The 205,387-nt window shown below is 47.0% G+C and overlaps 4 protein-coding genes across 13 annotated transcripts; all 4 read right to left on the bottom strand.

Annotated features, from left to right (window-relative positions):
* Nucleotides 1-6,689: 6,689 nt before the first annotated feature.
* FNIP1 (folliculin interacting protein 1) lies at nucleotides 6,690-185,187 on the bottom strand. 5 transcript variants are annotated; one of them, XM_088536917.1, is made up of 18 exons: nucleotides 60,683-60,852; nucleotides 35,884-36,010; nucleotides 27,469-27,612; nucleotides 23,745-23,845; nucleotides 23,420-23,494; nucleotides 22,787-22,878; nucleotides 20,878-20,961; nucleotides 19,815-19,886; nucleotides 18,951-19,086; nucleotides 18,221-18,422; nucleotides 17,439-17,524; nucleotides 13,331-13,477; nucleotides 12,371-12,540; nucleotides 9,558-10,983; nucleotides 9,034-9,202; nucleotides 7,348-7,545; nucleotides 6,862-6,977; nucleotides 6,690-6,777 (listed from the first exon to the last, which is right to left on the bottom strand). In XM_088536917.1, exons 1-18 carry the CDS (start codon nucleotides 60,769-60,771, stop codon nucleotides 6,699-6,701), a joined length of 3,513 nt encoding a protein of 1,170 aa, XP_088393043.1. In that variant the 5' UTR covers nucleotides 60,772-60,852; the 3' UTR covers nucleotides 6,690-6,698. The 5 variants fall into 5 exon arrangements, with proteins under 5 accessions (XP_088393043.1, XP_088393042.1, XP_088393045.1 ...); XM_088536916.1 differs by lacking the exon at nucleotides 60,683-60,852 and adding an exon at nucleotides 42,669-42,908; XM_088536919.1 differs by lacking the exons at nucleotides 35,884-36,010; nucleotides 60,683-60,852 and adding an exon at nucleotides 185,174-185,187.
* On the bottom strand, nucleotides 64,739-75,314 carry MEIKIN (meiotic kinetochore factor). Its single transcript, XM_088536942.1, has 14 exons — nucleotides 75,173-75,314; nucleotides 74,006-74,093; nucleotides 73,702-73,780; nucleotides 72,884-72,944; nucleotides 71,755-71,901; nucleotides 71,238-71,372; nucleotides 70,965-71,004; nucleotides 70,065-70,126; nucleotides 69,241-69,314; nucleotides 68,720-68,899; nucleotides 68,299-68,382; nucleotides 67,574-67,723; nucleotides 67,154-67,277; nucleotides 64,739-64,888 (listed from the first exon to the last, which is right to left on the bottom strand). The coding sequence occupies exons 1-14, from the start codon at nucleotides 75,312-75,314 to the stop codon at nucleotides 64,842-64,844; spliced, it is 1,413 nt and encodes a 470-aa protein (XP_088393068.1). The 3' UTR covers nucleotides 64,739-64,841.
* ACSL6 (acyl-CoA synthetase long chain family member 6) lies at nucleotides 80,213-111,902 on the bottom strand. 3 transcript variants are annotated; one of them, XM_088536880.1, is made up of 20 exons: nucleotides 99,059-99,279; nucleotides 97,530-97,644; nucleotides 95,757-95,821; nucleotides 95,474-95,575; nucleotides 95,238-95,337; nucleotides 94,465-94,643; nucleotides 94,120-94,152; nucleotides 93,149-93,200; nucleotides 90,947-91,020; nucleotides 89,443-89,520; nucleotides 87,384-87,518; nucleotides 86,394-86,528; nucleotides 85,805-85,900; nucleotides 85,222-85,294; nucleotides 84,643-84,731; nucleotides 83,973-84,089; nucleotides 83,403-83,546; nucleotides 82,403-82,504; nucleotides 81,384-81,455; nucleotides 80,213-80,992 (listed from the first exon to the last, which is right to left on the bottom strand). In XM_088536880.1, the coding sequence occupies exons 1-20, from the start codon at nucleotides 99,251-99,253 to the stop codon at nucleotides 80,852-80,854; spliced, it is 2,097 nt and encodes a 698-aa protein (XP_088393006.1). In that variant the 5' UTR covers nucleotides 99,254-99,279; the 3' UTR covers nucleotides 80,213-80,851. The 3 variants fall into 3 exon arrangements, with proteins under 3 accessions (XP_088393006.1, XP_088393007.1, XP_088393008.1); XM_088536881.1 differs by lacking the exon at nucleotides 89,443-89,520 and adding an exon at nucleotides 89,312-89,389; XM_088536882.1 differs by lacking the exon at nucleotides 80,213-80,992 and adding an exon at nucleotides 111,888-111,902 and having other exon boundaries at nucleotides 81,329-81,455.
* Nucleotides 163,905-180,430, bottom strand: P4HA2 (prolyl 4-hydroxylase subunit alpha 2). 4 transcript variants are annotated; one of them, XM_088536758.1, is made up of 15 exons: nucleotides 180,334-180,430; nucleotides 178,244-178,340; nucleotides 177,171-177,322; nucleotides 175,609-175,746; nucleotides 174,827-175,066; nucleotides 173,995-174,194; nucleotides 173,028-173,204; nucleotides 170,196-170,266; nucleotides 169,843-169,942; nucleotides 169,668-169,721; nucleotides 167,370-167,429; nucleotides 167,238-167,303; nucleotides 165,142-165,210; nucleotides 164,597-164,693; nucleotides 163,905-164,134 (listed from the first exon to the last, which is right to left on the bottom strand). In XM_088536758.1, the coding sequence occupies exons 1-15, from the start codon at nucleotides 180,422-180,424 to the stop codon at nucleotides 164,064-164,066; spliced, it is 1,683 nt and encodes a 560-aa protein (XP_088392884.1). In that variant the 5' UTR covers nucleotides 180,425-180,430; the 3' UTR covers nucleotides 163,905-164,063. The 4 variants fall into 4 exon arrangements, with proteins under 4 accessions (XP_088392884.1, XP_010210738.2, XP_010210730.2 ...); XM_010212436.2 differs by lacking the exon at nucleotides 167,238-167,303; XM_010212428.2 differs by lacking the exon at nucleotides 167,370-167,429.
* Nucleotides 185,188-205,387: the final 20,200 nt, after the last annotated feature.

The following is a 205,387-nucleotide window of genomic DNA, read 5'->3' as shown; positions in this document are numbered from 1 at the left end:
GGAGCGCCGGGAGGCTCTGCGGGGCGGCCTGGGGTTGCTCCTCATGCTCCTGCTCCCCGGCCTCCCGGGCTGCGGCTCTCGCGGGAAGCAGCAGGATGTCAAATATCCCTGAGAAAATTCCCTTCCTGTTGCTCACGTCTCGTTTTGTACATTTACGAGATCAAACCCACTCCCGTTTTGTACATTTACGAGATCAAACCCGCACCGGTGTACTCATGTTTGCCCTTTGCCATCTTTTTTATTTCTCTTTCCTTCCTAATCAAGGGTGTCCTTGTTTGTCCCACTATTCCGTTTCTCTTCATCACTTGCCCTTTACGGCACAACTGGCCTCATTACACTGAGGGACTTCACTGGTCACCCCCAGTTATTTTACAATATTTCTAACATTTCCTCGAAGAAAAAATCTGAGGAAATTGCACATTTCCTTGACTGACTTCTTTGGTATTGTGCCTAGTATCACTGCGAGCACAGCAACAGCTGAATTGATAGCCCTGCTTTTTAAAACAATTATTTATAACATCACAAAATAATTGTACTGTTCCTACTAGAGAAAGGCAATACAAGACACTCAAAATGACAGTCAGGTTAAGGACACAGTTTCGCTGCTGTAAAGTTTAATTTTCACTTGTTTTCGTACTGCAGTGGTGAAATTTAAGATTCCCAACTACCATGTCTATCGCTGTTCCAAAGGTCAGAAGTTTGTACAAGTTATTTGGCAGAACATCCTATCCCTTTTCAACTTTAATACACAAAACATTATTTCCAGTCCTGTTGGATTCTGCTAGGATTCCGTGCCAAAAGCCCAAATTTAAAAGCTGTAGATTTTAAAAAAAAAACAAACAAAAAAAAAAAACTCCCAAATGACTGAGGAGAAGTAAGTAGAGAAGAACTAAAGCTGGACTCCTCTATGAAGTGGTCTGTGCTTTCCACATTCTCCTCCTCTTAGTTCTCTCCATTTAAACCAGAGATGTTATAGTGAATCAAGTCACTCTGTCAATTTATAGCTAAAGTATCATGTAAAAAATAGTTAACATTTCCCAAATGCAAGGGATTGGAGAAATCTTAATGGAAGAGTAGAACAAGGCGTAGCTGGAATCTATGCTCTGCATGTTCCTGTGAATCTATAATACTTTAAATCCTAATCCTGATTTTTAGAACTTAATTCTTTCTGCCGCCTCTTCTAGCTATTTGGCATTCCTGAAAGCAAAATATCATGGAAATGGGCCCTGCCTGTAGCAATAGAACTAATAGCCTAAGAATTCATTTTTTTTTCTCCTTTTGCACACAAATTACGTTACTTTGTGTGGTGGGTGCACACAGGGACTCAATAGGAGGAAAAGTTTCTGGTTCAGTTTAGTCACCTGCCCCAACTGCCCTGCGAAACGAGACTTTCCTCTGCGAAAGTACCAGAATTTGGCCAAGTGAAGGCTGTAATAGCTGCAATGACTCCAGGGGCCATTCCAGCCATCCAGGTTATTTTTCCAAGTGTCTGGAGCACAATGAGGATGAGTGTCACGGCCTTCCTCTGCTTCTGGCGTGCAGCGTGCGTCCCCGCAGCGAAGCCCGGGTAGTTAAACACAATTACGCCGCTTTCACGAGTGAGTAATTTCAGGGCTGGGGTTACAGGATGTGGCCGAGCAGGATCCCTGGTGTTTGTGTACGAGGGAAAATTACTTCCGTTTCTTCTGGATTGTATCAGTCGACCCTAATAACGCATCATTACTTATCATTTTAATCTTTATTTGTTGAAAAATAAAGAACAACATCTGTAGTCGTCTTACACGCAAGGGTTGGAGGTGCCTTGCTATGTATGCATGGATGGGTTGCATTCACAAGAGAGTATTCTTTTTTTTCTGCTTCCAATATCTGTGAGTTTGAAACAACCAGCTAAATTATGCAGAACTTGTCCCCATCCTGGTAGATGTCTCGCGACAGAAAGGGCCTCGTGTTCCCGCAATCCAGCAATGTCTTTTCCATCTCTTGCCTTTCAGGAAGATTTCCCAGGTTCTTCAGAGAGAGACACAACTTCCTCCCGTCTCCCAGTGGGAAAAACACACATTCATCATAAACCAAAATATTTTTACATGTATTTTTATGCATTCTATGTATTTCTTGTTCCCATGAGATTTATTATAGCTGGGCAGTTTCCTTCCTCGGGGGTTTGGGCACGGAAGCGCTGCCCATTCCAGCAGGCCCCGAGCGGAGCCGGCAGCGGGAACGCGCCGGGAGCTCCTGGCAGAGCCGTGCGGGCCAATGTGCGTCGCGCTGCCCTGGAGGGACGCGCGGAGGAGCACGAGCGGCGCCGTCACCAACGTCCTCCTTCCCCTCGCGACGCCCTAGTGGCCCCGTCGGGCTCCCCGGCTGCTCAGCTCCCCGGCCCGGGCACAACCACTCGGATCAGATGGACAGGAAACAGCCAAAGCCCCAGTTAATTCCAAGCACTTAGGGAGCTCCCATGCGCCACCCTGGTGTCCTGGGGAAGCACCGATGTGCCAGGGCCAGCAGCTCCCCCGGCGAGCGGAGAAAGGCAGCCCGGGACGTGACAACCAAACACGCTGCAAAGGCCACGTTTCGGTTAAGGGCCGTTTCCCCCTTACGCCTCGGGGAAAGAGATGGAGCTTCCCAAGGCTCCGCGGGCTCGCGGGCGCCGGGTGCTCGATTTTAGTTACTAAATTAGTTCAAGCCGGCGGTTCTTTAAAACGTGTATCTGTTACCATAGGGAGAGCCAGCTTTTCCCTAACCTATAATTTAAGAAATGGTTAACAGATTTAAGTTGCATTTTGAAAAATAAATTTGCCTCCAGGCTGATGGCTTTTGCAGCCTCACCCACGTCACAGCGATGTCATCTGAAATGACAGAGCCCGAGTCCTCATGTTGAATCCACCGGAGCTGCTAAAGAAAAACAACCTCCAGAATGAACTGCCCGATCATTAATTACTGCTGCACAGGCAACACAGCTGTAATTATCTTGTTCTCCGGGAACGTCTCCCTCCCGTTCTACCCCCCGGCTTGCTCACGCAGGCAAACACAGCCCTCCTACTTTCTCCGCTCCTCGTTAGCCATCAAAATCATCCAACATTTCCCGTCCCAGCTGCTATGAATAAACCCGCTCCCTGCCGCCGCGGTAGCGCATGGCGCACTCAGCCCCAGCTATTGCAGAGTCCAACTGCTCCTGCCTGTGTTTTGCAGCAGTCACTGGAGTGGCTGCACGTGCTTTCCGTGCGCCCGCGCTCTCCGCAGAGGAAGCCGAGAGCCTTGGAGCTCCCTGGGGTGCACGAGGACACCCGTGGGACAGGACAGCAGCACGGGGAGCCGGCCGCGCTCCATGGGACGATGCACGCGTTAAATAAAGGCCCGGCTCCCCCGGCGCAGAGCAGGGAGCGGGAAGCGCCTCCGGGAGGAGCTGCCTCCTGCTCGGGTCCCCACAGGGCTGCGCTAAATCCCGGCTGGGGCCCGCGAGGCTCCTCCAGCAGCACCAGCTTCTTCCCGCAGCCCGAGGCCCCTCCGGCAGCCCAAGGTCCGGCCCTGGGAGAGTACCCAGAGTTGAGCAATGGACCCAAGACTCCATTATCCCAAGACTCCATGATATATATATTTATATAGAGGCTACATCCCCAGACTCCATTATGTATATGCCAAGATATAATACCCCAAGATATCTACCTATCTGGTATACATATACACACACACACTTATGTGTGTATATATATACATATACACGTATATGTATATAGGTATATATATATCTTGTCTTTAGGACAAGAGGAAATGGCCTCAAGTTGCGCCAGGGGAGGCTCAGATTGGATATTAGGAAAAATTTCCACATGGAAAGAGCGGTCAAGCCTTGGAACAGGCTGCGCAGGGCAGCAATGGAGTCCCCGTCCCTGGCAGTGCCCAAGAAACGCGCAGAAGAGGCGCGTAGGCGCCTCGTAACAATTCTGTGATTCTATATATAAAAAACATAAAACCATATATATATAAACCATACCATAAACACACACATATATATATTCCCCAAGGCTCCCTCGCTGCAAGCATGACGAAGGGACACGAGCCAAACGCGGCAGTAGTAAATTGACATACTGTATTTATTGCACAAATTTCCCCTAAAATTGGGAATGGTTATTATAATACAAGTGCACAACTTGGGAAATATATACAAAAACAGAAGAGATAACAAGTATGTACAGTTTACCCAGCATTTTACAAGTACCACCATCTAAATAATTTAGAGAAAGCAAAAAATTGTCATAAAATATCTATCATAACTAAGAGGGGAAACAGATGCAAGGTGTAAAATCCTTTCTTTTAAATATTTTTGTTCTTAGCAGCCCAGTGTTTGCCAATTGCAACAAAAAAAAAATCTGATCGGTGCGACTAGTACGCTTAATTTTCAGGAGACTGGGATATCAGGAGATTGGAGATCGGGAATAGCGGAGCACAGAAGTGAAGCAGTAATTCCCTGTTCCCATGAAAGGGCCGTGCTTGGCGTTTCAAGAGCCCGTGCGCTCGTCCCCTCGAGGCTCCCTTGTGTGGCGCTGGCAGGCAGCGCTCCCGCGTCCCCTCGTCCCGGCGGAGCCCTCCCAACGGCAGCGCCTCCCGCTCCCTCCCAGGCCGCGCATGGGCCGCCCTGTCCCGTGCCGAATCCCTGCGGGATCCCTGTCCCACGCCCGATCCCTGCAAACACCCCTGGGGCGGGCGGAATGGAGGCAACGTGACATCAGCTATAGAAAGCAGCGGAGCAGAGAGTCAGAGCCTCGTTATTTGGGGGCTCGATGCCCCATGCCACCAATGTTCGGAGCCCTGGGCTGCTACGCGCTGCGCTCGTCCCAGGGGCCGGATGCAGCCGCGGGGCAAAGAGGGGACTTCTAATCTAGAGGGGATGAGCGAATCCTCAGAGCACGTTGCTCAACACGGGGGCCTCCCCGCAGGGCCAGCGAGGTTCCGTGCCCAGAAGGGCCTGTCCCCAAGTCCGCGGGCTGGCACAGGCTGAGGGTTGCCCATGTACATCCTTCCTGGGAGGGTCTTCAAGTTAGAGCTTTTGAAGGGGATCGAAAAAGACACTGGGCAAAATCCTGGCCCCAAGAGGGACATCGTGGGCAGCAGCGGGGCAGGGATCTCCTGCCGCTTTCAGGTTCCTCGAATGGTTAAAGGAGGATTGAGCCTAAAACCGCCCTCGAACGCCACGAGAAGGGGACTCGAGGGCTGGGAAGGTGGTGAGCCCAGAGCAGGTATTTACAGGGCTGTTTACACAGCTCAGTGACCAAGGACCTCCCTACTTCTGCGGTGGCTCATCCACAAACTTTGATATATCGACTGCAAACAATGAAAACAGAAGCTAAAATTAGCGACGTTAATTGGCTGCTAGGACAAATAAGCCAAGAAAAGCCTAGAATGAAGTGTCCAGTTAAACTGAGGTAGTAGAGCCTTTGAAAACATAATCCACCTACCAGGGCCTACGTACGTGACTCACACCAGGCTGGATCCATCCGCTACTCCTACAACCACTGTATATACAACGACACGACAGCCGCGGCCGAGGGAAGGAGAAACGGTGAGAATCAAATAAACAACATTTCCTGCTGGTAGTCACACGAGTGAGTAGAAAAGGGGTTAGAGTCTTCTGCATCAAGGGTCTGTTTTGTCAAAAAATAATTTTGCTATTACCATACTATGGTGTAATCAGTGTTCATTTTTTTGTAGAACTGTTTTTAAAAATATATCAATTAGTTACCTGAGCAATTAAGGGTCATATTCGATACCTTGTTTTTGTTTGTTTTTTTCCCCAATGCTTTGGTACAATCACTTCTGGCTCGTTATTTCAATAGCCGACTGACTGCTGTGAAAAGACCAGGACGTGGCAAGGAAACTACAGGCCATACAAAAGTGCGAGGTAACAGTCACGCCGTGCGGGGGCCTCGGGGAAATCTCAGCTTCAGCCACCGGTCTCGCTTGAGCTGCTGCTTTTTGCTGATTTTTTTTTTAAACGTTTTGATTAAGTTCTGAAAGAAAAGCCTCACTTAGTATAAAGCAACATTTAAACATTAGGAACATTTAATACTGGTTACAGGCAGGCCAAGGAAGGGGGCTCCCCTGCGGCTCGTCTGCTCCCCCTCTCTCCAGGAGGACGAGTATAAATAAACGTTGGAGCTGAGGGGCATTAAGAAGCTTTTTACAAAACAAAACAAAAAAATCCCCACGCCCCTGATCTTCCGCTGGGAAGGAGCCAGAATTTAACTGTGACGTGAAAAAGCAGAAGTTGTTGACGAATCCTCGTGCCTGGGAGCCTGGGGAGCGCGAGCAGCCCGGGCAGCTGCTGCTGCTCCCGCGGAGTCTGCAGCCGGCGGGAGCAGGATCTGTTTCCCAAAGCAGTTTCTCCTTGCGTTCCCAAATATAAATTACAGTTTGCCACCGTGGCAGACGCTGATGGAAAAAAAAAATGCAGGTCTTCAGCTTTTGCTAAAATCTTGGATTTTGTGTGCTCGCGATGTCAGGCTTATCCATTTCTCCGTTTTCCTGGCTTTATCCTTTCTCCTGAACGGCCGCGAGGGAGAGGAGAGGCCTCCAGACGCGCAGTGACACGTGGAGAGGCCGCGAGCGCCCGGCCCCGCTGCTTCCCAGAGGAGGGAGCCAGGCCGAGCCGCCTTCCGCTGTGTTTCCAGGGCAGGACCGAGCGCCCCCGGCTCTGCCCCTGCCCTTCACAGCAGGATCTGGGCCACGTAGGGCGAGTGGGTGCTCGCCACGGCCGCCAGCAAGGGCAGGTCGCTCGACTCGATCCTAGGAGGAAGCCAAGGGGCGGTTAGTGCCGGCTGCGCCGCCCCTTCCCAACGGAGCCAGCAGCCCTCCCGGCGGCCAACGTACCCCAGCACGACGCCCAGCTCCTTCACGTGCACCCGCATCTGGCCCTTGAGGTACTCGGACAGCATCTTGCTCTTGAAGTACAGCTCCTGCAGCCGGTCCTCCAGGTGCATCACGCACTAGGGCAGAAAGGGGGAGCGCGTCAGGGGAGCAGCGGCGCCCGAGCCGGCGTCACCGCCGCGCGGACGGGCCCTGCGGCCGCCGCCGCCTCCTGGCTGCGGCCAGCGGAATCGCTGCTTGGTTACCAGCGACTTGGGCCTCGCTGCCAAGATTCCCGCTTCGGAGCAGGAGGTTTTGGCTGCTAGTTAATGAGAATTAACGCGTCGGTTGTCTCGACTGCGCGGCTGCACTGGAAGGAGCCGCGCGGACGGCGGCGGATGCGCCCACTGCCAGCCGTAAACAAACGGGGCCGGAGCTTACAGAGCACCGACCTACAAGGCAAAAGGATGCTGGGAGAACACGGCGCTCTCGATTTGCCTTCATACTTACAAAGTTCGGAGATAGATTATGCTTGTAAAGCTGAAGAGTGGAATGGAGCAGGTTGGAGACGAGGCTGGAGACCAACACCTCCTTCCCCAGCTTGTTCTCAATCATCCGCCGCTGGCTACTGGCCACTTGCACAGTCCATTTGTCCGTGTCTGCAATAATGCAGACGGCTTCGGCGATGGGTTCATCCAGAACAGGATGCTAAAAACCAACAATTTCATGGCACAAGTGTGAGAATGGGAAATGACACCAGTCCGGTTCCCAAACGCCGCCACCCTCAGGAGCGGAGGCTGCAGGGACCCAAACGGCAGGGACATTCTGGGAGCTGCCATCGCGTCCCGAGAGCCGAGCTCAGCTCCACAGGAGGTGGCACGGTCACTCTTCACACGTCCTCCCAAGCATCTTCTTGTTACCAAGTATTTTTGATATTTCATATGAAGAGTTCTAACTGAATATGGGTAAAATAAAAATGAGCACCTATTGAAAGTGTATCTTAACCCTCTAAAGCTGAAAGCCCCAAGAACCTGCCTTGCTCGTCAGCAGGGCTCCCCGTGCAGGACCAGCAGAGGGAGCAAAGAACCGCCCGAACCAGCTGGGCCCTCCTGCTCCCTTCACAGGGTTCGAGGCCCCTTCAAGGCCTTTCTCCTTCTCTTTTTCTGCTTTTTTTTGTTGTTGTTGTCTTTTAAAAGGAGGGGAGGAGGCTCTTCCAACCCACTGTCCTCTCTCTGCCACCTTTAGGGCTGAGCTCTCAGAAGGCAGCATCTTCCAGAGAGTCTCCTTTTCCACAGCACCAGGACGCTACTAATTACTTGAAAGTCAGCATCTAAAATCTTTTTTTTTTTAAATCCTTTTTTGTATCCTCTCAGTCTTTGGCTTTGCCAGAGAGGCACAACAGCCACGGGGGGGACGTGGCACCATGGGGACGGGGGACGCGACGCCCTCGGCGACGCTCCAACCTCTGTCTCGGGGTAGCAGCTCCCCAGCGCCGCTGCCGCTCCTGCCTGGGCTTCAGTTACGCCTTTGCCTTAAGGAAAAGCCCCCCAGAAGAGACCCCGGGGCTGCTCCGCAGGCAAAACGCCACTGGGGCGCAAGGACAGGGGATGGTAACTTGGGGAACGGCTGCAGAGACGGTGCCAACTGCATGGCCAGTGACTCACGTTGCTGCCTCGGGGTGCGGGACCAGGGGACCCTGCAGGGGCTCCGGGGGGACTCTCTTCCCTGCCCCGCGCTCTGGGCAACGCTGCTGCTGCCCAGGCTGGAGGGGACCCTCTCCAGTTTTCCCTCCTGGTGTTTTCCTCTGGTGTCCTGAGCGTGAGGAAGGGGTCGATGCCACCAGAGCCACCCAGCCCCAGGGGCGGATCCGAACGCCCTGCGTGCGCCCGGCCACCGCGAGCGGCTGCAGCAGAACGGGATTCCTGCCGGGATCAGCACCGGGATCCACCTGCCCGAGGGCACAAACCTCCACAGGTGGCTCCGGTGTCAGTCCACACTGCTCGTGTGAATGTGGAGCCAGCCCGAGTCAGCCTGACTTCCCTGACACATTAACTGGGAGAAGCACTGGTGGCCTGGACTGCAGGAACCTGAGAGAGCTGTGACAGCAAATATTTTCATTTCCTGCGTGTTTGTTGATTCAAAAACATTTGATTTTCCCTACTGTGAGAAATACATTTCCAAATATAGCTTAATTACCTGCACAGCGTGTGACAGATCTGACACCAAACAGTGTCTCAGCTTCTCATCACTTCCTATTCCTTGCAAAACAAAGTCAGGAACATAAGATGAGCAGTAGCCGCCTAGTAAGGATCTTCCAAAATTGGCAATACTGGGCTGGACAGAGTTCATTTCAACCAATTTTGACCTGCAAGAAAGGCATATCATGGAGATACACAAGAGGAAACACCAAATTCAGCTAACAAAGAGGTTGCATTTTCACATTTATTGTATCTCCTCTATCTTCAATTCAAGCACCTTTTAAAAAAAATCAATCAGCTTTCACAGTCAGTCCACTGGGGAAGAAAAGGATTTGAGCCAAGGTGCCAATGCACAGATAGTACCTTTTATACCTTTTTTTTCCAGACAACTGACCTCTTCTACAACCAACAAACCCGAGACACAGTTTCCAGCCACGGGTGCCAGGTTAGGCGACACTCCTGCAAACACGCGACATGAGGAGAGGCTGCAGCTTTGGTGCCCAGCTGCTGAATAGCACTTACCCGGGGAAAGGGATCTCATACTCTTCCGCCCAGTCCTCCTGCTCCCCTCCATAGTAGTTCCCGCTTGCTCTAGTTAGATCGTGACCCGTGTCCTCACTCTCGCTGTCGCCCAGGGCGCTATCGGAGCTCTCGTTTCTCGGAATGTCCCAATCAATTCCTGGGACGACTTTTTTCTCTACGTTTTCTCTATCCCCATGGGGGACACGAATAGAGATTTTGTCTCTTTGGTCCTGCTCATCAAAGCAGTTTTTGTAGGTCTCCTGTCGAACGGAGTCCATAAACTTACAGAATTCACTGGGTGGTTTGCTAGCCTTTGTGCACAGCTTTTTAGAAAAGTCTGAGCTATTGCTGTGAGTGAGCAGGTCTGCAGCTGCTTGCCCTGGGATATCATCAATAGTCCGGGTTTCAATGGAACTGTCATCAGTAAAATATTCATCAAACAGACTCATGCTCTCAGCACCGTATGGATTCGGATTCCAGCTCTGATGCTCACTAGCAACTTGAGGAAAGGCTTGGGCCGTCCCACGGGCCCCGTTTTGGTCCTCCACAGCGTGCTCAGCCTCGCAGCTCGGCTCCGCAGGCGCTGCGTCCTCCGGGGCCGGCTGCCCGTGGTGCCGCGCGATCTGCTCCGCCACCGCCTGGCTCCGGAGCTCGATGTCCGAGTCGGGCGACATGGAGTCTCCGATGAGGAAGGTCACCTTCGTCTGCGCCGCGGCGGCGGCGCCGGGACAGGCACCGCAGCAGAGCTTGTCCGGAGGCTTCTTCTCCACAGCGATGCCCGGCGCCCTGGCCGCGCCGGCGGCCGGGCTGCCGCCCTCCCGCGCCTCCTGGCCCCTCCACGTGGCCGCCGGCGGCTCCAAAGCAGACTCGGGCCCCACGCACTGCTCCGGCGACGCTGACCCCGTGCACACTACGGTCTCCAGTTTAGGTTCCAGGCAGCTTCTCGCTTGCTGAACATCAAGAGCAACTTCCTGGCAGTCACTGGAACCAGCCGTCCTGCTCTCATCCGAGGACATTTCCAGCTCCACCTTAGCAGTGCTTGGGGCATCTTCTCTGTCCTGCTGGGCGGCACCTTCCGCGCTCGGGGCGAGGGCGATGGGGCATTTGCAGTATTTGCAGCTGCAGTTGGGAGCTCTCGTCTCCTCAGCCTCGCTCGGCAGCAAGTTGCCCCTGTTCTTGTGCATTGTGACAAGCACGTACTCGGATTCCTCCACCTCTCCCTTCTCCAGCGTGGTGGTGATCACAGTCCCAGGCATGACAATGGCTTCATCCTCCCCGTTTTCCAGGAGGTGTGTCTCCTGGAGCTCCGAGCACCGGATGAAGTAAGTGAGGAAGTAGAGCAGCCTCTGTACCAGGTCGTGCCTTTTGCCAACCACAACTGTTTTTGCTAGTCTCACAGGTGATCCAATAGCCCCGTACAAGTCACCTAAAATAGGAAACAGAACAGACAAGTATTTTTCTCGTCTTTAGAATAAATCTATCTGCAAGACACACAATGCTGTGAACAAACCTTGACCAAGCTATGAAAGGCCAGGCCTACAACAGGGAAAAGCTGAGGCAGAGGCGCGAGGACGGCTGTGCTGGTGTTTTGTTTCTACTACAGAGAATCCTAATGATGCTGTTGGTATCCTCTGTAAGATGACCCCGTGGCTAGTGGGACATCTGATCTCACATATTAGGGAGTATTCACGTATTCACACCACCTAAGTTCAGTCCCTTGCTCTAGAGGCCGGACTTCTGGGGTCCTTATATAGTCCTGGGAGAGAGAAGGCACCTGCTCTGAATTACCTTGGATAGTCTGGAAACTGGGCTGAACTTTGAACTACCACGGAAAGCTTGGAAAGAAGCAAACCTGTGCCAAGGGCATGGAGACAGTGGGGAGGCAGAGACGAAGCCAACCCTTCCCTTAAGCCCTAGTATGGGTTGGATAGGTAGGTTTTCACAGCTTGGAGGACCGTATTCCTGGTCTACGTATGGAAGAGCCAGTACTTGTGTTTATTTTGGAGGTCTTAGGGCACGCTGTGAACGTGCGGATGGGGGACAAGGGATGCCGGAGGCACAGAAATCCTCCTTGGAAGGAGTGGATCCCTTGAGTGGCATGAGTTTTGGAAAAGTGCCTCCTTGCCAAGTCCTTGGCCATCCTTGCCTGTGTTGGGACAGGGCGACCTTGTAGAACTTTCTGCTGTCCTTCCCAACCAAATTCCTCGAGAGTTTGTGTGCAGAGCAGGACAACATGACCAAAAGTAGGAAGCTCAACTCCTCTCCTCTCCTCAGCAGCCCTTAGAAGGCAGTAGGACCAACGACTCAAGCCACTAGTTTCAGAGGTCCTGGTAACCTTGCCCAGGGGCTCTATTCCCTATTCTGTTTTCCTGCACTGTGTCACTGTCTGCTGCACTGACAGGATGCCCGTTTCCCAGCTTTTAAAAGATGATTTCCATCCTTTGCTCTTCCTAGAATCAGCTTGTTCACAGCAGCATCTCAAAAAGCAGAAGATGGAGTTCCCTTATGGAAAGAGGGCCAGAGAAGAACTCGAGTCCTGCATCACCACCAGGGCCGCCCTGCTGCAGATGACTAAAAAGATGGCTTAATTTTTTGGCTGCCATTTCATAACTGGCACTGCCTTAAGAAATTAGAGCATGAATAATAAGTACTACCTGCTTCAGTTCCTGCCTTGAAATGCTGAATTTGGCCTTGCTCGAGTAAAAAAGGAGTTTTAACTTGGGAAAAGGAAACAACACATATCAGGAAAAACCACCACGTCCATGGTCACTCGTGCAAAGCTGCAGCCTCTCCAGGGGCCGTGCGGCACGTACCTAGCTGCGCCCACAGCGGGTTGTAGGGGTGCGTCTTGGCCAGCATGTCCACGCTCTGGGAAGAATGCTTCTCCAGGAAGATTCGGATGGGCGGCTGCCCGTTGGGCATGACGGTAGGGACCCAGGCCAGGTGGTTAGTGAGGACCGCAGTCAGCAAAGCTGGTAGAAACCTGACAGCAAAACGTTCAGTATCAGACTTTCCACGTACACACTCAACAAGTTGAAGTGACAGCGATTCTACAATGGGCATGGAGCAGAAATACCAGAAACAACCTAACAAGCACAGCCAGGATCATCTCTGCTGCCTATCTGCTGCTTTCCTGTATTGCCCACCACTAACCCCTGCACAGAAGACATGCTTAAAGTAGAATCAAGTATTTTAAACCTGTGACCATTAGTTCCTCAGTTTGGCAACCATCATGAGACTTCCTATTTTGCAAGCTTCGTATTGTAAAACATCTTTAAAAAAAAAAAAAAACACACACTCTGTTTTTTCGGAAGAAGAAGGTGCCACTCCTGGCCCTGATTACGTGCCAGGTCCGAGCAGCAGATCCCCTGCCCTTACAAGCTGTGAGTATTGCTCCCATGCCAAGGGAGGCTCAGCTTTGCTAGCAAAGCCACGTGGTGCCGTGCTCTTTTCTGCAGCTCTTCTGCTATGTCGGCCCGCACGGCTGCTGCTTTTCAAGGCAACCCCCTGCTTGGTCCCCGGGCTTTGCGTCTCCATTCCCGCTCCGCTTCCGTGCCGGCTGTGCTCCTTCGGGGATGTCGGGTGGCCGGGAAGCCCATCCAGAGCCGCTTCCTTCCCCATCTCTGCCTTGCTACTTTCTGCTCTCAAAACTAGCACTTTTATGGGCTTTGGTTCCATAGTATTATCAGAATTATAAAATAAATAAATAAAAAACTCATTTTAAATTAAAATACATGAATAGATACACGTTTAAAAACTAAAATCCACCATACTGGTTTTTTGACGCATTTTCCATCAAGAAGGTGAACTCCTTCATGAAACGATGGCAAAGCTGGTTCTTTTCTGGTGTTCCAGACATCATGGTGAGCCAGACGGGTTCCCCAATCCGCGGCATCGTGTACAGGTTGCAAATAGTTGTTCTGAAAAGCAAACGAACAAAATCCAGAAAATTAAACCAAATAGTGGAGGGCGGAAATTCCCATTCAGAGACTTTATTGCAACATTTGGTTCCAACTGCCATTTCTGTCAGTGGGAAGCTCTCTCTCCTCAACTGTTGTCCCGGTCACGTTGTTTGTTGAAGGGGATGAATTCACCTTTCCACGTTAAACCTCCTGTGCCCAGCAGGTGCTGAGTGAGCTGGGCCCAGCTCAGCGTGCCCTGGCAAAACGCAGCAGCCGAGCGGGGAAGAACGGCACGTTTTCTTCCTGTGACTGCCCTCCATTCTCCCCACTACATTCAAAACATGTAAATCCTCCCTAATTCTGGCTCAGCTTGTGCTCAGGGCAATTTTTATGTGCACCTGATCTACCAAAGTGCCTTAACTTTCTGCTTGCTTTAAGACCTGGTGCATCTCGGTGCCAAATGCGCTGCAGGCCGAGGGGCCAGGGCTCCTCCTCCAACGCTGAACACGGAACTCTGCAGTAACCCCCCAGTTAATTCCCCCCGATCACTGCTCCGCTCCGGTTAGTTCTTGTTTCAAACACGACGCCAGCGCTGCGACCCTGGCGGAGCCGACATTTAGAGCGCGCTGAAAACTCAGAGAAGCAGAAGGGAAGCGAGCGCCGGCCTGCGCTGCCCCTGCTGAACCGCGTTGGCTCCGCGCGGCCGGGAACAGCAGCGGGCGCCGCGCGGGGACGCGGGCAGGAGAAACCCTCCCGCAGGAGAACATCCACCTCGGCACGCGGGGCACCACAGCCCCCGGAGCCGGGGCCAAAAGCAAGAAGCTCTCGCGAGGGGCAGGCGGGTTCCTGCTGCGGAGCCTCCCGCAGGGCCGCGCAAGTGTTTTGAAAGAGAAACCGCTCCTCTGCTGCGAGCAGCACATTAAAATATTTGTTTTCGTTGAAAAGATAGCCCGAGTCTTGTGATTCGTTATTTACTATTCTGGTAACCCTGGCTGCATCTGCGGCTGATAGTGTTTCCTCCGCGAGCGATCGGGTTCGGCTGGCGGGCGGCCAGCAGGCATGTGACTGCAGCAAAGGGAACCTCGGCCAGGGATTAACCGCTTCCCGCCCCGCCAGCGCACACTCCCCTCGCCCCGAGTGAAGGGGGAAAAACGAGGGGGAAAAATGCAGGGAGGTTACCCAGATTTATGAAAGTAATGGTAATTCTAATCCGCCCCTCGCGTGCACGAGCAGCGGGCACTGCTCCTGCTCGGGGTCTGGCACATCCAGGGGGTTTGAGCTCCCTACCTTCATTCCCTCCTCCTCCTCCTCCAGGCTTTTTTTCCTATAAAGGATGAAGAAATAAGGGCAGGGGGAGCTCCCTGTGCATGAGGCCACCCCGCTGCCCTGAGCAAGAGCAAAGCTCGCCGCTCTGCTCCCCGCAGAGCAAGAACCTTAAGAACCACAGGCAGAAAAGAGGCGACTGGGCTGCGAGGCCGCGGGGAGAGGCGCTTCCCAGGGCCGTGCCGGAGCGCCGCCGGCAGCAGCGGGATTATCGGTGCGGCCATGGCAGGCGAACCCTTCATGCAAGGGCAGCAGCTTATTGCCCAAGTCATGTGTCTGCCCATCTGACAGCCAAGCCAGGCTCTAAGCCTCTCAGCCAAGTGTTACCAGCTAAAGTCAGCAGCGCTTTAGAAAATTAAAAACCGCTTCCAAGTGGCTAACGATGCAAGGGGCAGCCTGGAGCCACGCAGGCAAATTTACCGGGAGCATCAACATGCCAAAGGGCACAGAGCCCTTCCCAGGATGAGGCAGCCGGGGGAGAGCAGAGTCCAGCCGGCCCGCAGGGCCTCCGCCAGCCTCCTCTGCTCTGCGGAGATGTGATAAAGTCAGCTTTGCTGCTGAGGAGGCAGCTTGCATTTTCTCCTGCCAGAAAAGCCTGCAAGGAGTTAAAGCAGCACGAGGTTGTGTTTCAGAAACACCAGCCACTGCAGTCAGCAGCCTCCTTCCCTGCAGCGCGGTTTGCTAAGCGGGGAGAAATGCAGGCGAGTCTCCGGTTCACCGAGGGACTCAGCCTCCTGACTTCCCCGTGACTCCAGCGGGGAGGCAGACGCCTAAAGAGATAATAGTAGCCTAAATGGGTTTGCTGAACCGGTGCCAAAGCCTCTTTGCATCCAGCCTCAGTATTTAAATGTGCTTTTTTCCTTTTTGCAGCATTTGCTTTCTGAAACAAGGGGCTCGCATGCTGCAGGTAGCACCCCCGAGATGCCACCAATATCAGCAGCAGAGGTGGCCCTGGCAACTGCCTTATCTACTTAATATACTCAGTGCATCAAGTATATTAGACTGGCTTATATGCTCTTAACGTACTTGGCCATAAAACAGCATCAGCAAAGCGTGCCGCCCCAGGAAATTTAATTTATGCTAAATCACGCCGGATTGGATTCACCTAATATGAAAGAGCCGTATCTCTGTCACGGCCATGGAGGCCCCGCACGGAGCCGGCAGCGGCACCGCGGCGGTTACGGCATCCCCGCCACGCAAGATGCTCCCAGCCCGGGTGCCAGACACGCCACCACGTGGACCCACGTTCCTGGCAACGCCCGAGGAGCAGGAGGACGAGGAGGAGGAGGAAGGCAGCGAGGGAAGGCAGCCCACGCCGGCAGCTCCCAGGCTTGTTTCTCCAATGCCGTCTCGGAGCACGCTCCCCTCCCACCGCTCCGGGACTGTTTAACTTGGAAGGACGAGGGAGAAGGGGCAAAGTCTGCCGCGTGCCTCCTGATGGGAAAGGGTCCAGGGGAGGGCAGCGGGGAGGACGGAGCTACCCAGGGCCGGGAACGCGCTTGCTTGGGCAGGAAAGGGCAGCAGGAGCAGTGCCCACGGCGGCGCTGAGCGGCCCAACTCGGCACAGGCCCCTGGGCTCCGGCAGCCACGAGCTCCCTCTGCTCCCGGCCCCGGCAGCACCTCTCCCGGCCACCCCGCACGGCCGTTCCCTGCGGAGCTGCTCCTCTGCCCTCCTTCCTTGCAGGCGCCCCGGCCTCGGCACCTGCTCTGCGCTTGGAGGAGAGATGGCTACAGAAAGTGGTGGCCTTCGCCCCAAGATGTCACCGCGTGCCCCGGGCTCAGCTAGGCAGCCGTGCCCAGGGAGTCCTCAGCACCATCACGGTCAGGGCAAGGCCAACGAGAGCCCACAGGCAGGTGGAGAACACCCCAGCGCGGCCACCCCGGGTGCCTCTCAAGGCAGCTCTCCCTGGGTTCTGCAGGAATCACCCCGGCCCTCCCATCCAGGGGAGACAATCCCTTGCAGCAGATGCATCTCCCTTTCTTCCCCTCCCCATTACTTAAACTATGGAAAGAAAACAGAGTTAAAGGCCAGGGATGTGCTTATCTGCACTGCTCTGTGTATTAACTGTTGAATAGCAGAGGCTCTGCAGGTGCTGATAGCAGCAGGTTACAGAGCTGCACTTCTCTGTGTGAATAAGATAGTCCTGCCTTTTCGTAGCTGCTTATCTGAAATTCCTTTAGAGCAGCACTTAGTGCAGAGTAAAGGTCTTGCTTCACCAGGAAAATACACACTGGAGCAGGGTTTCTCAAGCATGGGTTTGCAGTTCCTCTTTTCCCATCTTAGTGGGACATAAAAAACAATTTAGGAGGTTGCTGGAAACTTCATTACTATCCACAGGAGAAAAACCCTTGATCATCCATGCCCTATGTGCCCCAAGCTTCCACAAATCCACATGCATGTCAGAATTTCAAGGTATGATACACACAGGTTATAGTAACTTGCAAGAAGCCAATAACTTGATAATACTTACTTTTTCAGAAGACAGTAGATATCATAAGTTACTATATAAAAAGGGTTAAAACCATTTTCCATTTCAGATGAGACCTCTGAAGGCCAAGGAAAGCTACACTAAGGAGAAGGTCCCTCTAGAGCAGACTCAAGTGCTTTTGTAAAAACAGCCATGAAAAAAAAACGAGAGATAAACAAACTGCTCACCTGAATTCGTTAAGGGCATCAACAATCCTGTTATACGCCAGACTCCGCTGACTGGCATCAGCTGATCTACGACTCATTTTCATAGCCTTGAAAACAACCATTAAACAGATAAGTAACACCAGGCATAGCTACAGAAACACCAAAAATGGAAAACAAAGTCATCTGTTTGACTTTATCTTTCATGCAACGAGTCATGCAAATGGTTTTTTTGTAAGTGATGAACGATGGCACAAGTGCCAGCTTTCGTATCGGAGGAAAGATAGGTGAGGCACATGTGTTTGCAGACTGTCTCTTCTGTGCTTTTCAATCACTCGAGGCATAAAAGGGGTCAAAGTTTTCACTGTAATGGCAAATTAACTGCTAAGTATTTCCTAGAAGAGGGATTTGAAGCAAAACTAGTTGCACATTTGATACCATTTGTTCCATCTTTGAAAATATCCTACACATCTGAGTTGGGGGGTGGGGAGAAAAGCACAGGATTTATTTACAGTTTGGAACTGATCCTGCAATCCACCCTGATACAGCTGAAACAAGGAGGTAAAGGGTAAAAGCACCCTGGCCCTGCGGCTGCTGCAGGGCTGCCGGAGCACTGGGCAGTGCTGGAGCCTGATGCAGCCCCTCGGCTCCGCAGCTGCAACACCAGAGCCCAGCTCTGTCTCATGTTCATTTTTATAGGCGAGCAGCAAGAGTTAGAAATGAAATCTGAAAGGGACGAAGAGGAGCATAGAGCAATATAAGGTGCAAATTACAAGTGCAAAAATCCCCCCCAAAAAAGCGTTTACCTGTTCTATTGCACTCTTCAGTTTGTTCATGTGACTCTCAAAAAGAGGAAAGTGCGAGAAGAAGAATTCATTAAATTTGTTATTTTCATCTTCATCTCTTGAGAGTGAAAAAATGACTCCAATTGCTATCTTTTTTTTCCTAACAATTCCTGGGCTAGGACCAGAGCTGTCATCTGACAAATTAAAGCTTTCATCCATGGACCTTGAAGCATGGAAAAAATAGAAAGTTAACATAATCCACTGCTTAAAATGATACCTTGGGTTCTTGTGTAATTAAACTCTAGAACATTTACCATCAATGTTAACAAACATTGCAAACCTTTGCAAAATCTTTTGTTTGCAGCTGTTGTCAAATTAGCACCTTTGCTAAAATCCATCTTAGAAATTAATTGATGGATCATTAATTGATCCTGCAACCACAAAATCGAAGTACTGATGGGATTAGAATATGATATACTAGTTCGTTCCTATTTCTGCCAAATATTTGTGTTTTGAGTAGGATTTTAGGGATTCTTAGACTCAAAAAATTTTGCTGAAGGTTTTTTAATTAGTGAAAAACAACAAATGCCGTGAAGAAACAGGTACTAAAAAAGATCAATCATTGAACTGCAATCTATAAATACTCCACAGAAAACAACGGCAAAAACAGATGTGTGTATGCAAGAGCAGGATCAAGTTAACGAAGGTGGAAAACCATGGGAAGCACCCGGCATTCTCATTCCCAGCTCACCATCGAGGGAAGACGCCGTTCTCCAGGCTGGTGGTCTGGCTGCGCCGCCAGCGCCGCTGGTAGCTGCTCGCACAGCTCTTGTTGAACGAGGAGCCCGGGGACGGGAACGGCGTGATGAGCAGACTGCTAAGAGATGCTGCAACAGCAGGAGGAATAAATAAGACTCTCTCCAGAAGAAAGAGTATTTGGACAATAACGCCAGCAATTAAATGAAGCCCCTTGAGATATCTGGCTGTTGCCAATTAGGTGCCTTCTCTTTTGCTTATCTACATGTCTTATTTTAAGAATAACCAGTTTACAGTAACATTAACAAGACCCACAAGCACTACAAGGGTGGGACAGTCCTTCAGCTTTATGCAACAGGCAACACAGGCACGGTGCAGGCTACACCTTGCTCTGTTCCATCAATCACATGTATTGGGAAATAAATTCTTTGTGGAAAGCAGTAATGTTAATCACATCCTTTCGAAGCCTTTACCACTGTGAGTGACCAATATCCCCAATTCTTTGGTGGTGGAGAGCTCACCATTTAACATTATTTACTGCCTCAGCTTGAAATGATGACAGAGTATTGTTTGGAATACTGCAAATGGATTTCAGTATTTGATTTGCCTTGCTGCTTTGCAGCATGCTTTAATTAAAGGCACTGCCGTTCCGATGGCTCCTGCAGGACCGCGGTACCCGGGATGCTCGTGCATACGTACACACGTGTGTGTTACTGCACACGTGTGGAAAACACACTGCTGCACGGAACAGTGATCTGATCTGGTTTGAGAGGGCTCGCTGACGAGATGGATGAAGGTGCAGGGAACATTGCTGAAGATTTTCTGAGTGTTCGGGGTTAGCATGTGAAGCTGGCATTACCAGATCTCGCTATACCGCTGTCTCTGTCCTCGCTCTGCTCCCTCCCGGGCATATCCATAGGGTTGCTGTGAACTGTAAAACAAGGAATACCAATTAGCAGGGAAGATATAGTTCCTTTCTTGTTTGCAGATCTCCATGTAATTAATGAAACAAAACCATGCTCATTAATTCAGATCAACAGCACCGCACAAGGCCATCACCAAGAAAGGCTGCTAAGCTGAACAAGCCAAAACACTTCTTTGAAAAGCTTTATGGGTTCCTCTGAAGTCTGAACACCCATTTGAGCACAGACTGAATCCATCTCACGCTATTTCTTCAAAATTTTATTGAAAAATATGTGTAATGTATGGACAGAGCTTATGCCACATAGGTAGCAATCTGTGTACAGACCCACAAGAGTCAGTAAAACCACATAAACAGGACTGCATTTATACATCAACCCTAGCAGTTATTATATATGCAATTTAAAGAAGGATTTTACAGACTTAATGGAAAAATATTTTTAAACTGTAAGCAGTGCATTGGTTGTTCAGCGAAGCTGTAAACTCTCTGGATTCACAGGCTGCATACAGAGTAGATCAAAAGTGTCTCAGGCTTAAATGTGATAGATTTTACAAATGTGTCTGTGAAATAAAAGCTACTCAGCCATGGAAATAAGAGAGAGCCATTAAAAATCAGCGATGTCCACTTCATATATGAGCCCAGGCTATGTTTAGTTTTCAGTTTGGTTGAGGCAAGTCCGGATTAAAACAGCTTGATGCTGCTGTGAATTATTAAATGTGAAATTTGGATTAAATATGAAATGTGAATAGAAATGTGAAATCCACCAGGGAGTTTCCCAAACTAAATACAAGGAAAGACTCCCAGATGGGACCACTGAGGCTTTTGTGTCTTCTGGGGACTTCACACCAGTTTGCAGACATAGAAAGCACGAAGGTGGCCATCGCTGCCACTGGTACCCAGTAACGGCTCTGCTCTTAGTGCCGGGGCTGCGCGCGAGCCCGCGGCGCGGTGCCACCCCGCTAGCCTAGGCACACAGCACGGCACACAGCACACTGCAAACCTGCAAAGAAAGAGGCGCTCCGGATGAGGCGGAGCGGACCTTGCTCAGAGAACGCCCGCCTGGGGCTGCAAAGCTGCGAAAGACCTACACGGCAAACGGGAATACAGAGGAGAGGAGGTTAGTAAAGCAGCGCGGGGCCTCGGCGGGGAGAAGAGCCGCCGCGGCCACGCGCACCCCGGCGAGGACGGCCACTTGCGCTTGAGACACAGGGGATTTATAGAATTACAGTCAGAAGGCTTTGCCTTGTCTCCCGTACAAGGCTGGGGTTTCTGTCCAACGGCTTTATCTTCTTTATTTTTTTTAGAGAGAGATGAAAATGATTAATTTATGCAGGCTCAAAGCCCAGCTCGGTCACAAACGGGGGATTCATCGGGGGACACAATGTCCGCTTGAATTTCCTCGCTGGACGGGAGCGCCGGCCCTGGGGCACAGGGGCAGCAAGGGAGACCGGGCCACACACTCCTCTTAGCAGCACCAAGAGGAAACGAGAGGCTCCAGTAGCTGCTCGGGGTGGGTTCACGTCTGACAAAAGCAGCTTGTGGAATCCCCGGGCCAGGCACCTTTGCTGCACGTGGGGAAAAATCCCCATCCCCACGGAGCCGGTCACCAGGAGCGTTTGCCGGCACCTGGACGGCCTGCAGTCCTGCCCACTCGCTGCAACATCCCTGCTCTTCCTTAGTTCATACAGTTGATCAAACCCTTCTCTGTCAGCACAAACCACAGCCACACAGCAAAGTCCTTGGAAATAAATGAATAATTTCCTCTCCTGCACAAATTTGGGCATCTAACTCAGTGCAGCATGGGGAAAAATCACAACTGAAGGCTGGGAAAAGGGGGCATACGAAAGAGAAAAAGGCGTCTTTGTAAATTCCTTGACTTAGTAAAGGCAGCAAGTGTTAATGGATAATAGCAGCTTCCAGCATGACTTAGCTTCCCTTAGGACTGAACCGTTGGGGATGGTTTTAGGAAGTTAAACAGCTTTGGAGCCTGGGAAGCCCACACTCAGCTCAGAAACACAGTGTTGTCAATGGGAAGGAAGGAAAGGCTTAGACCCAAGGAGAATTCGGACCATATCAAAGCCAGAAACCCACTTAGAATAACAAAGTAATCAAATTCACTTCTTCAAACTGTAGTAAAAAGAAACATACTCCACATAGAGTAATATTCCGGACAGCAAATATAAACACCATATAAGACATCCCTTATTCCAGCTATTATTACAGACATTTGATTGGAAAGTATTCAGCCTAAACCAAGGGGAAGGCAGGACGTGCTGAAGACTTCATCAGGCCTCTGCCCTGGACAACTGAGGCCCACCTAAGATTCAGGATGGATTTTCAAGTTCTCTTAATTTCCAAGACCAGACCAAAAAAAAAAAAGAAAAAAGCTCTTCAAACCAATTAAAAGCTACATCACAACTGTGCAAGGTTAACCAGCATGGAACATGTGGCCACATGCACTCAAGTGGCCGACAGAGAATACCGGACACAAGAAAATTATTAACAAGAATAAAATTCTATTTCATTTTCTAAAAAAAAAAAAAAAAACAGAGTAAAAACTGAGAAACAACCAGGCAGAATCAGTCCTGCTTGATTTGAGATGTGCTGCTTAAAGAGAGTTTGACAGACTGCTGTCTTCCAACATTTTCTGCATTTGAACTTAAATATATCCACCTGTATTTTTAGATATGTGTGTGTGTACAGTTATATATATGTGTGTGTACATGCTGAGCCCCTGCTAATTCCCTGAACTGTCTGATTTACAGTCCCCCAAGCCCGGCCAACATTAATTTTCTGTAGAGAGCTCTCCTATCTTTCCATCTGATTCTTTTAAGAAGGCAACTTTCATATTCTAGAATCTGCGATTACTCAGTTAGAGATACCAGGAAATAAAATCTGTTTGTCATTACCTATATTTCCAAGAAGTCCATTCATAATTGTACTGTGGTCAGGCTTTAACGTATTGCTGTCTTGATTAATGAACTCAAGACTGTCTTGCAGCCTAAAAGAAAAACCCAGAAAATAAAGCACATAACAAACCAAACAATTTGCATTTCTGTATAAAAGAGGAGAGGTTTTTTTGCCTCAGTGGAACATGCAAGAAAAGAAGTTGGACTTCCACTGGAAGAAGCTTTCATAGCCTAGGCCCTGTGCAGAGCTGAGTTGATTAACAGAAGACTGAACATTAGAGTCTAAAAATGGAAATTTTTGTAATGTCTTTTTCATCACCACGGGTTGAAGCCACCAGCTGCAACAGTCTGTCCCCAACCCAGCCCGTGGCCAGGTGCAGGTACTTTGTGCCTTGCAACCCCAGGCTCTGCCCCATCGGCTCTGAGGCAACGGGTTCATTCTTCCACCTAAAGCAAGCCGATAGGAAGACAACTAAGAGGAAAAAGTGAGGACACTAGTGACAGGGTATAACAGAGAAGGAAACAAAAGCTTATTTTTCCAGAAAAGGTATCTGGAAGCTCTCAAAATAATGTTCTGCATTCTTGCATTCAGATTTGCCCGTATTTGCCAGGTGTCCCTTGCAATGCACTCACGTGTTTAGACTGCCATAGATGCTACTTCCAGTGCGAGCGGTGAAAACCTTGCTGAGCATGAGCTGAGGAGGTGAGCTAGGGGCCAGAAAGGAAGATCGGTCAGAAACACGGCGCCAAGAGCTGCTTTCATTGCCATTTCACATACCTCCTTATTTTACAGATCTAAACATGACTCAAACACATTTTGTGTCAAAAGTGACGTCAGAATAACTATAAAGCAGGCCTAGAAATTCCTCAAACTCCACACTTGTCGCCTTCAATTCAATGCATATTAGCACTAAGGAGTCAATCTTCTTAAAAGATTAGCAGTAAAAATGAATCTTACCGAATCTGGTGAATTTTCAACGTGGAGCCCTTGTAACTCATGGCCACAGAGCCAAACATCATCTCTCCAAGCATATTAGCATCAGAGGAGCATCGAGAACCCTGGGAAAAATAGAGAACGCCCATGTGTGTCAAGCATTTTAGAAGCACGTTTTTATTTAAGGCAATATATGATTAAGGAAAATATATATTTTTATAAAGATTAAAAAAAAAGCTTGCTCGCTTTGTTTGTACTGCTGTTTGTACTGCTAAATTAAACGGTTCCATAAAAGTAGTAGTGCACAATTGTCTGTGAACTAAATACTGAAGTCATCCAACAAACCCAAGCCATCTCCTGGGGAGCTGCAGATGTAAACGGCACTGAGTCAGCAGGACAAAAAAGTTTAACGTTCGGGGCGGCTGACACGCTTTCTGATCGAGGAGCACTGAGCCGAAGCCTTGTATCTGCTTGAGCAGAGACACGAAAACAAGCAGGGCAAAACCCCCGGTGATCTGCTCGCAGGGACCCTGCACTGCTGGGACGGTCGGGCCCGGCTCGTGGTACCGCTGGCCCTGCAGCTCTGGTGCCGGCCCGGCAGCGCCGCGATTTGCCTGCAGGAATATCCCTGCGTGTGGAAAGCGCCGGATCCCCACGGCCCGTGTCCAGGCTCCGGCAGCCAGGCTGCACACCCAGATTCCTGGGTAGGCTTGGAGGATATCTGAGTGCTCTGCTCGGGGTCACACTGCGAGCTCCGAGCCTGGCCAAGGACGGGGTGTCCACACCGCAGATCCGCACCGGGAACGGGTACGGAACGGCCGCTCGCAGGCCCTGCCTGCGCTAGCCCCGTGGCAAGAAGCAGCCAGCGCCGGGTTTCTAGGAGGCCGCATGCTCGAAACGCAGCTCGATTTTTAGCTCTTCCCCAGCACTCCTGGTTCAGACAGGGGCACTTCAACACACAGAGCGTCAACGCCAGAGCCTGCTGCCAGCGTCGCAAACACAGGGCATGAAGAGAAGGAGCAGCCACAGCTCCAAAAATGAGGATATAAACCCAAGTTCTGTTAGTGTTCCAATGACAGGGCAAAGCCAGCTCTCTGGCTGGGTCCCAGAAAAATTCCCATCTTCACTCCCAGAAACTCCAAGGAAACCGGAGTAGGGATGTTAATGGCTCTAGGAAATGACAGGTCTGTGAGAGTCTTGATTTAAGAACGCTGCAAATTGCTGCAACCAAATATTATGATGATTATTTTTAAATTCATTGCAGACCTCAAATTGAAAAGTCATTCTGAATAAATGTCAAACCCTTGATGGCTGGTTTTGGTTTCAACTTTCTGCTAGTGTGAACATCTAATTCTAAAGCAGGGAAAAAGTACTTAAAAAAAAATATCCATTCTCCTTGTCAAGAAACTGAATTAAAAATAAAAAAAGAGAGAAACGCAAGTGAAAATCAGCTGCTTTCAAACTTAATTATAGGGGTTTTCCTTCCCTCTGAAAGGCTGAAAGAGAGGAGCAAGGCTAAAGACAAAGCGGGTGATGAGATGCAGCCGTGGGCTGTCTCTGTTGGACATTTCATCGACGTCTAATGGCAATGATTTTACCATGCCTAACAGCAGATGCCCATATGTAATACAGAAACAGTGCTCCAGCTCAGCTCTTTGAGCCTTTAATTCTACAAAATAAAGGTCACTCAAGACCAAAGTAGAGTGCAATCAGCTGAGGAAGGGGGTTAAAAATTAAAAGCTCAAATGAAAAATAGCCAAAGAGCATCTGGCAAAAAGGGCACAACCCCAGGCACTGACAGCCTGGACGCAAACCAACTCCCTAGGTCATATTTACGAGCTCACATAAAAACTGATCATAAAATACCCACGAGTGTTTGTTATTGTACATTAGCATATTAGAGGTAGTAAAATTTACATGATTTGGAAGTTACATTTCTGAATATAAAATTCATAGCATTTAATCTCCCACTTACTTTACATGTTGTCCCATCGATAAGCAAGTAAGTATCTAAATTAAAAATGCAATACAGAAATAAATCTCAAATGTCATGATCAAACAGTCAGCCTGGAAAAGCAGATTTACAGTCCTGGAAGCGCTGGCAGCGGCTCCAGCGGGAACGCTGCTGTCACGGCACGCAAATAACTGCGGGCAACTCCAGAACCAGACTCAGCTTCATTTTAATAGATTCTAATCACATTTGTGAGGGATCTGGGAGAACACGATCACAAATCCTGCACGGATGCCTGGAAGAAAACCCTGTAGCTCATCTTCCATAGAACAACTAGAATAACCCGTAATAGTCATGTCTATTGAAACATTTAAGCATACAAAGAACTATTTTAAAAGGTTTACTAGCAGCGTATGTTGAAAACACACGCATGCATATATACACACACAGGAGCACCTCGTATGTGCTGTGACTGCATTAAACACGAGGAGGATTCTGAGGTCTCAAAACCGAGCAGCTGGGCAAGGTAGGAGACGCTGGGCTGGCCACTGCCTGGACAGGCTCACTGGGGCCCTGTTGCCCGTGTGACGTTCTGTGTTTCCTCACGCAGGGAAAGCTCCCGTATTTCGGGGTCCTTGCTGGCCGGGAGGAGCGCGGGAGGCAGCAGGAGCGCGTGAGGAAACCGGGCCTGGCCGGGCAACGTGAAGGGACGTCGCCATGCCAACCGCGAGCACGAGCGGCCTGCAGGGCCCGCGGGGACGGCGATTCCTGCTCATGGAGGGGCATCGCTCTGCGCGGTCGCGCGGCGCGCGAAGGAGGTTGTTTTGTGCTGGAAGGAAGACGCTGACAGACATGACACGTCTCTTCCTCTCATAACCACAGCTGAGCACCCTTCCAGGAAGGGAGGAATAGAAAAACGAGCTTCTGCCGCCTTACTAGCACCGTGGAAAGGCGTGTGACAAGAAAGAGAAAACAAGAAGAGTATGCAGCTCGCCCAACGTAGCGACAGCTAACGTGATGGGGGAAAGGCAGCCCAAAGGTCCCGCATTTCTGTCTGCGATAGATGAAGACATCAGCAGTACTGTACTCCAGACTATGCGGTGCACATAGCAGCTTCCCTCAAACACACAATTACTTCATTACAAAGAGTGCAAGGACTTACTTCTATTTTAGGCTGGCTTAATATAAAACACTTGTGATCCATGGAAGGAGAGATGACAGAAATATATCTGTGTCAGATGACTCCAGCTACTCTCATGGCCAAAATCTCTTATGTAAAACATAGCCCAGGTTCACTGAATCCTTCGCTGTCCCTCTAGGTAGTGCCTTTCTGCATCACTTCCCTGGCACTTTGCAATAAATTACTTCATCTAGACCACATATGGATATTGTCATTTGCGACTACACCTCAGACCTCAAGGTTAGTTCCTAAGAAAGGGAATAACTGAAGATTTAGGGCTTCTCTGAAAGAAGAACATCCTTCAGAGTGCCCGGCGTTGTGCCAAGGCTGGCCATGCTGAAGGAACGCCATCCTCGTGGTCAAGACATGACGAGGGCCCTAGAGAAACTCCCACCGTCCAGTACACATCTGAGAGAACCAGTCAGTTGGTTTTAGTGTTGTTCAAACCCCAAGCCATAGGATGAAAATATTATTCAGTTGGAACCAAAGTCTAATTCTGACTCAAAATTCTCCACATCCCACCTCTAATTTCAAGCATTTTACAACGTTCACTACCTCACCTACCACAACAATTTGACAGGGTTAAAGCAAAAAAAGGAAAAAGAGAGGTGACTCACCTGGTATTTCGGACATTGCTCTTTTGCATCAGAGAAGGAGGAGGATGAATTGATTGAACTATCCAGGGAAGAAGAGCTGTCTCCTCCAGGCTTCAGCTGGCAACATTTCCCGAAAACCCTCACCTGAGCATCACTGCAGAGTTTCTGAAATACAGACATATGTGTTGACATGAAGACCCGCAGCCACAAAATCACCACTTAGCAGTGCTGCACTTGCTACTTAAGACATTTAACAGCAGAAAAGCACGTGCCTCCGGAGCAGGGTTAAACAGTATGTACCAGTCTCCTGCGGCTGGGCTTTAGCGAGGAGCTACCAGGTCGCTCCATCTTGCTAAGGAGCTGCCCGCCTCTGGGACTCGACGAGGCTCAGCTTTAGGCCCGGGATTACGGGAAAGGGTGGCAGGGCAGGGAGCGTGCGGGAGGGTGGGACGCGGGTGCCACCTGTGCACGGCGCCGGGTGCCCAGTGGGGCAGAGTTTGCAGAGCGGTGCCAGCCGCACCGCGGCCGGAGCGCTCTGCTGCGCCCAGATGAGGAATCACCCAGCAGGAGAATTCAGAACAGGCCCTTGTCATGGGTAGAAGCAGCGAGAAGTGCCGTTATGCTTACAGATCTCCTCCTAGCTGTGTCTAAATCCCCAGGTCTTTTGGAAGAGTGGTGCAGGGGTGATGTTTTCCTTTTCCAATAAAAATGCATCCTAAGACCGCACAAGGACAAAGCTGAGAACCCAGCTAGTGGCAGGGAGAAGTGAGGAAAGTTTCCCAAAGGGGCAGAGGAAAGAAGTTCCAAGCAGGATAGGTCCCTTCCTGATATGAGATTCAAGCAAAGAGTTGCAAAAAAAGGAGTTAGGAGAAAACAAGGCTGAAATTGAGAATTGGAATTGAAGTACAGAAGCATTCAGACCTTTGCAGGGCTGCACACACAACAACCCCTGTAAACTGGCGCTAGAGATGCTTTGCCATGGCTGTGTTCAGTATTTAAGAGCATCTGTGATTTCCCCTGCACACCCCAGATTCACCAGAGAACAAGCACACAGTTGCTAATGCCATTACCCTCGGGTACTCGCAGCACTTCAGAGCACAGGTATCAGGCTGGCAGTATGCACGTTTACTGGTGGGCAGCATTCAGAGACAGAAAGATGTCTACACTGCTCCAAGTCACTCACTAACTAAGCCCTAAGACTTTTGTGATTAACATTTCCTTTGCAATCACCTAACCAGGAGAGCAGCCTGGAAGCAAAGCGTGCGGGAAGCGGGTTCAGGGGACGCAGGGAAATGCAAAGGTGCCGCGTGTCCTGGCTTTGCCCCTGAACTCGCGGCTCTGCATCATTTAAAAACATAAGGATGGCTCAATTCTTACTAGCGCTACAGAAAAGGAAAAGGTAGAACAGGAAAGGTGTGCAATCCCACCTGCATCTCACCAGGCTATTAACTTCATGACTGCTCAACAGAGCCAGCAGCAACTGTCTATTTTGCAGGATGAGAAAAAATGCCAAGCCATGCAGCAAAGACCTCAGCGGACACGCTCCTGCTTCCTGCACCACCAAGCCCACTTTGGGGAGGGAAGACGACAGCCCACGCTGCCCTCCTTTGCTGGGGAGGAAGTTGGGAATCTCACATCTCTGGCCTCAGCTGTGCCAGTTGCTTTTTTGGGGGGAACACCTTGGATACCAGGTGGCTTTCATCTGGCCCTAGCAGTGGGCGAGAGCTAGGCAAAACAGCAGAAAATGTCAGGGATTATCTAGCTCCACGCGGCAGCTCGCACTGCTGCTCCAATTAGAGCGCGGCCGCCGCCGAAAGCCTCCGGGAAAAATGTGCAGACAAGTCAGTAATTCTGTGGCAGAGGGGAAAGGCAACGTGCAGCAGCCTCCGCGTGCCGTGCTCTACCTCCGTGCGCACCCTTGCACCGCGGCAGCCTCCCAGCGTGACATCCCGGCGAGGACGCTGAACTCCCGCAACGCGCAGCTTCGTTAATGGCTAATATCCGTGGCGCGAGCACAGTACACAATGGCTGGAGCATGTGAATGATAATCATATGACTTTAGTAGGAACTCGTGAACCAGAATTGCATTTTATCTCTGACACAAACAACAATGTCCTAGGCTAAGCAAGCATCATGTGATAAAACCACATAAAATCCACAGGGTTACAGAAGCTTTTGCAGGCAAACCGCATTTCAGCTTGCATTTTCCATCGGATGTTGAAAGTTCCCTTAAAAAGATACTACTTTAATTAAGCTTGCCTGAGGTTGCGAGGCCATTAAATGCATTTCCACGAGTGGAAAAAAAAAAAAAATCTGTGCATTTAAAAAGAAGCTAAATTTGCAAATTATTGACTTTTTGGTAATTTCTTGTCATCGGTGCTGCATTTTTCTCCATAAAAGCTTACCCTAAATCCACTGAAGAGCAAGATAGCTTGAAGTTATAGTAGCCTAATGTAAAAACCAGAGGCACATTCTTGTTAGGTCTTTGCAGGGGAATTTACTGAACCAAGAGGTCAGATGTTCAGGACCTTTCCAATACCACCTGTCAGAACCTTGCAAACAGTAAATCATCCCTAAAATGCAGGACACTGACAAATCTGAGTGTTTGCTCTTTCTGAAGCTTCATATGTTCTTAGGAATAACCTGTTGGACTATTTGATGGAGTATCTGCAACACTCCTTTCCTCTGTAACTGCTGCCTCCAAACGTCAAGGTAATTTTAGATGCCCCAGGTCTTGAGACACAAGACAACAAAGGAGTGGGATGACTTGTATTCCAGTATAATATTGCAAACATACTCAAGTTAGGTTTCCAAACATAAAAAGGTAACCAAATTATTTTAAAACTGTGCAGGGGAGATACAGAACTTGTGGGAGTTCCTTCCAAATGCACCTCACTGCAATACAGCAGCTCTCTGAGCACAGTGCTGCTGGTGAACCCCAAAAGGCACATGGCTGTGGCTGTAAAACCCTCACCAGGAAGGCACATCCACTGCACTGAGCACAGGAGCTTGGAAAAGGAGGAATTTCTACTGGGCACGTTGTACTTTGGGGACAGTGAGAGTCTCCTAGACAGCTCAGAGGAGCCTGGTGTGTTGAACTAAATCCAGACCACGTGCATGCGTGTTAGGGGCTGTGGTGACAGCACAGGAGACAACTGTCATCATGTGCTTTACTCTTTGTTACCTCCCTGCAGCAGCAGGTGCTCAAAGACCACTGCGGTGGCGGTGACTGAGAAGCCTCCGTATCAAAATACAGTTGCTGTCCCCCAGGAGTCTGGAACTCGTTGCTGGAACGGGCTAGTCAGCAAGGGGGGCTTCACATAGCTGAAAAACTCTGCCAGAATAGATGAACTTACTGCTGTGCTTTATAAATACAACGATGGTCTGAACGTGTAATTAAATACGCATCTGCCTAGGACATGGGGATCACTTGCCCTGGCATTCCTCCCTCTCCCTTGAGTGGCACAGCAAAATCCAGGTATCTTTTTTAAGAGAGAGCTGTCACTAGTGCTACATTTTCACTTCATTTGCAGAGTTAAGTTCCTCTACTATTCAGAGTTCAATGAAAGAAGTAAAGACATCTCTCTGGTACCCCGCTGTTACCCTGCCACTGCTCTCCAGAGAGCACAAGCAGAGCTCAGAAGGTGGGACTCCATCCCACCTTATCTACTTATCACTGGCTGCCTTATCCATCCCCTTGGCTCCCTGGAAACCTTGTCCACAGAGATAGCACAGCCTGCCACACACACAAGTCACCCAAAGGCAAAAGGCTCCCTATCCCACTACTAATCTCCCCAGCAATTTGCTGTTCAACATTTATTCAGCGCTGCAGTACACGGGACACGGGACTAGTCCTGGCCCCTTTAAAACAGCATGCTAATTTAATGTTTTTGGATAAGTGAGACATGGGGAGTCAAAGAAATTGCCACAATAGCAGATCAAATATCATAGGACCTTTCAGGTGAATCATCCCAAATTAAAAGCAACCAAGTGACTTTGCAGAATTGAACTTCTTGCTTCCTGAATCCAACCCCATTCTCTTTCTTTAAAGTTGCACCCCTCAGGCTCAACCCCTGCTCCTTGGCATCTCCACTCCCTCAGTTGGGCTATAGAAGCTTTTTCTTCTCCAACCCCTTTCAAAAATCCCCCTCTCTTTCATTTCTTCCAAAAAAACTGCTTCTGGCAATCCTTCTGTGCCTCATGGAAAGGAGCCACTTCCCTCTTTCGCGCCCTTGGCTTTTCCCGCTCGCCGCAGGCACTGCGCAGGCGCCCGATCCCGGCTCGGCACCAACCCCATTGGGCTCTTGTCTTCCTCCCTGCTCTTTGGCTTTTCTCTGGCCCCTTCATACTCCTCCTCCTCCGCCGGCTCCACAGCTCCCTCGACGCTGACCTTCACACCCTGAAACCTTTCGGCCTCTTGCAGGCCGCCAGCACCTCCCTCTGCTCAGGTCTCTAAGGGTGAATTCTCCTGGCGCAAACCACCAGCAGACAACACCAGAAGAAAACAAATAGCTAAACCAGCAGCTAAAAATACCCCCAAACAACAACAACAAGCTCATTCATCTGCTCGGAGTGAAGTGCTGGCGCGCGTTCCCCTCCAGCTTCTTCCTCGCTTGACTCCTCGCTTCTCCCTTGCGGCATCCTCATCCCATTCCTGCAACTTCCTCACCCCATTGGTTTCCAGCCCCTTGAGGCAGAAACCTCCATTTTCAAGCGGTCTCTGCATGGCGACACTCACGTCCTCACGTCCTCTCGGCCGGCGCGACGCGGCGTCAGGGTTGACAAGCCAAGCGCTCGCGCGCAGCGCTGCGCACGGCAGGGCCTGGGCCGCCTCGGAGAGGAGCGGCGCCGCCTGCCACGCTTGACAGGGAGCCCAGAGCGGGCCCAGCGGGGGGACCCCAAGGAGCAGCTGGGGCCACGCACGCCTCGTGCCCTGGGCGCTTGGCACAGCCCAAGGAGCGGACGTGCTGCCCAGGCGGGCCTGCCCCGGGCCTGGCGCGCTCACCACGTCGCAGCCGAGCTGGTGGCTACAGCGAGCAGAAGCAGGTGGGGAGGTGCTGTAGGAAGAGCGAATAGAGGCAGAAACGAGCCTGAGCTGCCCAAACCAGTCATGGGCCTCAGCGCCATCCCCTGCAGAGCTAGTGACGTGGTCAGAAACGAGGCGCTCGTCCGCGTGGGGTCCCAAAAGAAACGGTTCTGCAGAGGAGACTGCGAAGCCGAGCCACCAGCTTGCCAGCTTCAAATCCTCAGGTTGCACCAGGGGAGGCTCAGGTTGGATATTAGGAAAAATTGCTACACGAAAAGAGTGGTGAAGCCTTGGAACAGGCTGCCCAGGGCAGCGGTGGAGTCCCCGTCCCTGGCAGTGCCCAAGAAACTCACAGATGAGGTGCTTAGAGACACGGTTTAGCAGGATGGTGGTGATGGGCTCACGGTTAGACTCGATGATCTCAAAGCCTTTTCCAACCACAATGATTCTATGATTCAAGATGCCAGAAAGCGAGAAAACCCCAGGGAGGGGGGCAGGGAGGTGGATTTGCGTGCGGAGCTGGGCTGTTTGGTGAAGGCGTGAGCGCCGCTGGCTGCTCCTGTCACACGCTCTCTCCCGATGCGTGTGCCCATGACGCCCGGTCACAGGGCTGAGGAGAGGCCCAGGAAGGGCTTGGGCACTCCCGAGGCAGGAGGAGCAGCTGCAGACCCCGGCCACACACCTGCTCAGCGTTCTTCATCCATTGAAAAGTGAAAACCTGACATTTTACATCTGAAACTCAGGAAGAGTTTCCTCTGATGCGCCTTAAATATTGCAAGTTACGGAATTTGAATGGCTGAGTCATATTTGGCCTTGGTCTGCTGCACACAACTCTTGACATATACTGAGAATACAGATATATAGAGCAGAGCAAAGTGTATCTCGCCTTACTTCAGGCATATGACTCGCAAATTATGATGGCTTTCAGTGAAACCATTTCATTGCACTTCTCAGAAACCAAGAGCTGTTGCATAGCTGGCAAGATCCAAAAAGTGGCACCTTGCGTGCAGCTTCCCCGCATTAGACAGACTGTGATCAGAGCAGCCGGGGCCACTGCTTGGCATTTTTGCAGATATCACCCATAGGCTATTTATAAACGCAGAGGTATAAATCACGTTAGGAAACTGGGGGGTGAGATGCAGAAAGCATTGGCTTTTGTGAGGCTGTTAACAGATACCCTTTCACGAGGGAGAGCACCCAGCCCACACACGTCTTGCTGCAAAGGGCAAGAGTGCCTTGGAATGTGCTTAGAGCCAAGATCTGGCTTTGTATAGGCAGGGTGTGTCTTTGTTAATGAAAATCGTGATAAAGAGCAAGAAAAATAAACAATGCGATTCCTTGAAAATGGCCAGTATGTTCTGCTAACTGTACAGGCCTGTACTGAGCTTGCAGCAAGCTCAGCCCAAGACTCTCGTGCACGTTTTTACCTGCATAAAGTTTCTGCTGATGCAAAGGGGGGGGTGGGGGTTATTTATTTATTTATTTATTATTTTGTGAGGAAAGTTTTGCCTGAGATGACACTATCTGAGTGCTGCAGAAGGTGGATATCATGGCAGGGAAATAGTTCAAAGTGTACTTTTTCAAAGTCTGTTAATATGACCAAAAAAAGAGAAATATATCAAGTTACCATAGACTCATACTGAGCATTTCAACTAGTTTGGGACCAGTCTTCCTCCAGCAGCCTCACACACTCATCTCATAGGAACAGTGAATGCAGCTGATTATTCCCCTCCACTCACCTTCCCCTTTAATTAAGAAAAATAAAGAAGCGTTTAATATGGAACCAGACTAGATTCATTATTAGCCATTTATTCGGCTGCTAATAAGCTGTCACAGTCAGCTACCTTTCTGAAATAAACCCAAGAAGATCAGCCTGCAAATTTTGGGTACAAATTGAAACCCAGGCAGTTCCGTCTCCATGTGAGGAAGAACTTCTCTCCTGTGAGGGTGCCAGAGCCCTGGCACAGGCTGCTCAGAGAGGCTGTGGAGTCTCCTTCCCTGGAGATCTTCAAACCTGCCTGGATGCCACCCTGTGCCCTGTGCTCTGGGTGTCCCTGCTGGAGTAGGGGGTTGGACTGGATGATCTCGAGAGCTCCCTGCCAACCTCAACCATTCTGTGATCCTGTGATTCACTCTACAAATACAGATCTATCTTAAAGGGATTTTAAGCCTTCAAGAAATCAATAAAAATATACATAGTGTACAAAGCTTTATCTGCTAATAAAGCAATAGTAATAAGCAGTGCAAATTACTCATATCAACAACCTCTTCAAAGACCTCTTGCCTATAAAAACCTCTGTTTTCCTGGCAAGAACACCTGAACGCCGACAAGAATAGAAACTTACAAATTAATAAAGCCATGCTAACAAGTTAAATTTAAAAAAGATGCACCTCCCAAATTCTCAAAAAGAACAAGGAAAATGGGATTTGTGTCTGCAAATATGCTATGGAAACTAAAGAAGATCAGTGCCCATGACCCACGGATTGGCTCCCAGCAGATCAAGTATGTGGAGGGAGCTGAGGATCAGGGTGAGGAGCACCAGGCTGGCAGCATTCAGCAACAGGCTGGAGAGCGTTCAGCACTGCATGAAGAATATTCTGGCTATCCTCCAACATTCAAAATGAAAATCAGGACTCAGGGTAAAATGTTATTTTGTGTACTCCCACTTACAGGACTTCATGCAGTCCTACGGGATAAAGCAACTGTGATCACGAGTTTCAGTTTACACAGTGCTTTGTGCTTCGAGAGCTAAAACACTTTGCAAGTGTTTCTGGAGAAGGGGAGAAGGAAGTTCAAAGCAGTTAAAGTGTCCAAGCTCACAGAATCACTTAGAGTAACACTGTGGCTAGAAATGAGATCTTGTGGCCAGAGTCCCTGCTTAGAAATATCCTCATCCGGCTGTATCCATTGCGAGTTCAATTAGTAGTTTACCGAACAGACCATGCCAAACGGAAAGCCCAAAAGAAAAGTTTTCAAGTAACTATGGGCCAGCAGTTGGAAACAACAGTTGGTAAAAGCTGAGCAAGCAGGACAAGGTAGGAGACAGGACCAGGAGGACTTTCCAAATGGGAAGGCAGACCCCGCGACAGAGAGCAGCCACGCCACAAAACCCTTTCAATAAATACCAAATTCACCAAATTCATTGCCCCCTGCAGCCATGGGGGAAGCCCTCTCTTTGCAAGGACAGAAAGTAGAAGAGCCCAGGAACAAACATCACTACAGTATTTAAAGTGGTAGGGTGAAATCACTGAAGCTTGAATCATTTGCAATTTAATACACACTTATATTTGCCCCTGAATATAACCAAAGTTTAAACATTAATATGAATGAAGCAGAGAATTTATGAGTTACCAATCGCTATCTTAAAAAACATATGGAACGTAAGCACGTGAATTATTAAAATACTCACCGATACTGAAACATCCTCTATTTTCCTTTTAGCACTGGAGTCGAATAAGACATTGCGCCCTCTTCTTTCACAGTCCTGATACACAATCAGTCGGATCTGACTTGGGTCGAACTCCGGCAGAGGCCAGCTTCAATGAAAAATAAGAAATCAGAAGTATTAATCACAGCAATTCTTTATTGCACTGCCCTTCCTACATTATCTGCATATCCAACTTTATTAACACACAATATCCAGCAAATGCAATGTCATTTTCTCAGACCCTTTGATCCCGTAGCTGGAATGGGGCAGACAAATTACCCTGGCACGAAGGGAACCACTGCAGGGCGGCCCTTCAGCCGTGGTGTGTTCAGCACTGCCAGGCAGTAACGCGGCCAGGAGCCCTCGACCCTCTGCTACCCCCGTGCCCAACAACTTCCCTGCAAAGAGCTCTGTCTCGAACATCGCTGCACACAATCTGGATTTTAAGACTGCAGCATAGATCTTCATTTTTAATGACCAGAACAAAATTCTTTGCAGAATGCAAATCCTAAGCAGAGTGAGGACGGATGTGTACTGTGACACCACAGGATGCTTTAAAACGAGCAGCCAGACCAATCTCATACCAGGTAACCCTAAATAGCACCAGCCAGACCGGCAAAGACTGTTACCCAGGGGCTTGGGCATCCAGGTTTGCTCACACCTTCGCTCCTCCTGGAAGCTAAGAAATGAGGTGGCTGCTCTTTCCATGAAATCAACAGGAAGCAGAGGAATCAGCAAGCTACGAGCCATTTCCTGTATCACGTGAAACTCTATCCACTTATCCTTGGCCATCAGGGACGCAGTGTTAGCATGGAATGATCACCAAGAAGCATGGATTGAGGACCTGGAAATTTCCAGCCTTTGATGAAGGACACAGGCTCCCAGCTCCAGGGAAGGGGCTGTAGGCGTATTTCTTTCAGCAAGAAAACTCCCAGATATCATAATATGGATAAAACTAAACTTGGGATGGTTGGATCCAAGATGACAGTAAGTTTTACTCTCCTTTTAATTCACCACCAAAAGGATGGACTTCTCCATGCCTGCACTTCTATGTGATCTCTACACAGGTGATGGTCCGCATCCCAAGTTGTATCCTTGGTTGTAGCAGAGATTTGATAGCCAAAGCCAGCAATCTCTACCAAAATTTTTAAGAATGCCCAGCCCCAATTCATGGGCTTTACACCATGGGCAGCACCAGCTGGGTAAAACCACGCGTCAGCGCATATAGTTACGTGCTCTCTTGGAAGAGGAAATCCATTTCCTAATCTGCTCAGCCCCACCATTTAGCAACACCAGAGAAAAACAGAAGCTGCAGAGAAGATACCGTGCAACAAATGTCAAAAGCAACTTTTACAAGAAAAAACCTTGAGCAATTTGAAACTGAAATAACTCAATGTCTGCTGGATCGGGGAGCAGAGAGTCTTGCAACTTGGCTGCAACAGCGCTTGAAGCCAAGCATCGTCCCCCAGGGGCTGGGTCACATGAGGAGCAGGCTGGGAACCAAACCAGTTCTATACCAAAAAGAAGCATTTGACAAGATGAAAACCTCAGAGAGGAGTTTACATAGAGCAGGGGCCTCTGCTAACCAGCCCAATCCCGCATTTCCGAAGAGATAAGGAAACAAACCCCATCTTGCTCGATGCATGTTTGGAGAGAGGCACTGGTGCATCTGGAGAGGCTCACGGGGCCTGCAGAAGGGCCTGACTCCAGCTAGAGATAAGAGGCAAGCGAGACCGCAGGATAAACTGGCTCCAGGAGGAGCCTCCTCCTTATGTTTAAGTGAAATGGGTGGAAGTCCGGAAACTTGTTCCGTGAGCTGGGCCGCTCGTATAAGCAAACAGCATGTGATAATAACAAGGGCCTGCTTGCCAAGGAGGTACTATCACTTGCTCCACCCTTGCAGTACATTCGAATTTCCTCCCGGCTCAGACAAAAGCACGTCTTCCATTACCTAGCACTTGGGATATTTGACTTTGAAACTGCTGGCAAAGAAGGGCAGTCACTGTTCCAGATCTGAGGAAAGTCTACGCATAAAGAGCTCCGAGAGCAGATTACACTAACGGGGGATAAAGCTAAATATAAAACTCCTGCTCTATTCAGCAACATATTTGATCAAAGTAACAAGACCTGTTTACTTCTCCATTTCTTCGCATGACATTTTAACTTTCTCTAGACAAGCACTCAGCAGGTACCATAAATCATAATTTGTGCCCGTTCCAAGTAAGTGCTATCTATGTTACATAATACAGTCCTTAAGCACCTTTTAGCCTTGCAAAAAATATTCCCTGGCAAGAGTGGGCCACTTCCCAAAGCAGGAGACACGCCGGGAGAGCGGGGGGAAGGTTCCGCTGGGCAGAGAGGGAAGAGGAGCCCGGCAGCCCTGGCACCTCCCGCACGGCAGCCCCACGCGGGAGCTCTGCTTCTGCTCTTAACAGCCTTAAAGCACCCTCAGGTCTGATATCCAGGCAGATTACCCCAGAAATATATAAACTGCAGCGTGCAATATGCAGGGCACGTTCTCAAAACAAATAAAACAGGGCAATACTCCAGCAGGGCTCTTCAGCCGGATGAAAAGTGACCTAGATCTTCTGAATATAATTAGTTCTGTTTATAAATGGAAACCAACTTTGACATTTAACTGATGTTTTCTTGAGATCTTTACAGGAAAACTAGGAGATGGAGACTCACGTGTCCTGGTAACATTAATGGAAGGTGAAGCTCTGTCTCCCCTGCTGCTCTGGCAATGACAGGGCTCTTGAGGAGGAGTTTCTCCTGCATGACCCATCTACTCTGATCTTTCCTTGGAACTGGTTGTATACATACAAAAATAAACACTGCAAGCTTTTCAGCCCTGGATATGACTGCAACTTTGTCTCTCAGTACTGTGAGCTCATGCATGGCACAAGAGAAGTGGTGAAAAGTAAGTTATTTCTGAGCAGGACACCCATCCTGCGGAGATGTCTGCTGCGCAGAGAGCAATGCACAGAGGAAGGGATGATAAGAAATGGGATGCTCCCAAAGCACTGCTGTGTAAATGCTGGGTGGGATTTTTCAGAAGCAAACCAATCTCTTTAAATCTGAAAAATGCAGCAGAAAATAAAGTCTCCTTAGCTTCTGCCCAGGACAGGTTGGACCCTGCAGCCTAGCAAGGGAGAAAGGTGAGGTTCTTCCTGAGGCCTTCAGCTAACGGGGGGAGTATCGCTGGAAATTGCTGTAATCAAATCATTCATGTAGCCAAAACACTGTAACAAATATTCAGAAAAGAATACCCCAAAATCAGTCCTGTTGCCCGTTGACTAAATACTGGAGCAGCCGGGAACAAGCAGTTTGCAGAAACCAGTCTGGATGGATCACTGGCCAAGTGCATTTTCAGTCAGTTTCAAATATTTGCAAATCTAATTAGTCTGTGGCTTTATGGTCACCTTAATCTGCCAGAAATCCACCCTGAGTGCCTGGGACAGCAGGACAACCTGCGCGGGGCCTACAAGGACTTGCTAGAAATTAATACGATGAAATCATGGCCTGAGGAAGCATATCTGGAAGGCTGCTCATGGTCAGGCCTCCCCGTTATCCTACTCCTCCCTCTCTTGCACCCCTTTGGTTTTCCGGCCTTCTCACACAGAGTCACCAGGAGAATTATCCGGGGTTCCCAAAGCCAGGAGATGCCTCCCGGTGCACGACAATCCAGATCTCCAGGCTTTCTCCAAGGACAGATTTTGTCATTCTCCTAATTCCCAGGATTTATTGCTACCACAGACATTTCCCAGCAAGAGGCAATTGATCGCTCTCAAATTGATAGGACTAAATTGCTCCTAAACTGCAAGCTCCAGGAGATGAAGCAACACCCCCAAATCCTCCTTACCACTCCACCAATTACTTTCCTCCATAACTGAAACAAGTACATTTCTTCCTTCTTTTTTTCCACTACAAAATGAACTTTTTTTGTTATAGTAAGTGCTTACTTTAATACTTCTTTTTTCCTCTTGGCTCAGGTTTTACTTTTAAAATGATTTCTTAATAACACAACCTAGCTAATAGCCAGCTATTTTTTAATTATTAATACAGATATTTCGGAAGTCTAAAAGAACAGTAACAGAAGCACACTTATCAAAATATTGAGCAGACAGGATTTGTAAGAGATCTTGCTAAAAGGTGAAAATGCTCAAAACAAGAACATGACTAGCTATTGAGAAAGTAACTTAAAACTATCAGTCAAACTATTGTTTTCCTACATCATGTTTCACAGTTATAAAAACTGCCTGGCGATGAATCACTGGCAACTATTTTTAAAAGCATCTACGCAAATGATATTTATAGTTTATGCCAGCTTATCTGTTCTGCATGTTTTTCATGTTAGCACCTTTTTAGAAAGCTGACAGGAACAGCCATCCCCACGCGGATGGCAGGTCTACCCACCCCGCAGCCGCTTCCAGGGGAGCATCCAAGCCCGTTCGGCACGGGAGGAACCGTCTCCCTGGCGGCCGGTGGGCGCTGGACACAGAGGAGCAGGGACCCACGGGTGCTGCTGGAAAGCCCACGGCTGCTCTTCCTGCTCTGTTACTGCTGTCGGCGCTATGGGAGGGCTTAGAACCTCTCCACTTGTGCCAAACACGAACGTTTGGCAGAAATACCATCTTGAAGAGTTAAGATCATAAATACAGGACCATTCAGATGCACTTAGTGCAATCTTTTACTCGCAGATTATTTCCAAGTCCCTCGGAGATGCCTGTAGACACAGGCGCACACGCACACATTTGTGGCCGAGCAGTGTTTAGGATCCTGCGGTTGTTTTATTAGAGGGAGAAGTAAACAGAAGCAAAAGGGCCATGGTCCTTCTACAGCCCAACTGCCCTATTGCACAGTCTCACCTCCGGCCGAGCCCTTTTCCAAATTCCTCCGCACATTTCCATTACCTGTTACTGGATCTTTTCCATCTCCTTTTGGCTTTGAGGAGATACAACAAGAGCTGAGGTTTAAGAGCTCAGAGAGGGCATTCCATAGACTTGAACATCTTCTTACTGCAGTTCAGTCATTATTCTCTTACTATTTAGCCATTCCTGTGTAAACACAGCTGTGCAGATATTTTGGAAAGAGCACAACTGATTGGCACCAATGGAAACCTGCCTGGATGGCATTGCTCACGGTGCAGCTCCGACAAGTTTGGAAGATGACCTATCATACAGAGGTTTGGAGGTTTTTTATATTTCTACTAGTAACACCTGAAATGCAGAACAACATTATCAGGATTCAAGTGAAAAAGATGAGCCAAACCGCACTGCTGATGTGCAGAGTTGGCATTTTCGGTGCGCGGCTTCATTCAAATGGTAGTGACATAACCCGACTGTGAGGCTGCAAGGAGGAAGGAGATCCCAAAGCTACAGAAACCACGGGGCCTATACTTAGAAAAAACATTTTGCAAGACAATCGTCCTTATAAGAGCCGAGGTCACTTGAGGGCTGTGTGACACTTGTGGCGAACGCGTGCTGATTCTGCAGGGAAAACTGGTGTTTGTGCCTTGACCGAGGGCACCGCGGGAGCCTGCGACAACGGAGGGACGCTGCCCTCTGTCCCTGCAACCCCAGTGGGCTTTTCCAGACGCCAAAGGATCCGCGCTCAGGGTCGCCTGGAAGAGCTGCTAGATAACCAGTCGCCTTCGGGACTCAGGACTAGCCACTGCCTTCAGGGATGCCTTTTTAAGGTTTATCACAGCGAAACAACATTTCTTAAAAAACCAAAAACAATCCAAGCCTTCTCCTTGTTCCTTGACCCTCCGCGGGAAGGGCAGCCGTCAGCTCAGTGTTGCACCTATAAATCTGTCTCATTCATTTACCAGCTTAGCCATCCTCACCTTGAATAGCTGCACGGCTTGAGCTCCAGGAACCTTGTGCTGCTTAGTGCTTAGCCTAAGCACACCGCGTCTGCGGCGGGAGGCACGCGGGGAGCTCGCACTCGGGACAGCAAACTTGGACCTAATTTCAACTGGCTTCCACCGCCCTTGGCTCTGCCCGAGCCTTTAACTGCATTTGAAGCTGACTTCAGTTTGTTTTCATTTTTTCCCTCCCCTCTAAGTCACTTGGCTCTCGTTGAGATCTGTAATTTATACACTGAAGCCCAATGCGTGAGCCAGATGCCCTTCCACGAGCAAGGAGACGCAGGGCGCACGGCTTAGGTGCACCCAGTCACCGCGTTAATCATGATCCGCGTTGGGATACTGAGAACACGTAGGTTGAACGACTTTGTTAAAGACATATCGCAACGTTGGGCAAGTTTGCAATCTACACAGCTCCAAAGTTTACAGTCAACACTAGCAATTTCATAAAATATTTTCCAGACTATCCCATGCATGTCATTTCAAAGGAAAAAAAAAAAAAGGAAAAAAAAGCCCCATCTGCCTGGTTCCTAGATGATTTAAGCACACATACACATGCAAACATATACACATACACCAAACGTTATGTGTGCTTCTGAAATACCCACTTTAATAAAAAACCACACACACAAATGCAGATCAGTTCCCTCGGCTACACTAAGAGCAGTGCTTTGCATTATTCCAGTAGACTGCAACTCCCCTTTGCAAAATTACAACAGACAGAATTCATTTAGGGGGAAAAAAATACATCAGTGCCCTTTAGTATATAATTGTAAGAATCATTTAAAAAAAATCTCTCTAAAAGCATCACATTTCTGGAAAAGAAATATTTTCACCACAGTGAAACTATTAAGCTCTCAAACTCTAGCGTACCCTCGAGATGGGGTATTTATCGTACCTGGGAAGCATCTTCGTCCCGCGAGCGGTTCCGCCTTCCACGATCCCCACAAACTCCTGTTGTGCCCGGCTGCCAGCGCAGGTTAATAATAGCAATGAGCCATGTTCATCCAAAACCACAAGACTGTCAGGTGACATAGCAAGTCTGAGTTTAATTCAAACAAAAGACTCTCCATGCTGCAACGCAAAGGGTTTAATCCCAGCACCCGGTGTACAAAAACCACCTTAAAGCCGCGCGCTCGCTGCGGCGCGCTGCGGGCGCTCGCACGCGGATCCATTTACACCGCCCGGGAGTTCTGCAACCCCGATCCTGCCCTCACGCTCAGCCGCATAGTCCTGGATTTCGGGGATTTGTGCTCAGGGAAGCGGTGCCCGTTTTCCCGGCCGCTCCGCGCCTCGCAGCGCTGCGCGGCGGAGCCAAGCCCGGCGCGATCCCCGGGCGAGCCCGGCGCGGCTGCCGCCTGCCCTCCCTCTGCGCCGCCGGATCCCGGTCTCATGACCCAAGTCCCTGGCAACTGCTGCTCCTGCTCCGCCACCGTCAGGAATTCCGGCGGCAGCGGGGACGGGGGGAGCGGGAGCGCGCGATGCCCGCGGGCCGCCCCGCCGCCGGCCATCATGTGATGTGGCGCAGGCCTCGTCCGCGCGGCCTCGCCGCCACAGCAGGGCCCGGCGGGCACGGGGCCTGCTCCGCGCGCCCGCCGCGGCGCCCTGCGCTCCGCTCGGGATGGGACACGCAGGATACGGCCCCGGAGGGCGAGCGGAGGACATGGCAGCCCCACTGCTGTTCTTCAGCCTCCGGGAAGCTTGTGTGTTGACTCAAGTCACGGTGACATTTTCACCTGGGGTAGCCAACCGGGGCGGTTGGTTCCGGTGCCAAACGACAGCGTTTTGCTGCAAAGCCAAAAAACTAAGACACAGCTACCTGCTTCTCACAAATCCGGAAAAAAACTCTCTTGTGACCATAGGTGTTTTTAAAGGAAATCTCTCATTTAGCGAAGGAGTCGAGGCCCGGATGCCATGATACAGACTTGCCTTTTCCTACGTTACGAGTACCAGAAGGTTTCACAGAATTATTCACATGTGTAAAGAAGGTGCAGGACGAGCAGCCCCAGCCTTCAAGGCAAATCCACCCTCAAAGTGCCCAGCGCTGCACGGGGGCAGGAACCATTGAGCTCCGTTACCTCCCGACCTGCTTGCAGGAATGTGCCGGGCACGGTGACTTTCCCACCTGTGTGGCAAACGCCCTGCTCTGTAAAGGTTACTGATGTCAAAAGTGACCTTTTTTTCTTTGAGATGCAATGGTGAGAAGTTCAGCGCAATGTATTATGTAAACATTTATTTACAGGAGTAACATCTAAAGTTTCCATTTTACCTCAGGGTAACCCGATGCGCAGTGAAGACAAGTGCTTTGAAAGAGGACCCAGCCTCCGTCTAACAACTGACTAGGAAAAATATTGGAAAGAATTTCCCTTCAAATAAAGAGAGACTCAAGTTATACAGAGGGGAACCAGTGCTGTAGCCAGGAAAGTGAACGCTTCATGTTTGAGAAGGGACTTCAGACAGTCAGTGATAGTTTGCAAGCACTATTGCTTCTCCCATATCCATGAAATGAGTCTTTAAAAAAATAAATAAATAAAGTAAATGTGCACCATCCTCCTCCTTAGGTGCAGATCCAGAAAAATAGTTCTCCCTTTCACTCATGGGGACCAGCACAGATATGTTTTTAGAAATGATGCCTGGTTCCAAACCCAGGACGTGGCCCTTGCTCGGGCAGGAGGACGAAGTTTAACTCGCAAAGCGCAACCCGCCGTCCGTGCCGCTTACTGCTCCATCTACACTGATCGGGGGAGGAAAACAGTGCCATAGAAATCCTCAAAGGGCACCAAAGGGGGAAAAAAATGCCATTTTCTTCATTTTATCTAAAGGCTTTTCTGAAAACATCCAAAATCACAGCCAAGGTGTGCAATTTGGGGGTAGAAACCCCCAAACCAGCAGGCAACAGTTGGTTCCAAGCACAAGTTAAGAAAGTAAATGAAACAGATTTTCATTCTCCACTGCCTTAACAAGCTTCCTTTATCTGTCTCTCAAGAAAAGGCTCCTTCTCACACGCTGTAAATGTGCACGACAAAAGCCAGTCACTGGCGTCTCAGCTTCACACTGCACAAAGGCCGGGCAAAACGAGAGCAAAACTGCTCAGGTTTCACTTGGAATCTGACTAGGAATCCTTGGATACTGTTTCCCTACAAAATATTGGCCTTAGTGGAATTACCACTGAGCTAGACTTTAAAAAATGTGCTTTCTGTGCATTTTTGTATTCCTGCGAAAAAATCCAGTGAATTCCTGCCGGCTCATGGAGCAGAGCGGGCAGGACAAGGCCCCGAGCGCCCACAGGTACTCGCGCATCCCATGGACACACATGGAAACGTGGAGCCCAGGGACGGCAAGAGCCACAAGGAGGAGAACTGCAAATCTTTGCAAACTCCAAGCCCCAATTTAGTTTCCTAAGCAGCAGATTCTTAAGCACTGAAGTGCTTTTCAGGTGCAAAAAATAAAACAAAAAGTCCCACACTGAACCACATCTTATAAAAGATGTGCAATTCTCACTAACATCAGCAGGTCCCACAGCCGGAATAAAGGATCTATATGGGCAGTGCTAAGCAGCATTAGCAAAATTAATCCATCTTGGAGCATTCCTGGAGGAAGTTATGTGGAATATATTAACAGGGTGGATGTTCAAACCTCAGGAGATTGACTGTCCCTTTGCTGTGTCAATTTTTAAGTGTTGTTAAAAGATGCCTAAAATAAAAATAACTATCAAAGTAAAAATCTGATGCACGGTTAAGCTACTGGAACACTGTTGTTTGTTTTGTATCGCATTTCCAATTGCAATCTTCTATAAATAAGACACCAAACAAACCTCCGTAATACCAACTGGTACTGTGAAACAACAGGGCATTTTCCCCCGGCCAGACAGTTATTTTATTGTGAGGGCGTTCGGAGCAGAATAATCTTTCCCTGTAGCTATTAAAAATCAAGTATACGTAGTTCAGTATTGTGTGTGTTTAATGCAGTGCGGGAGAAGGAAGTTCCAATACACACTGCTTTTGATATACGCAGATAGAGACTGTAAAAAAAAAAAAAAAAAAAAAAAACACACACACAGCAACAATCCTTCATTTAATCGCACAGAATTATCTAGCCCAGCACAGGAGGGCAGTTGTGGGGCAGACCTGCTTCTCAGGGCGCTGTTTGACGTGGGTCACCTGCCGGGATGACCCGCAGTATTTGCTGCTATATCGCAGTTTACCCGCAAAAAAAAAAAACGGGATTTGCTGCTATATTGCAATTTATCTACAAACACCCGGTATTTGCTGCTATATTGCAGTTTACCTGCAAATACCAGGCTCCAGAAACGCCCCGAACCGCTGCCAGGTGCCAGGGCTCGATGGCAGCAGCACCAACATGGCCCGGGGTGTCCCCGCATCCCCTGCCAGGCCGCCTGCTCACGCCAAATAACGCAGGGGGTTATTTGTTTCCTGCACGTTCTCCAAGGTTGCTGCTGCCGCGGCTGGAAGGGGCAGCGGGGCCGAGCACCCTCCTCCGTGGCACTGATTAAGGGGGCTGCACGCAGGATGGGGAGGCAATTCAGAGCTCGGCACATCTCCAGAGGAGTATTTGCCACAACACAGTCGTTACGCGCCCTCCACAACAACTGCAACTCATGTTAAAGGCAGCAAGGAGCCATGCGGAGCCCTCGGAACAGCCCGGGGAACGTCCTGGTCCAGCATCCCCACGTTCAGTGCTGGCACCAGGAGCATCCCCTGTGCAAGGGGGACAGGGCCAGGCTCAACACCTGCCATCGCCAGCACAAACCCAAACCATTTGGATTGTATTTCCAATCCTTCTCCTTCTGCTATTGCAGGTCTCACTTATCTGCCTGGATAGCACAGATTTATCCCAGTTTCTGTGATCTTTGCCTTTTTTTTTTTTTTTTTTCTTTCCCCTGAAAATGAAAGCTGCAGCTCCCCAGGGCTCCTCGGAGAAGCAGGAAGACAGAAGCAAGTAGTTATTCTCCAAAGATTTGCAAGGATCAGTGCATGAGCAGCATTTTACTCTGTCCCTCATGTGACTGCTTAATTAGGTGTTGATTCACTCAGTCATGAGACACAAGCAAACAGGGCTGCAAGCCCTAACGTCAAAGAAAAAGTAATGCCTGTTCTGCCAGTTTCTATATTAGCAGAGCACAAAGAGGACATCCAGTTCCGAAAAGCAAAACTCCTGCTTCCTTGCTTGGAAGCCAACTACCAAATCGCTTCAACCTTTCCGTAAGGGAAAAAAAAAAATAGGAGGACTCTGAAGTATCAGTGAGAAAGACATGTGTGAACTTCCCATCTCCTCAGGGTGCAGAGAGCGGAGACCTCGGAGCCCGGAGCCGGACCCCGCTGTGACGCCGTGCCGCTTCCCCCGCTCTGCTCCTCCCAACACTGCTGGTTTATCTTGCTCCAGTTTATTCCTGGTTGTAGCAGAATTTCGTAGCCTCGTTCTTACTACCAAAGCGCTCCTGTGTTATGGGGTCTGGTTGCTGTAGCAACAGGCTTTTAAAAATATCAAAGAAATTTCAGCGCACGGTGAAGTGGTTTTACAAACCGTGTGTGTTTGCGAGGGGAAAGGCTGCTGCCCAGCTAGCTGTATGGATGCAGCCCAGCATTCCCAAAACTGGGAGCACCGGCAATCCCCCGCCACTGCTTCCAGTCTAAACCTTCTATCTCGTGTACAAGGCTGCACATGGAGCTTTAACTTGTTATCAGTTATCACCTCCTTCCCGGGGGATGCTACCATAAGGCTTTATTTGTAACACCTGAAATATTTGTGTGCTTCCAGTCTTACCCTCATTTGTATAGATTTTACTCAAAAAAAAAAAAAGGGAAAGAAGAAGACAGGACCCTGGATCATGGATCAGCAACTTATTTAAAACACATGCTTAATGCTAAGCACATGAGCAGTTTCACTGGGGGCAATGAAACTACTTATATACTTATAGCAAAGCACGTGGCTCTGGAGTGCTGACTTAGTCTTCCTCGCCCCTGGGATTTCACCAAAATGGGTCTCCGTTGCACAAGAACAACCGCACCGCGAACACAGCGGCGCTGGGACAGGAGCGACTGCAACCAACTGATGCCCAGCACGAAACCCAGCCCGGGGCAAACCTATTGTCACCGACACGGAGGTCCTGGTACCAGGGATGCCCGCATGCCACCCAGCGCGAGCCGGGGACAGTCGCTTTTGTCACATGCAAGTCCTGGCCCTGCTCGGCCCGGGGCGGCAGCCTCCGGTGCACAGCGAGCTCCTGGCTGTGCACGGGGCTTCTACCCGACCTCCACCATCCCCAACCAAAACCACTGGCCGGGAAGTTACAGTCACCAAGATCACTGCCAGAAACGAGCAATTACAAACACTCCCGGAGCTCTGCGCAGAACAACGTTAATGCTCCTCTGAGGCAGCGAGTGCTGCGGACGACCCTTCCCAAGAGGGAAGGCTTCCCTAGCTCGGCTCGACCTCGTGGGCTAAACATCCCTCCCGTACTGGCTCTACAAGTCGAACGTGCCCCTGCTTAATTTGCAGCAGGGATGAGAGCTGCATTTGCATAGATATTGCGAGAGGCCTGCGAGGCGCGGGGAGCCCGGCCACTCCGATCTGCGCCCAGTTAGGAACCAGGGGTGACCTGGGACTATTTCAGGTGGCTCTACAGAGAGCAGACACTAAAAAGCATCGCTCGGCTTCACTTTTATGTAACTTGGAAGGACACGAGGACAAATAAAAAGCAGATGTTGAACAAGCCACAAGGCTGTACAACTTCATTTAATGTTTGTAAAATACACAAAGACCACGAGAAAAACGGGGCAGCCGCACTGAAGTCACCAGGTGCTGAACATCTCAGCTCCCCGAAGCTGGGGGGACCTCAAACAGGCTCCTAGCTAGCAGCCACCTTGCAGCCTGCTCATTTCCAAGGAGTTATTCCATCTTCAAACCTGCCCTAACTCCAATTATTCTACTGGGCTAGGAGACATGTTCACCACCGTATTAATCCCATATTTCCTGGTGTCCCTTTAGGTTTTCTAGTTCTCCCTGAGCGCTAGCAGCCTTGGGCTTCTGTGAATGCTAGGAATGGAAAACAGGCTACAGGACAGGCCACTGCCTTGTAATGATTGGAAAAGGGGAGAACCGTGGTCTCCAGCAGAGGCGTTGCTGGGTAGCTCCAGGCTCCTTAGACAGACCTTCCTGCTTGGGAATTGCGTGTGGTTCAGCAGGAGCCACATATCAACAGCCACCCATGCAGAGTCACCTGCTCTGCTGGAAATCAGCCACGAGAGAGTCAAAGGCAAAGTACTGCAGCATAACCAAGTGCTTAGGAGAGGCAGCTTGCACCCCCTTTTCTAGATAATGTTTATCCAAAATAGAGAGGGGCCTAGTTTTCAAGACTAAAAAGAGATGGAGTTAAAGCCCATGTTTTAACTCAGGAGGTTCTTTTAGGAAAAAGTGTTAAAAGAAAAACTCACATGGAACTTCAGCACCGTCTATCCCAGAACTCTAATCCAGACCCAGCCTCTCCAGACCTGTACTGCACAAAAAGCCTGGAAAATGCAGTTGCATTAGATGGGGGGTCTCAGCCTAGAACTTCTGAATTATGCCATGCACAACAGTACACTTTAAAACATATACACTTTAAAAAACCATTTAAGACTGAAACCAATAGAAAATGGACTTGAAAAATGACACAGTGCAAAAACAAGACCTTTAAAAGCTAAGTAAACTTGAGACACCTGAACAAAGATTGCTAAGGAGAGAATGCAGGGTATCCAACCCCTGAAAATCAACTTCTTTTACAGGTGGCTTGAAGTGGATACGCAGTGTAATTTTAAAAGCTTGGCTCTGTGTAGTTAGATATTATTTAGCAATTAGCCTTGTGTTAAATGTACTTTCATTAATTAGAGGCTCATTCCATGGGTTTTCCATGAGAATAAGCCTCCAAAATGATTTCTGAAACTCAGCACAAGATTCCCACAGACAAGAATTCCTAAAACATGTAAAAAAAGCCTTTCAATATACAACTGTCTACCTAGAGGGATTCTTCACTGGAATATAACTGGCCAAATATGACTGATTTTTTTTTTTCCACACATGAATATGGATGTTTTGAGCATCCTTTGACAGCAGCCCCTATGTGCCACATAGCACGTCTTGCTGCCGAAGCCCTGGTTTGTGATAAAGAGGCCTGAGGTGGGGCCCGGCATGGGCAGTGCCACCGCGGAGCTCCTCCTGCAAGGCACACAGCGGCCACCGCACGGAGTCAACGGAAAAACCCGATAAAAGCCTCGCTGTTCCGCTGGGAGCGGTTGTATTTGGGCAAGATACACTGAAAAGGCATGCTGGAGAAATCCCCGTCCTTCTGGCCAGAGCCTTTCTTTGCCTCACCTGGTTTCTTCCTACTCCTCTTGTCCACGTGAGCATCTGTGAAACACGGGAGCTCGGAGAAACCGAGCGCCGCTCCCGGTACCCTGCAGTGACCTGCAACAGCCCCACGTGAAGCTCTTTATTCCACGGGGAAGGGAGAAGGGCTCACGCGCAGCAGAGGAAGAGCTGCCACAGCCACCAGGACCCCCCAGGCCCTGCTCGGAAGGGAGCTGCTGGCAGCACGGCTGCACAGGCCCCACGGCATCGCTCCAGGCGCAGGAAGAGGGGCTGGAGCTGGCGCTGGCCGAGGCAGGACAGCGCTTGGGGCAGGGAGAGGGGCGGCAGGCGGGAACCTTCCTGTGCGCAATGCGGCTTTGCCAAACAGCGCGGGCAGGGGTAGATCCAGAGCCGTGCAGAGAGGATCCCCTCGGGAACCAAGCAGAAGGATCCCCTCAAACCAACGCGTCAGATCCTGGCAGCTCCCCTCATGGCTTCCGATCCTGCAGCCACTGTTGTCCCCCCACATCCTGACCCCAGCGCGTCGCACAGCGAGAGCCAGGCTGCCCTGCGGTGCTGCGGCACAGCAGCGCGGCACCGCGCGGCACGCCGGAGGGCTCACGTTGAGCCCCGCAGCCGAGCCCTCTGCTCACGTGTATTACATGTACATATATACATAGATTTTCCCTCCACGCTCTTCTCATTAAGGATAGATTGATGCAAGTGCACATACGCACTCAGGCCTGCAAGAGCAAATGGGAGATCCTGGGTGAACTGCAGGAAAAGCAGGAGGGAAGGCGGCTCTGGGACACAGACCTCGGCGAGGGTCCCTTGCACTTTAGCATCTCTTTCCTTCTGCCTTAAATATCCTCCTGCTGAGCCCGAGGCTGGGACACGTCAACCCCCGCATCAGGTGGCCCAAGCAGAGGATGCCCAGCACAAAATAATGGTGAAAAAATCACCTAATACCTGTTGTTAAGGGTGAAATGGCATTTTGCACATTGGTGCTCGACTCTAACACCCTTCCTGCTGTCTCCATGTAAAAAGTCTTGCACAAGGCACAAGCAGCAGCTTTCCAAATTCAGCAGAATACTGACAACTGCTTAATCTGGAAAGATAATCTGACAACACATATTGAAATGGATGCTTTTACATGAGACTAACCTGAATAATTAACTATTCTGAAAATAACTGCAATAGTGTAATATGAAGAAGAAAAAGAAAAAGAAAACTAAGACATATGCAAGTATATTAAAGTCAGTCTTATTCCCAACTGGTCTTTTTGCTTATCTGGAAAAGACAGCTTAAGAAACACTTTTGTTTATATAAAAATATCAAATGTGTTTTATATTCTGCTTGTTTTGAGGCTTTGCCTTTTTAACTACACTTTCTCATTACATCTGTTTTGGAAAAAAGTGGTCATCTGTTCACGATGGGTGTCTCGTGTGGCTAGAAGATGCGCGTGGCTAGGAAACCAGCACGTTTGCTTGCCTGGCTTCTTCTAACCATGCACGCTGCCACTAGAACAATTTCCTTTTCTACTAAGAAAGCAGAGTAATTTCCAGTAACTCAAAGCAACTGAAATACGTTTAAGTAACGAGGAAAAAAAAAGAACACCTTTTTTTCTGGGTGACTATTTCAGTTATATGTGAAGTTCAGGCCACCCGTAACTTAAATAGAAGCCCAGGGAGCATCGTAAGCCAATTCACCCTCTCAACATTTGAGGCATTTCTTTAACTGGGGGATAATACTGTTATTTTTTCTGTAATAAGCAGACAATTCTGGCAGCCGCAGCCCTCACCAGCGTCTCGGATGCTCAGGGAATGTCGTGGCTCGTCGGAGCGAGCCCTCGCTGCGCGTTCCGCAGCCTGGCTCCCCCGCACACACGTTTCACCATCTCTGACTGGATTTGTCACCTGGCTTTGAGTAATTCCCAAGCTGCTCTTGTTTTTTCCCCAACTTCTGGTACCAAGTGCCATGGAAAGGAACGCAGGACCCCTCTAGGCAGGCTCCGTGGGGCATCGCAGGAGGGAACCGAGGAGGAGCTCGGGCTCTGCCCTGTCTCCAGCTGCCCCTGTGCCTCTTCTGAGGCCAAAATCAGGTTCAGAAGGTTCACATGTTCCTAGGGGGGAAGCGAGAGGCAGAGCAGCTCGGTGTGAGCCACCACGTCCATAGGCACTGAGGCTTTTATACATGTTTAGAGCCAGAGACCTTCTCCAGGTGATGCTCCATCAGACAACGCACTTCTGGGTGGAAAACGACGGGAATGGGGGGAAAATGCTGCTGTGGCTTCAACGGGCTCAACCTCAGGACCTAAAGTCAGCGCTGAGCTCAAAGTTTCTTCATTTATCAACTGAAAACAGATGGCAGAAAACTGTAATATGACTTTTTTTAAAAAAAAAATTATTTCCAGCTGCATCCCACAAATCCAAAGGGCAGCACATTTGTGATCCCATTGGAGCTATATGGGGTGCTGACACTTTGGCAGGAGCAGGGGACGTTTGAAGACACTGTTAAACAAGCACAGGGATCTGAAGGAGTCCAACCATCAGGCAAGACTTCGTAAAATAAAGAGCCTTTACGTGCAGTCAGACTGTTTAAGCCCAAAAGCTTATCACTTGACAAGGGCTATAAAATTACCTTTTCAGAAAAGACAGGAATTTTGAATTAAAAAGAATGCACTTGCGGTGCAATGCTGTATGCATGCACTGCAGAAACCCTGTCTGCAGGTTGAGCACAATTCACGTTTGAACAAGTGTCTCTGTAGTATATTATATTCTGAGCAATATCCTAAATAATAGCTTCTGTAGATATTATCAGATGCAGGAAAGAAAAAGACCGGATTTCTCATGCAAACATGCAGAATTACCTCAACTGTAAGGCTCAGCTGAGCACCGCGCAACAGCCCAACGCATTGATTTATTTTTGCAGCAACCCTCCTTGGTACAAAGACTACACAATAACTGCTCACACTTCTGTGCAAGGGAACACATTCGGCACATATTTTTAGCAATAAGTGATTAATCCTGCAGAAGGGACTGCCCCTTTTGAGTGGCATCGTTACAACTGAATCCCTTAAGCATAGCAAAATCGCAGATGCATTTCGTGCAAATGAGGTTTTTCAAAGGGATATTTCCCATATATGAATTCTGTGACTACTCTGTATTGGGTGGAGTAACTGATGCATTTGCAAGTCATTTATGACTTACTAAAATTGCTTCCTGTTTTTAATTGGTATAGCTTTTTTTTTCCTCCTCCAGCAGATACTTAACAATGTTCCCTATCTATACCTCTAGCATTTAAATATATATATATATATACACACTTTTTTTTTTCTTCCCTGAGAGACAAATTCTGCTCTCAGCTGACCATTCGACACGTTCAGCACGACGACTGCGGCTTTCCTAGTGCTCTGCATTTTTCCTAACCTTACTCACAAACATGTGATCTCGCAGACACGGCTCCAGATGTAGCAACAGGAGGGAACACAGGCGCTGCGCATGAAACCACCATGTGCGTTATTTTCCACTTGTAAAACACACTTCTGAAGTGGCCACCTCTAGAATTTAGCCAGAATTACAGCAGAAGAGTCGGGCCACACGTCACGTTGGACCAATTTATCCCAGAACGGAAGCCTAAATTCACCTCATCTGTCCCCGTGAGCACAGGCTGGCTCAGAAGCACACGCAGCCAAGGGTAATTCCCTTGGAAAACTCTGGAATGAAAAGCCAGGGGTTCACCCAAGTTGCTGATCACTCCGAGAGACTCAGGTTTGTGACCTGAATCAGGTAAAGGCCCCTTCTGCCACCAGTAAATGTGGGGGATTGCTTCCAGACTGCAGGAATAAGAGCTCCCAGGGGACACCCAGGCTCCATTCCATGTCCTCAAGACCTCCGACGGAAGAGGAAGAGAGAAAGGAGCAGCCCCAAGTTTGCAGAAGCACCTTCTTAGAGCACTTGCCAAATCCACCCTAATGCAAATGTCAAGAGAGAGGTTTTTTTTTTCTTCCAGTAGACCTAGGCACACACATTCAGACCCGCAGAAATAGTGACAAGAAGTCACCGTGCCCTTTCTCCGTGGTGGGGACAACATGCCAGCACAGCTCCTCTCCACGGAACAACAAGGGGGACAGGGGCTGCCTCACTCCCTTTGGGGCACAAGGATGCAGAAACATCCTTGCTTTCCACAGGGGAGAGCGAGAAGGATCTTGTCCATCCAGCAGACACCAAACGGTCCCCCAGCTCGGCCGGCAGGATCCTGGCAGGATCCGCGGTGCTTCTGGAGACCGGGACTCGGCTCGCGGGTCCCTCGGGAGGCCCCTGCCTCTCACCCTGCGTTGCGGATCATGCAGCCGCCCCGCGGAGATCCCAGGGGTAAAGAAGGAACCACATGATTCACTCACTGCAGCCTCTCCTCAAAAAGAATTTTAATTTAGAGGAAGGAGTTGAAACGCTGGAAGGGGAACAAAGAAAGTGACTGTTCCGAGGGCAGCTCCGTGAGGAACGGGGAGCGCAGGCCACCACAGAACACGCGCGCGGTCCCCGGGCGAGGGAGCGACCCTGCGGAGCAGGAGGAGCCGAGGAGGCACCGGCTGCCCGGCCTCGGCAGCGCCAGCCCCGGCGCCAAGGGTGGCCCTCGCCCCGCGTCCAGGGCCCGTTTCGCACCCCGGCCTCCTTCTAAAAAAGCAGGGAGCAAGCGGAGGGCTTGTCTGCTCCCGCTGATGGTCCTCAGCCCGTACGAGGGGAGACGCCGAGGAGAAGCCCCCGCGCGAGGGCAGGGGTGCCAGGGCAGGGGAGCTTTCCGAGGCACGAGCATCCCGGCGGCTCGAGGGAAGCGCTGCCTCGCGGCTAGGGCTCCTCCCAGCTCTCATTTTGGGGTTATTTTATGGGTTTGGGGACTGCCTACAATCTACAGTTATCACTTATGTCACTTACTCTAGTTAGAGCAGCATCCGAGCCCCTGCAGACCCCTCCACGGGGAGGCCGTGGAGGGAGGGAAAGCGCCAAGACTCTCCCTGCTCCCGAGGACTTTGCTGGCACCAGCGAGACGCGAAGCTTCTGCTTCCAAGACGAAATCCGACTTAAAGCACTGGAAGGTATGTGAAAGCTCAGATGACAGGAAATGCAAAATAGAATTTGGCAAAAGGCAGCGCATTAGGAAAATAGCAATATACTTCAAAATACAGGCCAAAGTCATTGTAGCAAGAGAAAAGAAAATCTGAGCGTAACTTGAAGGGAAGCAACTATTAAAACTTGCTAAACTCAAGCTAATTAGTAAAACAAAAAAGTGAAAAGCTCTTCCACTAATGTTACAGGAAAGACAAATTTAAGAAAAAAAAAATAAGGGACATTAAAGAGGAGACACAGACTTAACAAAATAGCAAAACATTTCTGATGTTTAAAAATTTGCATATGGAGTCTTAAAATAATTATGGGACAAAGGCTTTTTAAACTCAGTAGTTAACTGAAACAGATGAAAAACTGGAACTATTATAAAATTAAGTCTAAATAAAGCTCTTTTTGAAGATTGATTCTGAGGTGGTATTCCAAAAATTTTACATCCATTGGTGAAATACTTGCAGAATGTCAGAAGCAAACAAGTATCAAAACACAGTATTTCCGTAAAAATATATATTTTTGTCAGACTGGCTTGACTCATTAACAGCTTTGCTGAGAAACTGCTTTGAAAAGGTTTGTGAGGTGCTGCCAGGCTCTTAAATTTGCCAGCTCTGTCATTCACAAAGACTAAGGTGGCTTGGGAGAAGATCTGCTAGCTCCAAACTCCTTAAGTATCTAATGAAGCCAGGCCTTAAAAAACAGATAGCAACGTGTCACTCACTGCTGGTCACCCTGCTCCGAGCACAGAGGGAATAAACCACAAAACTGCCCCAGCACAATAACGTATCATTTTCGTCATCCATGCCAGCAGCTTTACAAATACTGTGAAAACTCACCAAGAAGTTTGTGGGTGAAACTTTGATTAGAGAATGAAAGACAACTGTTGAGTTCCCCCTCTATCTTATTTCAGCATCCTACTTGAAAAGTACCCAGCAACATCTTGTTAGGTGCCTCTCTGCAGCTTATTTCAAGCTAAAATAAATGAGATCCCGATTCAAGGAACAATTATGCCTTTGGGAGAAAGCATGTAGCATTTTTCCAGGGTGAGGATGGTAGGTCCGCAGAGGAATTTGGCTTGTAAAGCATCTTTGTATCATGCTGCCACCTCCAGCTCTGGTTTTATTGCAATCCCCTTGATGAATCCAGCTGACAAAATTCATGAGAAAGGAAACACTACTCTCAGGATACTATTTAAAGTCATTGCCACAGAGAATGGAAAGAGTCTGGATTGATGGGGATACTTGCCTAGACAGAGTCCAGGAAATGCTATTTTGCAGCCTGCCTTAGGCCCTCCATACCTTGGGAATCCAGCAAGCTGTTCTCAGCGAAGGGGCAGCACGTATCACAGAAAGACTCCAAGAAAACGTGTTTCCAGAATGACTGAAAGTGATCGTCTCCATGCACAAAGAAAAGAACATTTCGAGTTATTTATCCTGCGTCTTGCCATTTGGAAAGCTTCATTCTCCCGCAGAAACACTTTGATAATGAAAGCAACCCCCGAAGGAAGAACGTGCCCAAAGAGAGCGCGTGCTCTCGGTGAGACCTGCAGCTGGAAGGGGATTTTCAGGCTCCAACCACGGCCGCGCAGCTGAACCTCCACAGCAGGTGCCCTAAGCAGAGCGAAACCCACTCTGCAAACACACGTGGAATGTCCCCCGGGGCGAGACCATTCCTTGGAGCTCCCCGGATAAAACAAGACGCTGAAACCTTAACAGAGCCTCAGTGTAACAGGAACTCCTGATGCCTATTCCTCCGCTGCTCCAGCTAGCTGGGAAGGATGTCTACACCCGCAGGAAAAACGGCATTCAAAGCTTATACTTAACATGGAAAGGAACGGGGCCTTTGCCTCCTGCACGGGACCCCAAAACACATCATTGCACCTCACCAACACACTCATACACAGGCGAGCAGTGTTACAGCCTTCGGTAGCGCCCCAGTGAGCCCATTCTCAGGCAAACACCCTCTGCAGCTCCTTACAGCTCAATTTGCACCGAAAACACTGCCCATAGCCTTAATAATTTAAGGAGCAACGTATCTCAACACAAAGACATAAAACCTGAGACCTCTCAATAATCAGTTGAATCTATTGAGCTGTGGGTTCTTCTATTGATTCTGAAGAAAGAAAACCCAGCTGTGCTATCTGTGTTATCAGCTCCCTCTCCTCCAACGCACAGTATCGTACCACTAGAAGTCCACAAAAGAAATACCTAGTCTGTAATTGGTGTTTTTGGCAGTCGATAATATAAACACACAAGGGAGCATGTCACGCGTACATGATATTTAGCAGAAATGTGCAGCTTGTTCTGCCTAGTTAAAGGAAGTCTTTCGAAGATTGCTTCCATTTTGCTGGGGAGACCAATGGGAAAGTTCTGTAACAGGCTTCATCTGATGGCTATTAAAAAAATTATATACATTTCAGACACATGTACAACACACATTCCCACGAACAGCTGCAGGGATGTTTTTACTGCGTGAATACTTTGATTCTAAGCTTCTAGAGAGCAAAATAACAGAGTGTTCATAAACCCCAGTGACAATAACGGCCCAAGCCCAAGTTCCACCAGTCCTATATCCTGTCACCAGCAGAGCCAGGGTCAAAGGCTTCAATATGCCCAAGAGACCCTATTTATAGAAAAGTTACCCTGGGGAAAATGCCCTCACAGGGGTATAATTTGCAGTAGGTTACTCTCTACCTTAGAGTACATGATTTTGTTGTCTTCTTCTCTAGAATTCTTGCAGATGTTTCTTTCAAGTGCATTTTTATCATTAAAATTGTGTTTGTCCCTGCTAGCCAGAGCAGGGCCTATTCCTTCTGAGTGCTGATACCTTTTCTGGCCTAGGTGGCCTCCCAGGAAACTCTCAAACTGGTTGTCCACCCTGTTAAAATATACTTCTATTTTTCCCTAGGACTTTTCAAATCGCTGCCCCCCTCCCCAGCTCCTACAGTGGGAGGAGTAGGTGGAAGCTCCTGGTTTAAGGATTCTTCACACCATTCCCCATTCGCTCTGTGCTCTCATCATGTTGGTTATAATCCACCACAGTTTAAGGGAACCGGTTGTCAAAATCTCACTGTAAGTTCAGGGGCAACACAAATCCCAGTGCTCTCCTGAAAATCCTACCTCAAAGACAAAAAGAGCTCGGAGCCGAAGCAGCTTGCGTTACTGCAGGAATTTTGCATTATTTGTGTTTTATGCAAAGTGCAAGAACGAGTTTCAATTGGATACAATAACTTAATTCCTCTGCCACTTGTCCTCAGTTAAGTGTAAAGAGCTAGAGTATCAACACGCAATGCACCGACTGCAATTTTCCAATGCTTCCCTGGAAAAATAAACTACCCATATATAGGAAAAAAAAAAAAAAAAAAGACAAACGGGGACATTATCAAACACTTTACACGCCAACTTATTGGTCACATCACTGGAAGCCTTCACCTTGGTAGCATCTAGTTCTGAAAGATTTTCCACAGCTTGCCTGGACAGAGCCTCACAAAATTTCACACCCTCACAGCATGCAAAAGATTCTGGGCAGGAAAGAAAAAGGGAAGAGTAATATTTTACTGGAGTAGGGCAAGCCCAGATAAGCAAAATTGACACCCTGGTAAAATTTCACAGTAAGCCTCACTGAAATGCAAAATATATTCATAGTCAAATAAATAAATAAATAAATAAATAAGAAAGAACAAGCAACAAAAAAATATCCTTAAGTGTTCTGTTGTACTCATATAATTTTCAGAGTAGTTGAGCTTTTGTCTCTAACCACTTTAATCCTCTCACAGATTAAGTTATTTGCTGTATTTTTAATGGTTGTTCCACCTAGTCTCCTCAGAACAGACACCAGTTTTTCATAGTGAGGGAAATCAGAAATACCTGTGCCCAGAAGAGCTGGAAAATGTTCCGCTTTTTAGAATATAAGTAACATTCTGCAAATAGTCCTCAGTTCGGAGCTATAATACAAACTTACAGTGTATCTTGTGCGATGTCCCCAGACTGCTTCTGTAAACTGCTCAGATAGGGGAAAAACTTGACAAACTGGGACATCATCTGCCAATTGCCCGTTCCCTGTTTGGTTCTAAGAGCAGCAACACAAACATAACCTTGTATCACTGGATCTGATGAAACTGTTGCCCTCAGCTTTACCTAAAACACAGGAGACCAAAAATCCAGCGCACGTGTTTCCCATTCCTAAAAACCCAGCTGTAATAACGATGGGTCCTTACTGAGCACATTACCCAGATGTTCCACCACGGCTCATAGGACCACACATAGGGAGATCAACTGCAGTCCTACCCCTATGTGCAAAACGGAGTAAGTTAAGCGGCAAGCCTGAAGGGCATGAGCGATGGTCTTGAAAATAAAACTTGAGTCTTGCAAGGAAGAACTGCCAGCATCCTCTGTGCACACGGCTGGCGAAACGGGACGGCGCGATGGGAAGGCGAGAGCAGGCAGATTGAGCTAAACTAGAGAATAAGACGGCGCTAGCCACAATTTTAAAAGTTTTTGCCTCTTTTGGGCATATCATTCAAAAACAAAACAAAACAAAAAAGAAGAAGAAGGAAAAGAAGAAAAAGAAAACCCTCCTCATGGTAAATGCAAGGTTGGCTCCAGCTGCGCTTCCTGCCTGCGTAAGGACACGAGAGACCCGCGCGCGGCCCGCGAAGGTGCAGAAAGGTCCCCACCTCTGTGTTCGTCACCCAAAGCGCCCTTGGAGGGGCAATAATGCAGATTTAAGCCCATCAGCTGGATCTCCCCTCTCTACAGGGCAACCCAAGGGCCGATCATTTGGCAACAAGTTTCAAGACATTGGGGGGAACAGGCAGATTAAGACATTATGCTGGAAGCGTTTCAGGAGTGTATTTCGCACTGATGAAGCATGTTTGTTTCTTCTTTTTTTTGCCACTTAATCACCCGTTCACTGCTCCCCCTCCGTGCCCAGAAAACGGCTCCTTTGCAGCCACAGAACCTGTCCCTGGGCTAACGCTCCAGCGCGGCCCTCAGAGGGTCTGGGGCCCCGGTAGAGCAGAGCGAACAGACCCCGGTCCCCGGGGGACAAAATTCTCCTTTTTCTTCCAGCACCGAGAGGCTCCCTGCCCGGTGCCCCCGCCCACGGCGGTCGCGCGTCCCCCCACACACACAGACCCGCGCGGAATGGCGGCCCCCACGCCAGCACCGCGGCCCGCAGGGTCGGGGAGCAGCGGGGGCCGCTCGGCCCCAGCCCAAAGCGGCGGCGGGAGGGGGCGGCCCGCGGCGGGGGAGGCCGCGCCGCGAGGAGGCGGCGGCGGCGGAGGAGGCCGCGCGCGGAGGCGGCGGGGGAAGCGCCCTGAGGAGGCGGCGCGCGGCGGGGGCGCCCTGAGGGGGCAGCGCCGCGAGGGGCAGCGCCATCCCCGCCGCGTCGCGCGGAGGGGCCGGGGGGGACCCACGGGAGCCGCGGCCGCCCCCGCGGCGGCGCTCACCTGAAGGCGCAGTCGTCGCGGGAGTCGCGCGCGGGGGACGCGAGCCCGTGCTTCTTGCTGAAGAGCTTCTGGAAGAGGGTGGGCGGCATGGTGGGGCGCCGCCGCGCTCCGCGCAGCGCCCTGCCCGCGCAGCGCCTAGTTCCGCCAGCCCCGCTCCATTCGGTGTCACAGTCATATGACAGAAATTAGTCACTCGGCGCTGCCAGCAGGGGCGGGCCGGGCCGGGCCGGGCCGGCGGCGCGGGGCGGAGCGGAGCGGAGCAGGGCGGAGCGGGGCGGCCGTTCGCCCGGCGCGGAGGCGGCTCGGCCCGCGCTGCACCTGCCTCGGCCCCCTCATCCCCTCACGGCAGCCGCGACAAAACGACACGCAGGGACCCGGCCGGATTAAACAGAGCTGCAGCAAAACTCCATTAGCAACCCCTGAAGCGAGGCCCAGGTACAGGCGACGCCCCCCTCCAGCCCGCTGCGACGAGGCGCCGCGCAGATACCGCGCAGATACCGCGCTCCTACAGAGCCAAGTGAGTTTAAGTGCAAGAGAGCCCCTCATCCTTCCCTAGAAAGAAAGGATTGAACTGAAACAGCCTGTTTCACAATATTAGTTTAAGCAGATTATTTTAAAAAGGATGATTTAGCATGTGTGATATTATGTATGTGTACAAATGTATGCACTTTTTATATATTTGCATACAAATATATGATGACACCTCATCCTCAGCCAAATAAAAGAACTTTTATTTTTGAGCCAACAGAAGCTGAATGCAACTGTCCCAAAATGTAGCAGTAAGTTTAGATGCATCTTTTCCCTTGGTGCTGCATGGAGTATAGGCCTGACAGCTACAGATAGATCTTTATGGATGAAACCTTTCAAGCAACTATAGATATAAAAGTACAGTTTCTTTTTTCTTTTTTTTTAATCCTCATAAATAGGGATTCCTAAGAAACAGTGGCATTTTGGCCAGAAAATACAAATGAGTTTGACAGTTGCACAGTTTATAACGCTGAAGAAAATGCAGCCCTCTCAAGTGCATTAAAATTCAAGTTGGTATCGTTCATTTAAAACTCTGCATGTTAGCCTGTTCCAAAGCTCCTAAATTAACAGGAAGAGTTTCTTTCAGGCTTGAAAATGGTAACTTGCTCAGGGAATGGAGGGAAGGATAGACAGAGAAAAAGGGAGAAACATGCATTTAATAGTCCATTTTCCTGTAAAAATTCCCCCGCAGGCAAATCCTCATACCTAGGCAAAGAACATTAATTTCAACTTATCTGTCTGTTCACTATGCATTGCCTTGGGCCCCAAACCCGTAATTCCAGCCTTCGAAGTGCAAACCAACAGATCGAGACACTTGCACGTGAGGTCTTCACCCTCCAGCTGCCGGTACACAGACCTCTAGTGCCCCAATGCAGGGAGCAAAACATCTCCAGGGGCCTCCACGCACTTTAAGCTCTCCTAGAAGGATGCTACAGATAACAAAATTAACTGAAAATGTTAAAAAAAAACTCTTATATCCCTATATATAATCTTTTATATATATATATATATTTATACACACAACGATATATCCTCCAACTCTGCAGCTGCAATACACATTTCCCAGTGATCAAGTATTGCCGCAGCTCTTGGAGACTGGATCATTTTAAGCGATTCCATTCAAACCGCAAAGACTTGGATTTGCGACACAGGAGCCCATTGACACTGAGCTGACTTCCCTCCGGAATTGCGGCACAAATGGGCTCTTCTGTACGGCCCATTAATGCCTGTGACCCACAACCTTTATCCACCAATATGGAAAAGCCCGTTTCCACTTTGAGTGAAATTTTATATGTAGCCATTCTTCAGCTGAGAACCAGAACATGGGAAAATGCCTACCCTTTGGAAAAAGCAGAACAAGAGCAGATATTGTTGTGGCCTCAAAATGAGTAAGATTTCCTTCCCTGGGGCAGGGAGCTAGCCTAGTAATTAATTACACTTTCTCTAAGAGTCAGACAAAGGCTGAAAATAAGAAGCAGTATGTTCATAACTGAAGGGAAGGACAAGAGAGATCGTGGTTCATGATATTTCTGTTCTCCTATGCATTCCTTCTCATCACACTGAGAAAAACAAAAGCAAAAGTTGGCAATTTTCAGCCAGCTACAACCACGACACATTTAACAGACAATGCCTTCTTCTCTTATACTACCCCAGGAGTTTGCCACTACTAGTCTGTTCCTTACAGGGACACTATAAAACACTTTGAGGCAAAATAAGTGGTTTATTTATAGGTTTTCTGGAAGTCCTAGAGTAGATATTTCTTTTATTGTGGATCATCCTTTAAGTGTGAAGCATTACTTGAATTGTCTTCCCAATCGCAACATATTAGACACACAGCTTTAAGCAAAATAGAAAAGTTAAGCCAAGGTGCTAACTTCCATCACCTAGGGGCTCTAGATTCTTACATCCTCAATTACTAGTGGCTTAGTATTTGTAGGAACAAGGAGACTGGTAATTAAAAGCATTCTCAAGAGGTCTCCAACGAGTTGCTGGCAGAACCCACTCTACTCATGCTTAAAGGAAAAATAACTGGATACCATCATTTTTAATCTTGAGCCATATAATATGCTTATATAATACGTGTTTATAGACTAAATCTAATAGCATATATTTGCATATGCTTCTACCCCAGGGCAATGGGAAGAGGTTCAGGGTCTGAACTTTCACAGGTACTTCCAAATGTAATCAAAATAAAGTTTTGGATTTTATGTGTTCCTGCCATGCTCCTTTTGGAAATTTGGAAATACTTTCCAGAGACAAATGTTCTGACTCATAATACTGAGAACTAAACTGAGACTTTCGAAGGTCTGGAAAGCCACACTATCTTGTAAAAGTTCCTTTACTTCAACAGGAGAGAGCCTGAGTAAAGGAGGTTGCTAGTGAAAACTGTTCTAGGAATCCAAGATACTTTCGCTTGCAATAAATGAAAGTGGAGAAGACTTTGTTGAGGCACTCAGCAGCCCTTGGAAGAATGACATTTCTAGATAAACATCCCACAGACTGCTTTGGAAGCACATGGAAAACCTATATCCCAGATAGCATGAGCAGTAACTTGAAAATCCAGAACGCAAATATCCAGCTCTGGAGATAGTTCGGATGCGTTATCTGAACTTGTGTTCACAGCTGCTTGTGGGTCACTAGCACAGGAGTCACTGAGCGCTCTTCTCTCCTTCTCCCCAGAGCATCAAACCAGCCTCTCTACCAAGAAGCTGCACTGCATCACAGCACAACTGAGTGACAAAAGCAGCGCTCTGCCTGCAGCTCAGAGCTCAGCAAATGGTCAGTGTTTCTCTGTGGAGCTCCAGCAGTCTCTAAGCCTCAGGTCTGCACCACAGAACAGGTTATTGGGACCGTTGCTACGTGACATACATGAAGTACACCCCAGCACAACACCCCAGTCATAGGGGTTCTGGAGGTGACTGAACACACTGGGGTTGGAGCAGGGCTGTGTAGAAAGAGGTGGGATTACAGAATAACTGGGAGGAAAGGGGAGGTCAGGGAGTGGGCACCGTGTGACATTGATCACAAGCAGGTACCTGCACTAGGATGCTGGCAGGGGAAGACCCAGCTTCACGATTATACATCAGTCTACATTAGAAGGGACAAACTCCTGCATCCAGTAGTTTAACCGTAGGTTAATATCCTATATTGGCTTCCGAGTCATTGTGAGTACATAAACGCTCTACAGTTACATTCTGAGGGCACAGAGTTACTTTTACGAACAATGTTATCACGTAGTTCAAGTGGAAGTCACGTCTTTAAATGCTTATACTGCTACAGAAACCTTGAAGTTTTGGCATGGCAAGTGCCAAAAATAATTCCACCAACACAACCTGGTCCGCTGCCCTTGAGTCACACTTTCTTAAAAAAAATAATAAATTGAAAAACTATCTTTAAGGAGTACTTACAGAACAATGTCCTCAAAGATCTAATTTCTTGTACAAAAATTGTAATATTAAAGAACTCAAGAAAAGCATTTACAGGCTTATTACAACGCATTATATTTTAGACAGTGTATAAGGAAAAAAAAAAAAAACAGCCAGTAGTGTTGCTTATTGTCCTCATTTCACCTTTTTGCCACAGGAAACAAGACCTTTCTTCTTCTGTTGACTCTTGCTGAAAACCAGAAATCTCATCTATGTTTATTGTAGACCCAATTTTTGGTACTTGTAATTGTATCTATGAAAAAATACAATAAATTAAATAGTGGCAATAATTGTTAAATGTGTGAGAAAGCTTATTAGTCTGACAAGCTATTTAGATTTGTAGCATAAATCCATGTTATCCTTTATTTTTAAGGATCTGGATCTTGTAAAGTCAGCTGCTAGTGAGGGGGAAAAAAAGTTTTAAGTGCATTTACATTCTTAATGAAAACGAATATCATCTGCAAGATTCCTTGAGCAGAGATAGACACATTCAGCACACAAAGAACTTCCCCATTAGGGAGTCTCATTAATTCCACATTCCCAAGTTTCTTGAGAGACCTAGTAGTAAAAATACAAACTTTTGTTCTGACAACAGTACTTGATCATTTATGAACTTCACTTGCCTATCAAATATGACCTATGTTCTGTATGTCCCAACTCTCTTGAGCAAAGACAACACCGTTGTAAAACGAGTTCTTCTATACAGAAGCATCAAATGTTTGTCACCAGTAAGCACATTTACACACTTAAAGCATTTCCTTGCACTCTGGATAGTTTTTGTACTCAGTCTGTGAAAATATACAAAAATATCCTAGGAGTCTACAGTTCCATTCTTTTTATTTCTTTCTTTTTTGTAAATTCAGTATTTTTGACACCTATTATTTGTATATATTAGCTCTTTATAAAATAGCATTAATAACTAAAATTAAAATAGCGTAAGCAACCAGCGAATATAACTTCCAGAGTATTTGCAGACATTTAAACCTCATTTAAGAGGACATACGCCATCCGGTGGCACATTGAGAAACTTCAGGAGAGTTTGGAAAGGAAGGGGATTTCACCTCCTCTCTTTATGGCAGCAATCAGACAGTTTTGTACTCAGTTCTCATTTTTGTTTAACAAAGACATAGGAAGTGAAGATAGGAGATTCCCCTATGTCATTTAAGAGTCTCAGAGGAGAAAAGCACAGAAACGTTTAGAGAGATGCTAACAATCTCTACAGAAACAGATAGCAGAGTTCAGAGTATAACAGAGTTCAATATAACTAAGAACGATGTAAGAAGTACCTAAGTAGCTGAAAGCTGAAGCCTGACATTCACTCTAGAAACAAAGCACAGATTATAATTTTCTGAGCAAGGTGATCTCTTTTCTAGGGAGTTCTCATACCAGTGCTTGGCCTTGAAGTTGCGACAAGGAGTAACTTGAAGAGGTGCAGCCAGTCCCAGAGTTACCTAGCACTGCCTTCAGACCTTAGCCATCTAGCCCATGAAAGGGCAACATTGCTACCAGGTTTGAATATACTGAAGCTTAATCAAAACTCTCTTCAAAAATGTTAAAAGCAACCTGCAGAGGTGCAGCACAGCCTTTGTGGTTCCAGCTTAATCACAGCTCTGCAGACAGAGCAAGCAGAACCATGTCCTTCCTAACCTAAAAGAGTCTTTCTACAGAATCTCTCTGGTCTCTCCAGAACTTTATATCTTAGTTTAAATTAAGCAGTGGTTTTCAAATACTGAAGTATAAAGCTTGATTTTTCTTCAGCCTGATTCACCTTAATTAAATTTGCACTGTTCTTTAAACAGCAACAAAATTTCTCAGTGACCTAGATCCTGTACAGGATCCAACAAATGTCTTCTGTTAAAAGGAAACACTTTACAGAGGTTTTTCTGCATCTTGTGTAGACACTGAAGCTAACATTAGGGGCAGGGAAGAGAGATGTTTGAATAAAAATAGTTCAAAAGACAGCTAAATGCATCAACCAGCTCTTGGCTTAACAGTGCCAGCCAAAAGTGATTTCTGTGATAGTAAAACAGAAACATAAAGGCTTTATAAAGAAGTTCGGGTGTCAGCTAAGTATTCAGCAAAACAGGAGATGAAGCTTTAGGAACTTAAAGACAAGATGAACAGATAACCAAGATAGGTAGGAAGTGTCCATACTGGGACACTTAGAGGCCAGTTAGAGAAACACAGATGCACCTAACTACAGTCAGATCCAGGTATACAGAGAGTTCGGTGAACTCTTCCTCTGCAATTCCACTGACACACACACAGCCTTTACATTCCTAGGACTGTATGATTTTATATGTTAAAGATGCATAGAAAAGAAAACATTAGTGTAGCCTATTAGTCAAGTACTGTTGCTGAATAGCAGGAAAATACCGGTAAGTCAGAAATTAAAAGTTTTCAGGGTGTTTCACTCTTCGCCAAGTGAGTTTTGCAAATATTCAGATTAAAAAAAAAAAATACACTCTCCAACAGACAGTTACGATCCAGACAGCGGAGCAGGTCTATATTCCCTTACCTTCGGGCAATCTTTTGGGAAAGCAGAATGCACTTCTGTTAAGCGGAATTTGGGGAAGCCTGGAAGACCTGTGACCTGGTGAAGTTCTAACAATGGAGCAGATTTCTCCTCTGTTACATAGAGGCTGAAAAGATTGGTGACATTTAATTCACACAACTATTCACACAGAAGAAATACTCTTCTAGTTTTATTCTATGGAATTTTTTTAAAAATGGCATAAAGCTGACAGATTTCAAGGAGTGTCATTAAAAATACTTAAGACTACTCATGTACACTTAATATGCTATAAGAAAGGGTGACTGAAAGCTTCACAGCTTAAATGTTCTCCTCAGCTATGTGTAATACTGTGAGGCTTGAATACATTATACTCTAAAACTAGCATGCCAAAACTGGATTTAAAGAGTTCAATAAAATTAAAACCTGAATAGTATTATTTTCTTCTGGTCTTTGAGGAATAATTTCTGAGCTCAAAGATGCAGGAACAATTTCTTCTGAATTTACATACAGACCTGTTGTACTGAGGAATAAGTCTTCCCCAGATAAGGCTTCCCACATCAGTGACAAGCTAAGCTAAAATTCCACCAGAACATAAAACATACAGCAATAACTGTCCAAATAAATAACAGAGAATAATTCAAACTGGCTAGTATTTGTTGACTCATGCAACAGATGTTTTATTGCTTGAAAAATATGACTTAGCACTTCAATCTCCTAAACCTAAGTGATTATCATCTTTGGTCTCCTGCAAGACCTTGACGTTTTTCCATTTGTTAATCTAGTATTCATAAATTCAAGTTTGCTTGCAATAAAATATTGAGTTTTACAATACTAGGAAAGTCCATATGTTTTCCCTCTAAATAAACTGGTTCTAAATTAAGCAGTCCATGTATTGAAGGTTTCCAAAACTATGTGGTTTACTGACTCTGTTAAAAACCATGCCATAAAAGTGACAGAGATGTCACTTCTATTGCAGCATGGAGGGAAGTGGTAGTACTAATAAAGAATTCAAATTGGCATTTATTTATCAAGCTGATCTGGGAAGATGACATAATGGAGGTAATGCTAGGAGGTGCCTTTGTTTTTTCCTCATGATGACTAATTTGCCTTGTTTTAATCACTGAAAAAGGATCAGGATAGACACTCACATCTAGCTTTGCAGGCTGGGCATAACCAGGGATTTTTCGTAGGGCTCTGTCATTCTCCATGATCAGCATCGTGGAACTCATTTGCTAAATAAAAACAGAGAATTTAAAATCAGTTTGAAACTCTGTGCTCTAATTAATTAACTACAAATTCCTACAGTATTCCCATAGGACAGAATATTGCATCATTATAAGAGAGCATCATTACAAATTGTTATTAGTTCTTATGGTTTAAGTACTGAATTATGTTTACTTTGTGTCATGCTCTTCAAAATTAAGACAAAGAATCAGTAACTTACTGTAACTAGGAGTTAAAACACTCTCTAATATATCTCTCATTTAATTGCACCTTCTGTTACCAGTCAAAATTCTCACTCCAATTCTATGCCTTTGTTCATTGGTGGAGCACACTGGAAATTCTTACCGTAGCATCTAGCTTTTCAGATGGCAGGACTTGTCCTGTCAACTCCCCTGATCTGGCTGAAGTGTTTTCCGGGGCAGATTCAAGCTGTCTGAATGATGATGCATCTTCTTCTAAAGGCCTAGAGAATTCAGCTTTTTTCTTGCATTTCAGCTTTTTGGCTTTAGTAGCTTGATTGTCAGGCTAAAGTGAGGAACAATTACACTTCATGTTATAAAGGGAGCCTTTATAGTCTGCTAAGTATTAACCAAGAGACAATCTCACACCCAGATCTACACACCAGAACAATGAGCCTGAGAAACAGGGAGCTTATGGGGTACCCGTGACTATTCCGACTCTCCATAGCGGTGGGATAGCTCTGGCCTCACTCCTCCCCACTGCCTGCAGCCAGCTCCCTCAAGCAAAAGGAGCAGCACCTGCACTTGCAGGCGCAGCCTTTCTCCCCCATGAGGACGTGGCAAGCCATTTGTTTCAGCCTAGCTGTTAAACTGTGAAAAAGCCTTCCCCTTTCTTTCCAGTCCTACCAGTGGAGGACAGCGAAGATCAGTTTTGTCTGGAGTTCTCTCTCTCACAACTGTAATTTTACAGACTTTTTTCCCTGTAAAAAATTTCCAATAAATTAATAAACTTTAAGACAAAGACCACAGCTACTGTCCAACCTGAGTCTTACAGGATTGCACCTGAGAACACAGGTAGCATTCTACACCTCCCTCCTTCCCGACAGGGCTTGATTCCTCTCCCTTTCCTTGAGGAAACATGGTTGCTTATTAATCTGACGCTCACCTGGTTATTTACTACTAGACACACATACTGTGGCAGTAGAGGAATTACATAATCACAACAGTCTTTGCCAGTGGCAACTTCTGCTGCTATTAACAGTCCAAATTAAGTAGGGGAAAATAAAGTGGTACCTGGGTCACAGCCAGAACTGCATCATTCACTGCATCAGAACTGCAATTGCATAGGGGAATCCTGATGGCACTTGTGAACGCTGACAGGGACTACACAGAAGTAAGCAGCATGACTCAAACAGCTCCCTTCCTGGGTCCGTTAAACAAGAAAAGCTAAAGTGTTTTCACTGGGCATCACTTGTGATCACATGGAATAATAAAGTCTGTGGTTTGTGTTTTCTCCTAACAAGTTAGTGGCTGCTACAGCTGAACCAGGCCTTATTTAGAGAACAGATCTTACATTCACACTTCCCCCCTAGCCTCTGTTGAGCTTAACCTGTGCGAGGGGGACAACTGGCCGAGTGGAAGTCTTGTTCTGTTATCTTCCCATCACTTAAGTTTAGTTCAAAAATTCTGTTATCTTACAGCTAATACAACTGTTTTACGTCACGGTTTACCTGCTACAGTAGTTGAAACATTTAATTCTGAAGAACTGTAATTGCATTTTGATGGTTTATTTCTAGGAAAAGGAGGAAAAAAACAGAACTACTTACACTGAAAATTGTTAAAAATTATAAAACAATATAAAATAAAGTCATATAAAAATGACAGAATGAAGGAAAAAATGTTAATCCATTACACTTCACAGTTTTTTGACAGTTCATCATCAAGTCATCACTTACTTTGAAGATATTTGGAACTTAAAAAGTAAAGATGACAGTCACTAAAGTACGCTACACTGAAATATATGTTTTGTTTCTTACTGTTCGTCCATCCAAAAAATGGACACGCATTCCAAACAAAAAATAATAATAAAAAAATAAAATACAATGGGTAGAACCTGACCTAAGATTTCTGAAGACTGAAATCTGCATGCTTCTATGGCAAAAAAACACCTCATAACAGCTGAAGACTCCTGAAGGATATAAAATATCTGTCCAAAATCTGCTTTTCTCAAACCCTGAACCCTAGAGACAAGATGAGGACTTGCCAACCGGCACCTCCTGTCCCCCCTATTACACAAGCAGTACTAGACAGACCGCTTGGGCACACGCACCCAGGTGCTTGTGAGTGAATGAAATTAGGAAGGGAATGAGTGAGGGTAAAACCAACTTCTTTAGAAATTTCACAAATATCACAATATCACCTCCTCCTTCCATAAGACTAGGACAAAAGTCTGTATGAGAATTTCTCTGCTTGCCTCAGTGCAGTATTTTCAGTGAAGCTGCTGGGGGCACTGGCAGCTGAAACTCACCAGAAGGGTTTGCAGGATCAGAGTTTTATTCATACCAGGCAAAATATTGCTTGGAAGAGGAAAAAAAAAAAAACTTAACAGCTTTAGGTATGTCAAAGATTACCTTCTAGTGTATTGGTCTTGAAAATCCTCCTGCACGGGTTCTAAAAACAAACAAAAGCTAAGCTTTAAAGGAAAAAGGCAAGCAGTCTTACAATGCTTATTGCATGTTAACTACAAAGCAAATATTAGAAGTAAACAGAACATTAACAAGGAGCTATCTCCCATTATAGAGAAATGCCTTAAATAAAAACAGCATCAGAAATTCTGCATTTTCTTTGCACTACAGTGAAATATGTTCACATTTATGTTTTGAAGTACTATAGAACAGAATTACCTAATATTGCTGACAGATTTGAGATCTGTGGGATCTTATCTATGGTCACTGCTTTGCTGGAGTCCAGGAGAGTTGAGTTCTTGTATTTGACAAAGTCCTCGCAGAAAAGGTTACTTCTGTCTGGACACAGAAGAACTATTCAAGCTTTGATCAAACTGCCAGCTATCACGTTTGCAAAACAAAAACCTTTAGAAGAGAGGGAAGACATTGCCCTGCCCAAGTCTAGGAGGAACAGATGGCTGAAAAAAGACCATTTGGCCATCAATAAACTGCTTGTGTCAACTGGAAATATTTTGATTTTATAGTATGATTCAAATTATGCCAGAAACTGATTCACTCTAAACTGGAGAACCAGATACACAGATTCCATTTTAAGCTTGGCTGAAGGTAAAGATCTGATCTGGGGAGCTAAGCCAACAAGAGCCATTAGTCTTCCTATGGTACACAGTGCTCCTATCATTTCCATCTCAAATACAGCTTAAAAAAAAAGGAGGGGGGAGAAGTCAAGAAGTCTCACCTGAATTATCTTCATCTCTGAATATTTCAGGGGACGAGCACAAGTTCACACTGTCATTAGAGCCTGTGTTATAGTCTGCAGTGGAATCTACATCTAAACACTCTATTAGAAAAGTTGAGACACCTGTGGGAAGAGTCAATCCTGTACCTTCAAAAAGAAGAAAAAAAAAACCACATTATAAATAAAGTACCATCGTATATACGCTACAGGGATTCCTCTTATTAGTGGGTCTAAGTTTCACTCCTGTGTTGAGCTAAATACTGTCAATTCACTATCTTATACTAATACACAATACACTTAAAAAAATTCAAAGGGGCATCCTGAAGTCTGATTTACACCAGAGTTAGTTAACAGGAGATATTTTACTTGTCCAATGTGCACTAAAATGCCTGGCAAATATTCCCTTCAGTATGGACTATTAATAATCTCTCTTTCTTCTAAGAAGCCAGACAGTTCTCTCAACAAATTTTCAAATACTCAAACATGGTCACAGAAGTTTGAGTTCAGTAACTACTTCTAATAATTAAAAGTGTTCTATACAAACAAAAGTTTCTACCCTTAGGTGTAGGGTAACCACCACCTGCTTGGAATTATTTCCTGTGCTGTCAGAGCTGCCAATTGACTTAGTGTCAATTCACTAAGTTTGCTGAACAGTATTTTCCATTTCAAAGGTTGCAAATGATAATTTTGAAAGCGTCTCCAAAAGTAACTGCTGCAAACAGTGCCAAAAATAAGGCATTGATTATACTAGAAGTAAAAAATAGTTTTCCTTGGAAGTCTGTAGCGGAAAATAAAGATTAAAGTAGCATTCTACATTCTCTATCAATAACTAATGCCATCAACTCCATTCTTACATGAATGAATCTGGGAAATAAATACAGAAAAGTAGAAGACTAATTTTGTGAAGAGGTAAATAAAAGCAAGATAAGTTACTTTTCCTCAAAGGCGCTTTCTAAAAGCAAAGTATGAACCACATGTATGCTGGAATAAGAAGCAGAAATCAAACCAGAGCCTTTTTGATAACCTGGTCATCCCAACCAAAACAAGAACAGCACACAAGCTAGGGATTCATTCCAAGGCCAGCACTTTTATAGAACTGGCATTAAAATTCATTACAAGTTGTACTTACTTGAAGTCACTTCAGCATTTTTCAAACTTTCTTTACTTTCAAAGTTGATTACTGAAGACTCCTGAAATTAGATGTCAGGTGCAAAAGAAATAAGGAAATTGCATCTAGATACACGGTTAAGCATGTTCCTACATTTTCAGTTAGAAGCACAGTTCATGCTCCTCCCTTTCAGAAGCCCAGAGCATTCATATAAATACAAACTTTATGTGGTTTAGGTATTATATACTACAAAACTGTTTCTAGAAAATGTGAATAACTGGTGGAGTCTAAATAAGAACTAATATTTTAAAGAAAAATAGTTCCACATCAATTTCACTTAAGTCAGTTGCTGTGTCAGATTTTAGCTCTAACATATGCAGTGAGCTATTGTCCTGCAGTTGCAGCATTGCCACAAAACCCTTCTGCTCAGTCATCTCAAAATACTTCGTTCTGGTTGTACAAATGAGAGGGCCAGCACAAAAGCAACTTGTCAAAGATTAAGCAGTCAGCCTGTGTCTGAACTGAATTAAGCAACTCTCTGCAATGACAGTCTAATGAGCTGTATACCACACAGCACAACTGCTAAAGCCTTTACTCATTAAGAATAATTAGCATTGATGTGCACCACCATGCTTCCAATACCTCTAATACTCTTTATTGGTGTTGTAGGGAGGGATCAAAAAGCACCAAGTTACAGGATCAATTTCAGCCTGAAAAAATATATATGCATATGTAGCTCACAGGAAATTCTACTAGAACAGAAATAAGTCACTAACATCCAGATTTTTATTTATTCCTCATAAATTGTTAGGGGATAAAGAACCACATAACATTACAACCTTCAGCAGTACAGCACTTTCTCTCATTTGCTCTTCGGTTTCTTCCACACTGGTCACCTCTTTGGCAGTCAGTAGAGTGCTGCAGTTGAAAGAACAGAACAGAGCTAAGCTCAATATACAAAGCTACATATTCAATAAGAAGCCAACAAAAATTAGACAAGTTATGTTTATGAGAGGTCATCAAATAGTCTGACAAAAAAAAGTTTCCCAGGAATTCAGACTGGACTGTGTCCAAGAGGTCTCACACAGGCAAGCAGTACTAGCTAGTGTTTATAGCCACGTATTTGATCATGTTCTAACAGACCTTTGATTAGATGAATGGTTCGCTTGTGTCGCTTCAAGCTTTTCCTTAATTTTCGGTAAGGTTTTCAGACCACACTTTCCCTTCAGGTCTAGAAAACAACGAGTATTTAGTTAAGTAACCTTAGTTTTATCATCATCATTTAGATGATTATTTCTAAGAAAACACGTCTAACTGTTCTTTTCTTCACACCAGTAGCAAACTTTGACCCTAATTCAACAAACATCCTGAAGTCGGAACCTGGCCATTTCTGCCAAGCTTCATTTATCAAATATCGACAAGGACAAAAAAAGAACAGATTTTGAGAATCATGCAGGTGTTTCAAAAGTGTCTTGATTAAAAGAAAGTGACCTTTACTCTATATACACCAAGGCTTGAAGATTTTAAATGGAGTTTCACAAGCATTTCTATGTGGACCGGTCATCACTCCACATCATCTCAAACATGAGATTACTGGACACTGCGTGAGCAAGAATCGTCCTCTTCTCCTCCTTCTTCCAAGGTATGTCTAAGTATTAAGAGCAAATAGACCTCAAAGGCTGTTGGTTACACTGGAAAAGTCTCACCTGTAAGGACCAGTGATCACCCACTTACCTTCCCCATTTACTAAAGCAAGGGACACCACCCGTGCCAGCCTTTAGTGCCCTACTTTGCGCACCATTTTTTAATTTCAAGCCTCCAGCACCCAACTTGAGAGCTGCTAAATTGTATCCAGCTGTAGGAAAGGCTGGCCCTTTAGCAGAATAACTTTATACAATCATTTAAAGCACACTCCCAAAGGAGGGGGCAAACACTTTGCCATGTCTTTTCCAAAGGGAAAAATTCCCCAATTAACAAGGAAAAAATAATAAAAATAAAAGGAGGAAAGAAAGAAGACATAAAGTGGAAAACCCCTCTTTTTCTACCAAATGACTAAAACATAAGAAATGCCCCCAGAGGCCAGCTGAGCTGCCTCCCTTTTCCACACGCCAGCAGACCTGGAAAGCCACCACCTGGGCAAATTGCGAACTTTTTCTAAGAGCCTCCTCCCCAGCATAAGGCTCTTGAGCACCACCCTCGCTTCCACCTCCCACGCTGTCACGGACACGAAGCCTAAATAAACCTAACGAACTCAATAAACCTAAACAAAACACACGTAGCCCAGCAGGAGGCGGCGGGAGCAGCGCTTACTGCTGGGGCCGGCGCCGCCGAACAGGCGCCGGCGGCAGAGCCGCAGGGCGCAGCCCGCGCGGGCGGCGGCCCCGGGCACCGGCGAGGAGCGGCGCTTCTTGCGCGGCGCCGCCGCCACCTTCGTGCCGCGAGGCCGCTCCATGGCTCGGGAAGCGACGCGAAGCCCGGCCAGGCGCAGCCGCCACCCGCCCTAACGGCCAAAAGGGGCGGAAAAGGGGGCGGTGGCACCGCCCTCGCTCCCGCCCGCCATGGTGGCGGCAGGAGGCGCTGCCCGCCCCGGGGGGCGCTCCTGAGGCAGCTGTGATAGTGGATTGCGCCCTATCCGCCGTCCCGCCATGGCCGCCGCGTTGTGAAGGGGAAAACGTGTCTCCGCGGGCGGCCAGAGCCCGGCCCGGACCCGCAGGGCGGCGGTGGAGGCGGGAAAATGGCGGCGGCTCCTTCAGGGAGGCGGCGCGGCTGCCTTGGGATCCCAGCGCGCCTCCTCCCCGGAACCGCTGCGTTAATGAACTCGTCTGGTTCCAAAGAGGCGCGTGCTGGAAAATGGTCGTTTTCCACACGAAAACGGCCCCAGCAGCTCATGGAAAGTCCCAGAAAAAATCAAAAATGACAGCGGGCCACTAAAGTAAGGCCCATTTTCCTTAAAAACAAGAGACGACCCCCAAACAGAGGTTTCTGAGGAAAAACAAGTCAGCCCTGACTAATCCTGCCTTGGCACAGTCACCTCCCTGGGGCCTGTGCAGGGCCTGGGCATCGCTGCCCCTTTGCTCTTGGACTAATAAATATGCACAGGGATTTGGGTCTATAATACAAATTCCTGCCATCCAAACAGAGCCTGCCAAATGCCGTATATGAACCTTATTAGGTGCTTCATGGAGATGAAGCTCATCACTTCCTCAGCATGAAAAATGTGGCTATTTCCTTGGGTGTTCTGGATGAAAGGAGAAATACACGTGCATGCCAAAACTGGAGCAGAGACTGGATACTTTTAGACTTTATTGTTTTAGATACATACTCTGAAAAAAAAAGTATGCATTTCCCATTGTTGAATCATATGTAATAAGCATATTACCTTAGGGTTATATTATTACTGTTTTAAAATAAGAACTGAACCTGTTTCAGAAAGACTGACATGTTGATCTTTGGCGAACCTGGAAGCAATTTATTTGCCAAAGATTGCTAAAATGGGTCTCGGGGTCTGATATTCTTCTGGCCATTATTACATTGGTTCTTTTTTCCTTCTTAAATTATTTTCTGTTTGTTTGTTTGCATTTGAATGCTTTTCTGGGTGGCTTCACCCCAACGGGGCAGACAGAGTGCTGGAGTAACCATGGATTTTTATAAAAGAGATTTTATTGTATGTCAGTTGACAACAATAGTCTTTATGAGCAGCTTTGAGAAATGTGACAGTTTAATTCTTTACAAAAGTCTCCATAGATGACTTTTTGATACACATGCTAATATTCTGAAACTGAAAAAAAAACACTTTAATTACAATTATATTTAACCCCTTCACCTTCTGCTGAAAATAGAATAGGCAACACATAGGAAAATGCCTCATTTGTTTGCTGTATATACTTGCTAAATTACTTAATAAAAAGCTGTAATAAAGAGAAGGCCTTAAAGGGACTCTGGATGCCTCGAAACAAGTTATCTTTAACAATTCCAGGGAGCTAAAATTGTTTCCCTCCCAATCACTGCAAATTTCCAGATTTTTCATCCAAATTGAATAGCCTCAGCTTCATCATTTTAAATAGAATAAATATATCACAGAAACCTATAAATGTGAAAAGTACTGAGGAATAAGGGAACTCCAAGGAGGACAAGGATCTGATTCTGATGTCTTTGTTTTTCATAGACAAAACCAAGGTGAGCTAGAGAAACAAAAGATCCACAGAGAATTGCCTTTAAATAAAATGCTCCTCCAAATCTCCTGTAAGGCATCAAGAGGTCTTTAAGTAATCTTTTACCATGCAAAAATAGTATATTCTTTCCCAATTTACATTCATCTTGTAGCAGTTTATTTACATACGGATCTCTGGTTTGTGCTTTTAACACATGGAAAATAAAAATTGTATAGTTAACTTGCTTCATTCCAGTTTAAGTCAAATTATTTCTTCCTATCCAGCAAAATTATATCCATGGCAAAAATGATACTAGACATTACCTATGCTGATATATGCTTATTAACAGTGATGATAGATTGCAAAACAGTACCTTGTTAATAAAGAACTCACCATCTCGCTTTCATCTGATATATATCAACTATTTTAACCTGCATGTGTCATTTTCGAGACAGAAATATTCCATATATTTCCTGCCAACAGGGGGTTAAAACCCAACACCAATTTGTGCATGATTTCTGTTCGCCTTTTTGTGTGTCTGAGTATTTCTGTGGCAGAGTGGTGTTTTTTCTGTGCAACAAATATCAAGTGGTGAACTTAAAAAGTAGATAATTAGGCAATCGTCCTTTCCTGGAAGATGTATTTTATTTTATTTTTTTCCCATATATGAGCCCTGCAGACAATCTTCCAGGGGTTTCAAAGGCATAGCACCAGGCCCAGAAAGCATCTCCAGTTTTGGATAGATAAGAGAACACAATAAATCGCTAACCACAGCGTTCTTAACACGAAGCTGCCTGGGGCAGCGGGTATCGGACTGCTCCAGACTCTGACCATTGTCAGAGTCCACCCACGGCAGGGCTGAGAGTTCCCATTTCTGGGGGTTTGGGGTTCTCATTTTCTTGATAGTAGAATGAGCCCCTCACAGGTAGCAATTAGTTAGAAACAGTCATTTTTAAGCCATCAAGAATTGGTCTGTCTACAGAGAAGGGTAATTGCCATTAATTCAATGGCACTTTAGTCACAAACCTATCAGAAAAGCATATATACATATATATATATGTATGTATGTATGTATATGTATACATACTTATAAAGAAAAAGATCTTGTAACTGGTTAGCTTGAGAAAAAATAAACTTATTAGACAACCCTGGGGATTTTCTGTGATGGTCCAAATAAGTATCTAAGTTTAGGAAAAGTCAAAGCAAGACAGTATCCTTGGATTAAATAATTCCTTACACGTACACTCATGTCAAGTTTTATTCTCTTACAACATTGTTATGCTTCTGGAGACAGAGACTGATATTCAGAGGAAAATCTGACTGCACAAGAAAGTACCAGAGACAGCTTTCATTTATTCATGCAGCTTCGCACAAATCTGGAACCACTGGAAACATTCACACATTTGGTATGAAATAATTTCTTCTAAATTTGGTATCATCCTAGTGTGGTCACATCCGTTTTTCTTTTCCCTCCCTGTTCTTTTGGTGCTCATATCATTAGCTCTAGAACATCTGATGTTTTGCATCAAATACCAAGAGGCCTACAGATAAGTTATTCATTAACAAAACAGCCATATTTAAAGCGCCAATCCGGCCATAAATTAACTCATATTAGGATCTTCCCTCCTTATACAAAATAGAGGTGAGTTATCTAGAAAAGCCAGGTAACCTAAAATCACCTTAGGAGAAAAGTAAACTAAATTCATGTAGTCATGAAAGTGTTCAGGGGAAAATAGCTTTTTATATTGATTTAAATAACTTGTTACCTTTAGCTACTTTTTCTTTAAGTAGGTAGCATTAAAGCAGGGAAGAAATTTCACAGAGCCTAATTCCTCATTGCTTTGAAGCGGATGTATGTAATGACCATCTTTTGCCTGATACAAAAATGGGATGGATGAGACTCCTCAAAGATGAGAATTCTTTATGGCTCGACCTAAAGCGCCACATTCTGTAGCTGGCAGCAGCAATTCACATCCTCTGTGAAGGTGACACCAGATTTCCCCAGTGAACCTGTTGCTCTCCGCATCAGTGAAAAACAGCCATGAAATCCCACTAGATCACAGCCATGGTGTTTCTTATGTGCTTTGGAGCAGTGGGAATGATTCCGCAGGAAGCCAGTGAAGAGTCAGGCGTAGAAGGGATTCACGGTGATGCTTCCATAGGTCGTTAATCAATCACCACTTCCTTTATGCGAGTGATTATGTTAACAAGCTTCCTTTGTATTATTTTGTTCCAAAATTACTGCAATAATCAGTCTTCGTGTAAAACCAACACATCAATTTATTTTTTTTTCCTTAAAAGCATGCAATGGAATTTCGGAGGGAAAATAAGAGATAAAGATTAAATTATTAATCAAAATTAACTTCAAAGGTCTACAATGGATTCCAGCCTAAGAGAGCAGGTAAATGTGCTTTCTCTGCCCTAGCAAAGATGTAGCAGGCAGGGCTCCATGCTAGTATGCACTGGTGCAACGAACAGCAGCTATTGAAACACACAGACCCCTCAGACCCTGGTTAGCAGAAGGCGGCAGCCGCAGCCCGGAGACGCAAGCTGCCCGGCTCGCGCAGTCTGGTGCCGCGCCGCGCGTCAGGACGGAGCACCGCGGTCTGCTCCCGTCCCACGGGGACTTGCCCCTTCCCAAAGGCTTCGCTGGCTCCGAATTCCGCGTTTTCGCCTGGCTGATGCTTCACCTTGCTCCCAGCCTGGCCTCGGGGAGCAGCTGCCCTCGCTGTCCATCCCAAGGGTTGCCCTCCACGCTGTGCTTCGGCGGGCGGGAGCCTTTCTCCAAAACACGCTTGTTTTGCCAAGTCCCATGCAAAATCACCTTGTGCTTCTTATCTTTACGGCTGCCTCTGGAAGGGAGCGGGTCTCCCAGGGCTGCCCAGGCCTAGCAGCACATTAAGAAGTGCCAGGGGACGGGGAACACGCAGGGAGTGCGGGCTCATGGGCACACAGTTCTCCAGGGCAGTTCCTTCGCTTTCTTGCATTCCCAGAGGAAGCTGCTGCGGAGCCAGCAATGCTTTAGCCACAGTCCCAGTGTGAGTAGTCCTGATGTCCATGTGTAGCCCTAATGAAAAAGCAGCAGCCACGTATAAACTGAGCTGGGATGAAAAGGAAATAGAGGGAATGGTAACCTACAGCTTCCTAACGCGCTTTTGTTCCACGGTGATGCTAATCTGGCCTTTTCCTTTAAGTAGAGTATACTAAGAGGCCTGTTAAGTACAAATACCAGGAGATCTGCTCCCGTTTTTATTCCCATTGTTAGTTAGCTCATTAGTGATTAAATCAAATAAACATAATTTATATTCTGCAGCATATAAAAACTTAATGTATAAACCAAAATCCATCTCAAAGTTCCAGATCAGGGAAAACAGACTTGCTCCATGAATCACTGCTTGTTTGAGGTAGACCACATTATTGAATTATCAGCAATTTTAGTTCCTAATCTATTAAGTTATATACAGTCAACTACCAGCAGACATCCCCAAAATTCTTCTCTCTGTTTAATCAGAAACATTTGTAGTTACTAGTAAGTTTCTGTAATTTACTTGGTCATGGAATTGAAATTTCTGTGTATTTTGCAGGTATTGATCGTAACTTTTAGTAGTCTCCTACTGTGTACATAGAATAAAAACAGACTGTATCCACTCCTGATGAAAAAAAATAAAGAGGAGGAAAATGGAAATTATGGTTAGTGGTGAAATCCTGGAGCGCTGAAAGGCTCAAGGATAAGATTCAGGTGCTTATCCATTGCGGTGGGCCGTTCCGGCTCGGTACTTTGGAGCGTTTTGCTAGCGCAGCTGCAAAACCCGCTCTTTCCAGGAGTCCTCCCACCACTTCAGATGGAGATGCTTGAATATAGCTCTTCGATCTGCTTTTTGAAGTAAACCCTTAGCTCTGGTCTCTTAGCCTTCAGTGTAGGCGTCAACAAACCGTTCTGCACTGAGAACATATCGGAGTGAATGTAAATGCCTTTGACCTAAAATAAAGAAGGAAAATAGTTTCAGCGGAGAATACCAGGCAGGGGTGTCACTTGCTTTCAATATACAGGAGAAGAATCAGAGTCCTGCAGATATTTATTTTGCCCACTAGTTATCAAACCAGGGAGGTTGCCCATGTCCCTGGAGTGGGTTATTACCTCTGCACCCAAAATTTACACTAAATTTAATTTGAATTTCCAGCCTAATTGGAAGCAGAATCCCAGGGTATATTATTCAAAGGAACATTTACAACTTGACAGCATTAAGGCTCTCTTTTAGAAAACATTGTATGTGATTACAATAACAAATGCTAACAAATCTCCATTCACTACAAATGGACAAAGTACATGCCTGACCACAGTAGAAAATACATTAGTTGTTTCATTTTACCTGCTCAAAGGAGTGAAGTCCACTCTCCTTACCTAGCCGGACCATATCTTCCATTATTGCTTGCCGTAGTTCCTGGGTTAAAACACACACATTCTCCATGAAATAATCAAGAAACAACTTTACATAGCAAAAAAACAACACTTGTCAGGAAGAAAACAGTTTTCTGAGCAAAGTTCAAGTGCATTATTGAGAACTTAAATAAAAAAATTAAATGGTTTTAAAATGTTCAAATAAGTGCAATGCTGCTCTTTTCTCTGAAATGTAAGGCTGATATTTTCAATGTGAGAAAGTAAAGGCTGAATGTCTAAATTTGCAGTCCCCCCTCTGCTTTCAGAGGCAGAATTGTTTCCCACCAATGCAGGTGGGCTCATTGCATGGAATCAGCACTCAGTGATGGGGCTGAAGATGCTTTAACCTCTGTAACTTGTCATTTGTATAGTAATACTTATATCATTAACTGAATTCAATGAAACCTGAAGGATGTTATTTTTCATGGGATTTTTTTTAGATGTGGATTTTATGCTAGGGAAAGGTTCAATCATTTGCTAGAGATATAAAGATGAACCTTTTATTGGCCAATGATTACTGAATCTATACAAATAGGAACAAATTAGGGAGTTTAGACATGCCTTGCTCATTTTCTTTTCTTCTTTACTGAGCATCCCATTGTTTCATAGTTGTCATTTCTTGTAATTACAGTTAACTGCTAATTAAACATGCAGAGGAGGGTATGTTGCCTAACTCCATCATAAAGCAGGGCCTGGGGGAGCGTTCACCACATCCCGCTGTCCCTGTACGGAACTCGGCTCCCAGCCGGCCTAGGGCAGCGATGACCTGCTGGGGCCAGCCGGCACACGTCCCCGTATCCAGGTTAATCCTGCTTAAGAGATTGCTCTACTGGGGTTAATTTTCCATGAAGAAATAGCCCTTGACAGGGGGATCATTAATAACAAAGGCTGCCTTTAGCTGGGCTATGCAGGGAACCGTCTGCGGTGCGCACAGACGATATGAGGACAAACCTTGTTTTTGCAGAGGTCTCCGTAGGTTCCATCAAATCCTCTCTTCTTGGCCCAGCCTGGCATAACTTCCGAATCGGGTACTACAATTCCCACCAGAAAGGCCTGTGGGTGAAGGAAAGTGAGCTTCAGCTGAAGCCTGAGCACCACACCTAAGGCAATTTGCTGATGTGACTAATTAGTCCTGACGAGTTTGCTCCCATGCAGACCTCTGCTTGCTGGGCTTTCCAGGCTGGCCCTCTCCATGCTCAGAGACCACGGCACTGCCCAAAGGAAGTGGTCCCAGTGCCTCCAGTAACCAAGGGCTTCAGGTCACCCTCTGCTTGGAGGGACAACCACCCCTGGGGACCAAACTGCTACTAGTGCTTACTCTTGGAGCTCTTCTGCTTCTAAAAAGTTATGGTTTCATAGTCTGTGTCTCAGTAAGGGCCTAAACCTCCCCTTTCCACAGAACAGCACATAGACACCACCAGCATAGGGCCTCCTGCCTGAGGATGGGCCCAACATGTGGCTGCAGTCTCGTGAGGGAGCGCTGTGGAAAAAATGGGGTGAGACTGAGCAAAATGGGAAGCAGCCGGCACCGAGCAGCGGCAGCCTCACTTTTGCCTGGTTTGCTTCAGGCACCGTGGCCAAGGACAGCAGCAGAGACCCAAAGAGTGGCCATGGCCAAGGACAGCAGCAGAGACCTGAAGAGTGGCCATGGCTATGGAGAGTGATAGAGATCCAAAGAGTGACCATGGCCAAGGAGAGTGGTAGAGATCTGAAAAATGATGCCAAAACAAATGTAAAGACTTACTCTTTGGCCACAATATCCTTAAGGTGCTTAGAGTCACTTCCTAGACAGCCAGCAGCCAGCTCAAGAGCAGAAAAGAGACGTCAGGGCAAAAAATGTGGCCTGCGCCACGTGCATGTTCCCTTTGGGGTTCTTTGATTTGCCTTAACAATCTGAATGGTTTTAAAAGCAAAGAATAAGAACTGAAGCTTTTGAGAGGTTTATTTTTACCTGCAAGCTGTCTCCATGGACATATATCTGGGCAACGGGGTCACTGCGGATATAGATATTCTCAATCTTCTCCGGCGCAATATATTCTCCCTGAGCAAGTTTAAATATATGCTTTTTCCGATCAATAATTTTAAGAGTCCCATTCTGTTAGGAGAAAGAAATAAGAGTTCCCAGAGATGTTATTTAACCCCAGAGACTCAGCCCAGCCTGCCCCTCCACCTCCCTCACATTAAAGAGATAATGATAGAGTTGAGAAACGCAGCCCTCTGCCAGCATGTGCTAAGTGTCCAGTGCAAGAACAAGCGTGAATATAAATTTTCATGCATTTGAAAATACGAAATGAAGAGTGTTAGTGGCAGGTTGTTCAGCAACATGCTGAACAATTTTCAATTGGAAAATAGGGCCAGCAAAAAGATATAAAAAACTTCTTAAAATAATTTCATAAAATAGTTTCTTAAAACAAATGGCATTTTCAACTATAAAATACTCTCTTAAGTAAACTGATTTTTTTTCAGTGCAAAAGTTCAAAAATTAAGTCCCATAAGAAGTAATCATATGAGCGGCACGCACAGGTAACCATTTCCCTATGTCTCCCGTGTGAAGCCAGCCTTCCTCATCCAGCGCTTCAGTCGTCTTCTCTTCATCTTTTAGATAACCCTTGAAAACGTTTGGTCCTTTCACACATATCTGCAAAATAGTCAGAGATGCTAATAAATTACTATTTTGTCATAAATTAATACAAGTTCAAAGAGTAATTCATTAAAATTTAAATATTTTAGTTATTGATTTCATAATGACTGGGCTCTATTAAACTTAAAATGCAAAATGTATAAAACAAGCTACAGATTTTTTTTCACGCTAATGGATTCATGAAGCAGGGATGCAAAACTGATTTATCTGTAGTTGATTTTTGTCCATCTGGCACAAGCAAAGTACATTATTGCAGGAACCTTAAATTGTGTGCAATATAGAAATAGCAGCAGTGCACAAACAGCAGCAGTTCAGCTGTCCTTAGCTGAGCATTTTTTAAAGTAATTAGATATAGACATGGGTGGAAGCTCTGTTATACCCCCTGGTTAATTACTATATAATTATTGCTCTATTGCAGTTTCCCTTTCCTCGCTGTCATGCAGAACACCTCCACAACCATGCTTCCAAAAAAGCTAAAATGCTGCTTTCCCTGCAGCCTAGCACAGTGTTAACTGCCAAGAAATGGCTATACAGAAACACGAGTTGCTACCTCTCCTTCTCCCTTGGAAGCAAAGTAATTCAATTCCTCCGCGTCCGTCAGTCTGATCAAATTACAGGGCAGAGGGGCTCCAACATGACCTGGAAATCAAAGTTAGTAACTCATTTGTCATCTCTCCCATAACCAGTAATTAGTATTTCATTATTAGTTGCTTGCACCTTGTGGATGCCCCCGGTGAGGCTGGGTGTTCTTGCAGCAGCTGTGCCTGTGAGCAGAAGCAAGCTCCTCAGCTAAGGTTGTGAACTATAATGGTGCAATATTCAATATGACAAATTTATCGTAAATCCAGCAAGACTAGTAACCCAGACAAGGCAAACAGCACAGGGTGATCTTATTGCAAACTGCATCGCTCAAGGGTTGATTCCAAACCTTTGCAGGCAAACTTGCACAATAACATCTTATCCATATGGATTTATTTGGGACTAGTGGTATTTTCAAGAGCATTACACTGCCTTACAATCATTCACCCAACAGCCAGGGCTGCATAACACCCTGTGACATTGCAGTGAAGAGATTTCCAAAGAAACGTGCATTTCTCTTCCTCTGGCAAGGGCAGGAGGGACCAGGTACCTGATGTCCAGTCCCCGGGGGTGGTGAAGGTGCAGCCGGCGGTGCATTCGGTTTGCCCATAACCCTCGTACACCTGGCAAAGAAACATGCACCTTGAAACCTACACAATATTTCATTGTTACACAGCAAAAACTCTGGTGACTGCCTGTGTGGCACAGCAGGGTGAGGATAAGGGTGACAACGAGCTTTGGAGCCAAGCAATGCACTATGCAACGAGCAAAACCGCTTACTTGGGGAATCTTTTGAAAACATACCCATTTTCACTAATTTTAGGCTTTTGAGTGAGGCCTTTTCATTAAAACTAGTGCAAGGCTTCCTAGGAAGAGGGAAGGAGACAGCTGAGGTCTTTAAGCGGGTGACGCTGGCACCTGGAGGTGCTGATTTTCCCGCAGCTAAGGCCAGAATTAACTCGGCGTCACCAAGGCACCAACATCTCTCCTTTAGCATCTTTATTCGGGCACGTGCTGGGGATGGCGGGGACGGATCTCCGCTTTTTTGGGGCCATTCCATGCAATAGCAGCGCCGCGCGCACCTCGCGGGAGGCGAGCGCGGGATGCCGGCGCCCCGGGATGTCCCCACGCACCTGGCAGCCGAGCGCAGCGCGCAGGAAGCCCAGCACCGCCGGCGACGCGGGCGCAGCGCCCGTCACGATCATGCGCACGCAGCCGCCCAGGCTCGCCTGCGGACGGAGCAGAGCACAGCGGTCACGGGCCGGCAGCTAAACGCTACGAGCAATAACAACATTATGGACAGAATAAATACAGCACATTCCTGTCTCCCACGGGAAGGATGCCCGGATGAACTGCTCCTCCGCCAGTGGGAGCATGCGGGGTGCCCCCCTTTATTTCCTTTTTCTAAATTATTTTTAAGGAAAAAAATAAAACCCCCAAATCTACCTGGGTGCTGGCCAGCCCCATGCCAACTCCCAGCTCTCTGCTACACTCCATTTCTTTAGTTGGAAATACAGCAGCGCATCTTCACATAACTCATCCGATCACAAAAAATGAAGCAATTGGAGCCTCCCAGGGCAGCACAGTGCCTGGAAAGCCCAGCGAGAAGCCAATTTAACCACTTTTTGACCACAGAGGTGAATGGTGTGCAGCAGGACCTTCCCGTCTCTGGCTCCAGCATTACTGCCTCGTGTCTCACCTGTATTTACTGATAGCCCTTACCTGTATCTTATTGAAGAAGATCTTGTCCCACAGGCTGTCGTTCCTGATGATGCCGTTGTGAACTTCGGCCTTCTTCCGCTTGGCTGCAAATTCCAGCATCCAGCGCTTCAGCGGGGTGTCCGCCTGGCTGAAGATCTGCAGGGCCGGGCCGGAGACAGAGCAGAGAGCAAGTTGGGCTCCCCGTGCCCAGTGGGTACCGCGGTCTTAGCGATACACTTAAATAAGGCGACACTGTGACTTTACTCGCACTGTCTCTGCTTGTGCCGCTCTGTTTGCTGCTGTGTGGACTGTTCTTTTTGGGGGAAAAAGTATCAGGCTTTAACTAGCTGCCAGATATGCATGGCCCACATCCCGTGGGCTTATCTGCTATGGGCACCGAGGTCTCGTCAGACACCCGTGCAAATGAGAAGCCCCTGGTGCCCATCTCTCTGATAAAGCACCAAGCCCAGATCCAAACAGGCCTGAATTGGGGAAAAAAAAAAAAAAAAAAAAAAAAAAAAAAAACTATCAGCAGCTTTTGCCTAGGCCCATCTCTACGGGATTCATCTGCCAAGGAACAAATATTCCCTGTTGGCCAAACTGACTTGACACAGTGACCAGGCATGTGAGCCTTAAACACCCTTCTGGACCGTCTCTTGTTTTAAAAACTTCTGGGTGCGAAGCCTGCACCACATTCCCAACCCTCCAAGGGCTGCTCACGGGGACCTGGACCTGCCACTGCCACCCAGGACAGGGGAAAGCTCCAAAGGGGCCTGAAGCACAAAAGCTCTTAGTACACCCAGCTTTGATGATGCTTTTTGGAGGTGGAAACTCCTCATCCTTGGCAAGGTCAGCAGCAGCAGGACAAGAACATGTTTGCAACCAGGCAGGACCCCTGGGAAGGACCGTGAGTGTTGTGGGAATGCTACGGGAATGCAGTGGGAATGCTGTTGGAGAAGCACAAGTGGGCGACAAGCCTCATCAGTGCAGAAAGCACGAGGTTCCTCTCACCTTGTCGTACATCCTGTTGAGGAGCCGCGGCACCACGGGGAAGATGGTCGGGCGCAGCGCCTTCATGTCGTCCGACAGCAGCCGGATGTCCCCTTGGAAGAAGCCGATCCGCCCCCCGTGGCAGTACACGACGGACTGGCAGGGAGAAAAGGCAGCGGCTGGAGCATCCCTGCCCGGCAGGGCCGGCCCCGCCGCGCGGCCCCGGCCAGGCTGCTGCTCGGCGCAGGCACCAAGCGCCTCTCCAAGGGGACACGAAGGTGACAGCATGTTTTGCACTCAACAGGAACCTCCACTGGGAAACCTGTTGGGATGGGGAATGTAGCACCCACCAAATTTGCCGCTGTCCCTGCAAGAACAAGGATGCGGAGGCGTCAGGATGAGAGGTTTTCCCTGCATCCCTGCACCCGGGGACGGAGGGATCCTGGCTGGGCTGGGACCTGCCGGAGCGGCTCACGGAGCAAAGACCTGCTGCTTGTACGGAGACATGGAGCGGCATCACGAGCAGCAGCCCGGTTTGGGAGGTTAGTGTTAATGTTTAGTTCTGTTTAAATGTAACAACACAGACTACGTCAGCAGTGCAGTGCCTGGCTCCGCACCCCGGGAATGGGAACCTGCTTTGACATCTGGAAGTCACAAATTTGGAAAGGAAAAAAAAGGCCACTTTTCAACCAAATCAGAAGAGAAGTGGATGCATGAGACTGTGCAGACCGCACACACATACTTTTGAGCTTTGCAAGATGCAGACGGAGAACACCAATGCTTTTTGGCAGCGTTTTCTCCACAAATCATTAGGGCAATTCAAAATGCCCTAAGAAACACTGAGCTCTTTTTGGGTTGCTCCTAAAAACCTACGTTAACCTGAATGGGCCCATGGCTTTATTACTGCCAGGAAAATGCTTCTCCATGGACTGGAAGCACGGGAATTTTACACGTGCTCTGGGTTTAACCACTATCACTCTGCCAAATTCGTATCCTACACTGCATGTGCACATGTGTGAAAAGTGGGAAAAAATAGTCCCTCTATGGTCATTGGGGATTACAAATAACTACTAGAAATCTCTGCATAATTTTATCTGCCAGTTGCAGATAAAATTAGCCCTGGCATTGGCTAAAGTAAGGGAAGCTGACTCAGTGCCTGCTGTTCTAAATAACTTTGAAAATTACTTTTTATCCCTTTGGAAAAATCTTTATAGTATTTTCAGCAGAGAGGATAAACCTGAACATGCTTCACACTGAAGGCTTGGGAGGCCTCTCCCTTGCATTACCACTGCACCCCGTGCAAGGAGGCATTTCCAGGCATCTCCACCACTTTTTCTTCCCATCAGGTGGCTTTTTAAATCATTCTCTTCCTGGCTGCTGGCAAAGCACTTGGCCTGAGCAGCAGTGGGATCCTGACCAACTTGCCTGTTACAGCTAGACGTACGAGTGAGAATCCGCTGGGCTGCTGCTCTCCAGATCTGCCACAGACTTTCACTTCCAATTTGCAAGCGTTCTGCTCGGCAGAATGAATTGCTTCTGGCACAGGCACTACTAAGAGGTGGGAGGTTCAAATTCAGAGCTGCTCTGACTCAAAAAGCATCTTTCAGCCCCAAACTGCCCTGCCTGGGAAAGCGTGGAGCTGTCACTCTATGAGATCTAGCCCTCATGTACGGACTTGGTTCTCAGCTCACAGCTTCCAGAACCGATGCGATCATCTCATCTGACTTGCAAAATGCATCATTTCTGCACAAATTACCACATGTCTTATCCATAAAAAAGAAAATTGCTTTTCAAATCAGATCCCATCCCTGGCATGGTACCCAAGGCACTTCTGCAGGACAAGTCTTTTTTATTTTTTTAGTTTACAAGCTACTGCTGGTTATTTACTACTTAGTTGGTTTCATGTTTGGGGTGTAAAGGGAGGATTTCCACAGCCGCTCAGGCCTTACCTGCACCATTCGCTCAAACATGTGTGCTAGGGGCAAATAGGAAACGTGCACCTCTGCGCTAGTGGGAGCCAACTGACTCTGGAAGAAAGCAGAGGAGCCCCGCGGGGCTCGTCAGCAGCGGCGCTGCTTACCTGGATCACCCTCTCAAACATGTGAGCCAGAGGCAGGAAGGAGATGAGCACATCGTCCTGTCTCGGAAAGATCACTTTCTGCAGGCCAGGGGCATGGGAGACAGAAAGGAAAGAAAACACTGACAGGAAGACAACGAGAGAGCCGTGAGACGCCGAGCGGAGAAGCGGCGGAGGAGGAGCGCGGGGCAGCGGAGCGCGAGGGAAGGGGAGCAGCGGCGGCGATGGAGCCGCGTTAGCCAAGAGGAGCAAGATACAGAGCAGCACCCGGCCACCCCAAAGCTCACGGAGCTGCTGGTCTAGGTGACAACCTGCATCAAGATGCATTGACACTCGGCTCCAGATCGGCGCCTGGTCTGCGAGTGCGGGAGCTTTGCTAGCGCCAGCTCTGCACAAGCTCCAGCCTCTGCCTGGCACCCTCTGAAGTGCCCTCCCGTAAAACCCTTTGGTTTCCATTAAACCAGAACAATGTCATTTAGCAGCATTTCACAGTTGGCAAATATGATCTGGTTGTGCTGCTAAACACATTAAAAATCAAAGTGTCTTCTTGGCATTTGAAAACAGCATTACGATAAAGCTCTAAGTTAATTAAAAAAAAATGTTCCACTTAAAAACACTGAGCTAATCAAAACTGGCACAGAAGTAGGTAAACAGCAAATCCACAGGATTTTTCTGCTGTGGGTATTATTCACTGATATTTCTTCCAAGGCCTTTGCACCTTTGATGCTGGGCATTGCTTCCTGGGGTGGCTTGGCCATGGACATGGCGTGTCACAGTCCAGCAAGCACTGACACGCGCCAGCCCAGCGGGGCCTGTCATATCCCACGTCCAAGTTTGTTTAAAAAGGGGGGCCTGGAAATCTCAGAGAAATCAAGGATTAAGACTGCGATGTTTCCTGCATTGTCCATAAGAGGAAAGCAGGTGCAGTGTAATTAGCTGTGCCTCCCATGTGGATATTTCTGCATTCTATAATTGCCTGTTTACTATGTAAAAATACATTCTGTGTCTTTACTAGGTACTAGGTAATAATCCCTTGTGGGCTGTGCTGCAGCACTTCTGCCCCTGGCTTCTGAACAGCAGCTTACACATTGCAGAAAACACATTATGCACGTTAGATATCCATTTACCTGGTCAGTGCTGTGTTTGTTAAAACACACAGAAGCCCAGCTGCAACACACTTTAGAGTCAATAAATTAACTGTTCTTGCCAATAGCTGTGTGTTCTCATATGTATATTGTATGTATACATACTTCGGATGCATAAGGCTTCCAAACAGATGCTGGAGGCACCTCAGAGCGGGTGCCGCTCTCCTGCAGGAGCCCAGCTGCAGCCGTGCAAGGCGAGTTACGTGGTCCCCGGGAGCTCCGGCCAAGCTCCCCCGGCGCTTCCCGACGGAGCCGCGCGGGATGGAGCCCCCGCGGGACGGAGCGGCGCGGGATGGAGCCGCGCGTGCGGCCCCGCTCCGGCTCGGCGCCAGGGCCGGCCCTGCTGCGTCGCGGTTATTCACCTCGGTCACTTTGAGGAAGCCTGAGAAGTCCGCGACCACGTTGCCGTGGGTCAGCATGACGCCCTTGGGGTTGCCTGCAAGGAAACAGAGAGCACCGCTGCTAAAGGCCACCGGCAGCTGGATCTCCTACAGCTTGGAAAAGAGAAAAAAGTTAAAGGGTAGAACATATTTTCAAGTTCTCAGAGTTTTAAAATTTATGCATTTTTCACAGTCATTTTTCTGTGCAGTAACATCTAGTAGAGGCAGGTCTTACCATACTCAATGAATGAAGGTAGAAAACAAATAACAGATGGTCCCAAAAGGGCCCTTGGGGCTGTAGCAGACAGAATCCTCAGTACCAGCACTGGCAGAGTAGAGGGGCCCTTGTGAGGGACACGCTTAGACCTGCTCTCTGCCCAGTCCCTTGGAGAACTGAACAGCAGCCCAAGCACAAACACCAACCATTGCCCACCTTTATTGCACAGGAACGGGGCATTTGGGACACAGTGTGAATTTTGGCATTCGCCACTCCGAGCATCGTCAAATCACTGAAATCAACAGGTCCAAATCAGCCCAGCACCCCAAGAGCAATCTCGGCCTCACTTCTCCTCATCCTCTTCCAGACCTCACAAGTGGAGCCCAGGCAGACGCTCCTGCCCGGCATGCCAAGCGGAGGAGCTGCCCCAATTGCTCAGGATTCTCTCCATCACCAGCGCGCTCGGGAGACCCCGCGACACAGAGCACCGCTCATGGGTGCCCCAGGCCGCAGCCTCCAGGGATGCCCTGGCAGATGTGGCCTCCTGGGCCTCAAAACAAGTTTGCTGCCTTTCTAGGGACTCCTCATAGCTCCTAGTGCAAACTGGGGTGACCCAGTAGCTCTGCCCCGATGACCGCGGCTTGCCTGCAGGCACAGCCCTCTCCTCCCTCCACTTCCTGCCCATAGCATAAGTCCTCGACGTCAGAGGTTTGGAAGCAGAGCTGTCATTCTCAGAGCCAGGATAACCCTCCTTTTGGAGAAATCCAGCACAAGCCATGCCAGGATGGGGAACCAGCATTTTGGGGGCTGGGCTAGGCGATTCCAGCAAGTCTTGACCTTCTTTAGCTCTTCGAACTCTTTGGGGATGTGATGTGACCAAATCGCTGCTCTTGGCCTCCAGGCCTACCCCAGAATTTAGCACTCTCAGAGAGAAAAGTTGTAGTAAAAGTGCTTTTTCTTTAAGGAAAAAAAGAAAAAGAAGAGGGTCACTGATCTTCTCTAAGTTAGATATTCTTCATTCCAGGAAACGCAGCTCCTTTCCCAGGAGCAGCAGGGTTGTACATTTGGGGCAGCACCTCTGTAAGTGGCTCCTTTCTGAGTCCTGATGATGCTCAAAACACCAGTGAGAGCCGAGCCTGTGATATGATCTCTCCTTTCACCCTTTGAAGGCATCCAGACATCCGAGCCCATCAACCACGTGGGAAAACACACATTAAGATGCACCCCCGAGCTTATTGCAAGCAGCTAAAACTGCTTCCAACTTTACATTTCCAGCTGCTCGCTCTCTAGTGAATGCAGAGCTGCACTCGGACGGCTTCAGACTTGAGCAAGGACATCTCCACCAGCACGCAGCCGCTGCCGGGCACCCTCAGGCACCCAGAACCCCGCAGCAAAGCAAAAACGATGCCCAAAGGGGCAAAACCATCCTGCGTGTGTGTGCTCTCTGCACACCCAGTCTCTGCTTTCAGCACTTCTTGGTAGATCTTAGGCAGAGCCACGTCCTTGAGAGCATGAAACTCCTGCAAGCAGTGAGAGACCCAGGCACCGCGGGCAGCTGGGGACTGGGAGCGGTTAGGAAACAGGGAGTGCAGTGCTGGGCACCAGCATTTTCCTTTCTTTTTTAAGATGGCAGAAGATAAAACACAGTCAATCACACATTCCGTGTCTGCACTGCAAGAGGGGAAAGCAAGAGCCCAGAGAACATGGGAGGATTTCCAGACAAACGCAAAATCACCCTGCCAAAACGTATGCCAGAATTCTAGTCAAAAATAAAAATACCACTGTTTTAATTTGCATAGCTACTGAAACATATGTACATATATACACACATTTAAATATTAAAATATGCATACAAATACCGTTGCTGTGTGTCAGCATAACAGTCTATTTGCACATACTGAGGTGATGCTAGTAATTAATTGCTAATCTGTTCTAAAACTTCATGATTAAAATGCTTGTACTTTTACCTGTTGTGCCACTAGTAAAACAGACGATTGACAGATCTTCTGGCCGAGGAGGCTAGAAATGCACAAGGAAGATGGGAAAAGCTCATCAGTGCAATGCAGTACAGTCAGGCAAAATGTTGTAATGAATGCAAATGTTGCAACTTAAAAATCAAACACTTATATTTCAAATCTGCCATAAAAACTTTCATTTCCCTTGGCAGATACAAAAGACCATCATAAAGCTCTTTCTATCAGGTTTCTTCAATCAATAAGACTCCATTTCCCCCTTACGTTTCACTCCATCTGTAGTATCACAAGACTTTGATGAAACATTTGAGTCGCAGATCCTGCACACAAAAACCCCAAACTATTGCATTCAATTGCAATGTATTCAATACTATTGATTATTAATGTGTCCCTTTTAGAGATGGAAACTCATTCACACAGGCTGCAGTAACAAACTGTGTTTGCTAAACACAGATATTTGATAACAGCAATGGATGATATTTATGGTTTATATATGGCCATTTGGAATTTCTTCTTAAATATGCCATTCGCTATTGGTGACACGCCTGGGGGTTCATACAGCACATAACATTGGTTTTGTGTACAGAGGAAAACCAAGGACCTTTACTTGCATTGAACAAATACTTAACACACAATAAATACAAGTACTCCAACATTAAATACAAATACTAAATGCATGTAAATACTTGCACCGTGCTAATCTCCCTGCCAAGAAGGGCCAGGGAGCAGGGCGCAGACGCGCCGAGCGCCCATCTCTTGCTCGAGCATCCCCGGCAAAGCTTACGGATGAACACAGCCCGTGTTGGGCTCTGCTGCCAGGACCAGGGCGATGCCGACGAACGGTCCCCAGATCCGTCCCCGCTGGCACCCCGGGCTAGGCAGCAGCACGGGTGGCTCTTGTCTCAGGGCATAGACACAAACCGATCAGTTCATTACAAACGCGAAGGCGGCACGACTGAACTCACCACAGGGACGTGTCGGCACTCACGGCCACGCTCCTGAAAGAGAGGAAAGTGAAAAATTACTTCCATTTTCACCCAGAACGGGAAAAATCAACAGCTGACTGCATGGGCTGCAACACTGGCCAGGACCTGGGCTGCCTCTGTGGAGCAGGACACGTGGCAAAGGGCATGGAGAGGCCAGCACTCGCGAGCTGCACTATCTGCACAGCCACACGGATGGGGACGAGCTCCCCTGACGTGCGGTTTGATCCCCAAACCTACATCCACCCGTCCCAATTCACAAGTCCCGGGATATTTTGCGGCAGGAGCTGCGAAGCCCGGGGAAAAGAGGAGGCCGGAGGAACTCGCCTCCACGTCGCGCATGGCCTGGACGCGCACGCCGCAGCGCGCCCCTCGCTCCTGCAGCTCCTTCTCGAGCGGGTCCATCAGGATGATGTTGCTGAGCCCCGGCGTTTCCTGCTTCTCCACATGGTCCAGGAGAACCCGGGCCTTTTCTGGCTTGTCACAGATGACCGTGGAAATGTCCGCTGGAAGAAAGCATCCAAACACCTGGGTCTCAGTAAATCTTTGCTCCATGCAGCATGGCTGCTGGTTCGGCACTAGCACATCAGCTTAAATACTCACTCCAGACTTGCAGCAGAGATCCAGGAATGCAATAAGCATTCCTTTTAGAAATGACACTACAATTTCACCTAACAAAAACCATCTCTGAACGTGCAGCTGGTGGCTGCAAATACTCTGGGGTTTAGCTCAATACCAAAATCTCAGACCAAGCGCTTTGCAAGAGCCTGTGGGTCTTCTAGGAGACCAAATATTGCAAGGAAGAACAGGGTGGCACTGGCCTGTTGCCTCTGAAGTGTGAACAGATGATATAGAACAACCAAAGATACCTGATTTGTCCTGCCACAGACATACAGAATGCAAGAATGAATGAAAGAGAAAAATTCTTAAACACTGAGAATAACTGGTTAAGAGAAAGGAGTCCTGCAGTAGGGCACTGAAGTACTACACAGTCAGCTAGCCAAAAACTCTTGATGAGCAAGAACAGCTCTTGGGAAAGGGGAAGATGATGAACCATTGCACATGACAGCAACCCTGTGTTGTCTTTATGTCCTTCTTACCTGTGTTGATGATGTACCGGATGGCTCCAGGCCCCAAGGTGTCGTACAGGGGAACCACCACCATGGAATAAGTGTAGCAAGCCAGCTCAGAAATGATCCACTGCATCCAAAACCAAGAGTAAGAAGGAGGCAGCGGCAATAGATCTAACACATCTGAGAGCAAACTTAACATATAAAGCAAGCTCTCGGGTCAGTAACACTGTTAAGAGCATGCAGTTGGACTGAAACTCTCTCACCTCGGGGCGGTTTTGAGCAAAGACTCCAATAAACTGCTCTGGGCATGGTTTGCATCCCTGCTGAAGCAAGCCTGAACCCAAGGCTTCGGCTCTTTCAAAGACCTGGAAGTTGAAAGGAAAATAAAAACATAAAACGAGGAATACGAGCAGGTGGAAACTAAGCAAAGGTGACCCCAGGCCATCCAGTTCTTACTGCAAAAATCCACCTTACAAGTCCATCCCTCGGCTCGGGAAGGATGGAACTAGCAGGGGAGCCTGTGGGAAGAACTCGCTCCAAGCTCACCTCTCTGTAGGACAACCACTGGTAGGGCTGCTTGGGTTTCCTGAATCCCAGGCAGGGGCCGTTCTCTAGAAGACACAAGCAGAGATTTCCAAGTCATGGGGATGGTGACAAGCACTGATGCACAAATGCCCCGTTACCAAGGTCATCTCTCACCTCGGAGGCAAAGCACCCCTCAAGGGCCATCAAACCCGGGCAAGACAGCTTGGCGTAAGGGGAGACCGGCTCCTGGGACTTCCCAATTTGGTGTCAAGCCCCATCTTGCAGTTGCAGAGAGTACGGTAGCAATTTGCACAGAAACAGCCTTATTACAACGTATTTCCCCTAAGACAGCATGATCATTGCCGTCTGGTGAACGCTTTCATCCCAAGTACGAGCTCCTGCTGCTCTAGCTGCCCTTTGATTTAAATACTTCAAAGTGAAAACTACTATTAATATCAATGCCCACTCCAGAGGAGAGTAAGATTATATGTAGCCCTACATGCCAGGAAGTGTATTTGAGAAGTTTAATTAATTTGCTATCTGCATTTATCTGCCCAGGATCCATTCCTCCATGCATCCATCGAGCTATTTATATACTGCCTTTAACGTAGCAGCACAGTGCAGAGAACTGCAGCACCAGCAAGCCTTTTGGTGGCTCTGAAAATAGTAATATGACAAGGAAATCGGAGTGTTCAAACCAGGACATGCAAATAACAGGCAGGTGCTTGAGGACCCCAGAGCAAGCTTATCCAAAACATTGTCCTAGGGCCTAAGCACGGTAAGGCCGGAGGACACTTAGGACACAAACTTGTCTACTTTGCAGGACCAACGTGAGAGTTCACTGGATCTTCTAATGACCAAGATGAATATCACGAGCAGCAGAGCACAAGTAGGCATTGATATAATGGGGAAGCTTTTGGTGTGGGACATGGCATCTCACAAGGTACGAGGACTCTCCCAAGGTCTCATCAGTCACATCAGCAAGTAGGGTCAGATACGGAGTGATTCACTTCCTAAAGGGCTTCTGCCAGAGCCCCTTAACCAGGTTTCTTTAAAACACTATGCTTTTGAGGCATAAAAAGTAATCATTGATGACAATACAGGATGCAAAGGCAGGAATGAGTATCAGGTTCTGCAGTGGAGGGAGAGCACTGCCGAGTGCCACAGGGACCTGTGCTGGGATCAGTCCCACTGAACACATCTGTAAGTGGTCCAGGGATGACTAATGCACGGGTCGATCTGCTGATGCTGCAGGATTCAGGAGACTGAGAGCGAAAGCTGCTGCCAACAGCAGCAGAAAGCTCTCATGATACCGAGACCGCAGAGAAAAATTTAATACCATTAAATGCAAAACAAAGCACATGGGGAGTAATAATCCTAATTATAAACACATAATGATTACTTATAAATCAATTATTTGGTTATCGGTAAAAGAGACCTTGGAACTATTCTGGATGGTTGTGAAAGCATCAGCTAAACCCCAAGAGAGAACAAATTGGGAAACTTCCCAACGCCTCTGATATCCTGTCCTGGGTGAGCGGTGCGGGCCGTGCAGCGCTGGATGCACCATGGGATGAAACAGCACTAGGGAAGGTGCCGAGACGGGTGGCAGGGACGAGTGAGAGAGCAGTGAGACCTCTTCCATTCCTAAGGACAGTTGATGGAGCACAAGAGTCAGTCTGTGGAAGTGCCCAAGGACACCCATGGAGGATGGGGTGGGGAGGACCGGAACTCCCTGCGCTTCCAGAGGCTCCAGGGATCCCCACATCGCGCGTGTCCATACGGAGCACTCACCAGAGATGTTAAACCCTCTTCTGAAGACCTCGTACATGGTCCTGGCGTCATCGTAGTAGTGTGTGAGTAGCTGGTCGTTGTCACCTATCACGGATCTCCGTGCACCATCTGAGCCCTGAGGGGACCACAGCAGCACAGAGTCAACGGGAGCAATGAGAGGAGGAAAGAGGAGCACAGAAAAGCACAAAAAAAGCCCAGAAAAGCATCCCAAGGCTGCCAGTAGGAGCAGAGCTGCTGCTCCACACGCCGGGACGAGCTCAGGCGGCCGACGTCACTGACCTAAAGCTCATTAGGCTGCCTCAGCATCCTGTTAAAAACATATATTGCAACAAGCACTGATAGCACACCCAGCTACATCTCATGCTCCGCAAGTAAAGCAAACAAAAACAGTTTTTTGGCACCTACTTTTACACAAACTTGGCTTTTAATGCAGTTACTGTTTCTTCCTCTCCCTCCACCCCCAGAGAGGCCAACTGCTCCCCATATCTTTATGCACTTACCACAACTCTGGCATTTTTAGACAACTGGATTTTTTTCTGTACAAACTAAAAATAAACCCCCTTTCCACTCTAGAGAAGCGTCCAAATGCATCTTATATTAATGGAAGGATCTGAGGACAACTGAAGGTAATTACGTTCTAAAAATGGAAAAATCCAGAAAACAAACAAGCCTTTGCATATTGAACCTACCATAGCCAGCTCAGAGAGAAAAACACCCATTTATTTACCCCCATGGCTGAATTGATTCCCAAATCGAAAGAAACCCCATCTGCCACCCCTTGGCAGCGCGGGAGGCATCGCAGTGGACCAAAGACCTTGTGAAATGAACCTTAGGGGTCCAAGTAACACCCTAAATCTGCCCTCCCAGACTTAGCCCTCCTTGTTGCCAGAAGAGGCAATTTAAAGTCAATGAGTAGCTCCTGGGAACTCACAGAGGAGGGCCAGGGCTGAAAAAGAAAGATCAGGAGATGCTGCCAGCTCCTCATGGGCACAGAAGGCAAATCCAGAAGTCAGGACCTGCCTGCAGCCGAAGGGAGGCAGCAGCAGAAGGAAAGGGGAATGTTGGGCGCGCATCCCCATAGATGATCCCAGAGGGTCCGCTGGGACACCAGTGTCTCAAGGCAAGGATGGGAACAAAACAGCAGTGTGAGTGATGGGTATGAGTTCTGTGGACACAGCGTCGCTGAGCACAGCAGGGTTAGGAGGCTCTGGGCGCAGGCAACATGGATGGATAACGGCTTTGTGGTGGGTCTGCTGCACCCTGGCCCGAGGTATAGAGTAGAGCAGCGAGGAGGGCAAGGATTACTGTGCCATCATGAGGACCTGGAGCATGGTTACACTGGCCAACAAAAATGAAATAAATAATTGATTTTTTTTAAAAAAAGGTGAATGACGGAGCGAAATGGTCCCTAGCATCGTAGACTTCCTACCCAATGCCAGGCAAAGCCTGGAAAGCCCTGTGAATAAACCAGGGCATCCTCCATGGCTGTTTCCAAGCATCCCAACCCCACGGGCCCTCTCGACTCTTACCTCCACCTCTGCCGACTGCCTGGTGAGGTCGCAGGGCGGCTGCACGGCCTTGGGCCGGCACGCGAACCAGTAGGCGAGCACGGCCGCGAAGGCGCCCAGCCCCACGAGCGCCGTGGCCGGCAGGCTGCGCACGAGCTGGCCCAGGTCGTCGAGCTCGGGGAGCCGCAGGCCCCGCAGCACGTCCTGCGCTTGCATCTTCTCCGCCACGGACAGGGCAAACTCTGCAAGAGCCAAAGGGAGGCGGTGAGCTGGGCAGCCGGGACGGACCCTGCACCGGGCAGAGGAGGTTTGTGCCCGCAGGAACTGCACTGTGACCTGCCCTGCAGCACATGCCTGTGGGCAGCATGCCATGGGGACCAGTCCTGCAACGTCCGCTCCAAGAGCGCTGCAAGGCATCCCAAGGGCGCTGCGCCAGAGTAATGGGAAATAACCCGGGGGAAGGCACGTGCGTGCAGGGGCCACTCAGCCTCTGCGCAGTGTCCAAGCAGTGTCTGATCTGTGGATGCTGGCAGTGCAAAACCTTCCCCGGCACCAGGGCTGCAGATGAAGTGCGCGCACAGCTAACATGCTGCGGGGCAGCCCCATCCCCGGCGTCCTGGGCAGCCGCAGTTCCCCAGCAAAAAGCTCCTAGCTGGAGCAGAGCACATATATAAAAACACTCCTGTTTTCTGTCCCTCACACACGCTTCCCCGAGCATCTCCTGCTGAGGCCTTGCCATGCAAACCCTGCATTTTCTCAGGGGTCACTCGGGAGGAGCCTCCAATTTGGGTGCTGCCTTTCCCTGCTCACTCCCTGTGCGAGCTACACCGCTCTGTGAGCTGATGCACTCCCGGAGCTGGGGTGCACGAAGCTCTGCAGAACCACCGAGACACCCCCAGGAAATCGCCGCTCGAGCCCTGGTTTCGTTCCAGCTACAGCGGCAGCGCTGGCTGCGCTCGGGCCCCCAGGAGCTGCTTCTCGCTTGCTTAAGCCAGCACCGGGCTTGGGGCAGGTTGTCGGGCCAGGTGCCGCGGCCACCCTTCTATTTTCAGCCCCCTGGAAACCCAAGTGGCTGCAACCCCTGCCGTGACCCGCGGAAAGGGCAAGGCTGGTGCTCTGGAGGCTGGAGCAGCCAGATGGAGCAAAGGGCAGCGGGAACACCGGGAACACAGGGAAGCCCAGGAGCACGGGGAGCACCCGGATGCTGCCAGCACCGCTGCGGAAGGCGCCTCTCTCCCTCCTGCCCCGCGGATGCAGCCGGGAATAAACACGTCACTGGAATGGGAACCCAGAGGCATCATCCAGCCCCTGCGCTCCGGGCACGCGCAGGGACCTGCCATGCCAAGCAATTAATCAGGTGCAACCGCTGGGGCTTCAGCAATTATTGGGATTATCGGCCAAGCTCACACTAATGCTATTTAGAGCCTTGCTAAACTTTACGTGCTTTTGCTCCTGCAAAGTGTGGGACTGTAATTCTGTAATTCCAACCCCCTTCTCCCTTTTACAACCACAGCGCCAACCAAGTCGTGCTAGAGATTCCCTGTCCTGCTCTGATCACTGCAGCAGGGGATTCTCATCAAAACTGCCCCCATCCAACCCCCTTACCCTAGAAGCAACCTCCTGCAGGTGTTTAGCTTTATCCACCAAGAATGAAATAACATGCCCCCAGTGCCACAAGTTATACAGGGTTACTGAATATTATCTAGATTGCACTTAATTCTCTGCAGCAACACACTCCCAATGTCACAAGATGTAAAGGTATATACAGTTACTGCATATTACCTAGATTGCACTTAAATTCTTTGCAGAAATATAAATATTTTTAGGTGAAAAGCCCAGGCGAGAGCAGCAGTGCTGAGCGAGGGCAGCTGCACCGCGGGGAGCTGCGATTTAAAGGAAACAAGCAGGTCAGCAGCGCACGCGGCCACCTGCGCTTGCAGTGACGCAGGGATTCAGGGAGCACGGGAGGTGCTGGACACACCGGCACGCGCGGCGCGATGCACGCGGTGCTCACCGAGGAGCCACCGCGCTCAGGGAACCCAGGAGAGAGCGGTTGTCGCTTCTGTATTTTTGCTAGTGCAAAGAAGAAAAGGCCGCCGGCCCCCTGGAGGAACCCAGGCCAAGCTGTCGAGCTGGCTCCTCGCCAGCTGGGCTGGTAAAGAAGGGGGTTTCGGAGCTGCCTAAGCCTCTTTAGCCTCCACGGGGCCAGCGGGGGCTCCTGTGCCGGCCACGAGCACCAGGAGCGGGGAAGGGTGTCCGGGGGGACGAGGCAAGCGAAGCTGCTGCTGGGTCAGCAGCGATGCTGCACGGGAGCCCTGCGTCGGCTGCGGGCCGAGCGCGGGGGAGACCGACACGGCGGGAGGAGGCGGAGGACCAGGAGGAGGAGGATGGGAAGAAGGAGGATGGGAAAGAGAATGGGAAGGAGGAGGAGGATGGGAGGGGAGGACCATTTCATCCCATGTGGAGGATGGGGAGAACGAGGAGGATGGGAAGGAAGAGAAGGAGGAGCATGGTGAGGGGGAGGATGGTGAGGACCATTCCAGCCCATGTGGCATTAACCGGGCGCAGAGCTGCAAGCAGGGCTATCTTCCAGGGAAGGTGAAGGCACAAAACTGGTCCTAGAGAGAAGGACATCTATGCACTAACCAGCAACATTTATTTTTATACACATATATGGATATATATGCACATATATCTGCATATACACACAGGCATATATACATATATAGATAGATATAAAAAATGGGATGCATATATATATGTTTCTATAGAAAGATGCATTACTCTGTGCTCACGGTGATAGGATTAGCACTCCCGCTGCCTGCATTATTCCCGGGGTGCCTTGCACTCCCGAGCCCAGCTCTCCCAGCAGAGCACCGGGAGCCACCCCGGGAGCTGCGGGGCCTGCAGACCATCGGTTGCCCCATCAGCCTTGGGGGGGCTCAGCCCTTGCAGGGGGCTCAGCCCTCTCTTTGGCCCCCAGGACAAAGTTACCCCGCGGGTGGCCAGAGATGCTCTGGGTACCGCTCACTGCCCGCCCAGCTCCTTGGCCGCTCGCGCCAAAGCCGCCAGTAAGAGGCTTCCGCCCCCGGCTCCTCCTGCCGTCAGCAGGCGCACGCGGACGGCAACTATTTTTAGGGGAAACCTAAAAATACCTCCCCGGGTCGTGAGGATTTGAGCCGCCCGCAGCGCTGCGAGGAGCAGCGGGACGGGACGCACTAGGAGGTCGCCCCGAGAGCGCAGCCAAGGGAAGCCCTTGCAGGCATTTTCCCATTCCCATCTAGCTCTGCGGCTCAGAGCTCTGTTAACTCTGAAGCCTATCAATCACCTAGCACACAGCAACCCAAAGCCTCACATCATTACGCTTGCTAGACAGGCTAGAACGTGACAAAATGGTCACAAGGTTTTATGGACTGGGGGGGTCTTAAAAACCTCAGCCCGTGGTTCCAGCTTCCAGGGCTCAGCCAGCAGGCGCTTTCCAAATGCTCGCAGGTCTCGATTATTTCCCCGCGCGACCCCTGATTATCCGCAAATCTCCTTCCTTCCTGTGAAGGAGACTTCTCTTCGAGCGACGCCGGCAGGGTCTGATCGCCCCACGTGCTTCCCACACGCCTGGTGACAGGCGGGGAACAAACAGCTTAAATCACTGCTCAGAAAGAGCTATCTGGGGCAGAGCACAAAGAGACGCCCGAGTAGGGAAGGGAAGGGCGGCAGCACCATGACAGCCACTTTTATAGAGCACGAGAAGCAGCAGCACCAGCTTCCCACAACGGGTCGTTCCCAAGCTGTTTAGACGTTTGCTTCCAAGACTCACTGGATTTGGGAAACCTTAGAGATGGCACCATGGCACTTGTGCAGGACACTTGGGACCAAGCAGTGCCCAGCATGCCTGGCTCAGGCACCACCACATCCCACGCTGCTCTTTGCACCTGTTTTGATTTATTCTTCTGAGCTCTTCTTATATGTAATGAAAGCGCCATTAACTGCGTGGCTGCGATTCGCGGTTGGGCAGTCCTGCCCGCAGCCTGGGGACCCGGTCCCTCCACACGGGGACACCCGGGGACGGGGAAGCAGCAACCCAGGCTGCGCAGAGCCGTGGTGGGTGCTGCAGGACCTCACGCTAGAAGCAGCCCTGGAAAGCTTTAAAAAAAAGTAAGTCCTGTCATGACCCCGCTATGATAAATACAGCTGTCCCCTTCATTTAAGCTTGTGGTAATTAGATCCCGTTAATTACCAGGGAAGCGCCCTCCCAGCCCGGCGGTTTCCCCACGGACCCTGTCCACACAGGCTGTGGTGAGGGGACGCCGAGGGCACAAGCGAGCCCGGAGGAACCGGGTGTCCCCAGCTCCTGGGCGCTGTCCCAACGTGAGTGGCCACGGCAGCTCCGAGCGCCCCTGGCAGCTGCTCAAGGAAGCAAAGGGCAAGGAAGGGGCCGGGAGGGAGCCACAGGCCAAAATACCCAGAGCGCTGGCTCCTTCCTCCTGATCCCGCAGATCCCAGACCCCGCGGAAGCAGCAGTGCAGGGCCTCCGGAGCAGGACACAGAGCTCACTTGCTCCATGGGACACTCCAGTGGGCCTCAGCACAAGCACTCCTGGGCTCGACGGTCACCGACACCCCCAGCCTTCACTCAGAAACCTGCTCACGCCTCTGGCCTCCAGACTGCTGCTCGGGAGCACTGGCCAAGGGCACATCCTGGCACCAGCCTTTCGGAAGTCTGGTCACCTTCCCAGGCCATCCCCATGCACAGGTCACCTGGGGCCATCAGAGAGGACAGACAACGGACAGCAACAGGCAGCCAGGTTTGCAGCTAAGGTCACTGCAGCCTCATGCAAAGAGATGCTGGGCACCTGCACAGCACAAGCCGTGAGCTTGCCGGGCTCCGCAGAGCTCCCGTGGCCACATCCGAGCACCACGACCACATCCGAGCGCTGCGCCCGCAGCCTCGGGATTTAGCGGAGGCAGCAGCGGAGGCCCCGCTCGCTCGCTGCACGGCCCGCAGGAAGCGTTCACCTCGCACACCGCAGAGGCAGCGCCGGTGGCACCGCTGCTCCGCACTGCGCTGACGTGGTGGTGACACCGGGGCTGCCACGAGCCGGGGAGCGAGCGGGAAAGCCCCTTTCCAGCCCCTGCTCCAGGTGCAGCGCTGCCCCGGTGCCAACCTTGCCATGACGCCCGCGGGCATCAGTACCGGACGGTGCTGCAGGGCTGCGACCTCACCGGGGTGGAATGTTACTGCCGGGACCGCGCCACAGTGCGCGGTCCAGCACAGCACATCAGGACCTCCCGTGGTGGCACCTCACCACAGCGCATGGCCAGACACACCACGAGGTGCAGCCAGGACCTGGCCACAGTGGTGGGACCCCACTGCAGCGTGTGGCCAGGCCCTTGTCCCTGCACTGTCACCTGGCAGCGCAGAGCGGCTGCAGCGAGCCCAGGATGCAGAGCTGGATCGGGGGCAGGGAACAGCCCCACGTCCTCGCCGGGCACCTCGGGGGCGCGTCCCGTTCGCAGGGCTGCTGCACCCCCCGCGCACGAGCCGCCACCTCCCGCCGCTCCGGTCGCGCCGGCCCGAGGCCCCCTCAACCCCGCTGGTCCCCGGGGGAGAGCGGGATGGCGGGGGAAGGGGGCGCCCATCCCCAGAGGAGGGCGGCGGGCTGCGGAGGGGGAAGGGGCGCCCCGTCCCCGCGCGGCCGCACTCACCGCTCCGCTCCGCTCCGCGCCGCCGCCTCCGCGCAGCCTCCGCGCGCGGCGCAGCCCGGCCCGGCCCCCCCGCGCCGCTCCGCGCCCGTAACCCCTGCGGCGCCGCGGGGAGCGCGGCGGCCCCGGGCCCTGCGGCTGCGGCCGGGGGAGCAAAACCCCGCGCGCACCCGGTGAGGGCTTCGTATCGCTCCGAAAAGGGGAGCGATCCCGGAAGGACCCACCGGCTTCTGGGCCTGGAAAAAAACGGGGTTCATCCATTCACACAGAGCCCTGCTAGTAACAGGGCAGCAGGGCATAGTGAAGGCGGCTGCTCGCAAACGCCCGGGAAGCAGCAGCTGCTCCCAGCACAGATAGTGGAGCTTCCCGGCACACCCTGGGCTCAGGTGCGAGCGGGCTGCAGTCGGGTTTAATTTGCAGAATTGCCCTGGCCGTGAGGGCAAATACGCTCTGCTTGCCCAATCTGATCAGCTCAGAGGGACCCATTGCTACCAGCACTGAGCCTGGGGCAGCACCTGAATGCACCCATGTTTGAGTATACGAGTCCCCCTTACCAGCTGCTGTATCCATGGATTTTGAGTTTTAAACATGGACAGGGCTATGACAAGGAGATCCCAGAGCTGTGGTAGCAGGAGGACCGGGATTGCGCTCGAGCAAAGCAGCCACAGGCAGCTGGATCACAGCACCGCGTGGATAAACATGGGCAAAGGGGGTCAGCACTAAACTGGGGGAAGATATTCTTTGAGTGGGAAATGATGGTTGTGCTGAGATGCAGGATATCTATAAATATTCCCTATTGAATTCTTCATTGAAACCATATGCAGGTACTTGGATAATAAGCAACAGGCAGCTCTATGGCTTGAATGTTTTGGAGCACCTGGTTTACACAGCAGCATCTTGCTGTTGGGTTAAGCATTTTCTACAAGCCATTTACGCAGAAATGAGGCCAAACTGCAGTTTTGTTCCTAGGCAGGTCTTCTGGCTGGGCTTCGTGCTACGCTGATGCTTGCATTGCTGACCAAGGCTGGGACCGGCCAAAACCTTCTGGCTTCATCCCCAAGCCTGGGGCACCTCTGCGCTTCCACAAGCCCCCTCCCCATCCCCGCTGCAGAATCATGCCCTTTTTCCCCCTCCTTGGCCCTCCCGGCTCTGGTTTCAAAGAGTTAACACAGGAGCGAGGCCCTGGGCCAGCCACGCAGCCGGAGCGCGGCTCTCAAGCGTGCCGGAGCGAGCAGAGCTCGGAGCTGCAGCCGTTGGCGCCGGCAGCATCGCGCCACCCGCCGCAGCCTGTCAGCGGAGGGATTTGCTGGCACGTTGGCTCCCGCGCCGCCGCGCTGCAAATCCGCCAGCCCCGGGCACGCAAATCCCTCCCCACCAAGGTTACCTGCTGCACCAGCCCCACACGCCGCCCACAAGAGCAGCCGAGCGCCAGCAGGGCTGTCGCTCACGTGAGCAGGGGGAAACCAGTGCATACAGCTTATGGAATGGGGACAACTCCCTAAAAATTAAAAAAAAATCCAATAAAACACCGTGCAAAAGGCTTTCTGGTGCCTTAGAACATTCCAGGTTGCGGGTATAACTCGTGCAACCATCCAAAGCCACAGTATGCAGGAGGCGGGTGGCACTCTGGGTCATCTGAGCACGCTGCAGAAATTTGCATTACTGCATTTTTGCAGAAAATAATAATTTAGCATTAGATCATGCAGACCTGTGCAGAGTGGTGCTCATTGGGACCCGAGCTGTACCGGGTACCCTGCACAATGCATGTTTCTGATTCCAAGAGGGGATGAGAGCAGCTTTGTCTTCTCCCTCCTTGTGAAATCACCTCTCAATCACGTCAAGAGGATTTCCACCTTCCCTGCTCCAAGCTGCTCTCTGCAGAAATCCCAGTCAAGCCATTGAAATCCCCTGAATTGGCAGTTTCTGTTACTTCAGCCTTTTCTTACTCATTCACAGCTTTTGTTATTTCAAATGCAAATTTGGCTTCCGGATTCACTTCAAACAACAAAAGAATCACTTGTGCTTTTTCTAGATACTTTTCCAAAGGAAATAAAAAAAGTAAAATAGTAATTTCAGCAGTGGCTCCTGCCTATAGCAGCTCCCTTAGAGAGTTTTTGGAGACTGGGTTGCCCTGGGGAAGACATTGTTTATTGCTTTCGGGATGCAGGTGAGCAGTGTTTAACTCTCCTTCTGCAGAACTGTTGGTGGGAGTGGGTCTGCAGGAACAGAGATGAGACAGTCATCACACAGAGCTGCTATTTAAACAAGAAATTAAGACATTAATTGCTTAAGAATTTAGCTTAAGAATATATTGCTTAAGAAATTAAGCAATATAAGTTGAAAGAATTGGTGGCATTCACGGAGTATTTTGAGTAGATACATGTGGAAGCGTTACACGAGGGGTGTTTAGAGAATCCTTTACAAGTAAAAACACAAGAGAAAATGCTAGACTCAAAGTACGTGCCCAAAGAGGCCTGGCTCTGCTCTAATTCCCTAAGTGGCATTATGGCCTGGGGGTATTTGAGTGATTTGGTGAGCATGCTTAGAGTGACCATGACCAGACAGGCAGAGCCACAGGACACAGAACCAGAGCTGGTCCAGCTCTAGGAGGGCCACACGTTCACCCAGGTGCCAGGTTCCACCGTGGGGTCTCACCAGCGTTTTTGGCTCACACCCTGCGGCTCCACCTGGACCTGCTGCTCTGACAGAAGCAAAGACCATGTGAGGAACATCATTGGGCTGGCGGTCTTGAGGATGATTGTCCATCCATCCCCAAAGGCAGGCAGGTCATCTGGACACAGCAGCACATCATCCCTCTACCTCTGGCTCAACAGCAGGACTGTGGAAGTTGTCTTTGACTGTTGCCCGTAGAGGATGGCCTTACAAGTGTAGCCGTCTCTGTGAGGTCTCTGCTATGGGTGATGAAGAGACCCTTCTCTGGAAGCATCACTTTCAAGGTCACCCAGCCTTTGAACATGGTCCCATCCACGGTTGGCTTGCACCAACTTGCTTGGCCAAACTCAGAGCAAGACCCCAGCATCTCCGGAGCCTGTTGGCCTCACCATAGCCAACGGCCACATACCAATTGACACCTCACCGTGACCAATCCATCGCACACTGATTTGGCAGTATTACTTGGCGCTAATGAAATGGAAACTCTTCAGTGTTGTTCAGATGTGGCATTTCTGAGATTGTATCTCCACCGCAGCAGCCACACAGCTGAGCAAATGGAAACGTAAACTGTGCAATACTCAGGCACAGATCTAGGCAAAGAAATTTCTCCTCCCTTCATTGGGGTTTTCCTAACAACATGGTGGTTTCCACTGAATAATGCATTTTGGAGGGGGGCAAGTGACGCTTTCTTCCTCTAGCACAAAGGAAAATAATGTGGACAAGATAAATCTAGTTATCACCTTTCCACAAGTCCAGAAACGGTGCAATCCGCAATGGGAAAACCTGAGGAACACCTTGCTGACTAACAGGGGAAGCTGTTATCTTGAGAGCTGCAGGAGCAGCAAGGGAAATTTTGGGTTTTGTGGGAAAATCCTTGATGTGCCTTAGTGGAGGCTGCACTTTAGAGGCGCTTTCCCAATGCTCCCACACTGCAGGGCAATCACATCGCTGCTCATAAAACCTTGGGCGGCAAGGAAAGAGCTGGCAAAACCTGGCAAGAGCCAGGGGAGTTGGCAGCACACTTTGAAACTCTTTCCTGGCTAAAAATCTCCATTTCATCTCCCTCACTCACCTCTCTCATCAGCAGCCACCAACTTCCCATTAGCACAGTCACTGGTCCAAAGGTAAAATATTTATGATTTTGCTTATATATCCAACAAAGAAGCCAAGACACATCAGCAAAAGTCCTCCCCTGGCTTTCTCATCATGCCTTGCTCTCTCCTGCTTTTCCCGGAGCAGCCAGGCACCTTGGAGGCTCCCGTGTAGTGTTTACGGTGAGAGAGGGCTTAGACACAACAATCGACTATGGCAGTCAACCTGAGCCTGGCCAAACAGCTAGCCATATCACCCTGTACGGCACCACGGCTCGAGTTCCTCACAGGCTCCAAAGCAGGATTTGCAAAGGAAACAGAAGACCCTGGTGAGAACAATGCAATGCCCTGCAGAAAAGCTCGGAGAGGTGAGGGCTCCTGCTATTAAGGTTGGGTTTTAGAGATTTTTCAGATAGATTTTTAGCCTATTAACTCACATCTCAAAGCCCCATACTCTGTAGCCTGCCTTAGAGTACATCCAGCTAGACTCCAGTGTGGGAGGATGATGGGATGTGACCCCACAACAGCCAGCTCTGTGGAACAGCCCGTTCCCAACCTAGTGCCTCCGTGGAGGTCCAACATGGGGCTGCCTTACGTCTGCCCCTGGCCATGGGAGCAGAGAGGAGCCAGGGTGTGACCAAACCTCTGGTGTGCTTGGACTTCTCACCCAAGGCCCAAGCAGCCACGATGGAATAATCCAGTTACTTGCACTGATCCCACAAAGGAACACACATAGTGCTTGGAAATAAGAGTTATATTAATAGACACTTGTTCTTTTCTGATAAGAAAGTGCATAATTAAGTTGATGGGTTTATTTGAGTCTGCAGGAAGAAGTCATCCATCCAAGCCAGGAAGAAAGCCATGGGGAAAGAGCTGCCCTTGATGCAGCTCTTGAGAGCAGCCTCTTTAGGGGGAAATGCTCCCACGTTGTGTATCATCCTGGGCACCTCGAATGCCCGACTTTGCTCTAGCTTGGTTAATGTTTTTTGGGTGCTGTCATAAAGGGTTGCAGGTATTTCTCTCAAATTGCTCCTAGAAACCTAAGGATGAGGAAAGGTTGGAGCCCTGCGGTGCTCTGCAGTGTTCGGTGATGTCAGGAAAATGGCAATCATACTGCTATGGATGTAGTGTCGTATTTCCATGCTCCTGGCTTGCACCCAAGTCAGCTTTTCTATTTCAGTGGGTATTCGGTTAATTTAGTTTGCCATCTGTCTTCAAAGCTTTTCTCTGCTTTCGTTACTCGACTATATTTGTAGTATCGGTAGTAGGATGAAGACAATCAAATCTATGTCTCGATTAGTCTAGAGCACTGAAGAAAATCTGGTATGTGCTGTCATTCCCTCCAAGCAAGCAGGGAAACCCAGATACGTTTGCTCTTTCGTTTTGATGGTATCTAGCAACCATCTAAGTGGAAAGTAACCAAGGAATGGAGAAAAAAAAAAAGGCAGCTAAATATCTCTCAAATCACACAGGTTTCCCACCTTGTGCAGCGGTTGTTTGGCCTGCACTCAGGTCCACACAAAGTTCACCAGGAAATATTTGTTACTCAGGAACCAAAACTTCAGGGTTGTGTCATAGCAGGAGAAGCAGATTTAGACGTGGGAGTATAGAAATCTGTTGCAATTTCAGATTAACCTTTGCAGATATGCACTGAAAAATGTTCTGAGCTGCACCGATGCTGGCAAGGAGAAGGATATGACCCCCACAACAGCTAAACATCTGGAAAAGTGAGACCATCCATGCAACCACCAGCAAGAGTGTCTTGGAAAAGGCACCAAGCTGCTGGGCCAAGCGGAGTGTCTCATGTCCACCAAGAAACGTCTCCAGCAGATGATCGGTGCTGACATCTCTCGCAGCTAAGCGTGGTGCAGCACATTGCAAGGACAGCACATCTGTCCAAGAGCATCTATTCTGATGATCAAAGTCAGGCTAAGGTCCCTGTGCACCCCGAAGTAAAGCAGGCCATGAACCGAGGGAGGTTGCACATCAGCCTCCCCTAAACTGAGGGACTTCAGGACAGATGGACTTGCAGGTGGAGCGTGCAGTGACCCCACAGAGTTAGCACTGAAATGGGAGGCCCAAGAGTTGCATTTGGGCCAGCATCCCAGGATGGGCACAGAGCTGCTCACACGGTGCATGCGCTCACCACAGGCCAAATCCTGCACTCTGCCATAAACGAAGCTTGTAGAGCCCATAACATAACTTGAAGCAGTCCCTGGGGCCTCTGGGCACAAAATGCCGCAACACACACACAAAATACATCCTGGCTGGGGGCCTCCAAGCCCAGCTGGGCTCACATTCCCCCTGCACTTCCTTCTGGGTGGGATTTGGGGCTGCCGGTTTTGCTGCTGCTCCACAGCGGCTGGTTCAGGCACAGTGGGAGCCACCAACTCAAGGGGGGGTGTTCTGGACATCTCCAAAGCCAAAACTTTGGCCAGAGATATTAAGTTCCCATTTTATCCTAGTATGGAAACCTCCCTTTCCATAATCAAAAATACCAAATTAAATATGAATGCAAATAACTATATATTTTCCTCTTTTGGTGTTTTCCAGGGTGTTTATCTAATGATGCAAAGATGCTGTCTTTTAAAATCATTTCCTTTGTACTGCCTCCCTGTGAAAGTCTCTCTGCCTAGAGGAAAGCTTCTTGCTAAATAAAGGAGGAAACAGCGGACATTGAATGTTGCCTCTCCCTAGAAAAGACATTTTACACATTTTTCAAAGCACTCAATTTTGAATCCATGCAGGTCATTTAAAGCTGAGCCTTTAAACACTTTAAAGAAAACCAGCTATTTCAGACACACAATAATTTCCTAGTGCTGTCAGACAGGCTGTAAATCATGTCTGGGAACCAACAAAGCAGCATTTTCACCCTTTGTTCAATACACTTACGCTCCAGACACACACATGTATCTAAGTGCACATCCCTATTTCACATATTAACTATGAATAAAGATAAAGCAAATCTGCCCCCAATGCAGTAAATCAGCAAGACCCTTTCAGGGACATTATGTAATGCGCTGCCCCGGGCACGCGGTCGGGCTCGCTCGCACGGCCGCGCAGGCTGCAATAACATCCCCCTGGTCCGCTTCCCAACCACATGCACGCAGCAGAATAATAAATATCCATCTTAGAAACCGTCTTGGCTGCTCAGCGTGGCCTCCTGCCCATCTTCTCCCTTTGAATTAACCTTCTCCCTTTGGAATAACCTTGCGGTGCAGCTGGGGGAAGGCTGGAGCAAGGACCCACACGCGGAGGTCACCCCGGAGAGGCCCCCTCTCCCGCTTCCCATGGCTGAGCAGAGCCCCAGCCTCCTCCCCCTGCATCCCGCTGAAAACCGAGGCAAAAGAGGCCGGAGCGAGGCCAGGGAGGCCGGAGGGGACTTACCCACGAGCAGGCAGCCGCAGCCGCCGGGGGCCAGCAGGCCGGCGAGCATCCCTGCGCGGCGGCGCTCGCTGCGGCGCGCTCACTGCGCATCGCCCGGGCCTGAGCGCGGCGCCCGGCGCTCCCCCGGCGCGGGGCGGCGTTTGCAGCCCTCCTCCTCCTCACGCCATCCCGGGGGCCCTCCGGCTCCTTGCCCAGAGGGGCGCTGCTGGTCGGCAAGGCCATCCCTGCCCCGGAGCATCTGCAGTGGAGAGCAGGGGGAGGGAGCAATGGGAAGGGGAGCAATTTTCTTCACTAATCCTCATGTTTATTCCATAGCTCCCGTTATCTTCGCATCTGGCATCCCATTATTTTTACATCCCGTTATTTTCTCATGGTGACCTGCACAGGAGAGAGCCTAAAAGTCCCCCTAGCTGCAATGGCAGAATATCTATGACCTCTTCATCTGTGACTTGGACAGAGATTAACACATCTAGATATGTTAAAATACAGCACAAGATCAACCACATTAGAGAGAAAGAAGCCTAACTGTGTGTCCTGGCAAACACATGGGGAAAAATTAAAGGTCAGATTTGTGTTATCAGTGATTCCACCTTTCCTGGCCAAGGTGGTCTTAGAAAATTAACCGGAGCTCCACAGTACAAAACAAGCCTTGCAGTGACAGGCTTTACAAGGGCTGCACCTGTGGCAAGCTACGTCCCTTTGCCAGTCTTAGGGACATCAGGATAAAACGGGAGAGCAGTGGCAAGGAGGAGACTATAACCCCTATCAGGATTTCTTTCCAGCCTTTTGAGTGACTGCAACATGACAGATCTGCAAAGCAAACAAAACTGTTCCATGGTGTGAAATGCAACTATTTGTGAACATGGAGCTAGATATACCAAGAAAATCTCCTGCCTATACGAGGAATTAGTGCTTATTCACCTATGGCTTTAGCTGTCCAGGGCATGTATTTCCCTTTGAAGAGGAAGGCCTTTGGTTTTCTTAAAGATGAGACTGGGGCTGACATAGAAGCAAAGAATTTCCATTGTAGGGTTTTTGTGGTTTCCTTTTACTTCACTGTGATTAGGACTTTCAAGTTTCCTGCATACAGAGGATCAGCATCTGATGTCACTTGCGTCATGTCACCACTGCCCACTTCTGAAAGATGCTAGGGAATAGCCACAAGTGACATCCACTTTCCTTCAAGCCTGCTGGACTTGTAAGACTCTTGGTCTCTGTGCAAATGCCATCAAGCGAGCTAGCAAGTGATCTGGTAGGAAACATGTCCAGAAGGGTCTCAAAATGATTCTCATGGTAGATGCCACTACAGATTAAAGGGATGGTGACTTCAGCTAATCCTGACACCAGAAACTTGTTCCTACAACCCTTCATTGCCTTGTCAAACTACAACTCCACTGTTGCTACACAAGCCCATCAATCCTTTCCCTAGTTACTGAACTGAATTTTCTGCCCTGCTTGGTAGCTCTCTCTGCAGCAAGTTGCGCGTTTAAAGACTTATCATGCCTTGTTTCCTCAAGGCTACCCAAATCCTGCAATCCCTGTGCAAGCCCAGAAGGACTTCAAGAGCTCCAGTATCTTTCACCGAGCCTTGCTTCTAGAGATCCTGGAATCTTCATTAGCTGAAGTTGCAATATTGGACCTTATGCAGAGGACAAACTGAATTGTCCTAATGATGTAGGAACTCTCAGCCTCTTAAGAGATTAACCTTTCTAATATCATCTTCTGGAAGCTGAGGGACCAATGGGAAATGCTTGAAGTCCATCAATGGGGCTGTGGGAGCTGAAGAGGTTTACAGACTTGCAAGTACAGTTGCACACAATTCTGAAAATGCCTTTTTTTCGTCTAGCAGAAAAGAGGCACAAAGATCACTAAAGAACCTGGATGCCCAAGCCAGGCTGTGGTTTGCCCTTCTCTGGGGAACCCTGGAGTCTGTCTGTGCTCTGCAAAGAGCTTCCCTGACCTTATCAGCTCCTGCAGCAGCTCCCCTAATCTCTATACAGATTAAAAAAAAAAAAAAAAAAGACTTGTGGTGGAAGACAGGAAGGCACTAACTTCCCGTCTCTCTGTGAAGTTCCTTCATGAACCTCTCTCAAAATCTTAACTTGTTTCAGATCTTTGTGAACTCTGTACTTCTCAGTGCTCCAGAGCCCAGGGCAAACCTGGCCAGCCCACGTCCCAGCTGGTCCAATTCCTGACCACGTGGCCCAGACCACAGCAGGGGCCACTTCAAGTGCTCTCATCCGGGAAAACAGTAGATTGTCTTCAAGGTTGCCATAACGACAGACACCTGCCAGAGGCTGAAGTTTTCCACAGTCAGAAACCACTCAGAATCTTGCTCAGAATTCAGGAATTTCATATTAGCAAGCCCCAAACTGCTACAACTGCAAATTGCACCTCCATCTATGAGGAGAGTTAAGCCAAAACTGCAAACAAACAAAAAACATCTAAACTTCCAGGGCAGAGGACAACAGCAGAAGAGACTAGGCAAAGAATTTGAGCCTATATCCCCCCTACAATACATCAAGTTTCCCAAATCACCCCAATGCCCGTTCCTGCCCTTTGCTCCATGTTCCTTCACAACCTGGGCTGGGCACTAGGGAAGGGGCACAGTACCATGTCCCTGTGGGTAAACAAAGTGGTTTCTGCTTGTTCTCACAACATGTGCAAGAACATTACCGACTAGAGAACAAACAGTGGTTTCCTATTTAGCTGTAATTTCAACTTACTCTTCCATGTCCATTTAAACTCATTTGATCTAACCTGTTTGGATTAATGCTAACATAAAAACTCTTAAAAGTGTTCCATTCTACTATAAAGTCTTTTAAAAGACACACAATATATTCCAAGATGCAGTCTGATTTCTATTTCAGGTTTTTCAGCCCCTCCTCACTTCCAGCTAGCTGGTAAATAGTTACTATGGCAGCACTTAATTCAGAGTGACTCAGCACTCCCCCACATTTCATATCAGCTCTGTCTGTCCTTCTGATTTCTTATGATCATAACCTTGCCCCTTCTCTTCCATTTCATTGCAGAATTAGAACTACTTTAAAATTATCCTTCCTTGTATGATTCGGCATTTATTTTGGGAACCAAAGCAAGAAACTGTTCAGTAAAGATCATACCTATTCAGGATGCTATTTCAGCATCCTTTTTGTGAGGATCACCAAGACTATTGTCTCTCACTGTTTCAGTATAGAATCCTCTGTAGATTTAAATTACCCATTGACAAGTGAGCCTGTCTAATAGTGAACCACATCATTTCAGCTCCAAGAACTCCAGCCCTCCTTTTGGCTGTGAGAAGAAAAGCACCTCCCTCTTTGCTTATCATTCAGAGACCCTTGCTTTCTGCTCCTGGAGAGAAATTTACATTGGATTGTAGGTCGTGTTTAAACCTTGAGCTTTCTCTCCTTCATTCTCTGTTTTTAGAGGTGAACAGGTCAGCCATTCCTCATTACTACCAGCACTGCTGTTCAGGTGCAGAGAAGCCACATCTGACTGCATCTTAAAGGAATTTGTCAAGAACAGGAATTCATAACAGTCATCTAATTTGCCAATTCTAAACTCATGAAATGCTTTTGATTACTCATCAGTTTAGACAAATTGTTTCCTGCAAAGTTTGTGGCTTTCCTGTGGCTTTGTGTTTCATGACTGGACTGCCCCAGGTTAAGAGGGGTACAATTCCTTTTACCAGAGCTTTTTCAGCAGTTGACATGTTTGTTAAAGCTTTTTCAGACATCTAATACAGGTGGGTCTCAACTGGCCATCTTGGGAGCTCATCTCTATCACCGTCTTGATTCCTACTTTCTAAAATGTTAGCTGACAGTTTTATGAGAAATTACATGACAAATATCTGTGGAAAGGTTTGAGGCTTTGGTGATTCCATTCAGTGAGAGTCAACAGTGTTTTTATGTTTGCCTCAGTGCAAAATTGCGCTGGAGGAAGAATCTTTTTGTAGAGCTCCTCAGGTGCCTTCCAAGTTTCTATTGAGAAATTCTATGCATTTACAATCCTGACCTATACAGAAAGTTCTAAGTATTCCCATTGCACTAGCACCTTCTGTCTAATGATTTCAAAGCATGAGTAAGTGTGATTATTATCTGGAACAACACTATAATCTGTAGATGCTGTAGGGAGAAGAAATAGGGGAAAGTGCCAAGTGATACCCAAGTCCTTCCAGGAGAGTAGTGCGAGCTCTGCCCTTGACTCCCTGCAGAAAGACACCATCCCCTGAGGCAGGCAAGGAATTTTCGCACTGATTTTTGGGGCTGCCGATAGCAGAAGTCGGTGGAGCGGGGCAGAGCACCAGCCCCCGCTGCCGTGCGCGGCTCAGCACCACGGACAGCGCCCGCCTCCTTGACCAAAACCTGCCGTCTTTGCCCCATTAAATCACTGGGGTCTTGGCCAGCTCCTCGCAATGTTCAGTGCTACCTGCCAGTGCTCTAGATGAGACTGTTGGCTAATGTGCTGTATGTTCTATATAGCATATGGGCTACTATACCAACCTAGAAGCTTCACTTGCTCCTTCTGAAGTGCATGTTCTCCATATTCTCTTCCATCGCCTTTTCCACCTGGGAAAGAGAAGACAATTAAATGTTTGCTGTATTTCCCAACAGCACAAGAACATGGGTTGAGAGCTGTCAAGCAGGACAAGTTTTCAGGATGCAAAGATGATATATTTGCCAGAGAATCTGCACACAGATCTGTGCTGCTTGGCAGCTCGGCTCAGGAGCAGATGAAGGACAACTGTCATTATGGTAACACCACTCTGCATCCCACAGCCAAGAGAACAGTACAAATTGCTCCCGAAGGCTGTATGAACATGCTGTACAGTACCAATGCATAACGGTTTCTATCTATTTAGAGGGTTTAAACAAACATATATTTTGGAGAGATGAAAAGCTAAGATCAGCCCTTTGAAAACAAGGATAGATCTTCCATCAATCAAGAGAATTAGTTACCACCTCTGACCATAACATAAGTGCTTCAAGCATCATTGATATCAGCCTGCAGAACGTTCTGATTTGCTAGCAGCTCTTGGCTAAACTATATTTCTATTATTGTGTACCTTATCACGAATGTGCAGCTACTCTCAGAAAGCAGCAATGGCCAATTGCTCCCTAATGAATCTGGGGAGCAAGCACAAATATACCACCATCAGGACAAGACTCTCACTACCAGGGCCCAGTCCCATGCTATCTGAGCCAAATGAGCAAAACAGGCCTAGGGACAGCAGCCAGGAGTCAACCGAGAGCTCATATAATCCAAAAAGTTTGCAATAAAGAGGCAGGTCCAAGATCAAGCCGGTAACTCAGTCCAGACACTGGGCTCTGGATCAGCAGAGACTGTGGCCAGGCACAAGCAGAGCAGCAGCTGAGATAGAGGCAGATATTCTCCTGATATGGCTCAGGCAGAGGGTGATGGCCTTGGGGCTGAGCTTAAATAGGCTCTTGGGCCTATGGGCAGAATGTGGGCAGAGGCCCCAGGTGAGGCTGTTCAGGGCCATCAAGGTCTGATAGTGCCCCCAGGTCCTGCCCGTTATCTGTGACAGGAGCGGCCAGTGAAGAGGGTTAGAGTCCAAAGTTTCTGCAATAAGGACCCTCTTTCACTGTTTAACTCTCAGTGCTTGGCATAATGACATCACTACATGACACAATATCATAATTAATTTATTTATCTCTGCGTATATTCACACTAAAGACATTTAATTTGGTAAATACATATATGTATACAACCTGTAATTCCTGCTCTCTAAAGCAATCTAGCAAACATGGAGCTTTAGTATGTCTCATTAATTTCACAGAATTTACCCTGGCCACACCTGCTTGCTGGGATGAGTGACTGTAACAACATGGTTGTTCTTGGCTGTAAGGAAAAGGCTGGATGCAAAACTGCTGCTTAACTGTTTATAGGATAGGTCAGTTGGATGTTCCTAACAGCCTATGCAAGTTAGGAAGATCAAAACATTTCATTTTTGATGGTACAAAAATACCAGAAGTACAAGATTAAAATGATTTAATACCCTACTTTATTTGCCCAGTTCCTGTTCGCATCCTGTTCACCATCGTGGACTCTCTAAATGACTTCTGGCAGGGTCATGCAAGGAGAGGTGGTGACACTGCCCTGCTGCTACTTCTGCAAAAGCAAAGCAAAAAGTCACGAGAGCTCTTTGAGAACAAACTCATTCCTGTCCTGCTTCTCCTGCTTTACAATAGGAATAATCTGAGTAGCTTCATTAAAGATGCTCTGGAACAAACTAAGACATCCGAGCTGGACAGAGCAGCTTTTTAATCCCACAGCCCTTCATGCTGGCTACCTTGCGATCACGTAAGGCAAAAGAAAGATATTCAGTTTAACATCTTCCGGCTTAGAGGACATAGAGCTTGGAGCCAAAAGACTCCTGTTGACAGGGCCTGGCTTTGGGCTCCCTTATTGTGAGAGCAATCAGGATTAATTCTTTTGAAGCAAATTGAGTTACCCCTCTGTCAGGCTGGAGATAAAGCATCAGCTCTAATATGCACACAAACATATTAGCCTCTGTGTTTTCACTGGGCAGAAGCTCTTCCATTTGGATTTGAATAGCAGGAAAATACAGATATTCTGATTCCAATTGCAGCAAATGAGCCACATCTCCAAAGTGAATCCGTGACAGAGCCAGTACCTGAGCGTGTGTGGAAGTTCCACCTCCTCACAATGTTTTTGGAAGGAATTCCTCAATTTATGTGGTATTTAAAGGATAACTTAATGTCTTGAATTATTTTGACACAAATTTGGGGTGAAGGAGTCACAGGAGAATATTTTTTATATCAGCATCTATCTCTATATATGTATTTATATATATGCATATATGTATATAAAATTATATATAATATGCCTACATACATGCATGCATAAATATACACCTATAAATACATATTGCATATATCAAAGAGATATATTTCACACATTAGCAGTAAACAGTGAAGTAGTGAATGCGAATTAGTAAAATGTGAACATTTAACATTTCAGTAACAATCTGTGTGAAACTTTACTCTGCACAGAAGATTCTGCCTCCAGGACAAGCTGAGAGTTTAGAGCTGACATATAAAATCACCTGTTTGGTTTTAAACTCTTTATTCACATGGGCCCTGTTCACTGGAGACTGGTAACCAGAGAGTCGTCTGGTCTCTGCAGCTCAGTCATCTGTAAGTTTATAGCAGAGCTAGCAACAGTAACTGTTGATGCTTAGCTAGGCAATGAAAATCTGGAGGAAACTAAAATATTGCTCATGCTAGGCAGAGACATCCAAAAGGAGGGGTGCACACAAATGTTTGGGTCATGAAGACCTGGAGTGAAGTAGTTGTTGAAGGGATTATCTCATTTAGGAATATCTGAACGGAACGGAGCAGGTTCTCCCGGGGCTGGAGGAAGGCAGGGGAAAGCGAGTGGTCCTGCTCGAGCTTCCCTGGCCTCGGCAAGCAGCAAGATCACCCAGGGCCTGATTTTGCTGTTGATCAGTGGCACAACCTTGCCAGGAGCAGCCGCTCGGCAGAGCAGGACCGCCAGCTTTTTGCTTTGTGCTCGTCTGTCCTAATCCCTTTTCCCTGGGTTTTCAAGCGAGCTGCCATCTGCTGTCAGAGGCTCCTGCCGGCGCGCGGATGAGCCGGGGAAGCAGCGGATGCAGGGCTGGAGGAGCAGCTCGAGGAGGGCGCAGGCTCAGATGCCTTTTACATGACTTCATGTTACCAGCTGTCTCGCGCATTCACTCGTGCTATAACGGACTAGATTGTGCTGAGACGGGGCATCCTTCAAACCAGCGTCCTGGCATCTGTGTTGCGGCTGATGAGCTGCCAAGGCCACTCTGGCAGGGTGATCTGTGCCCTTCCTTCCTTCACTATGACCTATGCCAGCTGCTTATTTGTGTTGACTTAATTAAATTACAAAAAGGTCACGTAATTTTTATAGTAGCAAGGCTAAGAAGTTACAAAATTGTTCAAAGGATAGATGAGGTCTGAACTCAAACTTTGCTGGCACTCTAAAAATATGTGTAACCCACTTGTGCTGCATGTAAAGAATGGTTCACGATTAACAATACAGCAGCAAAAACAGCTGTCAGAGTAAATCTTTCATTAATATTTGGAATCACGGACTAGCTTGCAATGGAGTAAAATGCATTGAATATCAGGATGCAGAAGTAAATATAAGAGAGCATAAATGGAACTCTAGAGATGAAGAGTTCAGCTGGCTTCAGCCAAACTATGGGGAAAATACCCTCGGATGACACGAGCAATCTGGAGGAATGATGCACAACGGCATGTGTCATCAGCAGGGCCTTAAGGCAGAAGTGTCAGCCCTGGGGACCTGCTCAGTGACGCTGGACACTGTGAGAAGGCCTGCAGCACTGCCAAGAACTGGCAGCCCTGGACAGGAGGAGGCCGAGGAGGATTTTGCAATGATGGGTGACTGGGAAACAAAGCAGTACATAAAATTCACTGTTGCTAAGCAGAGATCTGCAAATCGTCAAAAAACGATTGCTGCAATAGTAGAGCTCTGTATTAGGTGGTCTAACCCAGCCTGGGGTCACTGTGGACAGTCCTCCAGGAGAATCAGCTCTGTGTATTCCCTAGCTGTCGAAAAATGCTAATAGAAGTCAGGAGCCTTTTGGAAATGATTTGAGTGCAGATATATATAAACATATGATTTATATATATACATATCTATGCGGTGCATGGTGGTCAGACCTTAAATGCTCTGTTTGGGTCAGCCCAACGCCTCTGTGTCAGGAGGGGTCCAGCAGAATCCAGAGGGGTGAAGGGAACCTTGGGAGACAGAGAGGAGTTCTCTGAGCTGGAGACCCTTGGAACAGGAAGAGCAGAAAAGGCCACTGCAACCATGGGAGGTAAGAAGGTTAACTGCAAACAATTATTCATTATTTCTCCAAATACAAAAACAAACAAACAACAACAACAACAAAAAAAAACAAAAACAGAAAGACATTCAATGAAATCATGGGGCGGCAGCAGTTTCTAGAAAACAAACAAGATCAGGTTCCTTCTCACGTGGCACTGATGGAGCTGCAGGAGTCTTTGCTGTGGGGTATCATATTAAACAAACCTGTACATTCATTTAAAAAGGTGATAATTTTTTCCTAGAAAGGCATCAGTAATATAGCTGCCGATTGACTCAAGCTTAGCGTGAAATACAGGATGTGAGAACACAAGGAAGTTGTTGTTTAGTGGAGTGAAAATGAATAAAGTTAGTCGGAAAAAAATGAATTACTTTTGTAAGCTTTCTGTAAGGGAAAACTTGAAACATGCGAGCAGGTAAATCCTGGCTTTAGGTCTTTCCCCAGTGTGAAACTGAGATTTTCAGGTGTATTTCTGTTCTCATGCATTCACACAAATACTGGCCAGTATTACAGTGCCACCACCAACACAGATTGCTTGGACTTTTACAGTCAAGGAGCAGGAAGGTGGGCAGCTCTTTCCAGCACTGAATGCCGAGGAAACATTCCTGCATTGAAGAGGGGCCGGTGATGCAGAGGCACTGGAAGGAGGTCCGCAGTCAGAAGGCCTAAGAAGTCCAGAAAAGCCTTTGGCTTTCAATTTGCACTAGGGTTTTGGAAACACTTCTTCGATGCTAAAGCAGTTGCCTGTTACGCATGCAAGAAACCACAAGATCTTTTTTTAACACAGAATGAGCCATTCTCTAGAAAGAAGGGCTCTCCCACGGCTGCCCGGGAGCAGACGGAGGGGCAGGGAGGAGCGCGGAGGAGCGGAGGCCGCTGCGCTGCCTGCGACACTCCGGGTACCCGTGATGAGGGCACCGGCTGCTGCTCTAAAGTGACGTGATTGCTCCTGGAGCCCCAACCTTTCGTTTGGGGTGGAAAGTGGTGAAATGCTGCAGTCCACTAGATGATCAGATGAGATACGAAAACCTGTTTCTCAGCACTCGGATAGGAAATGGAGCAAAATTCCCACAGCTGTGTGAAATCTTACTTTTTCCCCCCAATTTGAGTAAACTGAGCCTGCCGTGCTTTCATTTCTCAGCCCTGCTCTGCTCCAATGGGTGTCTTTGCGGCCAGCTCTGTGCCCATGCTGGGTTATTAAGCATACAATGATACACAGGGAGCTGCCTGTGACTATTCTCAGAGCCCTGGGGGAAAAGCAAACTAAAAGGCACAGACAAAAAAAATGTCTGTTGTTTGAAATGGATGAGGGGTTGCAAATATCACAAAAATACATAGATCTTGGCATAAAGTGGCATAATTGACAAGTCGATGAGTCGATGAGTGGCTCCCTTTGAGGACATCTCTTCACGCGGCATGATCTTCCTGTGCGCATGGACTCCTTAGCAATTGCCATATATTCATCTCCTATTTCACCCGTTGTTGGACATGGGAAGCAATGGTCTGCGGGTTGGTTGTCTTCTCCAAGAGAAGCACATCTGATAACATCTCTGTGGGAACAAGGCCTTAATTATACACCTGTGTTTCTGACACATCACCCCTTGCTGCTCCCCTAATGATGGGGCCAGGGCTGTGTTAAACTTTCTAAACCTCTTTCCCTATAGTGAGATGCCACAGCTGTGGTCTAGGATCCATGTGTCTGTCCCAATGCAAAGCTCTCTGGGGCTGCCTCCCTCCACCGCGGTGCTGAACCCCTCTGGAGATACCACCCACGGTGCTTCCTCATGATGCACCTTCAAAGATGCCCCTTCTCCCCTCACAGGTGAGGCTAAAGCACTGCCTGCCCTTGGCTTGTGCCAACAGGCCCATGTAGCATCATGCTGAAATTTTCCATGCTGACGGGATGCTTATCTTGGGAGATCACAGCAAGCTTAGCTGTTTCTAAAAATACGTCTAAGGAAAAAAGTTGCTTAGTAAGATTGAAAACACAGCCGTGACCCTTTGCGTGGAGCCTCTGAAGTGTGGTTCACCCAGTTACGAGCCATGCTGATATCAGCATGATTCTACGGGGTAGTGTTTTGGGATTTTGGTTTCTTTTTCACTCCTTAAAAAATAAAAAAGTCAGAATTCAATATGAAAAAATGTGCTGAAAAGAAATTTAAAAGTTAGAACATGCTGAAACAGTGGCTGCAGTCCAAGAAAGGTTCCTCTAGCACGCTGAATAAATCAGAGATCTCATGGGAAAAGTCTATGAAACTAAAGAAACTTTGAAAGCACAATACAAGGAGACCAACCTAAGGCTGCACAAGCAACCTTTATGTCAGAGTTTACTTGTTTCTGAGTGTTCAGCTTTGGATAGCCTAATATTAATGTATAAATGGTCATCGGTGAAAGGATTCATTACACAGACAGACCTCAGCAGAAGAAGTGGTGAGAGGCATCATCTCCATATAATCTGTTATCGCAGGACATTGAAAATTGTAAAAAAATATACAGTGAAACCTTGGATTCCCGGGACAAAATTGGCATATGTGGCCTCTTGTCTGGAGGTTGAAGATTCCTTGCGTGAAGGGAATCACACACAGATCCAAAAATATTTGTAACAACTAAATTTCAACTCTCATAGCGCTTCCTGAGCGATGATGAGCACCCTTCTGCAGAAGCAGAAACCACCAGGTGCCCCCTGATGTCAGCTCAGCATCATCGTGTCCGGAAATTGGGAGTTTCAAGTCCTTTTCCACTACTCTCATGGGCCATCAGATACCTAAGCTTGTCTTCAATACCAAGGTGAATCCAAAGGTCATCAGACCATCATCAGCAGTTTGAATTCTGCTTTGCAGCTACCTTGATTTTTTTGCCCCAAATAGCTACGCTATTCAAATCATCCCTACTGTAAGATACAGTTTATGGAGCTTCATTGATCTGCATTAGTGGATTGATCTGCATTTGTGGATTGATCCTGAGCGGTGGCTTTTTTCCCCAGTGATACTGGTGTCCATCATTGATAGACAACTAGTGATGATGTCCATCATTCACGCAATGCTAGGGCAGCCTCCTCAAGCTCGTGTCAGGAAGATGTTTATAAACATAAGCCCTCACTGTGCTTATCTTACAAACGTGTCCAAATGAGGCCAAAGTTATTTGGTATTTGAAAATAAGAAATCAAGAAACCCAGAGACTGCAGATAAGTAGTCACACCTGAAGTTATGGTATATATTTTTATTGTGTGAAAATATTTGCTTGAACTTGTCTGAATGCAGTCAATGTTCTGACCACACATGAAGCAGCAGCAGAGCTGTGGCCCACTGAACTTGACCCTCTTGACATTTTCATGGCAAAATACATGACATTATGTTTGCTAAAACCCAAACTTTTGCACAGTTCTGAAACATGCTGCTGATGTGTAAGCTTCCGAACACATGAAATAGGCTAGTTTTGCTATGGCTAATAGCCAAAAGTGCTTTATTTACTTGCATAGTTCATTCTAATATCTGTTTATAAACGCATGAAATCACTTAGAATAATTATTTTGAAAATGATGATGTATTTATTTTAGGAAATTACAGATTTTGTTAATGAATGACCAATGAAGACATAGCAACGAGTAGTTCTTTTCCTTCCCGACCTCTAATCCCACTGCTCAGAGCCATTTTTGCCAGGTCTGAGCTGGCAGGGGCAGGAGTTCGGGCACACACCAAAGCCAGCAGTGAGAACATTCACTACCACAGCTAGGTTAGACCTCACAAGAGACTGATGAAGAGTGCTGTAGCTGTGTTTTCTACGACAAAGTATCCGTAAAGCTCCCGTAGAAGAGAAATAAATGAAAGATAAAGTCTGTATAGTAAAATTTTATGATACAAATGAATAGTTTTGTTAGTCTCTTATTCTCTCAGGTGTTTGAGTGATGCAAGACAATTATTTAACCCAGATGGCTCCGTTGCAACGTTGGACATTCCAGCAGTGCACAGCTGCAAACAAACACACGCTTCGAAATAAGTCAGTGGCCAAAAGCACAACGAGCTCAGCCCTGGGCTGCCCCGCAGCCCCTCGGTGAGCCCCGGCGCTCGTCCTGCACTCCATGAGCCCATGCAGCATCCGCGCTGGATGCACTTCCCACACGGAGCGCGCGGCCGCCTGTGGCTCTGCACAGCCCTCCGCTCACACCAGCAGCTGATATAGGTCACTGCCAGCAGCTTGCTGCAGGTATGAGTTGCTTCTTAGAAAGGCGCTTTATGGGTTTCCTAGAATGGACTTGTGCATTATTTTGCAAGGACTCTGTGGTTTCATAAATTGCGAAAGTTTCTACTGTGGTTGGGTGTTTTGCAGAGCGCTTCCGCGGCTTGAAGTTAAAGGCCTTGGGGATAGTTTCTTTAACTAGAGCTACCAAACATCTCCCGGGCCGGAGGCATATGTGGAGGGTGAGCTGTATGCTGATCTATATGGGCTATGCCCTCTAGAAGTAGGTTATGTTTTTGTGACTTCTCCTTCACCACCAACACACAGCTGTTCTTACTCATCTATTGCAGAAATTGGGAGCAAAGATTCAGTAAAACAGGATGTACGTAAGAGCCTGGGTCAACAAAACACACTGGTCTTCCTTGTAAAAAAAAAAACCATTAAGGAATATGCAGATAAGATATCCAGCCCCAAGTCCGCAGGACGTGATGCAATCCCAAGGTGCTCGGCAACGTGACCAGCGCCGATGGCCAGTGCCGGAGCCGGCACCGCGCGAGTCCCGCGAGCCGAGGAGGGCAGATTCCAGCGGCCGGGACAGCAGCGCGGACACCTCGGCTCAAGCCGGGCACCAGTTCTTCACCAGCACCTTTTACTGAAGAAAAAGGGGTAAAATTAAATTTAAGGCAGTCCGTAAGGATTTGCAGTCTTGGATCTGGCAGGAGGAAGAGCAAAGCATGGCTGGACTGCGGCTGAGCTGACATTCTCACGGGCCACGGGGACAAAGTGGCTTTCTGTCCCCAGACCTAACAAAAAAACCTCATTACTTATTTGGATTATTAAAAAGAAAAAGGAAAATCCTTCCTAGATCTGGCTGCTCTGTGGCCTCAGGAAGAGGAAAAAACACTGGGAAAGCAGGGCCAGGATTGCAGGCTGAGATCAGCAAGACAGGGTGATTTAAGGCCAAGGCAGAAGTCCCGCAATCAGGGAGAAAAGGCTCCGAACGCACCAGCGTCGGGAGCATCAGCTCGTGCCCAAGGGCTGCAGGAGGCTGCAGGCTCCCTGCTTTACACATGGGAAAATTCCTCCTGGGAGGCACCGGCCGGAGGCCAGGCAGAGCAGGGGTTATGCAGGGAGCGCGTCCCCGGGGACCCGTCGCGCTTCCTCCATGCAGCGTTTCCGCGAGACACCGGCGCTCGCGCCAGCCTGTGACGCTGTTTCTGCATCGCCTCCGCGGGGAGCCACTCGCTCAGCTTAACAACCAGATGGGATCCAATAAAACAATCACAAAGCGCCGAGTTCTGCTGTTTATCTCGGAGTCCCGCCCCGGGGTCAGCGCTGGGATGCGCTCCCATCCCAGCGGTGGGAGCATCGTCTCGTGCGCTCGCTGCAAGCCCCGTCCCCGCTGCCCGCCCGCGATGCTTCTCCACCGCCGCCCCTCAGCAGTGACCCGGGTCCTCGCAGCTGCACTTCAGATTTTGGGGAATTACAGGAGCAGTGTCATAGGTCACAGCAGGAACGTGGAAGGAATTATTAGGCAGGGCTGAGATAGGGATGAAGCACTGAGGAAACCCTGGGTCACGGCTGGAAAGCAGCCCTGGGGTGGAAACGCTGCTGGGGGATTGGTGGGGGACATTGGGGCTGCACTGGGGACATCTGGAGAAACAGGGACCGTCAGTGCAGCTCGGACCAGAGCGAAGCCACCCAAATACACCCCAGAGGTGGCAAGGAGCAAAGCTCGGGGTGACCTGGATGCCGGGGAATAGCAGGAGTGCCCCGGTGTCCCTGCACCCCGGTGCATTGGGACGCGGGTGCTCCAGCTGCTCCCAGCCCCTCCGGCGAGGGCAGCCGAACGGCAGCAGAGCAGGTCACAGGGCTGCAAGGTTTGCAGCAGGGCTTCCTCTCTGCGTTTCCCAGTCGGCAATTTTTGCCCAAGAAAAATCTATGTATTTTATATATATATATATGAACACACACACACACGTATATAAACACAGATTTATCCATATATACACACATATGTGTATGTATATGTATATGTGTGTATATATTTTTATATGTGTGTTTATATACATATAAACATATATACACATATATGTATGCATATGTATGTGTATATGTATATGTGTATATATGTGTATATATGTGTATATATGTATGTGTATGTACATCACATATATATACACATATATAAAAACACACACAATATAACATATATGATGAATATGTAGTAGAATTAAATTATAAACATATATCCTTATATAATGTAAGTATTACAGCATATAAAACATAGCCGGTTGTATGCACTACATATTATAATTACATGCAGTATTATATACTTAGTAAATAGTATGTAGTATATTATCTATTATATACCATATAATGCTTACAGTATTATGTATAACATTATAAATTATAAATATGATTGTAAATATATAGTCTCATAAGTAAAGCAGGGGGAAATGACCGCCATTGCTACACCCCTACCCTAAAGCAGGTGTACGTACAACTTCTCCAAAGAGCAGGGAAGCAACGATTCCCCTGCCTGCCCTAGAGCTCGGCAAGCAGCAGGTATCCCAGTCCCGTGCGATGGGAAACTCGGGAGCGGCCGCTGCCCGCTCCGGTGCCCAGCCGTGCTGGCTGCGCTGGCCCCGCTCTGCAGCACGGCCGCGCTCCCGAAAAGCAGCTCCCGCAGCCCAGCCTGCTGCAGAGCCCCTGTACCCCGGGGACCCCGTCCCAGCGCTCGGATGGGGACAGTCACCTCCAGCAGAGCCACAGTGCGGGTGAAGCTGCAAAGCATCCGCTGAATCTGTGCATAGAAATCACATGGAATAATATGGTACTTTACATCAAATTTAAAATGGAAGGAAACATTGCACATTATAGCTGAAGTTTTCTGGGGTGTCTGTACATTTTCTCTCCATGTCCTCTGAATTTCTGTAAGTACAGTAGGATTAACATAAAAGATGCTGTACTCTGTGTGCTCACATCTCTATGTGCCTGCATAGAATCCATGAGGATGCTCTCTAATATCCTTGCACATGTATACACAGCCATACTTACACTTTATCTCCACTGAAGAGCTATATAACCCAGTATATAATAAAACTTAGCATGTAAGGAGAGGGGGCTCTAAGGCTGCTTTTGCTCCGGACAGGACGTGGGCTCCTAATCATTTGAATAACCCGCAGATTCCATTCTGCAGGTAAATCTTCCCCGCCTCCCCGTTAGCATGAGCATGTTTGTGGTGAGATATTAATCATTTCCTTTAGCGCAGCGGGTATAAAAGCAGCCAGAGGCAGAGCCATGCACCGCACTGCTCGCACCGGCGCCGCCGCCACGCACGATGCTGTCCCAGGCTGTGGTGCTGCTCGCACTGACCGCGCTGTCCTGCTCGGCGCCGACACCCACCAAGCAGCCCGGTCTCTGCTTAAAGATCCAGCTTTTCCAGAGGATAATCCGGGAGGTGCTCCCGGATCTGCGGAAAGTCGAGGTGAGTGCAGCTGCTTTCAGTGAAGTTTGCTCGCAAGTTTTCTGTGGCTCCGTGTTGTTTCAACGCCGCTGACCTGGCTTTCTCTTCATCAGATTCTGGGAACTGCCACGATACCTGTGAACACTATGGTAAGAAACTGCACACATTTTCTCCTATTGCAAATATTGTCTCAAATTCCTACCTTTCTTTTCCAACCACAATTCCCAAAGCTTCACAACTTCAATAGCATCAAGATGGTTCCAGGGAAGGGGAAAGTTGCTGCAAGAAGCCACAGCTGGTCACAGTGCTTATATGGGCACTGGCCACCTCTTGGCAGACCCAGAAACTCCTTTGAAACCATTTATTCCATGAAGAATTCCAGACTCCAGTGTGGCTCATGCCCGGGGAAGCCCTGGGAAGCCCGTGGCTTTCCTGGGCTCTGTTCTCCTGCATGCCAGTGAAAAATGGGCTTTCTATGGTAGAGAGCAGCAGGACAGGTGGGAGGCAGGACCCCAGCTGGGGCCAAACAGCATCAGCCCCTCCGCTTGCAAGGCCAAAGAGCTGAAGATTCACACCATTAATCTCAGATAATTGTATTTCATTGAGACAATTCTGACCCAGTCTCAACCAAGGAGCTATTGCCTGAACAAAGCCTGAAACCCCTGCAGTAAAGGGTCTGCCTTTCCTCGGGTGGCTGCTTGCAAATTATCCATTTATAGGGGCACCTGCAACTTCCTCTGAGAGCAGCAGGAAAATTTCCTCCCTAGCATACACATATATATCTCTTAAATTTGAAAATATAAATTTTAAATTAGATTGTACTAAGTTTTTCTAGATTTGGTAAATTTTGGGGAGTACAAAAATCAGGCATTGTGTTTGAAAATTCAGGTCTTAATTTGTGTAATGTAATTAACAAAATGCCGCACGTATAGGACGCGCGATGCAGTGTTACTAGAGAACTACGCAGTTGTTGCAAATAACCGATGCTGTCCTTGCAGGAGAAGGGATGCATTCACAGCCACCTGTCAAAGCTTCTGGAAGTCCTGAGCTCTCTTGACAGCAATATCGTCAAGAAACTGCTCGTAATCAACAACTGGACAAAGGAACAGATGGAATTCCAAGACCAAGTAAGTCTGCTTTTGTGCTTTCTCCTAAAAAACACCTGGATTGTTGCAAAATGAAGCGTAGCCCTCTCCGCTTGAGGCTCAGTGCCCGCTCCAGCGTGATCGGCTCGGGCTGCTCGGATGTTCTGCTGCTCGGATGCTCTGCTGCTCGGATGCTCTGCTGCTCGGATGCCCTGCGTTGCTCACGCTGCCGGTACCGCTGCACATTTCCAGCCCGCTGCTGCTCCACTTGCCCTTTTCTGTGGAGCGGGCACTAGAAATCTCCTTGCTCCAAAGCTAATGCCACGTGGAGAGGCCAAACGCCTCTTCTGCCCTCCTCGCTGAAGTCCTCGCCCTTAAATAACCATCCGCTGCTTCCTCTGCAACTCTAATCCCAATTTCCAGAGCAGTAATAATGTGAAAAAGAGCAGATGAGATCTCGGGACCCCCTCTGCATTTCCCTGCGAAGCGCCCTGTCTGTCTGCTTGTTGCACTGCTGCCTTTGACCCTTCTTGCTGAGCTTTCCGAAACCATTCAGGGAGATTACTGAACTCAGCATGTTCTATTAGTCTTCATTAAAAAACTATCAAATAACAGAGAGGTAAGTATGATATTCAAGTGACCTGACTCAATTATATCCTCAATTTTCTTAAGGGATCCAGTGAAGAATGTCAGACTGCAGAAACAATGCATAGCGAGTACTTCATGAAAAAAACGTCGGAGTTCCTGAGATTCCTGCACCAGGAACTTTCATGCCAAAGTCAAACGACTACACCAAATCCATGAGGAAGCAAAGAATTCCAGTTCTGAAGATGGGACTCTGCTGTTCACTTATTCTCAGGGATATGTTTATGGGATATTTATATATATTGCTATATATTACATATTTTTTTATCTATGTATTTATAGATGTGAATACAATGCATATTTTTTATGATGGCAGGCATGGTTTTTGTAACCACTAAAATATGCTGCTCACTTGAAGGACCAAGATATTTTTAAGAAGATTTATATATTTTAAGTAGTTTTAATAGCTTAACCAACAATGTAGTGATATGCCAAGAAAGTTGTATTTATTTATTTATGTATTTATTTATTTTATATTTTATTTATTTATGGATATTTAAAAATATTTATTTGGATAATGCTCTACTTAAATATTTTCTCTAGGAAGTCTCTATTTGATACTGTGTGATGCGGAGCTGTGTGGATCCTGTTTCCTTACTCCTCTCACACAGTTTTCTCTATCACACTATTGCGAGCAACTTTGCCATGGCCAGAAACACGATAGCTCTGAGAGACACTAGTCGACCCTTCCTGCACCCTTATTCCGCTGGTAGGAGATGTTTCCCACACCTGATGTGGGCTGAATTAGGTAACATTCATGTCTGAAACTGTGCTTAAGTATCCACAGCTATGGGAGCTGCTTCCAAGGTGTGTACACTAATAAAACTATCAATTCAGATTCCCAGAGTTAATATTTAATAAAATGGTATTCCGTAGGAATGTTGCTGTTGAGGCTGCTGCGTATGGAAGCATGCCAAGCTTCACATGTGTTGACCTTCCATGACTTAACATTATTCAATGTTTGTAAAACTCTTTAGAAGGCAAATAAAATCTTTGCAAAATAAACAAAGTCTTCCAAAACCAAGTGACTTGGTCCTCGTGCTTTTTTCTAGGAGGCAGAGCAGTTTCTATAGCCCCCCTCCAAAGCCCAGCTCGCTCTGCAGCGGTGTGCGAGCGGAGCAGTGCCCTCGCCATTGATCCGCATCCCCGGTAGGATATACTGGGGATGTTGCTCCTTCGTCCCCTCCTCGCTGAGGCCGGCCTCAGGCTCCATCTCTCCATTTCGCCTAATATTCGCCCCAGCCCCACAAATCTCACACATGCAGCCCCGATGTTGAAGTCCGGCCCTGATTTGCACGTTAGCAAGTTGCCCTTGGTCCTCTTTTAAAAAGAGAAGGTAGCTTCCCCCCAGCAAGCACAGGGATAATTCCCATTTGCAACGTGTGCCTCTTGCGTTTGCAGCGCTGCTGGAGCAGAAGAGCTCTCGCTTGTCCCAGCCCGAAGCTTCTCCTCACTTTTCCCCACTACAGGACATGCAGTGGGTGCAAAGCACAAGAAACCCCCGCGTTGTTTGAGTGACACTAGCACACGGGCCAGGAGGGGTCCCCGGAGGAGGGCGAGGAGCCCGTGCTGAGCATCCCAGCGGGGTTTGCAACAAAACGGCTCCCAGCGCAACATCCTGCGGATCCAGGATGGCAACACAACTTGCTTTGCTTGGCTGTCCACATCTTGCACTCTTCACCTGAAGGGTCAGGTGGCATCTCAGCTAAAAGCTCGAGTTGTGGAAAGCTGGAAGAAATGCAGATACCGAAATCCCCAGGATGAGGGTGTTTTTCCACCTTGAAAGGCCTGGCACTCAGCACTGGGGAGTAGGAGGGGGGACCCTGTGCTCCCACGTGGCTGCTGCCTCTCCCTGTCCCCGTGGGTGACCAATTTCCTCCCAGGGCGTGGACCAGAGACGACTGAGACAAAACAGCAGCACCATACCCGGAACAAGAAAAAGAAAAAAAAAAAGTGATTGCATTTTGCATTTATGGTGCATGTCCCCTTTGCAAGCGCTGCCAGGTGACGAGGCACACGAGGTGCCTTTCTGCCGGTGCGTTTCCTCAGCTCCCTGCGTTTTCTGCCTGGAATGCCCTCCTGCAGCAGCAGTGCTTACACTTACGCTTCCCGAGGAGCCGCGCAGCGTGGAGCAGATGGATTTCATCCTTCAGCAGCTGTTTCCGGGCGCTGCTCTTCAGGCATGAGCAGGAGGACCTGCCCCAGAAAGTCCCTGTCACTTGGGAGGTAGAAGGAGAGGAAGGAGAGGAGTTCCTGCAGGAGAGGAATTCCTCCACCCATAACCTGACACCGCAAACTGCTCACACTCTGCGGGCAATATCATCAGTGCCTTTGGATTTTATGCCTTATGTTGAATTTTGTGTAAACCAGGAACCTGAAAATGAAACCAGAACCTGTATCTGTTTATAAAAGTTAGTGAAATGGACAGCAGATGTTTAGATGCATTCCTACAAGTCCTGTGGATCCAACAAAATCTCTGACTTGCAGTGGTCTCCAAGATGCTACATTAATGGAAGTTCTAAGAAGAAACATCCCTGAAGAGATTCCTGCTATTGAATTTCCAAGTGTTTATGAATAATGAGGTGCCTTAAGTAGCCATATGTTATTTTAAATTATATTTCAGCATTTTAAATTCACCCTGTAGATAATGTACAGTCATCAAATTGCGGCATATGAAAAAACGATATATAAGGATTAGGAAATACATAAGTAGAAGATATTAATAAAGCTCAACATTCTCAACAAAGCAGATCAGGAAACTCTGAGAAGTACAAAAGGGAAGGGAAAAGTGAAGCATAAATAATTCAAAGTCAACACCAAAAGGCAGGGCTGGCTCGAGACACCCGCGAAGGAGCCGTTGCCCAGGGCAGCAGACTGTTGCGGGAGGCAAAATAGTCGTGGGCTGTTGGCTCCGGTGCCTTGCAGGGGGCTGGCCGGGGCTGCTGCCTGGGGACAGGGTTTCCAGATGTGCCTTCCAGATGTGCACGAGGCCAGCTGTGCCCCGGGCTGCCAGATATGCACGGGGTCATTCCAGATGTGTGCGGAGATATCCAGGTGTGCCTAGGGCTGCCAGCTGTGCCTGAGGCTCTCCAGGTGTGCCCAGGTCTCTCCAGCTGTGTCTGGAATTGTCCAGCTGTGCCCAGGGCTCTCCATCTGTGCCCGGGGCTCTCCAGCTCTGCCTGGAATTATCCAGCTGTGCCCGGGGCTCTCCAGATGTGCCCAGGGCCCTCCACCTACACAGCAGGACCAGCACCCAGCCAGGCTCCCACTCAACAGCCCTTCCTCTTCCCTTCCCATCCAGGGCCTGGAGTGCTCCAGGTGCTGCCCAGCCCAGGGCAGCAGGTCACTTTTGCCAACATTGCCCTGTTGCCCCCGGTTATCTCCACATCCACGTGGGCTCATAAACAACCCAAATGCCACTAAGCCTTTCAGGGAGCTCCAGTGCAAACAAGAGCAAGACGAATGCCCAGCTTCAGGCAGGTAGTACAGTCATATCACCGTCACGATTGAACTAATCCACCCAGCATGGTTGCCTGAACACGGTTACGACTCCATCATCTTCGTTGTTTTAATATTGCTGATAAGACACTCTCATCACCATAACCCAATGATATACCTATACTTTAAAGTCTTAAAGTGTGGGTATGTCGTTCTTAAAGTAATGATTTAAACAATCTTAAGTAATGCCTTTGTCTGCAGCCAGGTGTCTCAGGAGCTGCTGTAGCTCTGAGCATACTTGCTAATATAGGAAGCAGATATTTTATTAAAAGTTTGTAAGTATGCTTCTTCCTGTATACTGGCTAGGCAATGAGCACCGTGCAGAGCATCATGCAGGTCTGCAAGCCCTCGGCACAGACTGGATGTGCTAGTCAGTGACATAGCACGGGAAGGGGTTTTTTGGTAAGGGCATGTTCTACTTTCAGAAGTTGTAGGTGTGAGTTATATTTAGCTGCCTGCACCCAATGAACGAGAAATTTCTCTGCGTGAAGGTATTTCTTCCAAAGGCCCTGGGATGCTCCGCTCGCTAACACCAGCAGGTTCTACAGACTCGCTCTGCCCGCAGTTAGGACCATGATCCAGCCCTGGGGTCCTGCAGCAGGGAACGGCCTGGGTGCTGCAGGCTCAGGTGGTGGGATCGGCTCCAGCTCGTGAGCATCCGCGGGGATGGAGCACGTCAGGGCACTGCGCGGTGTCACACAGCAACACCACCCTCTCCAGCAGCCTACGGAGAGCAGCCAAGCAGATCCGTCCCTTCCTCTCCTCCCTCATCCTTCCTTCCTTGGCCTCCCTCCCACGGCAGGTGAGTCAGAGGGTGCCTGACCCTGCGGAGCAGAGCGGAGCTCGTGTGCCAGGAGGAAATGCACAGTGGGTACTCGCTGCCTGTCCCTCCGCATCCAGGCATGAGCCCCCTGCCCAAGAGCTTCCCTCGCCCTGCGGGGACCTGCTGGTCCAGGTCTCAGCAACGAGTCCTCCAAGGCCGGGCGAAGCCTGGCCACCCTAGTCCACACTAGCCATGGCCTTCGACCAAATCCTTTCCTTCTGCAGCTCCACCACAGCCAAGGGCAATGCGAAGGTTTGGGTGACCTGGCAGGCTCTGGGCATACATGGGGACAGGACATACCAAACTGGTGCTCAGACACCTACATTTCCAGGCTAAATTTTGCAGATGACTGCCTATCCTAGACGACTTCTTTCCAGACCACGGCTCAAGAATACTGGCTGCAGAATAGTCTTGGACACCCATGAGACAGCAGGAAAGCTGGGACCTGGCACAGGCCAGTGTCTTACAGAGCAGAGGGAGGATGCTGGAGTGGAGCAGAGGTTGGAGCCAGCCCATCTCTGCCCTCTGCAAGGCACCGCTCCGGCAGCTCTTCCCTATCGGCCCCTTCAGGGTGAACAGTCTCCAGGGACAGTCGCGGGAGTGAAAGGGGAGGCTTCACTACCCCTTTACCCCAGATGATATTCTCAGGAGTGATGAATGAAGTGTTTTATTCCTCCAGAGCCCCCAAGGAGGGAGGCAGCACGTTGCATGGGCACCTGTTGCAGGTGCTTGGTGGGAAGGACATTCCTGAGGCCCCCCTGGCCCTGCCATGAGCCCCTGCTGGCCGTGAGTGATGTGGCCTCTTGCCCACAGGCATTGCTCACAGGTTCTGTAACACAGCTCTGCCCACCACTGCTTTTCAGAAATGAAGACACTGGACACAAACGTGTAGGAGTGTTGGGCAGAGGAGGTCACTCCTGAAAGGTCCTGGTGACACTAGTGCTGCTGGTGTCCATTTCCCAGCAGTGTGTGGGGGGATCCAGAGTTTTGCCTCATCTGAAAGCCCTCTAGCCACCAACACAGGCACCACGCGCCGTGCTGGAGTGGTCACCTTCAGCTAATGGTCTCTCCTCAGCTCCTAGCAAGAGCAGGTAGGAAGAAGGGGCTGATGAGCAGGCCTGGGTACCAGCACCTTCACTGCAAGTCCAGGATGGGAGCCCATGCACCCTCCGGTACCGCAGAGTGCCTCCTCCCAGCTCCCCTCCCACAGAACCCACTTTCTCCTCATGCTTTTGCCTCACCTCTCCAGCACGCAGACGGGACACCAAGGAGCAGCGCAGCACCCCGCTGCTGCGGGCCATCAGAGCCTGCCATGAAGGCGCTACGAGACCTCCACACTGGGAAAGCATTGAGTTACCACCAAGTATCAACTAGTTAATGAAGAATACAGGAGCTATCAGCAGTGTAAACTACGTCTTCAGCACCGAGAGGACTAGCAACGCTGGCTTGTTAGAGGGTCTGACCTTCCCACGCTCCAGCAGGCCTCCGAGAGGGAAACTGCTGTCAAACTGCAACCTGGACATGGCAATGCAGAAGCTGCTCCCTTCCTCCTTTCCTCCCCTCTCTGCTTTCCCTGCTCAAGCACCACTCTTGCTGACACCGTTTCTTTGCTCTGAGGATGAGACGAACAGCAGCGTCGCTCGCAGCTCAGCTGTGCACACAGGGAGGGGATGACGTGATGGCTGCCTCGGCTACAGCGGCTGCAATCAGTATCTGAATCTGGATTAAAACTGCACAGGCAATTCCACTGTTTGATTTTCCTGAAACATTTGGCAGCTGACTCATGTTCTCTTGATCTTCACTTCTCATCAGTCACTTTTCAGGCTTCAGAAACTTATTTTTATTTTCTCTAGAACATGATTCTACTTTTACAGGGTTTGTAACATGATGTGTTTTTTTCTCATTAGGATGAGGTGGCTTTGCAACTGAGAAATTAAGTGACCCCTTCTGGCCACCTTTCCAGAGCTAAATTTCAGATCACCAGTGGGTGAGGCAACAAGTTTGAAAACACCCATTACAAATTGTTTGCGTTCATCATCTTGTGTTTCTTAGTTTCAGACGAGCGAATGAGAAGGTAATGAATCACTGCTGTTAAATATTGCCAAGGTTTTTTCACAATTGCCAAGAAGTACCAAAGCCACACATTTAATACACAGCAGTTTAAAGATGCCAGAGATGTGGGGCCCTGGCTGCTCCCAGAGAGCACAGAGGATTCTCCAGGAGCTCGAATGTGATTTCACCGTAAGCTCTAACCCAGACCAGTCTTTAGGTACCATAGTCTTTCTGTGACAAGAATATTTGAAAATATTCCAGAGATCTGAAAATACTCTAGACATAATTTGTTTCAAATAAATGGCAAAGACTATTTTATTTTTATGACCTAAGTTTTTGGTTTTGACTTACCAAAGAAGAGTAGAAATATACCCTGATGCATAGCATGGTCTCCCAGTTGTCAAGGTTGGGATGTACACAGACAATAATATACGACAACCTATACAACAGCCCCACCATCACTTTGAACAGACTGGGCAGATACAGAAGCTTTCTTTGAAATCTCTTGTGACAAAATAGACCTTTTTAGAATTTAACACCTAAATCCACAATTTATCCCATCTGAAAAGGAAGAAACTCACAGTAGCTATCCAGGGCAACCTTCCTTAGAGTGAGCAGGGAGATGTTCCTTGCTTCCCTAAAGTCTCGAGCTAAGAAAAAGTCTATGATACTTAAAGAATACAGACCCTGCTGAACCCCGCCATATACGGAGAATACTAGTAGGTTGCCAAAAAATAAAGGGACTGAAAAGGTCAGGATGTCAAGAGGCACAAGATGAGTTAGTCTCGGATGAACATCTGATTATTCCACTAGTCTGTGCGATACCTCCTCCTATCCCTATCGGGGAAGGGCAATCTCTCTGTGACTCAGAGATTTTCTTGAGTAATTGCAGAGGAAGTAATATAAACCATGGGGAATACCTTTTCATTAAGCTAAAAAACAAAAGTCTTTCCATGCTCAGGGACTATTCCAAACTGCAGAGCCCATGCTCTTTGATCAATCTGATTTGGATCCACTTTCCAAAGAAGACAACGCACTATCCAGACTGCTGGCCAAGAACCAGCAACCACAGCCAGAGGATGAAATGCAAAAGGAATGTCCTTGGGCTGGGCGCAGGAGAGCCAGAATAGTAACCAGCAAGGGCGATTTTAGCTCAGTTTCTGGCCTTCTCAGTTTTATTTCTGGAATAAAACATTCATTTTAACGCTTCCTAGAACGGCCTGGAGAACAATTTCCTCCTCCTGTATATGCAGACCACAGAGGGATAAAACTCTTTAACTCCTTCCAGAATAAAGACTAAAAAGCATTAACTGTGCTGTACAAAGAATGTAATCAAGCACTCCACTCATTCAAGATTAATTCAAACTGCAAGAGACACAGGGCTCAAGAGGACTACGGAGGGGAGCAGAGGAGTGATGGTGCCTGACAGTTTGGCTGACTTAGCCGACCAAAACAGAGGCTGGAGATCTGTGTGTCTTCTATAAATATAACTGGGGCAAAAATACGAGAAGAAATAAAAAGTCTTTGATTAAGGTCAATGCTGCACAAGTATGCATAGATACAAAACTTGACACCCGTGTGAGGAGGAAATGAGGGGAAGGTCGATATTATTCAAAGCAGTGAAAGGGGATGCGGATCAGTCTTTCCACAGAGGAATGGGAACAAGAAGCTAATTTTAAGATGAGGTTTCATCACTGAGTAAAACCATGTTGCGGCTGGCCAGGGCAACTTGACTTAGTCAACGCTATTTGAATGCCCCTGGGCCTCCTTGAGAGATGCCGCAGTCACGCACGTGCGGGCTGGAGCAAGCACAGGACGCCGCGTGCTGGCACCGCGAGCCCTGCTGCGGTGCACCGGACCCACGCAGAGCTCCTCGTGGTGCTGCGGGGACTCGGCCCTGGGAGACAGCCCCAGGGGTTGCAGCCTGAACAAGTTGATCATCCATCAGTGCATCGCATCCTTAGTCCTGGGTATTCACATTGACATGTGTTGCTCTGTGGAACTATGGCAAAACTTGAACCGGATAAGATTTTAAAATATTGAGTGTTCAGGAGGGTCTTCTAAATACGCTGAAGATTCCCCAGTGCAGTGTACTCTAAAGAGCTTCTGCCTTCCCCAAAGAGAGCAGGGAACCTGGCAGATGTTCCTGCCACGGTTTGGGTGTCTGAATTCCTATGAATGATTTAAGTGTGATTTAGATAATGCAAAAGTCCCTCAGTGAACCTGTCACAGAGAGTGAATTTCACTCGGAAGGTACAGTCCCAGCTTTTCTTGGCAGCATCACTTTACTGAGACTCTCCAGCAGGATTCTATTACACAGAGTACAGCTCATAAAAATAATCTCTTCAGGTTTTGGCCAGTGATAATTTCTGTTAGTTTTCAGTTAATTCATAATGGGTTAGGACATTTTCTGGTCATTAATTCTGTATGTGACTAAGACACAGGTACTTCAGATGGTTTTGCTTAAGACTAAAATCACACCAGAGATTTTTATCTCACACATGCAAATCCTCATCGGATTTTTTGGTGGAGGTGGAGTTGGAAGGAGGTGCTACTTGCGTGAGCCCTCACTGGAAATTCCCTCCCTCCATCACTCCACATCCTGCAGCAGCTATCCCCGAGCTGCCGAAAAGGAAAGACAGGCCAGCCGTGATCCAAGTCTGAGAGATCTCATCTGTCAGATCATGGCCACAGTGCTTTTATTTCTGAATGAATATTTACAGATGAGTCACTGTTTCAAAGACCGACTGAACAGTGTACGAACATGAAGACACCACAAGTTCCATCCTCCTTTCTGATTTTATCAGAGCCCTTTTTTTTTTCCACCATGGCTGCAATCTAAGAATGTATCTGTCTGTCTTGCTATAAAAAGAATAAAGAGAACAAGGTGGAGACCAAACTCAATAGTTCTGTTTTTTCCAGCAGTAAAAGTCTGAGCTGCCCACACTCTTCCCTTCTGCCCACTGAGCAACAACTCATTTCTTTAGCCAGTTTTGAGATAATGCACGACCCTGGATGCTCACCTATCTGAAATAATCCCCCAATGTCCTTTCTAGGGGAAGAAATTCTTCCATGTGATTTGAACGCAGCTACAATATATTGTATCAGGATGTACACTTGCCCAAACAAAGTATTCAAACACTTCCTTTAAAATCAAACTATTCTTGGTTTTATCTCCAGCAGGGTCACAGCTGTGTGACGTTTGGAACCAGGCCAGTCACACGTGACTCCGCTGCTGGATGGGCACAAAGGACCATGTCTTACTGAAATGCCTTGTGCTGCTTCTGAGCTCACTGAAAACAGAGGAGGAACAGGGTTCTCTTACAGGAGGTCAGCTATACACGATAGTGACAAGTATTCACCATTATTCAGCCCAAATCTGGCTGAATTGATGTAAATCTGATGATAGTGCAATGCAAAGCTGATACGTCCGCTCTCCTAAAGTGGCTGGTGCTCTTACTTAACACAAATTGATAAAGAACCTGAAGGACAGAGCAACCGTCTATTGATAAAACTATGCAAAATATCAACAAATGCAATAGCAACAACTCCACAAAATAACCAGCCAAACCAAAAAGGCAACTAGGAAGAGCCGCAGAGGACCCTGGTGACTTTAAAAGTATTGATACACAGTATTGATCAAAAGTCCTGATCTCTAGGACAAGCAGTGAAATACAACATCAGCACAGGAAAGGCAGCACCTGTGCAACGGGAAGCAACTTATTAGCTCACCTGGCACACGTGCACCTTTATTGCTTTCACTTGTGGAGGAGGAAGAACACCTCCAACATGACAGCCAAACTTATCCACAGGCACCGCTCATTTTTTTAAGGGCAGGAAAATCTAATGCGTATGGAAAAACGTTAGGGAAATTTCTGCAGTGTGAGATTTTAAGTACAGCAAAATATTTAAACCAGAAAGTGGGATTTTTAGATAGTGAAGAAGCATTCAGAGCACACGTGCTTGTGGTGCAGTCTGCATTCCTCCTGCCCGTGCCAGCTGCACAGGGCGCCCAGCAAGGGGCAAGGGCAGCGGCCGCTCTGCCCTGCTCCAAGGGGGCTCGTGTTGGTCCAAGCAGGAGGGGAGGGCTCTGCACATCCGAGTGACCGCCAGTTCCTGCAGATTAACTACATGGAAACCTGTGCAAACAGTTTGTGTCTCCTCTGGATGAGCACTGTCCTTGTCTGCTCCTGCTACCTCCAAGAGCAAGGAAGATGCTGTCCCCTTTGGGGACTGTGCCTAACCTCATGACCGCGTCAAGCCCACAGAATTCCAAGGATGATGTAGCACAGGGCTCCCACATGGGCTCTGGCTGTCTTGCCTAGCAAAGTCCACCAACACGGCCCCAATGATCCTTCAACAGCATCCGGGGAGATCTTCTCAGGCAGGGCTGCCACGTGGCCTGCAGCCGCGACCATAAACCACAACGCGCTGTCTGACAAGAGCTCAGAATATGTCATTTGTACAGAGAACAAAGCAGCAGGGTTAACGAACACAAAAAGGTAAGGCTTTCAGTGACATTGAACTAGCCCTGGTTTATCCTGTACCAATTCTTTACACAATGTTGGTTCATATAAACATTTGAACATTTAAAAACAAACAAACAAAAAGCTTTATCAGCTTATATTATGTAGATCCTACTAAACTCAAGGGAGAATCTTTACTCTGCAAACTTGCAGGTTCCTAAATCAGATAAGAAACTAAGAGGTTCCATTTTATAGGTGAATTCTCACCTTTAGCCTTCAGCGCAGACTTACTTGCGGCGAGGTATTTATTAATCACTTCCGTGAGCATCACTGCACCTATAAAAGGAAGCCGTGGCCTGGGCAGAGGCAGTCCAGGCGGTGCTGGTGCAGCCCCACAGCCACGATGCTGCCCTTGCTGGTGGTTCTGCTGTCCCTCGCGGCGCCCTGCCGCCCGGCACCAGCCACCGACGCGCTCCGCTCCGCCGTGGTGGACTGCCGCGAGAGCAGACTCATTCGGGAAACCCTGGTCGACATTCAAAACCTAAACGTTAAGTTTGTTCCATTTTCGTACCCTCAGGTTCTCGTGTCTGCTCCAGTGTGACATTTGCTAATTTCATTTTTATCCCTCTGTTTCAGGAGTTCACCAAAAGGAAGACTCTGGTAAGACTGCTTTCTGGCTCAAATGCAATGTTTTACGCTCACAGTGCAGGTGCTGTGCTTTTGGGGACAAACAGGGAAAAGGAGGGATTTTCTAGAGGCTACTTAGGACATCTGCAGCTTCTTATGCCCTCAAAATAAGTCTTATTTGGCATGTGAGTGGTTCATAGGTTTGTGGGAGAACTCTGCAGGAACGCACAGGGAAAGAGTTTTGTTTGCAGAGCCTCAAAGTCAATAGGAATCAGTTGGATCCTTACATCTGGCATCCCCACAGTACCTATAAATTCCAGCAAGCTAAATCCTCCTCGATGAATAGCTACCAATGCAAAGCTATTTTCCTGAAAAATCAGTGCTCAGGACTCTATGTCTTAGTGCAAAGTAAGTACATAAAAGCTTGCTTCCACCCAGTGCTAGAAACCTCTCTTTTCATGGGAAGCATTGTCAGAAAAGACAATCTTCCAAAGTCAGTTGAGGGGCACCCTACTGCCGCTGCAAAGGAATAGGGGGGAACAATAACATTAGCAAAGAGTTTCAGAATAAGAGATGACTGCAGGTAGAATGATTTGAGGTACTCCTTAACATCGCTGCTTTCCTCTATCGAAATGCTGTTAAGGAGAAAAAAATTAAAAATAAATAAAAAGGCCTCTGACTCCGTTTGATTGCTCCTAGACAGTCTCGCTCTGCACACAGAGCCCTATTTTAAAAACTTCCAGCCTTTAACAGGAGTCACCAGAGAAGCACTGGGTTGCAGAATTGGTGGCCTCCTCTAAGTGTTTCAAGTATTAATTATTGTCCTTAATTTCTGAGACACACTATTTCCTGAAATAGTGTATAGAGCACTATAGTTGCTCTATACAGTTGTGATAGAGCAGAACAGTAATAGTTGTGAGAGCAACATGCTGTAGAGAAGACAGAAATAACATTATGCCTTGCTATTCCAAAAGGACATGACAGAGCCTGTGGATAACGTATTCACATATCTGGAAAGATTTATCCAAGTCCTGGATCCTATCAACCTGCCAGCGGAGAAAAAAGTTGCCAAGAAACTGCGGAAAATCCTTGCTGCAAGAAATTCCTGCACCGGCTGGACAGTATGTTTGGAACAGATTTTCTGCTTGCTATTACACCTAGCTTAGCTTATTACAAGAAGATACTCAGGTCTTTCTCCAGACTTCAGTTAGAAGTATGCAATTCCCAGCAGATGGATAGATGGATGGATGGATGGATGGATGGATGGATGGATGGATGGATGCATCTACCTAGCAGATGCCCTCTAGCCCATGGCCTGGTATGGAAAAGCCAGTGCCAGGCTGTTGGGCAGCACAGGGTGTCCTGGGCAGGAGCAATTTGCTCACCTTGGAGAGAGTCACTCCTGCCTGTGGCCCTACATGGAGCCTCGTCCTCCCTGCACTCAGTATTTCACCCAAAGCCTTTGGGATCTTAACAGTAAGGGAGAAAGAACATATTTAAATGAGGAGCTTAAACAAATCTGACTTCTGAAAAGAGCAAAATCTGGCAGACCTCGAGCACGTTGACAGGCCTGTTAGTATTCTTGATATGAAAAAAAAAGCTGCAGTTAGGAAATGGAATACAAATTACACATCCCAATTCTGGTCTGCTAACACTCTTTTTTTCTTCTTTTTTTTTTTCTCCTGTGTTTCCCCTAGAAATCTGGCTTGGAGCTGATGCAAGATGAGAATTTATTTCAAAGTTTGGAATATTTATTAAGGTTCCTGAATCATAATGCCTATTCCTTGGAGAAAGTGTAGGCTTCGAAGAAGACTGAGGCACCCGTGGTCCAGCCTCCCAGGAGGCCTGATCTTCGCCTACCTTAGCTTGGGTATCCTCACTCTGTTGAGTAAAGCTACTGAAAGTCACTATTTATTTTATATATATATATGTTCAGATTAATTTATTCTATTTATTTGTAGATAATTTAAGCTATTTGTTCATCACTATAATGAAAAAAAATGCAAAAAATACTGCCTTTAGAAGGTCGCTACTTAATAATGAGCAATGAGAAGCTATGTGGATCCTGTTTCCTTGCTCCTATCACACTATTTTCTCTATCACACTATGCAAAGCACCTTTCTCAAGGCTCGACGACTCTCCAGGGCCTGCGTCCTGCCCAGGTCGGGACATCCCTGCACATGCCAGGGCAGCCTGGGGACAAGCAGCCGGATGAACCTACCCGCAGGGCCTGGCTCTTCCGAAACAGTCTCCATCAATAACTGATCAAAAACTGGCACCCAAGACAAGCCCTGTTCCATTTATGTCAACCAAATGAAGTCTTCACCCATAGCTGGTTTTAATGCTGCCATACACTAGCCACTTCGATGCTGGATTCTTCTATCTAGAGCTTCCTGATGCCTTCAGTTTTAAATCTTTTCAGAGAGGTCAGAATAATTTCCAAAGCAAAATCTTGTAAAAGGACACAATTGCTACTGTTAAAATCATGCTCAAGCCTCTGTATTACTGATGTTCTATTTTATGATTCCAGTGACAATCATTTTAAGATGTAAAAAAAAAAAAGAGTGCAAAGTATTTGTTCTTAAAGAACTCTTGGCTGCCAATGCATCGCATATAAAATTTATTTTTATTTTTAGAATAACACATTTGTGAAACTGATGCAAAATTACAAGATGTAATCAAACGCTAACAGAAATTATGCAAAATAAATGTCTTGCACAGATGTACATCGTCGTCTCTTTTTTTGTGGGATATTATGGTAACTTAGAGAATATTCTGTTTAAACAAAACTAATCTATAATCAGGGTTTTCCGCTGGTTAGTGGGGTCTTAGCTGCAGCCATAAGGCAGCTTTGACCACTGCATGGTGGGTCCCTTATTAGTCCTTTCTACATTTTTTTCCTGTAAAAAAATCTTCACCACTTAGAGAAAAAGCTTGCAACGACCTACTCCAAAACTGAGGAACAACACTAGCACTTTCATAGTGATCTTCATTTCCACTGAAAGATTTGATTCTCTTTAAGTATAAAACTGACTTTCCCTGAATGACCCTCCATTAATAAGAGGACTCTTCTTTACTGATTAGAGTTTGAGTTTGTCTTTTTTCTAGCAAGTTAAGATGCCCTTTCTGGATTCGCATAAAAGGCAGCTATTCCCTACGCACCCATTCGCATCAGCTAGAGGAATAAAGGCCCATCTGGGGAGGATGGGCTGGCAACCAGGAGCGATTGATGACGGGGCCCAGACACCAGTGGTTAACGGGTCGAACAGTTGGATGATGGAGCTCAGAGGATAGCGGTTACTGAGTCAAAATCTACCTAATCCAACACGTTATCCTAGTCTTTCCCTCCAAGCGCCTAGGCTAAGCCACAGAACATGTGGCTTGTGGGCCGTTTTAGTTAAATGCGAGTACCACGTCCACGTTTAGTTAAGTGTGAGTTTGGGCCTGTGTTTCTGCTCGGAAAGCAGGAAAAGCCGGGGCTGCCGCCGCCTGCCGCTGCACTCTAGATGGCACTCGGTCACCAAGGACGGAAAACGGGCAGGAACGGAGCAGCGCGGGGTTAGCACTAACCCTGCTCTTAGTCATCTGGTTCTGACTGCACCACAAAGAGCTCAGGAGGGGGATGGAAAGTGAAGGGAGGTTCCAGGGCAGCTCTTTTTGGAACAGACCTGAAAAAGTGCCCTGGGCTCCCCGCCAGCACCCCAGCTACGCTGGCTGGGACACGATTACCTTGTTCTCCAGGCTCCGAGGTCAAAACATTCCTGATTCTTCCATATTTTGTATTCTGGGGAATCTGTGTGCTTGCTTGCTGAGCCTGGCTTCTCAAAACTCCCTCTGCCAAGAGTCACAGAAATTCCTCTGCTATGTAAAAATAACTATGTTAAATAACTATAAGCTATAACAGTTCTGCTTATAATACCAATGTGACCAAAAGATTAGAGATCAAAGGGCTTGATAACAATTAGCAGATTGTTCTCTCTCCTTGGGGCAAAAATTAACAGAAAAGGCAGCACTGCTGTAACAACATTGAGTCTGAAGCACCTAACAAGAACTGCCAGAGAAAATATCAGTGTAAATTGGATGTGAGCAGGAGGAGTTATTAAATGCAGGATGATGATGATACAGAACATGCCCAGTACATGCAGTACTACAAAAAAAAAAAAAAAAAAAAAAAAAACATATATGGAGCTGCTTTCCTAAGTTTCTTTAAATTGATAACATCTTTCTAGTCCTCTCCTCACGTTTTACAGCATTTTGATGCCATTAAGCCATGATATGCTTTGCAAGTGGCTGAGTAACACTGTTCCAAATGGTGATTAGTGTGAAAACCACTTGATAAATGGATTTAAAAACTGTCAGCATTTACCTAATGGTTCAGAAGGACAAACAGACTACAAGTGGTTTGCACTTTACAGTTCTGGCTATTAAATGCCGGTATGGAATAAAACCAGGTTGAAGCAGATTGACAGCAGTCTACCCTGGGGCTGATCCAGACCAAAATTAAGACATGCCAAAAGAGACAGGCCCTCTTTGCCCGGTTTGGGCAGAGTCCTGGAAAGCCGGACAAATCCGTGCCTCCTTTTCCCAGCCCATCAGAATCCCACCCTCAAGCACCTGCTCTTGAAAGCCCCCATTCACTGCGCTGCTAAATAAATGTTTCCACTGTCACTTCAGCCCCTTTTACATGCACACACACATCCATATGGGCAGATAAAACCAAGCCATTAATTAGTTTTGTGAAGTGCTACATAAAGAGCCAAGCACAATTAATGAAGCGAGGGACTTCTCCACCCCACAATGATAAGCTGCAGTTGACAGCTGTGATTAAGGTTACACAACACTGCCAGAAAAATTAGTTTTGTCAGGGTAAGATCCAGTCTTCAAACTTACTAATTATGATGAAAAAAAAAAGGTTGCTTTATTTGCAGGTCGAAGAAAAGTTATTTGCTATAAAGAGAGGGGAAAAAGAAATACTCAGTATAGTTTTGCAAGGCTTTTGCACATCACTGTTCACCTCTCTGCTCCCACACTTCCTGCCAAAGTAACATGATAGAGATGCTGAAAGATGTTCAGGGCCTGTGGGCTCCATCTTCAGCTGGTGTTAACTACGTAGACACCAAAGCCACTAACACTGTGATAATTTACAACGATACAGGACCTAGTCTCATCTGATAGGAAACGCAGCATCATTACCGTGTTACTCCAAGTGGAATAATTTCCTCGGATATTAATATATTATTCTTTTACATGGCCTTGTAGCTCGTTAGCACCCTTGTGCACTGCTAGTTCTTGCACTGAAGTGTTCTCCTCGAGTAAGAAGCTTCAATAAGTTAACTAGAGCATTAATCACACCAATGCTTCTAAAATCAGATATGCTGCTAATTCTACTGCTTAGGTTGTAGTTTGTTTTCTATTTTTAATGATCTAGAAATGAGATAAGATAGCAATCATATCCTGCACTTACTCAGCTTCACTATATAAGTGAAGTTAATATATGCCATTAGAGCTGAGCTTGAAAACAAGGCACTTTTCAGATAACTAGACCAAGCTCCCAAATATAGTACTTTTAAAATGTACCTTTACATTTTCTTGCTACTGCTTAGTTCTAGGTCAGCCAGTTGCTTTCTTCCTGAGAAGACTTCAGTTTTGCAAAACAAGACTATATCTGCATTAATTGATGAAATGCTTTGTTTACTTAAAGCTGAAAATGACAACTTAAAGGTAAATCTCTTTCCACTTCTCTCTCCCAAACGGACTTTGAGATAACTTAAAACTTGCAACTAACTAATTTCTATCATTTCTAGGTGGATTTCACCATCCCAACACACATAACGGTAAGAAGCTACTGCTTACTATTCTGTTCTCATCAGAGTATCCAAAGGGACGCATGGTTTGTAAGGGGACTAATCCTATAGTGACCTCTTCTATAATGGGCCTGAGCACTCTGGAAGGCAACACATAAAATAACATCTGAGTTAGGGACTGCCAGCCCAGAAGAGCATCATTTTGCACCGAACTTTCACCAGGAGCCTGGGGGAGAGGTGCAGAGCAGCTCTGGGCAGTCCTGATCAGGCTGAAAAAGAACTCGGGATCTGTTAACAACCACGGGGTAGAGATGGGGGATCCCAGAAATTTCATCCATGCCTCAGACAGTAACAGCTGATATGTTCTGCAAGATTTACCAACAATTCTTTTAAGAAAAAAGAGAAAGGTATTTGGTTGCAAAATGGAACACCTTTTGCTTTCCCTATTTCTCCTAGGGTAAAATTTGTGCATACAGTAACACAAAGAGGTTTATTAAGGAGCTAGAAAAGATACCCAATTGCATGTGCACGAAGAGAGTTAAAGTAGGTATGGAACAGCTACAAAAAACCTGTCCAAATTTGAAGGTAAGCATTGACTTTTTACTTGATTTTAGTTTCAGATATTTTTTTTACCTATCAATGTATACATTATTTTTCTTATAACTTGACACTCACCTCTTGGTAAATTTTAGCTCAGTTTTGAGATTTGGAAAGCAGTGAACTGTTCACTCTGATTTTGTCCAGCTGCAGCCCCAAGGAGGCTACATTTCTGCACTGTCTTGCACAAATTATACAGACTATATTAATGTCACCTAGTTAAACTGGCAGGAGTGACAATGGCTTTACTCGATGCAATTAACAACGAACAAAAGACCCAGTGCAGCTTGTCCTTGAGGACAAGCAATGACTAGCAGAGATGATACAGACCAGGAATGGTATGGACCAAGGAATCTGCCTTTGGAATACAAAGAGAGAAAATAAGGTGATGGAAAGTAGCTTCTGTGTATATTCTCCAAGCAGCTATACTTGCAACTATGTTTAAATATTTTTCTGACGCAGAGAGATGGGCTGAGGAGGGAAAAGCAGATATGCACCAAGCTGCTGCTGATAGAAGGGGGCATGTCCAAGCCTGTCACCTACTCAGCAGTGCTTAATTCCCGTTGACTGCCACCCTACTGCAGCTGAGAAAAGCAATATTATTATTGCCTTTCTGCTAATTATTAAGAAGCAGCACCACACGATGCTGCTGGGATCACGCAGCGCATCCCAGCGCTCGCTCCGAGCGCCCCGGGGGGTGCAGCATAGGGAAGGTGTTTTGACTCGTCTTCCTCTCTTGCCGTTTGGCAGACGCAGCTCCCCACGGCAAGCAGCAAGGTCTGCACAACGCCGCAAGCTGCAGACAAACAGCCCCGATTTCTTTTACTAATGACCTGTAGGAGTCCCATGCTCACTTGATGCTGGTGCAAAGCAGTTATCCTGCCTTTATGCTCTGTACTAACGGTGCCCGGGAGCAGTAAGGAAAATGCAGCACTGGGATGGAGTTTTTCCGTAGCTGGTGTATCAGAAAGGAATCTCTTCTTTTCCCTTAGAAATCTTTTCACCATGACCAGAAGTGCTCAGAAGAGATGAAAACAAGTTTCCAGGTCTTCAAAAGCTGTCTGGAAGACTTTTTGAGATGGATTGACCAGAGTAAGGAATGCAACAACACTGCAATAACTGCAATGTATTTGGATACAGATGGTAAATGCAGCTGCTCTGACCTGAGGAAATACCAGAAAGGACCATTCTGAGATCCCTCCTCTGCAGGGACAGGGACCAGGGTGGGGAAGACGACGACATTGCTGTTTTAAATCACAATCTGCTGAGTGTCAAAGCAAACAGGGATATTAATACTGTATTCTAATTAAAACTTTATGCAAGAAGTATGGCCAAGTTGTCATGATTTGTACCATTCGGACACTGAAAGGGCAAGTTTGTTATATCAGAAATACATGGGCAAGCACAAAGGTTTTGTTATTTTGCATACAGAAAGTCTAGCCTTTCTCCACAGACCCTAAGTCCACACAAAAACTTTGCTAACTGGGGCTAAGAAAGCAGTTTCCATAGGCTACACGTGCTGTCCAATAACTCAAGACTCACAAAATTCAGGAGAAATGGAAACGTAAAGGACCCACCCTAGCCCTTGACAGCAACCCACAGAGGGCAGGGAGGACTTTGAAAACTCTTTCTGTATTTAAAGTGCCTGGGAGGAAGAGGACACCCGCTATATAGAGTCTGCTTAATTTACACAGTGCCAAAATCAATGCCTTTAATTTCTAGTATTTAATAAATCTTAACCTGCTTAAATAAATCTTGAGGCTTTGTGTGACTTCTACATCTGTCGCTGTATTTTCTCACAACATATGGAATAAATTTTGCTTTTAATTTTTCAGATTTTTACAGTATGCCTCATTTCAATGGTCTGTGAGTCAATGTATGGCAATTTAAGACTAAAGCCCAAATGGTGCTGAATCACATGCTTTTTAAAAGTTACATGGCATAATATTCCATGAATGAGAACTGAATAGCTGCACATACATCAGCACAAAGAAGGTGCCAGACACTATTTTTTTTTAAATGTGTTTGTATTCTTGCAAAATACTTTAGTTTTAGGCAGAAAAATAAAAGGTAACTGCAGACATTTCAAGTGTTTTGTCCTCAAGACTTAAAGAGGAGAGGAGGAATCCGGATTGAGGGTCTCTTGACATATGGTTAACATCTCCATATAGAAGGAAACATGGAGTGTAACACAAGCCTGACACAGAAATTCAATTTTATTGCGATAAAATACGACAAAGTCATCAAAACATCTTCATTGTGGGAAGAGCACAGACACTAATTTGCAAGATAACCTTATCTTGGTACTCAGACATCTGCTATCGTTGCAGGAGATTCCCCACTCGAGCACTCGCACAATACCCAGCTTCGATGAATTTGTAGGACTAGGATATGTGTTAAATCAGTAAGAATAAAGAAAGTCACTCATTGTGACAGCAGCATTTACCAAAATTTTATATATATATATTATATATATAAAAAAATGTATATATACACAAAAACCCACAGGGTAGCTTCACAAAACTTAGACTCACTTTGGTAAAAAAAAGAAAAAAAAAAAAAAAGAAAAAAAAATACCCACAAGTCCTTTTCTCCAGCCTCAGGAGGAAACAAATGAGCACAAAGACTCGTGGAGTTGCCCATTACCAAGATATGTTGAAGGCCAATCAGTGTCAGCAAAATTTGCCGTACGACTCACATCAACTTTCTAAAAGCCACAAGTGTCAAAACCAGGCAAATATACCAGTCAGTGTGCGAACTGCCACAGCTAACAGAAGATATCACAGATAATAATGTTACCATCAGAAAAAAAGACTTCCTGAAGGAGAAGGTTTGCAGGGGCAGAATGTCTTTCCATTACCTCTGTGGTCAGGCCTGGGGAGACAAGCTTGGGATTTCCTGCTGCGCACTTGGTCTGTGCAAGAAGTTCCTCCGTGACACCCAAATTAGTGTTTAACTCTGAGCCGAAGAGCCGTGCTCACCTCCAAAGTCACAAAATTCCATTGACCTTGGTCAGAAAGTCCCATATCACCCCATCATGATTCATATCCGTTGCAAGCCATAAAAGGAACAAAACCCCCCCAAACCACATATGTCCAACTCCTACTGTGTCCACACCTAACTTCAATTCATGTATATGTATTTATTTTTTAATGCATCCAACTTGCAACCTTTGCAATCCTTCAGGAATGGGAAAGAACTCAAAAATAATTTTTCATCTGACAAATTCAGCATCTAGCAGCAATTCACTGACGTTATGAATGCATTTACTTCAACTGTACAACATATCTCACATACATTTCCCATGCTCAAATGTTTCCCTTCCGCAGTACCAGGTATCGACTCTGACAGAGCCAGGGCACCTCTGCTGTCACTGATATGACCTTAGATAACTTCAGACCATGATATTCAATCTTTGCTTATCCGATCAGAGATGTTCTCTGTGGAACAAGAGCTACAGTCACTGTGCAACCACACAAGCTCCTGGGCCTCCTGTATATGGGAAGGAACAACAAGTATTTGTAAGGCATTTTTCTTCTTTCAAAACAAGGATATATTTATTTAAATAGCAAAGCATAGAGGGAGAAAACTCACACTCTCCTAAGCTGTTTAATAAAAGAGCAAGCAGACGCAGCAGCTGGCCTGTCCTTTCCCAGTGACACTTACTGTAAGCCTCCCAGCTCACCCAAAGTTCATGTAAACACCAGGCCCACGCAGAGCGCTCCAAAATCTAATTCTGAAAACAAGAGTCATTTGCAACCGGCTTCTTGCAGAGCTCTGTGAGAAACTAGAACAGCCCCATCTTGCGCCTGCAAGATCCAAAACTGCGAGTTTTGCAGAGAGGGGCCCTATCTGCGTCCAGCCCTGCCGGACAACGGGGATCAGCCACCCCTCTGGGCTGGCCTTTCCCTCCCCAGGACACACCGCGTTTGCTTAATCAAAGCCAAGAGGTCTCACCCCAAACATCTGGGGAGAAATGGGTTCAAAGGCGCCGAGGGATCCAAAGGGAGCTGGATCCCCCGCAGGAATCGTCGCCCGCCAGCCGGTTCCTACGCAGCCATGGGGTGTCTGCGGACGCGTCAGCGCGTTAATGCGCCCCTTCCCACTGCCCTGCAGCTCCCCTACAGACAACGCACAGGTGACAAAGGAGCTGAAAATGAAATGCAATATTCATAAAACATTGCAGACAGCTTCCACTTCTTCCTCAGTAAGTTTTAATTGGAACAAACAAGATATCAAGTTTCTGTTCCAAGAGATGAGTCAGGCTTCTGGGGCAAGATATAGCTATAAATCAAAATTCACTTCCTGCACTTTCCAATACTTGCTCTAAAAGCTGTATTTTTTGTGAACATTGGTCCCTATTTCACAATAATTATCCAACAGGAGAGCACATAACATGCTGAAGCAAATCACATTAAACACAGGAATGAACACCTCAGAACATGGAATAGGTTATGGTAAACATGGAAGACTGTGCTTGAGTTTAGAAAATTAGAGTTCCATTGAAGTCAAAGCAATTGCTCTTTTTAGCACCTTCTACTGAGACTGCCCATAGTTTGCTGTCGCTGAATTGTGCTTCCGAGGACCAAGGTTTGGGAAAGGAAAGCTGGGCAACAGGTTTACCATCTGCACTCCGTAAGGTAGAGCGGAATTACTTACTCCCTCTAATATATCAGAGAGTTAAGAAATCCTGCAAGCACTGAGGTCACAATATCTACTTATCTAGTCTGATTTTTTTTTTAAACATTTTTTTCTTAAACACATCACTGCTGGCCACTTCCGTGAGCAATGACTCTCATGAGCTGTAGTGGGCTAAAGTGCAGGTTTACTACAAGCTCTCCCACCTCCAATAGCAGAGCAAAGACAGGGTGGAATTAAACTAACTGAAAACCAAAGCCTAAGAATCCCCCTCAGACATGCATCCTTCCTCTAAAAGCTTAATCGGACAGATCAGTCTTCGATTTCTGAAAACGACTTTTAATTTAATGAATGAGCCTTTAAAACAAAACTGTAATATGCTTTCCTCTTGTAAGGTGTCCTCACGAAAAATAACGTGATAAAGAGTAAGATGAAAAGGACAAAAAAAAAAGTCAAGGGAAGAAATGGCAAGGAATAGTTATCTGAGCTAGTGGCTTGTCAGTAGCCCCTAGACTCAAACTGTGGTTATTATTTCCAGAAACTTTAACTTTATATAAAAGAATTTATTTCCTAAAAACTTGAGGTCTACAGAAACCCAGTCTAATTCTGCTCAGAAACAATCCTGAACCAAAATCCATTCTCCATATCCAATATCCCAAGTTATTTGAATCTTCATCCAGACTTTGAAGCTTTTAAGTGCAAATACTCCAAGCATCCTCAAAGACTATGAAAAAGAAATCTGGGTCTAATTTTCTCAGCAGCAGCACAATCCTCATTTTAATAGCTTGCATCAATACTAGGCTCTCGTATCTTCAACTGTGTCTCATCTGTGATAAGTTTTGCATGCAAGGTTTTATTCTTTTTTTTTTTTTTTTTTTTTTTTTTCTAACTTGCAATTTAATGTCCCTATTGTGCTCTTAAGACAGGGCTTAATTTTCTCTGTGTTACGGAGAACTCAGCAAGGGCCTCTCCGGTTACCGTACCCTGCTGAGCAGTTTCAAACGCTCAACACCAACCAATAATTAGAACAGAAATAAAGGAAAATCCCTCTCCCTGTAAATGCATCATCTCTATTATCTTTCTGATCTCAGCTTCTATGCAGCCATCGCCCGTTCAGACGCACACAAGACACATCCTACTGAATTCACTGGAAGTTTAGCACCAAACCACACAGTTGGGACACCGATAACTTGCACCTCCTCCGTGTAAATCCAGACATATTATTCTTCAAAAGCTGTTTTTGATTTCAAACTTAAGAAAATAATAGCAGTTCCTCCTCAGCTTACATATTACCTTTCAAATAATTGCATATTTAAAATCTGATTTTAATGATTTTTTTTAATTGAACAACCAGAACTACCAGTGCAAACTGCTTTCCCACTGCTCAACTATGAAATATATATTATATTATTTCAATATATCTAGCTAATTCCAAACTACATTATGGAAACAAACTTACCTTTTTGCTTCATTTTTTGCTGCCAAGATGCTATAAAGAACAGAGCCACCTGTGATCATCTACTTAAAAAATGTGGTCCACAATGAAAACAGTTTTAAGAAATATTTTAGCTTTTGAGAAGTTATAAAGGAAATCTATTAGCCAGAAAATAAAAAAGAAGCGTGACACTGACAGAGACCTCCCTCAGACAAAAGCCTGTGATAAGGTTGTGGTTGACGAGCAAGAGGAAACCACCTACACAGTGGTCATCGCTTTGCCTCAGTGCAGTCCAGCCTTCATTCCCATAAGAGCTTCACGAAATACAGTCAAATACATCGTACCTTAGCTTCTCAGATGAATGCAGCGCTGCTGAAAGCTTCAGGATTGATTACTCTGGACAAACACTCCTGCAATTGCCACTAAAAGGACCCCCTCAGCTTACCTCCCCTTAACCCAAGCGCCCGCTGCAGAGCCCACTGGTGCTCTGCTCTGCTGGGCTGCAGGAAGCGAGCGCTGCGCCTTGTGAAGGTGGTTTTGCTCTACGGGCTGCTAATCCACCAGAATCTATAAGGCAGTTTCCAGAATTCAGAGGACTTTTGTGTCCTATGATCTGACCAGGATTCGTATCAGTCATCAGAAACATCCAAAGACAAGTTTTGGTCAGTTGAACTTCTCAGTTCTGCAGAATTCATCTTTACATACGAGCTGTTCTGTTTCTGCAGCTTTCCATAAGAGAGCATTTCTTTATTGTGCTAAAATGCATTCAAATGCAATGCTAGACACTACCTATTTGCACTACTGCCATTATTATTTATTTGCATGACAGTTTAAAAGTATACTTTATCAATTTAGTAATTGAATTATAGTACATATCACGTATTCAGGCACTCACAAACACTCAACATCATGCAAAAAATGGTCACAACAGACACTTGCAGAACTAATAGCTGCTCTGTCTTTGGTATATCTCTATTCGTAAGACCCATGTGAAACAATATTGTATCATGTTCCAGAGTGTTTCTACAAACACTGCTTTTCAGTTTTCCTAATAGCAAAGTGCAGCTACTGATACTGAAACCCCTGCCAGGAAGGGGCACAGAGTGCACCAGTGCGGTGCTGCAGTCGGTTAAAACCTTCTCACAGGACTGGCCCGTTTCTACCACGCCAACAGGCCTAAGGTGCTTCTTCAAACCAGCCGGAGGTGCCTACTTGAGCTCTACTTTCCCAGTCAGCCTCTACACGTAAACCAGAGCCAGCGAAATTACGTTTTGGGTCTGCACCAAACAAGGGAAGCTCAGTTGCTGGAAAAGAATGAGACTTAGTCCCTGGGAAAGGACACAGAACAGCCCCTGTGGCCTTCACACCCAGACTCTGCAGAAAGTGCTTGCTGAAGGCACCTGCACAACCCACCTTATGTTTCTCACATCCCCATTGGAATAACTTGCCTCTTGCCTTTTTGGGGTTTATCAGACAAGTTAAACTATATTTTGTCACTAACAGGTCTGCTAAACAGTATGGGCCTTGTATTCCAGGAATACAGAAATAAGTATCTGCTAAGGAGAGTGGTACTGATTTCTTTGAAGGTAAAAAGCATTTAGAAGTCAGACTTTTATGTATTTGTTTGATATGCCAAACTCATAAGTTTCAAGTGTGCTTCCCCCACAGGATGACTCAACCACATTTTACAACCATCCTCCAGTAATCTAAGGGGGGGAACATGACCAACAGAAAACAAGCAAAGTACCTATGGATCAGAATAAGAATTTAGGACCAGGAATTGTACAAAAATATCAAATATACCAAGGCTTAAAAAAATACCTGAATCACATCTCCCACCTTTGCTTTCCTCATTAAAGCATATCTGTTGCTGCTGCTGCCCATCCATCCATCCTTTCCTCTTTCATCAGTTTTGGATTGCAACTGCCCCGATTAAAAACCTGGTCCTGGTGCTTTCTGCCACGGGGCTGCCACAGCTTGGGGCTGCAGAAACCAGAGCCACAGGCAGCAGTATCTCTCTCCTGTCCTCAGCAACCTTTTGCTTTCACCTCTTTCTCAGTTTTATTCACCGTTCGTGTGTCAGTTGATGTGCCCTTGCACCCCGGGAAGCTGCCTCGGCTCCCTCACAGCAACCACCGTGGGAGATGCAGTTGTCTGGATGAGTCCCGGGATGAGGAGCAGGTGCCACACTCCATGGGATGTTTCTTAAGAGACACAAGGCTGTGTCCGTACCCATTCTATCTACTGTCGGTTCCTGTGATACCTTTTGTGCTAGGTCACTTTTGTGTAAAACAGAGTTGTAATTCAACCGTCCTAGAAATAGAGGGAAAAATGTAGTCACGGTTAGGCAGAACCATCATTTACCTGCTCACACCATCCTGCCCAGGTCATTTCTGCTTTAAAGAGCAGTCAGACCCGCCATGCCCAGAAGTGCCTGTTGGTCTCACCTGAGCTGCAGACATCTGGCTGGAGAGGGAAATGAGACATTTTCCTTGAATAACAGAGGCTGGGGGGAAAAGAATTCTTCTGAGAGAGAATTCTTCTACTATCACTCCTTCAAATAGCAGGAAAATGTTTCTTGACAGGCTTGTTGTTTAGAACAGCATCTCACAGCTTCTGACCCCACTCTGACTTTCTGATCCTGGAGTGGCTCCTTACGAAACACATGAGAGACAAAGTGCAAAGCTGGAGCTGGGAGCACAGCCCTGGTAGGGCAGACGAATGCCCAGCGCAGAGACCCTGCCCGAGGCAGCACAGAGCAGTTCCTGAGCTGTGGGAAGCTAACGGCCTGTGGTTTCCCAGGTATGACCTAAAAATGGCTTCTAATTACTAAATCATTTCCTCCTAACTGTTCGCTAGTTCTTTTATTGAATAACACAAAAGAAGGCAAAGCTTCAACATGCAGACATTCACAAAACCTTGGATCTGTTCACAGGTTTAGCAGATTTGCAGGTTAAAGACTAACCAGGACAAAAGTGACATGAAATTGCCAACAACAGAAACCCTCTTGTAGAAGGCATCGTTCTGGGGCTTGTGCTTTGTGCCCCAGAACAACCATCTGCCATGTTTCAAGACACCTGAGAAACTCGACAGAGTTGGATTATGGATTCTGCAGGATTTCAAAGCAGCAATATTCCACTTTAATGGACTTGCTACACATTCTGGGTATGTTTGCGGAAATCGATCTAGCACTTCTAATCACTGTAGTAGTATCTAATAATACAGTATAAAGCCTACATCACAGATGCAGGCCACCACAATGTTGCTCTTTATTTCCCCAACATGCAATATTACATCAAATACTAACAAATTAACAAATCCTCCCTGCCCATTCCCAACACCATCATTCTGGCATCCTTGTTTGACACTTGCTCCTTCCCAGCTAGAAATCAGCACACAGGTCGAATGTTTGGATTCACTTTTGCTGCCAGTGGCCCCTTGTAGCAAAACTGAACGAATAAGGACTGAAATATCACTTCAAAATCATGTTGAAGCACCCATGGCACCAGCTGCCTCCCTTGGAGGAGCAGGGATGTCTTCAGTAACCAGCTGAAGCAGATCTGGTCAGTCTTTAGGAAGTGCTCTCTGCTGTTATTCCACTAAGTGCTGCAAGATGTGGTCTGTGCTCTGTCCAAAGCAGGTTAAACGAGCACTATCTATGGCCTGGTAATGCTTTCCTCTGAGTTTGATGCACCTGAGCTTGTAAAAATGTTTCTTATGTACTATTTCAAAACGAAATACAACTTGCCATTTCCTATTTCCTGTTAGCAAAACCATGCTAGTTATCTAGCAAATCCAAGTTACAATTTACTCAGAGCAAAACACACACACATGATAAACCACAATGATACAGGCCGTGCAAAGCTTCTTACTAAAAATACTGAGAGGCCTGCTGTTTTCAGCAATGCAATTAGAGGAGCGCCGTTCTGGGAAGGAGTATTTGAAGATGTGAACATCTAACAAATTAGATGCTCAAGTCTTAATTATAATCAAGTCACTGAGAAATCTGAATTTCTCTGCAACAGGTTGATACTGATATTTTGGTCTCTTTTTTTGCGATTTACCTGATGCAAAAACTCTTTCTTGCTTGAAACTTGACAAAATCAGCAGCAACCTTCTACCCGAAAACCGTGCCCTGAGAACATACTAGACAAGACTGCCATAAATAAAGAGCTCTTCTTTAAACACTTGCTACTTCCTAACTTCTCCTGTATCTTCCCAGGCCCCAGACAACAGGATAGGAAGATTCTGTGGGACACAGAAAATATTAAAACTGTATTTATCAAGTAATTAGCAACCTTAGGCCTTTTGAATAGAAAATGTATTCCAGAGAGAGATAGATATTTCATTACAAGTTAAACAGAATCAAACACCCATAAAAACTCACTTTCATTACTATTAGAAGACGTGGCCAAATAAGTTCTGTGCATTTGTGTTAATGCTTTCTCAGTCCCTCTCCATGTTCACAGAAGCACTTCTGATAACACTATTTATTTCTCCAGATTAATACACTTAAGTGTCTATACCATCTCCCACAACAGATGACACATGGAGAGAGCAGCATCGTGACACAGTCACGACAGCACCCCAAGGTACCAGAGCCACCCTAGGGCAACAGCCTCGGGAAGAGATTGCTGCCATTTACTTTGGCAGGGGGAAAACCCTTGAGCTCATTCCCTTTGTTTGCTAATTAGAAACAGCTCCCTCCCTCCCAAGGCAGCGCCAGAGCAATCCGCGTGCGAGGGAGAGTGGAAGGAACATTGGAGCCAACTGTGATCTGCTGGTCAGGAGAAAGAGCACGTGCTGCTGAGGCACCGCGAAACAGGGCGCTGGGAGGGCACGGACCCTCTGCAGGGCAAAGGAGCTCTCCTGAAACAGCCCCGGGGGCCTCCTCTGCTATCCGGGTCTGCAAATCTATGCAGGATTCCCTCCAGAAACGCAGCGAGCCCAGCACCCAAACCGTCTGAGCAGAGGGGCAAGAGCACTGCCTCTCCCGCCAGCCACACACAGCCCAGGACCAGCCTCGCGTGCCACACGGATCCCGGCTCATCCCTCGCGCTCCACACGGATCCCGGCTCATCCCTGGCTCTCCTGCTTTGTGCCATGCAACTCCACGGCAAATCAGGCCCTTATTTCTCCTGTCCCATCCAAGCAGCCCCCGCCACCAAGCCTTTGCAATGCATGTCGCACTGCAATATACATAAAAACAACAGTAGATGGAACAGCTTCAATAAATTAAAACTCTTTAGGAAGTGACACACTGAGACCAGATGGAGAATTAGGACTTCGGAATTAATATACTTAGCTGAGTCAGAAGTGTTTCATTTCTTTCCTCTCCTTCAATAACTAGCGTAAGGAGAAGAAAATTAGCATGGAGGCAAGAGAAGACACCGAATTGCAGGTTAAGCACCATGGGACCTGGGAGAGATCACAGAGCCAGAGCACCTGAGATGAAGCAGCCATCGCCCATTTGACCCTGGCATCAGCAGTGCCACATGTGCAGCTGCACATCTGGCACCCAGGTGTTCCACGTTGACCAGATAAGTATAGCTGCTGCTTTCCACACAACTGCTGTGCAGCCAGAACAAGCAGTCCCACAAGGCTCAGCTGATCCTCTCCAACAGGGTGACTGCCAAAGGCAGAGCCACTGCTCGAGCTGGTCTTCCAAAACCATGAGTCACCCGGAGACTCTCTACCCCAGTCTAGAGACGGACGAGGGGAAAAGTATTGCTGAAATGGAGGCCTCAGCCAGCTAAGCTGCTCCAAGCTCGGCCTAGGCAAGCAGAGAAGATTCTGAGAGCTCCTTAGGTCCTTCAGCCTTCCTTCTCCCAGGCTGGTATTCTGGATGGGCAACAAGATGCCTCCTTGCCCAAGATGTTTGCAGACGCAGCTGTGGCACTAAGGACACGGATGGCAGATCATGTGCAGGATACGAGCTGGGGCCAAGGGCCTCCCGCTCCCTCCCCTTGCCAGCTATCAGCATTTCTGCTGCCATTATTGCCCCCACATCCCTGACAGCTGGAAACTTGCAAAAGGCCACCACACACCTTCCTCTTATGAGGAAGAAGCCGTATGTGGTTATGTTCACTGGTCACGCCTGCCCCCACACACAGCAGAATGCACTGCGGAGCGCTCAGATCCCTAGAAATGCAGTTCACCATAGAGGGTATCGAGTTAGTTGTGAGTTCTTGCAGAACGCCAGATAGCACACACAGAAAAAGCCTTGAGGTTAGCACCATGTTTTCAAGTATTTCAAGAAAACCAGCCTCTCTCATGCCATCATGATGAAAATTCACACTTTCAATATCCTCACCCACAGCAATGTGCTGAATGCTCCCCAGCTGTGATCAAACTTGTCATTATCCTACAATTACCAAAAACCTGTTTTACAAGATGCAAGAGCACAAACTAATTCCCTATAGCACATGCAATTCCAAAAGGACTGACAGATCCTGACCTGGGCATCACACACCACTGCAAACTATCTCAAAAACCAGGTGCTTTGCTTTCCACATGCTTCTGGCAGTGCAGGACTGGCAGAACAGCACGGATACATCCCTCGAGTCCAGGGAATGCTGAAACCAAGAGCAAGCGATGAGGCCAGGACAGGGAAGCTGGAATGGGATCCAATATCAGGGCTCCTGGCACTGCCCTGGAGAGCCTGTAGACTGCCCTGTTTCCCCTCCATCTCAGGGGAGAGGAGACACCCTTCCCTAAAGGGTGGCCCAAGCCAGGGTAGAAGGCGATCACTCTCTCCTGTACAAAATAAAAGTTCTGGGGACTTACTTGCATAGCTTCCTTTCTGTCTATGCAAGCTAGACCCTTTCACTAATCACACTGTTTATTCTTGCCTGAAAGCGAGTTTTCTGCTCTCTGGCAATTCAATGAGTGATTTTCATGTGTTTTTGCTGTTAGGCAGAACAGAGAAAGCAATAAGTAACTTCAAACGCTGGGAAAACGAGACCAAGTATTTCACTGACTGTACACAGGAACATCTATGATGCTTTAGGTGATTTCCTAACCCCGTTAAAGGGCCACACCATCATTCGGTGACACAACATATATCCATCCTCAGCAGCACTGACGCCAGGAGCTAAGACACCAGTGCCTGGGGGTGGCTGTTCTTATGACTATCTACAAGACAAGAGCCCATCTTTCCCTAAGGGTGTTCACAGGGTACTGCCTCTCATCGGTACCTTTTATGCAAAATATGACATGATACCTCCCAGCACATCCTAAAACACACCATGTGCCTGGCAGCCACTTGCCCATGCTGAAGTGGTCACACTGCACAGGTCACAGGGATGTTAAATTACTTATTTTTTCTCCCTATGCTCCAATATTTTCTTTCCAGCAAAAGCTAGTGAGGCTAAGGCTATCCGTAAGTTTGGAGTGTTTTAAGAAACCACGGCACGCTGCTTTGCCCTAATATTTACACAGACAGCTCTCCAGCCATCAAGTGCTGTTTACAACTACAGAGTCCCCATCTCCAGACACCCTCCCCAGCATTTACAAGGCCACAGGCTGGTTGACATCGTGGCAGTCGAGAGCCACGGGCTTGACTCGCACCTGTAACCAGCACATTTTCTACCATCACAATAGGAGTGACATTGGACCTGTGCACACAGCAAGCACTGACACAAAGCAGAACAGGTTGTGCTATTTCTGATGAGGTATCTGATTTCCCCCCCCCGCCCCAACAGTTATTCACCAAGAACAAAAGCAGTATCTGGCTCTGCTGAAACTATTGGCAAGTTAAATGCAAATTCACCAAATATCTGGGTGTGGGAGACAGGAGGCTTTATTACTTCCAGCCTATGAGCCTTTTCTCTTTTAGGTTTAAACACTGGCCAGCAGGCTTAATTTTAAGCTTATTGATCCAAATGCTGGGCAGAATATAGCTTTATAATAAGAATTAATAAGAATGCGCTGTTTACATTCAAGTAATTTTATAAGCACACTCATTGCATCCTATTTTCAGGCCAGGTTGAATCAAGGTGGAGGACAACTCATGGACAAGGACAGACTTAACTAGACAGGAGAAGCAGATGAAAATCGCTTACAAGTATTCAGTATCCTAGCAATCACCAAGGGCACTTCCCTGCCAATTACATGATTTCAGAGGTCGGATGCACAGATTTCTTGGCCAGAGTCTAGATGTGAACTTTATCTGTCAACATACCACGTTGACAGAAAGTCTAAGTAGATTCCTCTCCTTCCGCCTGGAATTCCAAGTGCTCCAAGTGCTGAGTGTGGGTTTGGCTCCACACTAGCTCCTCTTAACATCTGTGAGGCTCTCGTACATTCAATGCTTTGTTACAAAATCAAACTTTACTGCAAAGTTTATGTTGTGCTGAGAGATTTTACTAAGAAAATTAGAGGTCAACAGAGAAATATTCTGAGCAGGCAGCCAACAACCACAACATTCATGGCAAATGAAGGAGCACTGCAAGTTTACAGGGAGCAGCTCAAGTTAAGCTGTGCAGAAAGGACCCTCACCAAGCTGCACCAGGCCTGGTAACTTGGGATCTTTCTGCATTATTAGAGAAACCTACATATAAACTCATGTCTCAGCTTCTCACTTCAGAGACCATAACTTGAAATTCAAAGAAAAAAGTTTAAATGAGTAATGAGAGTCGAAGGAAAGCCTTGCAATCCCTATTGCTACCTACTATAACCTTGGCCCAAGGTTAGATGCTCCTCTCACTTCAGTACTGTTCCTACACTCTGCATCTAAACGTGGCAGAAATCATGAAATCCTCAAAGCTACTATTTGGGGCACACAGTCATTACCAAGCCACATTCACATGTCAGGTATGATCAGTCTCATCTTTAAGCAATAACTTGTGTTTGTAAAGGCACAACACTATTTCTGAATTACAATTCAGAAATGGACCTTCCTTTCTATTGGGACTACAGGCACTGACCACAAGCCAATATGTTCAGCATGTTACACATACACCAACAGAGCCAAAAAGCCAAAGAACCCAGATCCTTGTGTCTAAGGGGATTATTCTCCTCCTGTCTGGAGGAGACAAATCCTTGCTTCAGTCTACATAAGACCATTAGAGCTGCTTGCAACCTTCTCACTGACTTCAAGTTCAATGTATGTTAGGTTCTTTGTCAGATCAGGTAGTCTGGTAGCTAGGAAAGGAACCACCTCCCCTCACGAAAAAACACTCACTCATCAGCAAAGATGCCAACTTTTAGAGTAAAGAATTATACTCAGCATGCAGAAGGTCCTCCTTTCTGAAGTAAGGAAGTAAGTTCCTGCATCAGATCTAGGTAGTACCTCACAATATAAGAATTAACTCAGAAAACACTACAGTTTCAACACAAATTAAAATGTCCACTTCAGTAGGAAGTAGAACAGCTTGATATCATGTGCTAGCCTTAAGTAAAGCATTGTCCAAAACCATAATGTATTTTTAAAAATACAAAATGCAAAATAAAGTCAAAGAGTTTAAAAAGCAAAGTAAAGGCCCTGTCCCTTAAAAGCAACAGTATGACCATTACAAGCACACAGTAGAGAATTTTTGTAAAGACCTTTTATTTGTTTCAAAACTTGTGATCCATAGAAATAACAATAAAATCAACATGTACACAAAAACTTTGGTTCAAGAAATATTTAACATCTAAAACTGAGGTACAAAGGCACAAGACCAGGCACCCAAACACCCCGGTTCCCCCACAGCGCTGTTTGCACCCCTCCTGCTGGAAGCCGCGTGGGCTGAGGTGTTGGTGAGAGATGGCTGGGGATGAACAGGGGCAAAGAGTTAACAGCAACCAAAACACGAGGATGTGTACAATGCCATTTGTTTTCACTCATAGGTGTTACCTATTTTGTTGTCCTTTTTGGATAAAGTGCTAGGACTTTTGGAGAACAAAAGATGGATCATTTCTTAGAAATGAACTGGAAGAACAAACAGTAGAAAAGGCGATGGAAGAAAAAAATGAAGGCCTGTAGAAGGTTGATTTCAATCAACCTCTGTTCTCCCACAAGGTCTTAGAAATTCATTTCCTCTTTCATGAAACCATTTGTTTGAAACTGTGGAACAAGGACAACAAATTAGTTATTGCTGCATACCCAGTCTGTATATATCACCGCCACCTAGACTAAGAGACATGATTAGGAATAACCTGAGGATCCTTGCTTATACTCCCCATCCCATCTAAGAGACATAAGATGATGGGAAGGGATGGGAAGATAGGATCTTTCCACTTGCTCAGTTCCAAACTGCTTTCAACAATCAGAATCTCCCCACTGTCCAAAAAGAGCTGGATGAGGTGTGAAACATCTCTTGTTCACAAAGCATGGGCACCCAGGGCAAACAAAACAGTTTTATCTGAACAGCTGTTACAGATGATCAATGTAGCAGCTTAGTGTTACATGATACTGGTGCAACTTCAACATCCAGGTTAACTACTGTTATTGTAAGGATTCAGTATATAAGCACCTTTGCATACATGCAAACCTTCAGGTCTTCTTCCTAAAAAGAGTATTACTTACCCCATTTACACCCTACCAGAACTGGACAAGCTGCATGCCTTGTTCTATAGTCACCCTCACCACTTCTGAAAAGATTATACCAAAACACTGCTGTACCCTGAAAAGTGAAGGCAGACCTGAATTAGCCAAAGTCAACATAATCACTCGAGTTAGGTAAGAGGGGGTCATAGATGCTTATGAATCCAGTAGCAGGTGCCTGAACACAGGTCACATAACAGCTCAAGACAAAATTTAATGTAAACCATGTTCAGAGGGAGGAATAGTCTTATCTGAACACAAGTCTTTAACTAGAGGAACTCCATACAGAATTTATTCAGATTGTACACCATAAATCAAAACAAACTCCCTTGCAGTCTACAAAAATCAGATACAGTTGTCTTGATACGTGGCAGTCTAATGACCAACTTGCCAAGGGTGTGTGTGGAACACCCATATTTTTGCAACATTAGCCAACTTTTTCAGTGTATGCAAGACTGTGTGAGGTTATTGTTAGATGAAACAGTTACAAGGGAGAAAAGTAAGTAGAAAAAGTACAGAAGTCTTACCTTCTTTGGCCATATTGCTTCCCCAAAGTCTGGGAAAACTGTTGCACCTCCAGCTTCTACATCGCTCATCTGAGAAAACAAGGTCAAACTCCGTACATTTACAGGGCATTTTGTGCATGCAGTCTCCAAAGGCAGACTGCCCCGAACCCTAACAGAAATGGATTTTTGCCTGCACCTCTAAGAAGCAATTACAAGAAGAGGATGTGCACATCCTCTTACAAAGAATATGAGCTGCAAAGGCAGAACAGAAATGAAGGCTTTTATTTCAACTGAAGACTTCTGTTCAGCATGTCATCTTGTTTATGTATAGTTTATTAGAGAAATAGCCATAAAGTTGTGTACCTGTAGTGTTAACATAACTCCTTAGAACAAGGGAAAGGACTTCAGAGTAAGTCAGTTTTTCATTCCAATTTCTTACAGTTCAATTAGGAAAACATAAATGCCTTAAACCACACATTTCCTTACAAATTAAAACCATGTCTTTGGAAGAGATTCTGATTTAGTTTATGCATCTTGGTCAACCTCAAACACTATACAAACTATTAGGAAACCTCACTTGTCTGCACTGTTTCTATGATGTTCAACAGCATTGTGCTAAATCTCCAGAACTCGATGCCTCTAAAGGAATCCCTCTCTGCTTTACCCCTTGTGCCAGCATAAGGGATTTCACTTATTTACTTCATTATTGATGTATTCACTGTAAGTTCTATAGGCTTGATCCAAAGCCTCCTGAAGTTCCTAGAATTACACTGAAATAAAAAGTCTTACAACTATTTCCATCAGTCAAATTAGGTTCTAATTTTAAAAATATGAATCAAGATCCTACTCCCAACAAATTCAGCAGCAGAACTACTATTAATACACTCTAAATCTTTGTATTTTCTATCTTAATTTGGATTTTTGTTTAAAGTAGATATTATTACTACTTTGGTGTCCTCCTGTTTGGTACCTACAATCAAAGGGCATGAAATGCCACAAGTCAACAGGTTCTTTTTGCTCTTTTCAACTAGAAAGCAAGGGCCTGCAACTTAGCAAGTTAATTCCTGTATCTCAGCCAAAAAAAAAAAAAAGGGATATTTGGACACGTGTGATATGCTCTACATGGAGTGTACTAATAGCAAGTTGCCTCTGACCATATACAGCTGGCAGAGAAAGGGATGCTTATCACTCTCAATTGAGGCTTGTCTCAAAGTCTGATAATCTAAAGAGATTGAGACAGTGTTACAGAGCCTTTTCACAGCAGTCTGCTTTGCTACTGCTTATCTTATGCCAACCCTTGTTTTAGAGTTTGTTTTTTTTTTTTTTTTTCCCCCTCCTCACTCATATGCTAAAAACGACTTTGGATGTTTTAAGTTGTAGCACTCAAAGTCAGTTCAGCCAAAATAACATTTCTTCATGAAACTAAGTTAGAAGTTGCTTCCACTCAAGAGTTAGACACACCAGATAGGTGTGTCTAACACACAAGCTTGTCTTACGAAGACAAGCATTAGGCTGACAGAGAGCACTGTCAGAACAAAGTTATGTCAACGTGTTAGGCCAGCAGCGCCTGGGTACGATTCCAGGGGATGTGGCCTGAGGCTGACGATGCAGGCGCTAACAGACACCTCCAGGTCTGCCCTCAAACCCATTCCCAGTCACACTGGATTTGGTAGCTCTGCCTTCATTTCCTAGGGTGACAGCTACACCACAGGAATTGGAGCCTTTTGCAAATGGTTAAAACGGAACCTGCCAACAGGTCACAACATCAAGTGCTGTCAAGCCATGGTGGAAGAGGACTGCCTCACAGTAAGTGGGGGTCAGTCAAGACCACAAGCAGTGCAGCATGAGAAGTGCTCCAAGCACTCACCTTTGGGAAAGTAGCCAAATTCTCCTCTCACCAGTGAAAATCCAGTGAGGTAAAAAGTTTCACACACTGCACTTGGGCAAAAGAGCACCAGATCTCTAGTAACTCAAATGCAACAGCACCTGATGCTGCAGGAATAATGAACACCCTACTTCCAGATGCCAGGAAGTCTCTACAAAAAAACCAACTGCACAAGCTGTAAACAAGATGCTGTAAGAGTCACACTCAATGCATAAAGGATCATCATACTTACATAGTTTAAAAAAGTGGCCACGCGATTTCCAGTCCCTAACCGCTTGAAAGCATCTGGTTCATCTTTCTATAAAATTAAATGAGAAAAACTGCAAACTTCAAGCTCACAGACAGCAGACAGAGAGGTACTTACATAATTAAGAAACGTCGCTAGCCTATTTCCTTCCGATTTGAGTGTGCTGTCAAAGGGTCGCTGTAACAGACAACAACTTTAACCCAAGTTTCAAACAGGCTCACACTAGCGTTACATTTGTGTAGCACTGCAGAAAGACCTTTAAGCTTGATTTAGAATTGATTCTTAAAAGATGATAATTTATATAGGGCAGCATTAAAGCCATTACAGATTGCAGCCAAACAAGATGCATAAATGCATGCACACTGCATTCGCAGGCTTCAGGAAAAGTAGCCCATGAGCAACTCTTAGCACATCAGAGAAGCAAGGCTCTTTTAGGGCCTGAGGCACAGCTCATATCCAAGGGGTCTTGCAGAGTTAACAGGCTTATTGCACTGAACAATTTGCATTGATGCAAAGAAACCTGAAGTCAATATAAATTCCTACCAACTTCAGCATGCTTTAGATAAAGCTAGAGCCTCATAAATATCCATATAATACTGACTATCATAATAAATACTCTGCCATGAGAAAATAAATACCTTTTCAAGCAACAGTGATGAATTAGAACAGTAATAATTAACTTTGGTTGCTGCCTGTCTGAGCTTAAGGACAAAGTCAAAAAGATCGAACTGTCTTTACTCCTAAAGCTTTAAGCTCCATATGTTGAAATGCAATAGCAAGTTTGGGGGAAGAGGAGAAGGGAGAAGCATCTGGAATCCCAGTGTGTCCCTGTTCCCCTTGGAAGATGCAAGGGAGTTTGTTTACACTGCTAGCAGTAATTAGCTTCAAATGTTTTATTTTTGCAGAGAAACATGAAGTCTCCTCACGTAACCTCAGAGGCCAGAAAAACCAAAGCGAGCAAAACACCACAGCCAGCACCTCTAGAAGAGCTGGAGCTGAATCTGCTTAAAGAGTAAGTTTTAACAAGAGGTTTTCCCCCCAGATGGATTTGCACTTGTATATGCAAGTTCAACCTGCAAAGCCCACTGTAAAAGCATTGAAATAACAGAAATTCCCTGGCCTCCATAACCACTGCAAAACTCAGGTTCAGCCAAACATTTCTGGAATTCAAACCTGAAAGACTTTTCTATAGCTTTGAGCAACCTTATAGCTGAGTTATTAAAGTGTCTATATGGGAACTGCAGGAGAATGTAAAGCTGCAAGGCTGCTCAAGGGAGGGCAAGACACAGCAACGCCTCTGCGTTTCAGTACTGGAATCTGCAACACACACAGAGCCTGGAGGACCAGCACAGCCTCACAACGAGTCCCGTGGCTGCTCGCCTGAGCCATGGCCACGTTCCCAGCACAGCTCGGCCGCAGCTGCCGGCTCCAGGAGGAAAGGCCGGAGTGGCCAACTCCACAGCTGAGTTCTCTGCGTTCAAAGGCTCCGAGGAAAATTTAAGAGCATTTGCTTGACTTGTAATCTGTAAGACTGCCCGGTTTCCCAAGAAACTGCTTTCACCAGGCCAAAGCTAATGACTATGAGGTTCCACAGTATGGAAGTTCAGAGGGTTTTTTTTTCCCTCCCCTCTTAAATCCAGTGTTAAGTACGTTGGCTTACAATCCAACATGCACTCAGAGTTATTGGGTTGTTCTCGGGATCTATCACAAATAGATTATATATTTTAAATTACTAGTTGCCATAGCTCTTCACTATTATTATTACTGTGTTCATAAAGTGCCTAAGGCAACAAATCAGACCTTGTCCCCATGCTGGCTAGCGAGGTAGAGCCCTCTAGTGCAGATCCAGTACAGACCTCACGCTCTCCCAGGGGCACTGCCTTCCTGCACAGGGAACTGCAAGATCCCTCCTCAGCCCATGGAGCTGCAGCCAGGCCAGGGGTTTCCAGCACAGTTCTGGGATCCAGGGTTGTGGGAGGTGAGGGGGGAGACTCAGCCAGCTGCTGCTAAATCCTGCTGAGTCTCCAGCAAAGTATCTCGTAGCCAAACGAACAAGGGAGGATTCGGACAACGTTGCTGAACGCTGGAGCTTAACGGGACAACTCACTGCCCCAGCACACTTGCAACCCAGGGCTCCCAGACCTCATCTTCCTAATAAAGTAATGAAAAGAACACATTCAGCTGCTGCACTGCATGTCTGTACTGTGCAAGGAACCAGGGGGCAGAAGCTAAGTCTGATTTGTTCACAGTTCTTCAACTTAAAGCGTGAGAAGGTATTATGAAGGCTCTCCAAACATCATCAGCTACCTCAAAACTCGGCTCTCAATTAGTGTTTTAATGAAAATGCATTTCAATTTTTGCCCCAAGCAATCCATTTCCCGCCCCCCAACAAAGTAACAGAAAACGTGATCTTACCCTAGAAAAATCGAAGTGTGGCTCATACTGCCCTCCCATTCCATAATTAGCAACCTACAGCATTGAGGGAAGCAAGCAAAAACAGGCACTGAACTGCAAGTGAGAGCTGTTGCAAAAGACCCACCACACTCCACAAGGAACAGCATTTTGTGACAAGGTTTTCACCCATACCAACCTGTAATAGTTCAGCTGTTTTCACTGTTAAGCCGGTGATCTGCTGCATTCGATTGTTCACCTTGGCAACAACAGGGTCATCATCTTCCTCCAACCAGGAGCTAGGAAAAAGGAAAGAGAGGATGATTTAGATACATAATTTTGGAGTACCAGCCACAACTACTCATTTTCCCCAAAGAGAAGGATTACTTCTGGACCTCAAACACATGGCTCAGGGAAAAAAAAAAAAAAAAAAAGCCATTTATCATGCATTTGTTCTGCAGGCTTTTTGCTACTGGTGAAGTATTTCAGGCCATTAAGCTCTAGGTAGCAGACAAGGGCTGGTTGGTACAAAGAGCTTCCCTGCACTCTTACCTTTTTGACACCCTGTAGCTTGCCACTGTCAGGACACCAGTTTTGGGATCTCGTACTGTGGCTCGTGCCAGCTGTGCCAAACAAAAAACCTCAGTGAGGAAAGACACATCAACTATAGGTTAAAAGAGAATTTTGCCTTAAATTTAGCTTTGATCTTAACCAAAATCAACACCTGATGTTATACAATTTAAACATATTTGCTGGTTGAAAGTCACACTTTCAGTCTAGAGCTGGATTTCATTCTGGAGCAGTGCATGCAGAAACAGATCTGTAATCCAACTCCTGCAGTACACGCTGGGGGAAGTGTGACTGACTGGCTGCATAAAGCACATGATATGCTTCACATCCACAAGTGGACACAGGCTTCTGAACAGGTTCTGAAGGTAATTTCAGACAGCTAAAGTCAATATTAGCAAAAGGGAACCACAACAAAAATTAACAACATGAGAATCCTAATACCTTGGGGAAAAGTTTTTAGATACTTCATAAATTTAACCAGCTTGTGCTTCTTGTGGAAGAAAGAAATCAACCTCATTCTCAGAGATTGAAGCTACAGGTAACATCTTTTACAGAACAAGTTGGACATCACAGGACATGTCCATCTGCACCAGCAGAAGGCTCCCCAGGACAAGTCTCAACCCCGCTGTGATCACATTTTCCATCTGCAAAATGTCTGGATCATCTCATTCACAAAGAGCTCAAGATAGTGTTAGGAAGACGAACCCCACAAAGATGCAGAGTGTGAGTGCCCTGAGTGTCCTGCCAAGCACTCTGGAGTCATCACAGTGCAACCACATGAGTGTTGGTAGCAGAATCCTAGGTCTTGGCAACACGGAGCAGTTTTGCTGCAGCGTTCAAGTGGGACTAACGTGAGCACAGCAGAATAGAGGCTTTCAGGTCTATACTTGCAACTGACAACAAGTAGTCACCTAGTCCTTTCTTTAATTGCACCAACTTGAACCATGTTTAAGTTTGTTTTTGCAAACCACTAACATCAAGTCATGCCTTCTTCTCTCCACTTAATTACAGGTCAAACACAACCTTTTCCCCCCAGCCTCCCCCGTTTGTTTTCTCCACAGTCACTATTTCCTTCACATTTCCTCAGATCAGTCTCCTCTCCAGCCACTTTCACAAGTCCCATCAGCTTCTCATGGTACCAGTCTGGATTGCTGTACTGAGCCTACAGCAGCACGCTCAGAGGCAGCCTCCAAGTGTCCTTCCTTGCCCCATCTTTGTTCAGGCACATCTGTATCATGATTAACTGCACAGCTGAAGTGCTGGGTGTTTCCAAGTGTTCATGGTTGAGCTGTCCTAATGTGATCCATACCAATAAAACTAGGAATTTTTATTGATCCCTCCAGCTGTTTGTAGATGACACAAGCCAGCATTGATCTATTGCCTGTAAAGTTGGAACTGCTCTTCTGAACTGGAGTAAAAGTGACTGTTTTGCAAAACAAGCATGCAACCCAAGTTGCATACAGCCACTCACAATCACATACAGATGTTATTTTTTCTGCAAAACCAAGATATTGGCAAGTGTAAACTGCAGATAAGGTTGAAGCGGTTAGACCCAAAATTAGAGATTCTTGCAAATACATTTTAAAACAAGGAAAGTTCCCAGTCACATGTGCAAGAACTCCCCTGACACTAGTGAGGGTCATCAATGCTCACAGTGAGCAAGGTATTCTTGAATAAAATTTTGAACACAGAGCAAGTCAGAGTTGCTAAATATCTTTGTGTGCTCCACTTGATAAATGAGATGAAGTGACATGATCCATTTGGATGTTTCCATTTTATCTGAAGCTCTTGAAGTTCCAGAAATAATTTTACTGTATGATGTAATAGGAAAAAAATATAGTTTATGGAAGCGAGTCCTCACAGAAGAGCGTCCTGCCAGCACTCCTCATAGCTGATCCCCATGGAAGGCCAGCTTCATAAACACAGCAAACGAAAACTTCCTTAGAAATGGATTGAGAAACTCACACTTACGAAGATGAAATTTATGATCACATTAAGAAATACTCTTCTGCATGTTATTTGTGGCCTGGACTTCTAGTACCATTACTTGTACCAGTAGCAGAGCCATTCATATTGAATGCTACTGCGGCATTCAAAACTACATATATGCTTTTAACTTCGATTTCTATCAAATCTGACAAGAACAAATGAGCAAGGCAGAGTGTTAGTATTGCCCCTGAACTTCCATGATTTTTTGTGCTAATAAGGAAAGGCAACACAGTTAAGATCTCTATCCCCTCTAAGGAAGAGGTTAAAAAAATAAAATATTCAACGCACCAAGCAGCTATGGGGGAAAAAAAAAAAAAAAAAATCTTTAACTTGCCCGTTAGCAAGGTGCTTTCTTGTGTACAAAGCCACTATATTGGTAGGATGCCATAAGCAAGAACTACCAAGCTCTAGATATTCTTCTACAGGCCAAAAACATGGTTGCCCCACAACTCTGTTGGAATTTGAGAACTTTAAAACAAAATCAAAAGACAAGTTTGCCTTTTAAAAGGAAACTGAAGATATTTAGACAGCTGTAGGCCCATCAGTCATCTACCCACCCTTGTCAGGTCTAGTCTCCTAAAAGCTTCTTGAACCATACACTGCACCCTGCACATAAGGAGGGCAGCAGCACACAGGTATCTCCAGGAGTCCTGTGCTTTATGGCTGTACACCAAACAGTTTCAAAATCCTTCCTTTGGGCTCACAGCTGCAGGGCATCATCTCTAGGATGAAACCAAATCTCTGAAATCCTTTGTCTATCTTTGCTAACAGAAACTAAAGCCCTGAACTAGCAACCAATATTGAGGTGGAAAAGCAGAAACTTACCCTTGGTTTAGCTAGTTCTTTGATTTTCTCTATTTCTTCATCAGACATGACATCATAGTATCGTACAATATGAGGGCTGTCCCATTCATCCTCTTCCTTAAAGGGGGCTAGTACCAGATGAGGGTTTCTGTTTCCATCATGGTACCTACAAAACAGTCTTTTCTGTCTTCGAGGTGTCTGAAATGGAAAATGCCAAGCAAGACGCATGGTTTGTTCAGCCACTTTCCATGACCAGGCAAGATGTCTTATACCACAGTACAAGTATACAGGGAAAAAACATGTCAGCTCACTAGCAAATTTAAGAGTTAAGCATGAGATCAATTCATCTATTCTCAGTGAAGAGAAGCAGCATATTACTCCCTAAAGATACCGCTGAGCAAGGCCTGACCCCTAACCTCTAGGAGAGTGGAATCATAATAGATTATGAATTAGAGAAACTAAGCAACTACATAAAGTCACCAGCTGCAAAAATTATGAATCTTTTAATTAAGACTATGCAGACGGAACAAACATCAATTCCTCTCCCCACCCTGGGAATTGAAGCCATAATTGAAGAGAGGTGCTAGAGACTGATGAAAACAGCTACTCCGAGGGATGTCTTTAAGATGTGATGGGAAAGGAATAATGAGAATCTGTAGCAGCAGCAAAGCAAAGCAAATTCTCAGAGGAAAAAGCCCCTAATATATTCATACATCAGCATTTAAAGTGGTTGAATAGACAGAGTCAGGGGAATCAATTTTCAGCAGCCTTTAAGAACATTGAGAGCTATTTTTCTGTTTAGGATTAACAGCTAAAGATATAGAGGCCAAGATATAAGCAGGTACAAGTCCAAGCACGGAAAGAACTACACTTAATTTTTCTCCTCCAAAGAAAATAGCCAACTCTACAGAAGGAAAAAACTTAACATGCTTTAGCAAGCTGGATCACCCCCGCGCAGCAGCAGGCAGACAGTCTTCCCTTCCCTTACCATTTTCACCCCCTCGCCTCTGCAGAGGGCCTCATAGATGTCACGCTCTGGCAGGTAGTCGAGAGGCCTCTCGTAGGCCCCTCCTTGCACTGCAGGTTCTGTTGTGGTCATTGTCTTATTTAGCAACTTCTCTTCTCTCTCCTTCTCCAGCAATTTTTCAAAGTAACGGAGATTACTGCCTGCTCTCTCATGAGTACTGTCTTGGTTAGGAGGGAAAAAAGGAAACGAAAATAACAGAACTTGTGACTTACCAGTTCCAGAGACTGTCTAAGTCTTTATCAAGACGCTATGATAATTCTCTCCTTTCCAATACATCATGGGACAGCCAAAAACACCAGCTGTAGTCTACACAAAACCAGCACTGGGCAAGTTTCTGCCCTTTCTTTGCAAAAAGCAGCTAGGTATAATCCTGTAAAAGGACTTTCTAAATGCAATTATGACAAAATCTGACTTTCAGGTAGGAAGTGGAAAAGGAATTTTGGATCTTCACATCTCTCCCTTTCCCCAAGTCTTGTCTGTCCAATTCTATAACTGGACAATAAGTAGCCAGTACAGCCTGTACAGAGACAGCTCTAGCTGTTTCACCACCACCACCCCCTGTCCTTCCCATTCCCACAGTGCTTCTCATCCACAACAGCCAGGCACTGGCATCCCAGTCAGACCCAAAGACTTCCTCCAAAGCTTGAAAGCTCAGAAGTAAGTGCTACCATTAGCATCTTAGAGCTAACATCCCTTTCTACAGGTTTTTAAGAAGTTTATAAAAGAGGTACCAGAGAGCTGTCACTAGTGATTTACTTCTGCTTTAGTGGAAGAGCAGATCTTTTGTTCTTACCAAGAGATATGAGACGCCTGGTGAGCTCTGTGGCTCTGTGCAGATCCCCAAACTGGAAAACTGCATAGCTGAGATAATCTAGGATCTCCACTTTGCTGACTGCCGTATCCTCCCCTTCATCATGCTGTTTTAAGGCTTGTTCCATCCAGAGCACTGTATGATAGTAGTCTCCATCATTGTAAGCAGTCCTGCCCATGCCAAAGCAGTCTCCCACCGTCAGAGAGGCTCTATATTTCGTTCCTGAAAACAAAGTTAAGCAATCCACACAAACTTTCTTCACTTCAAATACTAAGAGAGAGAGACTTCAAATTTCTAAGAGCCAGCACAGCAATGCTTTGGGAAGCGTAATTTTTCCCTTATGGATTACAAGTTCTCTGGGACACAAAGTACCCATTTCACTTGCTTATGCTGTAATTGTCACAGTGAAGCCTACAACAGCCAGCACAAAGTTTTTGTCTTTGTTAACATTCAATGAAATAAGCATTTTCTTTTTAGAGTAATAATCATTTTTAAAATGCTACCTGAACATGCCACTGCATATACCTGCTATGCCAATGCAGGTCATGCATGCCTGAGCATGGCAGAAGCAACCTTGAGGTTATTAAATATTCAAGATAGATACATCCAAGTGTCTAATTCTCACAGATTTTTTGATTGATGGTTCTTGGATGCTTCATCACTGCTGAGAGGGGACTTTGAAGGTGCACAGTTAAAAGTCTCGGAGGTACCAGGGTGTTGCCAACTCCTTTTTTGAAAGGCAGAGGGGACCCTTGTGCAATTACCTGGTAAGTTACCTCGAGAGAGTGTCTCCGGATCCAGTTTGTACGTGTCTTGTAGGCGCATCAGAGCCTTGGCAGCTCCAGTCTCATCTTCCTCAGTTGGAAAAAACTGACGCTGAATTGTGAGATTTGTAATAAAGCCTTGCATTAAAAGGGAAAGAGGACGTTACTGCCAGAGCTTGAATAAATTAAGAGCACACGCAACCAGATTAACGTGAGGAGGAACATCTGCTTTGTTTTTGGAATTCTATAAGAATCAATCTAGCTTTAAATATAGAGCCTCACACCAGACTCTTTAGTTATATAAACATTGCTTTCTGACCCATTTTAAAGAATTACAGCCCAAACAAAAGAAAAAGACAAGAGAAAACTGAAAGGTTTTCCGTGCTGCACAGTTAGTGAAGTATAATGCAAACCTAGTGACCTTCAGTTTTCTGTAAAGTTTCTTTCCCACATGCAAACTTAATTTCCCCTCAGTTCTCCTTTTGCAATATCCCAAGACAAGTGCAGATCATGGCATTCCACAATGACTTTTACTCTTCTCTCCACCAACCTGCTAAGCCGTAAGAGCCAAGATCCAAGTCTCAGCTCAGGGGACAGAGACCTGATTCAAGATCTCCTATGTATGATTTTAAAGGGCTTGTTATCTGGTAAGCAGCTTTTAAAGCTAGTGACTAAAATAACAGGTCATAAAGAAATAAAACTAAGTACACTAGGTAAATAAATCAAGATTCTATAGTTGGCTGAAGGGAGGAAGCATCTGTTTCCAGCCACATGGCAAGCAGACCTCTCAAAGCAAATTTTTAGAAAAAAATACAGTTACTCCATAAAATAGTCCATTTTCTCTTCACCTAGGATGATTATTCCAAAATACCAAGAATCTTGGCTGGGAAAAACCTTGAAACCATGCAGGGTTTTCTGCATGAAATATTTCCTTCCCTCCCCCCTTACTTTCATAGGGGCCAGTAAAAATAGATGTGCACTAAAAATAAGCTTAAGGAAGCAGGATTCAGACATACAGACTGGAAATGTTTGTCTTAAAGACAAGTTTATAGATAACAAGATAATGTAGCAATTGTATTAATACATACACTACAGCATCTGTCAACTGCTAATGTCAGAGCTGATGGGAGCTCCTTAACCACCACAGTGCAGGTCTGATTAAGGTGGTCAAAAATGGTGAGAAAAAAACAGTTTGTAAAAGTAGATTGATAAACCTTAATTAAAGAAATATGAAACTCAAGACAAAGCATGAAACACTAGGTGCCAACATAACTGAAAATTCTGGAATATCCTTGTCTCCCCTTCAAAGTGGCAAAAGCCAAACAGTGTTCTCAATCAGACATGCTACAACTTCTTTGAGTCTGGACCCAGAAGCACCTGAGTGTCAGCTCAGAGGTACCCAGCAAACAACAGACCAGACACTGGTTTAAGTCTTAAAGGGCCTTGGCAGCAGCATTTAAGCCACGAGTGAGTTTGCAGCTTTCCAGAATACAACGAGGGGAACTAAGTGGGGTGTCATGAGGCTACCTCCTACCAACATGTTCTTCCCTGAAGCTCCTTACCATTTGTTGTGTCCTGAAGAACTAGGTTTTCTAATTCCAGCCAATCAGTATTTAAACGCTTCACCAGTTTATATGCATTTACAGGATGTGCCAGATATCCTTCTGGATCAGAGGTTGATTTGCTAGTCAGTACATCCATTTTTTCAGCCCAGCTGGAAAAAGAAGCATATGCCTCAGTCTGAGACCAATTTATGAATGCATATCTTCCTTATTAAGTCATCCTAATTACATCACTAGAACCAATTTATTGCTCCTTTTGCCATTATAACCAGCTGTTGAGCTTTCAACTTCACAAGCATAAAGTGAAGTATAACTGATTTTTTAATCACAACTTTAATTTATTTCCCTGTCTATTTCTAAAAGACCTACTACAGCAGAAATACATGCCACTTGCAGTGAGTCTTAGTCACCAGTTTTCAGCATATTGCAGTTTGGAAAATAAAGACAATGATATAGAGTACACAGTTACCGTGAGTGTCATTTATTCATCTCAAAGCAGCAATACAAACCTACATGCAACCCAGTCGCTTGTTAGCTTTATGGAAACCTAACCCGGAACTTTGATATCTTTTTAGACTGAAGAACATTCAATGGCCATAGAACAGCAGCAGCAGTGCTCTCCATGGACAAGAACATGCTGCTGTTCAGCTTCAAACTGGTACTAGGCAACGTCATGCTCCACATTATAGGATATCTGAACTGCTGCTTATGCTACTAATGTTACAGTGACCATTTCTTCTGCTCCCCTCCGTACTATCCCTTACCAGAAAGGGTCTTCTGCACATAATGCTTGTGATGGAACAAGGACAAGGAGAAATGTGGAAAAAGCCCAGCAAGTGACAATTACTAGAGGAACAGATAATTTGAAAAGTGTATTTCTGAAGCAGAGACCCTTCTCTGCAGTTCTATGGGAAGAAATGGGTAACAACCACAGTGTTGTTACCTTTTGTGGTTCTCTATGAGGAAACATTAACCAGATCCCGTGATAGAGATGGCAACAAGAAGGTGTAAATTAGCATAACGCGTTACTCATTTTGCTAGGCATCTTGGTTAATGCAATCCTCTCTCCCTACCTTTTAATCTGAGAGAGCTTGGATTCTTCTGCTCGGATATATTCCTTTAAGGACCGTACCAAGTCTTTCTCTGCATAAATCAGGTCTGTCATTTGACCTAAAAAAGGGAAAAAGAAAGGTGAATCAGAAATAAAACCAAACAAACATCACTTTACAACAGCGCAGAATACGAGTCTCAGGTGCTTTAAGGCTATTAAAGCCACCTCAAAGAACAGAGAAATGAAGAGGGAGAGGAAAGGGTGTTTTTTAAATGTTTGTAAGCCACAAAAGCTATTAAATATGCTCATCTGGCATTCAAATGTTTCAAGTGGCCTTTAAAACCTCAACTTTAATGACCTAGGAAGTAGTCTGCTGTGATCCTTTTATCATCTCCAAATTACTTTTAATATTGCAGTTACATAAAACAGTCAGTGGAAAGGTCTGCCAGTAATACAGCAAGAATCAAAGCAACGAAGACCCAAGCAGTTGCCATAGTAGCTGTTCTCCGTGTCGATACAGATTAGGTCACACCAGCAATTTATTAGTCTAACCACTGGCATCACTTAAAATTACAGCTTTTCAATATGGGTAACTGTGGAAACAGTCTAACATTAAAGTACAGAGGCATTTCAGACTAACATTTATAGACTAGCCTGTAAAAAATCTCTTCCAATTAGTGGAAACTGCTAGCATATCATTCCAGATTGCTATAAGAAACTTTTGCTTTTCACAGACCAAACACTGAATGATCCAAAGAGATTTAGGAACACAGTAAAAACACTTTGGAACGCTGAAAATAAATAATTATTAAGGAGGCACAATGAAGCAGACAGAAATCAGCAGGCAGTTCTATTTTTGGTCTATGCCCTAAGGTAAATTTCAGGAATTGGTAAATGTAAAACAAAGACGACTGCTGTTCATGGCATCTGTGTACAAACCCCCCCTCTAACTCATAGGAGAGGCAATCAAATAGCACAAGTCCAGGTAAGTGCCACGGACAACCCAGAGCGAGGGCAGCGCATGCCGGGGCCGTAGCAACCAGCGTTCTTTGTCCTGACCGAGGCCAGGGAAGCAGATACACAAAGGTGCCTTTCCATGGAGACAGGTACAAAACACCACCAGAATTTTGAGTTTTGATGTTGCAAACACACAGCTCCACTAGCTTCAGAGAGCAGGCAGAGGTAGCAAGTGAATCTGTATTATCCTTATGGGGGCACTCACACAAGATCTGAAGTCACAGCAGAATTCAGTTAGCCTTTATATTTAATACTGTACCATAGCCACAAAGGATGGCATTATTTTAGTTCTTGTGTTCCAACAGCTATATCAAATTAATTTACAGGACTTAAGATATTTCTATGCAAATCTCTGGGATTTATGGAAGTCTTATACAACACCCACCGGGTAAAGAGGATATTAATTTTCTATTTCCATTCCTGACCCTATCTTTACTTGAGAATAAGGGATTACAGCTTCTGTGGAAGGAAGAGGAAGGGGGAAAAGGAGGAGAAAAAAAAAAAGAGTAGTACTTCACATTTTTATCACTATGTTTTCTCCAAGAATCAACAGTTTTGGATTCTGATTTTAATAAACTTTGCACAGAATCTCTCTACTGTGCTCAAGATGAAAATCAGGTGCACAATTCTTGATAAAAATAAATCAGAAATCAAGAGTCTTATTTTATTCACAGACCAGTCCACTCAGATTTATATCATGTTGGTCATAACAGGTCAAGTTACAGAATGGCAAAAATATTCTACCAATGCAGGATCTGAGCTATCATTCACAGGCCTGAACAGGTCAAAGAGCTGGGCAGGGAGGAACCTCCCACAGTGCCAAGGCAAGTGCAGGGTCCTGTATGCAGGGAGGAATAACCCAAGGCAGCAGGACAGGCTGGGGGCAGCCTGCTGGAGAGCAGCTCTGTGGAGGAAGAGCTGGGGGTCCTGGTGGACATGTCAAGCAGGAGACAGCAACGTGACCTTGTGAAGAGCAGCTCTTCCTGGCAGGGACAGTATTTCACAGGGCTGCTTGAACAGAGTCGTGTGCTTCAACTGCCAGCTTAAGAGTGTTAGCAACTATATTAGCTACATCAGCACAAAACTGTGCATTACCTATCGAGGTGAAAAACTCGGCTTTGGTTTGCCCCAACAAGCAAACACAGGTCAAGAGCACCAGCTGCAGCCAGGGCTTCATTTTCCACATGGTTCTCACCTGTAATTAAAAGGAAGAGGTGGCATGAACAGAATCTGTGCGGCAAGGGGAGAACTACACATACACACACACCCCTCAGGTTTTTTCAAGCACACAGCATGATCAGAGCTCAGTAGAGGGTCACAGTTCCTAGATGCCATGAAAATAAATAGCAAACACATTGTCAATAAGACCATTAATAATAAGAGCAACAAATAGCTCTATTTTTCCCACTACATTGCATTGTGAAGTAAACTTTCAACTATTCATTTTGCTTGCTTTAAAAGTCTTGGTTAGAGATCAGAAACCTCCTGCAACAGTATACAAGCACAAATAAGCAAGAAAACATCCCGTAGCATCACGATGCCTTCCCTTCCCCCTTCTACTTCTCCCCTTCCAACCATGTATTCCCAAACTGCTCATTTAAGTTAGTTCAAAGCTGTACAAGGGTAACCTGAGAACTGAGTCAGGCTGAATGAGCAGTACCACGCAGAGGTCTGCCAGCACCGAAAGCCACAGTAAGTGATATAGCAGAAGGCACGGCGAGGCAGGAGAGTTCAAGGAGTGCGCAGACTTGAGGATATTACGCCAGCACTGTCCATCTGCATAGTCTGTTCTTGTTTCGTGAAACAGTATTTTGGATGCACTATGCAGAGCTTGGCAGAGTAACTACAAGGGAACTTTCCAGTTCAAACACCACGATGCTACATTCTCCTAGCACCTCCCCACCATATTCTCTCACGGCTCAGGATATCTGCCAAGCAGAACATTTACTACAGCTAGCAGCTTGTCTTTACAGCAGATCTTTAACAGCTTTGCCATCCTACTCAGATTTACTTGAGTCAATAAACAGAATTCTCAGTAAACAGGGAAATCGGCTCTTTCTTGAAGAAGCAGGACACCTGGCTGCAGGGTTTTCAGATTGTTTATACACATTCTTTTCACAGCTGTTACTTGGAGAAAAACAGCATGAAAAATGAATTACAAGAGAGTGAGCACAATGTTGTAACCACATTTCTGGACAGCATAAGTATGTGTGAGCACACGTGTGCATGCCCAACCCGATACAGATAAACCATCTGCTAAAAACAAGCAGAAGAGGCAGAAGGGACATTAGCACCTCCTGCCTCAATGTCTGAGATTAAAACAAATGATTATAAACCCAACACATTTTATTCAGAGAATAAAATAACTTACTGGTATAGAAATGCTTAAGCCCCACAAAAAATTAATCTACACAGGAAAAGAAGCCAGGAGGGTGGGCAGTATTTAACAGAATCCTGACAAGGTGAACACTTCACACTGAACACATAAAATTAGGATTTCCTTTCACTCAGGTTAGGATAACTGCCTTCCTCTGCAAGAGAGCTGGAGGAAACTGAGTCCCTGAGGCTCAGTTTCAGCCTCAGGCTTATTAAAAACACCCACACACCCATCTCCATGAAAGAACCAGGAGAGGCCAGTGCATCCACTGCTCTACGCTACAGCTAGAAGATGCCCCAGGACACCAGTTACACTCCCTGGCCTGTCCAACTATGGTCAGGGTGTCCATGCAGCAGGGATCAGCCCAGCACGTTTCTCAGCAGCACTTTTCCCTCTGCCTTACCCGTGCTACTCTCCTCACAGAGAGGAACCTGTGCTCAGCTTTGCTGCACACCCAGCAGACAGATTGGTTTGCACCCTTCCTTCCCCTGGATGCCCCCAGCTAAGACACTGAGCAAACACATTTTGTATAAACACTGCAGTTCAGGAGTGAGACACCTCCATGGATCACTGCTCCCACTGGGAAGACGGCCGTCAGCCTGCCCAGAGCACTGGCAGGAGGAACGGGACTCAAAGGGGACAAGCATGGAATTTTCTTCAAAAGTACAAGACTGAATTCTTTATTTAGGAAGCCTTCCACAACTCTTGTTCTGTAAGATTAAAGCATGGATCTGACCTAGAAATAAAGTTACTTACATATCTAAGAGGTCTATTGGCTTCCCCCCATGTCACAGTTAAAATCCATTCACAAGATTCAAGCGAGATTCTATGAGGGCCAAAAGCAGGAAAATGTTTCCCCAAAAGCAAAACGCTTCTACAGGTCAGAGGAGACTTCTCTGTTGCTCATCCTGCCCCTTCTGACCAAGGGAATGGGCAGCCTCATTCTTCTGTAGACCACCAGAGCGAGAGCGCAAATCCACCTGTGGTACTTCTCCCCCATCCCTTGGGAGCGCTGGAGACATTTGGCTGGATTCCACAACAAGCCAAAGCTAGAGGCACTGAAGAACACAGATCCCTTCTTCACCCCACAAGAGGCTCCTGGCAAGTTTCAGATAGGTAATACAAATCCCCTTGTAATGAAAGCACTGTTGTAAGGGAACAACACTACAAAGGGAACCTGAACAGGCAGTGGCAGCCCCATAACCACGTTTTGCTACAAAGTTTGTGAAAGAAAATACCTTGCTGACAAAATATTGCCAAAAATCTGATGAACATTATTTGAACTACACAGTGAATCAGCACTGCTTAACTACTTTCAAGCTGATGACACAAATAAGGGATACAGTTTGGCTCTCCTTCTGTGATTACCAATGCTCAAAAATCCACCTAGAAAACCACAGTTGAAACAGCTATTTAAAGCATTACAGAATAATCCAACAAACAGATCCCTGTTTCAAAGTTACCGCTGTGCAGAGACTGGCTCTCAGGGCACCGGGAGCTGGGGTTCACATGCCAAGCTCTGAAGAGCCTTATACAAATAGCAGTTTGAGGCTGGACTCCGGTATGGAGAAACTCTTTACAGACTTGGCTCAAACACCAGCGCTTTTACCCACAGCCCCGCTCCTTGCAGAGCGGCAAGGAGCACTGACCTGACTGCATGACTGACTTCATCCCCTTTCCGGGGTCCTCCAAGGAATTGCTTCCTCTCAGCATTAGGTGCCCCAGTCGAGTTCGCCCTTATGCTGTTTTTCTACTCCTTCCTTCAGGACGCTTCATATTTATAGCTTAGAGCAACATATACCTACATCACTATCCTTCTTGCCAAAGCACTTGATGTGTGTCTGAAAAGAATTATAATTGCCTAATAACTAATAAAACATGTTTGTAATTTTCAAGGTAGATCAAAAGACAAGCTGTCTGTATGCACGTATTAACAAGGAAGCAGAATTTGCAGTAAAATCTCTACTTGGTCCCTCTGATGCAAAATGGATCTCGTTCTCCTTAGCCATACAGCCTCAGAAACTATAAGCATCTGGATTAGTTCTCAACAGTTTTTCTAAAAGCATAGCCAAAGAAAACACACACCCTAACTTTGGCACTGTGACAGAAAATTCAGGCGAGTCTAAGGCACAATAAATCTCCCTGCATCTTACCCTGCAGCATCGGTAAACTCATCCCGTATGAATCAATCTAGTGTAAATTCCACCCTATTAGGGAAAACAGGCCAGAAAGATTGCGTATTTGGTCATTTCTTACTGGAGATTGTTCTTCAATATTGAAATTTTGGCCAAGTTTTACTGCACAGAGCCTAGAATTTTAAGCATATCAAGAGCTTCAGATAAGCTTCCATATGCTCATGTAGCATTAAAAACAGTCTCGAAAAACAAGTTTTACATAAAAACAGGTTTACTGTCAAAGAACAACCTTCCACTGCCATCAGTGATTGAGTTAAATTTCAGATACCATCTCAAAGGTTTGGAGGCTGAATCTATTCTAAGATCACCCTAGAATGTGTCTCCAAGCATGCCTTACATTCTCAAGTATATAGAAAGCTATATACAAAAGAAAAAAAAAAGAGCTAGTCATAGGGAAAATATCCATCTACATGTTTATAGCTTGCTTGCTACTTTGGAAGCTTGCCAATATAACAGCATGGAAATAATAAACAGGCTGAATTCCTGACTTAAACCTAGAATGAAAAACTCCTTACATTAAAGGGTAAATCCTGCTCCCTCTGCTGTTCCTGCCTTTGAAATAAACCATCACACTTTGGGCTTGTACGTACCGCAATGAAGAGCTTAAAAATAATAAAAGTATAGAAGCAAAAAGTAGAATTCTCATCTGTTTCTGTCAGAGCAACACCAGTTTACATCTGTCTAGTTAAACTCCAGCCTATGGGGGTAGCAGTTATGGTTGCTATTTCCTCACAGCTTACCTGAGGAGTTCTCCTAGGTGCTTCGTATCAGAAGGCCACAGAATTAACCTGCTGAAGATGGCTGGGGTGTCCTTTCAGCTCTGCTTTGCCCTTACAAAGCACCTGTGAAAAAGCAGCAAGAAGTTTTAGACAAAATACCTTCTGGGAAGAGCTTGCCTTGAATACATGCACAATTACTGGCTACGAATACTAAATACCACAGAGCCAAGCAGCTCACAGTCTTTCCTCCACAATAAGGACCTTCTCCGCTGTTTAAAGCAAAGTTTTTCCCGTCTCATGGCCTCCAAGGCATGTTTTGCATTAGTACAGCACACTCTCGTCCCCCAGTTGAGCTACGGTGACCTCCTCAGGGATGTTTTTAGGTCGCACACTGCCCCACTTGGGCTGCATTTGCACAAGCCTTTATGAAAAGAGCTCGAGTCTCCGCATGGTGCCACGCATTCACACTCGGGTCCTGCCTTACCCCCACAGACCGCCCAAGGGGCAGGAGCTCCATCACGCATTGCTGTGTTACACAGCGGGGAAAGAGAGGCAAAAACGTTTCAATATTTCTTGGGAGGAAAAGGGGAAAAGGTGTGGCGGGGTTAAAACAAGATGCTGGGTTAGGGTGAGGGAAGGTTTACCTACACCGAAACATTCAAGTGAAACTAGGAGTTATTTAAAATAAAGTCTGTGGTTCTGACTCTCTCCAGGGACACAGGCTTATTCCAGGACCAGGAATGCCGAAGCGATTCGGGAACTTTCCGGCACAGACAAGGCAGGGGCTGTGACTGAGGCTCCGGCAAGTCACCGCAGAGCGGCCACGCTGCTCCTCGGTTCCCTCCCCTCCTCGCCCAGCAGCGCTGGGACCGCAACAAGCAGGTCCTGAACAGCTTTGCGTGAGGATTAAGGCAACATTTGCTTTCTCCGAAAGCTCCGGCAGCCGAACACGCGCAGCATGTTAAGCGCCGCACGCACTGCAACTTCGCTAAGCCCTGCCATAACACCCGTCACATCTAGACTCAAAGGCACGGAAATAAGGAACCAGCTCTTCCACTTTTTAGAAGTGGACCTTTACTACAGGGCATTTTCTCTGGGGAGGATCAGAAGTAAAACTGCACTTTTATTAGCGACTGGCTTTTCCCAAGGAACTCGAATTTCCTCCTGCCTCGGGCTGCCAGACAGGGGAAGCCCCGGAGCCACCCAGGGGCCGCTCTGACTTTCTCCTGCTCACGCCGGGCTGCGCCCAGCGGGGACAGCGCGGCTCCGAGCCGCCCTGGGACCCACCTATGGCCCCTCCGGCCGCCCGGGGGGAACGGGCGGCTCCCTCGGGAGGTTCCTTTCCCCCCGAGGGGGAGCCCAGCCGCTCCGCCGGGCGCCCTCGGGGAACACGCCGCCGACACCAACCACCGCAGACACAAAACGGGAGGGGAAAAGCGAGCCGCGACGAGAAACACCCCCGAGGGCACCGGGCGCTGCCCGCCCCGGGGCTGCGACAACGACCCCCGCGCCGGCGGCACCTGCGCCCGCCCCTGAGGCGAGACCCGCGCGCGCCGCTCCCGCCACCCGCCCGTGCGGGGAGACCCCGCGCGACGCCCCTGAGGAGAGAGACCCCCGCGCGACGCCGCCGCCCCGGAGACGAGACCCGCTCCCGCCGCCGCTCACCGCCGGCCCCGCTCCGCGCCCTTCCAGAACCGCCCCGGCCCTTCCAGCCGCGCCGCTGCCTCCGTCCCGCCCCCGGCCCCGCTCCTCTTGAGCCGCCGCCACGTCGGAAGCTCCGCCCGCCGCGCGCCCGTAGTGCCGCGAGTAGCTGCGCAGCGCGGCGGCCTCCGCCCGGCCGAGGCGCCCGCCCTGGGGCCGGGGCTCCCTGACGAGACGCGAGCTGAGACATTAAGAGATTAATGAGGAGGGGAGTTCAGCGCTGCGGATCTGCCCCGTTCGCGCACAAGTCGCTGGGTTCTCCACGAGGATCGTTGGATCCATGTGAGCCTCCCGCTCCGAGGCACAGAGCCGCAGGGAGCTCCGTGAGGAGGCGGAAAACGGGGCCTGGAAGGCAGGTGGAAGGACAGGTTCCTGCACCAAAATATCCCTAAGCGATGGATAAACCCCCCTCCACAAGGGTGGGTTAGGATAAGGATAACTCTCTATTTTGTTTTCTTTCCCTAAAGATGCAGGTTAATGGTGGGCAACTTCATTACGAATCGTGGCAATCTTGGCCCCAAAATGACGCCTCATCCCTTATGCTGCAGATTGGATCCGCTGTCACAAAATCAGTTCCCCCAAGCAGACATCTCACAAACTGTATGGGCAATATATTGCACTGGAAAAAAAAAAGGGCAAGATTTGTGGAAATGACTCATCGTGACAGAAAGAATTCATAGAGAAAGTGGAAAAATGGGAAAATAGATGTCCAAGGGTATAATTTATTTGAGGTTTCTGGTATCGTGAGCTCTAAGCAAAGCGTCTGTCTGTGTCACCAAACTTCCAGACACAATTCCATACATTGCACATATATGTACCGTACACATCACTGTCTGCTTGGATAACGTTCAGCCCTGTTCAGAAAGGGCTGCATCTTGGAACAAGCAATCTGCAAGTCTGTGGCTGCCCTCAAGATACAGTTTGCTTTAGAGGCAGTAACAGCAACATAGCCGTAAAGGACAATGCAGAGACAGAACTCTTCAGCAGCTCTATGCTCATTTTTACCTATTTTTATGTTTAATTTTGCTTTTGCATTATTTATTAAAAAAATAGGTATTCTCTATTTTACTGGAAAGAAATAAAAGTGGGTTTAGGGATTTAAAAGGCATTGGGACGTGAATCTGCAGTACTTGCTCATGGGAATAAGCAGTCGTGCAGTCCTGTGTGTCTGGACCATATGATGCAATATTGGTGTAGCCTTGCCTACTTCGTGTTTCTAAGTACTAAATGAATGATTATCCATATTAAGTACCAGCTTTGCTTTGGATATATATGCTTTGCATTTCTTCTTTTACATATTCTAATGAATTCCACAGAACACAAAGTTAAAATTAGTTGGTTATCATCTGCCTAACGCTCTCCCGTAGGAAGCTGCTGTTGTTTGAGGTAAATGGCAGGGGACTTGCAATGCTCTGCAGTTGTGCGAGCTGCCAGACCTCCCCTGAGGATGTGGGAGCTGCCAGACTTATTTTATTACCATTCCATATGTGCAGTACGTTTCGAGAGTCATGTGCTTTACTGCATGTTACAGTTAATTCTCATTTGATGGATTGACATGTCTGGGGAAACCAAAAGTTAGTGTTACACCCGTAATTAGTATTCAAAATGTTTGTACTTTTATATCTGCAGGAGTTTTTGTCTCTGGCTTGGTGTAAGGTGAGGGTCTGAAGCAGGGAGGAAAGTGGTTAAGGGAAACAGGCACATATGGGAGCAGGACACAGAGATCTGGTTTTAAAGCAGGGGCATCAACAACCTGCCAGGGTTTCAAGGCATTAATGCCCCTGAAAGTGGAGTGAAAACCACTTTGCAGAGAGCCTACCTGCCAGATACACTCACAAGTACTTCTGGATGCCTTCCTTGCCCATCGTATTACAAGGCTTTTGCTTGAGATCCTAGCAGGGGAAATATTAAGACTCTCTAAGAGAACGCACAGAGCACAGAGTAGGATTTCCATAAGGCAGCACGGTGGATCGAACCCGAGGAGGCAGGGACACGTGAGGGTAGCAGCCCTCTCTGCCTGCAGGGGAGCTCAGGTTTCTCACCGAAACCGTGGCTTGAACAGCACGCGTGTAAACAGCCCTCGCACAAGAATAAAGCCTAAATTTAGCTGGTACCCATTGCTTTTCCTTTGTTTTTTATGAATGAAAAAATACCATCCCGCATCCTGAAAGAGCAGGAATTGAAGCCCAGAGCCAACTCATGTCATCCTCCCGAGCTTCTCAGACACCAGCGCAGAGCTGAGCACACGGGGAGGCTGCAGACGGCCTTTGGTGCTGCTCAGCTTTGCACCCCTTGAGGACACCAACGCGCAGCCAAAAAAAACCCCAAAAGATGGATTTTGTTAAATTCTGCTGCAGATAAACTAGAAGAGAATTAACCCAAGGTAAACAGTGCTCAGATGGAAAAGGTCCGTGATGCGGAGCAGCAACGTGGGCTGTCCCCATGCCAGGCCTGGGGAAGCAGGCGGACTCGCTGGGAGCAGCGGAAAACGAGCGCGGAGGAATCCGCCGGCTCGCGGCCCGCTTAATGTAATTATGGCACGGAGGCCGCCGGCAGCCCTGCACCGTGCCCTGCTGCACGTTTACAAGGTCATTTAAACCTCTGGAATCACAGCAATAACCAGCAATTGCCTGGCTGGCTTATTTCAAACAGCCTAAATGCAGCCTTACCGAATGGGAAGCGTCTGACTGCAGGAGAGGGAAGGACACGTGTATTGTCTCCCTCTGCTATGTCATTTAAAATGACACTGCTGTATTTTAAATATATTTTTGAAGCAAGCTGGGGATGCCCGGAAGAACTAAGGGATTTAGGGATGTGAATCGCAGCCCTCACAAAGCTCTGCTGGGGCTTGCAGGGAGCGAGGCAGCTTTCACAAAAGCTGTTCTGGATATCGCGCCTGCAAACAAGCACGGAGGGGCAGATGGCTCCACGGAAGCACGGAGCGGCTGCAGGAGGCTCAGATGCCCCGCAGGCACTGCCCGGGGTGAAACATTCTCCAAATCTTACCTTAAAAAAAAAAAATCAACCTTTGGCCCCCTCCTTAGCAAGTGAGTAAGCGTCTGTGTGAACTTGGCTAGCCGGCGTGATGAATCACTGCATTCCCACCGCCTGAGCTCCCAGGAAAGCAGCACCCGGCATCCGAGCTCAGGGGAAGACACCGCAAAGCTCCGCAGCTGCCTGGGTGAGCACGGTCCAGCCGAGCTCTGTATTTGCTGCAAAACAGTAATTTTCACCATTAACAACTCAGAGAAATGCGGGTCTCGAAGCGCCGTGGCCAGCCGCCTCCCGCCGCGGCCCGCGTGGGACCTGACGGCACCTTTGCCCTGGGCCACGTCCCGGCACAGGGACAGTCCAAGGAGCTGGAGGGAGCGCGGGCGGCGCGGGCCTCCCTCCCTGCTCGCCCCGCGTTGCAACACGGGTTTCATGAGCGGCTGCGCAGCCAGCGTGAAACAGCCCCGTGAGTCATCCCTGCTGCAGACTCCGGCATAAATCAAATCCAGAAATAGGCATGGCCGGCTGGTCACCCTAGTCCTTTTAGGCTCAGGGAGAGATGTGGTTAAGGAATGTGGGTAAAACACATTAGAAGACCATGAGGAAACAAACAAAAAAAATAAAATAGTAAAATAAAAAAAGAAGCGCAAGCTGCATTTTATTTAGGCTACTGATTAGTGGACGAAAAGAAAACCCAGATCTTAAAAAAGAACATATTGAATGAGGCTGAAGCCAGACCAGAAAGAAACCTCTCCCCAGAGCCAGGATAATTTGCAGTCTGTGCTGCATGTGGCTTAAGGCTTTTTGTCCGGGTGGGTTTTCCACGTGGATCAGGGACACGTTTCCCCATTGGGAACTCCACAGGCTGGGAAGGGCCTCTCTCCTGTTATAGCGGACCAGGGCAGGCAGCAGCCGTGCGGTTTCGGGCCGCTCCTGCAGGGCTGCCCCTTCTCTCTGCTCCTGCTCGTGCAGCGCCAGCCTGCGCTGTCTTGTCACGTCCCTCCTTTGCGCACAACGCGTTCGGCAGCTGCCTCACAAGGAAACCCGGCTGATCAAAAACATGTTCACGCAAAAGCCTCGCTAGCTCCGTGCAAGCCCCGAGCCCAAACCAGCCCAGCACCATCCCTCCGCAACAGGAGCTGCGACTGCCAAGGAGCTTTCCTGCATTCCCGGGATTTCAGTGCTGAAACTGGGTCTGGTCCCTCCTCGGAGCCATCACATCTGCCCTGCAAAATGCAGCGGTGCAACCACCAACTTGGGAGCTCCAGAAATCCCTGCTGGCACGTCACGGGATTTTAAGAATATTTGGCTGCCTCCAACAGTGGATCTTTATTCCTTCCAGGGCAGCAGAAAACTGCATGCACTGTACGCTCAGCCTAAGTAAACAGCGACCGCCCGAGCACGGGCATTCACCAAGAGGCATTAAATAAGGCAGTGAACTCCTGCTGCTGGCAGGGGAGAGCACATCCTCCATATTTCATCGCAATTTTCCTAACTCCCCATATAATCATGGGGATGCAACTGTTCATTTTTCTTAGCCTGCTCTTTGTTATACGTTGTTTACAGTCTTTACTTCAGCTCTATTTAGCAAGTACTGAGCTGAGGCATTAGGGCTAATGAAGGCTTAAATGTTCACAATTAAATGCAGAAAAAAACATATTGGGAAAATGTGTGTGTACAACCAGCAGGTGGAAAAAAATAATAAGGAGGCTAAATAACAACATCTGCTGTTAGAATAAAACGTCCCTTGGGTCTTTTACTTTCTCTAGAGCTATTTAGAAACTCAAAGGAAAATGAAAAAAAAAAAGGTAACTCAAGAAACATACTAAAATACCATGAAAACAGCCTTCATGAACCTTCCCAGGCTGCGGAATCCTGCTTGTGCCAAACGCTTGGCACAACAGACAAATTTTCAGCTAGCACAAACTGCAAAATGCTACTGACTTCAGCAGAGCGACCCTGCTCCAGCCAGCAGGTCCACCGTGCACAAGGAGGCAGAGCCATTTCCCGCGCCCTGCGGAGCCGCCGCGGTGGCTCAGCGTAACACGCTTTCCTTGCGGCGTTTTGAGGAGCCCAATGTTAACGAACGGTGCTGGGTTTAGGTCTCCCGGGTGGAAGGGGCTCCTGGCCCCATTTTGCAGCTCGGCCAGGAGAGCTGCCCATCCTGGCCAGGCCCTCGTTTGCCGCACACTGCAGAGCCCTCGTGGTCCCGGGGCAATAGCGGAGGGTGCGCGGGGCTGCGGAGCTCAGCGCGGCTCCCAGCTCCGCCAGCCCTCGCGGCTGCGATTGCTGCAGCGGCCGGGAGGGAGCACGCGAGCCCTGCGCCGCGCTCGGAGCAGAGCCGGCTCCTCGGAGAGGCCGTGCAGCCCTTCCCAATGCAGCGGGAGCTGCACCCTGCCTGGCAAGGGGCAGAAACGGCATAAGGAAAAGCTATATATATACATATATATATATATGTATGAAGCTTGACCTTATTATTTTAATAATACCCAGCTGCAAGGGCTGTGAATGCCGCAAGCAGCTCTGCAGCAGGAGCTGGGACTGCTCCTGGCAGCCCAGGAGGAGCGGGATCCCCCGGAGCTCTGCTCGGCCGGGGCTGGCACACAGGGTAAAAGGCTGGTGTCTCCTCTACCCTCCCTGTCCATGCCCACGTGTCCAGCACCTGAACACTGAAATAAAGAGCATTTCTGGTGCTGCAGGTGCTCAGCCCTAGACCAATCCCAGCCTGGCTCGGCTGGGCCAGGGACAAGTGTTGCTGTCCCAAAGGGAATCAGGAGCAGGACTGGAGAACATGCAAGCACCTCACACCACATTTACTTAGATCCTCATTTTTTCCAACAGGTTGTGGCTGCTTGTGCAAGCAGGATGTTTCACTATGCATCATGTAAACAAACTTTAACACAATCCTGACTCCCACCACCCTGACCTCTCAGAGCTTTTACCTAGCCCAGTGTAGGGCTGCCACGCTCATCCCTGAGCACTAATTAATTAGCGCTGGCACAAATTCAGCTGCTGCAGTGCCTCTGTTTTGGCCCCAATGGAAGATGATAGCGTTCCTATAGCCAGGATGTTTGCCCTTGTTCATTTTAAACAAGGAACGGAGATATGTTCTGCAAAACCTTATGAGATCATAAGAAGGACAAATTACAGCTAAAGGTTGGAAAGGAGAGGCAAAGCCTCAGCCCTCAGCAGCTCTTGGCCCTTCTCAGTGCGACGAGAAGGCAGCAAGCGGCCAAGTTAAGCTGCTTCTCCGACACTTCTTTCCATCGGAGGGTATTTTTTTCCGGGGCTTTCACGCTGGATGAGTCACTTGTGCTTTAAGCCTCGTGGGACTACTCCGAGCCCACGTACACACATCTGTCCTCCTGGCTGCAGCTGGGCAATTCAGAAGTCAGAGAGGAAAACAGTGGGGATTAAGAACACTCTCCCCACAAAAAAAAGCCTTTGTTGTAGCCAGGGAATATAAAACAATCACACAAAATCCATCAAGATGCCTGAGTAATTAAGACATTATTGCAAAAAATACCCTGTATTGATTTCCTTTTCCTCTTTGACACCTTTCCCAAGACCTGTGCAATAGGATTCCCCATTTTCCACAGCACCCTGATAGGGTGCCAAACACCCTGGAGCAGCTGGGTCCAACAAACCCAAAGCAGCAAAGCGGGCGATAAATAAGCACGAGATGCCGTGATCACGTTGACACGGGGACTGTGTCCAGGATTTCACCGGGGCCAGCTCCCCGCTCGGCGACATGGCTCTTGCCCTCGCTGTTACTGCTGTTATGACACGGCAGCATCGCGACGCTCCGGGCTCCGTGCCACATGCACCGGTGACGGCGCTGGCGCCTCCCGCTCGGCGCCGAGGGAGGACACGGACTCACAAAGCGCTGCCGGCCAAGCGCCGAAATGGCCTTTTTGGCTGCCGTCACATAGACAAAGCGGAGAAAACTGCAGGTTGGCCTCAAAGAGTAAAGAGATTCCCCAGAGCCTTTTAAGCACTAAAAGGCAGTGCAATTTCTTCAAACATTTCCCTGAAGCTCAGCATCTTTGTGGAGTTCCCAAATGAGCCGGTAATCCAGGATTATTCTGGAGAAGGGATGCAGGAAAGAAGCCATTTCCAAGAGGGTCTATGCCCCAAGTAACACCTTTGGCACAGCCTGAGGTGCTCCTCACCACAGGGGACCTCCGTGTTTTCCATCTTCCCTTCACAGGGAAGTCGAGCCTTGGGGATGGATCCAAGGGCACGTGGCAGCGGAGCCGGGAAGGAGCCACGGGTCTCAGCTCCCCTGTGCAGCACGTCGGGCTGCACCAGTCACCAAACCCGTCTGCACGGATATTAAACAGTCAGCACAAGGCTTCATCCTCTCCTTTTAGTAACTCCAGGAGCGCCGTTACTGGTGTGGTTCAGATATGGGCAGAACTGAGGTGTTCTTGCATTTTCTCTACACCTGGAATTGGCCAGTGCGCAGCACATGAGCAGCTGACACTCAATTAGATAATCCCGAATGCAGAGCACTGGCTCTCTGCTAGAGTAGAAAGCTAATTTATAAATTATCTCATTTATAATTTGATTGCAGTGAGAATGTCCAGAAAAAGCTCACGTTCATGAGAAATAATCCACAGCACTAATTGCAGCCGTACCCGGGGTTTCAGCAGCTTGATATTCTGCACCATTGAGCACTGTGACAAATAAGAGCTGCTAAGCACAAGTGGAAGAGCCATTCACTTCAGTGAAACATTTGTTTGAATTAATTAGAAACCCAGTTTCTGCAGAGCAGTACCCCTGCATGCACTATTGCCCTGCATTTATTTGCAGCGGGGTATTAGGGTCCCATCCAAATTTACTGAGGTATCTGATCAGCTGAGTTCATAGTGGGGTAAAAATACCCCACTATTTTTAGGCAAAAAACCTAGAAGCCAAGAAGATTCCTTATATTTCTCTTCCGTGGCAATCGCAGCAGGTAGAATATGCACTTTCTTCCACATTCAGAAAACAACAGGGTTCTGAAGAAAAGGTTTCCTCTGGGTTATCCCCAAATGAACTCTATTTAGGGCCCCAATCCAGTGACAGCAAGTTAGGAGACATTTTTCCACTAACTTTGTTGGGAACCAAAGATCTGTGAAGGAAACGCTGGCAAATATTTAACACTACAGGAATCTCGCGTAGAATCCGTTAGGGAGCAGTTGCTTCATTAAGTGCAAAAGAAAGCCATAAATGCTAATGTGACATATGTAATTCATATAATCTCCTGGAATTCATCCATGCCAGTGTCCTCATCCACCCCAAGGCTTCATTTGCTTTCAGGAGCAGCAGACACTGGACAAGAGGGCCCCAAGTTATACAAGGCCCCATGAAAGTGCTCACTATGGGGCAAAACACTCGTTTTACTCAAATCCAACCTAATCCACACCAGGGTCCTGTATTTTTTTATAGGTCCATAGGAAAGCTTTTCAAAGAGTACTTTGCATCTCAAATAGGACCTGTGAACTTTCCATGCTGGAAGGATTTAGGAACCATAGGTTAAGGATTCAGGCCACAGAGATTCATACTTTTGTTCTCCCAACGCTACGTATGGCAGATATACAAGGATAAATCAGTTATTTCCCACCGCCAAGTGGATTGGGGAATTCAGAGGAAGGGGAAGGGCGATGGAGCAGAACCAGATTTCTTTATAAACTAACAAGCTACAAATGAGTGTTCAAAGGAAATTGCTCTAGTTTCTTACGTGGAAAGCTCTAGGTGAACATTGCTTCGCTGCCTATGAGCGGAAGAAACAGCATAGGAAAAAAAAAATCCCTCTCTGAAGCTCTTTGTAGCAGAATTGTGCAGCCCTCGAGGTGCCTCTGCAGAGGCAGAGCCAGAAAGCCGGGTACGAGGCCCAGTCCGTGCATTTCCCTCCACGGTGAGGGACACACAGGGCCAAGGCCCAGCCCTACAAACTTCAGGCATCCTTGACCTCTCACACCAAAGTCCCAGCTTTGCAAAGCCCTCTCTTTGCAAGTGTCAGCAGTGAAACTAAAGTTAGTTTTCTCAGTATAAAAACAAGAAAATATGAGGCAAGTTGTTAGCTGGCATCAAGCAGCTGAGATGAGCAGAGCTGGACACGGCTAAGCAGACTCGCACCAGCCATGGATCCAGCCCTGCTCGTTGGCTTCCCATGAGGATTACATAAAAAAGGCCTTTAAGAAAGTGAATAATAAACGTGCCACCTGGGTGCACTTTGTGGGTTCACTATTTGTTTAGGTCATCACATATTTTGTGTCAAATGAAGCAGCCATAAAATAGCATAAGATTTCATCCAGCCTAAAATAACTCCATAAATGGAGATGCCTTAACACGAGCTCAGCTCCAGCCAGACCAGGCTCTGCGGTTTCTTTGGGCTCTGCCGGCTCCACGGGATCATTCGGACACGACCGGGCAGGGAAGTGTCCCCCAGGGCCAGGCACGTCTCCCGCCACCTTCCTACCACGGGTGACCCCATGCGATGAGCTAGCAGGAACCTCCCACCATCAGACAGGAGAAAGCTCCATCCAGACTAAAAATAACTTGTTGGACTAGCCAAAAACTTATGCTTCCCTAAGCACATTGTAAATACTCAGCTGGACACTGCCTGCAACAGCCTCTTACTCATGGATTATGTCTTCATAGTCACAGAAATAAAGAAGAGACCTCATCATAGTAATAAGAATAAACTACCTCACTCATTCAGTGAGGAATATTTTCCTGACAGTCCAACCCAGGGTCCTCTGCCAAGTCCAGCTAAGAGGATGCACATTTCCTCTGAAAAATCCCTTCCAGCATCAGCGACTTCAGGAGGTTTTTCCTGGGATCTGCTGTTGCAGGACAGATTTCATCCCTACCCATGGCAGGAATATGGCACAGACAGCAATGAGCTCTGGTAAAAATGTTCCTCTAGCGACGCCTTCTAGATTGGCCTCTGCAGGGAGCCACCCTCACGGTCAGCAGGGACTTCCTCAGGGCCTGGCAGGCCTTGCTTCACTGTTTCTCCACTTTTAGTCCACAAAGTGCTGGAAACATCTCAAGGCAATCTGCAAAACAACTGCCAAGCCCAAAATAAAAGGCAGGCCCAACATCCCTACACAACTCCGCATAAAAGCAAGTGAAAAAAGAAAACACTCTAAAATAGTCTATTTGCTTGTAAAATGAAACTATTGCATCATTCTTTTGCATATAAGAAATACAATAAACTTGGCTCTCCTCAAAGGTTAGATTGCCCTGTGCTTAACAGCTCGCGAGAAATATTGCCTCCCACAACACTGGTCTGAAAGACACACAGAGACCTGTGATGTTTGCCAGGAGATTCCCTTCCTGGAGCGGGGCACAGGACCCCGGGGCTAGGGCCTGGCTGCATCTCCTTGCAGGAGCTCCAGGAACATCTAGGAATGTGGGAACATCTAGGAACGGGTGGCTGAACAGCCCTGCACTACCCAAACAGCCTCATTTTCTTTGCAAAGTTCTGCCTAGAGTGTACTACTTCTGTCAAGAACTGCTTTTTCAGTCTCTTTTAAAGTAACAATAGTGCATTTATTTAAAAAATTCTACAAAAGCACAACTTGGGAAAATACCTGGGGATCCATAAACTAAAAAACTTCCTCTAACACATGTTTAAACTATTCTGTTTTCTCCTGAGACATCCTGAACAGGCACCGTCGACTGGAGTCCATGAAAACAAAAAAGTAAATAACAACCCGCGCCAAACATTTGTGTGCTCCTTCCCTCCGCAGCTCCACCGGCTGCTTTAAAATCAGTGGGGAAATTTGGGTATTGGAAGCAGCAGCGGAAGCGTCTTGGGGTGAACTCAGGGAAAAGGCTGCAGTTTGGGGCCGCCGGCAGCAGGAAAGGCCCCACAATCCGACACTGCCCGGAGCATGGCCGGGAACGCCGGCAACGCACGGACACTGGTGCTGCTGGGAAGGAATAACAACCTCGGGGCACCCTTAGGGTTTAAAGCCAATCAAAAAACTTACTAAAACCTTCAAAGAGCCACAGAGGAACTAAAAAGCTTGAACAACTCATTCCCCCTGCACATTTTATGAGACCCCAAACTGCCAGTATTTCTTTGATCTTGTAACACCTTGCCTCGCATTCCTAAACTTCCATTAAATACCATATTCTTTGGCAACCAAATGTTACTTTGGATGTTATTTTTGAAAGGTGAAACGGTTTCGTTTTGACACGATACCCTTAGTTTCTCCTGCTAACCAGAGTTTTATCTGAACAGATTCTCAGGCAAACGACGAGGCAAAACAGCTCCCTCAGCTCCGGGTGCGTTTCTCAGACACATGCTGCACCTTTGCTTAAGTCATGGGAGTGTAAATTAGAAGATCAGGTATAATTTCTAGCACAAGTTGCCTGTTTGTCTTGGGGCTGGATATTTAATCATTTGATGCTATAGTCTTATTCATTTGTTAAAGACACTATTACAACATGTGCAAGGAGAAATCTGAAATAATGTTTGCAAGAGTTCCTTAAATGCCTCAGTCATAAAAGTAGACAGGGGTTATTTTTCCTAATAATAAGTTAAAGATCAGATTAATTACCATAAGGTAATATTGTGCCTGAAGCAAATATTTGAAGTACATTCATAAAATTTGCTCTCCATGCTCCTTAAACTTCAATTCTTCAGAGCATAACACATCTATATTTGCCGGTCAGTTCATATCCTCTCAAGCAAGCCAGAGGAACACTGAGAAACAAAAGGAGCTGCATGTGTTAAGAACAGCATGATTTGACTCTTTTAATTAGGTAGAATATCTGATTATACCAATTCCCACTTAGCACTCAAAATAAATACTCACTAAGCTGCTCATTAAAATGACATTCCCACCATCTTTTCTGGGAGTTTTTCTATTGCCGTCACTGAATATTGGATCAAAGTTTGCAATGTTGTTAGGTGACATTGTACAAAAACATGTCTAACAGCCTTCCAGGTTCTTAGATATGTTTTATTTCAGTTGAACTCTGAGGGCAAATTCTACTCCAAATTATTCTGCACAGCGCTCAACCTAAATGAATTACCCAGACGCAACCAAAGGCAAAGTTTCAGTCTGTTAAATACAGTTTCTGAGTACCAATTTTCTTTCTTTTCACTTCCTTACACTCCAATAAATGTCAGACCTATTTCTGTGGGTAATGGCAATTCCTGCAATATGTTTTAAGAGTTTGTTTCAAGCTCAGCTTTTCCAAGTCTTAACAACTGCATGACTGGAATGAAGGGAAAGAGGAAAATTAAATTATCATTTGTGCAGATATGCTCCAGAAGTTATCCCAATACAATGGTCTAAAGAGATCAGAGGAAGGACAAAAAGTTTTCAGCTGAACAAGCTGATAGGTTACCAGCTTCATAGTTATGCAACAAGAACCTAATGATACCATAGGAAGGGGATGCACACACTGGATGTCACATACCTTTTCTTCCAACTGAAGCCATCCCTTTCTGTCTCAGCCTTCTTACCCATCTTACCTGTAATTTCAGTCACAGGTAAGAACGACCTACCAACCCTGCTAAAAATAATGTGTTTTATTTTGACCATATCCTGTTCACATAATGAGGTGAGCAGCAAAGGGAAGAGTGTTGAGGAACTGCAGGCAGCAGCTTCTTGGGCCACATAGCTGCAGCGAAAAGGATGGGCACCTACAGCCTCGTGCTTCATAACCAGAGTAAAACAAGAGCTCAGCCCCGAGCAGGGGCAGGTGCAAACGCACAGGGACCGCTGAGGGAAGGGAGGAGTGATGGATCATCTTGCACCACAGGCACTGCGAGCGCAGAAAAGGAAACAAAAGAAACTGGATATGTCTAAGGAGGCTGATGGGTTATATTCCAGCAGGCATTTATGAAATCCTGCTTATGTGATAAAATACAAGCAATTACTTTGGGGTTTTGCCCATTCAGTAAAGTTACTGCTTGTGTTTGGGGTTTCTGGTTTGCACTGTTGCTTGGAGAATGTTGCATTAACGCTCCAAGCATTTAGAAAGTCTGCATGCACAAACACAAAGCATGAAGGGCTTTGTATTTCAAGACCTAAGATATCAGGGGAAGTAGAGCTGAAGCTAGACTTTTCCTTTGTTGCCTTCAATGACAACTAACATAAATAATTTTAGGCAATCCTACAAATTTAAGGATATCTCTTTCCTGATGATAACACAGGATGTCCCAGTTTGCCTATTAGCTTATGAACAATTCTCATCCTGCAACTGTTGGTCATTGTGCCACCTCCATTCCTTTCCAGCTGAAAACTGAATCAGGCAATATTAACAGAGAAATAAGCTAGAAACATATTAATTCAAAATAGCCATAGAGAGACAAGCTTGTTATCTTGAAAACTTACATGTATTTTGATTGCTCTGGGTGTGACGTGATGTCCAGGGCATTCGCTCCCAGAAGTGGTGGGATTTGGACACCACAGACTCTTAATTCCGGTCTGCAGGCTCTGATAGGGAGAGGATACCTCAGCCCACCTGTCTCTTTACAATAAGAAAAAAAATCTGGCATAAATTAAAGCCCATTGAATTAATTAGGTATTTTCCAGGTAGAATTGGAAGTTTTAAGCATGCCTTTCATACCCATAAGCAATGCCAAATATGCACTGCATTTTGTATCTAATTCTAGGGCATATCTTAGTTTACACAAGGAAAATAAGTGCTCATGTTTTTCTCCAGATTAGTGGCGTTCACCTGTGTTCCGAAGACACTTGTGCCTCTGTAGGTAGCTTCTATGGAGTCTGTGAAAAGTATGGAGAGCAAGCTGATGCTATTCAGTACCTCCAGCTCCACTGGAAAACCTGTAGAAATATATAAGTTAAAATCACTGATCTGTTCAGCATAAGAACAGTGACTATAAAGAACATAAATATTTATAAAAGATAAAGAATAGCCTAAGGGGGAGGAGGGAGGATCTATGATAAGAACTACATTGTATATCTTATGTCCCATTCTTCCACCCCAAACAATTTTATCCGGATTGGTTTGTCCTTGCCCTGGGTGCAGCTTACAGTTTGCAGAACACAACCTTTTGCACAGTGTAACATCTCTGCAGAGCAGTGCTGCACCACAGCCCCTCTGGGCAGTGTCTTGGGTCACCTGCATGCAGCCGAGAGGCTCTTTCCATGGTGCAAGGCTGGGCCAAACTAGCTCTGCCCGACTGCCCCGTGTAGACAAGGCAGCGCACAGCTCCCTCCCTGCTTCAGGGTAGCTCTTGTGGCTCTGCTCCTATCACTTTAGGGCTGTGCAATAGTCTGAAATCAATTGGAAAGATTCTGGGAATCCACCTACGTAAACGCTCGTGATGGCATCCGTGGAACTCAGCCTTTCAAAAAAAAGTGAGTTTGCTGTACTTATCTCTGAAAGATAAAAGGCAAACTTTCCTTGACCTGCATAAATTAGGAACGTTCAGCCTAAGCCTCTCCAGTTGCCTGCATGCTGTAGCTGTGCAACACCCAAAAAAGGAAGCATCGCTTAGAGGGAGTCAATAATTAGGATGATAAACACCAAAATCCAAAGGAAAGGCTGGAAACGTCTCCTGCTGAATGGGTACAGTAGCTGGTTTTCAACTGTATGAAGTAATAATGAGAAGAATTCATCAAATTTGTTTGCAGATTACCCTAACAGCAGACATCTGTCATGATTCACAAGAAAATAACCTAAAAAAAGCTCAGGGTTCGGCTGCTCGGCTGACTCATTATGCCAGAGGTTTTCACTTTGTTCTTTCGGGCTCTGATTCTGACAGGAAATCTATCAGTTTAATCCTATAATGAGAACAATTAGCCTTACAGGAAAAGCAGATTCCTGCTGTAAGCTCATCTTCTGTTTACAATATTATGCCAATATCTCTTGCTATTTTCTCAACTGCTGTTCATCACCCCCTTGCCAGGCCACGGCACTGCCTGCAAGGGCAGGAGAACCAGGGACTGTAGAAAACGAGCTCCCAGCATGGGAGAGTAAGTTCATTTTTCAGCAAAATGGATAGCAGTAGAGGGGTTTTAGTATTAAAAGACCGTATCTGGGTTGAATAATGCAGCAGGCTGTTCTGCAGGGGACCCGAGAGGTACCTTGTCCTTCTCCTGCACACGCACGCTCGAGGCCACCCGTGGCGGGACCAGGCTGCTGTCGTGCTCCAGCTGCATCAGCACTTCCCCGTCGGAACATCCTTGTGGTGGCTCTTATCTGTGTTTAGTCTGCTCCGTCCCTGAGCTCGCACGTTATCCTGCTGTCCGGTGACCTGCAGAACCCGAGCACAAGAAGTTCAGTGAGCGCCTCGCAGCCTCACGCACAGGGATTAGAACAGCACACCAATATTATCTCAGTTATGTTTTTCAGGGCACAGCAGCACACAGCTTGCTGGCCCTAACCTTTTTTTCATGCAGTCCTCACAGCCCGAAGGTGACTACAAAGCAAGAAATTCTGTTGGATCGACTAGATTTCTTTCATTAGCCTAATGGCTTATGTCACAGCTTGATTTCTTTCTGTGGGAAGCTTGGATGCCCCAGATAAACTCCTTATAAAGGATTTAGACAGATGAATTAAGCAGAATTCGGAATGACAGCTTCCGACTCTTGGGGACATTCCAAAGAACTTCCAGAGCCAAAATAACAACCCAGATCTGGAAGAGTCTGCAGAGCCTGTGAATTAAATAATCTTTTTCATAACTCCTGTTAAATCTGCCACAGGCTTCAGAGTTACCTGGACTCGATCCAAGTAACGTTTTTCAAAATTAAATGTTTTCACAGAATCTATTTTTTTAAAACTAAGTAGAGAAATAAGCTGAAGCCATTAGGAACCTGTTGAATATGGAAGAGGTCTCAGCAGGGTTAGAAAGGCACCAGAATGCGCTCGTTTCGGGAACGGAGATGGGAAGGAGGATGGAGCTGTCAAGGATTCCTGAGGAACAGGGAAGGAAGGGAAGGAAAAGCAGTGACACTCCGAAAAACGCTGACTCCGAGAGGGATGAACTGAACTAAGCTGCAGCTGCACAAATGCCGTGAACCTTCGCTCGGGAGTCTTTGCTCCCGCAAGGATTTGGGATTTGTTTTAGCAGCATCATTTTCAGGGAGCATTTTCAAATGCAGACGGTACAGAAAACCACCAGTGCTAGAAGCTATAGCCAAACAGTCATAAAAAGATCAATTTCAAGCACAAAGAATGAGCCAATGAGTCTGAAATCTGCTTTTAACAAGGCTGCAACTATTAGGAAGGCTAACCCACAAGTTAATATCTGGTTTGTTATTTAAAACTACTTTTAAATGTCAAGTCTCCATATAAAACTGCTCACAGATGGTCTAAACAGACTTTACTGATGGTTCCACTCTACAATGAATACTTTATATTCCCATCTTCATTAAAAAATAAAATATAAATACTTTTACTTAGTTTAAAATATTTCCAATAATATTTCCAATATTTCCAATAGCAATTTAGTGAAAAAGAAAGCTTCACACCTAGGCTAACCACCATGAGTTCCAAGAGAAGGGGTAAAATTTCCTTTACGTTATTGATAATGTAAGTATTTCCCTTACATTAATGATAAAAGTATTTTATTTTTCAGGTGGTAAAATTAACCAGAGTTTGGGAATTTACATTTGCTACATTAGATACAAGTGCAATAAAAGCTCTTTTAGAGATGTCACCCATCTCAAACATCCAGGTTCACAATCTGCAAGAAATATTTCTGAATTTGATGAACGTCCCTTTCAAGTGACCTTAGAGAGCAATTTGCTTCTTAAAGAGCAATACGGGGAGCTGCACGTTCCAGCCTACAAGGGAAGAGCGTCTTGGGGTTTATTAGGCACCTATGGAGAGATGCTGCTACGTTTAACCTAGGTGGACACTGCACCTTGACTTACTGTTTAGCTATACATATAAGCAGTCATATGACTACATATTTTTAAGCCCTATTAAAACAAATTGGTCTGACAAATACAATTTATTAAGCATACCACATTTACTGTCTTTTTGTTTTTATTTTTTATTTCCCCGTAGTGTGAAAATAGAATCTTTTACGAAGGGCCTGGGGGCAATGCAAAGAGGAAAGCAATTACAACCAATTTTCAGTCAGATTATCTCTCTCAAGCAATTTATGAACAACTGACATCTGATAGGTATGAGAAAATGCTCATAACAGTTCGGAGTAGATAGAGTAGTAATTTCTACACCCATACATTAACTCATCACCTTTAAATTATTGCATTAAAAAAATAAATCTGAAGCCGTGAAGTCCTGGAAGTCGCTCTCACACGGGCAGACGCTCAAAGCTCTCGCAGGAGGGTCATTCCTGCAGATTAGGGCATTCAGGAGAGCTAAACTCCGGGAGGGGGCACGTGGAAAACCTGAGCGCTCGGAGTGGAACCCAGCGCTGGATATCCGCCGTTTACCCGGGCCGTCCTGTGATAACAAAGGAAGGAAGCGGAGTCTCATCGGTGGCAAACGAGCGCCAGAATGAGACGCTCAAAAAAAGAAGCTAAGGGGTGATAAGGCTTCAGAGTGGAAAATTACTGGAAACAAATACCCAGCAAAACACAGAGAGGGGAACAAAAAAAGCATAAAGAGAATGGAATGATAAGATTGAATTTACAGACATATTTGACCTTTCTTTCAAATAATGCGGGTTCTTTGTTGGAGTTCACTGCAGTTTCAGTCACAACACCGAGCAGAACAAACACGTCTGAGATGCTCTATCATTAACTTAATATTAAGGCTCGCTCCCACAGCGAGATTTCTATCTTCCGTTGATTTCTCAAAGCAAGATAGGTGAAAAAGCATGTGAACAGACAAAAGAATAGGACACCTGTGAAATGCGGGACTCTTTAGCTAGTATTTTGCTCCCCCAAATGCCTGAAAAACATCTATCAATGAGAAGACTGCCAAATTTATTCCTGGTGTAGCTCTGAAACCCAAGGGCTTGGCCCCCAAAATGTGGGGCCTTTCCAGTCGGACCAACCTGTGATAACTTCACTCAGTTTAATGTATTTTGGAAAGGAATTTAATACAGAGTAAGCACACCCACAAGTTTAAAGCAATACGGGGAAAAAAAAAGAAAGAAAAAAAAAGACCTAGCTATATTTTACTTGGGTTAACTTTTTAACAAGCCTGAAGTTACACAAGGCATAAACTAGGCTCAGCATTTAAAAGGCCTTGAAGAGAAAGTCTCCAAGCCTACAGCTTACTCATCAGATTTTCTCTTTTCTTGGCTTCCATTGTTGCTGCTTCCCAGCAAACCTAAAGTTTCTTTTGCAGAAACGGATTTTTTCTTTTTCCTCCTCAGAGGAGGGAAATCACAGCAGTGTTGACACATTGCGTTTTTAACATGCATTTTTAGCTGAGCCCTTTGGGAAGGTATCCCTAGGCACCAAACAGCAGGAAAGGTAGGAAGCAAATCCTTCCCCCATGCAGTGGCATCCAACTGGGACTCTCTCCACCAGCAAGGAAACCCTGAGCCAGGCAAAACCCGCAGCGAGCGGGGTGATATCATGCAGGAACGAGGTATGATTCATTGCTGCGCACACAACCCCGCGCACCGTGGCCGGCTCATGGCTACACGCAAGAGGCAATTGGGGTAGAAGCTCCACCGGCACAAGCCTTGTGTCCGGGAGGAGATGGGTTTATTTGCAGATATGCCTATGTCCTGACAGTCTCCTCTCGCTAAACCCGCAGCTGAGAGCCTGGTAAAACCACAGCAGCAGCCAGCCCCTGCACAAGAATGGAGACGCCTGGATAACATGGACACAGCAGCACAATGGACAGACCTGCCCACACCAAAAGCTAACGATCCCTATACAGCACAGAGAGTGTGATGAAAAGGGGCATCACAGCCCTTTCCTGGAAGTCAGCAAGATTTCCCCAGCCTAGGCATTTTGAGAAGCTCTTTTTCACCTTGCTTTCTAAGGGAGACACTCAGGTCCCCGCAGGAACATTTGCACGCGCTGCTGGAGAAGGTTGATGTGGTCACGGCTTCTCCTCACAGTCCCCAAGCTGCAGTCGCGCGCAAGCCGCCAGCAAGACCCAGCACGCGTGTGGCTTCGCCTTGCTCCAGGACATGGGCACCAGGCACATACACTGCTTTAAACCGCACTCGAGTATCACAAACCCTCTAGTTCCTCCTCCCTGCTGTCCCTTAGGGCAACCAGCAACGAGCGAGCGTTCACTCCACAGGG

The sequence above is a fragment of the Tinamus guttatus genome, unplaced genomic scaffold (assembly GCF_059628265.1).
Source record: "Tinamus guttatus ecotype Peru unplaced genomic scaffold, ASM5962826v1 Tinamus_guttatus_pri_ptg000710l, whole genome shotgun sequence".
NCBI lineage: Eukaryota > Metazoa > Chordata > Aves > Tinamiformes > Tinamidae > Tinamus > Tinamus guttatus.
Note: the sequence above shows the minus strand (reverse complement) of the source record. Positions and strands in the feature narration are given on the sequence as shown.

What these genes read in the sequence shown, in the direction of transcription:
- P4HA2 (XM_088536758.1), bottom strand. Translation starts at nt 180,424, where the DNA reads ATGTGGAAAATGAAGCCCTGGCTGCAGCTGGTGCTCTTGACCTGTGTT. An exon ending in AGCTACAGGGTGTCAAAAAG is followed by an intron (nt 169,943 to 170,195) that starts GTAAGAGTGCAG and finishes CCTTTTTCCTAG; the next exon opens with CTCCTGGTTGGAGGAAGATG. An exon ending in CACACTTCGATTTTTCTAGG is followed by an intron (nt 167,430 to 169,667) that starts GTAAGATCACGT and finishes TGTCTGTTACAG; the next exon opens with CGACCCTTTGACAGCACACT.
- ACSL6 (XM_088536880.1), bottom strand. Translation starts at nt 99,253, where the DNA reads ATGCAAGCGCAGGACGTGCTGCGGGGCCTGCGGCTCCCCGAGCTCGAC. An exon ending in AGTGGTTGTCCTACAGAGAG is followed by an intron (nt 95,576 to 95,756) that starts GTGAGCTTGGAG and finishes TTCAACTTCCAG; the next exon opens with GTCTTTGAAAGAGCCGAAGC. An exon ending in TTTTACTAGTGGCACAACAG is followed by an intron (nt 91,021 to 93,148) that starts GTAAAAGTACAA and finishes GTTTCCTTGCAG; the next exon opens with GCAACCCCAAGGGCGTCATG.
- MEIKIN (XM_088536942.1), bottom strand. Translation starts at nt 75,314, where the DNA reads ATGGAGCGGCCTCGCGGCACGAAGGTGGCGGCGGCGCCGCGCAAGAAG. An exon ending in CGGCGGCGCCGGCCCCAGCA is followed by an intron (nt 74,094 to 75,172) that starts GTAAGCGCTGCT and finishes GTTGTTTTCTAG; the next exon opens with ACCTGAAGGGAAAGTGTGGT. An exon ending in TCCCAAAAGATTGCCCGAAG is followed by an intron (nt 64,889 to 67,153) that starts GTAAGGGAATAT and finishes ATTTTTTCATAG; the next exon opens with ATACAATTACAAGTACCAAA.
- FNIP1 (XM_088536916.1), bottom strand. Translation starts at nt 42,805, where the DNA reads ATGTCACCTGACAGTCTTGTGGTTTTGGATGAACATGGCTCATTGCTA. An exon ending in ATCTATGGCAGTCTAAACAC is followed by an intron (nt 22,879 to 23,419) that starts GTGAGTGCATTG and finishes TTTTTCTTTTAG; the next exon opens with GCTGCAAGACAGTCTTGAGT. An exon ending in ATCTGTCACACGCTGTGCAG is followed by an intron (nt 7,546 to 9,033) that starts GTAATTAAGCTA and finishes GTTGGTTTTTAG; the next exon opens with CATCCTGTTCTGGATGAACC.